General features: G+C 50.3%; 8 protein-coding genes across 10 annotated transcripts; 4 read left to right on the top strand and 4 right to left on the bottom strand.

The window, feature by feature from the left end:
* Positions 1 to 1,501: 1,501 nt before the first annotated feature.
* RNF121 (ring finger protein 121) lies at positions 1,502 to 35,384 on the bottom strand. 2 transcript variants are annotated; one of them, XM_066620184.1, is made up of 9 exons: positions 35,266 to 35,384; positions 25,709 to 25,746; positions 23,697 to 23,838; positions 21,550 to 21,704; positions 20,085 to 20,192; positions 18,834 to 18,954; positions 12,778 to 12,911; positions 7,208 to 7,309; positions 1,502 to 5,074 (listed from the first exon to the last, which is right to left on the bottom strand). In XM_066620184.1, exons 1-9 carry the CDS (start codon positions 35,320 to 35,322, stop codon positions 4,954 to 4,956), a joined length of 978 nt encoding a protein of 325 aa, XP_066476281.1. In that variant the 5' UTR covers positions 35,323 to 35,384; the 3' UTR covers positions 1,502 to 4,953. The 2 variants fall into 2 exon arrangements, with proteins under 2 accessions (XP_066476281.1, XP_066476279.1); XM_066620182.1 differs by lacking the exons at positions 25,709 to 25,746; positions 35,266 to 35,384 and adding an exon at positions 24,353 to 24,471.
* A 359-nt stretch (positions 35,385 to 35,743) lies between these two features.
* XNDC1N (XRCC1 N-terminal domain containing 1, N-terminal like) lies at positions 35,744 to 59,306 on the top strand. 2 transcript variants are annotated; one of them, XM_066620681.1, is made up of 10 exons: positions 35,744 to 35,885; positions 37,699 to 37,882; positions 39,639 to 39,777; positions 41,540 to 41,695; positions 41,803 to 41,966; positions 43,530 to 43,606; positions 49,718 to 49,929; positions 50,324 to 50,402; positions 52,707 to 52,840; positions 58,486 to 59,306. In XM_066620681.1, exons 2-10 carry the CDS (start codon positions 37,838 to 37,840, stop codon positions 58,722 to 58,724), a joined length of 1,245 nt encoding a protein of 414 aa, XP_066476778.1. In that variant the 5' UTR covers positions 35,744 to 35,885; positions 37,699 to 37,837; the 3' UTR covers positions 58,725 to 59,306. The 2 variants fall into 2 exon arrangements, with proteins under 2 accessions (XP_066476778.1, XP_066476779.1); XM_066620682.1 differs by having other exon boundaries at positions 37,676 to 37,882.
* Positions 59,307 to 66,561: 7,255 nt separating this feature from the next.
* Positions 66,562 to 89,274, top strand: LOC136643958 (short transient receptor potential channel 2-like). Its single transcript, XM_066619392.1, has 14 exons — positions 66,562 to 66,588; positions 70,202 to 70,894; positions 72,364 to 72,573; positions 78,156 to 78,320; positions 79,005 to 79,179; positions 79,727 to 79,927; positions 80,551 to 80,713; positions 82,262 to 82,354; positions 83,612 to 83,804; positions 85,278 to 85,405; positions 86,326 to 86,395; positions 87,445 to 87,478; positions 88,406 to 88,498; positions 88,835 to 89,274. The coding sequence occupies exons 1-14, from the start codon at positions 66,562 to 66,564 to the stop codon at positions 89,272 to 89,274; spliced, it is 2,685 nt and encodes an 894-aa protein (XP_066475489.1).
* A 2,365-nt stretch (positions 89,275 to 91,639) lies between these two features.
* ART1 (ADP-ribosyltransferase 1) lies at positions 91,640 to 102,663 on the top strand. Its single transcript, XM_066621963.1, has 5 exons — positions 91,640 to 91,745; positions 92,566 to 92,643; positions 98,526 to 99,267; positions 100,151 to 100,189; positions 100,278 to 102,663. Exons 1-5 carry the CDS (start codon positions 91,728 to 91,730, stop codon positions 100,376 to 100,378), a joined length of 978 nt encoding a protein of 325 aa, XP_066478060.1. The 5' UTR covers positions 91,640 to 91,727; the 3' UTR covers positions 100,379 to 102,663.
* Positions 102,664 to 109,115: 6,452 nt separating this feature from the next.
* CHRNA10 (cholinergic receptor nicotinic alpha 10 subunit) lies at positions 109,116 to 117,376 on the bottom strand. Its single transcript, XM_066620713.1, has 5 exons — positions 117,297 to 117,376; positions 115,324 to 115,469; positions 114,318 to 114,472; positions 112,975 to 113,507; positions 109,116 to 111,091 (listed from the first exon to the last, which is right to left on the bottom strand). Exons 1-5 carry the CDS (start codon positions 117,361 to 117,363, stop codon positions 110,463 to 110,465), a joined length of 1,530 nt encoding a protein of 509 aa, XP_066476810.1. The 5' UTR covers positions 117,364 to 117,376; the 3' UTR covers positions 109,116 to 110,462.
* A 5,617-nt stretch (positions 117,377 to 122,993) lies between these two features.
* NUP98 (nucleoporin 98 and 96 precursor) lies at positions 122,994 to 190,974 on the bottom strand. Its single transcript, XM_066619439.1, has 34 exons — positions 190,835 to 190,974; positions 183,719 to 183,776; positions 182,645 to 182,747; positions 182,157 to 182,258; positions 181,892 to 182,071; positions 173,119 to 173,258; positions 170,693 to 170,800; positions 169,293 to 169,476; positions 168,474 to 168,634; positions 167,163 to 167,300; positions 166,009 to 166,093; positions 163,811 to 163,903; positions 162,992 to 163,132; positions 159,940 to 160,073; positions 155,994 to 156,181; positions 153,863 to 153,979; positions 150,583 to 150,881; positions 149,743 to 149,856; positions 148,212 to 148,350; positions 147,917 to 148,094; positions 147,453 to 147,617; positions 145,400 to 145,576; positions 143,892 to 144,051; positions 134,580 to 135,009; positions 133,714 to 133,943; positions 132,699 to 132,968; positions 130,500 to 130,657; positions 129,732 to 129,875; positions 128,976 to 129,115; positions 128,026 to 128,247; positions 126,917 to 127,158; positions 125,935 to 126,089; positions 125,455 to 125,566; positions 122,994 to 124,494 (listed from the first exon to the last, which is right to left on the bottom strand). The coding sequence occupies exons 3-34, from the start codon at positions 182,718 to 182,720 to the stop codon at positions 124,289 to 124,291; spliced, it is 5,388 nt and encodes a 1,795-aa protein (XP_066475536.1). The 5' UTR covers positions 182,721 to 182,747; positions 183,719 to 183,776; positions 190,835 to 190,974; the 3' UTR covers positions 122,994 to 124,288.
* A 338-nt stretch (positions 190,975 to 191,312) lies between these two features.
* Positions 191,313 to 204,937, top strand: PGAP2 (post-GPI attachment to proteins 2). The gene is made up of 6 exons (XM_066620206.1): positions 191,313 to 191,415; positions 191,989 to 192,160; positions 192,477 to 192,729; positions 194,838 to 194,944; positions 199,619 to 199,727; positions 203,538 to 204,937. The coding sequence occupies exons 2-6, from the start codon at positions 191,996 to 191,998 to the stop codon at positions 203,666 to 203,668; spliced, it is 765 nt and encodes a 254-aa protein (XP_066476303.1). The 5' UTR covers positions 191,313 to 191,415; positions 191,989 to 191,995; the 3' UTR covers positions 203,669 to 204,937.
* An 11,815-nt stretch (positions 204,938 to 216,752) lies between these two features.
* On the bottom strand, positions 216,753 to 245,754 carry RHOG (ras homolog family member G). The gene is made up of 2 exons (XM_066619110.1): positions 245,687 to 245,754; positions 216,753 to 219,187 (listed from the first exon to the last, which is right to left on the bottom strand). Exon 2 carries the CDS (start codon positions 219,143 to 219,145, stop codon positions 218,570 to 218,572), a length of 576 nt encoding a protein of 191 aa, XP_066475207.1. The 5' UTR covers positions 219,146 to 219,187; positions 245,687 to 245,754; the 3' UTR covers positions 216,753 to 218,569.
* Between the last annotated feature and the right edge of the window lie 866 nt (positions 245,755 to 246,620).

The raw sequence follows: 246,620 nt of genomic DNA, 5'->3' as shown, positions 1-246,620 counted from the left end.
CCCGAACTCCTCGTGCATTTCATCGCATTCAACAGGGATGTGCAGTGGGTGGGAAGGCGGGTGAGGCAGAGCCTCCCCACCAGAGCCCTTCGAAAAGCACTGTTGTTGTGTGAGGCACTCTGATGGGGAGGCTCTGCCTCCCTACCATTTAACACACCTGTATGTGCTCATGCCATGTTGCATGGGGACACGCCCCCCCACAGGGTTCTTACATAACATTATTTTGTAATACGATCTGTTGGAGACAGAAGGTAATTGGGGGACATTTTCTAGTGCAATGAGCTTCATTGCCAAGGTAGCAGACCACCTCTCACAAGCTGGCCATCTATATTGTGGTAGCAACCGCGGCCCATTTCTTTTTTTTATCCTGCTTTTTGTCTTTTAGTTTATGACCCACCTCAAGTTCTTGAGAGGAGGCTGTTAGACATGAAATGAGCTGACCACAACGTTACAGAGAGGAAAAAACGATGAGGTCATTGCACAGGAAAATGTGCATCGCTCCCCGATTTACCTCACCTCCTTTGAAAGCACAATCTTACTAAGTGTGCTGAGAAGGCCGGTTTCAAATTTCAGCAGCACCAGTTATGAGATTATTTCTACCAGAAGCTTTCCTCTAAACTGGGCAACAGAGTGAAAACCAGGCTGCTGGCTTCTTCCAGCCTGTTGGGTGTTTAATGGTATTTTCATTGTTTTAGCTCCTGGCCAAAAATCGCTTTGATTTCACTGGTGCAGAAAAGTAGGTGATCAATATCATAAGCAAACCAAACAGGAAGCCTGCAGTCAAAACCTGAAGCAGGATTTGTGCACCTCTTTGGTTCTCTTGGTTCCCAGCCAAGGAAGCTCGAGAACCGTAGTGCTACCCAGGAGCAAGGAGTTTCTCACTAAATGTTCTCAGGACCTTTCGGGTGTGTAATTGAACTGGTGACACAGCCCTCTGCATCATACTCATTGCTGACCAAAACAGGAGCAACTTACTCTGAGGTTAATCAGAGTAAGAGCCACAGTTCGTTCTTTTTCCCCTTCTTGCTGTTGCACATCCAAGCCCTGAGCACCCAAGGGTTGGACTACTTGAAAAGAGTGGGTGTTCGTTTCCTATTAGTTTTAATTTGAGGCACAGCAAACTTTTCTGAGGTACTCATAAAACTGCTTATTCATCCTGCTTAATTTCTTTCCAAGAAATGCAAAGGAAGGTAAATCATATGAGAAGGACAGAGAAGGTGGTGAGACACAGCAAATTCGAGTTAAATGTTTTTTTCTTGAGAATTTGAAATCAGCCTGCAGAGTAGAAAAAGCACATGCCCTTAAGGCACATCTATGTGAAACTACATTCCAACAGATTCATTTAACTCGCCTTTGCACCTGCTGAAAAGCTCTTGGCATTCACTGTCTGTAAAACCTCTCCCTCTTAACTCTCCACAAATCAACAAACCTTACTGGAAGTTAAAAAACCAGGCAGGAAATGGGTCTTCACTGCTGTTCCTAAGCCAGTGGAGGGCTGGAGTATATTTGCATACACATTTATTTGTATACGGAGGATACAACACAATCACCTGCAATAGCAACACCCTGGAAGAGAAGACCACTTCCCTAGGAGTTGCCATCCTTACATGACCAACAGAATAAGGGCCACTAAGTCGTCACTGCAAGGAGACTCTTGGGATGGGGAGCCAGCTGTTCACAGGAGGGCGACATGTTTGGCGAGGGGGCCCAACTCTACTGTGGACCAACACATTGGTCCGCCCAAGATGGAGGTCACCAGTATCTTTTCCTTCCTGCTTCTGTCACCTTTCCCAGGACCACAAATTACGACTGCAAGTTCCTTCAGCAGAGGGGACTCTGCAAGCCCCATGCACACTGATGATGCCGCGTAACCCCCACCCAAAAGGGCCTTCCCTCATGTCATAAGTAAGGGCACTAGAGAAATATTTCTGTGTGGTTTCAACACACTGCCCATCTCAGTTAAAATGAGTCAATATGTAAATATTTTTGGACACTGCAGAATATTTACTCCAAATTAAAGCAGATATTAATTAGAATTGTTTCACAAACACACACCTCCAGGAACCCTGAAATATTTCTGAACACAGGGCACCATCTGTGAAAAAATCTCATTTCACACACACCCACTATTGCGTGAGCTCTGAGACCCCTTGGACAGACTTGGACAGAGCCACAGATTCCAAACATGCATGGAACTGTTCAGCTTCAGAGACCACTTCATTCTTCCAATTTTTTTTGGCACAAAGGAAAGTATTTTAAAAGGATCATCTTGATGGAACAGAGAGACCAAAACAAGCTCGGTCCTAGGAGCTGATCCACAGGCACAGGATGTTTCCTACAGGACAGGAGCAGCACAAGAGCATTCATTGCAAGAGAGCTCATGGAGGAAACAGTCCAGGGTAGATGTGCCTAAAGAGGGCAAGTCATTTGTGTAGATGCCAGCAGGGTTGAACATACAGCCCTGCGCTGAAGGCTCTTCCAAAGCCTCGACCTTTCCTCTGACATCTGACAGGCAGCCCAGGGGTGTGATCTTTGGACAGAGGTTCTGAAAGAGTTTTCTTCATGGCCTCTCTTTGCCTAGATAACGCATTTCAAAACTACTTAGACACACGAGATGTTCCCAGCCTTCCAGGAACTTCTAGAAACAGAAAAGCAACATGGCATAATTTATTTTACATTTTTAGAAAAGAAAAAGCCGCACAATGTCTTTCAACATCTCTGTCCATGGAAGAGTTCCGGTTGTCAGCATCTGTTTCTTAGCTGAAGAGTTCAGTGGACAGCCAAACGGACCACTTGAGTGTACACAACTCCACACACTGGGTGGGCTGGTGGGGGAACAAAACAGTGATTGCAGGGGGCACACAGAGACTGGCTGACACCCCCTCCAAAGCTGCTTCATCACACGACTCTCCCATGGTTGCACAAATTGTGCCCTTGTGGATGTTGAAGCCCCCCACACACGTGCACTAGCAACTGAGCTGGATCCTTGGCTCATAGCTCCCTCCCCCCACTTGTCACCTACAGATCAAAGTACCTCGGAAAACTGAGTGCAGAAAGCCAACAGTGCCCACAGGTCACCAGGACAGGAAGCTGTCGCAGCTGCTTGTGAAACCAGCCCCAAAGGCTGTCTCTCGCCAGAGACAGATGGGCACATTGCACACAGTAGCTCCTCAGAGCCAGGCCTCGCTCAGACCAGTCTGGACCCCGACAGCTGGATTCCCAGGGCCAAAATGGTGCAAAACAGCAGATGCTCACGGGCCAGCACTTCGCATTAAAGGTCAGAAAGGGAACGATCCTCAGCCACGACTGGGTAGACGGCTTGGGGATGTGGAGGCAGAAGGAAACCAGGCTGGAGAGAGCAGGCCCATGCGCCACCCACACATCCAACAGGCTTTCCTTTCAGAGATGCAAGCCTATATAATGGCGGCATCACTTTCTGGGATGTCCTCCCCCAAATGGCAAACAGTGACAGGAGGTCATGGCCTCCCTGCAGTCTGGAATTTTAGTTATGAGGTGGTGGCTGCTGACCAAGCCAGGAAGGGTTCCAGTCCTGGGAGGATCCGTCCGAATGAGGCTCTGGCCGGCGTTCCTTTGGAACTGTCCTGCCATCATTCGCTCACTCCAAGGCGATCAGCCAGAGGGGCAGGAGGAAAAGGAAGCCTCCCTCATGCAGCTTGGCTCTCACTGGGGCCAGATCCAGGCACTCTCACAAGAGAGCCTGGCACCTTCTGCACAGGCTGCAGGAGTTGTGCAGCCAACCCCTTGGCAGAGGGTCTCTTTTCCAGGCCAAATCAACATGCCTTGCAATGCGAACCCACTTCCCTGGCTGTGCTCAGACGTCAAGGGAAAGCCAAGGCACTGGGCAGAGGTAGCTTTGGGAGGAGCTGGCAGGCACCCAGGGATGACTGCTGCGAGGCACCCTATGCTTCCAGGCTGAGCAGAGCTGGGCGGCAATCCCACTCGCCCTTTGTAACAAGTCAGACTTTCAAGGATGGCAGCCCTCCTTGGGCTCCAAGCGTGGCCAGCAACACCCACTCTTGGAGAAAAGTACTACGCAGTTCAGAACAGGTGCAGGAAAGTCACAAGAGGAAAGTGCAAGAAGCAGAGGATTCCTTTCTGGGGCCAGGTTCAAAGCCCGAGCGGAGGACGGGACCCACGTCTGGCTGATGCCCATGGAGGACAAGGCCAGCACAGGATGTTGGGTCAAGCCAGCCCAAATGGTCACTCTCTCTTGGGAGCACCTGGACTCCTCAAAGAGGGTCTCTTCTTCTCCAGAGAGCACTCGGTCCAAGCACCTCACCTGCTATCACCTCTGAACTTCTTTGGTACCCACCTGGCCTGGGGGCAGGAGGTTGGCCTGGGGTGGCTGGCCAGACTGCGCTCTCACTCCTTGGAGGCACCTGGCTGGCTAGTGAGGGACCCAGAGGGTTGCAGAGCCAGGAGAGTACCCTCCCCACAAGGGGGGATACAGCCAGGTAACCAGGAGGAAGGCCTCCTGCTGCACTGGCCCATGGGGCTGTTGCACACACACACACACACACCCCTGGGCTCGTTTCCTTGTTCAACAGAAGCCAGTTAATGAAGCAGAGTGTTCCAAACGGCAGCGGAGGGAAGAGGGACCACAGAACATCCATCTCCTTTTATCTCAGCAATAGAAAGATTTTAAATACGCTCATTAAAATAGTTGCTTTGTTTGGTTAAAAAAAGGACTCTCCTCCCTCCCTCCCACCCAACCCACAGACGGAACAAGCCGGCCTCGGTTGCATTCTCCCTTGTGCAAAGTTCCTTCCACTGCAGCTGCCAGAAGAGCGTTGGGCGAGAGGCCACGATCCTGAGTGGTAAGCGATTACAGATGCATCTCCTTTGGGTCTCGATGAGGTCCTCTGCTGCAACACCTCCATGTGCACAGCTCCCAGGCACGCGCTGGCAGAGGTGGGAGGAAGCGGAGGGCTCTTATTCCAGTCCCAGGACATAGTTAATACCCTGCACCAGTCCTATGATTACTGGCTGCCAGGCCACGAGGTAGCGAAGCCAGTCAAGAAGCTGCCCGTACATGACGTGGGGTCGCTCCCAGCTGGGGCAGAGAAGTGTTAAAGGAAGTGGCAGAATTAACGGAGAGGTAAACATCTAACTGTGGTACTGGACACACACCTTGGATCTGCCATGTGGGTATGGCTCTGTGGGGAAAAGGCAGAGTCAGGACCAGATCCCGCCCACAAAGGAGGACTGATCTTAAGAACAGGAGAGCAGCCCTGCCACATCAGGCCAAAGGCCCATCTAGTTCAGCTTCCTGTATCTCACAGTGACCCACCAGATGCTTCTGAGAAAACTCAAGACAACAAGATACAAACATCCTGGTGCCACTCCCTTGCATCTGGCAGTCTGAGGTACTTCTAAAACCAGGAGGCTGTATATTTACCCTGGCTTGCAACCTGTAATGAACCTTTCCTCCAGAAATTTGTCCCATCCCCTTTTAAAGGCATCCAGGCCAGATGCCATCACCACATCCTGTGGCAAGAAGTTCCACAGACAACCACACGCCAGGTAAAGAAATGTTTTCTTTTGTCTGTCCTAACCCTCCCAACACTCAATTTTAGTGGATGTCCCCTGGTTCTGGTGTTGTGCGAAAAGGAAAAGAATATCCCCCCTATCAACTCGATCCATTTCCTGCATAATTTTGTATGTCTCAATCATGTCTCCCCTCAGACGCCTTTTTTCTAGACTGAAGAGCCCCAAACGCTGTGGCCTTTCCTCATAAAGAAAGTGCTCCAACCCAGTAACCATTTTGGTCGCTCTCTTTTGCACTTTTCCTAGTTCCACTATGTCCTTTTTGAGATGGCTTGACTAGAACTGGAAACAATACTCCAGATGTGGTCTCACCCTTTGTAATGACCCCGAGCATGGAATTAGCCTTCTTTGCAGTTGCACATTGGGTTAACACTTTCATCAAGCTGTCCACCAACATCCCAAGATCTTGATTTTTTGCCCCAACATGCATTACCTTACACTTACAGTCAGTTCTCGTTATTCACTAGGGTCAGATTCCTGGAAAACCTAGTAGATGTCTAATTAGCGGACACTGAATCTTTGAGCCTATGGGGAAAATGAGGTTAGATTACAGGGGACCCTCTTCACCATAAACTCTGAACTTTATGAACCTGCACCTTAACGTGAAGTATATGGGGCTGGGTGATAGCAAGGGCTCATCTACATCTCCAACATCTGATGCTTCCTCCTCCGTGCTGGATATTCCTTGATGCCTTGAAGGTTGTGGCAATGGTGATTTCTCCATGCTAGCTGTCCCTTGACTCGCTGAAGGTTGCTAGCCCAACAATGAGGCCTCAGAGATCAGTAGTGAGGAGGAGGTTGCTTCACCTGTCCTCCACATGTCTCTTGGCTCCTTCTTTTGGCTTGCCCCAGCCCCAGAGCAGCCCTCAGGTAACCTTCCAGAGACCTCTAATCATTGCCAGGGTTGTAAAGGTTCATCTGGAGTCCCCGAAATTGTGCCCAAGATGGTGGGGCAAGTCTGGAAGCAGACACAAATGTGTCTGACAATTCTCCACGGGCCAATACCAATGCCCACTCGATGTGCCAATAGCAGAGTATTAGTGGATAATGAGAACAGAGTCACAGATTACAAGCAACAGGTGGCAGTTCTGCCCCTCACAGATAAGCAAATTCGAAGATGGTGAATTCACATTTAAAGAGGACTGACTGTACTTGCACTGAAAGGCATCTGCCATTTTGCTGCCCAATCTCCCAGTTTGGAGAGATCCTTCTGGAGCTCCTTCACAATCCCTTCTGCTCTTCACCCAACTTCCCCTCTCTCCTCAACTGTTTCCAGATATTCTTTTGGAATACTGAAGGGAGTCTCTGCAGACAAGAAGAGCACTCTTTGGAAGGAGAGGCATTTCTCGTGTAAAAGCACCTTTTAGCGAAGCTGGCTCTCCTTGCCAGAGGGATCTTCTTTCTGATGAAGAGATCACCAGCATGTATCATCTGTTCAGCCATGCAAGGGGCATGTGAGAGCATAAAAGTGGCACCTGCCCCCATTTACAGGGGCACAGCTATCCCTAACCTTCATGCCCTCCAGGGGGCCACTAACTGCTCTTGCTTCTGTCAGAAAAGCCTTCCAAATATTCTTGTTCAAGCAGCCAACCCTGGAAATCAGAGTCAGACTCAGACAGTTCTGGCCAGCAAAGGATACGGGTTGCTGAACATTCGCTTCAGGTCCACCTTTTCTTTGCAGTAGGGGCAGGTCTGTTTCTTTCCAACAATGCACCAGCCACGGATACAGAATTCGTGGAAGCTGAAAGGGCAGGAAGTTAAGGATGGTCGTGGAGGAAGTCAACACACACAAACCCTCCCCTCTTCCCCAAGGCACCAAGAAAATGTAGAACAGCATTCAAAAGCATCCCTAAAGCTCCAATGTCTCAAAGGAAAGTGTGGTGCTTGGGGGTCACACAAGTCACCGGGGCCTGCCACAGCTTCTCCACCAGACAGGAGCTGTTCTTGAGGGACAGCAGGCCTTACCACACAAACAAGGGAGTGGGGGTGGGGGACCCCACACAGACAGCACCATTTATGGTTCTGGCCATGCAACCTGTGTTTCCGGCGAGCCCCACCTGTGAGGTTCCTCCAGGTGCCTCTTCTGATCTCTGGCAACAGCCAGGGCGGCAAGGCAGGCAAGCAGGCCAGGCCAGGCCAGGCCAGGCCCCTGGCCCAGAACAACAGGCGAGCAGGAGAGGGGAGCTTGCCAGCTCAGCAACGCAAGCATGTGAAACTCATAAGGGGAGTGCGTACATGTGCTGGTGGGCGGCGGCTATTCTAGAAATGAATCAAACACTGAACTGTCAGAGAAACAGGCCAAAAGCCACAAGATAGGCAGCTCCCAGGCCAGCACTGCTTGAGAGCCTGGCTTTTGGTTCCTCTTTCCAGCCCACAGACCACAATTGCGTCCCCACCAGCTGACCCCGGAGGCACATGCATGGCTGCATCACCAGTCATGACTTCGTTACTAAGCCCAAGGGGTGAACTCCCCTGTTGCTTCCCCACTCTGGGAGAGAAAAGCCCACAGAAGCCGGGATGGTGACGGGCCAGTTCCTCGAACAACACTGCCCCCTCCTCCTGCTGTCTTGGTGACTCTTTTACCCAGCTGGCTGGCAGGAATTCATTTTTCAAGGGAGCACCTCAGGGTGGAGAAGGGTGGGGGTGGTCAGGTCTCCAGGCAGCCTCCTGGCCTAGACAACAACTCCAGAGTTATTCTTAAAATTCTTTTTGCCGTTATAGTTGGTAAGAGAGCCATCTCTTCAAGTGGCTTTAGCCTTTCAGTACCCCCAACAACCACAGTCTGGGCGGAGGAAAGTTCCTCAGGAAACCAGGACACCTCTTGTCCACCCCAATAGTCTAGACTTAGGGACACAGTGGACCTCCAAGGTCTCAGACTGAGGCCTTGCCCTGCCCTTCTACTCAGAATACTGGGGGTTGAACCTGGGACAATATAGGAACAAAGACATACTCCATTCCTGCCCTTGAGGAGGTGGGTGTTTCCGCCCCTCTGAACATAAGAAAAGCCTCCTGGATTAGGCCAAAGGTCCATCCAGTCTTGCCTCCTGTTCCTCACTTTGGCCCACCAGCTGCCTCTGGGAAGTCCACAGGGAGCAGGGGAGACAGGCTCTCTCCTCTCCAGCCACTGTTCCTCTTCTGTCAAACTCAAAGATTGTGCTCAGTTCTCATGACCAGTAGCCGCTGTTGGACTTCTGATCTCCCATGACTTCATTCAATTCCTGTTTCAGGCATGCAGGCTACTGACCATCAGCACACCTTGAGACAGGGGTGCTCCACAAGTCGATTGGTGGGCCGCTGTGAGATATGGTGGGCCGCTGTGAGATACAGGAAGCTGGACTAGATGGGCCTATGGCCTGATCCAGCGGGGCTGTTCTTATGTTTGACTGGTAGATCACGAGGCAAAATGAGTTGATCGCGGAGCCCTTAGACTAAGGGCTCCGCGATTGACTCATTTTGCCTCGTGAGGATGCTGCCTTGCCTGCGGGCGTCCGCACAGCAGCGGCACCGCTCCAAGCACGCCATGTTTCCGCCGCAGGGCAAGCCTCGTCCCTGCCTGCCTGCCCAGCTCAGTGCCTGCCCGCCCGCCTCTTGCCCACTAACTTTATTTATAGCACGCTTGCAGCGCCGCACTTCAAAGGCACAGGCAGGCGCTCATCACTGGCTGAGCGGGGAGAAGCCCCTCCCCTCCCCTCCTGAGAAAGAGGGCTGCCTCTCAGCTCAGCTCTCCAGGCTGGTCTCTCCCCTTCTCTGCCTGCTGCCCTTTCAGCAAGCAGCAGGGCGAACAGACTGCTGCCTTTCTCTCCTGCGGGGGGGGGGGGGGGAGCCAGTGCTGCTTTCTCCAAAGCCCAAGGCTTGTACATCAAAGTTGTGCAAAGGCTCTGATCCAGACAGCCACTTGCTGGAGGGGCTTTGGATTGCTGTGTGACTTCTGGAAAAGGCGGCTTGCAAACCTAACAAGGTTTTTTTTTTTTACATTAAAAAAATATTTCAATTGGCAGCCTAATCCTAAGCATGCCTACTCAGAAGTAAGTCCCATTAGAGTCAATGGGACTTACTCCCAGGAAAATGTGGATAGGATTGGGCCCCCAGTTTCCTCCTCATACATGCCTGTGCACATACAGAACTAAAGAGTAATGTTCTTTTCCCCACCCCTTAACAAATATTTTCCCTGGAGATCCAAAAGCAAAGCCCCCATTCTTTCAATTTGCTCACTTGTTTTCCTACAGGATTTGGGGGGGGGGGAATGAAATACAGGATTGGGGGGGGATGAAATTAGGATGAAATTATCCTGATTTCATCTAGGATAATTATGTTATGGCAAATGCTATTATTGTAAAAAAAACTCTGGTAGATCTCCAGGCCTTGCTGGGTTTCAAATTAGCTCTCGAGCCAAAAAAGTGTGAGCACACCTGCCTTGAGACAATGAAGCCCACCAACTCATGAAGCACTGCATCATGTACCACCACTGGTGATATCCTAATCCCTTTACCAGGCCTGATCCTGAGGTGTGGATCAACATGGATCTGCACCAGCAAAATAGCTGTTGCAGGTCTGACCAAGCTATGCTGGGGAGACTTACCTCTGGGTAAGAGAATAATTGTACCCTTACCCACAAGAGACCTCTGCAACCTCCAACAGAGAGTAGTTGCCATTTTGGCACCGCGGCATCAACAGGTGACAGAAAGGATAGGATTCGGCTGCTCTCAGTTCTCCAGACTTCCTCCCTGAGACACTCAGCGCAGGCACAGCTATCTGCTCTACAGCTGCTACAGCAGAGCCATGCAAAGGATATTTCACCTGGCTTCTCTGCTGTCTCATAAGAACAGCCCCACTGGATCAGGCCATAGGCCCGTCTAGCCCAGCTTCCTGTATCTCACAGCGGCCCACCAAATGCCCCAGGGAGCACACAAGACAACAAGAGATCTGCATCCTGGTGCCCTCCCTTGCATCTGACATAGCCCGTTTCTGAAATCAGGAGGTCTCCCTGCCCTCTTTAAGCTTCCCTTTTACCTCCTCATCCTCCAGGGGTCCAACCACCACCAGCTGGCAGGTTTCCTGCTTGCGATATGTTGAAATATGTTATTACTATTTGCTTTGAAGCTTCCAGCCATGCGTTCCTCATGCTCTTTCTCCAAAGCTCTCATTGTCATTCTACACCTTTTTGCCAGAGCTTGTGTGCCTTCTGGTTCTCTCCATCCCCCCATCTGGACCAGCTGCCCTTTTTCTGAAGACACTGCCTGTCCCTTTAGAGCTTCCCTGATTCCCCTCAAGCCAGGCAGACCCCCTCCTGGCCCCAGTGGCGCCTGTCCTGCTCTGCCATGTACATTCCAATAGTGCTTCCATCAGAGGGACTTTAACTCTTTCTCCAGACCACATGGACCGCTTGCTTTCCCCTTCAGCTCCCTTCTCATCAGACCTCTCATTGTTTGGAAACCCCGTCCAAAGTCCCATGTGCCTGGGTGGGAACTTCTTAAGAAACTTTCCAAGAACGCAAATGCTGAACCAAAGAGCACCAGGGGCTAACTGTTGCCTATCTGTTTGCCTGCCAGGTTGACAGAAATCAACAAGGAACCACCACGTGCCACACTGCAGGTTCTCCTGTGCAAGGGGGGGGGGGGGAGAGAAAAAGGTGCCCCCTCCAGGGCCCCCGCAGTGCTCTCCAAAGTGTCTGGCAATACTGAGGGAGGAGTCCAGGAACATCGGTGTTCCCCGGTTTCTAAGTGGAGTGCCACTGCTTGCTGTTTCCAGCTCCTGCCCAAGCTTTCATTTTGAGGAAAAAGCTTCACAGCCAGAAAATGCAGGGTGTAGCCTTCAAAATGTTACAAATGGCAGGACCCAGCTCAGTCTGGCGGGATTCGGTGCAGACGGGCAGTTCTACAGCACCTGCACCCACAGAGGGCAGAGAGCGGAAGGGGGACAAGACCATCTCTCTGTCTTTTCCAGCCTCAGGGAGTGTGTGCTCTTTGGTCACTCCCTTCCTACTCTCTCTCTCTCTGAAGAGAAGGAGCCAGGCAGGTCAGCTACAGGACCCACCCCCACACTTTTCCCTTCTAGAAACACATCTCTAGCTTTTCACAGAAGCTTCACGCAAAGCTCCCTCTCTTGTGCAATGCCCCATTTGGTGATTTATCTCCGCCCACTGGACTAACCAGGAGATGAAGCACTCCAGCCAGGGTTTACTGTGCTAGAGCACAGAGTGACTTGGCTCTTGCAGCACCTAAGCAGAAAGATGCAGCCCATCTTCCAGCACTGGCCAGAAGGCATTCCAGGAATGAGCCTGAAAGAAGTTACATCTCTGCTAAAATGCATATTACAGGTCGGGTGCTCAAAGTTTCCACTGAAAAACCCTTAGTCATTTTAAATTTGATCTCTCTGAAAAAAAAAAAAAACCCCACAAAAATTCCCACATGGTCTGTTGAGTGAGGCAAGCCTCATTTCCCTTCACGTAAAAGCCACAACAGCAGTGGGAGGGCTCTCCTCTGTCTTGGAAGGGGCAGCCCCGTATCTAAGGCACAAGATGGACTCCTGTCTCAGCACTAGTTCCTCCCCCTCCCCCCCCAGTCTGAGGCCCTTGGCAGGATTTTCTCACTATAAAGTCCAGCCCAGGTGGACCTCAACAGAAGCAGAAGCTGAACTGAGAATTACCCTGGGCAAGAGCTACCCTGCTATGCCAAACTGAAGATTTCTCCACTACACTAGTCACTGTGCAGTAGCGGTGAGAGCATCAGACCAGAGACAAAAACCAGCTTCACATACCCACTCAGCCACAATGCTTACTTCATAACTTGTTGGGCCACTCCCTTTAAGCCTAACTTACCTCACAGGATTGTTGCAAGCACTGGGGTGGGGGGAGAACACGATCCACATCCAATGCCCTGAACTCTTGGAGAAAGGGTGGGATCAAAAGACAGTGAATAGGCACTGAACAGTCCAGCGTTGCATTTCCAAAGGCAGTTGCCTCCAGTACACCCAAAGGAAGAGCGAGGGGTTCATCATTCCCCACAAGTGGCACCCCAGGTTGGCTGCCTCCACTGCTGCCAACAGACCAGCCCTCCATGAAGACCGCTGTCCTCTGCAGCCTCCTTCTCTGACAGCTCTACTGGCACACACACACACATACACAATATTCCTCCGCTAGACAGCAGTAGAGAAGAGGCCACACCCCTGGGGGGGGGCTCCCAGACAGCCTGTGGAAGCTCCAAAGGATACACATGATTGCAGGACAGTCTGTAGGTGTTCTCGATGATCCCTTCTTCATTGACATCCACAAAGATCTGCTGGCCACACACGGCACAGACGCTGTCCGAAAGGTGCTTTGTCGGCATGCCTGATGCACTGTAGAACTGTATGGGATTGGCAGGGGGGGGGGGAAGAAGGCAGAGCAAGAGGTGCATCAGTGTGGTCTGTAGCACGCCCAGTGCACACTGTCATGGGGGTGTGGGTCCCATCATACTTGCCCAGGCAGAAGCCACTGCACCTGCTTCTCCAGGGGCATAACGACAAAGGAGCACCACCCTGGGGCCCAGACTCAAAGCCAGGCTGGAGGAGTCTCCCATCACACAGCAATAGCCAAAGAACAAGCCACCTTTCCCAGGCAGCCCACTGCAGCTCCCTTTGTCCAGGGCATGGTCTAGCCTAGGATGCAGTGCACCCTGCTAAATTCATGCAGGCCAGTTAAGGAGTTCTTAACCAACTCTCTGTCACTCCTAATTTGCAGGCCTGTCCCCTTCCTGTTTACACTTTGTGGGGCTGCAAACATTCCCCGTCTGCCATTGGTCAATGGATCAGAATCAACATTTGCACAATCTCCCTTTTGGGAGAAGGAAGGTACAAGGTAGGAGCTGAGCAGCTCTGCCTTCTCTTTGTTACCAGACATTTCACAACTCTTAATAAGCAGCAATCCTACCATTCTGGTTCCTCTTTCTCTTCCTTTGAACATACTTTAAAAAAAATAACAGCCTTTCTGTTGCTCTTTGCATTCCTGGAGAGTCTCAGCTCATACCTAGTTGTTAACATTTCTGACCCTCTCCCTACAAGTCTCAGGCAACCATCTTTGGTGATCTCTCTTATTCTCCACCTTCTATTTGTGTCCTTTTCAATCTTCAAGTCATCACTAAGCTTTTTGTGCAGTCATACAAGCATTTTGGGACGTCTTACCTCTTTATTTCTCATCAGAATTGTTTCTGATCATGTATATAGTAACTTGTTTAGGAACTCCCATCCATCCTGGGCTTCTTTCCCCCATTAGTTCATCTAACCATGAAATCTTAACTTGTGTTTCTCTGAGTGTATTAAAATCAACAATCCTGAAATCTAAGGTATGGGTTTCACTATAGGTGCCTTTAGCTTCCCATAAGATTGAAAACTCCAACTTTTCATGGTCACTTCCTCCCCCCAACGTTCCTCCTATTTTAACCTCTTTGACCAATCCTTCCCCACTGGTTAAGATTAGGCTGAGGGTAGACCCTCCCCTTGTTTCTTCTTCGACCTTCTGGAAGAGGAGGTTATTATCAGACACATTTTGTTGCAGCTCCCATATTTAGTTGTGTTTGTCTCCCACCAGATAATAGGATAGTTCAGTGTTTCTCAATATCTGATGATGGTGTTATCGCCAGTTACTTCTGGGTTGGGAGGCCAGATGCAGCAGGACAACACTGGTATGAGGCTCAGGTCAGACAGCAGTGCTTTTCGAGCATGCAAGAAGTGCACGCTGGAGCTCTCTGCCCACTGAGCTGCTTGTAGCATTGCACTGCTCTCTGCCCTCTTACTGCTGCTGGTAGCATTGCATTGCTGGTCTTGCTGCCAGGAGGTGGTGGGTCTGGGGGTTCTGTGTGAACCACCAGACACTACCTTATGTACCACAGTGGTATGAGTACCACTGGTTGAGAAACAATGGGATAGTTGAAGTCCCCCGTTACTATTGACCAGTGCTTCCTCGTAAGCACTGTAAGAAGGCTCCAAGGCTGGGGAGCCAGGCAACAGGAGAGGGGAGAAGCTAGAAGGGTGGGGAGAAGGGCGAGGTGAGGGCAACACAGGGGAAGAAGGGAGGCCTTTAAGCCCAGGGAAGGGTGGCTCCCAGGGAACCTCCCTTTTTACCTTCCCTGAGAGGAAGGGGAGGGGCTGGGGAGAGGGTAGCTGGCCCTACAAAAGCTGGGAGGCCAGTGATGCTGGGGCTGGCCGAAGCTGGGGGGTGGGTGGCTGTGCAGCCAACAGCCCCTGCCCAGGACCTAGGCAGAAAAAGCCCAGCCAGACCAGGGTGCTGTAACTCCCTCTCCCTGATCCAGTCTGAGGCCTTGCCAGGGCTCCCCTAAAGGGCCACAGTAACGTCTGCAGGTGTTTCACAAAAGCACCTTCAACATCCTCCCCTTGTTTTTATTTCTCTTTCCACTAACCAGATGCTCTCTGCTTGGCGACCCTTCCATTCTGTCGGAATACTGTGCCGACTTTATGCACACTTTTCACATCAAATGCTGCCCCCGTTCCCCTTGTATCACATCTGTTTAAACATGCAATATTCTTCCATTCCAATGGGAAGTCACTCCATCAGTTTTCAGTTATACCTATCAAGTCAAACGTACAACCACAAACTAGAAGTTCAAGCTTGCTTTGTTTATTTCCTGTACTCCATAAGATTTTGCAGGATTGCTGTCAGAAACATCAGGGTAGGGTCGATGCAAACACTTGCAATTAAGAATGTGTGCAGCTGTCATCTTTTGAACACCAAGATATTGAAAATTCTGTGCACGCATCTAGGACAGAAAACTGTACCAAGTCAGCATACTGGTCTGGGACTTTGCAATGCATTTTGTAACTTCTACCAAAATAATGCAGCAAAACCCACTGGCTGCCACAACATCTTGAAATGGAGCTTTCATTCTTCTTAAATCTAAAAGCCTCACAAATGAAAGAAGAGACCTTCCTGCCAAACGCTTAAGAACTAAACTGAATAAATATCTGGGGCTCTTCCAGCTTGTGCCCTTTGCTGCTCTGGTAGGACCTGAAGGAGGGCTCTAGTAACAGCTAGTGTTGGATCCCTGATACAAGGACACAAGAAGACTCATCAGCCTTTTTCCCCTGCAGACCTCAACCAAAGCTTTAAAGGCCTCCTTGCCCTCCAAAGAACTAATCAAATATCTGACACCTGGTTAGCTCAACCACTCTGAAGTACAGCACTGACTGCAAGAATCCAGCCACCCTAAGGCCAGGCAGATGCCAGCTGCTCACAAAAGCAGGATCTGCTCCCTGCAATTTTTTTGGTCCCAGTCTGGTTTGCTACTGACCCAGCTGAGGCCTGACTTCCCCAGCTCCTGAACATCACTGAGGGCAATGCCATCACCCTCTGCCTTCCGCTGGGGCAGCAGCCAGCATTCCCAGCCTGGTGGAATCCACATCCCTGAACTGCTGTCTTCCAGGGGGAGGTCATTTGGTCCCAGCCTGGCCTGCAGTGCAACTCACCTCAGAAGAGGGTGGCACCCAAGGGGTTTCTACCCTTGAGGAGGAGCAAGGGCCTTCCCCTTTCCAACACTAGACGCCCCTGGGAGAAGAGGGCGAGTTGGGGATGCTGTCTGGGGTTGGGGGCGCTTCTGGGCTCCTTTCCTGCTCCTCCTGGCATCTATCGTGTGGTTTTGTTTGGCTGGGGGAGACCACTCTGTATGCCTAGACTGGCAGCAGTGGTTCTCTCTCTTCTCTCTTCTTTAAGTGGTGTCATCTGGGTGGTGGATTTAGCCCTGCTGGAAAGATGTGTTTTCCACACAGGGAGAGGAGAGTTGGTTCACCACAGAGAGGGAGACAGGAAGAGGAAGATGCAATGGTCGGGGTTGAAGGGAAGATGCGTCACAGGCTGTCCCTCTTGCCAACCCTTCCTCCAGTCCTCCGAGCAGTGACCTCTCTAGACTTAAGCTGCTGCTTTTAGCCTTAAGCTGTGCCAGGTCAGCTAACAGTAAGACCCACCTGATTCCGGACTGAATCCTAGAGCTGACCTTCCATGGCAGACCAGGTGCTTGGGTGGGCTAGGAGAAATCATGGGGAGAGCTCAAGCCCTGCCCAGCACCTGCAGGTTTAACCCAACATGGGTCAGAAGGGCCTCCTTGTACATCCCAGCCACAACCAGAAGACTCTTCTGGTCATGTCCAGGAAGGACGCCTTCTGAGGCCCAGAAAGGCCTCCCCAGGCCTCTGAAAGCTTCCCAGAAGTGACCAGAAGACTCTTCTGGTTGTGTCTGGGAGACACATGGAGGGTTGACCCATGGATTTCATTATCTGTAGGTATCAGTATCTACAGGGGGTCTGGGAAAGGATCCCCCGCAGGTACCAAGGTCCAACTGTATATCATCTTGAGTGCTTCATTTGTTTGGAGGGAAAGGTGGGATATAAATCCTTTAAATAAATACATGTATACAACATTTGAAGAGAATGGGAAATGGACACTGGAAGCCAGTGACAAGATAAGCACAGCTGCACCGACACACAAGAGGAGTTTACATAGCACTGTGGCCTCAACAGCAGCCAGGCTAGTTCCCACAGGCAATTGAGAGTTATAGTGGCAAGAGCTAACCTGGTGTCTGGCTTGGAATCACAAGTATGCTGCTTTTGTACATGGAGGTTCAGATACTTATCACAACAACAGAAGAACAGAAGAACAGCCCTGCTGGATCAGGCCCATCTCGTCCAGCTTCCTGTATCTCACAGCAGCCCACCAAATGCTTCAGGGAGCACACAAGACAACAAGAGACATCCTGGTGCCCTCCCTACAGCTCGCATTTTGACATAGCCCATTTCTAAAATCAGGAGGTTGCACACACACATCATGGCTTGTAACCCGTAATGGATTTTTCCTTCAGAAATTGGTCCAATCCCCTTTTAAAGGTATCTAGGCCAGATGCCAGCAAACATCAAACAGATGCCAACAAACATATCAATAGACCCATCCATCAAGTTTCTCTGGTTCTAGTTCAAAACATTAAACATATGAGGAATACAAGTGTAATAAGACCACAGGGCAGACTATAAGCGAGAGGAAGAGAAAGAGCAACAGTGAAGCTATGACAATTTTCTTTGCAAGACCCACCACGGCAAAATTTGTTTCATGAAGGAGTGAACTTGTGGACGCCACTTATCTAGATTCCCAAAAAGATATTTGACACAAACCCTGGAGTACATCCTTCTTGGTTGCCTCTCTTTGCTCTTAGAGAGGGGAAGAGTCTTTTTTGAGTGGTGAAGACCAGAAGAGATTGTGAAGAGCTCCAGAAAGATCTCTCCAAACTGGGAAACTGGACAGCAAAATGGCAGATGCATTTCAATGTAAGTAAATGTAAAGTCATGCACATTGGGGTAAAAAATCAAAACTTTACATATAGGCTAATGAATTCTGAGCTGTCTGTGACAGTTCAGGAGAGAGATCTTGGGGTGATGGTGGACAGCTCGATGAAAGTGTCAACCCAATGTGTGGTGGCAGTGAAGAACGCCAATTTTATGCTTAGGATCATTAGAAAAGGAATTGAGAATAAGGCAGCGAATATTATGATGCCATTGTACAAATCAATGTTAAGGCCACACCTCGAGTATTATGTTCAGTTCTGGTTGCCACATCTCAGAAAGGACATAGTAGAAATGGAAAAGATACAAAAGAGAGCAACCAAAATGATGAATGAGCTGGGGTACCTTCCCTATGAGGAAAGGCTACAACGTTTGGGCCTCTTCAGCCTAGAAAAGAGGCGCCTGAGGGGGGACATGATTGAGATATACAAAATTATGCAGGGGCTGCTAGAGTGGATAGAGACACGCTCTTTTCCCTCAGGCACAACACCGGAACGAGGTGACATCCGCTAAAGCTGAGTGTCGGGAGAGTTAGGACAGACAAAAGAAAGTATTTCTTTACCCAGTGTGTAATTTGTGGAACTCCTTGCCACAGGAAGTGGTGGTGGTATCTTGCCTAGTTGCCTTTAAGAGGTAATTGGACAAATTTCTGGAGGAAATGTTCATCACAGGTTACAGGTCATGATAGGTATGTGCAAGCTCATGGTTTTAGAGGTAGGCTGCCTCTGATTGCCAAATGCAAGGGAGGGCACCAGGATGCAGGTTGTGTCTGTTGTCTTGAGTGCTCCCTGATGCATTTGGTGGGCCACTGTGGGATACAGGAAGCTGGACGAGATGGGTCTTTGGCCTGATCCAGCGGGGCTCTTACATTCGTAGTCGCAGGGTGGCCAGACTATTCCTTAGCGAGCAACAAAACTGCAGTACAAGTGGCTTCCCTCACACAGAGCTTACCCCAATGGTGGATGCCATGTAATCGGCACACATCTCAGCAAAGTCCCGCTCCAGTACTCCATAATAGAGGCCGTAGAACAGGAGAGAAATCCCAAAATCCATTCCATCTTCTGGCTTGATCCTAGCCAAAAGGAGAAGAGTCTTTTATCAGGTTCATGTTTATGAACAACTCAAGGCACAGATATGGACTGGTGTGCAGTTCTCGAGGGTTCTGCAACCTTGAAGAGATATTCTAGGACGCACACCTTAGATCAGTGGTTCTTGCGCATTTACCCACCAGTACCCATCAGCACCAGTACCCACATTTTGGAATAAGAATCTATCAATACCCACCTGAAGTGATATCATGACTGGAAGTGACATCATCAAGCAGGAAAAATTTTTACAATCCTAGGCTGCAGTCCTACCCACACTTATCCAGAAATAAGTGCCATTTACTATCATTGTTAAAAGAATATACATAGTAGCTTGTTACAAGTACAGATTTGAAACATTTCCCCAAATGCTGTCACATACTATGGTAGCATCAAGTCTAATATATTAAAAATTAAATATTGAAATGAACGGGGAGCCATCTGAATTTGGCTCACGACCCACAGTTTGAGAAACAGTGCCTTAGATCATGTGATGCAGCCCCAGAGAAGAGAAACATCTCTTGGGCTGACCCTGCCAACTGTACACTGGCCCTTCAGATCACCAAAGTGACACAAACCTGACCCTGAAAATCTGCAGTGAAAACAAGCTCCTCATATACCTGTTTTTGTACATACACAGAAGCTCCCCAACTTATGAATCTTCAACTTACTAATGTGCAGATTAGGGAGCTCTTCTAACCCTGAGTTACAGTTTGCAGCTGATGGTGTTGAATGGGGAAGCCACTCAGGAGCATTCTGAGCAGCTCCGCAGCAATACCGACAGCATTCCAGGTGAATCTGACCATATTTGAAGTTAAACCACCAGGACTAACAGTGGCCCAAGTGCATAAGCAGAATCAGGAGCTCTATTGTACTTGCAAACAGATGCATGGAGCTTACCATGTTCAAAAGTAGGGAAGCTTCTGTAGTTCTCCCCTGCCACATCTGTGACATACTCTGCACCCTTTTCCTACACCTCATTTCAACTTGTCAGCCCAGAGTCAGAGTGCACCATGTAACAAAGGACAATAATCTTTTGCAACACACTTTATAGACAGTTAAAGTTCTTGTGAAGTTTGTTCGACCCTTTGAAATGCCAACAGATGGATTTTCTTACCTGAATAATAAATTAAGTCCAAAGAGCGTGAACATAACAGCCATGTACCCAATAATACCCGTGGCGTAGCTAATCTTGTATATTAACAGAAACCACTTGTAAACCAACCTGGGTGGGGAGGGAGAGAAAAAGCACACAGAGAGAATTCTTAAACACTGAGCCCAAAGGGAAGGAGGAGGAAAGGAGGAAAGAATAATGAAATTTAACCAGAGAGAACCTGGAAGGTCTAGGGAGGCAAACTTCAACTGACTGAATAACACCAATTCCTTGATTAGCATTTTAAACACAGGCACAGAGGGTTTGCGTGCTTGTGTCCTTTTTCCTTTGGAGAACAGCCTGCTCTGTGCTGTTTCACAAGCTTCTCTGGAAACACCCTGCAGTTTCAAAAGCAGTCTGTCAGATGGCACGGCAGAGGCATGGGATATTGCTATTCAAGAAGCACAAACTCACAGGACCTCCACCACCTGCCTTCAGCACAATGAACCACCTGCCTGATTCCCTCCCTAGTGGCCCAACCAAGGTTTGCCTCCCCTTCCCCCTTTCCTCCAATCAGCAGCACTGACCACCAGTCAGGACTTGTGATATTTCTGGAACCACTCAGCGAACATATGCACACAGGCTTCCCTGACCCCTAGCCAAATTTAATGAAAGGGGACCCCAGGACAGATCATCTTCCCAAGTTTATAGCCAAAGCCAGCAATTTGTTTCCCTTTCAGGGTAAAACTGTTCTGCTAGCAAAATACTGTAACAATGGGAAATAGAAGCCAATGATGCTCAGCTGAGGTCATGATCAGTATGTCTTTTGAACCTGGAACTTGCAAAATGCTGCAAGTCATCTTAAACTAGTTTGTTTCATAATATTATTCTGGCTCTAGTGTAACATTGTCAAAGGGAATACAGGCATGCCCCCTTATCTGTGGGTGTTCCATTCGAGAACCCCCCATGGATATCCAAAACCATGGATATGGGCAAAAGCATCTTTGTGGTCTGGCGGCTGCCCCCTCTGGAGTCAAGGAGAGTTCTGCTACTTCACCTCAGGAGGGCTTCTGAGCCCAGCAGAGGCCAAGGATATCCGTCCACAGCCTCTGGTGGGCTCAGACTGAGCTCTGAACAAACAACAAAATGCAACTTCCAGTTTCCCAGAGAAGGCACCAAAAATGCCACTTCTGGTTTCTCACTCAGTTCACTGTACATATATGATAAACTTTTATTTATCATATATGTACAGTAAAACCTCAATGCAATATTTTCCCCTGTTTATTTCATATTTATCCATTAATTGAATAGCTAAAAGGCAGGCAGTGAACTGATTAACATAATCTCACAAAAGCCCCAAAGCATACATCATCTTCATACGAAAGTGCTTTAGTTTCAGAAACTTAAAACACCTGCAGTGCTTACACACAAAGGTGCCACTCGGGTCCAAAACCAGAAGTGAACTCCAGCTGTGATGCATTTGGCTCACCTGGGAGTTGTCTGGACAAGGGGCTTGCGAGTAGCTCTGAAAGTGACAAAAGCTGTGACAGTTGAGAAGACGACCCAGATCAGCAGAAACCGCCACCAGTGCAGCTTCACTGTGAAGTAGAGGGGAACGACCCACATCTGAAAGAGCGTCACCATCTGCAACAGAAGAAGAAAAGCGTGTTTGCAAAGGGAAAGAATGCACGGCAATCAAGCCCAACCCCCAATTCTATATGGCAACAGCTACCATAGACAGAAACTCCCATTCGGTCCCTTGAACATGCACTGAAGAGGAGGAAAGCACTCCTCCCCTGCCCCAAAAGCATGGCAGGTTTCTCTGGCGTTCCATGAAAAATAATCAGCGATAAGCGATTGCAGGCAAGCACCTCAAGGCACAGAGTATCATGCCTTGTTTCAGAAACAGTATTGTTTCTCTTTCATATGAATGTCAGTCCCAAACAAAATTTTCAGGATTGTCAATTAAACAGTATAAAATAATTATGCTCATTATCAACATTATAAAACCAAGATTTCATCAGTCACTCAGAAGCGTTTGGAGAATGTCTGAAATGCCCAGTACATCACAGCAAATACAAAACCGGGTCAAGAGCAGACCACACTCGCACTCCTCCACTTATAAACCCCCAAGAATTCTCACACTCCAGCTGACAGAAGACCAAAATGATTCTCCCACCACTTGCCAGCCAAGAGCTGGCTTCCCAAGGAGGAGTAGTTGGGCAGTTCTGGCTTCTGGCATGGTGGAAAGTGGCCATGCTCAGCTCCTGGAGGCAAAGAGAGGCTGCAGCAGTTGCTACCAACTCCTACTCCTCAAAAACATCTTCCGTCCTTGCCTCACCTACAGCTACACCTACAGCGTCCTTGCAAGCCTACAGCTGCTGCTCCACTGCAAGACGGCCCTGAACAATACAATCCCCTCTAGGGCAATTCTCTCTGTATTACACTCAGCTTTGATGCGTTTCAATGTCAGTAAGTGTAAGGTCATGCACATTGGGGCAAAAAATCAAAACTTCACATATAGGCTGATGGGTTCTGAGCTGTCTGTGACAGATTAGGAGAGAGATCCTGGAGTGCTGGAGGACAGCTCAAGGAAAGTGTCGACCAATGTGCGGCGGCAGTGAAGAAAGCCAATTCTATGCTTGGGATCATTAGAAAAGGTATTGAGAACAAAACGGCTAATATAATGCCGTTGTACAAATCAATGGTAAGGCCACACCTGGAGTACTGTGTCCAGTTCTGGTTGCCACATCTCAAAAAGGACATAGAGGAAATGGAAAAGGTGCAAAAGAGCGACTAAGATGATTACTGGACTGGGGCACCTTCCTTATGAGGAAAGGCTACGGCGTTTGGGCCTCTTCAGCCTAGAAAAGAGACGCCTGAGGGGGGAAATGATTGAGACATACAAAATTATGCAGGGTATGGACAGAGTGGATAGGGAGATGCTCTTTACACTCTCATATAATACCAGAACCAGGGGACATCCACTAATATTGAGTGTTGGGAGAGTTAGGACAGACAAAAGAAAATATTTCTTTACTCAGCGTGTGGTTGGTCTGTGGAACTCCTTGCCGCAGGAAGTGGTGATGGCATCTGGCCTGGATGCCTTTAAAGGGGATTGGACATGTTTCTGGAGGAAAAATCCATTACGGGTTACAAGCCATGATGCGTATGTGCAACCTCCTGATTTTAGAAATGGGCTATGGTAGAATGCCAGATGCAAGGGAGGGCACCAGGATGCAGGTTATCAGGTGTGCTCCCTGGGGCATTTGGTGGGCCGCTGTGAGATACGGGATGCTGAACTAGATGGGCCTATGGCCTGATCCAGTGGGGCTGTTCTTATGTTCTTAAGCTTTACAAGCCAGAGGAATGGCTGGCTTTCTCTTATCTTGCTTGACATTTCCCTTGGTCTCCAAAAATAGTTATAATTTTCTGCAGATTTATCACGTTTCTCCCCCATCTCCCTCTGGAGGGATCCAGTGACCAGCTTCTAGGCATTTTCCAGGGCCAGACATTCCTGGTTTTAGCATCAGGATTGTCTCGCATCCTTCAGATCATTCTTGGGGGCATCATGAGGGGATTTTGGCAGAGACTTAAGGAAGAGCATTGACAAAATATACCTAAAAGCCAGCTTACGTTGTAGGAGCGGGGGTGCCTCTGCTTCCATTGCACCAGGAGAAGTTGAGCCACCACCAGTGTGGCAATCAGGATAAGGACCATCTCGGCATGCATGGCCTCGTGACCGCGATGCTTGGCATGCATACGAGCATGCTCGACCCTGAAAAAGAAAATGGGAGATCAGCCTCATGCAGCTTGCTTTGTGTGAAACGGAGTTCTCACCTTGCAAGCACATCTAGCCTTTCAGCTATGCCTGCACTGCTCTGGAGCCTGCAAGAACACAGTGCCCAGGGCTGGATGTCTCCTGTGCTGCAGCAAGGATAGCATTAAGTGGTGGGAACATTAGTGTGGGTTTGTTTTTTTTAAGTTTCTAGAACTTCCAACTCCAAAGATCAAGTTGGAATCAGGTGGCCAATGCCAAAGGCAGGCTGCTCCACTCAATGGATGCTTAGGGTCACCATTAAGTTACTATGAACTCAAGAGGGTCACACTGCTCTGCCAAAGGTGGGGTGCATTCTAGCCATATTTCTAACCCAGCAATTTCTTTTAACCCATTCCTTCCACGCCCCTCCCCCCCCCCACCTTCTGCCCATTAACAGTATTTTCTCTATCAGAACAATGATGGCCCTGGTGCTGGGTTTGTCTGGATTACTAGCAAGTAACACTCTTAGAACCTGATATTGGAAACATTCTTTCCAAACTGCAGAACACAGATCTCCGTCTCCTGGTATCTGGTTCCGATTGGTGGAGTTCGCCCAGCATGTTGCTCCTGCAACATGGTGGCAGCGCCTCTTGTATAAACACAAGCGCTGACTCCTCTTGCCTCAAGTGCCTCCAGCTTCTGCACCATGTGAAAAGAAGCAGAGAGTATTTGAAAACACACACACATCTGAAGAATTTCATTTTTTATAAGCCCATGAAGCTTGGATGAAGGTTAAGTCTGGACCCAGAAGTTACAGATCTTTCAGAGACTGTTTAGATGAGAGAAATGATGTCTGCTAGTATTTTCAGGGGCATACTATTTACTGACACAGAATGGGAATACCATTCCAATTTTCTCTACAATAAAGGAGACACTTGCTGTCGATTGCTGAGAATATTTACTCAGAAGCAAGTCCCACTGAGTCCAGTGCTCCCAATTCAATGCCATGCTGCGCACTGAAGATGATGCATTATTACGAAGTCTACCTGAACACTGAAATGCTTTCAGTGCTATTCCTGCAGTACACTACAGATGAAATCTCCCTTTATTCACTGCACTGTGTTGGAGTCAAAGGACCAAACAGCCATGCGTTCTGTTCTGCAAATGCTATAACATGCAGACTCTACAGAAGTGCTTGTGCTTCTACAAGAGATTGCACAAGCAGGTGATCATCTTCAAACTGAAGTTGAGGCTTCCCCAAACAATGCTCAAGTGTGAAGTGTAAAAAGTAAACTCAGGGTCCAATCCTATCCAAGTTTCCAGGGCTGATGCAGCTGTGCCAACGGGGCATGTGCTGCGTTCTGCAGTGGGGGGTAGCCACAGAGGCCTCCGCAAGGTAAGGGAATATTTGTTCCCTTACCCCCGGGCTGTATTGTGGCTGTATTAGCACTGTAAAGTCGGACAGGACTGGGTCCTCAGTCTTTTTGTGAGCAGAAGTCTCCTTTTGCTAGTGAAAATGCACCTCTGGAGCCAACCCAGTACTGACAGTTTCACCTTTAACACTCCCCACCCCCCAAAGTTTGCCAACTGGCAACACTTGCAAGAAAAATCCAGGGTTCAAGATGGAATAAGCAGCTTGATGTACCTGAACATAACCAAGAACACCTGTCGCTATTGCTTGGATAAAACTAAGGTATGCATATTAAATAAATAAATGTATTGATAAATGTAATTTTGTGTACTTACTACATTATCTTGAAGAGAACAGACAAGATGAGTGAGTTTAAGTTCCCATGAATGTACCCTGCAACAGCCATCTTGCTCTCAGAGACCCAAGAGACAGAAAAACAGGTATGAGCCCCTAACTTACAGACAGGCCATCACTCACCTCCACCTCTCCTCTGGAGCCAAGTGCGAGAGATCAGCCTACAGAAGACAAGAACAACAAGCTATAGCATAAGCCTGAAAGAGAGCACTGCAGTCTTCTCTCTGGGGCAAGAACGGAACTTGCTCATTCAGCAAATCCTGGCCTGGATATTTCCAAATACTATAGCACAGAAACTGGGCGGCTGCCCAAGGGGTCCTTCTGCCCATTATCTTCACCCCAGTGGAAGATAGTCCAATCTTTAAGTTGGTTCGGAGGCAGTTCATGAGTGCAGAGTGGTTTTCTTTTATCAAAAATATTTTTAAAACATGGAATAGCATGCTTCCAGCCCAACCCCGCACTGAAGTTATTCATGCCATGATCACACAAGAAAGTTATGACATGCCCGTAATTTGCCATTGTAAAATAAGAATAATCTGATTTGCTAATCAAAACTGTAATTTTGTTAGACAGCAAAATTCCAAAATCCCACGACTGAACTAATACCTGAAACTTTAAGAACTGTATAAAGCAAGAACAGAGTCCCAATTCATCAAAAGGTCTGAGTCTCACATGGCAGTATTCGAGTCTTCTCTCCATTAAGGGCCAATTCACATTACCTTTTACAGGGATGGAACACCTTGCAGCAGGAGGTCTGCCTCTTACAGGTTGATTAAATGCAGGTATATATAACATGAATCAATGATCACAGAGATCCAGGGACAGAAGTCATTCATTCTATGGCTGGAAATCTAATCTAAGTTCTATAGTGGTAGCCATGCTAGTCTATTTCAGCATGTTCAACACAAGAGCCTTGGGACACCTTAGAGAGCCTGTTGGTCTTTAAGGTGCCAAAAGACTCTTTGCTGTGTCAGGGCAAGCTAAGATCAGTTGCTGAAAGAAGTGGACGGTGTTCTAAAGAAACAAACCCACCTTTCGGATAGCCATCTCCCCTCTCCAAGGCGGGCAGACACATAGTTAACCCCCTCCTTTTCCAAAATGTATCCGCAGTGATCACATCTCAGTGAAATGCTGATCAATCTTTCTAATCCAAGAACAGCTGAGACATCTACAGAACCTTAGCAGGTCAGCACATTCTGCCACTATTGTTAGGTCATCTCCTGGAGGAGGCAAGAACCATCATGCCTCACTTTGAGGAAAACCAGGCACACATCTTTCCAGGGGGATTGGGCAAGTTCACCAAGCCCCTGTAGCCTCCCTGAGCGGTGCGATCCTGGGGATCATGCCACTGCCTGCCTCCTGGCTGCCCCCGCCCCTTAAGGGGAAAGGAACCAGGACCCTCAGGCTGGGGCGTCGCGACACCCCAGTTTGAATACCACTGCAATAACTGTACAATTTTACAGAGGGAAAACAATCTAACAGAGGGAGGCAGTGGAGGGAGGCCAGGACATGGCCAGGTACATTAGTTTATATAGGAGCTATTCCCCTGGGGGCTGGGGATAAGAATAGGCCCTCAGTTTGGCTGTACTTGTCGTAAGAGGCGACTAAACAGCCACCGGGTAGATGGGACTCGTCAGCCTGGGAAGGCAGCTCATCTGAGAGAAGGAAAACTCTGATCCCAAACCTCCACTGCCTTGTGGCTACATCCAGTTATGGAAAAGGCTTCAGGAGTCAACCTCGAGGCAAAATCCGGAGCCGGAGTCCCTGAGGCAGTTCATGGCTGAACACAGTCACGTTCTGGCAACTCCTGCGACGCCGCTGGAACCAACCGTATTGGCTTCTGCCTTTCCATTGGACCATTTCAGCGACGTGGAGGGGGGGATTTGCTGCATGGGTAACAGCCTATCCTCCATAGCTACTTTACCCAGGCTTCGCGCACTGGAGAGGACACTCTGTTCCAGAATCACCATTCAGAGTGTGACACCATAGTCTTCCGAGACTGAAGGATGCCAACAAGATAGGAGCTAAGTGTGAAGGGCTTGACATAGGAAATGGCTTCCTGCCAGGTCAGACCACTCTCAAAGCCAGTACTGCCCATTCCGACCAGCACTAGTTCTCCAAGCATCTTTCCAAGATCCATTTTACCTGGAGCCACATGAAGCTGAACCTGTGAACTACACCTGCTCCAGCACTGAGCCATGGGCCATAACCCTTAGAAACAAGGATAATGGCCCTGAGCTTACTGGCTAATATAGGTCTATAAGGTGCAAATTCCGTTTAATGCAGTTCCTGAAAGGCTCAGGATGCCCACCTTTAAAATAGAAAGTATTGCCAACATTAACAGGGCTGAAAAAGTCTTGGCAGTACAAGTCCCAACTATTCTTGTTCTCAGTGAGGAACATAACCCTAAATCACAAGACCTAAAACACTCAGCAAAAGCTGCTTTGCCAGGAGACATCCTTCCAAAGACCTCCAAAGGAGCCCTGCAAGGGGGGAGGATCAATGTTTCAAGCAGAGACAGTTTCACAGGCCTGCAGGTTGTGCCTGGACTGCAAGATGGACAGGCAACAGATTGCAGCCCTCCAATGGATCGCTGGGGGCAACCAAAGAGTGGCAGCCAGATTCTTGCAATGTGTGCAGAACCAGAGGAATCTTTGTTTCAGCACAGTTAGATACTCACTTAAGGACCTGGACCGCATACTCAGGATCACTGCCCACAGATTGACCAAGCCTTAACTACTAAGAGACCCCCTGGTAGGCACCCTAGTTTTGTAAAGCTAAAACAAACTGGTGTTAGATGGGGATCCAAGTCAAAAGAACTGGGCCACACAAGCCTGGTCAGCCCTACCTACCATATTTGGTGCCAGGTAGCTTTACCATTCAGAGAAGAAAGAGGCAAGTGAGGAGTTGGAACATGGCACTGGCAAGGAGCCCAGCAAAGAAACAGAGACCTGGGCAGCTGTTCCTTTTGGAAGCCTGCAATGTGATCGGGCGAGCCAAAAGTGTTTCACTTGTGTCTTGTACTCACTATTGCACAGGGAAAAAGCAGGTCATCTCTCTCAACTTCAGCTGAGCTTTCAGCAGGATTTTCTTTAGCCAGTCAGCAAGCAAAGCAGATACACTGGCAGCTGAAGCCCAAAGAAAACCTTACCATTCCACATTCACCACACTCCTACTGCCGTAAGATGGTCCAACATGCCTGCAGTCATCTTGAAAGTGCTTGAAGTTACTGCCAGACCCCCACACAGCCCACAGAATGTCTTGATGCAAGAACACATGTTTGTGTGGATTTTACTCACATGGATTTGTGGGCCAATGGCAGGATGTTCTTTGCTACAGCTATGAGAAGCACCTGAGTGTAGGCAAGCCTCTGCTTTGCATTTCTCCATCACATGCATCCAATATGTCATCATGATGTACAATATGCCCTTTATTCTTTTCTAGCCTCTGTGGTTCTGGAGGAGAACCATGGAAAGATTACCCATCTGTCACCCAGCAGGAGAGAACTGGAGTCCCTCTCCATGGCTATTGTTCCTTTCCCATCTAACTCCCACCTCTATTACCCTACACTACTCTCAACTGACCTCTACCATTCTACTGCTTACCTCCAAATTCAAATTTTTTGGGAACATCCAAAACCTGACTGCAGAATGACTGCACGTTTATATATTCTGAAATGTTTGGTTTCCAAATTCTGAGGCTCACAAAGAATTATGCAACTTGGTGCAACAGAATGCAAACAGGTTGCAAGGATGTTGAATGTTCTAGTTCTCAAGACCTTCTTTGTTAGCGCTCATTTCACCTCTATATGTGAAGCATTTTACAGACAGGATACAGCCCCTGAATAGCTATCTACAGATCAGGCACTGACATGAGAAGCAGGATACAGCAAGGAAGAGTCAGCCAGCACCAGAGAAGCAGGGAACCAAGTTCAGAATGGTTCCCCCAAAAGCAGCCTCAGTCCCATCCAAGGTACGGTTGCATTTCTTCTCTCATTCCTTGTACAGAGACTAGACCCTCTTTCTATTAAGAGTATTTATATACTGCTTTTAACAAAAGTAGTCCACAAAAGTAGTCCACAAAGCTGTTTATATATCAAAATAAATCACTGTGAGCCCTTGGGGACAGGGAACCAACCTAAAAAAATCTTTAAAAAATCTAAAAAAAAGATGCAGAAGAGACACCAGCAACAGCCACTGGAAAGATGCCATGCTGGGGTGAAAAGGGACGGTTGCTCTCCCCCCACTAACTATAAGATGATACCACTTTAAAGGTACCTCTTTGCCCAATTAGCAGAGGGAAAGAAGCAAGTATTCCTCACAAACAAAAAAGAAGCCCACTACCCAGAACCTGGAGCATTCCTGCAGCTCTGTCCCATCACGGGCTACCAGCAGCAACATCCAACTTCCAGAAACTAGTGAAGGAAAATGAAGCAGCAGGAGATCAAAACCAAGAAGCCTGTGCCCAAGATGGCTGATATGGCTGGCAGAGCCAGAACTTCACAGGGTTGACAAAGTCCGTTCCTACACAGAAGATGTTTTGATCTATGGAAGAGAAGTTCTGTGAAAGAAGGCACTTCCACCATGGTGAACTGATGTTCATAAACTCAAAATGATAACTCTTTCCAGGAAACATTTGGTTCTATGGGATGATCCTGTGGTGTTCCTGTGTTTTATACTGTGTTTTATAAATACTGTTAATAATAATTATTATTATTATCACTACTATGTTGTTCTCTTTGTTTTTGTATGTCATTCTGTCAGCTGCTTTGCTGCCTGCTAGAAGTGGAATACAATATAATTAACAAGCAAATAAAAAGAACATCACATGCAGTGAGAAAAGAACCAAGAACACTAGAAGACTATTGAGCGACAGGTGAAGAAAGTATGTCCCAATGAAGGGTGTTCCTGTCAATCAAATGTCTAAGGAGGACACACTGGAAATCCAGTATGGTGCAGTGACTAAAGTACTAGACTGGAAAAAAGTGACCCATGTTCAGTTTCCCCCATTCAGCTGAGACACTCACTGAGTGATTGTGGGCCAGCCACTATCCCTTCATATGACTATGGTGAAGATTTTACTGCTTGGAGTGGGTGTGTGCATGCTCGCTCCTTGGAGGAAGGGTGGAATATAAATAAAATAACCCAAAAGTTTGGCATGTGACTTCAAGAAAATGAACCTTTGCGTTGGTGGCTCTCAGATTTTGAAACTCCTTCCTTCCCTTTCCTTTTGCTTTTAAGGTTTATGAGATGTCAAGACCATCCCTCCCTGCACAGCTTTTGAGGTGACAGAGGAAAAGCCTGAAGTTGGTCTGAAGTATGCACAACCTCCTGATTTTAGAAATGGGTTATGTCAGAATGCCAGATGCAAGGGAGGGCACCAGGATGAGGTCTCTTGTTATCTGGTGTGCTCCCTGGGGCATTTGGTGGGCCGCTGTGAGATACAGGAAGCTGGTCTAGATGGGCCTATGGCCTGATCCAGTGGGGCTGTTCTTATGTTCTTATGTCTTTTGCTGCTTTATAGCTGGGCCTATCACTGTATTATTTCTTTTATTATTTATAGAATTTATATCTCGCCTTTCTACCCTGCAAAGTGTATTCAAGGCACCTTACAAACAAAACAATACTAAAAACCTTGATATAGATCAGGGGTCTCCAAACTTTTTGGCCAGAGGGCCGCATCAAATATCTGGCGTGGTGTGGAGGGCCGGGAAAAAAATTTAATTATAAAATTTAAATAAATAGAGATGGAACTTAGATGAGTGAATAAGTGAATGAATGGGCTCATTCATTCAACCTCTCTGGCCCTCAGAATGCCCTCCATACACAATCAGAGCACAGTTCTGGTCATGTTCAGTTGAGTGGGCCAGAGGCTTTCAGGGGACAAGAGGCTGGCCGTGGGCTGGAAAGAGGCTTGCTGCAGGCCGCATCTGGCCCCCGGGCCAGGGTTTGGAGACCCCTGATATAGATAATAAAACATTTAAATTTAAAACTAGGATCCCAATTAAAATACGTTCATTAAAAAGCACCATGAGTGTATCCTGGTGTCAGCATAAAAAGGATTCCCTGAATAAAAAGTTCTTGAGACCCTGCCGAAAGGACTCTAGAGAGGGAGCTGTTCTCAGCTCCAGGGGGAGGGAATTCCACAGACAGGGCACCACCACCAAGAAGGCCTTATTTCTTACCGCCATCCCCCTCACCTTTGCTGGTGGCAGCAAGTTAGAAGGGCACCCTCTGATGACCTTCAGAAGATGGGTTAGAATGTATAGAAGAAGGTGGTCCTTTATATACCCTGGACCCAAGCTGTACAGAGCTTTAAAAGTCAAAACTAGCTCTTTGAATTGAGCCCAGAAATGCTGGCAGCCAGTGTAGTAACTGAAGCAGCAGCAGCAGCAGCCCGACTGAGTCAGACTGTGAGCCCCAGCAACCACATGGGCAACTGCACTAATTGCAGTTTTCAGATTGTCTTCAGAGATAGCCCCATGTAGAACAAATTGCAATAATCTAATCTGGATGTCACTAGGGTAAGGGTCACCATGGCCAGGTCTGAGCAACCCAGGTATGGTCCCAGCTGGCAAATCAGCCAATGATGAGCAAAGACTCCAATGGCCACAGCTGCCACCTGGGAATTCAGGAGCACCCCCAGAACCAGGAACATCCCCAAGCTGCGGACCTGCTCCTTCAGAGGGAGTGCAACCCTGTTCAGAGAAGGACAGTAGTCCAATACCTGAGTCCTGGACTGTGCTGCATGTTGCTTATGCCGCATAACATTGTTCACATTGTTTTATATCTCAATTTAGTGTAAACTGCTTTGCGAAACCTTTTGGATGGCAATTATTTTAAACAGCCAAACACAGCTGCACATATATACAGCAATACCTTGCATTTTTGTCTGGTTAGAGATCAGGGTGCGCATAAAAGTAAAAAACGCCAAATGTCAAAACATGTCAAGCCTTATTTAGCATGCAAATTTATTTGGCCATTAAATGTAAGTAACTATATAACACATGTGAATGCCTGTGAAACCTATATAAACAGAAACAAATGAAAAACAAACATAGGAACATCAACAGATGCTGTGGAACATTGAATGAAATTGGACAAAAGTGGAAAGTGCATGGACAAAATTTGAAATATGGTTATAATTGAGAATGCCTGAAAGAGCAAAGGGATGGAAAATCAAGTAAAAGCCAAAGGAATGCTGTAAAGACAGTCTTACTTCAATTTTTCTCAAACTTTCTGTTTTTGAGGAACACTTTGCATGTCAATTTGTCACCTGAAGAGCACCCCATCCCCCCCCCCACACAGAGGCGGCACAGGTATGGCCCTCAGACCAAGTAAAATTATCAGCCCATCTAGTTCAGAATCAGTCATACTGACTGACAGCAGCTGTCCAAGATCTCAGACAAAGAAAGATCTTTCACAGTCCTACGTGGGACTCAGGGATTGAAGCTGGGACATTCTGAGCGCAAAGTGCCTGCTCTTCCACTGAGCTACAGTCCCATACTCAAGTGCCTCCCTTGAGAACATAAGGAGGCCACTTTGGGACCAGGTCAGCTTCTTGTTTCTCAAAGCTACCAGCCAAATACTTCTGGAAAGTGAACATGTAAGACATGAGGGAAACAGCCCATTCCCACTACTGACTCGCAACAACTGGCATTCTGATGCATACTGCCTCATAAGAACAGCCCTGCTGGATCAGGCCATAGGCCCATCTAGTCCAGCTTCCTGTATTTCACAGTGGCCCCTCCAATTTGGGGCTAGCAAACAGCCATAACTGGTAGTCACTAACAGACTTATACTCTATAAATGTGTTTAGATCCCTTCAAAGGTCATATGTGCCAGAAACCATCACCACAAGGGGCATGCTCTGCTTTGTGTTAAGTTCACAGAATGTGCTAGTCTGGCCAACTGGGCCTCATCTGCTCTGAGCATATAGTGGCCCCAGCATCTTTCGTAAGCATGCCTCATGGAGAAAGTTTTAGAACGTTCATAAAGAAGGAGCTATTCTATGTTGAGCACAGCTTGTTTCATCAAGGCACACATGATGGCAGAAAGAAAGTTTTGGTGGTTTGCTGAAATCATATGCAAGACACTGTGCTAATAAAGCTGCTTGTATCTGTTTCAACCAGGACAACACTGGGAGTGGTCTGAGATATTTCTCTTATACCTACTTTGATACTTGTTTGTTTATTCAGCCTGAGGATATGGAGAGGTTATCTGGAGGGCTACAGCTGACCATGTGACAACAGTCAGCCCCTATCCATCCTGGTTGTTTAAGAAGTCCAGTTGATTAGGTGATGGAGATTGTTAATGCTGCCTGGAAAGCCAGTATTGCCTTTCACAACCAGGAATTGTGAAGGGATTCATTGTAAAAACCTTTCTGAAAGAGCTTTCCTTTTCCCCATCCCCAGCCAAGACGACTGTCATGCAATCAGGACAGAGCCTTTGACAGTTGACCTCAGGCTACAGAACTCCTTCCTGGGGTCATCTGTACTGCCCAACCAGCTAAAAACCATTCCGTTGCCCAATTCTTCAGGTGATATTGATGAGGGGCTGGAGGATGCTCATGTCTGCTGTTTGGCTCCTTCATGCTGATGGCTTCTGCTTGATTTTGCTGCTGCTTAGTCTGGTGTTTCTGTTTCTCATTTCATTGGGTTTTAAACTTGTTTTATGTTGCATTGATTGGATCTATAAACCACTTTGGACAAATTAGAAATTTAACAAACGCAGAAGACCAAGAGAGCAGACAGGTCAAGACAGCAGCAAACGAAGCTGTCCACACTCCAACTGATAAAAATATATAATAAAACGGGCAAGGAAAACCTACAAAGATGCCTTTAAAGACCTCCATACAGCAGGCTGGACAGACTGATGGAGGAAAAATCCATCCCAGGTTACAAGCCACATTGAGTGTGTGCAATCCTGGTTTTGGAAGTGGCCTTGTTCAGAATGCCAGGCACAGGGAGGGCACCAGGATGCAGGTCTGCTGCTGCCCTGGGTGCTCCATGAGGCGGCTGGGGGGGCCCCTGAGAGGCAGGAAGCTGACTGGACGGCCTGCTGCAGCAGGGCTCTTCCTAAGCGCTCGGTCTGAAGAACTCCATGCCACTGGACGTGGCGGCGGCATCCGTGGGCCGCAGTGGGATGCAGGAAGCTGGAGCGGTGGGCCTCTGGCTGCTCCAGGGGCTCTTCCGAGGCGCTCAGGCTGAGGAGCCCTGGCGCATCCCTCTGGTGGCGTAGCTGGAGGGGGCAGAGCGCTCAGCGTGGCAGGGAGATGGGCGAGCAGCCCCTCCCTTCGGAGCCATTCCCGGTGGGGGGGGGGCAAAACGGAGCCGTATGGCTTTCTCCCTCCCCCGTACGACTCCGTTTTGCCCTCCCCGCAAGGAATGGCTCCGAAGGGAGGGGCCGTTCGCCCACCTCCCTGCCAGGCTGAGCTCTCCGCCTCCTCCAGCTACGCCACCGCCTCAGGCCAAGCGAGCCAGGAGGCCGCCCCCAGCCTGCCAGGGCTCTTCGAGGGCACCAGGGAGCGGCGAGGCAGCAGAGCGGGCCAGGCCGGGCTCGAGCCCTCCCGGGCGCCCTGGGGAGGAGCGAGCAGCGGCCTAAGCGTCTCGGGGGGGGGCGGGCCTGGACCTCCACCGCAGAGCTGTCGGGCGCCCGGGCGGGCAGGGCCGCCCCGCTCACCTCCTCCACGTCGTGCTCGAGAGGGCCCCCCACCTCCACTTCCACTACCGCCGCCATCTTGCGCTCCGCACGGCGGCCAGGTGGCCACCTCGCTTCCGCCGACGCGGCCAATGGGCGGCCAGGCCGGCCCGGGCTCCGCCCCCGGTCCACGGGCCAGTCGGAGCGCGCGGAGGCTCCTGTCAGGGAGGGCGAGGGGCCGTCGCTCAAGTGCCGGGCGCGGCGTCGGCGGAAAGGGCCTCGGAGCGGGCGCGCCTTCGTCTCCTGACCTCAGCGCCCACTGGGCTCTCCGCTTCCCGCACGGCCGGAGAAGTGACAGACGCTCCCTAACTCCCTCCCTCTGCCACCTCGAGCGCGACGTGAGGAAAGAACTACAACGCCCGGCATGCACAGCAGAGCGCCTTCGGTCAGGGATTGGCTGAGCAAGGGAACGTACCGATGACGTTGACTCTGCGCGAACGTCGAGAGGCGATGACGTACACTCAGGAGGCGCGCGATAGATCGGCTTGTGTCACAGGGAAGGCAGGCCGCCTATCAGCGCCGGGGTCAAGGGTCGCGCCTGTTTTGGCGGGAGCGCCCGCCGGCCAAGGTGTCTCCTGAGTCGGGTGCTTCAGGCCGCGGAGGTGAGAAGCGCTCCGCGGGTGGGCAGGCTCTCTGGCCGGCAGCCAAGTCTCAGGGCCGGCCGGTCCTGGCTGCACAGGTTGGTCCGCCCGCCTGCACAGGGCTCCTCAAGCCTGGCAGCCCTCGCTGGGACCAGCCCAGCCACAGGGAGCGCCCGCGTCCTCCTCCCTGCTGGGCAGCGCCTGTGGAGTGGAAGGAGCACTGTGAACGCAGCAGGAGCTCCGGAGCAGCAGCCACCAGGGGACTCCCACGGGGGTGCCAGGGGCTGCAGAGGGGGAGGCAGAGCCTCCCCCCAAGTCCTTGGAAAGGCACCACTGCAGTGGGTGGGGAGGCAGGTGAGGCAGAGCCTCCCCACAGGAGTCTTTCAAAAAGCACTGCTGCTGTGTGAGGTGAGGCAGAGCCTCCCCACCAGTCCTTCGAAAAGCACTGCTTTTCAAGTGCTTTTCAAGCACTGCTTCTCAACTCTGCCTCACCTGCCTCCCCACCCACTGCACATCCCTGCGGGATGTGTACATCACATGGTGTTTGTGTCACAAACTGCAGGACCCTGCCTGGAAGTGGAGCATCACCTTTTCCTCACCTGCTGGTGTTTTAGACTGAACTCCTAAGGAACAACAGTCTTACCTCACATGGTCACGCATTGCTGCTGGAAAAACAAAGCAGAGGAGCCTTTGGCCAGTAGTGCCAATGGTTGGAGTGCCTTGTAGCCACCAAGAGAGAGCAGCATTCGCTGCCCTCAGCTGTTGGAGAAGGCAGGGGTGGCCAGGCACAGTTTATAGCAAGGGCTCGTTTGATGGTAGTCAACGTGGGGGGAGAGGGGGGGAGACAAGAGGTAGATATGCAACATCAGTGTGGGGGCAAGGGATTCCTGCTTATTTCTGTGGGGTGTGTTGTCCTTGCTTCCCCCCATCTGGGGTGGTGGAGTAAAGGCACCACCTGGGTGTTTGTGTGTGGCATTCTCCTGGGAAAGTATCCCTACAATAAGAATTCTGAGAAAACCAGTGTTAACAAACCATCTTGCACACATGTTGTGAGGGGTGGCAATAGGTTGTGTAAAGTGCTCTTTTTTCATAGATCCTATCATCACAGTTCCTGTGTGCGTGCTCTAAGTGTACACAACATAAAGCCAGAGAAGTTTAGCACCATGACATGTGTTTTGTTGTTTGAGTTGCAGTCTTCCTGGCAGGTGCTTAAGTACTGGTATGGTTGTGCTGTGACTGGTTATCAGGTGTAGTCTGACACCCCTCCATAGGAAAGTGGGTGGGATGGGGGGTGGGAGTTGAACTTTTCATGTGTTTTCCCCTTCCTCATTGTTTCCAGTTAGTTTTTTATTCCAATGCCAGCTCTGATATTGGCATGGTGTTTTGTTGACATTTGGGCCATGTGAATCAGCTGGAAGAGGTTTAGGATTTGGCATACATCAGCTTCCCCTCATCTCACCTATGTTTCCACATCATTTGGGGTTTTATGCTAGTGGTAGCTGCACCAGTGTTACGGGTATGTCCGCATTGCACCGGTATCCATGCTGCATACATCTTTGGAAATGGAACTGCAATGTTGGCATTATCATTGTACTGGCATAGCTGATTTGTGCTCAGACTGTTTCAGAAGTGTAAGATTGTGCCAGGACTTTCTTGGAAGGAACTCCCACTAAAATCCGTTGAATTTACTCTTGAGTAGATGTGGTGCAGGTTGGGGTGTTTATAACCAAAGTTATAGATTTTTAGATTTTTTGTCTCTATAAGCAGAAACGTGTTCAAATTATAGAAGGTAGTCTTTTCTGCTCTTACAGTTACTGCCTTTTATGCTGTACAGAGACTTGGTGCAGATGTGTGCAACCTGGTGAAGGCATTGCTGAGGGCACTGGTGGAGAAATAAGTGCAATATCTTTCTCCAATACCAGATGGAACCCATAAATGGGACCAAATGAAGGGGATCCACTGAAGGCTTAAAAATGGCTCCTGTTAAGATAAAACACATTGTGTCCTTCACATCACAGGTAACATCAGCGTCCTTTTCATTATTTTATTGTAAAAACACAACATGCTGTTTTCTGTTTTGAAGTAAGTTGAGCTGGAAATATTCACTATGTTAGTACATTTATTATAATACTTTAATAATTTCTGATTGAAAATAGAAATACCGGTTAATTTGGCAAGTCACTAGCCTGGCAGAACAGATTCCTTTTTTCTTTCAAATTGTAATTTTGCATGTATGAAGGAATGTGGTGTTCATACATTGAGAATGTTGCCCACCTGAATTACGCCAGTGTTTGCTTCTCAGATGTTACCAGGTTTATTTCTAAAGACATAAAGATTAAAAATTTAAGGTCAGCAATAACAATCTGATGTCAGCTCAGTGCAGTTGTGAGCTATGCCACAGTCTGATGGATACAGAGAATACATATGAAAAAGAATTTAAAGCTTGAAAAACTTGCAAGGGCAGTGCAAAAATTATTATACATAAAAGTTATGGATCATGTTTGTTGGGGAAACAGTCCTGTGAGAAGGTAGACTGACCAAAGCAAGTAGTGCCTAGTAGTTAGTGCGTGCATGACCCTTTCCTGCTCCCCACTTTCTTTTCACTGGACCAGCAGCTGTATGGGGAGTACCTTGGTAATTTTTATCTGCTGCCACCATCCCAGGCTACAGAAACCAGGCAGAGGAAGGGAAAACTCCCCAGAACAGCACTGAACCCCAGGGGTTCTTATTAAAAAGCAAACCCACAATGCCGCCTGCAGGGCGAAGAGATGGGACAGCCCATGGAATTGCTTGTGAACATAATCTAAGCAGGAATAAAGACAAAATGTACTTAGTGTATTAATCATATAAAAGTAGAGAAATTAAAGAACATAAGAACAGCCCCACTGGATCAGGCCATAGGCCCATCTAGTCCAGCTTCCTGTATCTCACAGCGGCCCACCAAATGCCCCAGGGAGCACACAAGACATGACCTGCATCCTGGTGCCCTCCCTTGTAACTGACATAGCCCATTTCTATTTCTAAAAATGAAAGAAAATGAAAAGAAAATGAGGAAAGAAAGGTGAGGAGTAAAAGTACAAGCAGACTGATGAAAAGTGTTCAACTCGGCTGGAAAGCACAGACTGTTCAACTAGATACAGCAACCAGTAACACCCAGCAGATGGTGATGGGATGCTACTCAAAAAAACACAGCCCCCAAACCCCAACAGTATCTTAAATAGATGAAATAAGCAGGAGTCGAAATAGTGAACAAATAGATTAATTCCCTGGTCACCTTTAGCTATAGGTGGTCCCCAGCACTTGCAACTTGCACTTGTCCAAGACTTTTCAGTCCCAGTGCTTACTCTCCAGTAGTTCTGAGTGCCAGCATTAGGCTCCCCCATGGCAGAAAAACAAAGAGCTTCCTGATGCTTCAACCTAAATAAATTTGCATTGATGTCATCAAGTCACCTGATTGGAGAAGTGGAACTCACCTGACCATCCCTTAACCTAGATAGCCGTTTGACTGCCCAATGGCAGGAGCCTCCCAATCCTAGAGGGAGAGGGTAACTATTCCAGACAAGAAGAAGAGCCCCAATCCACATCAAGCATGTGGCTGGAATGGTCAAACAAAGCACAAAGGCTGCTTGCCAGTAGCTGTTTTGGCTGCTGTAGCTGTGCAAGAACTTCTGGGAAGCTACAAGTGCCCAGAAATAAGAGAGAGTGGGCAAAAGGGGGGGGGGAAACAGTACATTCATCACAATGGTCCTCAATTTCCCCTTTTTTCTGGTATAGGATCCTAAGTATCCAGTAGAGAACTTGCTACTTGAAGAAGGTCTTTGCCCATGGCTCAGCTGCCCCCGGGATCGAAGTCGACAGCTGAAAGTCGAACTCCAGCTGGAACAAGCAAGTCACATTGGCTACATTGACATTGGTAAGGACATGGGAGGGAATGGGTAGGAACTGCTTGGGAGCAAGAGCAAATGGAAGGCTGTCTTTGAACACCTTCCCCAACAGGTCCGATTAGGACTGTTGCTGTGAGCCTTTCTCCACCAACTAAAAACCGTCTGTTCTTGCTTGCTTTTTTCTGAATCTGCTGGTTTTATTCTTTGGTTGCTGCTGATTTCCTTGATGTATGGTTTGTATATTCAAAAAACAAAACTTCAGATATAGGATGAAGGCTTCTGAGCTGTCTGTGACAGATTAGGAGAGAGATCTTGGAGTGGTGGTGGACAAGTCGATGAAAGTGTCGACCCAATGTGCGGAGTGGGGCTGTTCTTACGTTCTTATATATTGTTGGATTTTAAAGTATTGAATTTGTTTGCATTATTGTTTTTTTTAAAAGCAGTCTTGGGGATTTCTGCAGAAACTAGATTAGAAATCTGTTTAGATCAAACTAGTGATGTGCTGCTTTAATTGGGCACAAGTAGTTATTTGAAATCTTGTGAGCTCTTAGGGTATATGTTCTTCAGTGTTACCAGCGAAAATGAAATAACATATAACATTATGCTCAGATTGATGGGTGTGTAGTCTGCTGTTCTTTGAAACAAGAAAGGAGGGGTCTAGGTCAGACTCTGAGTATTTATTTTTTATTTCCAGCACTTTAATCTCTGTTTTCTATACATATTCAAGGTGTCTTAAAAATGATAATACAATAATTAAACCATGATTAAATGAGTTTTCACTAATTCAAAAGCCATCGGTCATGAGGCCAGTAATGACCTTATAGTAATGGTGCTCCAAATTCTGGGCACCATGGCCCCCCCAAGTCCTCTCTCTTGCCTACCTGCTATACCTCTGATTGCAAAGGAGCAGGTGAAGGGCCATCCCTCAGTGGTGGGGCAGTATTCTTTGGCCAATCTATATGGAAAGAGGCAGTTCCTGAGATGCTCCAATCCCAGTCCTTTCCTAGTGGCAGATTCAATGTGTGTCACTAAGTGGCAGACCTGTTTTAGCTGAATCATTATTTACTTACTTACTTACTAGGGCGCAATCCTAACCCCTTGTGTCAGTGCTTTCCAGCACTTGTATAACAGTGCCAATGGGACATATGCTGCATCCTGCAGTTGGGTGTCACTCACGGAGGCCTCCTCAAAGTAAGGGAATGTTTGTTCCCTTACCTCAGAGCTGCATTGCCCTTATGTCAGTGCTGGAAAGCACTGACATAAGGGGTTAGGATTGTGCCCTTACTTATACCCTGCTTTTCTCCCCGAAGGGACAATCCTACACTTAAGGTGCCAGGTTTTGACTTACCTCGCCAGCATTGGAAAACTTTGAACAGAATCCGTACCCTTCATGGTGTTTGCCAGGACTCAGTGTTTAAATGGGGTCTAGTTTCTACCCACAGTGTGATTGCGGGTTTTCCCGACAAACCATACGCCCACATTGTGTCTGAGGGCGTATCCTGACCCATGGCCTGACTTTTTCAGAGAAGGTAACTCTGTCCTTGAATGGCTGGACAAACTAGACATTGATATTTGATCTAGATTAATTGTTATATAAGTCCATGTATTAAGCTAGATAAATAAATCCCCGATTGTAAGGCGGCTTACAACAATGATTAAAACACAATTAAAAACATGATTTAAAAACATATTTCCAACAGACATCTTAAAAAACAGCATGGGAATCATGAGCCTGAGTGTTAAACTAGGAGCTCTTTAGTGCAGACTGTATGTCCTCCTTCTGGTCTTCAGGGAACGGCGGCTCTGCCTTCCTTCAGATAGATGTGGGACGATCCTCCTGGCCTCTAGACCAGAGTTTCCTCACTCTGTTGCCCACCACCACCTTGATGACTCCAGCAGATGCCAAGATGGATAAGAATCGTTCTGGAGTCCGGATGTTTAAAGAAGGTAACAGGGCGGTGGCACTCTTCATCTGCACGGGGCACCCAAGAACTGGAAATGCCTGGAGTTCTGAAGTCATGTCTGCTCTCTGTCTCCTTGCTTGTCTTCCACAGGGGACTTCTTGGTCTCTGCGCTTGGGGAGAAGTGGGATCGCGTAAGGCTCACTTGCAGCCAGCCCTTCAACAAGCATGCCCAGTTTGGCCTCTCCTTCATCCGGATCCGCACTCCACTGGATGAAGATTGCAGTGAGGCAGAGCTAGCCTCTACGCATAGTCAGGTAAGGACCCATGGGAGTTGTTTCTAGTCAGGGCTGCACTCAAAACTCAGCATCTGGAGTACTCTCAGACCAAACCAGATATTAAAAGTGAGATACATAAACGAACCCCAACTTTTTCTCCTGAAAAACAACTACAGCATCGCTCTTTCTGCTCCTGCTGTTTGTCTTTGCAGTTCCCCTCCTTCCAAGTGCTTTTCTTCCCACTAGGGAAAATTTTTGGAACCCCAGGGTCATCTTGGCTGTGGAGGCAAAAAACATTTGAGGGTGAAAAACTGACTGGAGGGGAAAGGGTTAGGTGGCCCCCCTCTTCAATCCTCCACTTGCAATTGCAGCATCCACTACTGCTATTCAGTTTAAAAAGCAAAGCACCATAAGAACCAGATCAGGCCATAGGCCCATCTAGTCCAGCTTCCTGTATCTCACAGCGGCCCACCAAATGCCCCAGGGAGCACACCAGATAACGAGACCTCATCCTGGTGCCCTCCCTTGCATCTGACATAGCCCATTTCTAAAATCAGGAGGTTGCCACATATGTTGTCCATGTATTATCTGGATTGGTCCTTAATATTTCATTTTTTACTGTTGTATTGGCAACCTTCAGTCTCGAAAGACTATGGTATATTTTTACTGTTACTAGTACTAATATTAATAATGATAATTACAGAGCAGTTTTTTATGGCAGAGATGACTGCAAAGGCAGACTTAAATGTGGAGAAATCTCAGCAATCCCAGGTGGGCTTAATAAGATCAACAGCTATCAGATATGGAGCTTCAGTGCCCTTCAGCACTTCTTGGACTCTCACCTGCCATTTTTTTTTAAATATATGCACATTACAAAATGTCGGTTACAGCTTAGAAGCATACCCATTTATCTTAATAGTGTCTATTCCAGACAGACTTGTTTGTGCTCTGATGCAAGGACTGAGGGGCAGATGAGGAGGGGAAGAATTCCTGTTTGTTGTTATTGAAATTGACTTTTGGTTGACCAAGGGGAAGAGTGGCATGGGAGTAGATTTGGAGCAGGTTGAAAAGATCTTGAGTAGTTTGGAGAAGAAAGAAACATTTTATTCCTGTTAGAATCAAAAACTTAGAACCACCACCTGAAATGGATAGAGAGCAGGTTAAGACAACAAAAGGAAGTCCAAATAATTCACCACTCATCTGTGAACTTCCTTGCACTTAGTGCTGTGACGACGTTGGTGTTGTGATGAATGATGTGTTTTTACAGGAGTCATGAAAATGTTGGAGCATGCAGAACACTCAGTCCTCACACTGCATCTTCTTTTGACTGTCAGCTGCTGGTGGGCGTGACTACCTTTGCCATGCCCTGCTTATGAACGTCCGTGAGGCTAGTGCTTATAGACAGCATGCTGAGCTTGCTGGGCCCAGTTTGGTGGTTCTTATAAGCATTTGCAGAATGTTTTGTGAAGCTGAACTGACATAGTGAAACAAAACCCGTGCGATTGCTCCCTAGTAATATAGCTTGTATTTTGCTAAGCGATAACATTTTAGCATGAAGAAAGCATCTCTCTAAGATCTCTTCTCTCTCTTCGTCACTTGCAGGTTCATCCTGCATCCGTAGGTAGCCAGTGTCTCTCCAGTGCATCCTTCTGCAGGACGTTCTTCCCAGAGACACCGTCGTAAGTATCCATTGGTGCGATATGACTAGTGGAGTGTTTTTTAGTGATATTTTTTCCAAAATTTCTTGATTAAAAGAGCAAAATGTGATGTCATGTGTTTTTCTGAATTCTTGTTCAAAATTGTACTTTGTATTGGCAACCTTCAGTCTCGAAAGACTATGGTATCGCGCTCTGAAAGGTGGTTCTGGCACAGCGTCTAGTGTGGCTGAAAAGGCCAATCCGGGAGTGACAATCCCTTCCACAATGGGAGCAAGTGCAGTCTGTCCCTGGTCTGTCTCCCTGGCTATGGGCCTTCCTTCTTTGCCTCTTAGCCTCAGATTGTTGGCAAAGTGTCTCTTCAAACTGGGAAAGGCCATGCTGCACAGCCTGCCTCCAAGCGGGCCGCTCAGAGGCCAGGGTTTCCCACTTGTTGAGGTCCATCCCTAAGGCCTTCAGATCCCTCTTGCAGATGTATTGCAGCTGTGGTCTACCTGTAGGGCGCTTTCCTTGCACGAGTTCTCCATAGAGGAGATCCTTTGGGATCCGGCCATCATCCATTCTCACGACATGACCGAGCCAACGCAGGCGTCTCTGTTTCAGCAGTGAATACATGCTAGGGATTCCAGCACATTCCAGGACTGTGTTGTTTGGAACTTTGTCCTGCCAGGTGATGCCGAGGATGTGTCGGAGGCAGCGCATGTGGAAAGCGCTCAGTTTCCTCTCCTGTTGTGAGCGAAGAGTCCATGACTCGCTGCAGTAGAGAAGTGTACTCAGGACGCAAGCTCTGTTGATCTGAATCTTGGTATATTCTGTCAGCTTCTTGTTGGACCAGACTCTCTTTGTGAGTCTGGAAAACGTGGTAGCTGCTTTACCGATGCGCTTGTTTAGCTCGGTATCGAGAGAAAGAGTGTCGGAGATCGTTGAGCCAAGGTACACAAAATCATGGACAACCTCCAGTTCATGTGCAGAGATTGTAATGCAGGGAGGTGAGTCCACATCCTGAACCATGACCTGTGTTTTCTTCAGGCTGATTGTCAGTCCAAAATCTTGGCAAGCCTTGCTAAAACGATCCATGAGCTGCTGGAGATCTTTGGCAGAGTGGGTAGTGATAGCTGCATCATCGGCAAAGAAGAAGTCACGCAGACATTTCAGCTGGACTTTGGATTTTGCTCTCAGTCTGGAGAGGTTGAAGAGCTTTCCGTCTGATCTGGTCCGGAGATAGATGCCTTCTGTTGCAGTTCCAAAGGCCTGCTTCAGCAGGACAGCGAAGAAAATCCCAAACAAGGTTGGCGCAAGAACACAGCCCTGCTTCACTCCGCTTCGGATGTCAAAAGGGTCTGATGTGTAGCCATTGAAGACATCAGTGCCCTTCATGTCCTTGTGGAAAGATCTGATGATGCTGAGGAGCCTGGGTGGACATCCAATCTTGGGGAGAATCTTGAAGAGGCCGTCTCTGCTGACCAAGTCGAAAGCCTTTGTGAGATCTATGAAGGCTATAAAGAATGGCTGTGTTGTTCCCTGCATTTCTCCTGCAGTTGTCTAAGGGAGAATACCATAAAAATAAAAATTGTACAAACAGCACATAAAAGCACAATAAGCATTTCAGCTGTGAACTCTGTATCATTTTAGACCATTATCAAACATATATACATATTCATTGGTTTTCCAAGCTTCTCAAAAGTGCAGCAACAAATAGACAAGCAGAATTTTTTTTTAAATCACAGTATTTATTTATTTATACAGGTATTTATATACTGCCTTTCTTTGGTCATCAGATTTCTCCTCAGACTTTAATCCAAGGCGGTTTACACAGGCAGGCTGTTCTAAACCCCCGTAGGGATTTTTACAGTTGAATAGTTCTAGTCTTTCACAGAACTCCTCGCTCCAGCTGGATTCCTTCCCGGTCTGGCCCCTCTCTGGCCCTTCGCCTCCCACGCTCCACTTGACAGTAGCTCCTCTCTGCCACCGAGGGTCAGCTCATCAGTATATCAGCGTGTCGTCAGTTCTCGGGTACTTCCGGTTGTTTCGAACTGGCAGCCTCAGATCTTCAGGCACACAAGGCGGCAGCTCTACCAACTGAGCCAGACCTCCTGCCCTCATCCCCCCCCTTTTGCACACCAGGATGCCATAAAACATGCAAAAAAGCCGTAGAAAGTGATCAGGTCAAGGTGCAGTACAATACAGAAAAAATAAAATCAGAGAAAGGCTCTCCTGAGCATTACTTGGTTTTCCAAGCTTCTCAGAACTGCAACACCACATAGACAAGCTCCAGAAAAGGCATTCAACCTCTGCTAACTGAGTAAGAGGCACTTTTTCAAGTGGGTACTCTTTTTTTAGCAAGGGGAGAGTAACTGGCCCTCCTCACCCCAGCAGTGTCTTTTCTAGTGGCTGCCTGCTGGTGTTCTTTTGCACCTTTTTAGATTGTGAGCCCTTCTGGGACAGGGAGCCATTTAGTTATTGGATTTTTCTCTGTAAACCGCTTCGTGAACTTTTTGTTGAAAAGCGGTATATAAATACCGTTAATAATAATAATAATTTACAGGGATGGTCAGAGGGGAGATCCAGATTCAAACACATTCATCTGACCACAGATCACATCCAGATCACAGTTTAGAACTCAGTTGCCTTGCCTCCAGATTACAGTAAGTGAAGTGAAGAAAAGGAAAGAGGGAGTAAAGCAGGTTGGAACTGCAGGCTTCGCTCTTCCTTCTTGGTGCCTCTGCTCAGGCATTTACTTTCTCCCCACCTGTTCACATCTCTTCCCCCCCAGCTGCCACACATACACACATCCCCTATCAGGCACTTTTACTCAGCTGCTCCACCATTGGAAACGCTTCAGGGGCTTGCTACCTTAGTGAAAATTACTTGTAGAGTCATCAAAATTAAGCAAAAGTGGTGTTATTTTGTGAAATGAGTGGTTTTCATGTTTTGATCCTTATCGTTTTATATTGGAATTTGAGCAAAAATTCTCATTATTTTGCATTCTATATTGGTCACTGAAAAAACACCCCTAGGTATGATAGACCAGTATGTTGTCACCATGACCAAGGAGTGTTGAGGCCAGAGTTTTCCAGCTAGGCTTCTCCAACCTTGGTCAAGCACTTGGAAAGAGACTGGTACGGAAGGGTGCTTCTTAAATCTCAGACATTTGTTCTCTAAAGATTTTCTTCAGACCAAAAGCCAGTTTTTGTTCTACGGAGGATTAAGGAGACAATTGTACATGGATTTTTCTCTGGAATATAGCTCAGAGTAGTGCTGCACCCAGCGTTCCATCTGCTGCGCCCGATCCTGGATGACCTCGCCTGTGGCAGACTTCAGAGGGGCAATTTTCTTCTGTGTTGGACCTAGGGCCTGCTTGATACCATCATACATCCCCTTGATGTTGCCCGTGTCAGCTGCTATCTGTATCTCGGAACAGAGCTGGAGCCAGTAGTCGTTAGCACATCTCCTGGCAGTCTGTTGGACTTTGCTGCGAGCAGTTCGGAGGACCTGCTATATTCCAGAGAAAATGTAGTCACCGAAGAAGCACTGAACAACATTGAATGCCTGCCTGTGCTGGAAGAGCTTGACAGTGAACCAACCCTAGAAGAACTTCACATGGCCCTGGACTCCCTTGCCTTTGGCAAGGCACCTGGAAAAGACAACATCCCTGCTGAAGTCCTAAAATGCTGCAAAGAGATCATCGTCACTGAGCTGCATGAAATCCTCTGTCTCTGCTGGAGAGAAGGTGGAGTACCTCAAGACATGAGGGATGCGAACATCATCACGCTGTACAAGAACAAAGGTGACAGGGGTGACTGCAACAACTACCGCGGCATCTCTCTCCTTAGCGTTGTAGGAAAGCTGTTTGCCCGAGTTGTACTAAAGAGGCTCCAGGTACTTGCAGAGAGCGTCTATCCAGAATCGCAGTGTGGATTCCGAGCCAACAGGTCCACCACTGATATGGTATTCTCCCTTAGACAACTGCAGGAGAAATGCAGGGAACAACGACAGCCACTCTTTATAGCCTTCATAGATCTCACAAAGGCTTTCGACCTGGTCAGCAGAGACGGCCTCTTCAAGATTCTCCCCAAGATTGGATGTCCACCCAGGCTCCTCAGCATCATCAGATCTTTCCACAAGGACATGAAGGGCACTGTTGTCTTTGATGGCTCCACATCAGACCCTTTTGACATCCGAAGCGGAGTGAAGCAGGGCTGTGTTCTTGCACCAACCTTGTTTGGGATTTTCTTCGCTGTCCTGCTGAAGCAGGCCTTTGGAACTGCAACAGAAGGCATCTATCTCCGGACCAGATCTGACGGAAAGCTCTTCAACCTCTCCAGACTGAGAGCAAAATCCAAAGTCCAGCTGAAATGTCTGCGTGACTTCCTCTTTGCCGACGATGCAGCTGTCACTACCCACTCTGCCAAAGATCTCCAGCAGCTCATGGATCGTTTTAGCAAGGCCTGCCAAGATTTTGGACTGACAATCAGCCTGAAGAAAACACAGGTCATGGTTCAGGATGTGGACTCACCTCCCTGCATTACAATCTCTGAGCATGAACTGGAGGTTGTCCATGACTTTGTGTACCTTGGCTCAACGATCTCCGACACTCATTCTCTCGATACCGAGCTAAACAAGCGCATCGGTAAAGCAGCTACCACGTTTTCCAGACTCACAAAGAGAGTCTGGTCCAACAAGAAGCTGACGGAACATACCAAGATCCAGGTCTACAGAGCTTGCGTCCTGAGTACACTTCTGTACTGCAGCGAGTCATGGACTCTTCGCTCACAACAGGAGAGGAAACTGAGCGCTTTCCACATGCGCTGCCTCCGACGCATCCTCGGCATCACCTGGCAGGACAAAGTTCCAAACAACACAGTCCTGGAACGTGCTGGAATCCCTAGCATGTATTCACTGCTGAAACAGAGACGCCTGCGTTGGCTCGGTCATGTCGTGAGAATGGATGATGGCCGGATCCCAAAGGATCTCCTCTATGGAGAACTCGTGCAAGGAAAGCGCCCTACAGGTAGACCACAGCTGCGATACAAGGACATCTGCAAGAGGGATCTGAAGGCCTTAGGGATGGACCTCAACAAGTGGGAAACCCTGGCCTCTGAGCGGCCCGCTTGGAGGCAGGCTGTGCAGCATGGCCTTTCCCAGTTTGAAGAGACACTTTGCCAACAGTCTGAGGCTAAGAGGCAAAGAAGGAAGGCCCATAGCCAGGGAGACAGACCAGGGACAGACTGCACTTGCTCCCGGTGTGGAAGGGATTGTCACTCCCGGATTGGCCTTTTCAGCCACACTAGACGCTGTGCCAGAACCACCTTTCAGAGCGCGATACCATAGTCTTTCGAGACTAAAGGTTGCCAATATATATGTGCATGGATTTAAGGCTGGTGTGTTCCTAGTAACAGTGCTTCTGGTTTGTATGGCTGTGACTGTGCCAGAGAAAGAAGGTGATCTGGAAAGATATGAGAGGACTGGGAAGTCTAGTATCTGGGCTCTGGGAATAGCATTCTGTAGTCCCATACCTGTTGAAGTTCTTTTGCTATAACCAGAAGCAACAGATATGAAACCACTTACTAGTGCAGGATGTGACTGGAGTCTGGAGGATAAGGATAAGAAGCCTTATCCTCATTGAAAAAGCTAGTTTTAGCCCACGTGGAATCTGGAATCTGGAGGATAAGGATAAGAAGCCTTATCCTCATTGAAAAAGCTAGTTTTAGCCCACGTGAAGAGTACAGAAAGTGCTGCTGGCGGTTTTCAGATATTTGAAAAGCTGCCAGAAAGAAGGGAGACAGCCTTTCATTGTTCACCCTGTCTTCTGGCTTGTATTTAACCTCCAGTGTAATAGAACAACAGGGAGGTGGGTTAGGTTAAACAGGAGAAAAAAATAACTGTAGCAGAAGTTTGGCACTACTAGAACAAGGAAAGCCAGAGAATTTTCTCCTTTGGGAGATCTGCTGTGAAAGGCTGGACAGGTATCAGTCGGGGGTACTTTAGGAATGGGATAGCTTGTCTTGAGACAGGGCAAGAGCTGGAACACCCCAGGTTCTTTCAAAGGGGTTCCTTTGCTCCTGACAGCCACAAACAGGGATCATGGTTCTATAGAAATTTCTTCTGAGAGAGCCACTGGATCTTTCTTTACAGGAGCACTGAGGAGGAAGCCATGCTGAAAAGTCGACTGCAACGGCTGGACCCAGCCTCCAGCCCTGGGGCATGTGGCACAACCTGGATGAGCCGCCCAGCCAGGATGGTCCTGAAGGCAGCCTGTGCCCGCAAAAGACCCTTCCCCAAAGCAGCACTTCCCACTTCTTCTGCCCCAGAAACCAATGAGAAAGGACAGGCTCAGCCTGCTGCAGGTGTGGTATGGGGCCATTCAGTGTTGGATGAATGGGGAGGGAGTCCCTTGGAGTGGGTATGGCCAGGTCGGTCGGGGCTAATGCGGAGGGGGCAGGGGGCTTGCCAGCCAGGAAACTGTCCTGAGACCAAAGAGGGGGCTGATTCACCAAGCTGCTCTTGGGCAAGGAGCCTGAAATCAGCTTTCCTTGGGGTACTTGAGTGTGCTGAGTTGGTCTTGTGCACATTTTACCTTGTTTGAGACCTGCAAACAACACCTGATGACAACTTTAAAAAGGTGGGATGTGGTGGTTTATGTTCTGAACTTGGAATGGAGAGATCTATATTCAAGTGAAGTCTCATGAATGACTTTATGGCAATACATGACTGGTGTTGCTGGCTTGCTCTATTCTGCAGGATCCAAGCAGGAATTACCTGTCAGAAGAAGCCACATGAAAGCAAGTCGGAGAAGGAGATCTCACAGCTGTGTGGAGAGGTGAGTGGGCTATGCCTGGGATCATCCGAGTACAGTGGCAGGCAACTCATGGTTCAGAATGTTCAGTGTAGGAAGGGGTGAGTGAGCAGAGAGATGGGTGAGAAGAGCAGTGTACTGGCCCCCTCTTTCCCCTGCAATCACAGCTTCCCTTTGGATGGGTGTCGCAAACTTAGGGGGGCTTGGGGTGCTCAGAGTTCTTGGTTCTCAAACCCTAAAACCCTCAAGGCCCCTCTGTGTAGTATTACTGCCACCCTGTATGTGCCAGTGCCTCAGTCCAGGGACACTGAGACCCTCTATGCTTAACTCTATCCCTTGCAGGCACTGAGCTCTTTCTTCAATTAAAGCTTCAGTCCTCAAGTCACTAGACCTCAATGAGCACTTGTTAGCTTGCTGAATGGCCAGGCAGGATTCTGAACCCTTGTCCCCAACAGACAATGAAACAGCTTAGTAAAAGATAATTTAGTTTATTAAGTACATAAGGTTACATAAAGTTACATAAAGTTACAGTAAGGCAGCAAATGCTAGAGGCATAAACATCTAGGAAACATATTGGCAATAAAATAATAAAGCTAGCTGGCTATCTCTATTCATCCCTACCTCTCACCTGGGTCAGTTACTTGTGTAGATCTTTTAGCTCCAAGGCTACCTATGAGGCCGGGTTCCCATGGTAGACAATGGAGCACACAGCGTGCAGGAAGTTGCACCCAAAAACTCTGTCCAAGAAGGAACACACACACCCCTTGGGGCACTCATTATTATATTTCTTATGCTAATAGTGCTGAGGTGACTTCATACTTATTTAGACTGTCCAATCAGAAACTTTTGAGGACAGACCCTTCTCGGAGTGGGTCTGGTTGCTAGCTCTCCTAGTTCTTACCCCTCCCAACTGGAGATCCACAGCTGCACTCCATCACGCTTGATCAGGCGCCTCTCTGTCTCCTGAGGTGTGAAACATTCCAAGGGTTTGTAATTCTTGTTTATTTACTCACATTCTTGCAGCTGGGAACTGCTAGCCACTTCTCCGTTACTGACTTAGTTTGGTTCAGGCTCCACATGCTAAGCTAGGCCTAACATGTATATATTTATGACAGTGGGCATCCTGGGAAGGTCCCAGGATTCAGCTGTACTTAGAGCCAAACTACATACTTCCCAGGAGATCCACAACTGGATTGTCCAGCAGGCTTTGTTTTCATTTCAATGGAGCTTGCTAGGAATTCTGGATTGGATCAGATCAGAAGTGCTGGGGAAGATGTTGCTGAACCCTCTTCTGCTCTTTTCCAGTCTGTCCGTTACTGCTGCTCAAGGCTGTTAATTGGCGGGGGGGGGAGCAGAGGGAAAGGGTTAAGTTTGCCTACACCAATATCTTCACCCACTTCAGAGTCACCTGTGGTTGCATGTTAGGAAAGCAAGAGCATCAACCTGCCATACAATATATGATTTGGTCCTTCAGAAAGGCAAGAGCTCTGAGCTCAGTGGCAGAGCGCTTGCTTTGCTCCAGGCTCAAGATGACTGCCTGGGACCCTGGAGGGCAGCTGCCAGACAATGCTGGGATAGAAAAGAGTGACAGCCAGGCAGCATTGTGTGCTTGAGTGTTGTGTCCTGTCTCCCAAGGAGTCCTGCTGAGACCCACTCTGTGCTGGGTTTCGTAAAGCTGGTGATGTGGGTGGTTTTGGGGAGATTCCTGGATTCCTGGTTATGCTGCTGAGAATGTGGCTGCAGTTTGGTTTAGTTGGGGCTCTGGTGTAGTGGCCAAGACTACAATCCTAAACACAATTACTGCAGAGTAAGGCCCATTGTGTTCAGTGGACTTTACTTCTGAGAAGGCAGGCATAGGCTTGTGCTGTGAGAGATTGAGCTGCCGATTGGGACTTCCTGGTCTGAATCTTGCCTCTGCCGTGAATTCCCACGAAATAGCCTCAGGCAGGCCACCACTATTCCATCTCAGCTCCCTGGCTGCAGTATAGGGTGAATACTTGCCTTCAGTGCTGTTGCATCAAGGTGGTTTGTGTGGAGCACTTTGCACACTCTGAAAGTGCTGCACAAATGTTAAGCATTAACACAGAATTCAATTCACATTGCCCACTGTTCATGCCCACAGAATTTATTTCATTGCCCACATCCTCAGCTGTTCCGAGACTGGCTGTCTTGTTGCTGGGTGGCTTTCAGTTTTACTGTAAGCTGCCCTGAGAGCCTTTTGGCTGGAGGTCAGGATAAAAGCGTAGAGTCAGCGAGTGGGTATCATTTGGTGCAAGGAAGAAGGGCAGAGAATCACCCCTTTTAACTGAAACAAAGCGTTCTCTGCAGATCTATAGCAGCTTCCTCCACTAGGCCTGGGGATGGTTTCCAAAGGGCCATTAACGGCCATGGTCGGACAAGAAGGCTGCAGAAAGTGGAAGAGGAGGAGAACATGGTGGTGGGCACGTGCCCCATCTGTGCAGGTGAGTGAAAACTGACGCAAAAAACATCTTCAGGCCAGTTGCCAGTAGCAGGTGTCATTCAAATGAGCCCCCCCCGCCCCCCAATCCCACTTCTAATCTGCAGTTAGTCCCTGGCAGGCTACAGGTCCATTTTTAAATAAGAACATAAGAACAGCCCCACTGGATCAGGCCAGAGGCCCATCTAGTCCAGCTTCCTGTATCTCACTGTGGCCCACCAAATGCCCCAGGGAGCACACCAGATAACAAGAGACCTCATCCTGGTGCCCTCCCCTACATCTGGCATTCTGACTTAACCCATTCCTAAAATCAGGAGGTTGCGCATACACATCATGGCTTGCACCCCATAATGGATTTTTCCTCCAGAAACTTGTCCAATCTCCTTTTAAAGGCGTCTAGGGTATAATAATAATAATATAATATACAGTATTTATATACCGCCTTTCTTGGTCTTTATTCAAGACTTTATTCAAGGCGGTTTACACAGGCAGGCTTATTAAATCCACGCAGGGATTTTTACAAATTGAAAGAAGGTTCTCTCTTTCAAGAACCACCACATTCAAGATGTTACACTCCGATCTGGTTTCACGTTCTGCCTCCATCCTCCCACGCTCCGAGCAGATGGAACAGCTCAGCTGCAGCTTGCCAGCTGCTTCAAGGTCGCACGGTGCCGGTGGCCTCGAACTGGAGACCTTGTGGATGTTAATCTTCAGGCAAATGGAGGCTCTACCCTCTAGACCAGACCTCCTGCCCACATAGTAGACGCCAGCACCACATCCTGTGGCAAGGAGTTCCACAGACCGACCACACGCTGAGTAAAGAAATATTTTCTTTTGTCTGTCCGAACCCCCCCAACACTCAATTTTAGTGGATGTCCTCTGGTTCTGGATTATGTGAGAGTGTAAAGAGCATCTCCCTATCCACTCTGTCCATCCCCTGCATAATTTTGTATGTCTCAATCATGTCCCCCCTCAGGCATCTCTTTTCTAGGCTGAAGAGGCCCAAACGCCGTAGCCTTTCCTCATAAGGAAGGTGCCCCAGCCCCGTAATCATCTTAGTCGCTCTCTTTTGCACCTTTTCCATTTCCACCATGTCTTTTTTGAGATGCGGCGACCAGAACTGGACACAATACTCCAGGTGTGGCCTTACCATCGATTTGTACAACGGCATTATAATACTAGCTGTTTTGTCCTCAATACCCTTCCTAATGATCCCAAGCATAGAATTGGCCTTCTTCACTGCCGCCGCTTTCATCGACACTTTCATCGACCTGTCCACCACCACCCCAAGATCTCTCTCCTGATCTGTCACAGACAGCTCAGAACCCATCAGCCTATATCTAAAGTTTTGATTTTTTGCCCCAATGTGCATGACTTTACACTTACTGACATTGAAGCGCATCTGCCATTTTGCTGCCCATTCTGCCAGTTTGGAGAGATCCTTCTGGAGCTCCTCACAATCACTTCTGGTCTTTACCACTCGGAAAAGTTTGGTGTCGTCTGCAAACTTAGCCACTTCACTGCTCAACCCTGTCTCCAGGTCATTTATGAAGAGGTTGAAAAGCACCGGTCCCAGGACAGATCCTTGGGGCACACTGCTTTTCACCTCTCTCCATTGTGAAAATTGCCCATTGACACCCACTCTCTGCTTCCTGGCCTCCAACCAGTTCTCAATCCATGAGAGGACCTGTCCTCTAATTCCCTGACTGTGGAGTTTTTTCAGTAGCCTTTGGTGAGGGACCGTGTCAAACGCCTTCTGAAAGTCCAGATATATAATGTCCACGGGTTCTCCCGCATCCACATGCCTGTTAACCTTTTCAAAGAATTCTATAAGGTTCGTGAGGCAAGACTTACCCTTACAGAAGCCATGCTCTCCCTCAGCAAGGCCTGTTCGTCTATGTGTTTTGAGATCCTATCTTTGATGAGGCATTCCACCATCTTACCCGGTATGGATGTTAGGCTGACCGGCCTATAGTTTCCCGGGTCCCCCCTCTTTCCCTTTTTAAAAATAGGCGTGACATTTGCTATCCTCCAATCTTCTGGCACTGTGGCCGTTTTGAGGGACAAGTTGCATACCTTAGTCAAGAGGTCTGCAACTTCATTCTTCAATTCCTTAATAACCCTTGGGTGGATGCCATCAGGGCCCGGTGACTTATTGATCTTTAATTTATCAATGAGGTCTGAAACATCTTCTCTTTTAACCTCTATCTGACATAACTCCTCGGTCAGGAGGGGCCGTTCGGGCAGCAGTATCTGCCCGAGGTCTTCTGCCGTGAAGACAGATGCAAAGAACTCATTTAATTTCTCTGCCATCTCTAAGTCTCCTTTTATCTCCCCTTTCCCTCCCTCACCATCCAGAGGGCCAACTGCTTCTCTGGCGGGTTTCCTGCTTCTAACATATTTGAAGAAGCTTTTATTATTCCCCTTAATGTTGCCGGCCATGGGTTCCTCATAGTCTCGCTTGGCCTCCAGTATCACCTTCTTACATTTCTTTTGCCACAGTTTATGTTCCTTTTTATTCTCCTCATTAGGGCAAGACTTCCATTTACGGAACGAAGCTTCCTTGCCCTTCACAGCCTCTCTTAACTTGGCTGGTTAGCCATGCGGGCACCCTCCTGGATTTAGTGGAACCCTTCTTTCTTTGCGGTATACACCTCTGCTGGGCCTCTATTACTGTTGTTTTAAGCAGCCTCCATGCACTCTGGAGAGATTGGACTCTTTTTACCCTCCCTTTCAACCTCCTTCTAACCAGCCTCCTCATTTGAGGGAAGTCCGCCCGTCGGAAGTCAAGGGTTTTTGTGAGAGATTTGCCTGGTATTCTTCCCCCAACGTGCATGTCAAAATGGATCGCAGCATGATCACTGTTCCCCAATGGCTCAGTAACGTTTACATCTCTAACCAGGTCCTGCCTACCGCACAATATTAAATCCAGAGTCACCTGTCCTCTGGTGGGCTCCTTGACTAGCTGATCTAAGCCACAGTCATTTAGCACGTCAAGAAATCCGGTTTCCTTATCGTGACCAGAACACAAATTGACCCAGTCAATATGAGGATAATTGAAGTCCCCCATGATTACAACCCTGTCCCTCCTTGTCACCTCCCTGATCTGTTTCCTCATTTCAAGGTCCCCATCCGATTTCTGGTCTGGAGGACGATAGCACGCCCCCAGTATTACATCGCTGCACAAGCCTGGTAATTTAACCCACAGAGATTGTACGGTGGAGTCGGACCCACCTTCAATCTCTACTTTGCTGGATTCTATCCCTTCCTTAACATAAAGGGCCACCCCACCTCCAACACGCCCCTGCCTGTCCCTCCTGTAGAGTTTATAGCCCGGGATTGCGGTATCCCACTGATTCTCTGCATTCCACCAGGTTTCCGTTATGCCCACTATGTCAATATTTTCCCTTGTCACCAGACATTCCAGTTCTCCCACCTTTGCTCGTAGACTTCGGGCATTCGCATAAAAGCATTTATACACGGAATGCCCCAGGATGGGCTGCTTATTTGCTCCTTTGTCCCCGCATCCTCTCATTGTGCCAAACCGTTTATCACATCCCATCACCCTACCTTTCCCAATTTCTTCTCCTACCCTGCCTTTGTCTTGTTGTTCTCTAACCTCCCCATCCTCATCCCATAGGGATGAGGAGTCCCGAACCGGATGCCCCTCGGCTCCTGTCGGCCTTCCCCCAGGGATCAGTTTAAAAGCTGCTCTGCCACCTTTTTAATGTTATGCGCCAGCAGTCTGGTTCCATTCTGGTTCAAGTGGAGCCCATCCCTCTTGTACAGGCCCCGCTTGTCCCAAAAAGTTCCCCAGTGCCTAACGAATCTAAACCCCTCCTCCCTGCACCACCGTCTCATCCACGCATTGAGACCCCTGATCTCCGCCTGCCTAGCTGGCCCTGCGCGTGGAACAGGTAGCACTTCAGAGAACGCTACCTTTGAGGTCCTGGCTTTCAGCTTCCTGCCTAAAAGCCTAAATTTGGCCTCCAGGACCTCCCAGCTACACTTGCCCACGTCGTTGGTGCCGACATGCACCACAGCCGCTACCTCTCCCCCAACACTGTCTACTAGCCTGTCTAGACGAGTAGTGATGTCCGCAACCTTCGCACCAGGCAGGCAAGTCACCATGCGGTCCTCACATCCGTCGCAAACCCCCCTCTCTATGTTTCTAATAATTGAATCCCCCACTACAAGAAGCCCCCGACCCCCCTCCCACCGAGGAGTATCCCGAGTGCGTTCGGATACGGGCCCATCCCCTGGAGAAGGGGTCCCCCCTAGGGGATTGTTTCCCTCCTCTCCAGGATGACGTCCTCCAGTCCCGAGACTTCCCACCCGGGCAGCCGAGGAGCTGCACGCCTGAGGTTGGGACGAAGCTTGATCGTCCCCAGAAGTCTCCCCATGGTCCTCCTCTGCCTGCCTGCGCTTCTCCAGGTCGGCCACCAAGGCTTCAAGGGAGCGGACGCGTTCCCTGAGACCCTGGAGCTCCTTGCACCGAGGACACACCCATGACTTATGCCCCAGAGGCATATAATCATACATGTGGCACTCGATGCAGAACACTGGATAGCCCCCATCCTGCTGCTGGCTGTCTGACTGCATAGCTTTTTTGTTGTTGTTGTTGTTGTTTTATTTAGGGGTCCTTTTAAAAACCGTACACTGGTTAGCAGCCCTCTTCTCAAGGGAAGAGGAAGGGCAGTGTATGGGGCCCTGGCCTCCTCGCCCTGCTGCTGAACTCGCCCAGATGCTAAACTCTTGTGCCTTACTTGGCACTTAGTTCCCGAGGCACTTGGTTCCCAGAGGCCACACGCGTCTGCAGAGAGCCTCACGCGATGGCCGGCCTAGCTTTATACTCCTGGCTGGCTCCTCCTCCCTCCTCCAAATGCCCCAGGGAGCACACCAGATAACAAGAGACCTGCAAGGCTTCCTGGGAATTGTAGTTAAGAACATAAGAACAGCCCCACTGGATCAGGCCGTAGGCCCATCTAGTCCAGCTTCCTGTATCTCACAGCGGCCCACCAAATGCCCCAGGGAGCACCCCAGATAGCCAACCCTGCGTTTGTGCCCTGCTGCTTGGAGGGAGACAGCAAGTTGTTTCCCTCCCCTGGATGAGTGGATCTAAGAGCTTCTTACTGCAGTGTGTGGGAGGAGTGGCTCTCTGCAGTCGCTTCTCCCCACAGGCCTAGAAGCAGTGTGCCAGGCCGGTCACACATGTCTTCTTTCCGCTTTAGGGGACCAGTAGCCCCAAGGCAGGAGGGGCCATGTGCAGAACCAGCTTTGTGCTGTGTTTTTCCAAATGCGCCAGTCCTGCCTGCTGTTTGTAATTTGTCCCAGAATGACTAGGCTGAATGAAGTGATTCTGTGCCTCTGTAGGAAGCAGTGCTGGACATCTGATCAGCAACACCTCCTGTCTGGGTGGGAGTGGGGAAGTGGAGCCAGGTGGGAAGGGGAATGTCTCAAAGTGGGCAACTTGTGCTTACCGGTGACACAAATGAGCCTAGAGGGTTTTGCATGGTGTGTTCTTGCTTCTGAGCAAGCAACTCTTGCCCTTTCCGGGCACCAGGGAACTGGCACTCCAGGGGCAGTTGCTGGTGGATCAGTTGGAAAAGGGAACTGACCCCCATCACACTCTGCTCTCTCTTTCTACAGGTCATTTTCCCACCAGCCTCTTGCCAGTTCATGCCTCAAGCTGCGGGGAAGACAGTTATGAAGCCAGCCCACCCTCTTCTTCCTCCTCGCCATCATGGGAAGACTCTCCAGAGGCCTGGATTCACTGCCCTATCTGCCAGCTCCCTTTCCCTGCTTCGGAGGTAGAGGGTCATGCAAGCTCCTGTGGGGAGCAGGCAGAGCCCTTGGTGGGCAGCTCCTCCTGGCTGCAGGTGGAATAGTAAGAGCAGTTCTGATGAGTGCCATGTGGACAATCGCTTCTGTTGCCTGGACTTGTGTTTGCTTACACACTTGGCATCCAACTGGATGGAGACTCGGTTGGGCACCCAGTGCTTTGGTCCCTGGCATAGACACTCCAGGGACATCCAAGATCTTAGAGACAGAGTTATCCTGGCAAGAGCAAATAGACTTGATGCAGAGGGATGGAGAGCTGCCACAGAAGGCTGGAGTGCTGGTGCCACTTACTTACAGTTGTTTGGTTCTTCTCCAGCTCCTCCTTTCCCACCCCAAATTGCCAGACTCTTGGGACTCATCCAAACAAAGGCTTCCCTTCTTCCTGATTTTGTGCTCTAACATGCAACCAAGAGTGTAGGAAACAGGGAGTTGTGTCCCAGCTCTGAGAAAGTCTGGCTGATTCCTGTTCTCCACGGGTACAGACTTCAGTACAGACTGAAGCAACTCCAGAGTTCTGACTGAGGACTCAGAGTGCTGAAGGAGCACTCCAGCTGCCATGAACGAGAGCTGTGAGTTCAAAGCATTTGTCTCTGACCTGTTTTAGGTATCAATCCCCGAACCTGCCAAAATCTGTTGTCTTTACTACTAAAAATTAAGAGTTTTTCTGAAACCTGATCTGGTGTTTTCACTTGAAGTTTTGCATTCCTTCCCATTTGAACATTTCAGAAAGTGAGCCCCCCTCTCCCCAATTCATCTTCAGAAAGCTTTTGTTCCATTTCTTATAGAGGTGCACTCATTCTGTGGAGAGCATTCAGAGGGGGCTGGATCACAGCCAGTGTTGGCTCCAACCTGACTTACTTAGCAACAAATGCATCCCGCAGTAATGAACTCTTACAACCACTGGCTGTGCCAACATGGTTGTTTTATATACTTTTTTTGGTAAAATATTCTCAAAGGGATGTACACTGCAAAGGGCTTGAGCATCTTCTCTCAGGCCCACCAGGGCTCACGGTCTGAAAAGAACCGTGCTTGCCCCCTCCTCATATGCCCATGGTCTCAATGCTCTGTTGGCCCCTAACTGTTAGGAAGGTCGTAGCATGGGATTCCTCTAGGCCTCCCAATGGCCTTCTGAGGCCTTCTTAGAAGAGGCTCTGGTTGCCTCCGGAGGCCTCGTATTGAGCCTAATTTGTCTCAGTGCAGGTCCAGGGGATACAGTGCTCTCAGTGCTAATCCACGGATACAGTGCTCTCAGGGGATAGAGTACTCTCAGTGCTAATCCACACTGAGAGTGTGGATTATATAGGTGGGGATACAGAGGCCCCACCTATATGGTGATCTAATAAACCTGCAAGAAAAGTTTACATTAAACTTGAAAAAAATCCCTATTTCCAAAAAAATTGCAGTGTGAGCATGTCATCTCTCTGTGATCTCAGATGAAATCTTTCCTGTTACGGATGCCAGGCATGCATGAACACTGAACACTTCTCCATTTATGTTTCTGCAGACGGAATGTTCAAATGTACAATACTAGAAACAAATCAAAAGGGTGAACAATACACAAAGGGTGCAATCATGAAATGATGGTGAACCGGCGATGGGCTTAGTGATTTGGATGACTGTGCCGCTGCCAGGGTTTTTGGGGATATTTAACCATTTTTTGCAATCAAAAACCGGAAGTGGGTTGAGATCCTTGTTTTTTGATTTTACAAGGCTTGGGGAGGCCTGCATAGGCATCCATGGGGCTCCCCACACCCCTCAGAGGCCAGCACAAGCTCAGGTTTGTAAAAATGGCCCTGAAAGCCCTGGCAGTGGTGCGATCGTCCTGTGAAAGCGCTCAGTGCCTGCAAGGGATAGAATTAAGCCTAGAGGGTCTTGGTGTCCCTGGACTGAGGCACTGGCACATACAGAGTGGTGGCAGTACTACTGAACAGGGGGGCCTTGAGGGCTTTGGGGTTTGAGAACCAAGAACTCTGAGCACCCCAAACCCCCCCTAAGTTTGCGACAGGAGAGTGTCGTAAAAGGGGGGTTAGGAGACCTAGGGTTCTTGATTTTCTGCGCCTTAAAACCCTCAAGGTCCCTTGCCCGGTAGTAATGCCACCACCCTGTATGTGCCAGTGCCTCAGTCCAGGGACACTGAAACCCTCTAGGCTTAATGCTATTCCTTGCAGGCACTGAGCTCTTCTTCAATTAAAGCCTCAGTCCTCAAGTTACTAGACCTTAATAAGTACTTGGTAGCCTGCTGAACAGCTAGGCAGGATTCTGAACCTTTGTTCCCAACAGACAATGAAACAACTTAGTAAAATAGATTTTAGTTTATTAAGTACATATGGTTACATAAGGCAGCAAATGCTAGAGGCATAAACATCTAGGAAACATCAGCAATAAAATAATAAAGCTAGCTGGCTATCTCTATTAATACTTACCTCTCACCTGGGTCAGTTACTCTTGCAGATCACTTAGCTCCAGGGCTACCTATGGGGCTCCATGATGGACAATGGAGCTTACACGTGTGCAGATCATCGCACCCGAGACTCTCTGTCCAAGAGGGAACTAAAACACAACCCCTGGGCACTCATTATTATATCTCTTATACTAATAGTACTGAGGTGACTTCATAATTATTAGACTGTCCAATCAGAACCCTTGATGAACAGAACCTTCTCGAAGTTGGCCTGGTTGCTCACCCCTCATAGTTCTTACCCCTCCCAGTGGAAGATCCACAGCTGCACTCAATCACCCTTGCTAAGGAGACTGTCTGCTAAGGTGCCAAGCACTCCAATTGGTTGTAATTCTTGCTATCTATCCTTCCTGGCCATCAAAAGAGACAACACATTCCTTCCTCTGTTTATTTACCCACATGCCTGCAGCTGGGAACTGCTAGCAACTTCTTAGTTACACTTTCTTAGTTTGGTTCAGGCTTCTCATGCCAACTTAGGCCTAACATGGGCTTGTTCATGACAGAGAGGCACATACTGTGACTGCTTCACGCCCCTGTTCCTTCTCATGGGGAGGTTCCCCTTCAAGGAGAAGGAATAGAGGGTGCAAAACTGCCAGCGCCACCTCCTCTGGTGAGAACCCAGATGTGACTGCCTTGTGTCACTTGCAGTGCAAGGCAGTCCCTTCTGGATTCTCCCTGGAGGAGGGATGCTTGCTGCAGCTGCTTCTTGCCTGCTTCCAGCTGCCTCTTGCTCCCTCCAAGGAGAGCTTCCTCATGAAAAGGAACAGGGGGTGTGAAGCCACCATCTCCTCCTTCGGATAGAACCCAGAAGTGGTTGCCTTGCACCATTTGTAGTACAAGACGGTCACTTCTGGAGGAGACACAGTTGCTGCAGTGGCTACACATTTCTGTTCCTTCTCCATGGGAAAAAACAGGGTGTGAAGCCACCTACCCTGGCATAGTGGGCAGGCTTGTTGCTCTTTAGTTCAGCAAGGATTTTGCTTTGTTTAAGGAAGAAACAAAAACTAAAGTAATGGAATGGGCATGGGGTGGGCTGCTTCTGTATTTAAAGTGTCCCCCATATCCACAGTTTCCATATGCATGGTGTGTGTTTGTGTAGCCTTGCATAGGGCACAAAATAGCCTGGCACCAGCCCTGGGTGTGCCTCAGTGACTCCTGGATGCTGGATAAATGGCTGATCTTCCCTGGAGTCTGACTTGGGGGGTTGGGCACCCCCACAAGCCTTTGAAAAGTTCTTTTCTAATATTAAATTTAGCGATGTGGGCCATGACTTCATGGCAAATCTTTAGCCCAGCTCTAGGGGGTGTGCGAAGGCCTGTCTGACATCCAGCTGCATCTTCCATTGGGGCATCAGGTGGTGGAGATGTCAGGCTTCTTGAGCTGGGGATCTGATCACCTGCCAAAGACAAAGAGCTGCTGAAAGAGCAGAGTGAGTCCATGGATGTTGTTGACAAATGAGATTGGCACCTGGTGGACACAAAGATATACCAAGCATGAGACCTCCAACTCACTGATGAGCAGAAATGAAGCAGAGTTGAGCACTGCTGAGGCCTCTTCCAGGTGCTTACACTCTCCCAAAGAACCCATAATCTATGTCATGAAATGTGAAATGGGGCTCATCCCTGCAGGTATAGGAAGTGAGGTCAGGGCTGATGTAGACACGAAAGGGACAAAAACATGGTAGGCATAATGCATCTATGATGCTTCCACACACACAAGGAAAGCTGCAGCTCTTAGGTTGGCGCTATGGGATACTGGCTCCCTGTGAGTTCAGCAAAAGGGGACACTGGCTGCCACTTACTTCCCTCTTTCAGCCATCTTCCTGCAGTATATCTTGCAGAACGTGTTGCTGTGGTTTATGATGGAGAAGATAACTCATGAGAAGATCAAGCAATTATGATGGAGAAGATAAAGTGGCATTGCTAGCGGGGGGCAGGGGGTGGTTCGCCCCGGGTACCACCCTTGGGGGAGTGACACCACAAATGCCCCAACATCGCTAACATCACGGAGGTTTGTAATAACCCCATCATGCTATATACTTTTGGATGCGGAATTTCCAGCGGAATGCAATGCAAAAAACCAGATTGAAATATCTCCTTTCCATCAAATGTTATGGCCAAAAAAACAGAAACAAAAAATGCATGGAACCCTATGGAAAATGAAACCGAGCCATATCACGAGTTTACTGGTGAGCAGGCAAACTTGCCATAGTTCTTCGGAAAGGGCAGGCTGAGAGGAATCCAATGACACCGGAATGGTTCCTATCCAATGAAAGCAGCCCCCCAAAAACACCCAAGAAGGAAGTCCCTCCCTCCAAGCAGACGAATGTATTGAGCCCTATGGAAAGCGAAAGTAAGCCACACGGTTGCATTTACTTGCAAGTAAGCAAACGTGCCTTGGCTCCTGGTCAAGTCAGGCAAAGGGGAATGCAAGGCTAGCTGCATGGTCCCAATCTGATGAAAGTGGAGCTCAACAAATGCTCCAGAAGGCAGCACCCCCCCCCCCAAAGAATCAGAGGCTTCAGCTGGTAAGGTCCTTTTTTGTTTTTAGACTTGCAAAGCCAGGTGGGTCCTTTCAAGTGCAATGCTTGAAATATAAGAACTTACACTGAACTGGGCACTGGGGAGGGCTGAAAATTTCACTGATATTTTGGGGGGGGGGTGTTCTTGCAGGCAGGCTACAGAGAAAATTCACTTGGTGGAACAGGGCTGGCTTCCCCTTATTTAATTATTTGTTTTTCTTTAATTTAATTATTTATAATTATTTTATTGTGCTTGATGATGTCACTTCCAGCGGGTCCCAGACAGATTGTTATTCTAAAAAGTGGGTCCCAGTGTTCAAAGTTTGAGAACCACTGCATTAACTCAAAACAGGCCAATGAGACATCTGGGGGGGGGGGGTGACACCCTAGTGACCAAAATTTTGGAAATTGTGGCTTTTAGGAATAATACAATCATGTTATATACCATTTGATGCAGAATTTCATCCACTGCTATATACCATTTGATGTAGAATTGATGTAGAATAAACTGCATTTATTTTCTGGCCATTATTATTATTCATTTCAAATCCTGAGCTGCTTAGAGGAAGGGTGGTATAAAAATGTGAATGAATTAAATAAATAAATAAATAAATAAATAATTCATGATGTCATATGGGGTGACAAAAATTTATGGGCCCTGGGTGTCAAATGACCTAGCTACACCACTGTTGGGAAGCATTGCTCTAGAGCAGGGGTGTCCAAAGTTTTTGGTAGGAGGGCCACATCATCTCTCTGACACTGTGTCGGGGGCCGAGGGGGGAAGAATTAATTTACATTTTAAATTTGAATAAATTTACATAAGTTTACATAAATGAATATAGTAAAGATGAACTTATATGAATGAATGAAGGTCTTGCAATAGCTCAAGGCCTATAAAAGGCCTGGCAAAAAGCAAGGCTGGCCTTTCCTTTGCCGCTGCTACTGCATCACAGACGTGCAACAACAAACAGTGGAGGGAACCCTCATCCCACAGCTCATGTGAGAGGTCAAACAGTCGCCCTCACTCTGAGAGCAGTTGCGTTGGGCCAGTGTGGGATCCAATGAAGCTCCAGAGGGCCAGAGGCTCATTGGAGAGTGGGGGCTCCCTGAGGGCCACATTGAGAGGCCTTGAGGGCCACAAGTGGCCCCAGGGCCGGGGTTTGGGCACCCCTGCTCTAGAGCAGCTCAGCTTAGCCCCTTCCTTCTCTTCTAGCCAAGTAGGACTCCTGCTGTTTCAAGGGGCTCTGGATCAGGCAGCACAGCTTCCTGCAAATGCCCTTTTATGCTGCCTCAAGTGCAGCTGAGAGCAGCCTTTTTCCAGAACATTCTCTGAACAGGTAAAGCTGCTGCCTGCTGCATCAGTCGTTGGTCCTTCTTACCCAGCACTGCCTATTGTAACTTGCAAACCCTCCAGGCTTTAAAGGAGGCCAGCCTGAGATGTTTAAAGGCAACAGCTTGAATCAGGCCTCATAGAAGGTGAGCATACACTCTGCCTCTGAGCAATGGTCTAGCAGAGGGGTTTCTTTGGTCTTTTGGCAGCTTGTTGTCAGCCCCAGTGCACGGAATGTGGGTCTTTCTAACCCTTGAGGTTGCTGGCATGCTATTTATGGCCCATGTTGGAGCAGGGCAAGCAGAACCATCTCTCCAAGGTCCTTGCAAGTATGGCGCAGTCGAGACCAAAGTATCCCACTGTCTGCCCCTTGCGAGGGTGGGTGGCTGAGGAGGGCTGTACAGGGACAAGAGCAGAGAAGAGCTGGAACAGAAGGCAGAAGAGAAACAGGCAGAGCAAAGCAGGAGGCTGGAGCTAGAGCAGAGGTCTTGGAGCAAGGAAGGTGCCACAAGGTCAAGCCCTTGCACCAGCAAAGTTCTGGCTGGAGTGGATGTGCTGGCAGGGAAGCATGAAGCCCCCACCCTTTCCCGGCGCTGACTTATGGATACTGACGCTCCAGGCACTGATCAGCATCAATCTTCAGGTGACCTGAAAGCAATCCTGGAGATGTTAACAGGACTCTAAGAATTTCCAGCATAGTGGGGAGAAAAATATATCCTGGAATCAGTCAGAGTTGGCAGCCCTAAGCTTGCTAGGTCCCGGTGTGGGGTGTGAACCCCTCCTGAGCTGAGCCACTGAGAGGGAAGCCTCGGGTGGGCAGGCAGGCAGGGCGCTCTGCGGCTCAGCCTTGGTTTGGCATCACCACCTCTCATGGTGCTGGAGGGGCAAGGCGGAAGCAGAAGTCCAGGTGAGGGGTGCTGGATTCCCCTGCTTTCTGGGGTCCTCAGAAGGTGTGACTTCAGGGGCACTGATCTCCAGCTGCGCTCCAGGGGCTGCAGATCCTGCCATACATCCGCTGGTCACAAGCAGCCCTGCTGGGATCCCTTCCTCAGAAAAGGCCTTGTCAGAGTTTGAGTTGGGGTTGCTCCTGACAGCCGTAAGCAGAAAGAATGAAGGGAAACTGCTGGGGAGAGAGTTCCAGTTGCCTCAAGAAAAGTGAGCTGAAAACACTTAAATCCTAAACGGCACTTGGTCAGTTGCTGGGCCTGAGCAGAACCCAGAAATTGGGGGGGGGCAGAAGCCTGAGTGAGCCGGAGACCCAGGAAAGCAGGGTGGGGAGAAAAGCGAGCCCAGCCTGTCCCTGACAAACAGCCCTGGCTCCCAGGGGAGTGCGCGGAGCGTTGCTGGAGGTTGCCTTTGGCGTTCAGGTGGCAACCCTGCCCTGTGGGGAGTTGGCAGGTGGGCCCTGCTGCTCTCTTGCCTGCCTCTGCTCCTGCCAGGGGAAAACAAGCTGCCTCCCAGCTCCACACAAGCAGAGAGCGAAGCTGCAGCCTTGGGTGGAAGCGGGAGATTTGGTCGGTGGTGGAACGGGCCCAGTTTGCTCCCTGCACCTGACTTCCCCCTGGCGTGGGCACCATGGCATCAGAGTTCGAGGGCATCATGGTGAGTGTAGAGTGGCAGGCTCGCTGCCCCATCCCTCTCCTGCTTGGGGACCTGTCCTGCTGTAGGGGGTTCTTCCTGCACTCAGAGGTTTTGCCTGCAAAGAGTTGACTGAGCTAAAGGGCCCCCCAGGGTGGCAGGCCACAGAGAATGAGCATCTGGGGTGGGGGGCTAGGCAATGGGTGTGGCTACCCCAATTTGGCAGTGCTCGCTGAGACAGTGTATCTCAGTGCTGGACCACAGCTGTGATGGTCCCCTGCTTGCCCCAGCCTCCCTGCCTGGCTTCTTGCTCCCCATGCCTCTCTCTGGCGGCAACACAAGAGATCCCTCTGCCCCAGGCCCTGCACTGGGGTCCATGTTTGCCAGTCTCACCGCACCCTCCACAGCATCTTCCAGGCTTCTCCAATCCTTTGTTGTTTTTAGGCACATGAAACTGTGCCGTTTCCCTTCCGCACAGCCAACCTCCAGGCTCCCCCCTCCATCTCATGCAGCCCCCCAAGAAGCTCTGCTGTTGTAGGTCTGTACTAGGCTGGGAGCCTTGCCAGGAGACTGCATAGAACACATAAGAACACCAGTCATTCAGAGGCCGAGATCAGTTGTCTGCCTCCCCCATGTGCAGTACTGTTGACAATTCTGGACCATGTGCCAGTTGAATTGCACAACTCAAGTATACTGACACCAGTTTGAGTGGATGGGTGGTCAGTGTGGCTGGTCCTGCCACTTGCCCCCTTGTACCAGTGTGATCTTGCAAGCCCCAAACATGACCATGGACTCCAGAAAACGGATTGCACATGCAAAGACCCATGGAGGGTACAGAGCAATGCCTAGAATAGGACGCTCACCAGTTTGCCACAGCAGCACCTCCCCCTTCCCTCTGTGCACACACTCCCTGGAGGATAGTCTACCAATAATGGAAATGCCACAGTAAATGGCTTTGGGCGCTGCAGTTTTACTGTGGCCACAGCTGCTGTTACAAAGTGCTGTTACAGCTCCTGCCATCTTTATTAATGGCTTCCCTGGATGGCGTGTTTGCATCTCACTTGGCCTGCCTGTGTCCAGGTGCCTCCTCCCAGCCGTGAATTCAGGCAAACACAGCAAAGAGGAGGAGCGAAATGGGCCTAAGCAGAGCGAGGGACTTAATTACTGAGCAGGTAACGAGCCTGTGCTCAGGGGAGCTGCCTGGGCTGGAGCAGCTCTTTCCACTGCCAGACACCAGGGGCCTTTGTGAGCAGTTCTTGCTATAGCATTTGTGAGCAGTGTGACAAACAATTCTTTCTACAAATAGTCACTACATAAGTACATCACAAGGGCCCCCGCTAGATCGGGCCAAGAGCCCATGTCGTCCAGCTTCCTGTATCTCACAGTGGCTCACCAGATGCCTTGGGAAGCATACAAGACGTCACTACAGTTACTCCTGGATTTTGTCGAAGGGTGCGTGTGAAGATTTTTGTGCCCCGGGTGCCAGATGCTACAGGGTGCCCTGGTGCTGTGCCACTGCCCACAAGTGCTTCACAGCCCTCCAGTCTTCCCTGCGTGTAGGAACAGCTTCTGGAGGAGCTTTAAACATATCACAGAAGTAGAGCTGAGACAGCACAGCATCATTTCAATTTCTGGAGGAAAAATTCATCACGGGTTGCAAGTCATGGTAGGTCTGTGCAGGCTCCTGGTTTTAGAGGTAGGCTACCTCAGATTGCCAGATGCAGGGGAGGGCATCGTGACGCAGGTTATGTCTTGTTGTCTTGTGTGCTCCCTGACGGCCACCTGGGCACTCACAGCAGCTGCTGGGGAAATTTTACCCCATCTGCCACTGTGAGTTTCAAAGAACTCTAGGACACCCAGAAATAATGTCACGTGATGTCATAACATTGTGTGACACCATGTGACACACAGCACTGCTGCCCCACGTACCACAGCCCTTGGGTATGCCACTGGTCCCTCCTGCTTCTACAACCTCCCTTACCCTTAGGAGAGGCTACAGTGTTTGGGCCTCTTCAGCCTAGAAAAGAGACGCCTGAGGCGGGACATGATTGAGACATACAAAATTATGCAGGGGATGGACAGAGTGGATAGGGAGATGCTCTTTACACTCTCACATAACACCAGAACCAGGGGACATCCACTAAAATTGAGTGTTGGGAGAGTTAGGATAGACAAAAAAAAATATTTCTTTACTCAGCATGTGAGTGGACTGTGGAACTCCTTGCCACAGGATGTGGTGATGGCATCTGGTCTAAATGTCTTTAAAAGGGGATGGAACAAATTTCTGGAGGAAAAATCCATTACGGGTTACAAGCCATGATGTTTATGTGCAACCTCCTGATTTTAGAAATGGGTTATGTCAGAATGCCAGATGCAAGGGAGGGCACCAGGATGAGGTCTCTTGTTATCTGGTGTGCTCCCTGGGGCATTTGGTGGGCCACTGTGAGATACAGGAAGCTGGACTAGATGGTCCTTTGGCCTGATCCAGCAGGGCTGTTCTTACTGCCAGTCCTGACCGTTTTCTAGAGTCAGAGCAGTCCACCCAATGGCAGCCAAGGGTTGCTGTGACGCAAGGGCAGGTTGGCCAATCACTGTTACAAGTTTCATTGCCAGATCACCACCACAAACTCTCACAGCACATTTCAGTTTCTGTTCATTGCAGGTGTTATTCTTGCTCTCTGTTAGATTTTTAAAATTGTTTGAATCGACAGCTTCTGTTTTTTTTTTGTTTTAAATATTTTGATAAAGTGTGGATTTCATTGATAATGTTATTTACTGTAGTGTAAATCCCTGATTCCCCTCTATTTTTTTTTACTTTTGGTGACCTTCCCCCCCCCCCAAAAAGATTTGGGATGTCTTAGCATCCTGAGGCAAATTACTGAGCCAAGCAGGTGCAAATGGCCGTGATCTTCTATTTGACATTGTCCCTGTTCCCAAGAGCATCTTCCCCTTGACCGGTGTGCAAGGACACTTCACCCTGAGCCAGCTCATTGGACCCTGACCCCTACCTAATTTCCATAGGGGGAAATCCCAGGGGACCCCCAATGATCATTATCTCAGAGGAAGCAGGTTTTATGTTCACTGGCCAAGGAGTAGGGGGGAAATCCTTCATACTGTTGCCCTGGTCCAGCATTGGAGCACCGGATGCTCAGCCTGGGTGCACCCCAGCCTTGGTTGCCTTTGGCTGAGTGGACAGAAAAGAAGTGCCTGAGTAAAGAAGGACAGCATCAGGATTTGATCGTTGCCAATTTGCTGTGCAATCTTTCTGCCACTGAACGTTTGCCAAGAGATCTGTATTTTCCTTGTCACCTGCAGTTACCTCTGCTGTGGTTCCAAAGCCCTTTAACCCCCTTAATCGACTTATGATTATACCAATTTTTCTGCTTGGCCCAGGTTCACTCAGGAGAGCACAGGGTTGCCACGTATCTCACACTGCCCACCTTCTTCCCCTATCTATCATTCCTGGTTTTCTGTTGGGTTTTAAGGGAAATCCCAGGATCTGGAGACTCCCTATTCACTGGGACAAGGGGTTTTCCCAAGACTGTCCCTCTCCTTTCACTTTGGATGGTGGCAGCTGCTCAACTAGCCATTCTCCCGGCTCCAGGAATGATGGTCTTCCTCTCACTTCACCTCTCAGCAGCCCAACTGGAAGGAAATAGTCAACAAGAAGCTGAAGTTCCCTGAAGGCCTCCTCACTGCCATCCAGGACGGCCTGCTGGGGAAGGTCCAGCAGCTGCTGCAAGTGAGCGATGGGATCCTGCGGCAGCTGGATGATGCTGAGGACCGGGCGTGGCGAGAGGCGCTCAATCTGGCCATCCGTACCGGGAGTGAGGAAATCACCAGGACGCTGCTGCGCTGCGTCAAGTTCGACTTCCGGCAGGTCCACGAGGCCTTGCTGGTGGCTGTGGACACCAACCAGCCACATGTGGTCAAACTGTTGCTAGATCGGCTGGACCAGGAAAAGGGCCTCAAGATGGATATCAAGTCCTTCTCCATGGCTTTCTTTGACAACTCCATCGACAACTCCCGCTTTGCCCCCGGAGTGACCCCCCTCACCTTGGCTTGCGAGAAGGACCTTTACGAGATTGTGGACATGCTGATGAAGAAGGGGCATGCCATCTCGCGGCCGCACAAGGTCTCCTGCGCCTGCCTGGAGTGCTCCAATGGTCGCAGGTACGACCTGCTCAAGTTCTCCCTCTCCCGCATCAACACGTACAAGGGCATTGCCAGCCGTGCCCACCTCGCCATCGGCAGCGAAGACGCCATGCTGACCGCCTTCAAGCTCAGCCGCGAGCTCAAGCGCCTCTCCAAGAAGGAGCCTGAATTCAAGGTTGGTCCCTTGTCGCATGGCACTGTGCCACGCTGGGGCGTTTGGTGGACCGCTGCGCGATGCAGGAAGCTGGACTAGATGGCCTCTGGCCTGATCCAGTGGGGCTGTTCTTATGTTCTTAACTACAATTCCCAGGAGGCCTTGCAGGTCTCTTGTTATCTGGTGTGCTCCCTGGGGCATTTGGTGGGCTGCTGTGAGATACAGGAAGCTGGACCAGATGGGCCTGTGGCCTGATCCAGTGGGGCTGTTCTTATGTTCTTAACTACAATTCCCAGGAAGCCTTGCAGGTCTCTTGTTATCTGGTGTGCTCCCTGGGGCATTTGGTGGGCCGCTGTGAGATACAGGAAGCTGGACCAGATGGGCCTCTGGCCTGATCCAGCGGGGCTGTTCTTATGTTCTTAACTACAATTCCCAGGAGGCCTTGCAGGTCTCTTGTTATCTGGTGTGCTCCCTGGGGCATTTGGTGGGCCGCTGTGAGATATAGGAAGCTGGACTAGATGGGCCTATGGCCTGATCCAGTGGGGCTGTTCTTATGTTCTTAAACTACAATTCCCAGGAGGCCTTGCAGGTCTCTTGTTATCTGGTGTGCGCCCTGGGGCATTTGGTGGACCGCTGCGAGATGCAGGAAGCTGGACTAGATGGCCTCTGGCCTGATCCAGCGGGGCTGTGCTTATGTACTTATGCTCTTAGATGTGCCTCTGCTCACTAGGGAATGCTCCTCTGGAAACAAAGAGTTGACCCCCAAATGGGAAACATGGAGGTAATTTGGTCTTGGAGGAAGAAGCTAGGCAGGAGACAATCCCACAGTAGACCAAGGCTATGTGTCATCTGTGTTAAAAGTGAAAAGGGTAGTTAAAAGGCCTGGAATTCTACACATAGATAAGGCATGTTCAGTGGCACGGAGAAGCTTAATTCTATAACCTGCCTAAATTATGCAGAATGGAGCGCAATGTCTTTGGGGGGGGGGTTGAAATTCTTTGCCTAATTCTGCTTCTGCTAGTCAGAGGGAGCAACAGTGAGTTAATCAAGGCTGTGATGATCTCCAGGGTAGCACTGAGATGGACCCTGTTTGTTCCCTATGAGGAATCTGGTCCCCCCCCCCACCCTGAGATCATGTAAAAACCACAGGTACAGTCACGCGTACAGATGTGCACAGCCACCTGAAATGCAGCATCATGGTCACATTTCCCTGTGGCTCCTGTGTGGTTTGGGCTCCACATGGCTGTGACAATGCCTGGAATCACTTCCCCATGCACCTGCCAGAATATGGATTAAGTACTCACACTAGCGCCACAATGAAGTAACCTTTGAATTGGACCACTGAGACATCTACTGGCCGGGTGCCGTGACAGGGGTGCTGCCCTCTGCTTCAAAAGTGGGGTGAGGATTCTGATCCCCCAAGGTGGTCCCTTCTTTGGGGGGGGGCAACTCATTGAAGCTGCCTGACCCCTCCTTCTCTTCCCTCCTAGCCAGACTACCTGGCCCTGGAGCAGCTGTGCCAGGAGTTTGCCTTTGAGCTGCTGGGGATGTGTCGCAACCAGAGCGAGGTGACGGCTGTGCTGAACGACTTGGGGGACGATGCCACTGGGGAGGAGGAGGACCTGGATGACCAGGCGTTTGAGGAGGGGATCCCCAACCTGGCGAGACTCCGCCTGGCTGTCAACTACAACCAGAAACGGGTGAGCCTGCCAAAGGACACACAGCGGGTGGGAGGAAGACCTCACAGCGAGGAGCATCCAAATGTCCCAGAGGGGTGGAGGCTCTGTGGGAGGTAGCCCTCACCAGCTGGGCCCCAAAATCTGTTTGAAGTGCCTGGTCCCAGAGCATTATATAGCACTGTGTCAATCAGAACGGCCAGAGCCCCCTTCCTTTCCCATCAGACACGTGTGACGCGTGTGGCCTCTGGGAACCAAGTGCCTCTGGGAACTAAGTGCCAGGTAAGGCACAAGAGTTTAGCATCTGGGCGAGGAGAAGGCAAGGAGACCTCTGAGTTTTGGAGAAGGAGAGGAGGAGGAGCAGGAGCAGGAGCAGGAGGAGGAGGTAAGTGTACTCATTCTAACGCTTTGTCTTTCTAACTCCCTGTCTTCTAACCTTAACCTTACCTTTAAAGCAACCTTAAATCAAAATTGAAAGTTAGCACCTAAGGGAGGTACATAGGGCTACTCTGAGTAGGAGCAGAGTCCTACTCGTGAGTAAGAGCAGTGTCCTACTCGTGAGTAAGTGCCCAAGGGTCAGGCATTTAAATCAAAATTGAAAGTTAGCTGCACCTAAGGTAGCACTTAATCGAAGGAAGGGAGGAGGATAAAGTGAAAAGCAGGTTTTCTACTTGTTTAAATTAAACCTATACTTAACCCAGGTTAAACCTAATCTAAGTTGGAACATAACCTAAACAGGTCAGTAAATTGGGACACAGGATCTAGAGAGCAATAAATAATTAAACAAACCCAAATAAAAACTAGCTTGAGGTTACAAAAACAGTCCAGCCTAAGAGAACAGAACTAGGAGGGAAAGGACCTAGGAAGGGCCAATTCCCAACCCAGTAAGAGCCCCATTAGGCTAATCCAAGCAGTCCATTCAGGAGCCTGCAGAGTAGGTCACGCCCATCAGCAGCCATTTGCCTTCCTGAGCTTTTGTAAACTCACCTGGGAAGGCCAGCCCCCTTTCAATCAGGAAGGAAGGAGGGGGGAGGAGCCAGCCAGGAGTATAAAGCTAGGCAGGCCATCGCGTGAAGCTCTCTGCAGACGCGTGTGGCCTCTGGGAACCCAGTGCCTCTGGGAACTAAGTGCCAGGTAAGGCACAAGAGTTTAGCATCTGGGCGAGTTCAGCAGCAGGGCGAGGAGGCCAGGGCCCTATACACTGCCCTTCCTCTTCCCTAGAGAAAAGGGCTGCTATCCAGTGTACAGTTTTTAAAAGGACCCCTAAATAAAACAACAACAACAAAAAGCTATGCAGTCAGACAGCCAGCAGCAGGGTGGGAGCTATCCAGTGTTCTGCATCGAGTGCCACATGTATGATTATATGCCTCTGGGGCATAAGTCATGGGTGTGTCCTCGGTGCAAGGAGCTCCAGGCTCTCAGGGAACGCGTCCGCTCCCTTGAAGCCTTGGTGGCCGACCTGGAGAAGCGCAGGCAGCCAGAGGAGGACCGTGGGGAGACTTCTGGGGACGATCAGGCTTCGTCCCAACCTCAGGCGTGCAGCTCCTCGGCTGCCCGGGTGGGAAGTCTCGGGACTGGAGGACATCATCCTGGAGAGGAGGGAAACAATCCCCTAGGGGGGATCCCTTCTCCAGGGGATGGGCCCGTATCCGAGCGCACTCGGGATACTCCTCGGCGGGAGGGGGGTCGGGGGCTTCTTGTAGTGGGGGATTCGATTATTAGAAACATAGAGAGGGGGGTTTGCGACGGATGTGAGGACCGCATGGTGACTTGCCTGCCTGGTGCGAAGGTTGCGGACATCACTTCTCGTCTAGACAGGCTGGTAGACAGTGCTGGGGGAGAGGTAGCGGCTGTGGTGCATGTCGGCACCAACGACGTGGGCAAGTGTAGCTGGGAGGTCCTGGAGGCCAAATTTAGGCTTTTAGGCAGGAAGCTGAAAGCCAGGACCTCAAAGGTAGCGTTCTCTGAAGTGCTACCTGTTCCACGCGCAGGGCCAGCTAGGCAGGCGGAGATCAGGGGTCTCAATGCGTGGATGAGACGGTGGTGTAGGGAGGAGGGGTTTAGATTCGTTAGGCACTGGGGAACGTTTTGGGACAAGCGGGGCCTGTACAAGAGGGACGGGCTCCATTTGAACCAGAATGGAACCAGACTGCTGGCACATAACATTAAAAAGGTGGCAGAGCAGCTTTTAAACTGATCCCTGGGGGAAGGCCGACAGGAGCCGAGGGGCATCCGGTTCGGGACTCCTCATCCCTATGGGATGAGGATGGGGAGGTTAGAGAACAACAAGACAAAGGCAGGGTAGGAGAAGAAATTGGGAAAGGCAGGGAGATGGGATGTGATAGACAGTTTGGCACAATGAGAGGATGCGGGGACAAAGGAGCGAATAAGCAGCCCATCCTGGGGCATTCCGTGTATAATTGCTTTTATGCGAATGCCCGAAGTCTACGAGCAAAGGTGGGAGAACTAGAATGTCTGGTGACAAGGGAAAATATTGGCATAGTGGGCATAACGGAAACCTGGTGGAATGCGGAGAATCAGTGGGATACCGCAATCCCGGGCTATAAACTCTACAGGAGGGACAGGCAGGGGCGTGTTGGAGGTGGGGTGGCCCTTTATGTTAAGGAAGGGATAGAATCCAGCAAAGTAGAGATTGAAGGTGGGTCCGACTCCACCGTAGAATCTCTGTGGGTTAAATTACCAGGCTTGAGCAGCGATGTAATACTGGGGGTGTGCTATCGCCCTCCAGACCAGAAATCTGATGGGGACCTTGAAATGAGGAAACAGATCAGGGAAGTGACAAGGAAGGACAGGGTTGTAATCATGGGGGACTTCAATTATCCTCATATTGACTGGGTCAATTTGTGTTCTGGTCACGATAAGGAAACCGGATTTCTTGACGTGCTAAATGACTGTGGCTTAGATCAGCTAGTCACGGAGCCCACCAGAGGACAGGTGACTCTGGATTTAATTTTGTGCGGTACGCAGGACCTGGTTAGAGATGTAAACGTTACTGAGCCATTGGGGAACAGTGATCATGCTGTGATCCGTTTTGACGTGCACGTTGGGGGAGGAATACCAGGCAAATCTCTAACAAAAACCCTTGACTTCCGACGGGCGGACTTCCCTCAAATGAGGAGGCTGGTTAGAAGGAGGCTGAAAGGGAGGGTAAAAAGAGTCCAGTCTCTCCAGAGTGCATGGAGGCTGCTTAAAACAACAGTAATAGAGGCCCAGCAGAGGTGTATACCGCAAAGAAAGAAGGGTTCCACTAAATCCAGGAGAGTGCCCGCATGGCTAACCAGCCAAGTTAGAGAGGCTGTGAAGGGCAAGGAAGCTTCCTTCCGTAAATGGAAGTCTTGCCCTAATGAAGAGAATAAAAAGGAACATAAACTGTGGCAAAAGAAATGTAAGAAGGTGATAGGGGAGGCCAAGCGAGACTATGAGGAACGCATGGCCAGCAACATTAAGGGGAATAATAAAAGCTTCTTCAAATATGTTAGAAGCAGGAAACCCGCCAGAGAAGCGGTTGGCCCTCTGGATGGTGAGGGAGGGAAAGGGGAGATAAAAGGAGACTTAGAGATGGCAGAGAAATTCAATGAGTTCTTTGCATCTGTCTTCACGGCAGAAGACCTCGGGCAGATACCGCTGCCCGAACGGCCCCTTCTAACCGAGGAGTTAAGTCAGATAGAGGTTAAAAGAGAAGATGTTTCAGACCTCATTGATAAATTAAAGATCAATAAGTCACCGGGCCCTGATGGCATCCACCCAAGGGTTATTAAGGAATTGAAGAATGAAGTTGCAGATCTCTTGACTAAGGTATGCAACTTGTCCCTCAAAACGGCCACGGTGCCAGAAGATTGGAGGATAGCAAATGTCACGCCTATTTTTAAAAAGGGAAAGAGGGGGGACCCGGGAAACTATAGGCCGGTCAGCCTAACATCTATACCGGGTAAGATGGTGGAATGCCTCATCAAAGATAGGATCTCAAAACACATAGACGAACAGGCCTTGCTGAGGGAGAGTCAGCATGGCTTCTGTAAGGGTAAGTCTTGCCTCACAAACCTTATAGAATTCTTTGAAAAGGTCAACAGGCATGTGGATGCGGGAGAACCCGTGGACATTATATATCTGGACTTTCAGAAGGCGTTTGACACGGTCCCTCACCAAAGGTTACTGAAAAAACTCCACAGTCAGGGAATTAGAGGACAGGTCCTCTCCTGGATTGAGAACTGGTTGGAGGCCAGGAAGCAGAGAGTGGGTGTCAATGGGCAATTTTCACAATGGAGAGAGGTGAAAAGCGGTGTGCCCCAAGGATCTGTCCTGGGACCGGTGCTTTTCAACCTCTTCATAAATGACCTGGAGACAGGGTTGAGCAGTGAAGTGGCTAAGTTTGCAGACGACACCAAACTTTTCCGAGTGGTAAAGACCAGAAGTGATTGTGAGGAGCTCCAGAAGGATCTCTCCAGACTGGCAGAATGGGCAGCAAAATGGCAGATGCGCTTCAATGTCAGTAAGTGTAAAGTCATGCACATTGGGGCAAAAAATCAAAACTTCACATATAGGCTGATGGGTTCTGAGCTGTCTGTGACAGATCAGGAGAGAGATCTTGGGGTGGTGGTGGACAGGTCGATGAAAGTGTCGACCCAATGTGCGGCAGCAGTGAAGAAGGCCAATTCTATGCTTGGGATCATTAGGAAGGGTATTGAGAACAAAACGGTTAGTATTATAATGCCGTTGTACAAATCTATGGTAAGGCCACACCTGGAGTATTGTGTCCAGTTCTGGTCGCCGCATCTCAAAAAAGACATAGTGGAAATGGAAAAGGTGCAAAAGAGAGCGACTAAGATGATTACGGGGCTGGGGCACCTTCCTTATGAGGAAAGGCTACGGCGTTTGGGCCTCTTCAGCCTAGAAAAGAGACGCTTGAGGGGGGACATGATTGAGACATACAAAATTATGCAGGGGATGGACAGAGTGGATAGGGAGATGCTCTTTACACTCTCACATAATACCAGAACCAGGGGACATCCACTAAAATTGAGTGTTGGGCGGGTTAGGACAGACAAAAGAAAATATTTCTTTACTCAGCGCGTGGTCGGTCTGTGGAACTCCTTGCCACAGGATGTGGTGCTGGCGTCTAGCCTAGACGCCTTTAAAAGGGGATTGGACGAGTTTCTGGAGGAAAAATCCATTATGGGGTACAAGCCATGATGTGTATGCGCAACCTCCTGATTTTAGGAATGGGTTAAGTCAGAATGCCAGATGTAGGGGAGAGCACCAGGATGAGGTCTCTTGTTATCTGGTGTGCTCCCTGGGGCATTTGGTGGGCCGCTGTGAGATACAGGAAGCTGGACTAGATGGGCCTATGGCCTGATCCAGTGGGGCTGTTCTTATGTTCTTATGTGACAGTCAGCTAAAAACTCCCCTTTGCTGCATGACCATCCTGAGTGTCCCACATGGATTTCCTTTCCATGTTGCAGGTGACTGTGTTTGAAGCCACCCTCAGGGTCTTTCTTGGACCTGCAGGCCAAAGAGCCCACAGTGCAGTTGCTCCCAGTTGAACAAGTCTTCTCATGCTGCTCTTCTCCTCTCTGGCCCCCATTCAGTTTGTGGCACATCCCATCTGCCAGCAAGTGCTGTCATCCATTTGGTGCGGAAGCCTGCAGAGCTGGCGGGGCAGCAACAGCCTCACCAAGCTCTTCATCTCCTGCTTCATCTTCATCACCATGCCTGTCCTGTGCCTGATCTACTGGATTGCCCCCAAATCCAAGGTGAGTGGAACGGCGGGCAGGGACTGGCTGCTGATGAGCCATGTGTGATGTGTGGTTCTGTTCACGGCAACTGAGCTGTTAATCTGCCCAGGACCCCTTAAGGAGCCTGGAGCCAGCATATCTCCTCTGAGGCTGCCTTCTCCCCCAGAGTCAGCTGGAGGGTTGAGATCAGTTTTTTTCACCTGTGTGCTGAGTTCTGCAGGCACATGAGGGGCCCCTTGCGCAGGTGTGTGAAACTCGCTTCCCTGAAACTGGGGCAAGAGACAAAACTTGGTTGCCAAAAAGGGCTTTTCCAGAAAAGGGAAAACAAACAAAACCAGAGACTTTTCTGTAGAATCATTTCATCAAAATCCATGTAGATTGCTGGAAATTAAAGACATTGTCACAGACATTTATCCATTCATTTTGCTGTGGAAACCACTTTATGAACTACTTTTTGTTGAGAAGCCTCATGAAATATTCTTGATGATGATGTTAAATAAAATATTGTGGAAGGAGTATTCCACAGTCTGGGTTGTCTCAGTGGATATGCTCATATGGAACTGACCGTGTGAAGGTTTTTCAGAAACCTTGCAACTGCTAATGACCTCCAAATGTCCAGATTTATGGTTTTGACAAAACAGCGACAACCCAAAGGACATAATTGCATTTTGCTTAAAACTGAGTTGCTCCGTCTCCCGGCAGATTGGCAAGATGCTGAAGATCCCAGTGATCAAGTTCCTGCTGCATTCAGCCTCCTACCTCTGGTTTTTGGTCTTCCTGCTGGTGGAGTCCCTTGTCATGGAGGATCAGAACGAGATCTTCAAGGGGCGGAACCAGAGTGTGTGGGAGACCTCACTCCACATGATATGGGTGGCAGGTGGGTGAGAGGGTGCAGCCGGGCAGTGGGGTTGGAGAGGATTCACAGGCATGAGTGACCAGGATGCCTTGATCCAAAGGAGGAGAAGACTCACTCGTTCACTCTCTCCCTCTCTCTTCAGGGATCAGTTTGCCTCTTCTGCTTTTGAATTCTGGAACGAGCTTGTTATGGGGATCCTTCAAGGCCCATTGAGATCACCATTGCATGGCTGCTTCCTTAGCACCCATGTAGTGTGCTAGGTGCTGTACAGAGCACAGAAACGTCCCTCTCTTTGCCAATGCAACCATATTGTTAGTCAGGCAGGAGAAGTTTTGGGGTATGGTTGGGAAGCAGAGAAGAAGATGGAGGCAGTCAGTGGATGCCAGGAGGCTCATCTGGGGTTAGTTAAGGACTTGAGGATGGATCTGGAGGAGGAGGAAGGGAAGCAGGCGGATCAACAGAGAGAGAGAGAGAGAGAGAGAGAGGCACAACATGGCTGACGGTGTGGAGGTAGGAGCGCTCTTCTGCGGAGACTGTGACCCTGAGGGTTCCTTCTTGTCCCCTCCAGGCTTCTTCTGGTTTGAGTGCAAGGAGGTCTGGATCGAGGGCTTGCGCAGCTACCTCCTGGACTGGTGGAACTTTCTGGACATTGTCATCCTTAGCATGTATCTGGCCTCCTTTGTCCTACGTGTCCTGATCTTCCTGAAGGGCAATTTCTACTGCCTGGATGATAAGAATTCTCGTGAATGCTACTACTACACCAAGGCTGGTGAGTCGCCCCCTCCAGACAGGCCCCCCCTGGTCTCATCAAGCATGTCTTCTGCACTGGCTCCTGACTCAGTAATAAGTGCACCTGTTTAAGAGTTCAAATATAGCTGAATGTAGTTAGCATTTGGTCGTGTGAGTTCTTTCTATGATTCCACCAATCTACAATTCAGATTTTGATTATTTCGAGTTTGAGAAAGTTGACAGTTCTCACCAGTGGGTGAGATTTCACTGTAACCCCTTCAATGAAGATAAATCTTGGCATCTTTACTGGGCAATGAATTCCTTTAAGTGTTTGAGATGTAAGAGCAGATTTGTACCTGCTGATACATTAAATAATACAGTGCAGGTGAGAAATGGTTGATGCTCTTCCCCCGTTCCATGAGAGAGGACAACACCAGCTACAACTTGTCTAGCCACCCAGTTGAACATGAGCCACAAAAAGTGGGGCAAATGTCCAGAGAGGGAGCATGGCTGGCAGAGCAGGACTAAATTCTTGGAGTTCATAGCCCAAGCTTGCCTGGTGTATGTCCCCCTACCAGTGCTATTAAGATCCCCCCCCCAGATTGCTCAATGCCAACTCAGAGATCCCCTGCCTCTCTCTGTCCCTTTTGCCCTGGCACCCAGAGCGGCCGGAGTGGCACACGGAGGACCCACAGTTCATGGCCGAGGTGCTCTTTGCAGTCACCAGCATGCTGAGCTTCACCCGCCTGGCGTACATCCTGCCTGCCCACGAGACCCTGGGGACGCTGCAGATCTCCATCGGCAAGATGATTGATGACATGATCAGGTACACGCAACAGAGTTCTGCCCCACTGCCCTCATCGACTCCCCTCCCCCTCAATGATCCGAGCTGCTTAAACAGGCCTCCAGCCCTGCAGAAGAGACCCCTGCAGAACATTACATGTTCACTCTGCCTTGTCGGGTGGGACTGCGGCTGTCCCAGGTGGCTCCTTTCCACAGCAGCCACTCCCTGCCTGTGGGACCCCACAAGTGGAAATGAGGCAGCAGCTCATTTGTAAGCAGCTCAAGTGTAAAGTCACGCACATTGGGGCAAAAAATCAAAACTCCACCTATAGGCTGATGGGTTCTGAGCTGTCTGTGACAGATCAGGAGAGAGATCTTGGGGTGGTGGTGGACAGGTCGATGAAAGTGTCGACCCAATGTGCGGCGGCAGTGAAGAAGGCCAATTCTATGCTTGGGATCATTAGGAAGGGTATTGAGAACAAAACGGCTAGTATTATAATGCCGTTGTACAAATCGATGGTAAGGCCACACCTGGAGTATTGTGTCCAGTTCTGGTCGCCACATCTCAAAAAAGACATAGTGGAAATGGAAAAGGTGCAAAAGAGAGCGACTAAGATGATTGCCGGGCTGGGGCACCTTCCTTATGAGGAAAGGCTACAGCGTTTGGGCCTCTTCAGCCTAGAAAAGAGGCGCCTGAGGGGGGACATGATTGAGACATACAAAATTCTGCAGGGGATGGACAGAGTGGATAGGGAGATGCTCTTTACACTCTCACACAACATCAGAACCAGGGGACATACACCACAGGATGTGGTGACGGCATCTGACCTGGATGCCTTTGAAAGGGGATTGGACGAGTTTCTGGAGGAAAAATCCATTATGGGGTACAAGCCATGATGTGTATGCGCAACCTCCTGATTTTAGAAATGGGTTATGTCAGAATGCCAGATGCAAGGGAGGGCACCAGGATGAGGTCTCTTGTTATCAGGTGTGCTCCCTGGGGCATTTGGTGGGCCGCTGTGAGATACAGGAAGCTGGACTAGATGGGCCTATGGCCTGATCCAGTGGGGCTGTTCTTATGTTCTTAACTACAATTCCCAGGAGGCCTTGCAGGTCTCTTGTTATCAGGTGTGCTCCCTGGGGCATTTGGTGGGCCGCTGTGAGATACAGGAAGCTGGACTAGATGGGCCTATGGCCTGATCCAGTGGGGCTGTTCTTATGTTCTTAACTACAATTCCCAGGAGGCCTTGCAGGTCTCTTGTGATCTGGTGTGCTCCCTGGGGCATTTGGTGGGCCTCTGTGAGACACAGGAAGCTGGACTAGATGGGCCTATGGCCTGTTCCAGTGGGGCTGTTCTTATGTTCTTAACTACAATTCCCAGGAGGCCTTGCAGGTCTCTTGTGATCTGGTGTGCTCCCTGGGGCATTTGGTGGGCCTCTGTGAGACACAGGAAGCTGGACTAGATGGGCCTAAGACCTGATCCAGCGGGGCTGTTCTTATGTTCTTAGCTGCCGACCCTTCCACGGGGAAGGGACGCTGCAAAGGTTTGCTCTTCTGGCTTACCTTCCTTGGTGCTGCTTCCCCTTTCCAGGTTTATGTTCATCCTGATGATCATTTTAACAGCCTTCTTGTGTGGAATGAACAACATCTACGTCCACTACCAGGAGTCGCAGAAGCTGGGCAGGTATCGTCAGCTTTTCTAGACCTACTGGTGGGGCCAGGGTGGGGAATGGGACCCCAAAAAGCACCTGTCTAACGATGTTGGGCACCTGAGTCCTGGCAGGCAGAGGGCAGGGCTGTGGCTCACCTACTGGTGAAGCACCATTTTCACTTCAGACAAGCTCTTCCCAAACTCATATCAGGGGTTCTAATTTGCAGCCAGGCTGTGCGAGTCCTGAGGTGGCAGCTTCCTGCCTGATGTGAGTCCAAGGTGGCAATGGAGCTGTTTGGTCTCGGGAGGAAATTCGAGATGATAGTACTCAGTGCAAGTGGCAAGCACTGGCTGTAGAACTACTAAAGGACCACAACCAAGGGCTGCGGGGTCTGCATGTGCTTAGTCTCCAAAGAGAAGTCCACACACTGTCACAGTGACCTTCTCTGGTGCTTCACAATGATGACTCGTGATGTTGAGTACAGAATTGCAGGGTGCTGGTTTTTCAGATTAAAATAAAGTGGAGTCCAAGGCTGTGATTTTGGTACGTGGCATTTGAGTCTTCAAGGAGGTAGAGGAAGATATCGGGGGGGGGGCCTTAAGCAAGAGTGAAGGTAGGGAGAGATCTGGGCCCAAGAATCACACATTAGATAGTGGCAAGTGGCATGTGAGTGGCTCACTCAGGCCTGGTCAGAAGAGCTACCTGGAGGGCCCTTGCAATTGCCTGCAGCCCCCATGGATTTCTGGGTACAGGGTACCCCTGACTTCAGGAGCGGCTCCTCAGGGGACTTGGCGGGGGCCATGCCAGGGAGGGGTCATATTCATATCTGACTAAACCCGAGGTAAGCTATGGGGGTATCCTAGGAGGCAGCCAGGGTTTGCTACCGCTGTGCCCCCTAAGCCAGGACCCACGGGACACTAGCTGTCTGCTGCTGTTGCTGCTTCCTACCCCCCTCCCCCAGTAAGCCAGCCAGGACCAAGGGCCGAGTGGGGACAGGCAGCAGTGGACCCACATCCTCAACCACGCGGCCAGCTGTAATTGTGAAGGAGGACTGTGGCCCCTCCATTAGAGCAGCCCAGCTGAGAAGGCTTGCCAGGCTCCAGGCAGTGGGCAGGCCAGAGCTCTCTTCTTCTGCTGCAGCCGTCGGAGCTGCAGGCAGCAGCATAGAGGGGGCTGTACCTGTGGAGCCTACGTGCATTTTCATTGGGAAGCGCTCACACACTTTCTGCTCCCCCACTTGACCCCTGGCTGGACTGCCTTCCTGCTCTGGCACCCCTTTCCTCCCGCAGCTTCAACGAGACGTTCCAGTTCCTCTTCTGGACTATGCTTGGGATGGAGCAGCATGATGTGGTCGACATGCCCCAGTTCTATGTGGCGGAGCTGGTAGGGCGGGTGCTGTATGGGGTCTTCACCATCGTCATGGTGGTCGTGCTCCTCAACATGCTAATTGCTATGATCACCAACTCCTTCCAGAAGATTGAGGTGAGTGGCTCCGAGGCCCCACATCGGGGGCTGAGTCCCAGACAGGACTGTCACTCTCTGCAGGACATTGGGGGGACGGGACGGGATGGGACTAGATAGGATTTGAAAGACAGGATTTGGCCCTGGGGTGCTTTGGCCTTGCTTCCCTTTCTCCTGTCACGTCACCTGATTCCCCTCTTGTTCGTTCCAGGTTCCACCTGGGTGGTCTTCTGTCCATTGGACCCTCCTCCTCTGGCTCCACTTGCCTCTCTCTTGTCAGTCAACTGTCGCTCTGCCTGTCCTCTCCTTCCTGACCCCAGTTCTTTAGTCTTTCTCTTCTTCCTGGAGTTCCCCATCCCTGCCTTAAGAGGATATCGTTTCCAAGAACGCTCCTGGGGTCTCTGCTTTCTCTCCATCTCCTGGCTCTGTGACTTGTTCTCTTTCTTTCATCTCCACACAATTGCAGTGGCTTGTTTATCTCTCAGTGGCTCAATTCTGCTTCGTCTTGTTCTTCCTGTAACCCTTCAGTCTGGTTTCTGCGCTCCAACTTGCTATTCAGACTGCTCTGAGTAAATGATCTGCAAAACCACGGGGACTCTTTCCATTCCTAACAGGTGACTAGTCTGGACTGCTGGCTGGCCAGCCAGGCTGTGGTTGAGCTAATCATCTAGGGTGCCTGCAAGTGGGAGAGGGTCCCAGCAGAATGAGAGGCCCCCAGTGATAGCTTGGCAGGACCCCCGGAAAACTCCTGCCTGCCCATTCGTGGTGGCAGAGTCTGGGAAGACAGGGAGCTGGGGGACCGGGGACACACTTCTCTTGGCAGCCGGACTTTTCCTGGCCCTCCTGCACTGACACTCTCCAGGCACCTCTGCCTTCCTACCTGCTCTCTGTCCTCACACAAGATTTCCAACTGCTTTCCAGCTGCCTCTTTGTCAGAACAGTCTCTCCCCAACACAACCTGCAGAATTCGTGGGGCTTTCCCAGGCTCTGCTTAGGCTCCCTCTTCGTTGGCAACATCCTCCTCTGCTTTCTCAGCCTCTTCTCTGTCTCACTTGAAGAAGTGATCTTCCATACGCTCGCAACTGATCTCTTCGGTTCCATTTCTTTCACACTGTCCCAGCCTTTCTCCTTTTTGTCTCATGGCTCTTGGATTGTGAGCTTGCAGGTGTGCCTTTGATTTTATTTTGTCATTTGTCACTTATTTATTTACTTGAGCGCATACGGGGTGCTTTTATAAATAAGTGAGGGTGTTGATGACAACACCAAGGTACCCATCAGGAGTCCCTGAGTATTGCACATCCCCTCCTCCATGCTGTGAGCCTAATGTTCTGTCCCCAGAGCAGCACATGGCTTGTCACTGCGCAATGCTGCCAGCCCTGGGATGGCAACTGGCTTGGACTTTGCTGCCCACTCTTGCAGGATCCACAGTTGGTGGCCATGGCTGCCCAGCACCACAGAGCTTTCCTTCTCACCACTTCCTTGTGTGCTTTGCAGAATGATGCCGACGTGGAGTGGAAATTTGCTCGTTCAAAGCTCTACCTGTCTTACTTCCGGGAAGGTTTGACGCTGCCGGTTCCCTTCAACATCATCCCAACACCAAAGTCCATCTTCTATGCGATCAGGTGGGGCAAACTGCCTCGAGGGCTGCAGCAGCATCTCTCCCTGTGCCCCCCCCCCACACCCCACAGAGACACTCTTTTGTTCCTGGGCAGGCAGATGGGAAAGCTTCCTGGTAACAACTGTTCACATAATACCTGGACGACGACACCCTGCAGCATATCTCTAAATGCCAGTGATGAGGGAGCTCAAGAGCACCCCATTTTCCAGTTTGAGAGGCAGCCACGGCGGGCAAGAGACAGGCTGCTTGTGCCACTGATGTTGTGAGCCTGGAAGGAGAGGAGGCCACACCCAGGGCTCTTGCCTTTTGGTAGGAGGAAATCTGCCTACTCAGGTATCCCAGGATAATGGCAGTCTCTGTGGGCTGCCTCAGCCCCACTCAGTGCCATCAGGGTAGCTATAAAGGGGCAGTGCCAGATCTGGTTGGACCTGAGCACCAGGGAAGCGTGGGCCAGGTTTGCATTTCATCCTCACAACAACCCCATAAGGTCGGCTGAGAGCAGGTGTTTGACCCGAGGTTACCTAGAAAGATTGGAGCTGGGTCTCCTAGTTGTAACCTGTCCCTTCAGCCACTACACCAGGCTGCTCTCTGGCTGGCCTGGCTTGTTACCAAGTGGCTGGAGTCAGTGGGTCTTTGGCCTGAGGCAGCAGGGCTTTTCTTGAGTTCTAAAGGGTCATCTGGAAGCTGGAAATTAGCCTGATCCTGATTGTTAGAGAGCCCCCTTCCTCTGGATGTTCGTGAGTGTGTGTGTGAACGTAAGAACATAAGACGAACATAAGAAGATTTTGTGTGTGTGTGTGAGAGAGAGCAATGTCTCTGATACTGGGTGAGTCTTTTGTGACCTGCACTTCAGCCTGTTGTGACTCCCAGGGAACCCACCAGCCATGGTGCCAGGCTAACCTCTCCTCCTTCCACACCCTGCAGGGGCTTCTTGCGCTACCTGTGCTGTTGCAAACCCAAGAAGCAGCAGAAGTATCCCCCACTTCCCACCATTGTAAGTTCCCTCTTTGTTCGGTGGGTGGGGTGTATTCATGGCATGCAGGAATCAGCGCTCCCAAATCTTGATTAATTTCTTTGCTGAGGCTGAAAGCTCCATGGTGGAGCCTTCCCTGCATAGGCACCAAGTCCCGGGTTCTGTCCCTGGCAGCAGTTCCGGAAAGAGCTGGAAATTGGTTCCTGCCTGACCTGCCAGGAGAGCTACAGGCATTCAGAGCGTGCAGTCCTGGGGGACCTGGCTCAGGAGGGCAGATACGTGGTGTAGTTAAGAGGGGGCAAAGGAGTCAATTGCCATGGGTGCTATGCCAGGAGAGGTGAGAGGCCTTCTGAGCGTCAGGGAGGCCAAGAACAGCGTCCCGAGGCTTGGAAGACCTCAGAAGGTTTGTCTGAGACTTTAAAAAGGCACTTCCGGTTTTAGTGAGAACCTGAAGTACTTTTCTAAGGCCTCTGGCAGGCCTTCTGAGGGTTGGCAGATTCCTGGATTTGCCTTAGGACTCCTTAGGAGCCCTGGCACACAGATGGGCTGGAACATGCCATTGCTCCCCCTTCACCTGAGCAATGCATGGAGTGCAGTTGCACAATGCCTGGGACACTGTCTGTAACAAATGTGGCAACTCTTTCTGGATCTTTGTCACACCATTTTGGGATATTTCTAGAAGGTTCTTGTGTCAATGAAAACATATGTTTCCAGACTGAGTGCTTTAGCTGCACCATGAAGTAAGAAAGACCAAAAATTTGCTACTCATCCCCCCTCCCCATAGCAATACCCTGATATTTGATGAGCATTTTGCTTTTTAGAAAGATTTGGTAGTTGTAACAAATCCTTTGGTGGCTGAGCTCTCGCTTTGGACCTGCGGCACACGTTGCTGGCAGTTAGAAAAAGGGTGGGGGGGGAGCATGGACACAAATATGAAACTGGGAGGATGGGGAGCAAAGTGGCAGATGCATTTCAGTGTCAGTAAGTGTAAAGTCCTGCACACTGGGGCAACAAATCAAAACTTCACATATAGGCTGATGGGTTTTGAGCTGTCTGTAACAGATCAGGAGAGATCTTGGGGGGTGGGTGGACAACTCAATGAAAGTGGACAACTCAATGAAAGTGTTGACCCAACGTGAGACAGCGATGAAGAAGGCTAATTCCATGCTGGGGATCAAAAGAAAAGGTATTGAGAATAAGACGGCTAATATCATAATACCGTTGTACAAATCGATGGTGAGGCCACACCTGGAGTATTGCGTCCTGGTCGCCACATCTCAGAAAGGACATAGTAGAGCTGGGAAAGATGCAGAACAGACCAACCAAAATGATGACTGGGCTGGGGCACCTCCCTTATGAGGAAAGGCTACAGCGTTTGGGCCTCTTCAGTCTAGAAAAGAGGCGCCTGAGGGGAGACATGATTGAGACAGAAATTATGCAGGGGATGGACAGAGAGACGCTCTTTACCCTGTCACACAACACCAGAACCAGGGGACATCCACTAAAATTGAGTGTTGGGAGTGTTAGGACAGACAAAAGAAAATATTTCTTTGCCCAGTGTGTAATTAGTCTGTGGAACTCCTTGCCACAGGAAGTGGTGATGGCATCTTGCCTAGATGCCTTTAAGAGGGGATTGGACAAATTTCTAGAGGAAAAGTTCATTACGGGTTACAAGTCATGATAGGTATGTGCAAGCTCCTGGTTTTAGAGGCCGGCTGCCTCTGATTGCCAGATGCAGGGGAGGGCACCAGGACGCAGGTTTTGTTGTCTTATGTGCTCCCTGAAGTATTTGGTGGGCCACTGGAAGCTGGAGCAGATGGGCCTGTGGCCTGATCCAGCAGGGCTCTTCTTCATGTTTTTTATGATCACCCCCTGCAGCATGTGCAGACCATGTTCCATCACCCACAGCCACCCAGGGACCTCAGGCAGGCAGGCAGGCATCCTCTGAGCAGCCACTGCCAGGTCCATGCTCTGCTCTTCTGCCTCCCCAGTCAAACCCCTCAGTGGAAGACGGCGGGCTGCGTGTGGAAGGCCGCCTCTCCTACCGGCACCAGGTGCTGAAGGCGCTCGTGCAGCGGTACATCGACACAGCCAGGCGGGAGTTTGAGGAGAGCCGGAGAAAAGGTGAGCAGTGCCGGCACCGTCAGAAGACGCTGCTGTCCGAGTCACTGGTCAGTGGGCAGTCCCAGGCATGGCTGCCCCCTCCCTGTCTGCCAGTGGCCCTGCATGTGCTTCCCCCTCAGCCCTTTCTCTGGTGAGGCTCCTCACTGGGTCCTGCTCATAGGTGAAAGAGACACAAGAGCTGAGGGACCATCTAGGTGGGTGGAGGCTGTGAGGGGCAGGCCCTCAGCAGAGCACAGGACAGCCACGTGGGCTGCCAGGCATCTGACTTGGAAACACAACCTCTGCCTCTGGGAAGGCCCCCGCTCAGGCTCACCCTCGATGTGTCTTTGCCCACAGATCTGGGGAATCGCCTGACCGAGCTGAACAAGTCGGTGCTGCGCCTCCACTCTGAGATGAAGCACCTGCGTCGCTCTGTGGCAGCCAACGGCACCGCGGCCAACCCCCTGGATGGGGCCAGTGTACTCCACAAGTACATCATGAAGGTGCGCAACAGCTTCCAGAACTTCGATCATGACTCTGGCAGCTCTGGCCAGGGATCGCCTGCCGAGGTTGTAGTGCACCAAGATGAGATCACCACTGAGGAAGACGAGCCGCCCGTCCCTGCAGAGGGCCCCAAGGCTGAGGTGGGGGCTGAAGAGAGCAGTTCCCTTGCTGCTGCAGAGGTAGCAGAGGAGAATACCCCCGCAGAGGAGAATAGCCCTGCAGAGGAGAATACACCCGCAGAGGAGAATACCCCCGCAGAGGAGAATACGCCACTAGAAGAGCCAGAGACATGAGTTGCTTTTCCTCGAAAGAGAAGTGATGCCATCCGTTCTCAGGGGTGATTCGCAATAGAGCCCGGGTGGCATTTCCTTAGCGGCCTAGGCCAAAGTCATGCTAATAGTGCCTGTCCCATGGGCTAGACAAGACTGTGACCTTTCTTCAGCAAACACCCTTTGGGAGACAGGGTGCAGGCCGTCAGCTTGCACAGCACTGGAAGGTGGAGAAATTCTCCATTACAGAAGAGGCCAAGAATTACTCCATAAAGAAAAAACCAACCAGGCCAGGTTTGCATTAACTGCAGCCTATCAAACCTTCAACCCTCTTTGCTTCCTGTTCCGGTCTTGCTTGGAGAGAGGTGCAGCTGGAGTTGGAGTGCTGATATTACTGACCAGCTCTGGAGAGGTTCCCTGGGGCCGCCTGCATGTGTGCACCCCCCTAAGGTGCCCCCCTGGAGAACAATGCTGGAGTGCTCAGTGGGCTTCTTGCTGCCAGGAATGCCAAGCCTGCATGTTGGGTCCTGCACTTTCCTGCTCAAATTGTGTGATTTCTGCTTTCTGCTTCTTTGCATAACTTAATAATCAAATACATGTAAAGGTGTTAGGTTTCCCAACCTAAATAAAGAGTACATATTTTATGTTGGTAACGTGGGGGATTGTAAAGCTTTTTTTTGGTTTCATATTGAGCAGGATGGCACAGATTTCTATTTATGCCTCCTGACACTGCTGCTGACGTGATGAAGACTCTGCCATTTCTTGTGGCGCTGGGGGAGCGGGGGGGCGGCTCTAGTTTTGGGCTGAGCTCTCCCCTTTCCTTCCATGCTGAAAGTAGGTGGCCACACGTGTGCTAGTCCAGGGTTTCCTAAAGTGTGAGCTGAGACCTACTGGTGGGTTGCAAGCCCATGTGCAGTGGGCCATTCCAGAAGAGGGGGAAAACGTGATGGCCTCATTGGGAGGAGACCTCTTCTGGCACCCCCAACAGCACCACACTGGACGAGGTGGGTCACAGTGCAGGAAAGATTGGGAACCACGATGCTAGTCAGTTGCAGGTCCTAAACAATTACAATATCAAAACTGCCTTCTGAGCACAGACCCCAAAGCCCCAGTCCAGCCTTCTGTTTCCAGCAGTGGCCTGTCACACTCCTCATAAGACACTCACAAGTCAGATGAGGCAGCAACTGTCATCCCAAAGCGGTGGTTCCCAGCATGAGGAAATCTGAACAGCCCGAGCGGGGTCCCTGGGAATAAGGGTTGGGGTACAGAGCCAGAGACACAGAACACAATGTGCAGAGCCTCTCCTGTGCATGGTGGCTCGCCAAACAGGCTGCTCTCCTTCCTTCCCACCATCCTGCTTAAATCCTGGGATGGGCCAGCCTGGAAATGATCCAGGACATTCCAAAATCCATTCCAATGGTGTGGATCATTGAGTCAATTTGTACAATCATTACACAAAAGTTGCACTTTCCTGGCACCCAGAGGTTTCATGCAAAGCAATCATGGAGAAGGGATGTGGGGAGCCTGCCCTTCCTGCAGCTTCTTTGGTGGCCTTGTGTACACCCTGCCATGTTGAGGCCACATAGGATGCCGTTTCCTTCCCAATCTAAACTCTTGAGAACTGATGTTTTTAAAGGTCTTAAGGTCTTGCGCTCTTCCAAAGAAATGGGATTATACACAGAATGAAATCAAACCCCAAACATCCCACAGTTTGGGGAAGGCCTATATGAATTAAATCTGAGAGATCACATGTGTGTATTCTGTTGTCAAAGGTGTGGCTACTTCTCACCCTGAGGACAAATGTTTCTGGGGCAGGGGCTGCATGAGCAGCAGAAGCAACAAGCAGTCTTTTGACATGTCAGACAAAAATCTCATGGTAGAACATCTAAGGGCAGAGCCCACAAATATATTGTGGTTTGGGGGTAGGTGTTTTGTGTTTGTTTTTGCAAAGCAGTAGGTTGTCACCGTACAAAGTGGAGAACAAACGGATATGAAACCCAACCAAATGATTGATTGGGCTAGTGGAATCAAGCACCAAAAGGGGACCTGGCAGAAGGGAGTGCGTGGCTTGCATGCACTTGGGCCAGTGCCAGGAATTCCAGCCCTGGAGCTTCACACTGAAACATGTTTTCAGTTGGAGTGACAGCGTTAGGGTCTGCAACAAATTGTCCCAGGAAGTTGCAATGGTATCCTTAAATAACAAGGAAGGCCTGGCCATGTAGCTGGTGCCCCCATTTCGAAATACAGCCCTCCTACAAGCTATATGCGTGGAGGGCCTTTTGCATAGGCTCTTGGGTATAAATAGTACAGGAGCAAGTGGGGTGGGAGATTCCAGGGTTTCTATAAAAAGCAACACCGCCTGCCTGTCACCTGTCTTGTCAAAAGTCCCCACAGCTGAACCATTGGGACGAGGGAGTCAGCTGGAGAGAGCAAGCTGGACCAGGAAACCTCCAAGAAGCCAGTCTGGGCCATTCTTGATGGTGAGAGAGAGCCAGGTAAATGCGGCATTAGGAGCACAGTACATGTCCATGCTGGTGCTGTGGAGCTTGGCATCCCTTAAAACTGGAAGTTGGTAGGCTAAGCATAAAGTCACAGGGAATTCAGACGGGTACTGCCCTGCCTGGGCAGTTTTGACATTCATATACTGTTCTTATATGTGTGCCTTATTAGAGATAACCCTAATTAGAGATAAGAAATTCTTCTAATGGTCTTTTTACTGCAAGAGAGAGCTTTGCTGAACCTAAAGCAGTCTGAACAGCTGATGTGCCTATGTATATATGCATGTTTGTTATATATAAATATATTATTTTATATCATCCAGGCAAACATATATATATAGCTGCAAGTATTCTGCATTCTGCTTCCCTGCCTCCCCTAGCTATTGGGGTTGGCACCTTAAATAGGCACATCAGTGTTTCAGATTGATGTCCAGATTGCTTTAGGTCCAGCAAAGCTCTCTCTTTCAGTAAAAAGACCCCCTTATTGCAGATGGGAGGCTGAGGGAAGGTGGTTTACCTAACCTAGTGAGTTTGCCACAGAGAAGAGATTTGAACTGGGAATTTCCAGATTTTGTGGCCCTCGTGACCACATTAATAACAATGAAGTTTAATAACCTAGTTTGGTTTTCTGGGAGCCCGGTGTTAGCTTTCTGCTTTTGTTTTATTTTGGTTCAGATCAGGGCTTTTCTTCAGCTGGAACCACCACTCTAAGCCCCCCAGAACTGTTTTCCATGACAGGAGGATTCTGAAGTGAAAGTGAAAGAAAGGGGGCAGAAATACGTAAATCCAGGTTTCTTTGTTGTTGTTCTTTTTAAAGGGGTGGATGATGAAGAAGCCACTTCTCCAAATGGTCCTGTTGCTGTATCTGGTGGGAATATTTCCAGGAGACCTCCAGGTATGAAGGGGGTGCCAGGGGCAGGGAACTGGAAGGCAGGCTTCCATCCACCTGACTGGGGAAAAAGAGGGCAGGGAGGCATGTGACCAAAAGTTCAGATCCTTCAAGGTTTCAGGCAAGGGACAGTGTCACTGAACCGCTTGGACAGGAAACAAGCGCTCAGAGCAAGGCCCTGCCAGACTCTCTCATTGCCACAAGCTCAAGCCTGACTTCTGCGGAAGGAATTTGAATTCTGACCTGTGTTCCCTGCAAAACTGAAAGGGACTGTATGGAGCCTAACAGGACTGCATTGGGGAGGGGGGGACAGCTCTGGAGTGCCATGAAGGAGGCTGTGCAAGTCTCCAGTTCTAAATGTGTGTCCGTGTGACTGCGCAGCTTAGTAGGAACCATGTTGGAGCTGCTCCAGATTGTGGTGTCTTAGGTGCAGAACAAACATGCCGAAACTCACAACAAAATGAGCATATTCCACAGAATAGCTGCACATTTGGATGCAAAACCCATAAGAACACTAGAAGAACCCTGCTGGATCAGGCCAAGGACCAATCCAGGCCACTGGATGCCTCAGGGAGCACGACAACAAGATACCTGGTGCCACTCCTTGCATCTGCATTCAGAAACAGGCAACCTCTCAAACCCGGAGGCAGCACAGAGCAGCCATTCTCAGCCTTTTTCATCTCATGGCACACTGACAAGGTGCTAAAACTGACAAGGCACACGCACTGCTGGTGGTGGGTTCACATCCCCAGGTGGCCTACTAACAAATTGCCACCCCCCAAACTCCCACAACACCCTCGGATCATTTGTGGCACACCGATGTACCGTAGCACACTGGTGGAAGATTGCTGGCACTCACCCATCATGGTTTGTTACCTGCAATGTGAGGCAAGGCCATGAAAGCCACTTATGCTAACAAACCAAATGTTTACAAGCTTAATAGTGCTTAGCATGTTCACAAACAAATTATTAGCTTAAGGCAATTAAACAAATTATTAGTTTATATGTTTAAGAAATAGGGAAAAATGTACACATGCTTAGGACTTAAAATCACTGTGTTTGAAGAAGTCTAAAGCTTCAGGCAGACAGCTTTTGCAGGAGACAGGTTTGCTAAAATTGGCAAATTGCCTGGCAAAGAGATAACTCAGAACAATGCTTGAATTTAGGGGGGAATTCCCTTTTTAGCTCACTGCCTGTTTGCTTCTATGTGAAAACTAAACTGAACAGATGAATACCCTTGGAAAAGAGGGATTTTTGGATTTTTAAAACATTTAAGCTTCCTTAAACCAGAAAAAACAGTTTTAAAACATTATATTTTCAGAAGAACAGTGTTATGAATACTGAGAGAGTTATTTACACCAGAGCATCACAGAAGTGCCAAATATTCTTTAATGCTTAATAGTTATTGCTTAAAATGTAATTAACACATGTATAAGGGCATAGTGGCATCAGAAGTGAATTTTAGCTGTTAAAATAGTTTGATTAAAGCATAAATACACAGAATAGTAGAAGCCATTAAATTAAAAAGGCACAAATGTGATTCAGAATGCAGCCTTAGCAGAAAAGCTATTCCCAGCCAAAAATCAAAAAGGTCTGTCTCACAGAAAGCACGCAGACTCTGGAATGTGGTATAAAGTTACTCCTCAAAGATAAGACTCTTGTCTTGGGCAAAAGCATTCCTAACCCTGTATTTCTGTAGACTCAACGTCCTGTTTGATACTTTTAATGTGAGCAAGGGAGTAAACATCCCAGAGACTTTTTAGCAGCAGCACACGGGAAAGCTTCTCAAAATACTTCTCAAAATAGACTCTTGCAACAATATGCGGGCAAAAGGAGAGAGCAATGTTATCTGCTGGCACCAAGAAGTAGGAAAATTGAAAAGTTATACACAGGTTTTAAACATTTAATGGGGAAGTCTTAGCATGTGCAATTTTTTATCTGTTGGCAAACAGAAATAGAATTTCTAACAACAGAGATACAGACACCTGTAAACAACAGCTAGACAGAAGATAACAGAAACATCTATGGGAAAGTCCCCTGATCAGCAAAACATAATGAAAGCCTCTGTCTGAGCTAAAAGCTAAAAGCTAAAAGATTTAGTTAAAATGAATGAGAAAGGTCTCTTAAAATCCTTTTGTACAATAAGAGTTTAGTTTGTCTTGTATTAAATATAATTACACCACTATACATTACTATGCATCACAGTAACAGGTCACATATAGAGAATCACAACATGGAATAGAGAGGACTTGGTTTAAACAATGTTGGCACAGAGACCCATAGTGTCTGGTACAAAGAATGTTAGATAGATAAGCAGGGGGCTCGTCTTGGCCAACTAAGTGGAAAAAGGCCAAAAGATAAACACAAGAGCATACCAAAAAGTCAGTTCTGAATATAATTGAGTAAACAGTGCCACCTAGTGGTTGTTGAAATCTTTAAGTTATATATGTCTCAATGTACATTTTTGCCATATTTGGAACCTGTAACTTGAAACCAACCAATCAAATGCTTGTAAAGTTATCTCTAGCTAATCCTGAGAAAGCCCCATCTCTGATGTCACACACCAGCCAATGAGAAGTGTAAGACTCCTCAAACAAAGGAGCCAGAATAGAATATAAGTGAGAGGCTCAGACTGGAAAATTGCTCTCTTCGCTTTGGACAAGGAGTCCCTGAGAAGCCCGTTGCTGGGAACGAAATAAAGCTTAAGAACATAAGAACATAAGAACAGCCCCACTGGATCAGGCCATAGGCCCATCTAGTCCAGCTTCCTGTATCTCACAGCGGCCCACCAAATGCCCCAGGGAGCACACCAGATAACAAGAGACCTCATCCTGGTGCCCTCCCCTACATCTGGCATTCTGACTTAACCCATTCCTAAAATCAGGAGGTTGCGCATACACATCATGGCTTGTACCCCATAATGAATTTTTCCTCCAGAAACTCGTCCAATCCCCTTTTAAAGGTGTCTAGGCTAGACGCCAGCACCACATCCTGTGGCAAGGAGTTCCACAGACCGACTACGCGCTGAGTAAAGAAATATTTTCTTTTGTCTGTCCTAACCCGCCCAACACTCAATTTTAGTGGATGTCCCCTGGTTCTGGTATTATGTGAGAGTGTAAAGAGCATCTCCCTATCCACTCTGTCCATCCCCTGCATAATTTTGTATGTCTCAATCATGTCCCCCCTCAAGCGTCTCTTTTCTAGGCTGAAGAGGCCCAAACGCCGTAGCCTTTCCTCATAAGGAAGGTGCCCCAGCCCCGTAATCATCTTAGTCACTCTCTTTTGCACCTTTTCCATTTCCACTATGTCTTTTTTGAGATGCGGCAGCCAGAACTGTACACAATACTCCAGGTGTTTTGTTCTCAATACCCTTCCTAATTATCCCAAGCATAGAATTGGCCTTCTTCACTGCCGCCGCACATTGGGTCGACACTTTCATCGACCTGTCCACCACCACCCCAAGATCTCTCTCCTGATCTGTCACAGACAGCTCAGAACCCATCAGCCTATATCTAAAGTTTTGATTTTTTGCCCCAATGTGCATGACTTTACACTTACTGACATTGAAGCGCATCTGCCATTTTGCTGCCCATTCTGCCAGTCTGGAGAGATTCTTCTGGAGCTCCTCACAATCACTTCTGGTCTTTACCACTCGGAAAAGTTTGGTGTCGTCTGCAAACTTAGCCACTTCACTGCTCAACCCTGTCTCCAGGTCATTTATGAAGAGGTTGAAAAGCACCGGTCCCAGGACAGATCCTTGGGGCACACCGCTTTTCACCTCTCTCCATTGTGAAAATTGGCCATTGACACCCACTCTCTGCTTTCTGGCCTCCAACCAGTTCTCAATCCACGAGAGGACCTGTCCTCTAATTCCCTGACTGTGGAGTTTTTTCAGTAGCCTTTGGTGAGGGACCATGTCAAACGCCTTCTGAAAGTCCAGATATATAATGTCCACGGGTTCTCCCGCATCCACATGCCTGTTGACCTTTTCAAAGAATTCTATAAGGTTTGTGAGGCAAGACTTACCCTTACAGAAGCCATGCTGACTCTCCCTCAGCAAGGCCTGTTCGTCTATGTGTTTTGAGATCCTATCTTTGATGAGGCATTCCACCATCTTACCCGGTATGGATGTTAGGCTGACCGGCCTATAGTTTCCCGGGTCCCCCCTCTTTCCCTTTTTAAAAATAGGCGTGACATTTGCTATCCTCCAATCTTCTGGCACCGTGGCTGTTTTGAGGGACAAGTTGCATACCTTAGTCAAGAGATCTGCAACTTCATTCTTCAATTCCTTAATAACTCTTGGGTGTATGCCATCAGGGCCCAGTGACTTATTGATCTTTAATTTATCAATGAGGTCTGAAACATCTTCTCTTTTAACCTCTATCTGACTTAACTCCTCGGTCAGGAGGGGCCGTTCGGGCAGCGGTATCTGCCCGAGGTCTTCTGCCGTGAAGACAGATGCAAAGAACTCATTTAATTTCTCTGCCATCTCTAAGTCTCCTTTTATCTCCCCTTTCCCTCCCTCACCATCCAGAGGGCCAACCGCTTCTCTGGCGGTGATAGCTTGCAGACTGTCACCACTCTTGCCTACTGAGTTTGCTTTTGGACTTTGCTTTTGACCTTGCAACACAATGGACGCTTCCTCCACAAATCGTCCCATCTTCTTTCAAAGACATCTAAAGGAGGAGTGCTAGCCCTGACGTGTACCTTGTCACCGCTTTGTTCATGAGGCGATGCTACCGTCAGAGCTCCCCATGAATTCTCTCCCATCGCTGGGATGAGATGCTGTAACACTTTGCCAAATAATTCCAGTTAAGCAGACTAGCAGCCCAATCCTCTTGAAACCCCACCCTCTGCCCATGGAGCTGGGCCTCCGGAGTGCACACTGCATCCTGCAGGGGGGCAGTTCTGAAGGTTTCCCCGGGTAAGGGAACATTTGTTCCCTTGCCTGGGGGTAAGCCCTTCTTGCTCTGCTGGGTGACCCGTGCCAGCTATAACTGGTGGAACTCCAAGATCACACAGAAAGGCGGTTTGAGGCCAGGAAGGGGGACAGGATACCAACCCCTTCCCAGCCGCAATCTGCTCTCCTCCCCACCTCATTCCGCCTACCCCTCATGCTGACTTACTGGTGATGGGGCTCCTTTCCAGGCCACTGGCACATGGCTATGGCCACTTCTCAGCAGTGGTCTGGCCACACTGAATGCTGTGTCGTGCTTTGTGACAGCTGTGAAGGACCTGGTGCTGCCAAAATGCTGATTCCGGCAGCACAGGGCCCTCAGAAGGGCAGGCCATTAGTCCTAGAACAATTGTTTCTAAATTGTCTTATTGTGCTCTATTTTTATTTTATTTTACTTTTATTAAATTTTATTGTGCTTTTTAATTTGTCTTATTGTGACTTAAATATGTCTTTTACCCACTCTTCTCTGAGGGCCTTATGCGCTCTCGCTCTCTCTCTCAATTCTCTTAGTAAATTTCTTAAAACATTACTGTGAGTTCTGTGACTGTCTGAATGGAGATAAACTCAGCACCTGCCCTGAATTGGGTTGCTTAAGCCAGGACCAGCTTGCTGCCAACAGAGCAGTTGGGGAGGGAGACAGAAGGGGTTCATCCCCCAAGCCTGGAAGTTACTCTGGAGCTCATATCTCCTCTGGGCAGAGAAAAGAGGTGGTGGTCATTGGAATATACCCCTGCAGGGATGGTGCAGGAAGCCCAGGAGGAAAGCAGCCAGCGCCTTAGATCTGTTCATACAGACACTCCACCAAGGGGGCCAGGAAGAGAAAGACCCCAGCTGCAGCAGATACCCTTTCCTGACTGAAAGGTTCATTCTTGGATGTGTGGTCAAAGCAACACTCTAGCCTAGTTTCCTCATGTTCTCCTTTCTCCCTCAGGTCTCCTGTTTCCCCATTCAAAAGAGAGACCTCTTTCCCATCAAAGAGGTGGCACTTGACATGGCCCTGACCTCTTTTGACGACCAGTACAAGGGCTGTGCTGAGGTGATGGAGGCCGAGCTGGAGGAACTCAACCACACAGAGTTTGTCTCCAACAGGGTCTACGCTGATGCCTGGGAAAGAGCAACCACCCTGTGGAGCGAGAGGAGGGACGCTATGGTGGTGCCCCCGGGCCTCCGGCCAGAGCACGCCATCGCAGTCATGGCCTACACTGTCCAAGGGAGCTTCCACAGAGACTTCAACACAGCCGTCAGAGAAGCCGGGCGCACCAGGGACTTCTACTTCAACCGGTTCAACTTCAAGACCTTCCACTTCCTGCTGACCAGGGCCCTGCACGTCCTGGGAGCTGCCGCCAAACCCAGGTGCCAGAAGGTGTACCGCGGGGTCCGAGGCATCCGCTTCAGTGGGGAACGCCTCAAACCCATCCGCTTTGGGCATTTTGCATCTTCGTCGCTGAAGAACGAGAGCGCCCTGCAGTTTGGCAGGGACACCTTCTTCACCATTGACACCTGTCACGGGGTCAGCATCAAGAACTTCTCCTTCTTCCCAGATGAGAACGAGATTCTGATCCCTCCCTTTGAAAAGTTCAAGGTGACCAATTTCACCAAGGCTCCAGACACAACCTTCATCCAGCTTCTCTCCCTCGAAGATGACAGTGTCCACAACTGTGTGTGGGTGAAAGGTAATGCCCTAAAGACAGGAGACTTACGTGGCCAGGGAGTCATTGGATGATGAGTCCTCCTAATGTCAGGGCTGGAAGGGGCTTCTCTACTCCAGGCCCTGCTGAGGCACAGGCAGCCCCACAGATTGCCCTGTGCAATCCAGACCCTAGGATGTGCCACAAGTGAGGAGTGCTCAGTAGTCCCAGCAACGTTATGGAAAAGTTGAATCGCTCCTCAGAGGCCTGGTCACTGCTGGCCTACCCATCCAACCACAGGTGTGGACTGCAAGTGATCTGAGGGGGTGCAGATTTGGGGTGCCTCTCACCCCCAGTGTGCAGCCTCTGCCTCCCTCCAACTTGCTGCCAATGCAAGTTGCAGTTGTCTGCTTGCTTGAGCAAGAAGCAGACCACACACCTCCATTCTCCCTGCACTTGGCTGTGAAACCTAGAAGTGCACCATCCCTGTAAATAAAACCGGAAACCCTGCGCTCTCCGGTTTCACTGCAGTGTGCAAGGAGAACGGTGCATGGTTGGGGGACTTTTTGTGGTGGTGGACCTGAGATGGCATCAGGTGATGTTCTGGGTTGCTCTGCCCCAGGTAGGGATCAAAGTTCGCTTCCCAAGTAACACTGTAAGGCTCACTGGACACTGACCAGATGGTGTTCCGATGAACCTGATTTATCCCCTCTGTTGTGGTTCAGCTGGGCCAGCCACAAAGACGGATCTCTTCTGAGCTGCCTACCCCTCCTCTCAGACTGCCCTGGGATTCCCTGGCCATTTGTTTTCCCTTCTTGTGCAACTGTGTCCTGCCTGTGTGAATGTCCCACCTTCTGGTCTTCACAGAGGGAAGGAGGGCAACATGAATGGCCTGCTGCTCGTAACCACATCTGTTTTCCATTTGCAGAGAAAAGGTGCAAGACCCGAAGGTGCAATTTCCGCTCAGGTGAGAGACTTGTTGCTAATCTGATTTCCTCAATATTCAGATATTTGCCTTGGTTTTCTTTAAAAAAATCCCTTTTTTATCTTGACAGCGGCAAGCCTGAGCCTTTTCTATGCTAACGTGCAAACGCCCCTCCTTCTCTGGGGGTTCCTTCTCACTGCCAACACTTTTGGATCTCCCAGTCTCCTCTGATCTCACCATCCGAACCTCCACCTCTGGGAATTTTGCAGAACTGGTTTCTGGGAAAGAAAAAGAGGACAATCGGGTGGAATCCAGAAGACACTGCAGTTTTGCTGTAGGTGCTGTTCCTGGTTCAAATCAGGCATTCCCAGCCTGGAGTGGGCAGTTTTATTGCCAGTGTTTTTATTACCCACCACTTGCTGTTGCAGTAGTAATTTAAGTGGTGTTAACAGTGGTGTTAAGAGAACTCACTTAAGTGGCTGAAACCTGCATCCAGACCCAATGATGAAGGAATGGTGTGGTGGCAAACCAGGCAGTCTCAGACAGCACATACCCTAGACCAGGGTCCCAGAACTGGTGTCACAGCTGTGGTCAGGTCCTCATTTTTTGCATAGCTGCCAAAAGGCACTTCCTACCGTGGCTGCCACCAGGGGATACAGCAAGGCCTGCAGAGCCTTCCCCCAAGGCAGAGAACCGATAGCTGGAATACAGGCCCATCCAGCAGAGGGAAGGTTCCAGTTTCCAGCTCAATTGCCCATCAGTCTCTTCTCCATCTTCTCTGGATCCAGATTCCATTGAGAGCCCAATCTGTTTAGAGCACTCCTGAGCAGACTCGGCCCAGCTGCAGAGTAAGAGTGTCTCCTTGGTTTTCTGGGCAGCAAATATCTAGAGCAACAGTGGCAAAAGACTTGTGCCGAATCTGACCTCACACAGGCTGTGGCTGTGGTGGCAGTGAAGAGAGCATACTTCTCTGCCACCATCGCGTCCGCAGAGAATCGTCCAGCTGAGCTGTTTCGTGTGGTCCGTGGCCTTCTCCATCTGCCCCACTCCCCACTGATGGGGTGGAGCACACGGAGGCTTGCTGTGATGCCTGTGCACAGCATTTCATGGAGAAGGTCGATCAGATCCAGCATACCTTGGACACCACATTAGTGTCTAGCGATATCCCTGGGCACCTGGAATTCTTTTCAGCTTGTAAAACCTGGGATTTGGACAAGATTCTCTGGAGTGTGAGACCCTCTTGCCTGCTCGACTCTTATCCAGCATAGATCTGCCCTGGGAGGGCTGGCCGAGTGGACAGGGAGGATGGTGAATTCATCTCTGAGGACCCTCCTTCTGTGTTGCCTCCAGCCTTGAAGCAGGCGGTGGTTCACCTGAAGAAAAGCTCCCCGAGTCCCACTGATCTGAACGTTAATTCCAGTCTCAAATATTTCATTCCTGGACAAGGTGGATGAGCAGCTTCAGAGGGTCCTGGAGGAAGCTGATTATCTGGATTCATTCCAGTCTGGCTTCAGGCCAGAGTTCAGGATGGAGACCGCCTTCGTTGCCTTGGGGGATGACCTGCGCTGGGGAATGGCCAGGGGGAGTGCGTCCCTATTAGTCCTACTAGACTTCTCAGCAACTTTCGACACCGTTGACCATGATGTCCTTCTGGGTCGGTTGGCTGAGTTGGGAATTGGCGGCACCATTTTGCAGTGGCTCCACTCCTTACGGGCTGACAGATCCCAGGTGGTGGTGCTGGGGGGTGCTTGTTCGGCATCCTGGCCTCTTAGGTGTGGGGTGCCACAAGGTTCCATTCTATCCCCCATGCTGTTTACAAGACACTGCTGGGAGAGGTCACCCGGAGGTTTGGGGTGGGGTGCCATCAGTATGCTGAAGACACCCAGCTCTTTCTTTCCTTTCCTCCTGAGCCCGAGGAGGCAGCTGTGCCTAGGGGAGTCTTTGCTCAGCTTCGGCTGATTTGCCAGCTGCGACCATACCTGGCCACGGTGACCCAGGCCCTAGGGTCTAACCTGGGGACATCTTGATTAGATCACTGCAATGTGCTCTACATGGGGTTGCCTTTGAAGATGGTTCAGAAACTGCAATTAGTGCAGAATGCAACTGTCCGTGTGGTTGGTGGGGCTTGCTGGTTCTCCTCTGTCTGGCCATTGCTTCAGCGACTACACTGGCTGCCGGCTTATTTCTGGCTTCAATTCAAAGTGCTAGTTTTGACTTTTAAAGCTCCTTACGACTCGGTATTTGAGGGACTGTCCATATAACCCTACCCATCCTCTCAGGTCATCAGAGGGGGCCTTTCTAACTGGGCTGCCACCAGTTGAGATGAGAGGGATAGCAGCAAGAAATAGGGCCTTCTCTGTGGTCGCCCCCCATTTATGGAATTCCCTCCCTCTGGAATTGAGAACATTTCCTTCTTTGGAGTCCTTCTGGTGAGGTCTCAAGACCTTTTTATTTAGGGAAGCTTTTAATTGCTGTCATTGGGAGGCTGGTACTTTTTAATGAAACATCTGATCCAATTGTGTCTTATTGTTTTTATGGTTTTAATTGTTTTATGTTAATGATTTAAGCATTGTTTTTATTGTGTTATATATTATTTTGTAAGCTGCCTTGAGGGCCCTTAAGTGGGGTGGAAAGCTGGGGTATAAATCCCTTAAACAAACGTAGGCATGTCTACTCCAAAGTAAGTCTCATTATAGTCAATGGGGCTTACTCCCAGGTAAGTGTGGATAGGATATTGCAGACTTGGGGCCAAATTCTATCCAATTTTCCAGTGCCAGTACAGCTTTTCCAATGGGGCGTGTGCCGCATCCTGTGATGGAGAGGCAGTCAAAGTGGTTTCCTCAAGGTATGGGAACATTTGTTCCTTTTGCCTGGGGCTGCATTGCAGCTGCACTGGTGCTGGAAAGTTGGACAGGACTGGGCCCTCAGTCGCCATCCTCCAGTCCAGCACTGCCTCTACACCTGCGTTTGGGGCTTCCCTTACCCCACCTGCTTCATTCTCAAGGCGAAAGAGAGGAAAGTGTTCAAGGCCTACTGATGGCCCCACTCCCAAATCTCTGGTCAGCTTTTCCCACGGGTTTCAGGTGAACGTGGAAAAGCAGCACCAGGAGATGAGGCAAACCTTGTGGAACCCTGAGGGCAGTGTTTCTCAGCCGATGATTCTTGTACCACCAGTGATACTTGAGGTGGTGCCCAGTGGTACACACGGGACCCCCAGACCCCAGCCCTCCGGCAGTGAAACCAGCAACACAACACCACAAGCAGCAGCAGAAGGCTCAGCTTGGCCAGCTGAGCTCCAGCATGTACTTTCTGTGCACTCGAAAAAGCCCTGCTGTCTGCCCTGAGCTGCTCACTGGGGGTCATAGCATTGCGTCTGGCCTCTCAATCCAGAAGTAACTGATGATGTGATATTTCCAGTGGTACTACCAATGCCACTTGTAAGTGGTTCGAAGGGCTCCATCAGAGCACTTTGAGGCAGCTGAAAATGGCACCCATGACAGGTCAGCGCTGCTTCCAGGAGCCGGGCAGTGCTTGCCGCTTCCAGTGGTCCCAAAGCGTTTCAATGGAACCCTTTGCACCACTTACAAGTGGCACAGAAGGCTCCGTTGGGGCCTGAGGAGCGTCACGCGTCTCCTCCAAAATCAGAGGAGGCACCCACCACTTCCGAGTCGCTCTGAAGGGCGCCACTGCACCTCCCCTTTCCTTCAAGGGGAAGAGAAGGCTTGGAATCACGCCGAGAGCGGCTGCAGGAGCACAGCCACCCTTGACGCAGATCCCCAGTGACTTGAGCGCTGCCTGCCGGGAGGAAGAGGAGGGGTGGCACTTGGGGTGGTGGGAAGTGATGTGCACCTCCTCCGATTTCAGAGGAGACGTGCACTGCTTCTCTGGCTCCAATGGAAGCCCTCAGGGCAGCGTGGAACTGCACTAACAGTGCCTGCGCTCCTGCAGCTCTGTCGGCGCAGTTCTTGGGACTCTCCAATATCAAGGAGGGTGCAGGTCGCAGCATCACCCCCAGCACAGCGCCCGGGGCATTTGCCCTGCTTGCCCTCCTCTAGGTACACCACTGAGAAAAGGTCTGCAGAATTGCATTGCACAAAAGCTATGGTGATACCATCACAAAGGAAGATTTCTTTCCTGGTGGCTCTTCTCGGTGCTCATTCATTTTCATCCTGAGTTTTCAGGCACCATCATCCAGGCCAGAAGCTGGGACAAACAGGGATTCTCAGAAGTGGGTGAGGGGCTGGACCGCCCGTCTTCTGAGCCTTCTGTGTCAGCCGTAGGGGGAGAAAAGTGGCATCAGGTTTGTACAATAACCGCATAAGCACCTGGGCTGAAATCCTAGAAAGCTGGATGCAAGTTAAATTTAAGGAGGGGGGACTCTCCATCTGTGGCTAAAATCCTGAACTACATTTGTAGAAGCAAATTGTTTTAAATGAGTGAGCTTACTTCGAGGTAAAGTCATCAGGATGTCAATAGCGGATGCTGACCACATCAGTGCTGTTCCAAGCAAGACATACGTATTGAAGCTTCTAGGTACTTCTTCAAGGAGGGAGTGGATTAGATGATCCTTTATCCAACCTTGCGTCCTGGAGGCCAGTGGCGTTCCTGGGGGTCCCCGCACCTGGGGCAACACCCAGAATTCCACCCCCACCCCCCCGTTTTGCCCCCCTTCTCCGCCCCCGCACACGTGACCTGGAAGTAATTCCGGTGACGTCGTCATCACCGCAATTACTTCCGTGCAGCTGCCTCCTCCGTTCTCCCTTCGAAAACGGGGGAACGGAGGAGGCGGCCGAGGCCGCCACGGAGCCTTCCGCACCACGGGGGTCTCCATGGCAGCGGTCTGGGGCTGCTCCCAGCTTGTAAGCTGCGCGGAAGGCCCCGTGGGGGCCGGGAAGCTGTGCGCGTCCCCTCTGAAGTCGGAGGGGGTGCGCGCTACTTCTGCTCTGCCCGAGGGACGCCCTCAGCGGTGGAGCAAGGCGACCCGGCTGGGAAGCAGCGCGCATTCCCTCCGAAGTCGGGGGGGCGCGTGCCGCTTCCGCTCCACCCCTGAGGGACACCCTCAGAGGCGGAGCAGGGGCGCCCAGGAGTGCTCCTGGGAGGCAACCGGACGCTGCCTCCCAGGCAGCGTCTCGGTGCCGACTGGACCGCCCCCTCTCCACTCCTCCTTTATAGGAGGAGATGAGATGGGCGCCCTAGAGCGTAAGTGCCACTCTAGGGTGCCTGTCTCCTATCCTCCTATAAAGGAAGAAGGGAGGGGAGGGGGCCGCTCAGTCGGCGCCCGGGTGCTGACAGAGAGGCGGCAAGCTGCCTCTTTGCAGTGCTCCTGGGTGCCTCCTCCTGGCGGGGGTGGGGCGAGGTTCTGAGGTGCGCCTGGATGGTCGGCGCCCGGGGCATTTGCCCCGCTTGCCCCTTCCTAGGTATGCCAGTGCTGGAGGCCTCTGTGCCCACTCTGGTAACTGCATTAAGGTAGGGTTGGGAGACTAGGGGGTAGCACCAAAGGTTTCATGGAAAAAGCCAGATCATAGAATCATAAAGTTGGAAGGGACCTAAAAGGTCATCTAGTCCAACCCCCTGCCTGCAGCAGGAAAACTTCCTAGAACACCTCCAACAGGTGTTTGTTGAGCCTCTGCTTAAAGATCTCCAGTGAAGAAGAGTCCACCGCCTCCCTCGGCAAGCTGTTCAACTGCCGAACCACCCTGGTGGTCAGAAAATTTTTCCTGATGCCCAGTCGTAATCTCTTCTCTGCAGTTTGTATTCCTTGGATCCAGTTCTGCTTTCAGAGGCAGTTGAGAAGAAATGTGTCCCTTCCACATGACAGCCCTTCAGGTCTTTGAAGAGAGCTCTCAGATCCCTCTCAGTCTTCTCCAGGCTGAACAGGCCAAGTTCTCTCCACCTTTCCTCGTAGGGCTTGTTCTCCAGGCCACCGATCATCCTCGTCGCTGTACTCTGAACCTGCTCCAGTTTGGCTATACCTTTTTAAAAGGTGCCTCCCTTACCTGATGCTGTGCAAGCTTTGCTTCTCCCACGCCTCAGTGTTCTAGCTCAGCATGCTCTTCACCTCCATGTTTCCTCTTCCTTTTCCAATCGAGGGAGCGGAAGGTGGAGGCCAGCGGCAGACAGAATGGCCACCCCCCACTTGCTGCCTGAGGTGATCACTTCAGTTGGCTGGCCTGACAGAGACGCGAGTCTGCAGGAACAAATCATGCTGGAATTTGTGTTCAGAGTTCATTCCTGATAGTGTCACTTTGCTGCCGCAGTTCCTGCTCGCTCTTTGGCATCAGTAATGTGGGTCGTTCCCCCCCCCCCCAAAAAAAATGCTTGTTTCCCCACCAGCACCACCACCCACCCTCAGCATCCCATCACACCCAGCAAGGCATCTTTCAGCAGACTGCTCCTTCCTTCCTTGCCTCTGGCATCTCAGAATATTTAATTCCACTGTCCAAGATGATAAGAACGTGACATTTTCTCTGGTGGGACAGGAACAGGAGCAACCGGAGTGTGTACGGCCAAAACACACACCGGGTTGGAAAGAGTATTGTGCCCAGTTCTGGGCACCCTGCTTTAAGAAAGATGCAGCCAAACTGGAGCAGGTTCAGAGGAGAGCAAGGAGGATGATCAGGGGGCTGGAGGACAAGCCCTATGAAGCAAGGTTGAGGGAACTTGGCATGTTCAGCCTGGGGAAGAGAAGGCTGAGGGGATCTGAGAGCTGTCTTCAAACACCTAAAGGGCTGTCATATGGAAGAAGGGAATAATTTGTTCTCCGCTGTCTCTGAAAACAGAACTGGAACCAAAGGGTGCAAACTGCAAGAGAGGAGATTTCCATTAGACAGCAGGAAAAAGGGCGGTTTGGCCGTGGAACAGATTGCCGAGAGAGGTGGTGGACTCTCCCTCACTGGAGATCTTCAAGCAGAGGCTCGCCAAGCACCTGCTGGAGATGCTTTAAGAGGATTTCCTGCCTAAGGCAGGGGGTTGGACGAGATGACCTATGAGGCCCCTTCCAACATAATGATTCTGTAATTCTAAGAGTGCCGTGGGGGGAGGGGCGCTTGCAGAGTTGCAGTGACACTGAAAGGTCCTGCAATGCTTTGTTCCATGAAATGCAGAAGCAGCCTGGGGGTGGGGAGGCCCTTGCAGAGTGCTGAATTGTGGTTCCACCTTTGATCATGGGGTGAATTATTCATCCCGTCTATTCTGCGACCCTCAGGTCTGTGGTTGTGAACAGCCCCCACTAAGGTTTCCGAGTTCCTGGAGTTGAGCATCACACAACTGCCCCACCTCAGAGGCTGTGTTCTTCCTGGGGGGGGGGCACGCAAGATCTGTTCCTCACTCCTTTTGTGTTGTGGCTAGCGGTGTGGCTGCCAGATACTTTCCTGAAAACCTAGGAAGATGAAGAGCCCAAGTGGCCAGCCAGGTGCCCCCAGGAGGTCCACAGAGGTAGGCGTGAAGGCAACAGGGCACTTCACTGCTGCGCCCACGGGCACCCAGCTCTCAGAGGCACTCTGTCTCCAAGTGGGGAGGGTCTCTGCAGCCCTCCTGACTAGCAGCCAGTGTGAGGCCTCTCCTGCCCAAGAGGCGGAGCAGCTGAGCTGCAGCCTGCAGCAGGAGAAGCTGCTCGGCCAGCCAGACCCTTGGAGCCAGGCCTGGGCCGCAGGCAGATGGCACCTGGCAGAGCCACGAGAAGCGTGGCACGAAGGCCCGCATGCCAGGCTGCCTGCAGCTGCTCTGCCTCTGACTTCACTGGGAACCTGGCTTCTCACGCAGGCTCCGGCGTCTCAAGATCCCCGAGGAGGCTCTTGCTGCATGAAATGGGGGAGCGGAGCAGAAAAGACTGTGGCTGAAAGCAGAGGCAGCAGGTGTGAGGCAGGCCTCCGAGCGCCCCCTGCGCAGGCAGCAGGAAGCGGCCAGGAAGGGAGTTTGGTCCACGGCACAATCCAGCCCATGGCTCTGCCGCTGCAGCGGGCCCACCCCTCCAGTTCGAGGCCCCCTTTGCAATCCACACAGAAGACAGCCAGGCTCTCCCCAGGCTTTGCAGCCCACAACCAAAGCGCCAGAACTGGGGGGGGGGGCCTTTGGGAGAAAGGGGCAAATGAATGCACAAGAAGGCAGTTGGAGGAAAAAGTGGGGAAAGGGCACCAAGGCAGGCTGGCCAGCTCCAGGATGCTGCTGCTTTGGGATCTCATGCCTCGTGTTCACGGGGCTTCAGCTTCATTGCACTGGAAGATGCACTTCTCTGCGTGGAAACTTCAGCCATTTGTATTGAAGCACATGTATACGGAGTCCCCCAAGATGGGCTGCCTCTTTGCTCCATCGTCCCTGCAGCCTCTCATTCTGCTTGACCAGCTGTCATAGCCCAGCCCATCATGCTTCCCAATTCCTACTGTCATTGCCTTGTTGGTCTCTAACCTCCCCACCCCCCTTCCACCAAGGGTGCACCCATGATTTACATGCTGGAGTCATATAATCGTACATGTGACACTCAGTGCAAAACCATGGGTAGTCCCCACCCTGCTGCTGGCTGTCTTAACTGCGTAACTATGCTTGGTATTTGCTGCCTCTCTTCTCAAGGGCAGTGTCTGAGGCCACGGCTTCTTCGACCCACTGCTCAACTCGCACAGATGCTTAACTCACGCACTTTGCCCAGGAGGCACTTGCAGCTCGTGAAAAGGGCTCTTTGCCAGTCCCGCCTGATGATGCTACCAGTCAGGGACTGAACATTCTGGGACCTTCTGCAAACAAAGAGGGTCCACCTTGAGCGATAGTAGGTCAAGGGTTGGGCTTTGCAAGGCTGGCCATTGGCCCAGGAGCTTCTGCCAGGCTGAGACATTGCTGAGCCACATGGCCCAATGTCTGACAGGCCCATAGTGTAGTCCCTGCACCGGGGAAACAAAGGCCAATTGGGGAGACGCTGGAGGGACCAACCAGCCCCCTGTGCTCCTGATCATGCAGCAAAACACACAAACACAGGTGGTTCTTCAGAGGACCTTTATTATTTCCAGCTTCCTGGGTTTATTCATGTCTTGAGCTTGTGGGGGGAGGGGCATGGAGTGCACTGGGAAGATGCACCACCTCCCTCTCCCAAACCTACGCAGCTGAAGAGGCCAACCAAGCAGCAAAAACACTGCTCTGCCTTCCAGCCCCTCTTTGAGGTTCATCCAACTGCAGGACTCATCGGCATCCACTCCCACCAAGAACAGGTTCTCTTCATGGGGTCTGCTGTGAGGCAGAGAATGCGCTGCTGCCTGGGGTGAGTGCACTTCCACTTGCGTGTGACTTGCACATTTTAAATGAAGCCAATATTACTGAAAATGCCTGAAGTCTCCAGCGCACTCTCAGACAAAGGAAACCAAAACCTCAGCAGTACTAAACCCGGACCATCTTGTCACTTGGGCAGGAGAGAAGCACTCACCCATTTCTGAGCAGGAGCAGTCTGAGAGCCCAAGGTCACGGCTGCTCCCGCACCAGGGCGTCACGCTTGGAGCATAACAGTCAAGCTGGGTGACGGCGGCAGCAGCGGGGTGGACCTCATGCCAATGCGGCTCCCTTCACAGCTCACAGCACCCAACCATTCCCACCCGAGGGGTAAACTAGGTCAATGGGTGTGTGGAAAAAGCAGCTTCCACAAAGAGACCTCAGAAGGGTTGGAGAGGCAGCAGCAAGTGGCCAAGTCGCCAGAGCACCTGCTCTGCAAGAATGTCACTGCTGGCCTCTGTGGATTGTCCCCAGGCTCGATTTGTCACGCATCAGTCACCTATTTTCAAGCCTTTCTCCACAAGCACTAGAAATCTGAGGTTCCTTTACGTGGTTTTGCAGGTGTGTGTGGATTAAAGACAGGTGAAATTTGCAGGATTCAGCACCAGATATTGAACTCTATGCTTGTGTGACGACAGGTGCCTGGAATATGCAGACCAGTGCACATGCCCCTACTGTGGGAAAGAGGGCGGCAGCAGTCAGTGTTCCTGATGAAGACTAAACCACTAGTTTATCTAGAAGAACATGCACACAGCAGCAGTTGTACAGCCACAGAAAACCATCCACTGCTGGCCCAAAACGTGTCGCTGCTCTCCAGACAGACAGACAGACAGACAGGTGCATCCCAACATCCTGGCGGCAGAAAGGATCCGGGGGGGGGTCACTTCTCAGACTGCACGTGGCTGTTGAAACCCTTGAAATGGTGCCAGCTCTTTTGCCAGGGGGCCAGCTCTGAGTGGTTCTCTCCTAGGGTGAATTCTCCTTTCGGGGATGGTCTTGGGGGGAGGGGCTGTCATGCACAGCATCTGGCCCCTGCTCAGGGCTCCCTCATCTCCCTGAGGGCAGGTCAGATGGCTTTGCCCATAATGAGCACACTCATGATGAAGACCATGGCAAAGAAGACCCACATGAAGAAGCGATCCATGACTTTGGCCACTTTCTTCCACTCCCCGGTCCGTTTCGAGGCCGCCTTCTGGTCCCGGAAGCAGCTGGTGATGTACTCGACGTTCCGAAGGATGCTGCTGTGAGGGCACCGGCACCGGCTCTTGGCATAGCTGGGTGGCTCCAGGCCCCCACACTCCCCAGCCCCAGGCACGGGGTCCACACGCGTCCCATTCCAGTTCATCTGTTCAGGAGTGCCGGGCGGTCTCTGCGAAGGAGGAGTCCGAGCCAGTGGCACGTCCTCTGGGGACGAGGCGGCTCCGCAAGGCTGGGCCTTGCCCTGAGGGTCCTCCTCAGCAGACCCACTGCTGGCCACCTGGACCCTGGGGACAAGCTCTGGCTCCCGCCTGGGGCTCTTGCAGCTCTCCCCCACCTCATAGACGAAGAACAGGCGAGCCATGTGCTGCAGGATGAGAGTCTTGGCCCACCTTGGGACAGGACGGGCCCCTGGGCCACAGTGGTGGATGTTCATGATGAAGATGGTCAAGGCGGTGGAGGCGGTGATCATGGTCATGGTGGCAATGTAGTACTTGCCTGCAATGACAGGAGCACAACATGAGCAGCTGGGGAGCAGATCTGCTTTGGGCCTGCTGGCGAAGGCCATCCTTGCATACTCAGGCGCAATTCACACCCTTGCGCACCTGTCAGCAGCCTCTGAGAGAAGACCAGAGGACAAGCGCTGCCTCCAACAGCACTGCTAAACTGCCAGGAGAAGAGAGGCCCTCCCCACAGGATGTGCTGGGTAAGCTCTGGGCAAAGCCAGTCCCCCTCTAAAATACAAACACGTGAAGTGTCCGTCAGTGTTGCATGCAAGGATTCTTGACTCAGCTCTGACTGCCACACGAGTGGCAGTAGTGAAGGCTCATTCCTTGGCCATTAAACAGACAGCATCTCCCATAAATACAAAAAACGCTGGGTGTGTGCACTGAGCTCATCTAATTCATCTGGCATGGATCAGCAAGGCTGTAAGAAACGTCCTGCTGGATTAAACCAAAGGGGTCCACCCAGTCCAGCATCCAGCGGCCGGCCAGAGGCCTGCAAGGTCCCCAAGCACGGCATCAGTCTTCCCCACTGGTGTTCCTCAGCACCTGGTGTTCCACACAGCCACTGTGACCAACAGTCATGGGTTGGTAAGACACCTTCCTCCACAGGGCGGGCCTATCCTTGAGGCCAACTGATGCAGATGGCATCAGCAGCAAACTCAGGATGCCTTTCAACTCAGGTCTGTAAATAAAGCCAGAAGTCCCACACTTTTGGGTTGGATGGCAGCAGTCAAGGAGCAGGTGCAGCTTTTGTCTGGGTGCTCTCTGTTTTGTATGGCAGGCAGCAGACCGAGGTGGCGCCAGGCAGCGTTCTGGGTCACACTGCCCCTGCACCTCCATGAATTTTTAAAGAAATCTTCTAAAATAATCCAGGTCACCAGCACCTCTCAGCAAGGTCAATGTGCCAACCTGTCCGCTAAAGCCCTGGCTTATGACCTTTCCTCAGTTCCTTGTCAGTGATTCCTAAATCACTGAAACTCGCTTCAGTCCATATTTCACAAAGGAAGTTTCTGCTGCAGCAGCTGCAGTCTCTCTCTCTCTCTCTCTCTCTGCTTTCTGCCAGGGAGGACCAGGAAGGACTTTGGGTTCATGCACATTTTCCCAAATCCTCACTCAGGACCTGCTCAGTGTCTTAGACAAGCAAGACTGGCTCCTGTCTCCATTCCAATCTGAAGTGTTGCGACTTCCGTTCACAGAGGAGGGCATCAACAGCACACAAGGCAGGCATCGCGCCACTGATCAGCAGCCCCAGTGTGGAAGGGAAAGGCCACCCGGGATGGCCGAGCTGGTACTGGTACCTTCAGCTTTTGGGGGACCCTGGGCAAAAGCCCTGCAAGGGACCCCCACTGAGGCACTTCTCACATGGTTTGCAAAGCATGCGCATGTGTCAGCCGGCCCCTGTGATGTCTGGAAACCAGATGGCAGGCCCAGATCCCCTGCTGCTGTCCCACCACCATCCCTGGTAAGCCTTCCCATTAGGACCTGGGGCCCTGTCCAGCTTACTGGGCCATCGTGGGTAGCAGATCCAGCTGGGTTAGTAAGGGGGGGAAGAGAAGACAATCCACTGCTGCCTTCTCTCCAGCACCTCTCAGTGTGCATGAAGGGGAGGCAGGCAGAAAGGCAGATGCTGGGTGCTGCCACCAGACACTTCCTAAAGGCCCCAGTGCATGACACAGCACCAAGAGACAGGCCCTTCAGGAACTGGGAGGTGACACGGGGGGGGGGGGGTGTCCACTGCTGCTCCTCCGTTATCAGCACCCCTGAGTGTCCTTGCATGCCCTGCCTGCCTTGGGGGTTGGCTGGCCTCAGCCCCGGCCCAATCAGGCTCATCTGCTAAGTCACCTGGTTGGAAAAGTGGCTCCGGCCACTACTCACCAATGAGCGGCACGTTCTCTGAGGGTGGCATGCTCTCGGCCACCAGCAGCTGGAAGACTGTGAGGGCCAGCAGCACCGTCACTCCCAGGGAGACCTTCTCCCCCGAGTCTGCTGGCAGGTAGAAGCCCAGCGGGGCGAGGAAGGAGATCATGACGCAGGGCAGGAGCAGGTTGAAGATGTAGAAGGAGGCCCGCCTCTTGAGCAGCAGTGTGTAGGTGATGTCTGGGTAGGGCTCTGAGCAACAGCCGTAGGTGACGACGCTCCGCTTGGCCGGCATGCCCAGCACCTCCCACTCCACGTTCTCCACAAAGTCCGTCAGGTCACCCGTCTCCATGCTGTTGAGAATGTCAATCTGGTTCCCATTGTACGTCCAGGAGCCAAAGGTCAGGCGGCACTGCTGGCCGTCAAAGGGGAAGTAGGAGACGTCCACCTTGCAGGAGCTTTTGGTGATGGCTGGAGAGTCCCACATGATTTGGCCGTCGTGGCGGATCACCACGTTGGTCTCCATGGAGCCAGTGAACTGGTCATCAGCACTGGTGAAGTAAGGAAAGGAGAGGGGTAAGCTGGGGGGTCCCTGACCACCTTTTAAGGGCTTCTGTCACTGACTTGCAAGCATCAGAGCGGCCTCGCTGGAGCAGGCCAAAATGGGCCTTCCTGGCAAGCCTCCTGCTTTCCACCCAGATGCCGCTGAGGACCCCCAAGCGGAGCCTGCAGGCCACAGTCCTCCTGCACTGTTTGCACCACAGAGGCAGACCTGGATCTGAGCAGGGAGGATTCACTTTTCTTCCACTGAGTGAACAGGGCTAACAACAACCATGGATAAACTGGACTTACTTGATCCTTCTACATGCAAACTCCATGCCAGGGCTGCAATCTTATGCAAACTTCCTTGAGAGGAAGCCCCACTGAAGACACTGGGGCTTCCACCCAAGTAAACATGTCCTTGGATCAGTGGTGCTACTGGGGTTTGCGTCACACTGTGTGTCACTCCCCCCCCATGGACCGCCTCCCGTGCAGTGGGCATGGCAACGCCCTGAGCAGTGGGTGTGGTGATCCACCATTGCCCCGCCCCCTCTGGTATTTTGGCTATAACTTTTGAAAGGACAGATCTATTTCAGTGCAGTTTGTTTCACTGCATTCTGCATGACATGATATATGATGGTATTTTTAAAAAATACCAAGATTTCAAAAAACTCTGGCCAGTAGCGGTGTCACCTCCCCATGTGTGTCACCCAGTGCAGCCTGTACCCCTGTAGCGACACCACTGCCTTGGATTGCCCTACACAAACCAGACTCCTTCCAGCCAGCGCAGCCCCCTACTCTCCACACCCAGAGAAACCCACTTGTTGTACAGGACAATGTCTGGCCTCCAGACGTAGGTGCTGGGTATCCGGATGGTGTCAATACCATCATAAGCTTCCTTATCCCAGCCCAGATAGGCATCCACCCACACCTGCCGAATCCACAGGTACGCTGTCAAGATTTGATTCCTCTCATCCTGGAACACAAGAGAAAAATGACTCAGCCAACAAGCAAGGAGGGGAGTGTTGCTCTTTGCAGGTACAAAACACAGTTGGCTCTGGAGAGGAACGTGACAGCTCTTCATGCCAGGCCATTTCTGGCCTCCAGGGACAGCCAGGCTTGTGTGGAAGGAGGACTAGCGACTTCTGGTGGTTTTGTAACAGCTGTTCATTTCCAGATATACACAGTTGACTTGGGGAGAACACAGATTGGAGTGTGTGCACATGCACTCGCTTCCACCGTTCCTCCAAAGAGGAAAGATGGAGGGGAGGGGAGTGCTGAGCTGCAGCATTGGGTCTTGCATAGAGCAGAGACTGGCACATCATAGGGGGGCAGCATTTGGCAGGCCAAGAGGTTTTGGGTCGGACCTGGGGAAACCTGCTTGCTTACCTTATACAGGATTGTGTTGTACACACACACACACACACACAGGCATTGCTATAGAAATTATCATCCTCACTGGATTATCATCCTCATTGTAGTCCCCAGGCTGGAAGTGCCTGGAGTGTGGACGGCTGAGGGAAGGCCTGTCTTCTCCAGGAAGGGGCACAGTGAATGCCCCAAGGGGGGCTGGCAAGAGGCCTTGCCCTGGCCAGGGAAGTAGGCTACATCACACTGGGCAGTCCCAAGGAAGACCCTCCTTCCCCACCAGAACCACTGCCTGATTGGAGCAGGACACACAAGGACCCCATGCCATTGGGCACAGCTCTCAGACTGTGTGGTGCTGTGGACTCCCACCAGCCACCACTGCGCCTCTTCCGCCCCAACCTGCAGGGACAACCATAGTCAGCAGTGGCATCTACCCTGGATGTGCAAAAGGCTTGTTACCATGTCGATGATCTGAGAGAGGGTGACCTGGAGGGTGACATTGAGGACTCGGTCCGTGTCTTCTGCAGGCCGCAGAGCACTGGAGTAGTTGACAAACAAATCGTTGAACAGCTTGTAGGCAAACTTGCCCTGAGCCGCCAGGCAGCCTGGAAAGGGGGAGAGCGGGGGGGAGAGCGGGGGGGGAAAACCAGGCAATGCTTAAGAAGGCTTGGAGAGCAGGGCGGGCTCAGTTCCTTTCCCCACCCAGACCAGGTGAAAGCATCCAAACAGGTACGTCTTTCAAGGGCTGCTTCCTGTCACATGTGACGACGACTGCAAAGGCCTTGTCATGCTTCAAGTGGTGCTTATCTGTCACAAGCTGCTTTCAGATGGCTGAGGAGGCTTCTGAGTGTTTAGGAAGGACATAAAACAACTGAGATGCTTGTATGTCTCAGAACAATCCACTGCCAACCTTGGCTCCAAGTGTGTGCACCACAATGCAAGTATGTTCACACACGAGACAAGTGCACACATGAATGTCTGGACAGTGACTTTCATATAACACTCAAATTTTCTGTAAATTGTGAAGCAGCTCCAGGAGTGGCAAGTTATCCGGGCAGGACAGAGACCGGACGCTCCAGGGAGGAAGCGCTCACAGCCCCACCCCTCCACCTCTGGTCTCCTTGGTCATGCTCCTTCTTCAGGAAATGCTGTGTTTTTTTTAAAGACTGTGGGCCCTTCAGGGTCACAGCACCACACCCTCACTCCTTTTGCTTCGGAAACTGCTTTGTGAACTTTTTTCTGACTGTGGAGAAAGTGCCTTTCCCATCACCAAACAACCACCCACCGAGAACTGAGAAAGGCGGGCCCTTCTTCGTGCTCTGTGTACAAGTTAAGCTCTGACCAGCACCCAGAGAGCCCAGTCCAGAAGATCCAGCTTAGAAACACAAACACTCTGAGTTGCTGTGCCACTGCTGGACCCGTCAAGGTGAGCAGAAGCTGATGGTCCCAGCACCCGCTCCCCGGTTCAGTCAGTCCAGCCCTGGCCGGCAGTAGCGCTCCGAGGCTCTCTCCAAGGCCCCCTGAAGGGCAGACACTGTTCTGCCTTGTGCCGCACCCTCCCCTCCATGAAGACCTGCTGACCTGCACTGGCCCCTCGGCCCTTGGAGCCTGTGGGTGGGGGAGCCACCCCTGCCAGGAATGCAGAACCTCTCAGGGCCCCCCCCCCTCTGGGCTGGGAAAAGACCACTGCCAGCTGGGGGGAGGGGCAAGGAGCCACCACTCCAGAAAGTCACATCTCCGGGCCAGAAACTGGATGGGTGGGGGCCCGCCCTGCACTGCACTGGAGAGACTGCCTTCCAAGCTGCCAAGGGATCCCAGCTGGAGTTCCCTGGCTCCTGAGACTGCGGTGGGGGCAGGTCTTCGGTCTCCCACCAGCAGGCTCACAGCTGCAGTGCGGGCTGCCGCCACCAGGGCCCCTCGGAGCTCAGCCCCCCGCGGGCAGGGCGCAGGGGAAAGGGGGCCATTGGTACCCGGGCATTTGCTGCCTAATCAGGGATGCTGCCAGCCCCGCCACAACGGGGCTGGTGGGGCACTGCTGAGGCCACCCGCGGGGCAGCCCCGAAGCCTTTGCCGGCGGTCTCCGGCCTCCCCACCCTGCTCCGCCGTCCCCTGCTGAGTCCCCCCCCGCAAAGGGGCCCCAGAAAACTCTCTCCGAGGCCCCGCCGGGCAGAGGCGCCTCGCCGCGCGTCCTCCCGGCCGCCTGAAAGTTTAATGACGGTGTCCCGTTTCGCTGGCAGCCGCGGCTCCGTCCTGTCCCGGCGCCCGCCCGCCGACTGCAGCGGGCCTGCCTCCGAGCAGACACGCGCCGGGTCGGGCTGCGGCTGCACTGCCGGCCGCGCCGACGGGCTGCAGCGGGGCCGCTTCCGAGCAGGGGCCGCTCCGCGCGAAGACCCCGCGCGCCCCTCTGCCCCCGGGCTCACCGCGACGCTTACCTGGAGCGCAGCCCGGGCCGAGGACAGCCGCGCAGAGCAGCACTGCGGCGCCCGCGCCGGGCCGCATCTTCTCCCCGCAGCCGGCCGGCCGGCCCGCCCCGTCGAGCCGAGCCCGCAGCACGCTCCACCTCGGCCCTGGCGGCCTCCCCGCAGCTGGTGCGGGCAGGGAGGGAGGAGGGCGGGGCCGGGGGCGGAGCGGAGCGGAGCGGAGGCGGCGCTGCCCCGCCAGGTGGTCTGCATGGTCCCTTTGATCACTTCCAGTGTCTTGCCAAGCAAGCAAGCAATGGACTACCAAAGAGGGAGAACAGACTGTGGCTGTGGGCAGTTCATTCTCTGTTAGTCCATGGGGGAGAGCTTGGGAGACGGACCACCAGAGAGGGCAGAGACCAGACCACCCTTAGCTGCATTCTAGTCCACAACAATTCCAATTTTTGCCTCAGTGGTCTGTGGGCTCATAAAGGTTGGGAACCACTGCTATAGAGTCAGCCAATCGGAAGTAGAGACGTGGTATCCAAGAGGTATCTTGAGCAGGGCCCTCTCTATTCAAGCCTCACTGGGTTTATGCTGAGTGGCTGAAAATGGCCTTGGGCATTTCTCTGGTACAAGTGAATGTGTTGGGGACATGTAGGTTGCCAAGTTGGAAACGACCCTGGTTGCTGCTATTGAGTGGGTTGATTTCTCCAGATTCCCCATTGCAGCCCTTGCTGAAGATCTACCCAATATGCTGAGCTCTAGCATAGCAGCTTGCTGAGGAGATCCTGGGCAATCAGGCACCCCTAACAAATTTTCTGGACACCTTTAAGGGTCTGGTTCAGGTGTTAATGGAGGTGACAAGAGTGGGGATTTGGTTGTACAAATTTCTCACCATTCTGACTGCGGCAGTGAAAAGCACCACAGTGAGTTGATCATCCAGGTCTTCACCTGCTTTTCTCAAAATGTGCCACGACTGACTCCTTCCTGCCTGCCATCTGATAATTTCTAGATTTGTTTGAAAATACCATCAGCAAACACATCAGACAGAAGGAGACATTTGGGTTATTTGGTTAAAGATCAACATGGAAAAAGGAAAAAAGAAATGGGAAAAGGAATTCCTTACTGTGAATCTCCTGTTCTGGAGAGAGGGAGGGGGCATTCGTCACTCATGGGGTAGCCACTCCCACTGCACAAGTAGGGCCAGACTTGTTCAGGTCTCCTCCCAGGGGGGGCTCCCAGCCTGGAATATGGAGCCGGAGCCAGGAACCTCTCTGTCTGAGCCATCTTTGGTGCCCCTGCTCACCATTGGGATCACCATGAGAAGAACTGGACCAGGCAGGCAAGTCACAGCTTGAACAGGTCAGGGGTTGGGAGAGGCTGATTAACTGCCCTTCCCCAAACAACCCTATCCTAGCTGGACCAGAGGGAAGGCATGCAGCAGCTCCTTTGGCCATGGACTGTTGAGGGTGTCCACACCCTCTGACCCCTCCATCTCTCCCTGTGACAGGAACCTCAATAGTTGAGTGTTTTCCTTTGAGGCAAACAGATCCACCTTTGGGTTTCCCAGTCAGGAGCAAATCTCCCTGAAAACCATGGGATGGAGGTGCCAGTCAGCCTCACAAGCCTGTCAGCAAGTTTGTCAGCTGTTGTCTGCTCAGCCAGTCCGTGGCAGCATTCCTTTCTCCAGCCAGGTGCTCTGTCCCAATCAACCTAAGATGGGACTCCGCCCAAAGGAAGAGAAGGGTGACCTCCTGCATCAGCTTCTGAGATCTTGAGCAGGGCCTTGCCCATTTACGTAGGCCTTGGCTGTCATTGAGTCTGTGCAGACCAGGACATGCTGTCCTTCCAGGACAGCCAAGTGAATTGCCCTGAGTTCTAGCCAGTTTATGCTGTGGCTGCTCTCCAACTTGGACCAAATCCCCTGCACTAGGGTTTTGTCCATATGAGCCGCCCATCCCCGTAAGCTCACATCTGTTGTAATTGTGATGCACCTGGGAACCCCCATACTGATACCCTGACTGAGCCTGCCTGGTGCTAGCCATCAAGTCCAGGTTCGACCACAGCAACTCTGGGACCTTGACCGTGCCGGGAATCCGGCATTCTATGTGATAAAGAAAGGGCCTCAGGATGCCCTGCAGGTGTTGAAGGTGGAAGTGCGCCCTGGGCACCACATCTTGGCAGGAGACCACCATACCCTGAAGTCTGGCCAGGATCATGGTGTCCAACCATCTGGCTTTCTGTGCCTTGAGCAGTGCTAACGTAAGGGAGACTTGCCTGTCCGGGGACAATGAGAGCTTGAAGGTCCTTGTGTTGAGCAACAGACCCAAATGTTCCAACTCCTGGGAAGGTATCAGGGAGGACTTTTTCTTGTTGACCACAAAACCACGGTCCCGAAAACACTTCAAGATCATGGACAGATCTATGAGCAGCTGTTCTCTCAAGGAAGACCTGATCAGAAGGTCATCCAGATATGGAAACAGCGCTGACCTCTGAAGCCAAAGATATGCCACTAACGCGACTGTGATTTTGGTGAGAACTCGTGGAGCTGCAGTCAACCCAAATGGCACAGCTCTGTATTGATAATGGAACTCCCCATAACAAAACCTGAGGAACTTCTTGTGGTGCATGAATGGGGACATGAAGATACGCCCCGGACAAATCTACGGAAGTCAGGAAGTCCTGCTCCAGAAGGGCTGATGCTATGGACCTCCATGTTTCCATCCTGAACTTCCTCTTCCTTAGAAAGTGGTGTAGCCACTTGAGATCCAGGATTGCCCTCATCTCCCAATTCTTCTTTGGGACTAGGAATAGTACCAAGTAGACCCCCTGACCCCTCTGGCTGGGGGCAACCACCTCAATGGCTCTGATGTGTGTCAGCTATTCTGTTGCCTTCAGCTTTTGCTGGTGCTTGACTGGATCCCTCAAAAATGGGACCTTCCAAAAACGTTTGAGGGATTTGAATGTCCAGTGCATACCCCCTGGACACCGTTAGGCGTACCCAAGTGTCTGACATAGTAGCATGCCAAACATCAGCGAAAGCCAAGAGGTGACTCCCAATAGGCAAGGCATTGCCCCTGATCCTGGTGTCATACCAACTTCTGCTCCTTTCCTGTTCTGTGGCTCCCAGAGCTGGAGGTCCCGGAACCTCTCTCTTTTGGGAACAACCTGCTCTTATTCCACTTGCTTCGTCCCCTGCCAGGTGGATCTCTGGCCCTGCTGCCAGAACCTGAGGCTCGAAAGGGCTGATTCCTAGTTGAGGGATGTATCAACCCTGCTATTGCAGGAGTCCTTAGGCCCCCCTTCCCCTTCTTATGGTAATAGTGTTTGAGGAGATAACCACTATAGGCGTGTCCACAGAAGGCACTTTGAGTTGCTGCATGGTCTTAGTAGGTAGAATGTACAGTTGGTCAACAAGCCTGGAGTTGTGTTTTGGGTGGATGGGATGAGCCCATTCACCCTCCACAATTTGCTGGAAGGATTCTGGGAAGGGTACAGATTCCGACTTATTGGGGCCCTGGCAAAAAAGTAACTACGCTTTGCTCGCTTGCACTGGATCCTGCCTGGGAGCTCTGTTCAGTAGGACCCAGATCCAATGCTTGGGAAGCCTTGGACTGATCCCTGGGGTATTGGACCAGATGAAAGAGTCTTTCCAGTTTGTGGCAGTTTGCCCTCCTCCTTCTTCCCTCTCAGATGATGATGGGTTGAACTGAGGCCCAAAGTTTCCCCCTTTACCCTGCCCCTGGGAATTAGGGGCTTGAAGTAGGATGGCTTGGTTCTACCATACTTTGCCCTCTTGGGGGGAAGGATGGGAGAGCTAGAGGAGTCCCAGAGGTCTTCTGCAAGGCTGTGTTTGCGCTTGCTTTTGACTTTGCATGGGACAGGGATGGGCTTCCTGACAAGCCCTTACGATCTCAGGCATGTGTGCTTGGAGCACCCCATCCACTTCCTCCTTAACTAGCAGCACCAGTCTGACTTTCCTCTGGGGCTTCCCCCTAGACCCGCTTGACTGCCTTGGTGGGGGGGTTTGATCTTGTCCCTCCCCCTCTGCAGAAGAGTCACTAACGCCTGTACCTGGGCAATCCTCCTCCCCCTCAGTCACCGGGAAGATGGCTTGCCTGCTGCCCAGCCGTGCGACTGAAGCCCCAAATGGGGGAAAGCTGGGTGCTGCATTGCGCTGCTGTGGCAAGGGTCTGGGGCTAACCACCACTCCGGACCATGCTGGAGGCTGGTGCAGTGGTGGCAGGCCCAGGGGGGCTCGCGTGTCTGTGTGCTCTGCCGCTTGCTGTGCATGGCTCTGCCTGCTGCTGGTAGATAGGCTTCCACTGGGTCCTAGCAATCTCCTGCATGCTGGGTAGGCCTGGGACCCTCTTCTCCTTCCTCTCATGTGGCATGGGGAAGGAAGGCACCACCGTGCTAGAGTGGGTGGGAAGGGGGGTTGGGTGGGTGGAGATGAAGTCTCTGGAAGAGGCAGGAGTCCAAAGTGGAGGCCTGAGGAAGGCTGAGCTGCAGGAGTTCAGCCAAAGCACGTTCTTCCTCTGTGCAAGATTGAGCAGGACTGGGCACCTTCCCCTGGGAGATCTGAGCAAGTCCGGCCCTATCTCGTGCAGTGGGAGGGGCTACCCCATGAGTGACAAATGGCTCCTCCCTCTTCCAGAGAACTCTTGGGTCAATGTTTTCCAGCCCCAGTATCTTAAAAACTGATCAGCTAGAAACAATGCTTCATCTTTTATCAGTCCTTTACTACACCTTCCAGAAAGTCAGCCATCCTTGCACAGAATAATAATAATAAATGCTTGTGGTTTTTATGGACATACAGTCCTCACAGCAGTATTATGCCCGCATTTCAGCCAGGGAAGACTGAGGCGAAGAGGGTCTGGCCCACTTATGGCTGTTTAGTGAGTTCATGGCAGAGATAAGAGTCAACTCCGGGAAGTCCTGATTCACAATCTCGTTTCCTTGCCACAAAGTCTTGCAGCACCTTCAAGGCTAAATGTCACTACACTGTACTCTGGTTGATGAGTCCAAATGTTGGCTGCCTGGAACCTCCAAGAGAGGCAGCCTGTCTCAAAGGCGCCTGGCTACTGTTAAGAATAGGACACTGGTCCAGGTGGGGCATTACTCTGATACAGCAGGGTTCTGCTTATGCTCTCAAACTCTGATAGCATCTTGGTTGTCTTGGGCAGGGGTCTCCAAACCCCGGCCCAGGGCAGATGCGGCCTGTGGCAAGCCTCTATCTGGCCTGCGGCCAACCTCTTGTCCCCTGAAAGCCTCTGGCCTGCTCAACTGAACATGACCTGCACTGTGCTCTGATTGTGTCTGGAGGGTTCTGAGGGCCAGAGAGGTTGAATGAATGAGCCCATTCATTCATTTATTCACTCATCTAAGTACCATCTCTAATTTATTTATTTAAATTTTATATTTAAATTTTTTTCCCAGCCCTCAAAACCATGCCAGATATTTGATGCGGCCCTCTGGCCAAAAGGTTTGGAGACCCCTGGTCTTGGGTATTAAAAGGGCAGGACCTAAATGGAAAACACACACTGCATGGATCCCATTGCACAGTGCCCACCCCCTCCCTTGGCATAAGGAGTGACCCCCTAACCTAAGGCTGCCCATGGCCTGGCAAACAAGTGCCATGAGGATCTGCTCTGGAAAGCAGGGCTGGTCAGATTTATTTTTTTTTAAAGGGGAAGAAAAAACAGTAATCAGGAAAATGCTGTGAGCATTTTATTTTTCTTAGAAAGTATTTCCAGAAAACAGACAAGAAAATAAACTGGATCATTTATTTATAGTCAATAAAAACCTTTATATAATCTTCATGCGTATCCACTTTGCAGGTAGCCCCACTGCGTGTGCACTCCCCACCTGCATAGCTCTAGGAACATATGCCCCCGGAAGCTGCCCCAGGCCTGTGAGAGTTGCCACAAGCAGAGGAGCACAGCAGCAGCGCCACCCCAAAGCTTACTCCAGGCTTGAGTAAGCTTGAGATCCAGGCTTCTCAAGGCAGCAAACAGAAAAACCACACAAACCAGGGGTCCTGTCGGTTCTCAGTCCCTCCCCTGCAAGACTGGCAGCTGGACATCGGTGGCAAGCTGACCCAATCCCACACTAATCTCTCTACCCTAAACTGGCTGGCTCTGGCAGGATGTGTCTTGAAAGGGGCTGTGTCTTCTGCATGTGTAAAGGGTCCTGCCTTGAAGGACAAGAGCAGCTTCATTTAAAATGCCTGGGAAGAGGTTGTCTCTGAACGCCAGGCAAGTGGCTTGGGGCATCAAAGCCTAAAGGGCAGAATCCTCCAGCCCACAACTGCAAGCCTCAGAGTGAGTTCCCCCCCCCCAGGCCACCTGGGTCAACCTGCAGGATGAACCCCAACTCAGAATGAGAAGGTCTGGATTCTGACTTGGGCTGATTTGTCACTGGATTAATTTGACTACTGACATTATGACGACTGCATTTCAAGACAAAGCTTGCTTGTTGTACCAAGGAGAGTATCTGCTGTGTGACACACAGCCACTACCCTCCCTCCTGATGACCACACCACATCCCATCTCTGACCAGCCCCACAAGACACCTGCGTGCCAGCCAGGTCACTCCCATCATTTGCTTTTCCCGTCCCAGGTGTCCAGAATATATTTAAGTCCCTCCAAATCTTTTGAACAAAGCTCAGTTTCAATGGCATGAATGCAAATCCATTTGACAGATCTGTAAGGTGCTCCACTGCCCTGGCTCCTGCATCCATCCCACAGGCTTGGGACCCATCAGAGTTGGCTTCTGCAGCAGCAGAGGCTTTTACAACAACAAAACAAAGCAGACTGGAGCTGGGTGGAGGGCCTAGTGTCAGGCCCTGGTCTTTATAAGTCCACCGCTAGTTGCAAGCCAAACGGCAGGAACCACGCAGCATCCTGGAGAGGAGAAGACAGCTGCAGTGCTTGAGAGGGTGCCTTCGCCTCCGAAAACCAGGGTCAAAAAGAACAGCTGTCCAGACTGCTGGGTCCATCCAGGCTGGAAGCTGGTCAGTCTCACTGGGTTACCGCACACAGTTCCTGCAGGTAGGACTGCGTGAGACCACGAAGTTCCTCCAGTGCGTAGTCCTCTGGCATGGGAAGCCTGCCGATGTGGGGGGCAAGCAGGCGTAGTGGTACTCTCTGGATGTCAGGGCTGGAGTCTGGGGGGTGCTGCAGGCTCAACACCACACGCAAGAGATTGGCAATGCGCTTAGCCATTTCTGGGAGGGGGGAAAAGGTTGTTAGAAATCTTCTCATCAGCAACACTCCACACATCTCCATGTCCCTTTCCCAAAGACTATGGGCCAGTCACACTTTCTTAAGCCCAGCCAAGACTCACTCACGTTCATCCCTGTAGACTCAAGCAAATCGCTCCTCTGTCAAAAGGCTCACGTCCTTCAGTTTGTGCAGGTTCTTTTTTCAGCAAGCCCCAGAGGAGCAGTTTGCCCCAATTATGCAATAGCCAGAGCATGCACCTCACATGTTTCCTGCTCAGGCACATGAACAGTGCCGTCCAGAGAGTGTTCTTGGCTGATCTGTTCTGCAAGGCAAGACCAGGACGTCTGCCCTGTCTCCATCAGTGGCCAGTCCCCAAAAGCTCCCAAGCTCCGTTTGACCTATCCTGAAATGGAAGACCGACAACTGTGTTCCCGGTAGCATGATTCACAGCTACTTAGAGACTCCCTCCTGGAGCTCAGGCCTATGAGACTGCTCACAGGAACACAATTCCAATGGAACTTAAGGCAGGCTACTTTCCCCAGGGTATGACAAGTCCATGTCTTTGTAGTAAGCTGGAAAAAATAACCTCAAATTTTGCCTGGAGCCCAGCTGCAAAATCACACAAGTACCCACTAACATATGTTGGCAACCTTCAGTCTCGAAAGACTATGGTATCGCACTCTGAAAGGTGGTTCTGGAACAGCGTCAGTAACCAGTCATCATGTGAAGCTGAACAAAACTAAGCACACTCAAGCTGTCCAGCACTAAATCCATATTCCACTGCAACACAAGGGCCTAACAGTTCCCAGACACAACCATAATGTGATTAATGGCACTGCTTTAACCAAAAGACACAAAAAGCTTCTTGTTAACTGACTTCACGTATTATGTTCACCACTCTGAGGCTGCTTTGAGTCATGTGACAGAAGAGAAAAAGTTAAACACAGGACCCATGACCTTACCAGACTGGGCCAATCTGTCCTTAGCATGGTGGCACTGGACTTGCTCTATTCTCTTGCAGAGTGATGTCACTTTGGTATGCAACTCCTCCAGCTCATATCCAGGACAATCCAGCTGAAAGGAAACCCAAGCAAGGAAAAAAATGTTACTCTGGAGTGATTATCCCACAGGGAGTTAAAGCAGCTCTCCCTGAGCATCCTAAGAAAGCATCAATTGGCCTTCCGCATGGGAATTACCTCAAAGAAATGCAACTACACATTCTAAAGCTGATTTTATTTACATCCAGGAATTTCCTTGTTCCCTCCCCAATTTATCAATTCAGCTGCTCCCCACTCAAGCTTCGGTTTACCATCTCTTCTTCATCAAGAGAGGCAGCAAAACCCCTACCCAGTGCAGAAATAAAAAGATGCAGATCAGCAGAGACACCAGCAAGGGGCACATACAGATCAAGCTCCCCACCCAGACCTTCTTGGCAGTACTACCTGCTGAATCCTGTCAAGCATCTCAATCACCGAGATGTAGTCCAAGAACACCAGCCCTGCCGTGTCCCAGTCCTGGATGAGCGTGCTGTGCTCTGGAGCAGACAGGCTCTCCAAAAAGCCCTTCAAGTAGGCGTAGTTTTCGTTAATAATGGCATCTGGAAAAGAAAAATAGCTGGAGCTTCTGGTTCCAAATCTGGCAACCCAAACAGGACAGGAGCTCTCGGCAAGTCCTGTCCCAATTCTGAACGACACCTCTTGAGATGGTGGTGGCTGCAGCAGCAATGGGAGGCCCAGCACTCTGAACCCCCCGAGGCAGGTGTGCCGAGACTTGCACCTGGAGAAGAGGCACACTGGTCTTTATGCAGCCTTCCAGGTGGCTGCAAGGGGCATGAGGCTACCTCCTTTCCCCTGCCCAAGATCTTGTGACAGGTCCTTCTTGTGGGGCAATACAGTGCGATGCTCCCTTTAAGTCACTGTTCCCTTCATTCCTCTAGAACAGTGGTTCTCAAACTTACTCCCTCAGTAAGTCTTTGTGTGGGTGGGGCTAGGGCAGCAATGCTATCCCTAGGATCGCGCTGCTAAGGGGGGGGCAAGGGGGGTGCTTGTGACTTACTTTCAGAAGGCAGGGCTGCAGGATCTGCGGGGAGCCCTGTGCAGCCCTGCACAGTGCTCCCTGAGGCTTGGAGCTTTCACTGAAAGCAGGTGCAAAGTGCCTCCTGCAAAACAGAAGTGCTTTGTGCCCGCTTTCAGTGAAAGTTCCAAGCCTCGGGGAGCTCTGTGCAGGGCTGCACAGGGCTCCTCACTCCTTCTGCAGCCCTGAAAGTAAGTCACAAGCACCCCCTCTTAGCAGTGCGATCCCGGGGATTGCTTCCCTACCTCTCCCCTTCCCCCGCCCCTTAAAGGGACAGGGGAACCTTTACATGAACTGCTGGGTCACCAGTTTGAGAACCACTGCTCTAGAAACATAAACATGGAATGTTACCTGAAGCCAAGTGCCTGATGACCAGTTTGTGGCACTGGTTCCAGTGTCTTGCCTTGAACAGGTACAGAGCCTCCTTGTGTTTGTCTCCCTCCATCCTGGCCCTCATGGCCTTTGCTTCATGAATCCATTCTGGTGGCACACATAACCTCTCAGTGAGAAAGGCCTCTTTGGCCCAGGACTCTGGTGTCTCCAACAGCGTGCAGTGACGGTTCAGCAGTTCACGGACAGACCTCTCCCGCATACTAGTGGGAAGACAGCAGGAAAAGCTCAAGTGACAACTATTCATAAAGCATCAGTGTAAGGCAAGGGTTCTAAATATATGCAAGACATTCAGCCAGGCAAGCAATTCCAAATTCTGCATTGTTTGCTGTTGGCAAGGAATGCGTTTTCAATCCTCACTATTGTGGAAAAGGACCCTGGGGGTTCCTGAGCAGCATGCAGGAAGATTCCCAGCAGACTTTCTCCAGGTGTCAGAGGGAAGCCATCAGCAACACTCCTCACTTCCTCAACAGAGGCATAGGGCAGCACCACAGCACGCTGTGCCCAGAGACAGTCCCAGGTGTTATGCAGTCCCCATGACATCTCCAGCTGCAAGGATCTCAGGAAGCAGGGCTGGGGAAAACTCCCCCCCCCCAAGCCCCTGAAAAACTGCTGCCAGCCAGGGTAGTCAAGAGAAACAGTGGCTTCAGCAAAAAGCAGCTGCTAATATCCCAACCTCCCTCTGGGACATGTTCTTCTGCAAGCCTTACTTTTCCAGCCTCAGTTCAGACCCATCCCCAACTACAACGTGGTACTGCCACCATATGTATCTAAACTTTACATGGAACAATGCCAGGCTGCCCAGATTAGATCAATGTAGTCCAATCATGGAATTTGGGTTTCGTGCAGGATTTGCGCATCCATTTGGAGCCCCATTTCATGGCAACACTCTCCAGTGGGATCTGTTTGAAGGATATAGCCACTTCCAAGGCAGTTATGCTGCCCTCAGAACATTCCTCCTTATTCTGTTGTGGCCTGTGGGGAGCAGTCCACTGCTTGCCGTCTGCTGCACATTAAGCCACTGACACTGCCAGACAAAGACAAAGTGCAAAGCACGGCTCTCCACTTACTGGGCACTGGGCACGTGAAGCAGGACAAAGATGGCCCATTCCCACAAGCCTTTGCTCTCGAGCTGGGCTGCATAGCTAGCGTTCAGCACTCCCTGGCACCGCTCTGATAAGTGGGTGTAATTCAAGGCACGCAGCACTTCCCAGAGGTGCCAGCTGAGACGGTAGTCCAAGGGGTCTGCTGTTATACTCCGAGGGTCCAGCAGCTGATGGAGATCATAACACCTGCAAGGGAACACAAGTTAGGACTCAGGTCAGTCAGCTTGGCATTACCAGACTCACCACAGTAGCTTTTGGCCTCTGCCAGCTACTGGAAGTCCCGGTCCAGGGAGCAAATCAAGACACAGATACTTTAGAAAGCCCTTCACATCTTTCAGGGCTGCCCAGTACAATACAACATTCAGGTTGACACAACTGTATTTCCTTCCCCGCTCTCTGGGGGCAGGGCTTGAGGTGATGCTCAACTACTTAGCCAGATGTCTTTAGCTGGAATTCAGAGTGAGTCACAGTGGGCCTGAATCAGGAATAGAACGTTACAAACGGGGGCCCCACCTTGAACTGTGGGAAGGAGGAGAACACGACCACGACAAACTGTGCAAGGCTACTGAGCTCTGAGACTAGAAGGGTCACTTCCCACTCCCCCAGGCCTGAGCCCCAGGGGCCAGGCACAGGAGCACATTCACCGGACAGTGCCAGTGGATGATCCTGGTGCTAGATGAGAGCCGGAAGCCCCACACCTGAGCAGTGATTCTTGATCTCAGGGGTGTAGGGGAGAAGGGGGTAGGCGCAAAGTGGGGAATTTTCCTTTTTAAAATTTACAACCTCATATTTTTCTACATACTTGGAGATACACTGAAGCCACCACCTTGTCTGTGGGTGGCCAGACTCTTAAGATAATGGCATCACACAGTCTCCATGAAGTCCCAAAGGTTCACAAGGAGGAAAATAGTTACCTGTCACTGAACAGTTTTAGCAGGTGAAAGCAAACGTCTCGCAGGGGGTACTGTGAACTGCCTTCTTCAGTCTCACACCCTGAACCTTCCAGATATGGTGGCAGTGGAGCACAGGCATACCTGTCACACTCTGCAGAGTCCTGGAGAAGCAAAATGCAAAGAAAGGACAGGCAGCGGTGGCAGGCAGGGCAGAGCAGAGCAGGGCTCCCCCCCCGACACCCTCAGCAGGCTCTGGTCTGACCATCTTCCAAGATCAGCATCAGGACAACCTACTGTGGCAACAAGCCCAAGCAGGCCACACACCAGTGGCAGAAGCACCTCAGAAAACCTTTGGGCATTTTCGTAAGCAACACCAATACGCTGTTAATTTCCAGAGTGTCACTGCTGAATTGTGCTAACAAAATACACAATGTGAAAAGCCATTCATGAAGCACAGATCCTGATCACTGCGTTATTCACACACAGAGGATATCAAAATACACGGTTTAGTGCTGCTTGTGAAAATGCCAAGGCTGCAAAAAATCTAGACAGCTATCACAGGACTACAGCAGAAAGCAGAACTTCCAGAACAGCATTCTGCCTCAGTGCAGGCTGTGGTGTTACTCCTTGTGCGGAAAAGGAGGTGCAACTTGGCAACACCACCGCCTGTCATGGCCAGCCGCACTGCCCCCTTTCCATAGGGAAGAAGTGAATCAGCCCAGTGGGGTTGAGGTCTAAGCTGGCATTCTGACATGCAAGGTTGCAACAGCTGCCTACCTGGAATGCAGCTTCATACATGCTGAGGGCTCTGGAAAGCGGTGCTGTAGATGGAAGCAGGTACCAGAGGTGGATGCCAACAGACCGCTTCCAGTCCAGCTGGGAACAGACATTGATGCTTCTCCTTTCTGACAGATGCCACACCTAGTGAAGGAAGCACAAAGATCGAGGCAGAGTGGACGTGGGCAAAACACAGCAGCACAGTTGAGGCCTGCGGAAGCAGTCGAGTCCTGCATCAGGGTGCCAAGTACAACTAGAGCTTGGACTACACACACTGGGAAGAAACAAGAATCTTCCTCATATCTTACACCCAAGTTCTCTTTCTGTGTGTCTGAGAGTGAAAGACTAACGCTTATGGAGGAGGCTGGACAGATTTATGCAGGAAAAGTTCATCACAGGCTGCAAGCCATTATGACTACATGCAACCTCCTGATTTTAGAAGCAGGCAACCTCAGAATGCCAGATACAAGGGAATGGTACCAGGACACAGGTGTCTTGTATGCTCCCTGAGGCATGTGGTGGGCCACTGTGAGATACACGAAGCTGGACTAGATGGGCCTGATCCAGCAGGGCTCTTCTGATGTTCTTATAAGGCCTCTCAAGCAGAAGTTTGTTTACATATTACATTATCTCCTGCCTTTTTTCTACTATGGAACTCAGGACAACATACCAGAGGTTTTCAGAGGGTCACCCTTCCAGGCCCTGACCAGCCCTAAAACCTGTGGCCTGGCTGTGTACGCACAGAACCAGGGACAGACTGTGACTTACCGGCTTGCCAGCTAGCAGGGCAAATATGCGCAGCCTCTCCTCCTGGATAAAAGAGTCTGCCTGGAGCTGATGCCAATCCACTAGCTGCATTGCCAGAAGCTCCCGCACCTCCTGGCTTCCTCCCAGCTGGGAGAGAAGTAAAGCAAGCCTGTGATCCCCTAAGGAGAGAACAGCACAGAACATCAGCTTCCAAGACAAGACACAAACTCCACTGAGCATCTCTGCACCACTTGAACCAGGACTCATTTGTTTGAAGCATAACTTTTGATTGTATCTGAAAGTCAGTGCTGTTAGTGCAAATTTATGGGGGGGGGGGGGATAGCAGGAACATCAGAGACTGCCTTATCCCCACACAGCACCTCAGGCCCTCTAGCTCAGTCCTACTTTCTGGCTGCAGCTCTCCAGGGTTTCTTTCCCAGGTCTCTTTGGATGTGTGTGAACTTGGAACCTTGGCATGCACAGGAGAAGATAACTGTCGCAAACCTAGGGGGTTTGGTTCTTGGGTCGAGTTCTTGGTTCTCGAACCCTAAAGCCCTCAAGGCCCCTCTCCTTAGTAGTACTGCCACCACCCTGTATGTGCCAGTGCCTCAGTCCAGGTACACCGAGATCCTCTAGGCTTAATTCTATCCCTTGCAGGCACTGAGCGCTTTCTCCAATTAAAGCTTCAGTCCTCAAGTTACTAGACCTCAATGAGCACTTGGTAGCTTGCTGAATGGCTAGGCAGGATTCCGAACCTTTGTACCCAACAGACAATGAAACAACTTGTTAAAAGAGAATTTTAGTTTATTAAGTACATAAGGTTACATAAGGCAGCAAATGCTAGAGGCATAAACATCTAGGAAACATATCAGCAATAAAACAATAAAGCTAACTGGCTACCTCTATTAATCCCTATCTCTCACCTGGGTCAGTTACTCTTGTAGATCTTTTAACTCCAGGGCTACCTATGAGGCCAGGTGCCCGTGATGGACAACTGGAGCTCACAAGTGTGCAGGATGTTGCAAGGAATTACACAGAGTGTAATTAATCTGTGGAGTTCCTTGCCACAGATATGGTGATGGCAACTGAAAGCCTAGATACCTTTAAAAAGGGAATTGGACAGATTTCTGAAGTGAAAGTCCATCACAGGTTACAAGCCATGATAAGTACATCCAACCTCCTGGTTTTAGAAGTAAGACATCTCTAAATGCCAAGTGCAAAGGAGTATGGGGTACATGTATCTTGTCTGGTGTGCTCAGTGAGGCATCTGGTGGGCCACTGCGAGATGCAGGAAGTTGGACTAGGTGGGCCCTTGGCCTGATCCAGTGGGGGTCTTCTCACATGAGTTGGGGCTTCTCCCTCACTAGATTTGGACTGATCTTCTTCTAGGCAAGGACCACAAGGAATTAGGGAACAGAAAAATGAGTTAACCTGTGCAGACAATTCAGTGTACAAGACAGCATTAAGCTGGTTCAAATTTGCTTGGGAGTGTTTCATGTAGTCCTACGAGTGGCTGGTTTGAGTTAATAATGCAGTTATTATTATGTTATTATTATTATAGTTCTGAGTTAAACAACAACAACAACAACAACAACAACAAATCCTACTTCTCATCTAGTAATTCATGAACCTGATTTAGTCTGATAACTGCTCTGCTTTGAAGCTTTTCTTAGGAGTCACTAAGGCAGAGCAGAGAGAGGAAGGGAGTTCACAAACAAGACTCTGCACTGTCTTCCTATTGACACTGCAGAAGATGCAACATGGAGGAAGAACAAAAGTTTCCTAGGTACCAAACAGGACATCCTCTAGTTTGCTGAAACAAGCTAAATCTTAACAGGCAAGGAATAACTTCAAGTTGAAGAGGCTGCAAGGAAACAGATAAGCACTTTTCCATATGCCAACGTCTTTATCCAATCAACGTATCAGCTCCCCAAAGGGGCAGCAACCTTGTAAGTCTGTTGCACAAAGAAAAAGTCTTAATAGCACCTTAATTTCTGCTGAAACAAACTGAATAGACTTCAAGGTGCTCCTAGACTCTTTGTTAAGAAATTTCATCAAGCTGGTCCTCCTCACCCCAGGATCCCCAGGAAGAAATTCCTTGCCTGGAGAAAGGGAGACCCTGCAACACGTGGCCTGCTAACCTCCTCTCTTTCCGCACAGCAGGGCACTACAAGCAACAGTCCTACTTAACAGCATGTTTGGATGGAGAAGCTGCCTTACCAGACTGCTGCGCTAGTCGACACGCGTCACCGATCTGCTTTCCAGTAAGGTAGCTGAACACTGCCTCTGCAGGATGATCCTGCCGGCTGAGCGAGACCTCGTCCTCAATGCGCCCAGCTGCTGTTTGGGACAGCCAGCGGGAAAAGGCCTTCCGGCGCTCCAGAGCAAGGATGTACTCGCTGGGTTCACCCAAGACAGCCTCCAGCTCTTTCAAGTGGCCCCAGAGTGCTTCACACAAGGTCCACACCAGACACCAGTCTTTCACCACAGCTGGAAAGAGAGTGTTCCCAAGTTAGCAACACACCAGCTAAGCAGCCACACATGTACAGGATATTTCCTTTGCGCAAGATTCCCACTTCCTATGCTGTAGCTCACTGCATCTTTCATCCTAGAGTCACACCAAGTATTGTGCTCTGTGGGGAACCTGTTCCCCGTTTGTGGCCTGGACTACATAAGCCTGGAGAATACATTGTCTCATCCTGTCACTGATTTGGCCAGGGTGGCCTCATCTTCCAGACCTGGTTCTATGAAACAGGCCACGGCCTGCAAATGTTTGTGCCACACTATGCCCAGATGCCACCCCCCTTGTATTTTTCTGTTTGCTAATTTGTCCTCCTCCCAGAAGAACACTCCTTTGTCTACATCCAACAGTTTCAACTTGGTCTAAATTGCAGTTACTGGTGGTGGCAGAAGGTCAAGTTTTCCCCAGAATGTTTTGCTGTGTCTCCCACACTGATTCTGCTGCAAAGCAGGCACAAGTGATTCAGAGGGACAGCAGGTGATGAGCCAATACCTGTGTGCATCACCCAGTTCTGACCAATATTAGGGAAGCTAGCAAGGAAGCTTCTTAACAGAGGAGAAGTGCCAAACTGCCTGGACTCCCAGGTTTGCTTCTTGGTCTGCACTCAAGGAGCGGTTTTTCAGCCTCTCCCTTCCCCACAACTGGACAGGAGCCTTGTCTGAAAGTAGTTACCTCTTTGCTTCCCTCCCACCCCTCTGTGCAACTTATGCTCACCATCTCTTTCTTCTGGGTCTCCAGCAGCTTCAGTGGTCCATCTGGCACAGTCGTGAATGGCTGCTACACCAGGATTGGGAGTCACAAGAGGGCAAGGCTCATCCATGTGGACTGTGCTGTGCTTCAGCTTGATCTCCAGTGGAATGAGGTACAGCTGCTGATTCCCATCAGTCATCCTTTCTTCCAGGCTCAGCTTCTCTACATGAACTTTGAAGGGAGACTCCGAGAGCCTGTGAAAGTCATGAAGAACGCAGCACCTGAGAAGTGAATGGCTGCCCCATCCATAGCTCTCACGGAATGCAGGGGGGGCACAGCCCCTCGCCCCACTATCCAGAGCCCATCTCCAGTGGGGACGGAATCGGGAAACTGAACCCCAAGCAGAAGCAGATGCCTGCCTGAGGCAAACTAAGAAAACAAGAGACACAAGTTGGCAGAAAGCCCTGGGAAGGTGCCCAGTTTAGGGTCACCTACAACTCCTTCTCCCAACCCCTGAAGGTTCCTGCTACTCAGCAATTGGTCTTACTTCAATACTTAAAATAATAATTGTGCTCAAACACAGGGCACCACAGCAGTTAACAAGGCAGGCAGGACTCTCTATTCTGTAAGGGGACCATCCTCACAATGGTCTCTTTCGATTCAGCAGAATGCCAGAGAAGCAGGCAATAAGCAGAAATAGAGGCTTCCCACCCTCCTAGCAACTGACAAGGTGCTGAATGTGCTGCTGCTGCAAAAGCCTTCTAGCAGACTGGCAGGGCAGAGCAGACCACCCCTTTTAATGCAGTCCTCACAGCCTGTCACTCCTTTACACCAAACAGGGTGGGCAATGGCTTTTTAGATTCATATCCAAGCAAGAAAGGTTGACTCACGGTTTAGGAGCCACAGGTGTTGGCAAGAATCCATACTCCCTGGGCTCACTGCGGATATCTTCTGGATGACTTGCTCTGCTGCACAGCTGCTGTCCATTGTGGACCAGAATCCAGTTGGGTCCCCAGCCAATGCGGAAGGAGCGCCCCATGAAGAGTGCCATATCCATCAGCAGCCTTCCTTTCCCATAGGTGACAGACTTCTCCAGAGGCACCAGTCCAGGCTGTCTGCGGACACCTACAGTTTTCAGCGGCACGTCAGGTGCTGGGCTGGACACTGTGAAAACAGCAGCCAGAGGGGAAAGAGCACACCAAGGTGGTGCAGAAGGAGGGCCACCTAGCAAGGGAGTTCTTGAGTGGCGGACATCTTGGAGAGAAGAGGATGGCATAAGGAGCGACCCACTTGAGATTCTCGACCGCAGCAGCCCACTGACTGAGGGAAGAAGAGGAAGGAAAAGTCTTTATTAGAAAAGGAGTCTTATGAACACTGACACCAGATTCTTGGGTCATGGCAACATCATGCAGCCTGGGCTGCTGTCTTACAGTCTTACTCTCTTTGTACACTAAGTCCTCAAGATATGTACTGGCTCTGTTCTGGAGGTTTGTCCAGAAGTACACAAGTTGAAACAGCAGCTCTTCCCAGCCCAGTACTATCACGCCTGCGCAAAAGCCCCACAATGGACAGACAGTGCCAGCACAATACAGTCATCTGCAATACAGTATTTGCAATACTTAGCAAATGCTGGGTAGAAACATTTTACCCTTCTGGGGCCTAGCAGCAGATAAACAACCTGCTGGGGAGGGTTCAGAGGGTAATAACAACAACAACAACAACAGGTATTTATATACCACCTTTCTTGGTCTTTATTCAAGACTTTATTCAAGGCGGTTTACATAGGCAGGCTTTATTTAAATCCCTTATTAAATAGGGATTTTTACAATTTGAAAGAAGGTTCTTTCTTTCAAGAACCACTACATTCAAGGTGTTTCATTCCGATCTGGCTTCACATTCTGGCCTCCATCCTCCCACGCTCAGAGCAGATGGAATAGCTCGGCTTCAGCTTGTCAGCTGCTTCAAGGTCGCACGGTGCCGGTGGCCTCGAACTGGCGACCTTGTGGATGTTATCTTCAGGCAGACGGAGGCTCTACCCTCTAGACCAGACCTCCTGCCTGTATCATGGTATCAGTATCATGGAGAGGTGGACCTCTCCAATTCCAAGCCTACTTCCACTTCAGAAAGGAACAGTATCAGGGTTGCTACTGGAGTGGGAGTACAGGCAGGTAAGCCTGAACCTGTTGCTGGTACCCCCAATGCCAGTGTCAATGGCAGCAGTACCAACAACAATGGGAGGTGCAATATTGGTGTTGACTGAAATATGGGTGTCTATGCTGCCATGGTCAGTACCAGTGTTAATTGTATTGGGGCAATCCATGATGCCTTTTGTCAGCTGACATCAGGGTCACCACAGGAGCGATACAGACCTGTGCAACTACTGCCTCCATAGGAAAACTCAACACTGTGGCCAACGACTGTTCCCTGGCCCTCAAGTCACTAGGGGGCTATGACTCTGCGACTGGAGCCCCAGCTGTAGTGACGACTGTGGCTCCATAGCAAGTCTGACTGGCTCACAGTGAGTGTCTGGGATGGTGGAATTGGTACGGGAAAGGGAAGCATGCAGAGCAAGTGGCACTTGCATCTTCCCCCGAAATCTTTTTTCTCTCTAGCAAGGCAAGAGAGTCCAGCAGGCTCAGAGCTGGTAGTCCCATCATTCAGGTATGCAGGTTTGGGGACTGTGTACATTCATATTGCCAGGTTTAGAATTCTCTAAAACTTTCAGTTGTTTTACAGGACCCTTTTGTTCTAAGGGTTCATAGTAAGGCTCTCAGTTCACATGTGTGGGATTTCACAGTGCTGCAGTGTCACTTGCTGGCAATTTGTAGGATTGCAGCTTAAACTGATTCTTTGCCAAAGCCAATTCTTTTTACATTTTTCTCTTGCTCATTTGGTCCTGCTATTTCCTATTCCTTTTATAAGACTTTTAATAGTTCTTCTACAACTAACCTTAAGTTTTACCTAGGTTCAGGAGCCGTGAATGATGAAGCGGCAGGGTAGGCATCTAGAGCAGCCATTTTCAACCACTGTGCCGTGGCACACTGGTATGCCACGAATGGGCCACAGGTGTGCCACAGGAATTTGGGGGAAGATTATTTATTAGTAGAGCCAGTGGGGAAGTGAGTCCTCCACTGGCAGCATGGTGTGCCTTGTCAAGTGTCAAAAACCTGATGGTGTGGCTTGACAATTTTAGTGCCTTATCAGTGTGCCATGAAATGAAAAAGGTTGAAAATATCACTGGTCTAGAGCAATGGTGGCAGAAAACTTGTGATGAATCCAACCAGGCACAGAGCTCACTATAGAGACTATTCCATGGTGATGGTAGCAGCGAAGAGATCTTTCTTCTCTGCTACCATTGTGTCTGCTGAGAACTGTCCGGCAGAACTGTTCCATGTGGTGTGAGGCCTACTCCACCGGGCTTTGGGATGGAAGTCGCCTTGATCAATGACCAATGCTGGGAACTAGATGGGGGAGTGTGTCCCTATTGGTCCTGCTGAACCTCTCAGTGGCTTTTGATACCATCGACCATGTTGTCCTTCTGGGCCAACTGGCCAAGTTGAGAGTTGGGGGCACCGTTTTGCAGTGGTTCTGCTCCTACTTGGAGGATCGGTCCCAGATGGTGGTGCTGGGGGATGCCTGTTTGACACCCTAGCCCCTGAGGTGCAGGGTGTCAAAGGGTTCAATTCTGTCCCCCATGCTATTTAACACCTATATGAAACTACTGGGAGAGGTCATCCGGGGATTTGGAATGGGGTGCCATCAATATGCTGAGGACACCCAGTTTCATCTCTCCTTTCCTCCAGATTCCAGGTGGCAGTTGGGATCTTGGAGTGCTGTCTGGAGGCAGTGGGGATCTGGAGGAGGGATAACAAACTGAAATTAAAACAGGGTAAGACAGATGTTCTTGAAGCTCCCTTGAAGCCTTGGTGGCCGACCTGGAGAAGCGCAGGCAGGCAGAGGACCACCATGGGGAGACTTCTGGGGACGATCAGGCTTCGTCCCAACCTCAGGCGTGCAGCTCCTCGGCTGCCCGGGTGGGAAGTCTCGGGACTGGAGGACGTCATCCTGGAGAGGAGGGAAACAATCCCCTAGGGGGGACCCCTTCTCCAGGGGATGGGCCCGTATCCGAACGCACTCAGGATACTCCTCGGCGGGAGGGGGGTCGGAGGCTTCTTGTAGTGGGGGATTCAATTATTAGAAACATAGAGAGGGGGGTTTGCGACGGATGTGAGGACCGCATGGTGACTTGCCTGCCTGGTGCGAAGGTTGCGGACATCACTTCTTGTCTAGACAGGCTAGTAGACAGTGCTGGGGGAGAGGTAGCCGCTGTGGTGCATGTCGGCACCAACGACGTGGGCAAGTGTAGCTGGGAGGTCCTGGAGGCCAAATTTAGGCTTTTAGGCAGGAAGCTGAAAGCCAGGACCTCAAAGGTAGCGTTCTCTGAAGTGCTACCTGTTCCACGCGCAGGGCCAGCTAGGCAGGCGGAGATCAGGGGTCTCAATGCGTGGATGAGACGGTGGTGTAGGGAGGAGGGGTTTAGATTCGTTAGGCACTGAGGAACTTTTTGGGACAAGCGGGGCCTGTACAAGAGGGATGGGCTCCACTTGAACCAGAATGGAACCAGACTGCTGGCGCATAACATTAAAAAGGTGGCAGAGCAGCTTTTAAACTGATCCCTGGGGGAAGGCCGACAGCAGCCGAGGGACATCCGGTTCAGGACTCCTCATCCCTATGGGATGAGGATGGGGAGGTTAGAGAACAACAAGACAAAGGCAGAGTAGGAGAAGAAATTGGGAAAGGTAGCGTGATGGGATGTGATAGACGGTTTGGCACAATGAGAGGATGCGGGGACAAAGGAGCGAATAAGCAGCGCATCCTGGGGCATTCCGTGTACAAATGCTTTTATGCCAATGCCCAAAGTCTACGAGGAAAGGTGGGAGAACTGGAATGTCTGGTGACAAGGGAAAATATTGACATAGTGGGCATAACGGAAACCTGGTGGAATGCGGAGAATCAGTGGGATACCGCAGTCCCGGGCTATAACTCTACAGGAGGGACAGGCAGGGGCGTGTTGGAGGTGGGGTGGCCCTTTATGTTAAGGAAGGGATAGAATCCAGCAAAGTAGAGATTGAAGGTGGGTCTGACTCCACCGTAGAATCTCTGTGGGTTAAATTACCAGGCTTGTGCAGCGATGTAATACTGGGGGCGTGCTATCGTCCTCCAGACCAGAAATCAGATGGGGACCTTGAAATGAGGAAACAGATCAGGGAGGTGACAAGGAGGGACAGGGTTGTAATCATGGGGGACTTCAATTATCCTCATATTGACTGGGTCAATTTGTGTTCTGGTCACGATAAGGAAACCGGATTTCTTGACGTGCTGAATGACTGTGGCTTAGATCAGCTAGTCACGGAGCCCACCAGAGGACAGGTGACTCTGGATTTAATATTGTGCGGTACGCAGGACCTGGTTAGAGATGTAAACGTTACTGAGCCATTGGGGAACAGTGATCATGCTGCGATCCGTTTTGACATGCACGTTGGGGGAAGAATACCAGGCAAATCTCTCACAAAAACCCTTGACTTCCGACAGGCGGACTTCCCTCAAATGAGGAGGCTGGTTAGAAGGAGGTTGAAAGGGAGGGTAAAAAGAGTCCAATCTCTCCAGAGTGCATGGAGGCTGCTTAAAACAACAGTAATAGAGGCCCAGCAGAGGTGTATACCGCAAAGAAAGAAGGGTTCCACTAAATCCAGGAGGGTGCCCGCATGGCTAACCAGCCAAGTTAGAGAGGCTGTGAAGGGCAAGGAAGCTTCCTTCTGTAAATGGAAGTCTTGCCCTAATGAAGAGAATAAAAAGGAACATAAACTGTGGCAAAAGAAATGTAAGAAGGTGATACTGGAGGCCAAGCGAGACTATGAGGAACGCATGGCCGGCAACATTAAGGGGAATAATAAAAGCTTCTTCAAATATGTTAGAAGCAGGAAACCCGCCAGAGAAGCGGTTGGCCCTCTGGATGGTGAGGGAGGGAAAGGGGAGATAAAAGGAGACTTAGAGATGGCAGAGAAATTAAATGAGTTCTTTGCATCTGTCTTCACGGCAGAAGACCTCGGGCAGATACCGCTGCCCGAACGGCCCCTCATGACCGAGGAGTTAAGTCAGATAGAGGTTAAAAGAGAAGATGCTTCAGACCTCATTGATAAATTAAAGATCAATAAGTCACAGGGCCCTGATGGCATCCACCCAAGAGTTATTAAGGAATTGAAGAATGAAGTTGCAGACCTCTTGACTAAGGTATGCAACTTGTCCCTCAAAACGGCCACGGTGCCAGAAGATTGGAGGATAGCAAATGTCACGCCTATTTTTAAAAAGGGAAAGAAGGGGGACCTGGGAAACTATAGGCCAGTCAGCCTAACATCCATACTGGGTAAGATGGTGGAATGCCTCATCAAAGATAGGATCTCAAAACACATAGACGAACAGGCCTTGCTGAGGGAGAGTCAGCATGGCTTCTGTAAGGGTAAGTCTTGCCTCACGAACCTTATAGAATTCTTTGAATAGGTCAACAGGCATGTGGATGCGGGAGAACCCGTGGACATTATATATCTGGACTTTCAGAAGGCGTTTGACACGGTCCCTCACCAAAGACTACTGAAAAAACTCCAGTCAGGGAATTAGAGGACAGGTCCTCTCGTGGATTGAGAACTGGTTGGAGGCCAGAAAGCAGAGAGTGGGTGTCAATGGGCAATTTTCACAATGGAGAGAGGTGAAAAGTAGTGTGCCCCAAGGATCTGTCCTGGGACCGGTGCTTTTCAACCTCTTCATAAATGACCTGGAGACAGGGTTGAGCAGTGAAGTGACTAAGTTTGCAGACGACACCAAACATTTCCGAGTGGTGAAGACCAGAAGTGATTGTGAGGAGCTCCAGAAGGATCTCTCCAGACTGGCAGAATGGGCAGCAAAATGGCAGCTGCGCTTCAATGTCAGTAAGTGTAAAGTCATGCACATTGGGGCAAAAAATCAAAACTTCACATATAGGCTGATGGGTTCTGAGCTGTCTGTGACAGATCAGGAGAGAGATCTTGGGGTGGTGGTGGACAGGTCGATGAAAGTGTCGACCCAATGTGTGGCGGCAGTGAAGAAGGCCAATTCTATGCTTGGGATCATTAGGAAGGGTATTGAGAACAAAACGGCTAGTATTATAATGCCGTTGTACAAATCTATGGTAAGGCCACACCTGGAGTATTGTGTCCAGTTCTGGTCGCTGCATCTCAAAAAAGACATAGTGGAAATGGAAAAGGTGCAAAAGAGAGCGACTAAGATGATTACGGGGCTGGGACACCTTCCTTATGAGGAAAGGCTACGGCGTTTGGGCCTCTTCAGCCTAGAAAAGAGACGCTTGAGGGGGGACATGATTGAGACATACAAAATTCTGCAGGGGATGGACAGAGTGGATAGGGAGATGCTCTTTACACTCTCACATAATACCAGAACCAGGGGACATCCACTAAAATTGAGTGTTGGGCGGGTTAGGACAGACAAAAGAAAATATTTCTTTACTCAGCGTGTGGTTGGTCTGTGGAACTCCCTGCCACAGGATGTGGTGATGGCGTCTAGCCTGGACGCCTTTAAAAGGGGATTGGACAAGTTTCTGGAGGAAAAATCCATTATGGGGTACAAGCCATGATGTGTATGCGCAACCTCCTGATTTTAGAAATGGGTTATGTCAGAATGCCAGATGCAAGGGACGGCACCAGGATGAGGTCTCTTGTTATCTGGTGTGCTCCCTGGGGCATTTGGTGGGCCGCTGTGAGATACAGGAAGCTGGACTAGATGGGCCTATGGCCTGATCCAGTGGGGCTGTTCTTATGTTCTCCTGGTTTGGAAATCCTCGATGCAGGTGCTGGAGTATCAGTCTGTGCTGAATGGGGTTGCACTCCCCTTCAAGGAGCAGGTCAGCAGCTTGGGGTCTGTCAGGACTCATGGCTGCTTCTGGATTTCTAAGTGGTGGCTGTGGTGTGGGGGCCTTTGCTCAGCTTTGGCTGGTGCACCAGCCGCGGCCATACTTGGGTCACGCAACCTGGCCATGGTGATCCATGTCATGGTGACATCGAGGTTAAACTATTGTAACACGCTCTATATGGGGCTGCCTTTGAAGATGGTTCGGAAACTGCAACTAATGCAGAATGTGGCGGCCTGTGTAATTACTGGAGGCAGGCAGTTCAACTGTCGGGCCACTTCTCCGGCTGTTGCACTGGTTGCCCATTCATTTACAGGCTCAATTCAAGGTGCTGGTTTTGACCTTTAAATCCCTATACGGTTCGGGGCCAGGGTATCTAAGAGGCCACCTATTTCCATACAGTCCGGCCCCTTCCCTTAGGTCAGGGGTGCCCAAACCCTGGCCAAGGGGCCATCTGTGGTCCTCGGGAGCCCCCAATTTGGCCTGTGGGGAGCTCCCAGTCTCTAATAGGTCTCTGGCCCTCCAGAGACTTGCTGAAGCCCATGCTGGCACAATGTGACTACTCTCACACAAGCTGCTGACCAAGGGCTCCGTCCGCTGCTTGCTGTGTCACGTTTGTGAAGCGGTAGCAAAGGAAAGGTCAGCATGGCTTTGCGCAAGATCTGATAGGCCTTGAGCTATCGTGAGACCCTCATTCATACATATAAACTACAATCTCTAATATATTCAGCTATGAAAATTTATTCAAATTTTAAATTTTAATTCTTTTTTTCCTGGCCCCCAACATGGTGTCAGAGAGATTATGTGGCCCTTCTGCCAAAAAGTTTGGGCACCCGTGCCTTAGGTCATCAGAAAGGGCCCTCTTACAGGTGCCACTGCCCAGGGAGGTATGTGGGGCGGCGACAAGAAATAGGGCTGTCTCAGTAGTGACACCAACACTACGGAATTTCCTCCCCTTGATTTATAAACTGCTCCTTCTGTTGTAACTTTCCAGCAAGGCCTGAAGACATTTCTTTTTAGACAAGCCTTGAGTTTTAAGCCTTTTTAACATCTGATTCACAGGCTTGGAGTTTTTATAAAATTGCTATGGTTGCCCTTTTTATTCTTTTAATGTTCTGAGTGCTGTTTTAAAGATATTAGTGAAGTGTTTTCAATTTGTTTAATTGTGTTTATGTCTTTGGATTTCTATTGTTGTAAGTCGCCTTGGGAGGAAGGCGAGATACAAATACAGTAAATAAGTAAGTCAGTAAAAATCAATGTCACATCATCATCACCACCACCACAATTATTATTTTTTAGAATATTTATATACTGCTTTTCAACAAGAGTAGTTTACATAGTGGTTTACATAGTAAAATAAATCAATAAATGGTTTCCTACCCCCCAAAGGGCTCACAGCTTAAAACAGAAAAATACAGAAGAGACACCAGCAACAGCCATTGGAAAAGGCACCGTAGTTGGCAACCTTCAGTCTCGAAAGACTATGGTATCACGCTCTGAAAGGTGGTTCTGGAACAGTGTCTAGTGTGGCTGAAAAGGCCGATTTGGGAGTGACAATCCCTTCCACACTGGGAGCAAGTGCAGTCTGTCCCTGGTCTGTCTCCCTGGCTATGGGCCTTCCTTCTTTGCCTCTTAGCCTCAGACTGTTGGCCAAGTGTGGAAAAGGCACCATGCTGGGGTGAAGAGAGGCAGTTGCTCTCCCCCCCCCCCATTAGATAAAAGATGGAACCACATTAAAAGGTGTCTCTTTGCCCAGTTACATCTCCTCGCTCTGCAGGCACTGCTATGAGGTTTGGTATTGTTCTAGGAGGGGAGTTCTGCCCGGGGAGCCCCACAGGCTAGTCTGATCTTCTGCGCTGGTGGCAGCAGATTCATTCTACCAAGACCTTTCTCGGGTAAACTGCATCTCCAGACAGGAAATGGAAGTGAGAAGGGACTGAGCAAGCTACACTGGGCATTATTGCCTCAGGTGGGAGTGTGGTCACAGAGCGGCCCCCCTCTGGACCCTAACAACATGTATGTGTGCACACATCCCAAGTACAGAAAGAAAATACATTCAAAATGTGCATTTATGTACACACACAACTGCCAAAGAGATCAAAGGCAATGCAGGAGAAATAAGTAAGTTTGCTGCAGTGTTATGATCTGGGATATCAAGTTAGCTCCAGAAAACCCAATTCCAGCACAGCTCCTATTCAGGACAGTTTCCCTGGCAAAGGCACAAACACCAGGATTTCTACTGTACCTGAGGGACGGCTCTTCCGACCTTGCATTGAGGAGGCAATTGGGAGTCTTGGTGAGCAGATTTCTTGGGAAGTGTCCACTGAGGCAAGCTGCTTATCAAATTGGTGATCTAGAATCAAGTCCAAATCGTCGTCGTCTACAAGCAAGGAAGCCTTCATGATCTGCAAACAAGGGCAGAGCTGGGTCACCATAAGCTGAATGCCTGAACAAGTGACCAAGCAAAACGCTGTCCCAACCAGCCACCTCCTTTCCACCTGCATTAACATCTGAAGTGAGATTGTGAGTGTGCTAGCTCCACGTTTACTCCAACTGAACCTGAACCAAGGCATCATGCTGCTACAGGGCAAAACAATTACATGACAGTGAACCCAAGATGCATAGGCAGAGGACAGCATCCCAGAAGTCTGGATCAAGTCTTGCTTACCTGGACTTGCCAGAACAAAAACCAACATCTAGTTTAGGTGTTCTTAAGCCTTTTATGATTACAGATCTACAATGGTTGGCCCAATATGTCTCCATTATCCCCTTCGTCAGACTGTCAAAATCAATATCACCACCAATCCTATTAGGTACCAGCATAATTCCAAAAGAGGTCAATAGCTTGGGTTTACTTTACACATGGATAGCTAAGAACAGAGCGCTTCAACTCATACTGAGAATGGTAATAGAGTACCACCTAATAAGACTTTTTAAAAAAATTGTTCAGAGATTGGGTCCCACACCTTCATCATTTGGTTCCCATACCCCCATCAGGTATGGATACTCCTGGTTGAGAATCCCTGATCTAGTTATTAGAAGAATGGTTCTTTTTTTATTTTCAGAATTTTGCACCTCTGTTCATGTACAAATCTCACTGAGTAGTTATCAATGACTACAGCAGAAACAACAAGACCTTTAAAGAACCCATAAAACCAGCATAAAGGCAAGCAAGGATCTTGCCATTCAAACTAGAACATAGGAAACTGCCACTGTCTGGGTTAAGCCATGACAGTCCACCAAGTTCAATAATGCGGAAACACCAAAGAGCGGTAGCTCTCCAGGACTTCAGACAAAAATCTCTCTCTGCTCCACCTGGAGAATGAACTCCAGACCTCCTCCAGGAAAAGCAGGTGCTCTGGCACAGAGTTGGGGCCCCTCCCTAATTTGCAGGTTGGGTGGCCTGAGCCCGTGAGCAGGTCCATTTTAGAAATATCCAAATCCCATGGAGCATGAAGGGCACAGAATGCACAAAGCTCTACCACAAGTCACTTTGAAATGCTATGAAAAAGCAGCCAAGAATGTCAACAAATTGTAATCTGTTTGAACCAAACCAGAGGCTTCTATTCATCACAGTACTACTGAACAAAAGTAAGAGAGGCTGCAAAAAAACTCTCTATACTCTGAAGTATCTGAGCACATCATACAGCTGATGAGGGTGTGCCTTCTGGCATACAGGCAAAGGAGCTTCCACTGGAAAACAGTCATCAGCAGCCCGTATGACGAAGACCAACAGTACAAAGACTGACTCACCTGCAGTGTGTGAGGGTTGACATGCAGAGAAGACGCAATTTGAAGGGAAGCTGGCATGGGTTCTTGCTCCTCTGCAAGGCCCTCTGCCACAACAGAGTCCTGAGCAGATTCCTGGGTGATGTCTGCCATGTCACTGTCAACTTCTACAACTTTCCCCAGCTGGTCAATGTCTGGGCTCTACAGACACCAAGAAATGAAAGCAACACAGTAAAGAGACAAAGCTAGAAGGCACACGAGTCTCCGGGATTCATCAAGCCCAGGTGTCCCTTACCACACTTTTGGACTCCTTATGCCTCAAAAGCAAGGAGTTGTGGATTGGCAAGACTAAGCACAAAGACTTGACAAAGACACACTGTACGGTGTTGCAATGTCTCCTCCACTGAATGGCCTCTTAAATAACTACGCTGGGCACACGAGCAAGTTACCAGGATAGAGAACAGTGGATTTCAGAAGTCTTGAGGGCAGCAATTCCAACACTGCAGAATCTCACACGCAAAGCAAAGGAAGTGCCCACCCATCAATTTCTGCACAAGTGCTGAGGAAGAGACTAACAGCCCAATCCTATCCATACTTTCCTGGGAGTAAGCTGCATAGACTCTAGAGTGACTTACTTCTGGGTAGACATGCATAGGATTGGGCTCACAGTCTACAGAGATTCCAGCTGTCAAATAACTCAACTACTAGCCACTTCCTGTGATTTTCAAAACATGTTCTCTAAAGTTCTATTTTTACATATATGCTTTTTGGATCCAACAAATCTGAGGTCAAGCACATGGACCCACTTAATCCAAAAGTTGTGCATAGGGGTGTGTGTATTTTTAAGCAATCTCAATGGCCAGCTTGCACTTCCAAAACCTGGTATCAAGACAAGCACTGAGAAAAGGTTCCCTAAAAGACCTATATCCCCCATGTCCGTCTCAGAACCAGGAACCACACAGTAGTAGCTCCTTACCACACGATAGCTGAAAATTGCTCTACTGTGTGCAGTTATAGGTGCTACATAATGACATTTTAGAGCAACACAGAGGGAGAAACACAACTTTTTCAGGTCTTCCTAGCAAAATTTGTAGAAATGTATGTCTTGACTGCTTGTGTTGCATTGTGTTGCATACCACTGCCACTTACTCTCTCACAGCCCAACCCTTAACTGCCCACTGCACCAGGACTGGCATTCTGTGCGCAACAGGGCAGCAGCCGGCAGCTACTCAGGTGAAGGGGACTTTCGTCCACTTCCCCCAGGTAAGAGCAGTAGCCCCGCAGCCCTTGGCCTGTCACAGAATCAAGAGCCTCCATGTCGGGCCACGCAGCCCAACACGGATCTCAGGATTCGGTGAAGCTCCACTGGTCCTGCCTCCCTCTAGCCTCGCTCTGTCCCCCAGCATGCCTCCTCCCTGCCTCCCCCCACACCCTCATCTACCTCTCTGCTGCCCAGCAGTTTGGACAACCATGGAGTGGCGGAGCACCAGAGTTCCACTGGCACTAGCCCAGTGCTTGCTGGTGCTGGGCTAGCTCAGGTGCTTGGCTGGTGCTAAGGGCTTGCAAACACGCTTTACAGTATGTTTACGACAGTGTGTGCTGGCAGTAAGCCAGCGCACACTGTTTAGGATTGGACCCTCAGTTGCTAAGAAAGAGCTCATAAGGTCCCTTTTTGCTTCCTCATTTGGGATTCTGGCTGGTCGGCCTTGAAAACATGGTGGCAGCCACCAAGTCTTCACTACTGCTGAAGTAAGTCCCCCTTTTGGAGGATTTACAGGAAAACTTCTCTGCCACACTGCAGAACTCTGGTGAAGTAGAGAAGTGGGGGGGTGGAGGCAGTCTTGCTAGCTTGGATGCGCACAGGGAGTTGCATGTGCAGGAGGAATATCCTCTTTACACCTACTTCTGGTAGAGTCCTCGAACTACTTGGGGGGGGAAGGAGGATGGAATGACGGACACACATGTGCACACACAGGTCCCCTGCTTTTCAGTTGATCAGACTGGGTAACAATCCCTGTTGTAGGTATCTTATTTCAACCTTCAGATAGACCCCAGTTCATGTCACTGTTTTTTCTACCTTGATGGGAGCTGAAGGTTTTCCACTCAGAACTAATTGCTGGGACACTGATTGGCCTGGTGGAAGTACTTGAGCCGTTTTTAACTTCTTTGCATCTGCTTTTGATGGGTGCTCCTCTTCTTCCTCATCAGAATCTTGCAAGCCATATTTGGAGAAGTGAGCTACCTGGACAGAGACAGAAGCCAGAGGTGACTGAGCAAGTTGTACAGAGATAGAAAGTCGCTTGCCAAAGTCAAAACAAAAACCTGCCTATTGTGATTTATGTCAGTTGCCTGCTCAGGGAGAGTGATTCTAATAGAGCAGTCAACATGGAGCAGTTTGTGTGATCAGCAATAAAGACGCACTCTTAAAGCAACCGCCCTTCACACTGCTTGCAGTTTAAAATCTTATAGATCACGGCAAAGAGAAAGACAAGGGCTTCAGTATTGTACTGGTTTCATTCATTCATAACAAACTGGGGTTACCTTAAAAATCCATGAACCGGTTTCAGGGCGGTACTCCTTAAACTGGGCACCCTGCTTCCGAGAGACGGCCTCCAGCCTCCCTTCATAGTTCATTTCTGCCAGACGTTCTGGGCTCTTTATCAAGCAACGCGAGGTTTTGTCAGTAGGCCATACTCCATCCAAAGTTACTTCAGCACGCCTGTTAAAAAAACCCAGAAAGGTTGAATCATAACTACCCCTGCAGAAGAAGAGACAGTAGTTGTGCCTTCTTTCAGAGAAAGTGATCCAATATAAAGTTCATAAAAGTCTGTGTTACCTGTTTAAACCTTCCCCAATTGGTGGCTTCAGTTCATCATCTGGATAGACAATAACTTCCTTCCTGCGGATGTGCACAATCTCATCCAAATTCAAGTTAGTCAGGTTGACTTCGCCTTCAAAGAAGATGGAGCCATAGCCTAGAGAGAAGATAGCCACCAGAGGATCAGACTAGCCTGGATTGCTTCTACTACAAACGTCACAAAAACTCATTCTTTGAAGGACACCAACATCCTCCTTCTCCCAGAGTCATCTACGACTATGCATGTTTCATATGTGAGAGCATGCATTCTAAGCCTGGGGCAGGCAGCTGGTGACAAGTATGGAGAAAGATCCGTGTATGCACACATCTACTGCAGAGGACAGTGGCTCTGCTTGCTCCCAGTTGCAGTTGTACAGGCGCTAGATTCTGCTGCATGCATGAACCAAGCCTGTGCTGATGAATGCATGCAAATTGTACTTTGTGGTTTCAGATGAAGCACCTCCTCAACCCCAATGACTTACAAGCACAACCCTATAACTCTGGACAATGCACAATTTGCCTCTGAAACGAAAATAGCTAATCGTCACTAATTTTGATGTGCTGAACAAGAAAATGACAATAAAATCTGTCAATTGGCTCTAGTTTAAGAGGTGGTAAGAAAAACACAGACATTTATTTACTGTTATTTACCAGTATGCACTTACAGAACTGTCTGCTGCAGATCTCACAAACCACAGCCAATTTTGAATTTTCATTATCATTCGTGTTCACCAGCTCAAAATCTAAGAGAAATGAATATTTTACTCCTGGAGGCATGACCTTTGTAAAAATTTGTTGTCCAGTGTAATCAGTGATCTCAATCCATCCCAGAGTCAGTGGGTCGAAGAGCACTTCACGCTGTGCTGGATCTCCTTCATCTCAAGAAGCAAAGCAGCAAGTAGAAACAGTTACGTCTCAGGCATGATGAAAAACAGTAATCGTATTAGCCCATGAAATACTGAGAGAAGCTCTTCATTCCCTCCTATCAAATGTATGGGTGGAAATTTGGCACATTGTCCCCACTGCAGCTACGGAGGGGAAAAACTGTCCAATGTCTCTGATAAGGTTGCACGTTTTCTAGGAGGATGCCCCTACCAATTTTTCTCCTGTTAGGAAGCAGGAAATACCAAGGAATTGGGGTCATCCTTCTGCTTCTTGCTCTCAGAAGCCAGTAGGCTCTGACTTGAGGGCAGAGAAATTACCTCTGCTCTGACTGCCTGACACTGGATAAGACATACTACACGAATGAAGAGGCATGGTAGGGAGCGCCTGAAAGGGTCCTGTGCTTCACCACCAGGTTCATGACTAAGAAACGTATCATGGTAATGAACCCAATAATCTGGAGCATTTCACAGGACAAAGAGAAGCCTGCCCAGAACTGTTATCACATCTCATTGACCAGAGTTGAACTTCTCCAAGACCAGCAGTTACTTCGAGGTCAAACAGAAGAGAACTTTTGACAAAGCAGCTGTAACAGAAAGACCCAACCTGTGCTGTGAAACACCCTCACCTTTACGGCCTACAGTGAAGTCCATTACCAGGCACTCTCCTCTGTCATTCGTCATTTTGGCCAGCTCCTCCATGGATGGAATGGTGTAGTATCCCACACGGGTTAAAACAATTCCTAGAAGAACCAAAGCCTAGTTTAAGACCATCAGTAACAGAAGTAGAGGTAGAGACTGAAGAACAGTATAGGGAAAATGAACAAAAATCCCCTAAGTGATACCACATATGTGCCTCCTTCAAGGTGCCCGTATGGATGCAAAAACATGCGGAAGTTAAAGAGTAAGTGGTTTGAGGAGAACAACTTTAGTAGGAAAATGCAGGCCAATTACATTAACAGCAAACAAGACTTTGACACAAAACTCACAACACTGAACAAATGATTAGCTCCACATCAAGATGCAACGACACCTGGGACCAGCTCAAATCAACTGCTGCAAAGCTGTGGAAGCGTTTCTAGAAATACTTCGACGCTGTGCAGCCGCTGACTCAAGGGATCTTCTTCCAGAGCAGTTCTGACACTACTGGAAACACAGTGGCCCCGGTACTGCCTCTGGTCACAAGGCGCCCTGTCCAGGCTCAATGTTCAAGAGCACACAGCTGCCAGGTCAGTGACTGAAGTTCACTGAAACGCTCAGGGTCATCTTCCCTTAAATTGGATAAAGTGAACTGGATCCGAGGCTGGAAAGAGGCAGCAGTGTCTGCAGTATGAAGAGCTTTCAAGGCGAGAGACTGCCTGCATCCACAAAAAGCAGACTGCCTCCCTCCTCCACTACATCTTTCCCGAGCCGGAGCCTGGCTACGTTAGGGGGAAAGAAAGCCCCCTTCGGAAGAACAGAAGACTCGCCTGCTGGGTGCGCATGGTGCAGGCCTTCCACCTCCTCTTCGCGGTCCTCCTGCAAGGATTCCTCAGGGAACAAGGCATCCTCGCTGCTGCCTTCCACCCCGTTCCGCAATGCAGTGTGCATGTTCAGGGCCATGATGGTGTCATCCACATGGTTGTGGTGCTTGTGAAGGACGTTCTCTGGGGTCTGCTTGGCAGCAGGATTGCTAAAGAGGCCGGTCACTTCATGCTGGTCGTCTTCCTCCTCCTGCTCCCCGTCTTCTCTGTGGTTCTCATCAATTGATCTTGAGAGGAAATTGAATCTGAGGAGAAAAAGTGAGGCCACAGAACTACTTGCCACCTGCTCCAGAACACGGCACGAGCTGAAGAACAAATTTCAGGGGCTTATGCCAGAGAGTCAGGTTTCTGTTTGATTTTAATACCTCTATGTCAGGTATCTCCAAACTTTTCAGTTTGGAGAACACATCATAGCCACACTGTGTATACTGGACATTTTCACGGGCTAAAAAAATCAGTTTTATTTATTTATGAATGAAATTTTAATAAATGAGTAAGTTTTACTTGGATTTTTTTTGTAATCAGCGTGATATCATTCAGAACAAAAGAGAAGCGTGACAATTACAAAGAAATAATGCCATACTTAAACTGATAAATGATATATGAGTAAAAATGTCAAACGTTAGCAAATGCTCTGACAAAAAAGGCAAGTTGCTGCGGGCTGGATAAAATCTTGTGGCAGGCTGGATTTAGCCCCCGGGTCGCTGTTTGGAGACTTAGCAGAACATATAGGAAAAGAACAACAGCCCCACTGGATCAGGCCATAGGCCCATCTAGTCCAGCTTCCTGTATCTCACAGTGGCCCACCAAATACTCCAGGGAACACACCAGATAACAAGAGACCTGCATCCTGGTGCCCTCCATTGCATCTGACATTCTGACATAGCCAATTTCTAAAATCAGGAGGTTGCACATATACATCATGACTTGCAACCCATAATGGATTTTTTCTTCAGAAATTTGCCCAACCCCTTTTAAAGGCATATAGGCCAGATGCCACCACCACATCCTATGGCAAGAAATTCCACAGACCAGCCACACTCTACAGCTGTTCTACAGTTTCTACACTGCTGTGCAACAGAAAGGCAGGTACATACACAGCAAATGTCAAGAAAAGTGTTTTAGTGCCATGGGGCCAAGAAGTTTCTCTCAAGAGGCCAGCTTCTTCTTGCATTTGGCAACGCCCCCCAAAAAAACCCCAATGAAAAAGTTTGTAACTTGGACAAAAACAGCCAAAGGAAGCAACTAGGCCATAAACTACTGGCTATTTAAATGAACTTTTTCAATTCATACAGAAACATTTGCGTATATCTTATAAGCCAAAAACTGAGCCGGCAGCCAGAAAGCTGAATCCAAGAGCCTGGAATAGGCAGAAGATCAGAGCTTGGAAACTTCTACCCTTCATCTCACATGGGAGTCTGCCATGCCCCAAGGTAGGGTCTGAGGGCACATGGAGACAGCAGTCTTGCTGAAGCTCAGCAGAATTGAGTAGGGCCTGGGTGGGAGACCATCAGGGAACTTCTGTATGCCACCTTGAATACAGAGTCAACACTCAAGTCAAACCATTTCTGACAACAACACACTCCTCTTGGTGCCTGACACAACAATGCTGAGTCACTATATCAACGATAACTGGTACGCTTGCATCACTGCTGTTTAAAAAAATGCAAAATCAGTACATGAGACATCACCATCTGTGATGAATAAGGCCAACAGCAATCCTTGGCAAGGTCTACATCCCAAGAGAGATTTGCAGGACTCCCAGTTAGTGAGGAAACAAATGGAAACATCGTTCATTTTACACTGACTCTACATTCCCTGAAAATGCTCTCATTCTGGTACAAATGCATCTTTTCTGGGCCCATCTGCCTTCCAGAAATGGTTCCACTTCATCTTTAAAAATCTGTAAAAATCTGTAAAAGATCTGTAAAAAGTGCTTTCAGCATTTACTAGAAAGGTTTTTATCCTGCCTTGCCGCTGCCGGAGCAGATGCCCAAATGTTGTGTAGGTAGTCAAGAGCCCCATGGAGCAGCTCTTTGGCATATGGAGGACCAGGAAATTTGGCCATTTTAAAATAGCCTGACACTAGAGACCCTGAAGCTCCATTCTGATTTCTGGCCAAAAACAACAGTGTATTTTATTCTGTACACTCTAAGTTTTAAGTAGGGTGGTACTGGAGTAACCCTCCTGAGATCGAGACACCAGCACTCAGACTACAACTTCATTTCCAAAAGTTGGGGACCTGTGAGTACTTGCACATGGGGTGGGTGAGGGAGATTCTACTCTTCTTGCAATAGCACAAGACAGCTGACCTCTGGGGGCAGACAGGGAGTAGCCTGTTCCCAAGCAACGAACCTCAGAAGTGCAGCACAAAGGTCCTATCAAGGAGACTGCCAAGGCTATCAAGTGAGAAGCTGCTCGTTTGAGAGAACTGAGTTTATCCCCAATTCTGCTTCTCCTGTTGCCTCCACAGAATTTGGCATGCAGAGAACCTCTTTTAAAAGGTAAAGTTTTCATGCCCTTACAGTTGCTAAAGTGAAGTTACAAAGTGTGTGGACAACACATGGCAAGGTCTCAATAGCCAGGATGGAGGATGTATTCTTGGTGACAGAGGCGTCACTGCCCTATGCAGGTTCTTGGCCCTCTTTATCAAGAGGAAAATCAGATTACATGAAGCACATATGTACACTTCCTTAGTCCACATAATTGATATGGGTTACAGAACTTGGGAGCCCATGGTTGCCTTTTTGACTGCTTTTGCTTGAAAGTACACTGCCTCAATAACAATGCATAACAGCTATGATTTCCATAGCCCACAGCTGGACTCAGCCTAAAGAGGCTCCAAGGAATAAGTGTACATTTTCACTGGAAATTCATCAAAGCAGAGATCAGGACTTGTCATCTGAGAAGCAGTAATCATTAAGCACCCCCCAGGCCAAATCTCCACCTATATACTACTTGTGAAAGATGCCAAACAGCTGTTACAACAAAATCAGTGACCGTGTTTTTCCAGGGCGAGAACTAACCTCACTATACAGGTGGCTCATGAACCCTGCTCCTACACTTAATCCACGACAAAACCTTGTACAACATCACTAGCTTCATGGGCTAAAACAGAGGTTTGCAAGTGCCTGCAATTCAGCAGCAAGACTGCTCCTTTAATTAAGTAGTTTCTATCTACAAAACACACAGAGGACATGATTCTTTGGTACAAATGTAGGCATACCGCTCTCCATTTTCTGGATACTCAGACGGAGAGGCAAGATCATCAGCTTCACAACTGAGAGGAGAGAAGAGATTGCTGTTGTTGAGGTTCTTCAAAACCAACTTCTTAATTCTCTTCCTGAAAAAGATCAAGGTCACAGTTGAGAAGTTACATAGAACTCCCATGGCTATAAGGCATAGGCAAAACAGTCTGGTTAAACTCCAGGTGAGTAATCTTCACCTGGTAGGGCCGAGGTTCCCAAACCAGGGCATTGTGACACCCCAGCTAGGGGAAACTGGTCACTATGCCCTTAAGGGGTGTGGTGATGGAACAACAGCACCCCCAGGATTGTGCCACCACCGCCGCAACAAAGGGGCATTTTTGCACTCACTGGGGGTAGCATACATCCTCTCTGAGCTTCTGAAGGTCCCCCGGAAGGCTTTAGAAGTGCACTTCCACTTTTTCTAAAAACTGGAAGTGTGCTTCAAAGGCCTCCTGAGGGCCTTCAGAAGCCTTCTGAGAGTCAAGTTGGCCATGCACAGCCTGTCCAGGTCACCTCCTGGGCCTGACTGGAAGACTCTTCTGGTTGTGTCCGGGAGACAGGTCAGCCTCCTGTTCGGGACCTGGGGTGGGTGTTGTCATGAATATGTACATGTTAGGCCTTGGTTAGCATGTGGAGCCTGAACCAAACTAAGTCAGTAACGGAGAACTTGCTAGCAGTTCCTAGCTGTAAGAATGTGAGTAAACAAACATAAAGATTGTTGTCTCTCCTCTGCTGGCCAGAAAGGACAGACAACAAGAATTACAACCTATTGGAATGTAGCACCTTTGCAGACAGAACGGCGCCTTATCAAGCTGATGAAATGCAGCCGTGGATCTCCGGTTTGGGGGGAGGGGGTTAAGAACTAGGAGGACTAGCAACCAGACCCACTTCAATCAGAAACTTTTGAGGACAGAACCTTCTCGGACAGTCTAAATAAGTATGAAGTCACCTCAGCACTATTAGCATAAGAAGTATAATAATGAAGCCCAAGCGGTGTGTCCGGGGCCTTCTTGGACAGAGTTTTTGGGTGCAATATCCTGCACGCTGTGAGCTCCTTCGTCCAACAATGGCATCTGGTCTCACAGGTAGACTGGAGCTAAAAGATCCATAAGAAGCTGACCCAGGCGAGTGATAGGGATTAATAGAGATAGCCAGCTAGCTTTGTTATTTTATTGCTGTTATGTTTCCTAGATGTTTATGCCTCTAGCATTTGCTGCCTTATGTAACCTTATGTACTTAATAAACTAAAATCTATTTTACTAAGTTGTTTCATTGTCTGTTGGGGACAAAGGTTCAGAATCCTGCCTAGCCGTTCAGCAAGCTACCAAGCGCTCATTGAGGTCTAGTAACCTGAGGACTGAGGCTTTAATTGGAGAAAGTGCTCAGTGCCTGCAAGGGATAGAATTAAGCCTAGAGGGTCTCAGTGTCCCTGGACTGAGACACTGGCATGTACAGGGTGGTGGCAGTACTACTGAACAGGGGGCCTTGAGGGCTTTAGGGTTCTGAACTCTGAGCACCCCAAACCTCCCTAAGTTTGCGACTGGGGTGTCAAATCTGCAGACCCTGAATCAGCATATAAGAAGGTATGACCTGTACTAGGATACCTTTCAACAGCAGTACACTACATAGTTCTCTTCTACCAGATGCATGAAAATAGAAACACTCTCTACAGAAACTGATGGAACTCATTAGAGTTCTGGGTTTCAGATTATGCGAGACCTTGAAAAAAGGTCCATGCGATCTTGGGGAAAAAAATAGATTGCCTTTCATCAATTCCAGCATCCCACTGAGCACTCCCCCACAAACAATCAAATTTAATTGTGTGCAGGGGGTGGGGGTTTTACATTTGGTTCACAACAATTCCAATCCTGCCATGGTGGTCTGTGGGCTCCTGAAGTTAGGGAACCACTGCTTTAGACTGAACAAGGAGTCACAGAGCAGACTGAAGGGTACAGACACCAAACCCAAAAGAAAATGGAACGAGTCCCTGTTCCACATGAAAACCAGAATGGCCTGGAGTTCAAGGCATCAGGAATCACATGCTAAAGGTATTTCAGTTTTGCAGTCTCCAACATCACCTGCACCCCTAGGTAATGGCTGAACACTCACTTGGGCATAAAGGCCCCGTTGGACAGGGCTGGTTCATCATCATCCAGGCCATCAAAGAGGTGGGACTTCGAGGAGCCTGTTGTCTGCAAAGCTTTTGGCCGCACTCGAGTGGCAGGGCGAGGAGTCAGCTTGTAGTGAGTGGGTGTGGTCAACGCCTTCTGAGCTGCTGGATTGGTTGGCTTCAGTCTCTGAAAGAGAAACACAAAGTGCAAACTGGAGGAAGTGTGTCCGAGCAGACTGTGATGAAAGAGTTAGAGTTGTGGTTTCTGTTAGGGATTTCCCTCTGATTCCTTCCAATGACTGAGGTCCCTCAGACTTAAAAACGGGGGCCAGCCAATCGGAGGGCTGGGAAGTCTCTAGGCCTGAGGGAGGCTCTCTCTCTCTCTCTTCTGCTGCGGGCTCCAGACTGGGCAGGACAGAGGGGTCTTCTGGTCAGCAGAGAGAAGCTGCTGGGGAAAGAGAGCCCCAGAGTAGAAGAGAAGGGACCAGGCAGAAGACAGTCATGTCAGGCTCTGTTTGGCTTGCTTTGTTCCTTCCCAATCAGAGATGGGAGCTCTCAGTGGACTCAGTTCAGGCCAGGTCAAGTGGGATCCCGTTTTGCGGAGGCGGAGCATGATCACCCCACTCTCACTTTCCCTGACCCGAGGAGCCCTGCAGGCGCTTGTGCCCAGCTCCCCGCAGCTAGGGACGGCTGCTGCAGGTACTGGAGAGTGCACCCCAGTCCCTGCAGCCCAGTCAAAAGGGGACGTGGAGCGATCGCGCACCGCTTCCGGTTTAGCTTGGCAATGACTTGGCTGACCATATAGAAGAGGAGGTGGCTAAGAAAAGGAGATTTACCCACAGTCAAACCCAAGCTCTTCAGTCCCCTGAGCCCTCCAGCGATGCAGGGCAAGAAGCTCCACACCAGGACTCAAGAATCTTAAACCCCCGTTACCTCCCTGGAACCTGCTAGCTACCCTGGCCAAGAGGCCCTCAACAGCTTCAGAGAGCATAACCCATGCTAAGTGGGTAAGAGGCACTTTTTCAAGTGGGTGCTCCTCTTTTATTTAGCAGGGGGAGAGTAACTGGCCCTCCTCACCCCAGCAGTGTCTTTTCTAGTGGCTGTCTGCTGGTATTCTTTTGCATCTTTTTAGATTGTGAGCCCTTTTGGGACAGGGAGCCATTTGATTTTTCTCTGTAAACTGCTTTGTGAACTTTTAGTTGAAAAGCGGTATATAAATACTGTTAATAATAATTAGTAATAATACTAATAATAATAATGAAGAAGAAAAAGGAACATAAAAGTAGTCCAGTATATCCCAAAAGAGTCAGATGGATTCAAGCCTGGGGGGAAGTAAGTGGAACTGATGCCTGTTACTAAGCAGCCCACCCCACCTTCAGATGCAGCTCAGGCTAAGAAGAAGACTGGACAGAAAAAGCAGAAAAATGGAGTAGATGAGCAGGGTGCCAAGAGCGACTCATTTCTGTCAGGAAAGGTTTCTTCAAAAAAACAGAAGACTGATAATGTCACGACACCTGTGGACGAGCCTTCGGTTCATCCAACTACTTGCATTCCTTTGATAGACTATGCTGACCAGAACTCAGCTGCAGAAAAGAGAGAAGCTGCTGGTATGGCAAAACTAGAACTGAAGGGCTTCAGGAAAGTAATGCAATGAGGCTAAAGAATGAAACTGACAATGAAAATGCAGAGATAAATTTAAGAACTTTTTGTTGACTATGAACCACATGCTCTTTACAGAAGGCCTTATGTGTGGTATAGTTGTTAAAGGAGAAGCCAAATGTGATCCAGGATGTTCTGCAGAAGGTTAATAACAAAGACTTGGCTACAGCTCTGCATCAGCTGTAAGAAAAGGACAAAATTGTGGCAATGAAAGAGAATCAGCACATTGGAAAAGGAGCAAAGTTCTTTAAAACAAAACCCATTTAGGCTACCAGGAAATTTAGCAGAAGGCAGAGATCAATCAACTGAAGCAGGAGAACAGTATCCTGTAAGACACTGTCAGTGCTTCCACCAACCAGATGAAGTCTGCTCAATGACTGTGAGACTTGCCACATTTCTGGAAAGGACAATATTGTTGCTGACGCCCTCTCCCACAAGGGCTTCCCAGCCTGAAGTCTAGGTCCTGAACTTTTGCTTTGAACATGGTTGTTGCCTAGTATGTTTAACCTATTAAGTTATCTTTTGTGTAGATTTCATTTTCAGAATCCAGAATCTGTCTCTCTCAGATGCAATCTAGCAGGGTAATGTAATGAAAGAGTTAAAGAGTTCATGACAGGCTAAGGACTAAAGTTGAATGATTGCTCCATATCAGGGACGCATGCCTGCAAAGCCAGCTACCAGTTTTGGGTCCAATGTACAGCTTCAGTGGCAATCTGGACCATGAATTCAGTGCCCTGACTGATAGCAAGATGGGCACTGAGGCTTACCAACAGCACACAGGGGATGTGATAGAAAGTAGCTCATTAGCTAAAGCACACCTAATGATACAAAATCAGAGAGTGGCAATGCCAGTGCTACTCTTCTGCATGGACTCAAGTCAACAGATCACAATGGCAGATGCCGCTCCTAATCTGTCTACCATGCAGCCAACAACTGCTCTCTTTAGATTTTCACTGCACCCAACACCAGTGCATTTTAGTAATACAGACATATACTTGGAACTGTCTGAGCTCACTACGTGGTCTTAGGCAAGCCAGTCCTCTTAGGTCGAGTCCCATAAACAGGGTTGGGATAATAATACTGACCAATCTTACAGGGTGATCAAGAGGATTACCAGATAATATACAGGTCCAGCCTTGTTATACACAGATTTTTTTATACACAGATTTGACTCAACATGAATGGCCCCTGAAAATGAGAAGGAATGTGCTGATCCCCGGAGAAGGGGAAAAATGCACCCCTTTAAAATCAGTTAGAAAAATCTGTGGATACTTAGGTTATACATGTAACCACTTGTATGACTGTCTCTCTACAACAGTAAAACACAGTTTTTCAATCTCACAGCTGATGAGAAGGACCCTTTAAATTAAAGGAAAGCAGTCATTTAATAATGCCAGAGAAGGCAGCCTGCTGATAATCCATCAATCACTCTCTCTACAGGCTTCACTCCTCCCTTCCCCCTGAGCACATGAAAGAAGGCTAAATGGCAGCAATTATCACCTTCTCCATTCTTTTCCCCTCCCTGGGGCTCCTAGTGAAGGGAGGGATTGCTTCCTCCTAGTGAAGCCTAAGCTTCTGGAGAGAGACTGATTAACTTTTACTCAGCATGTGGTTGGTCTGTGGAACTCCTTGCCACATGATGTGGTGACAGTATCTGGCCTAGATGCCTTTAAAAGGGGACTGGACAAGTTTCAGGAGGAAAAATCCATTACGGGTTACAAGCCATGATGTGCATGCACAGCCTCCTGATTTTAGAAATGGGCTATGTCAGCTGCAAGGGAGGGCACCAGGATGCAGGTCTCTTGTTATCTGGTGTGCTCCCTGGGGCATTTGGTGGGCTGCTGTGAGATACAGGAAGCTGGACTAGTTGGGCCTATGGCCTGATCCAGCGGGGCTGTTCTTATGTTCTTAACTCTGTGTGCATTACAAAGGTCATCAGGGCTGTTTTTAAATCACCAGAGCAAAGAAACTTTGTTTTTTAAATTGATTTACTATAGTGCGTTTTTTGCCATCCAAGTGAGTTCTTGGAATTGAACCCTTGAGTTATATGCACATGAAGTGCTCTGCACATTCTACAGCACTCTATACATATTCAGTGTGAGCTAGACTGGTGATTACTCAGCTGCCAACACTTCCTGTAGCAGAAGATCAAGTCAGTAAGGGAAGGGAAGCTTACTGGCCAAAACAAACACCAACCAGCAAGCAGGTTTGCCACCTACTTCATCTTAAAATGTCTACTAACAGGGATTTGCTGACAATTTTAATTTAAAGCATCTTGCTCCTCACCTCCTCTTTCTTTTTTGGGTCAGACATGGGGTTTCTGAAGAGAGGGGAATCCGCAAAAGGTGAGTAGGTCAAGCTGTTGAGGTGCTGCTGAAGAATTGCTTGCTGGGCTGCTGATGCATTTGGGTCTGTCAAAGCTGCATACAAATAAAAGAAAAGCGTTGAGTTAATATCCTGCAAGACAGCAAAATCAGCTGCTCCAGGACAAACAGGTGAGCCAAGAAAGGGAGTGCATCCTTGACCAATCCCTGTGCTGCCACCACCCACCAGTGCAGTCGACAGTGCTGAGGTGGGAAAACCAATAGATGGTTTCCACAAGGGCCCCACTTCAAGACTACTGTGGGGAGGCATGGCTGGTTCTGACACATAACAACAACACTGGTATTTATATTCCGCCTTTCTGGTCATTGGATTACTCCTCTGACGTTATTCAAGGCGGTTCACATAGGCAGGCTCTCTCTAAACCGCCATGGGGATTTTTACAATCACAAAAAGGTGCTATCTTTCAAGAACCGCACAACATTTCAGATGGATCTTTCATGGTCTGGTCTCACTTCTGGCACCCAGTTGCCTCCCACGCTAACAAGCAGCTCCTTCATCTCTCACTTGAAGAGCAGCCAAGACGCTTCTTGGCTCACACCAAAGGGCAGGTGGAATAACTCAGCTCAGCTGTCAGCTGCTTCAAGGTCTCACCATTCACAGAGCTGCTGGTGACCTTAAACCGGCGACATTCAGATGTTATCTTCGGGCTAACGGAGGCTCTACCCTCTAGACTAGACCTCCTGCCCATAGATATGCTTCCAGGCACATGCAGTGCTGAGCTATCTGAAGCACACCATTACCAATGCAACAGAACAGCGGAAGGAAAGAATGATAGGAGACGCCAAACCATCAACCACATATAGGCCTGGTGGGCAGTTGTCTCCATGTTCTGTACTGTGCCCAACACAACTACCAACAATCACAATAATGCTGAGCGGCTGCACAACCAGTTTTACCATACCCATTGAATCTGTTTGAAAGAACCCTATTTTGTCTTCATTTTTAAATTCAGATATGTAGAGTACGAGGCTGTACTACTGATTTCTATCAGACAGAGACCAGACCACTGGGTGATAATGGAAGAACAGAGCACTCTGAGCAAGACAGCTGAAATTGGGAGTCACTTCCTCCCCTGCTGAGTGCCACTGTAAGTCAGTACCACTGCATGCACGGACAACAAAAGAGTCTTCTGAACTTCTGTGTTGGTGGCAACATCAACTGACCAACCAACAGAGATTCTTGACTGCACTCTGGTGAACAGGATGAACATGGTGGGGCTCATCTCCACCTGCACAGCCCAGGAACTTCCAAGATGATTAACTCACTTCCAAGAGACACAATGGTCTTGCTCTTGGCAACCAAGTTGATTTGGAAAGCCACCCACTTCCTCATCTAAAGCTGTCCATGATAGTGGGCACTGCCCCTTATTTAAACCTTTTTCCTACAAAAACAGAAGATCCTCACTTTGATTCCTGCAACAATATTTTTGGTCATTTTTAAAAGGTTTCTTTAAGTTACAAAACAGCAACCAGCTAGTCCTCGGACTACAAATTTCTGAAGTCAACCTTTAGATTTCAGATCTCACATCACCACATCAGTCTGCTGGCTAGAGACATAGTACCAAAAGCACTTCATGTTTTCTTTCTTATCACAAAGGTATACAATCCCTGCTCCCAAATTCTACAAGATTAAGACAGAACTGAACCACAGTGAGATCCTCTTTTCAAGAGTTATTTAATACAGTCATTTTCCTCAGAAATCTCTACACAAGGATGACTGGCTGGTCTCTTATCTGGGCAGAAATGTTGTCAACACCCAACTCCTCCCATAACTTAGCAGCTTTATTGGCTGCTTTGGATGACTGGTCGTTTTCAAGTGTTGTTTTTTCCCTCTTGTAAGATGCCCTGTTGAGCTCCTGAAAGGGCGAAAGGGACAGTGCAGTATTCTAGATAAAATCCCTGTATCATTCTCTCCTTGTATTATAGCAGTAGCAGCAGAGAGCTCCCTCCTGGCTTCTGGAATACAGACTGCATCTCAACATGCACTGGAGCCCAGCAGATGACATGGTCTGCAATGGACTAATGTCGAATTGGCTGCATTCAGAACCTTTTGTCATACCAATCAGAAGCAACAGTAGCTCCCTCTAGCCCCAGTTTTTCCAGCACTGATCAAGAGACTGATCACAGTGTCTGTCAACCACTTCCTGTCGCATTCACCTGCATCAAAACAGTTTGCAATACTTCTACCCTGTGAGAGACTTGAGCTGAATTTCACAGAGCAGTCTCAATACTGTGTATGTGCAATCTCCTGATTTTAGAAATCGGCTATGTCAGATGCAAGGGAGGGCACCAGGATGCAGGTCTCTTGTTATGTGGTGTGCTCCCTGGGGCATTTGGTGGGCCGCTGTGAGATACAGGAAGCTGGACTAGATGGCCCTATGGCCTGATCCAGTGGGGCTGTTCTTATGTTCTTATCAGGATGAAGCCTGACCTCTACTAACCAAATTAACACACAAATTGGGGAAATGACAACCATCCCCAATTACAAGGGCAGCTGCAAGTGCTCTAGAATGACAATGATACAAAATCACAGGGACAACTTGCCTAATTCAATGAGTTACAAACAGAGCGTGTGCTTGCAATTTCATCTATCTAGCCAAAAGCATAACCGTCACTCTGAAACAAAACCATCTCCCTTGAGCTTTGGCTAAATCCTTAAAGGGCATCCTAAGGCAACCCCACTTGAAGCTTCCCTTTGCTTATTTAAGGTGCTGCCTTATACAGAAATATCCCCAATGGCCCACTCTACATTGACTATTAGGCAGAGGTCTAGCTTGAATCCTGGATCTTCACAAACAAGTGTGTGTTACTTCTCTTGCCTGCCAAACACTTGGTTTCTCCCATGCTCAGAGTTGAGTCCCATAATGAAAGTCCCATAGCATGATTTTGTGAACCTTCTAAGGGTTCGTTTCATTGTCCCTGTCACTCAGAGGATCTGAGAACTATGCACTTACCCACAGCAGGCTGGGGAGCTCCAAAGCCTAGAGTAGCTGTTGATGTGTTAAATCCAGGGGCACCAAATGCTCCTGTCCCCAGTGTGCCCCCTAGTTTAGGCTGGGTGCTCCCAAATAATGAAGTCTGCCCTGCACTAAGGGCTACAAGAAGAGGAGAGAAAGGGGGGAGGGAGAGAGAGAATAGTTTGTGAAAAGCAGAGACAACAAATGTATTCATGGCTTCTCAAGACAGCTCAGACAGGGAGATCATCATTCTTGGTGCTCCACAGGAAAATCTCCCCCCGTTTTCCATCACCCTTGGAGCTCCTATTGGCCAATTCTTGCTTTGCACATGGAAAAGTACCCAGATGTATTTTAAGAGCAAGTTCTTAAAAGAAAGCACATTATTAAACATGTCCATGATCTCAGCAACAGAGTTAACTACTAAGTGTGCCTGCTAACAAGAGGCTCCAGCACCATTCTCTCTTATAAAAGGAAGGGCTGAGGAGGCAGGATGGAAAGAGGACCACTCTCCTAAATCGTGAACTGCTGATCACTTAAATACAGCAGGCAGATCGGAAAGCTTGAGTAGTAACATCCTAGTGAGGACTCCAGTGTATTTAGTGCCAAGAAATCCATGAGAAAAAAGTGTAGCTACTCCAACTAAAATAAATTATGGAATGTTTCATTTGAAAGCGCACTATATTTTTCTCCCTTATGGGAGAACATTTGGACTTGATATATTTAGGGAATCCTAACTGTGGCATCTAGAATGCTGGTCACAGTCTATTAGAAGTAAGCAGATAATCTGTCCAATGCCAACACCTTCTCATTCTTTACCTGTTCCAAATCCTGTTCCCAGGCCAGTTCCCAGAGCCCCAGTTGCAGGCTTGTTTCCAAATAAGCTATTCCCAGTAGTGTTTGCACCAAAACCTACAAGAACAGAATAATCAGTGCACTCTTTAGGCATGCTAATATCCAGCCATTCCTTCTCTGGAACTGTCTGACTCACAAGCACTACACACCGTCAGTTTGCTACACAACATAAGCAATCTACTGGATCTGTTGTTCCCTACAAACTGTTTCTAAGCGCAAAGGCTTTTCTGGAAAACAGTGTGCTGCCAAATGAGTAATGGCGCAATCCTAATCCGCGCTGAAGCAGGCAAGCCAGGAGGCTTGCGCTGCATCCAACACGGAATTGCAGCGAGCAGCGGCTCAGCCATGGGTAAGGGTAAGCTCTTCCCCTTACCCGTTGGTAAGGGCCGCGCCCCTATGGGTCTCCTCGGACCTGCGCCACCTCCGGAGGTGAAGTCGCTCTGCTCGCCCCGGGGACGGGGTTGGGATCCAGCATAACTGCCGGCTCCCAGCCCTGCCCCCGGCTGCCACACACCCGCCCTCCCCCCGCCCAGTAACGCCCCCTCCCCCCGCCCACCTTTGCTGCTTATGTCAGCGTGCTTGTGCCGACACAAGCGGCCACGCGGGAGCCACGGCGGAGGCTTCTGCCTCTGTCTGCACGGCAGCGCATGCAGCTCCCGCCTAAGGAGGTGCAAACATGCTTTATGGCACGTTTGCAACCCTCAAGGGCCACCCATACTGGCATAACTGCTGGTTAGGATTGTGCCCTAACTCAGTAACCTCTTCTCCCATTATCTAGGGGCAGGGGCTCCAAAATCAGGAGTAGGCTGCTAAGGCACCGTGGCCAACTGTGCAGGACCATCTTCTTTCTCTCTCTACACTGCCCCCCAAAATATAATAAAAATCTGGTTCTTTCTCCCAGTTTAATCTTTTAAGCTATAGCATACTTGTCATGAAACTGTTGTTTCATGTGGGTTCTTACATTGGTATTACAGTAGCTGGGACTCCTTGGGTGCAAAAGATTCAGGTGAGAATGGTTGGGTTCATTAGAGAAGAGAATAAAAGCCTTTAGAGAAGTGAACTTTGTTGTGGATGAGACCTAAGGGAGAGTTAGCCTCACTCTGGTGGTGTGAGTAAATGAGAGAAGCTAAATTAATTCTGACTAGTCAGCAGAAGAGTTAGATATTGTTAGATGTTTATCTTTTCTTTCTAGTTGTTTTCAGCAGGTTCACAAAAGGGTTCTGCCTTAGGAGAGTCCTGTAGGTTTGGGAGCCTCCTATAAATATTGTACCTTCAGCCAACCGCGTCTGGATTCTGCAGTAGGCCCCTTTTGTTAGCTGTAACAATTAATGGATCTTAATAAAATCTGTGTTTTTTAAATTCATTTTGTATGCGTCCCATTGAGGTATCTGGGAACCATTATTGTCTTCGCTTATAGAGAGTAAAAGAGGGGAATTAAAGAGAAGCCATTAATTAGTACATGTAATAAGGAAAAGGGATTTAGCCCAGGGAATCCAATCCTGGTTCTTGGGCTGGTGGCAGTGGGATAGTTATTAAGGGGTCTTGTTCCCCCTCCCCCCCCCCCCGGACCCTGATAGTACTGTTGGACATTTTCCTAGACCTTTCCATTTTTGCACATTACCACTCTGTATGCTGCTCAAAACCTGAAGGCAGAATGCAGCCATCATGACTAGTAGACACTGGACAGATTTAGCCCACATGAACTTCTCCAATCCCTTTTCAAAGAAATCTAAGCCAATGGTTCACATGATGTCTCATGACTGCAAATTCCAGATTACTTAGTGCACTATGTGAAGTAATACTTCCTTCTGTGAGACCTAATTCTTTCACCAATGAATCGAATTATATGACCCCTAGTTCTAGAGTTAAGAGAGGACCACTCTATATTCATTTTTTCAACATTATGCATAATTATATAAATTATTAAAAACATTCTTTAAATTATATAAAATAATTTATATGGAAGAGGACACTCAACATGAAATTCCTGCATGAAGGCCAGCAACTTCACTGCTGAGAATCCTCAATTCTCCCTATGTAGTGTGGCTTAAAACATACATTTAGAGTAATTTATCTGACAGTCAGTTGTATGATAGATTCAATGCAATAGCTTTTAAGTCCCTTTAGAAATGTCATCAAAAAGTGTTTATGTGGTTTGTTACCAAAAAGTCCACCTGTAGTTGTCCCAAAAGAGGGCGCACTCGTTGTAGTGGTTCCAAATCCAGCAGGTTTGTTGCTAAACAGGGACTGAAAGGAAAAGAAATTATTCATCTTGATGAACCTTTTTAGGAGAATTTTACATGTGAACAGTTACAAATTGAAAAGTGCATTTTCTCATTTAACCACTAACACCTGGAAAGAGCACACGGCTGTGACTCATGATGCTTGAGTACTGCCTGCTGCACTACGGCTACATTGATACAATATAGCTGTTTGCCTCCCTGACATGGAATACCAGGTATCTTCCTTGTAACCCCCCAACGTTATTCCACCCTCCTAAATGTGGACCTAAATTTAGTGACCTAAATGGGAGAAACCAGGACAGGTAATGGAAAGCTGGCCTTCTGTCATGGGTGCCTGTTGCAACAGGGAATTGTGCCTGTTCAAGCACCACAGTTGGAGTATGGTCTCAAATGTTATGAACAGACACTTATTCTCCAGGAAGTACTTACGTGGGGGGGGGGGGCCATAATGATGGTGCTAATGAACAAGGAAAAGGGGAGCTTTGTGCAATACATTCTGGGAGGGGTAATTTCCCATTCTTCTTGGGATCATCTTCCCAGTAGTACACTTGGATCAAATGTGTCCATTTCACTGATAAACATAACAGAGAATGTTGGCAACACAAATCACCAACACAACGCTATTAACACTGCGTTCCTGTCAGAGTACCTAGAACATAACCAAGTACTTAAACAAGTTACTTGCTTTAGTCTGCAGTTTATATCTGAGGTCCTTAGGGATTTGCATAGTCCTTGCTGCAACTGCTCTGATAATGACCAGCCTAATGTCAGGTGTTTAAGTCTTGACAGGAATGATCACAAGATCTGGTGTTCTGTGCATTGTCAGTGAATCAATTTGATATTACAAGCATTTAGATACCTATCAACATACAGTTGCAGTTTTTTTTTAAAGCAAGACTTCTTGGTACATCCTTGGTACATTAGCCTACTAATATTCCAATTAGTATCATAAGAAAAGCCCTCAGAGAGACTCACTTTTGTACAGACAGGCTTATCACACATCTGAAAAGTCAAGAGAAACAAGACATGTTTGCATCACTAAGATCTAACCTACTACTTCTAAAGAAACATACCGAGCCACCGACACCAAATCCTGTATTGGCCTGTCCAAAGAGACCTGTCCCAGTTCCAAATGCAGTACCAGTGTTGGTATTAGCAGCTGTTCCGAAAAGGCCGGCAGTTTGTGAGGGCTGTGTTGCTCCAAACAAACCCTGTAAACATTAGCGGATGGTTGAGAAAACCAGCACACCCTCTTTAGAAAACTAAGCAGCAGTTCTGGGTACAAAAACCACCCCTTCCTATTGGGAAAGTGAAATGCCTGCTCTGCTAGTAGCCACTGCAGACACCAAGGTCCATCAAGGCTAGTTTCATTCAGCTGAATGCTGGAACAGCCAAGCAGAGGACCCAACTTCACTGAATGGCAGAAAATGCCAAGGAAGCTTGAGCCTGCGCATTCCCCGCTGCCTTCTGACTAGTGATCTGCAGGCTGCCGCCATGTCCAGGACAAAGAAAAACAAAGGGAACCTCACTGGAGAATCACAGAACAAGAGAGTCATCACCCCAAGCCTATAGGGACTGCTAACCTCTTCAGCTGAGCAGCACATTCCTTACCCAGGTTCCCCATCATACCCTTGAATATTAAGGGGATGGGAATCCTCCCATCCAACCAAGTAAGCTCCTTTTCATGTTGGGCTTCTCTGATGCAATTCCTGAACACAAGCATTAAGGGCCACACACTCACTGTCTGGATGAGCTGAATACCCAGCCCACCTTCATTTCTCAGCAGATACAGTCTACTACATACAGACATTTCCACATGAACTAAGTAAAGAAACTGGGCAACACAGGGAAGGAGAGACAGAACACTGTTCAGTATTATTTTTTACAGCAGAACAAGTTCTAATGTTCTTAATAGCTTAATGTTCTTAATAGCTGCCCAATGAAAAGGCAGAGTGAACCCCCTGGGGTGCACACAGTAATCAAGGCAGAGTTGCAAGGGGAGATTCAAACTCTCCTGCCTCACTCCATGCCTGGCACACAGCATGCTCTGCTCACCAAGCAGGTGGCATTCTCTCCCAGTTTTAATTGTGAATGATCAACTCTGACTGTGTAAGCTACTCTCTTCTGCCTGAAACGACCCTTTCAAGCCCTCCAAACAAGTGTTCATGAGATACATTAGAGGGTGCTGAGGCAACACGTTGTGCCAATTACAAACCTGGCACAGTCTCTGGAGATGACGAGGCCACAAGATATGAACAGGTCAGACTGAACAAGGAAAGAGAATTTTCCTGAAGGGTTCTAAGGAAGGAGTGGCAGGTTTAACGCATTCAGTCACCAGGAGTTAGGGACTTCCTTCAAGATTGTTACAGTCCTTATTATCCTACCATTGTGTTTGTGTTGGGTTGCCCAAGGGTGCTGGTGTTCCCAAATGAAAAACCAGTATTCTGGGCGGTTGTGGCCTGTCCAAACGGCTTGTTGAAGAGGCTGGTGGTTTGCTGAGCCTGACCAAAGAGGCCTCCTGTTCCCGACCCAAAGCCTGTTGTACCTGGAACAGAAAAGTTGGAGCACACTGCTACATCTTTACCAAGCGATATCCCTGTGTAAGGTGCTTTACAGGGCTTCAGAGGAAAGAGATGCCCCCTGAAAAGCAACGGCAGGGAGGCCAGAAAGGGAAAGAGCAACACGAGCAGATGCTGTTTCAACTGGGGATGAGACTGGAGGAATCAGGCCAAGGCTCCACTGAAAAGCTGAGAAGGACCACAAGTTCCAAGCATAACGGCCAGCAAAGGAGCTGATTGCTACAGAGGTGTCACTCCACCAGCAGGGAATGACACCTGCTCGTTGCACAAGGTATCAAATCAAGCTAAGGCCCTTCCATGCTGGCCAAGTACTATCCTTGTAAAACTGACAACTCCACTTCTTTCTGAGATTTGTAACATCTTCACTGACTTTCTTGGCCTCCCTCTCTCTGCTCTGAAAGATAGTGCTGCCCCCCCCCCCTACTCCCATGTTCACAGCCCGTAGCCCCAAAGACATGATGCTTGCAACAAGCAGCCTTTTTGTCCAATAAGGGAAACTGCTCTGATCAGATAAGATTCCGTGGCGATGGCACAAGGTTCTGTATAAATCTGCGTAAACTTGGTAAATCCAGCAGCCAAAGCAGGTGCATCCCGCATGAGCCACACACACGCTCTGACACTTACTGGTTCCAAAGCCTGTTTTATTCTGTCCATATGAGAAGCCTGTATTGGTGGTGGAGGAACCGAAGAGCCCTGTGGCTGCGCTGGATGTAGCACTGGATGATCCAAAGAGCCCTGGAGTGGCTCCAGCTCCGACTGGGTTGGAGGGACCTTTCCTGTTGGCTTGATAGTCTTCCAGACGAAGCTCCTAAGTGAGGAACATCTTTCAGGCACAGTAATACCCTGCGGGATGCTGCTGTTTCCTCTCTCCCCACCCCACCATAGCCCTGCAGCCCAAAATGAAAAAGCAGTGTTTCTCAATGCTTGTCCTCTGCCTTACCACTTCACATGGTCCACCTATTCGAAGGACCATCGAACGCGGCAATGACATCATTGCCAGTTACTTCTGGAATAGAAGACCAGATGCAACACGACAAACACCAATGGAGATTCAGGGTGGAAAGGAGGGCCTTTTCAAGTGCAGAAAAGTATGCTTTGTAGCTCTGCCTGCCAAGCTTCCTACTGCTGCTTGTTGTATTGCATTCCTGGCATCGGTGCTGGGCAGCAGGTGTCCAGAGGTCCCATGAGTACCACCAGATACCATCTCGAGTACTACTGGTGGTACCCGTGCCACTGGTTGACAAACACTGGGATAAAGCAAGCATTGGACGCAGCAGCACGCGCAGCTCTGCTCTCAAAGCACAGAAAAAAGCGGTTTTGCCATCACCTTCATCAAAGCAGGCATTAGCAGAGTCTCAGAAACTGAAGCACCAGTCTTTCCTTTGACAACTGAGACATGATGCAATCCACTGTGCAAGCCCAATCCTGGTGCGGAGCCAGAGGTGAAAGCACATGTGCATCTTACCCCGTGTCTCAGTTCCATTTTAACTTTTTGAAATGCAGAAACCTCCCTACCCGAAAAGTAGCATGAGGACAGGCAAAGAGGTTGTATGCTCTAAGCTTTGGCAGCTTTCAGCCAGGAGCTGCATGTTCAAGGAATTGACTCAACCCCACTCCCTGCATGGGCAAAAGGCTAATTGCATCCAAGAGGGGCAACAAATCCTATGGCACAAATCCTATACATGTGTATTTGGGAGTAGCTCCTAGGACTTACTTTTGAGCAGACATGTACAAGATTGTACCATAAGATGTGCAAGAACTCTAAAATGGAAGAGAGGTACACACAGAGGCTGGGATAGTCCTTAGTAATCACACTTCTGATTAGAAAAAGGAGAATAGCACACAGTTTTTTCTATCCATTATAGCATCCACTACAAATTGGTTCATTCTACCTAGTCTGGCCAAGTCTTTCCCCTGAAAAGAAAGGCTCTCTCTCTCCTCATGGATGCAGAGTAAAGCATCCCAGGGTCTGGACCATGGGTTGATGACAAGTAGACAAACACAGATGCATTCAATAGACTGACCTCCAATGATTTGCTCTCATATTCTTTCATAGCAGTAATACACTGATGTTTCGTGTTGATGTTTGTGCTGACGCCAGATTTCACCATTGTGTCAGTGCCAGTTGGTGGCTGCAAGAGAAAACTAGTCAAGACTCCAAAAGCTTGAGTCCCACTTCACAGGTGCTAGATAAAATTTTTGCAAGATCAGTCATCAATCACACAAATGGAGCAGCTACTGTGAACACCTGACCTGCTGCTTAGTGGCAAACATTTTTAAAAAGTCAGCATGGAGCAGCAGGTAGAGCACTGAGCCTGGATGTGAAAAATCCAGGTTTAGATTCCTGCCAGAGTTCCAGGGAGGAGAAGGATAAGGACACAAAGAGAAGCCACAGTACTTTACTTGCCTGGCTCTGCTGAGGGCGCAAACGCTTTCCAACCTTCTTGGTGCTAAGTGACATGCTGCCTCTGCTCTCACTCTAGGCTGGCTGCACTGTGAAGGCCCCTCCCTAACTGGAAGGCAACTTTCTCAGTCTGTGCCCACTGCACCTCATTTTTCTCTCAAAAGTGCCTGAGCAGGAGAGATCCCCATCCTCATTGTGGCATGCAACCAAAGTAGCTCTTGCCGTTGCCACATCTCTGCATTTTTTACTCCAACTGATACAGAACCCTCAAGATCAGGTCTTCCACTGGCCCCTTAAAGGGGTCCATGCACTAAAAAGATTTCCCTTGAGAATGCCTCATGCACCTGCTCTGCACGTAAACAACTTAAGAACATAACAGCCCTGCTGGATCAGGCCAAAGGCCCATCTAGTCCAGCTTCCTGTATCTCACAGTGGCCTACCAAATGCCCCAGGGAGCACACTAAACAACAGATACAACCTGCATCCTGGTGTCTTCCCCTGCATCTGGCAATCAGAGGCAGCCTGCCTCTAAAACCAAGAACCTGCACATACCTACTATGACTTGTAACCCGTAATGAACTTCTCCTCCAGAAATTTGTCCAATCCCCTCTTAAAGCCATCTAGGTAAGATGCCATCACTACTTCCTGTGGCAAGGAGTTCCACAAACTAATTACACACCGGGTAAAGAAATATTTTCTTCTGTCTGTCCTAACTCTCCCAAAACTCAACTTTCGTGGATGTCCCCTGGTTCTGGTGTTTTGTGAGAGGGAAAAGAGCATCTCTCTATCCACTCTGTCCATCCCCTGCATAGTTTTGTATGTCTCAATCATGTCCCCCTTTTCTAGGCTGAAGAGGCCCAAACGCCATAGCCTTTCCTCATAAGGAAGGTGCCCCAGCCCAGTAATCATTTTGGTTGCTCTCTTTCGCACCTTTTCCATCTCCACTATATCCTTTTTGAGATGTGGTGACCAGATCTGGACGCAATACTCCAGGTGTGGCCTTACCATCGATTTGTACAATGGCATTACCATATTAGCTGTCTTCTTCTCAATGCCTTTCCTAACGATCCCAAGCATGGAATTAGCCCTGTTCACTGCTGCCACACATTGGGTCAACAACTAATTCAGGTAGCGATCATGCAGAAGCCAAGTCCCAACTCATTGGTCAAACTGTGCTATTCACAAGTAAACATCTCAATTTCTTGCTCTGCTTATGAGCACATACACTTCTGGATCCAAATCAACACAAATCTTGAATAAGAAGAATTAGAACAACAAGTGGTACTAAGCACTTCTCATACTCCTGCATTTGAGATTAAAGTAGTATCAAAATAAACCTGAATTTGGTATCAATTGTTCTAGTTAGTGTAATAAGAACTCAAGTTTCTTATTGTGACAATTTCCTGAAATGCTTTAGATCTTTGTTTATCAGTGAAGTTCAACTCTCAAACTATACAAGCATTTACTCAAAACTGTCACACATTTATAAGCCACAATTCAGAGAAGTTAACAAACCCCAATGAGAGTAATATTTTGGGCCAAGATCCTCCAGTCATGCTTGCAGTACAACACTTTTACCAAAGGGTAAAACCCATGTATCCTTTATTGCAGTGTTTCTCAAACTGTGGGTTGGGACCCACTAGGTAGGTCGCAAGCCAATTTCAGGTGGGTCCCAATTCAGTTCAATATTTTATTTTTAATATATGAGACTTGATGCTACCGTGGTATGTGACTGCATTTGGGAAAATGTTACAGACCTGTAATTTTAAATGTATATTCTTTTAACAATGATAGTTAACGGGGCTTACTCCTGGGTAAGTATGGGTAGGATTGCAACCTAGGATTGTTCAAAATTTTCCTGCTTGATGATGTCACTTCCAGTCATGACATCACTTCCAGTGAGTCCTGACAGATTCTCATTCTAAAAAGTGGGTCCCGCTGCTGCTTTATTGCATTCCTAAACCTATCAAGATTAAAGCGTAATGAACAGAACAGTTCAGTGCAAGGGCTGGAACTAGTCTTCAAAAATAAATATTATGTACTTACATTGAATTTAATGGTAGTACCAGTTGGAACAGTGGTAAAACTAGTTGTTCCAAACAGAGAGCCAGACGTACCCCCAAATGGGTTGGATGTTGTGTTTGTGGTCCCAAACAGGCCACCACTGCTTGTACTTGTCCCGAAATCTGAAAAGAGAAAAAGAACCAGATCCTAAATGGTTGGAAGCAGAGAAAGAGTCTGAGGCAAAGACCGGGAATCCTCTGGAATTGTTCAAACTACAATACACTGGCAGGAAATAGCTTGGAAGCCATAACATTTCAATTAACAAACCAATAGTTATGTGCTATGTTAAGCACATAGCAGTTTTTCACCAGTCGAGTCAACCTTCTATCCGTCAAGGTCAGATTTATCTCCACTGACTGGCAGCAGATCTCCAGGGTCTCAACTGAGGATCTCTCTTTCCCCTCCCTCTCAGGAGATGTTACCAGTGACTGAACATGGAGCCCCTTGCATGCAAAAGAGAGATGGCCCTTCCAGTGAGGTGCTGCCTTTTGCAGCAATTAAGAGACAACAAGCAGGGTTGGGTTCACAACCCAGCATGGCTGTACCATGTTCAAGACAGCTGCCTAAGAGAGTCTCAGACCAGGACACCTGAGGGACCACCTGCTCCCACAGGAACCTACCCAACTATTAAAATCCTTCCAAGGCACTACTTCTGGTACTTCAAGGCTAGCTGGAGGACAGCCAGGAATTGCAGCATCTCATTGCTGAATTCCCTACAGGCATTACAGTGTGCTCTTTAAAAGGTACTGCCAGATACCTAATTGAGAGGTGGCACATAGCTTTTTTAAAATTAGCCACCAGAGCACTCCCTTGAGTTTCCTGCATCAAGAAGCACAGCAGAGTTCTGGTTGCCTGACTACAGTTGATGGCTCCACAGAGACTGAACCATAGGGCCCACCCTCAGAACAGCAAGATAAGGCCTTCCCTCAGAAGGCCTGGGCAGAGTGGAGGCAGCAATCCCACCTGCCCACACATCTGAGGGTGGCAGACTTGGAGGGCAGCCATGACTGTGAACTTCATCCTGTAAGAAGAGTTGCAGTCACTTCTAGAGCACTGAAGGCCTTCTTCCTGCAGCATCATCATTCATATTGTAAGCTTGTTCTAACCCATCCTACCCCCCTCCCCCCCGCACATTCACTCATTCCAAATCACAGTTCTAACCAACTAATCTATACCTTAATAGCTCCAGTAAGCCCAAACTGGCCAGCCCATTTGCAGCAAAATGGCATTGCTTGCCTTACTTGAACACACAGATGTAAGACCATTTTTGAATTTCCTAAGAGACTCTGAAATTAGATTAGAAGTATTCCCAAATACAAACGATTCCCCTGCCTCCACTTCCTCTCTCTCTTCGGGTAACTTTCTAAATCAAGAATCAAGACAGCGAGCAACATCTAAACAACCCACCACCACCTGGCACCTCCTCCCCACTTGATCCATTGAAAATTTTCAGAATATGCTGCTTTTTCAATCAATCACAAACCCATGTGGAAAACAATCCCCTGCCTAGAACTTCAGAGAGACAAATTTAAGCAATTCTGTTGACATCCTTCCATTTCCTGAGCATTGCTTCTCTGCCCCTCACCCCCTCCCATGCCTAGAGGGCACTTGGGGTGGATTTCCCAATGGCACAGCAAGTATAACACATGTAAATGTTTTTAAAGGATAGAGGCAGAGAAAGCACTGACATACCCAACACAGAACACATCTTTCTTGCCAACTATTATTTTTTTCAAACTATATCAACATACAATCACTGGGCAAAGGCAGTACACTTTGGAGCACTGCCCAAGCAGCATTTCTACAGGTTCCAGTCAAAGGTATATTGTACTTGTAAACCAATTGTCTGTTCTGAAGGATTTGATGCTTCATTGGTGTCTTCTAACTTAAGTTCCTTTACCACAGATACTTGCCTGTACAGCGAGAAATTTGTGCCCCCAAATCCTGGGTGAATCGCCCCCTCGCCTTAACCCCGCAGTCACCAGGCAGACAGAGAAGGCCATCTACACCCAGGTGATGGAAGAATTCTTCAGGATGGGCAGCATTCCTGGCAGCTGCACCCCCCACCTGACTGCTCCCAGCTGGTTCCCCCCGTTGTGCCTGGAGATAGAAGAGCCTCAGAGGAAGCAGGGTGTGTGGGGGCAGCCTGCAGTCCGGGGCTCCTTCACACCCTCTCAGAACCCACCGCGTGCACTCCCCTCCTCAGTCCTGCCGCCTGCAGGGGAAGGAAGTGGAGCGGGGGCAGGCTGGCTGTTGCTGCCGCCAGACCAACAGAGGGCAGCGAGCGCACAGGGAGCATCCTGCACTGCCCACTCCCATGTGCGCGGCTGCGGCAGGCAGGGAGTGGGTAGTGCAGGACGCTCTCCACACGCTCCCTGCTCTGTTGGTCTGGTGGTGGAGCTGGCAGCAGCAGCCAGAATGCCCCCACTCGGCTCCCTACCTCAGCAGGCGCCAGGACTGTAGCGCGTTCTACAGCTCCAGGCACAATGGGGGGACTGGTTGGGTGCAGGCGGAGCAGCTGCTGGGATACCTCCCCCCAGGCCCAGAGGAGGCACCGCTGCCTGTCCTTTGAGGAGGATCTACTTCATAGCAAATCGGGTGCAACTATGTGCAGCTGCACTTGCACAGTCACTCCTTGTTATTTGTCTCTCTGCCATGAATTGAATTGCACCCTCCCAGTTGTATGCTGTGTGTTCTATGTATAGAGTTTCTGACTTAGCACACAAGGCACCTTAAAGGAGGATTCGAGTAATGATTATACTGGTATGCTGTTTACAGCATATGGTATGCTGTTGACTTAAGAGCCCAAACCTAGGCTTGTCTACTCAGAAATAAGTCCCATTAAAGTCAATGGTGTTTACTCCCAGGAAAGTATGGACGGGGTTGTGGCCTCACTCTTTATAGTGTTTTCAAAAAGGTTGTGAAGAATACAATTTTAAAAGCTAATGAATAAAAATGTACCTTATGATCTATGAAATAGATCATGGTTTTTAATAAATTAGAGACTGTTTCTAATAATGTTTATGCTATGTATGCATAGTCCCCTGGGGGCTGGGGATAAGAATAGGCCCTCAGTTTGAGGTTGTACTTGTCGTAAGAGGTGACTAAACAGCTACTGGGTAGATGGGACTCATTAGCCTGGGAAGGCAGCTCATCTGAGAGAAGGAAAACTCTGATCCCAAACCTCCACTGCCTTGTGGCTACATCCAGTTGTGGAAAAGGTTTCAAGAGTCAACCCCAAAGCAAAATCCAAAATCTAAGGCAGTTCATGGCTGAACACAGTCATGTTCTGGCAACTCCTGCGACGCCTCTGGAACCAACCGTATTGGGTTCTGCCTTTCCATTGGACCATTTCAGCGACATGGAGAGCGGGGATTTGCTGCATAGGAAACAGTTTATCCTCCATATCTACTTTATCCAGGCTTCACGCACTGGAGAGGACACTCTGTTCCAGAACCACTGTTCAGAGTGTGATACCATAGTCTTCCGAGACTGAAGGATGCCAACACACACGTATACATACCATGTACACACCCCATTTTAATAGTGTTTTTGTTATGCTATGTATACATACTATGTACATACACGTTTATGTACATATACATACACATACTATGTATGCACACTGCGTTTTTAATACATACTATGTTTTTAATAAATCAGAGACTATACAGTTCTTAGGTAAGAACTACTGGTAGGTTATTTTTCAAGATCTGGCCTCAGGTAAAATCAAACAAAATTTGTCAGATTCACACACCCCCTAAGTTTAACCCCCGTCTTATCGGAGGCTCACAGATTTTTTGCTCAAAACCTGCTCTCGACTTATTTGTGAGACTGACTTATCAGCGAGTGTCTGCAGTGAGCTCCTTTTATTTCTGACTGACTGTATGACACGTAGTGCATGAAATATGACCATACAACAAATGACCTTTTAGGAAAGATTTTGCTTCTCTGATCTAGTGTTAGTTCTTCAGTGCACTCAAGAGACAAAACTCATGCACTTGGAAGTGGCCTCAGACCTGTGAATGCTATTAGCAGAGCTGCCACCTGCCGCCTCTTGCATCTTAATGCCTTCAATTACTATAGTGCTCCTCTTTCTGCCATATGCACCTACCTATGCACAAGAAAAACCAGTAGGAACAAAAGGGCTCTGGAACTTGCAGTTCTTGAGAAAGTCAATCACACAGAGCAGTGGTTCTCAAACTGGTGGGTCGTGACCCACCAGTTCGTGTAAAGGTTTCCCCTGAAAGGGGGCGGGGAAAGGGAAGGAAGTGATCCCCAGGATTGTGTCCGTATGGGGGGCGAGGGGGGTGCTTCTGACTTACATTATGTAGGCAGGGCTGCAGCAGGCTGCAGGAAGTGCAGGGAGCCCTGCGCAGCCCTCCACAGCGCACCGCGAGGCTCGGAACATTCAGAAAAAGCAGGCACAAAGCACTTCCATTTTGCAGGAGGAGCTTTGCTCCTGCTGTTTCTGAACTTTACAAGCCTCAGCGAGCGCTGCGCAGGACTCCCTGCACCTCCTGGTGTCCTGCCTACATAACGTAAGTCAGAAGCATCCCCCCTCATCCCTCCTTAGCGATGCAATCCTGGGGATCGCGTCACTGCCCTAGAACCTCCCCCACAAAGACTTACTGAGAGAGTAAAACTCCCTCAGAGTTTGAGAACCACTGACACAGGGGACACACCTCTCTGTTTCCTAAAACTACAAGCCCTAGAGGTTCTTGTTCAAGTTCAATACATCATAGACTGCCTAGGAGAGAAAAAAACCCATTTGGTGGTGTGGAGCTAAAGAGAGGCCTATAGCCTATAAGAGAGCCTAGACCCACAGGTCACTGATCAGAATATTAGTTGCTCCGTTCTAACAAAGCCTCTGACTGGCTCCAACAAATCTGAAAACTCAAGTAGGACCAGAGAAAGAAGTCTACATAAACTTTTCAAGCACAATCCACAATTTAGCCTATATTTGGCTGGGGCCGCCTTAACTTCTCGGGCCAGGATAGTAGTTTAATAGTTAAATGTCCTAAGTACATGCATGCAGGGGCTCCCCATGGTGGTATCCATCCATCCAACTCCAGGCTCCTCAAACGATGGAAGCTATTGCCAGCATCAGTTTCCTCCTAGTCCCAAGGACCCTGCAGCACCAGGTAGTGGTTGCCTAGGAGAAAGCCCAAGGGGGGGAGGCAGCAAGGATCCCACATAACACATTTTGGGGGCCAACAGATATGCCCAGTTGACTCCTGCTATCCCATAGCAGTTATGGGTTCCACACTACCACTGTTCCCAGGACTCAATGGGGAAGCTTGTTGGGAGCAGAAAACAGTAAACCATACTCTGTTTACCAATCCCTTAATGCCCTGGTCCCCAGTGCAGTTTTAGGGGAGGGGAGACATCTGGGAACTGGGAAACAGCCCTTGAAGAACCACCACCATTGTCTGATAGCCTGCATTTGGTTGAGTCTCCTTAGCTTCCCAAGGAAAGAAAGCGGTGGGTAGCAGGCAGTAGCAGTATTCTGCAGTCCTTTTTTGCCATGAGAGTGGTGGCATGAAGGAGGACTGGCATTCACATACTAGAACGGGAAAGCTGGCAGGCATACATGATTTCAAAGGGGCAGGGGACCACGGTGCTCCTCTGGGGGGGTCCCCCAACACTGTTCATGCACATTCTCTCCCCCAACTATGAGTTTTTCCCCAGGCAGTTCATGTCATATTGTCACATGCCCTAGAAAGGGATTGTCAATTGGGGGTATCCACATCCCTGGAGGATATGGGAATCAACCAACGGAGGTATGGAATTGGGTCTCTAAACAATAAAAAAACTATGGCTAGAATAAGTTATTAACTTGTATTGGCAACCTTCAGTCTCGAAAGACTATGGTATCGCGCTCTGAAAGGTGGTTCTGGCACAGCGTCTAGTGTGGCTGAAAAGGCCAATCCGGGAGTGACAATCCCTTCCACACCGGGAGCAAGTGCAGTCTGTCCCTGGTCTGTCTCCCTGGCTATGGGCCTTCCTTCTTTGCCTCTTAGCCTCAGACTGTTGGCAAAGTGTCTCTTCAAACTGGGAAAGGCCATGCTGCACAGCCTGCCTCCAAGCGGGCCGCTCAGAGGCCAGGGTTTCCCACTTGTTGAGGTCCATCCCTAAGGCCTTCAGATCCCTCTTGCAGATGTCCTTGTATCGCAGCTGTGGTCTACCTGTAGGGCGCTTTCCTTGCACGAGTTCTCCATAGAGGAGATCCTTTGGGATCCGGCCATCATCCATTCTCACGACATGACCAAGCCAACGCAGGCGTCTCTGTTTCAGCAGTGAATACATGCTAGGAATTCCAGCACGTTCCAGGACTGTGTTGTTTGGAACTTTGTCCTGCCAGGTGATGCCGAGGATGCGTCGGAGGCAGCGCATGTGGAAAGCGCTCAGTTTCCTCTCCTGTTGTAAGCGAAGAGTCCATGACTCGCTGCAGTACAGAAGTGTACTCAGGACGCAAGCTCTGTAGACCTGGATCTTGGTATGTTCCGTCAGCTTCTTGTTGGACCAGACTCTCTTTGTGAGTCTGGAAAACGTGGTAGCTGCTTTACCGATGCGCTTGTTTAGCTCGGTATCGAGAGAATGAGTGTCGGAGATCGTTGAGCCAAGGTACACAAAGTCATGGACAACCTCCAGTTCATGCTCAGAGATTGTAATGCAGGGAGGTGAGTCCACATCCTGAACCATGACCTGTGTTTTCTTCAGGCTGATTGTCAGTCCAAAATCTTGGCAGGCCTTGCTAAAACGATCCATGAGCTGCTGGAGATCTTTGGCAGAGTGGGTAGTGACAGCTGCATCGTCGGCAAAGAGGAAGTCACGCAGACATTTCAGCTGGACTTTGGATTTTGCTCTCAGTCTGGAGAGGTTGAAGAGCTTTCCGTCTGATCTGGTCCGGAGATAGATGCCTTCTGTTGCAGTTCCAAAGGCCTGCTTCAGCAGGACAGCGAAGAAAATCCCAAACAAGGTTGGTGCAAGAACACAGCCCTGCTTCACTCCGCTTCGGATGTCAAAAGGGTCTGATGTGGAGCCATCAAAGACAACAGTGCCCTTCATGTCCTTGTGGAAAGATCTGTGGAAAGTTATTAACTACCACCATTCTAAAAACAGACTGAGGCATTTTGTTCCCAGCTACTCATATGTAAAATAAATCCAAGATATTGACCTCTTTTATGCTGGTACCTAATAGGACTGGTGGTGACAATGATGATTTTGACAGTTTGGCAAAGGGGGTTTGGGGACATTTTGGGCAATCCATTGGGGGTCTGTAATCATAAGAAGGTGAAGAACCCCTGCCCTAGAAGAAGGCTGCTATGCAAGTCGAAGCATCATAAAGAACCAATAAGAACATACAATCACTATACAACTATATGTTCTTTACCTCTTTTTTTGTTTTCTTTCACTAGTTCTACATGCTGCTGGAACTCCCATGACAACTCCTGCATAATTTAATCCACTCTTAGCTGGACCCTGAGCCCAGTGGCAGTGCCACACAGGTCTCACCCAATCCCAGTGTATCCATTCTCTCAATGTTTGTGCCCTGTCTTACAGCATAATATGCACCTGAGAGTAACCAGCCACGGGATGATCTCCCTATCAAGTTAATCCCAAACAAGAGATATTTGCTTTACTTTCATTCTCCACACTCTGCAGGACCTGTGCCTCTCACATACCACCTTTTACTTATCTAGCACAACCCATGTACATGGCATTTCAGATTACAACAACAGCCTTCTAAAGAAGCAGTGGATTATCAAGGACAGCATGGGTCCACTCCACCTACTTGCTGCTGCACAGCAGGAGAGCATCTGTCAGATACCTGGCTCAGTGGCATTAGCACATTCACCCCACCTGCCTACCACTACCTCACTCACATTTGAAGGGGGGGAAGGAGAGAATAAGATGGCCTATAACATCTCCCTACCACTCCCTTCCTTGCTCCTTCTGCTCTGCCTCAAATGCTTGCTACAGTGAAGTGAGAATTCCTATGCCATCAATTCAGCAGTTTTAGGCTCCCCACTGCAGACATTTGGAGATCTTGGGCTGTCCAAACAGGTTACCTCAAGGTTTGGGGCTGTAAAGTACTTTAAGCAGGTTCAGTGAGCTGCAGCAGTGATGTGCTGCTCCCCCAAGCAAATACTCAATCTATGCCCTACTTCCTAGAGCTAGGCTGCCCAATCTAAACATCACTGAATGACAGAACACAGCATTCCCATTTCCTCATCAATTTAATTTCGATTCTGTCAGCCACCAGAGTGCTGTACCATGTGCTTAAATTCTCTGGCAAAATCAAGAAATAGGGTAGCAGAACACCTGCTTGACATGCAGAAGACCTCAGGTTCAATCCTGGCATTTCCAGATTCCCACTTGAAATTTAGGAGTGCTGCTGCCAGGCAACACAGACAATACTGAGCAAGAAGAACAAAGACCTGCCTCATGTACAAGAAATTCTTCACAGCAGCACAGCAGGACAGAGACTCTTATGAAAGCAAGGACGTCACAGCACTCCTGCAACATTTCCAATTCTTCTGATGAGAAAAAACCCACCACATCAGGACTAGGACACTGTCAGGAACGGGAATCCAGACCACATAACATCAAAGCCAACAGAACAGGAACAGAATGGAGTGGAAGCAACTTTTAAGTCAGCATATTTTGCTCAGCAACATGACCAGGCCAACTGCGTTGCACAAAGAATTATTAAAGCGAATTTTAAAAAGACCATGAAGACTATACTCACTGCCAAATCCCACTGGTTTATTCTGTGCAAAAGCATTGTTCTGGGATGAGAAGAGGCCACCGCCGGTGCTTGCTGTCCCAAACAAGCCACTGGAGGTTCCTGTAGATGTTCCAAACCCAAAGCCAGTGCTGGTGGAGGAGGTGGCTGGTTGGCTAAAGGTGCTGGAGCCAAACAACCCTCCTGAAACCACAAACATCCAATCACATTAAACAGGAAACAAGTATGCTAGAACGAAGGAACTGTGAGCAAGGAGTGATAGCACTACCTGGCTTGGCCTGCGTGCTCCCAAAGAGTCCCCCTGTGTTGTTGTTTGACCCAAAAGCAGATGCCCCAAATGCTCCTCCGCTCGTAGCGCCAAAGCCAGCATCTGGAAAACAATAAGAGCTGGCAAATGAGACAGCTTGGCCAGAGCACACAAGAGAACAGAAACTGCTGAGCAAGCGTTGGTGGCAGCGTACTCAGCAGCTGCCCCAGATAGCCTGCAGGAAATGAAGCTGTCCCAAATGGAAGTGGGCTGCTTGCTGGCCTACACCCCATTCCCTAGGCAAGCTCTCCAAGACCACACTTTGGCCACACACTTAACAAATCAGACAATATTTGACAGAGAACACACAGGAGCCCGAGGTCAACTGATTCCAGGCTCTTGGAGCAGCTTCCAACACTTACTGTTGAACTCAATTCACAAGAAAAATCTTTCATCTCAAACTGACTGTTCAGCCACAAACTTTGTCACAATCAGTGAATTGCACTTACTCTGCCCAAAAGTTGAAGTTGTCCCAAAGCCGCCTGTGCTGCCTCCAAAAGGTGTTCCAAATGATTTGTTAAACATTCTGCAGTTTTTTCAGGATCTCAAAACCTAAGCAGAGAAAACAAGTGTTAGAGTAACAAGGTTTTGGAAAAGTCTACATTTGGATTTATCTGAATACGCCAGATAAACACAGATATTGTGGGGGGAAAAAATACAGACACAGCATCGTATTGCAGAAAACTTGCATGACAGAGGAAATACACCCTCTGGCAGATTCGGGCTGAAAGAGGACCAAAAAAAAGGGCTAAGACAGCAGAGTTTAAACGTAATAACTTCTGGACAATAGAACCTGACACTGGCACACTTGTCAGCTACATGAGGACTGGAAATTCTCTACACGCCTACATTCATCAGTTTCTACATAACTGAAGTATTTATGGTTCTCATTCTTGTAGTCGTTCTCACAACCTCATGTAAGCAGAGGAAACAACCAGTGCAGTTCTTTGCAAACAAATTTGCCAAAACCCAGTGCACAATGATATCTGCCCATATCATTGTGCAAAATTAAAGGACATGGTAAGTTTATCAAGTACCATTAAAGATGTTCCACAATCATGACAATTTCATCCTACTTCTGGATTAAAAAAAAATTTTTAATCCACAAATTCACCATATTCACAAAATAAAGTACTTCCCTTCCCCCCCAAAGTGAAAAGAAAAGCACACCTAAGGTCAGTAGCCTGAACAGCAGCTTGTACAGCAGTACTAGAAGCACAGACACATGAGAAATTGCCTTGGGATTAACTGAGCTGAAATAATCAGAATTTTGTGTATTAAACCATGCCAGAGGCCAAGCTGCCCATACAACAGGCAGCTGCTTGGCATTTGAAAAATGCTTCACTAGAGACCTCTGCTGCTTCTAATATTTATAGCCAGCAGAAACCCACTACTCCTTTGCATTCACACTAGCCCCAGCCTCACACAAGCCACATAAACACTGTGAATAATCAACAGCTCAGTTTCTGTTTTTGTATGAAGGTGTTAATGATTTTACACTATCACTACGTATTCAAACTCACCTTTAACAGCAAGCTATTCCTCACAGACCACATTCATCTCTGGAAAATTCTGGTTATCCTATAACAAAGATATACCAAAATTAGCATTTTACATCTTTATAAACAATTTGAGTGAAAAAGTGACAGACTCGATCAGGAGTCACAGTTCTGCCTACTTTGGCAAAAATGCTGCCTACACTGCATGCCACGTGATTACCTCACAATAATACTCAGCTAAAAGCAGACAGAGTGAGCTGGGCAGGCACAGACACCATCACATTTAGATAAAGGGCTGCCTTGAGGTTTAACTACAGGCAAAATTCAATGGTTGTTGGCAAGAGACAAAAATACGCAAATATTAAAACAAATAAAATGAATACCAGTATATTACTCAGTTTAAATGACAAAAAACTGCCTTCTTTTTAGACAGTAGTCTAAAGCGTCAGAAATTCTAACACAAGCGAGAGCTGATTATCTAGCCTATGCAGTGGCATAGAGGAAAAACAGCAATGCTTTTTCACCACAACAGCATCTCAAGACTCAGAAGAGTTCTTTCCAAGTGGTGCAAAGCCTCTTCCAACTTAGCCCCTGGAGTGATGTGAAGAAATACTTGGAGACATACAGTAATTTGTTCCCTAAGCACTTTGAGGATAAAATCACTCATATCTGCCTTTATGTGAATGCTACAGGTCTCTGCTTCAAAGAACATTCAGTATAATTTCCTTGTTTTACAAAACAAATTGCTGTAGCTCAAATACATGGACAAGGTCTTTGGATGAATGTAGCCTAACAAACGCCCGCTCAACCCTTTTGCCCATCTTGACCTATAATGGCTAACAGAAAATGATTGACCAGTTGTGTTAAAAATGTAATAAGGATCTATAAAGTGAAGACAGTCCCAATGTTTCTGGGACTGCTCCTGAAGAAAGCTCTTTGGATTCGAGGAGACTAACTACTAGTAAGGTGTTAAAGTGAATGGTTATTGCTTAACTTCAAGTATGTTTTGCGACCAAGTCTCTGAATCTATTTAAATCTGGCTTCAGGGCTGGTTCTGGCATGGTAACTCTCTTGAATAACCTGATAGATGACCTACACCAAGAGTACAAGGGAAATGCAACCCTGCTAATTCTCCCAGATATCTCAGTGGCTTTCAGCACAAACAGATGGTCTGGCCTGTTGATAGACGGTTCATCTGCCCAAGGAGACGATATTCATTCTTTTCTACATGGGACAGAACAGGGGTTGGCAACCTTAAAAACTCAAAGAGCCATTTGGACCCGTTTTCCGGAGGAAAAAAAACCTCAGGAGCCACAAAACCCTTTTGACATCTAAAATGAAGATAACACTGCATATATAGTGTTGTTTTTTTTTGTACCTTTATGCTCTTATAGGTCCCATTTTTATAATGTAGCCCCCTCTTGTAGCTTTTAGTTAGTTTTGTCATACATTCTTGTCCTGTGTCCAATCTTCCGGCCATGGTGCCAGAAGATTGGAGGATAGCAAATGTCACGCCTATTTTTAAAAAGGGAAAGAGGGGGGACCTGGGAAACTATAGGCCTGTCAGCCTAACATCGATACCAGGTAAGATGGTGGAATGCCTCATCAAAGATAGGATCTCAAAACACATAGACGAACAGGCCTTGCTGAGGGAGAGTCAGCATGGCTTCTGTAAGTCTTGCCTCACGAACCTTTTAGAATTCTTTGAAAAGGTCAACAGGCATGTGGATGCGGGAGAACCAGTGGACATTATATATCTGGACTTTCAGAAGGCCTTTGACATGGTCCCTTGCCAAAGGCTACTGAAAAAACTGCACAGTCAGGGAATTAGAGGACAGGTCCTCTCGTGGATTGAGAACTGGTGGAGGCCAGGAAGCAGAGAGTGGGTGTCAATGGGCAATTTTCACAATGGAGAGAGGTGAAAAGCGGTGTGCCCCAAGGATCTGTCCTGGGACCGGTGCTCTTCAACCTCTTCATAAATGACCTGGAGACAGGGTTGAGCAGTGAAGTGGCTAAATTTGCAGACGACACCAAACATTTCCGAGTGGTGAAGACCAGAAGTGATTGTGAGGAGCTCCAGAAGGATCTCTCCAGACTGGCAGAATGGGCAGCAAAATGGCAGATGCGCTTCAATGTCAGTAAGTGTAAAGTCATGCACATTGGGGCAAAAAATCAAAACTTCACATATAGGCTGATGGGTTCTGAGCTGTCTGTGACAGATCAGGAGAGAGATCTTGGGGTGGTGGTGGACAGGTCGATGAAAGTGTCGACCCAATGTGCGGCGGCAGTGAAGAAGGCCAATTCTATGCTTGGGATCATTAGGAAGGGTATTGAGAACAAAACGGCTAGTATAATGCCGTTGTACAAATCAATGGTAAGGCCACACCTGGAGTATTGTGTCCAGTTCTGGTCGCCGCATCTCAAAAAAGACATAGTGGAAATGGAAAAGGTGCAAAAGAGAGCGACTAAGATGATTATGGGGCTGGGGCACCTTCCTTATGAGGAAAGGCTACGGCGTTTGGGCCTCTTCAGCCTAGAAAAGAGACGCCTGAGGGGGAACATGTTTGAGACATACAAAATTATGCAGGGAATGGACAGAGTGGATAGGGAGATGCTCTTTACACTCTCACATAATACCAGAACCAGGGGACATCCACTAAAATTGAGTGTTGGGCGGGTTAGGACAGACAAAAGAAAATATTTCTTTACAAAGCGTGTGGTTGGTCTGTGGAACTCCTTGCCACAGGATGTGGTGCTGGCGTCTAGCCTAGACACCTTTAAAAGGGGATTGGACAAGTTTCTGGAGGAAAAATCCATTATGGGGTACAAGCCATGATGTGTATGCGCAACCTCCTGATTTTAGAAATGGGTTATGTCAGAATGCCAGATGCCAGGGAGGGCACCAGGATGAGGTCTCTTGTTATCTGGTGTGCTCCCTGGGCCATTTGGTGGGCCACTGTGAGATACAGGAAGCTGGACTAGATGGGCCTATGGCCTGATCCAGTGGGGCTGTTCTTATGTTCTTATGTGTTTTCAGACTCCTGGTCCTCTATGGTGTTTTGCCTGATTCCAAGGCCATTCTCTGCCTGGAGAATTAGGCCCACTTTAAGCAAATTAGCTCCCCTTCTTTCCCCCAACAAATGACCCTGGTTCTGCCCTGCGCTCCTGCTGGACCCCACCTCCAGGGCAGCTCGCCTGTTCAACCTGAAGAGGTCCTCTCTCCTGCCAGCAGCCTCCCACCACTACAGCAGCCCCTTGGTCCTCAGCAGGTCTTGGGCACAGCAGCCACACACCAAACTCCAGTGTCTCCAGCAGTCCATTAGTCACAAAGTCAGTCAGAGTATCCAGGGCAGAGTCCAAAGTCAATAAGCCAAGTCACAGTCCAAGGTCAGATTCCAAAGTAAGTCAGTCAGAGTATCCAAGTCAAAGTCAATAAGCCCAGTCAGTCAGTCTCCTCTCCTCACCAACCTGCACTCCTTCTACAACCCACACCCCCTTCCTCAGGTGCCCCTTATATCCCTGATGGCCCTATTGCCTTCAAGTGGCTGCAGCTGTGCAGCACACTCAGCTGGATGCCCAGGCCTTACCCCTAAAGGGGCCACTGCTGACACCACATCTACCTCCTCACCAGATCTTCCAGGCTTCCAATACATATGGCGGTTATGACATCTGCTTATCTTACATGGATACTAAAGAACTCCCCCCACCTTCCAGAGGCACCCTGCTGGAAGGAAAAAAGGACACAGACTCCAGAGGTGAGGAAGAGAAGGGGGGGGCAGCCACAGGCCAGCTTCTGCCCTGCCTGGCCTCCCTCACTCAGGTTGCAACCCTCTCCACACTATCCTGGGAGTAAGCCCCATTGGCTACAACAGGACTTCTAAGCAGACAAGTTGGTTGGAGCTCTCAGGTTGCAGTCCTCTCCACACTTTCCTGGGAGGAAGCCTCACTGACTACTTTGAGTAGACCTGCATAGAAGGGGGCTGAGGCTGCAGCCCTCCACCCCTTCCTGGGAGGAAGCCTCACTGACTACAGTGGGGCTTACTTGTGAGTAGACCTGCACAGGAGGAGGCTGAGGCTACAGCCCTCCACACCTTCCTAGGAGTAGCCCAGGGACTACATTGGGGCTTACTCTTGAACAGACCTGCACAGGCTCCCACTCACCCGTCCTTGCGCTTGGCCTTGAGCGGGCTCCAAGGCTGCCATCCCAGGCACCCTTTCCTGGGAGTAAGCTTCATCTGCTGTAATGGGGCTTACTACTGAGTAGACACACAGGATGTCTCCTCTGCTGTGGAGGAAAAGCCTCTCCTTGCACTGAGTGGGGACCTGCTCAAGGAAAGGCGGGCTGCAAGGGCTTGCAATGGCTGAGGAGGAGGGCAGCTCAGGATTGGCTGGTGGTCAGCCAGTGAAGGGCCCTGAGCCATTCCAGCAGAAAAAGCCAGGAGCCTGCTGGATGCTGATTGGCTGAGCCTGCTGGAGAGTTGGGGAGGGGAAAAACAGGGAGCTTAAGGCTGCAGTGCAGGCAAAATTGAAAAGGGAAACCAATGCAGGGCAGGTGGGGGTGAAGGGAGAGGAGGGCAGTGAGCTCAGGGGGTGGAGGGAAGCAGCCTGCCCTCCCAACACAGGTGCCTCCTGTTAACCCCTTTGCCATTTTCACAGGGAGGAGCCGCAGCAGACAGCTGAAAGAGCCACATGCGGCTCTAGAGCCGCAGGTTGCCGACCCCTGGGATAGAAGAACAAGGTTGGCAGCTTGTAGAAAGCTCATTGCTTCAACTTTGTCACTTGTGGCCCAAGTGACATCAACACTATCTGGTGTGCTCCCTGGGGCATTTGATGGGCTGCTGTGAGATACAGGAAGCTGGACTAGATGGGTCTATGGCCTGATCCAGTGGGGCTGTTCTTATGTTCTTAACAGCACAGAAAAACAAAGTGAACGGTCGTTACATTCACTGCTAGCTACAAAGGAAGGCAGGGTGTTTGCACCATTTTGATTTGGACTGACTAGACTTGGAGCACGGAGTCCAGAAAAGAAGAGAAGGGGTTGTTTTTAATGCTCAAGTACCTTAGCAGTCTAGTAACAAAACTTCACTCCCCACTTCACACCCCCACTTCAGCTCCAAACTAGGAGGAGAAGGGGGCAGAGGATCATCCCTGAACTCACACAGAAATGCAAAGAAGGAAAAGAGAAAAACGGGCTCCTGGCAAACAAAATCTTTGGAATTAGCTACCAGTACAGGATAGAAACATAGAAAACCACCCTTACTGTAACATGCATAACCTCATTTAACACTGGTATAGCTTTACGAGCATGCAGAGCATGCAGACCGCTCCGCTTATATTACACGTGTGTGCCACTTAACAATGGGGATAGGTTTTCTGGTCCCCATTGTTATGTGATTAGATCATTAAGTGAACATTTAGCACAATTTAGCACCTTTGTTGAGTAAACAGACACTCTCTGCCAGAGTGTCTGCACAGGCTACTGGCTGCACAGGCTACTAGAAATAAATTGCCTCTTCGTTGCATTAAAAGGCTCTATGTTGTGCAAACAGACACTCTGCTACAGGTGATGGGAAACCTGACTGTCTCACTAAGAATCTTTTGTTGTGCTTTGACCACCATTGTATATGTAGCTAAGCGGTGTGTACCTGTGTTTGATGTGCACCTTACAACTCTGTAAGCGAAGAATTATTTTTCTCTCCAGATTGCCAGTGGGGGCGCTGAGAGGAAAAAGGGTTTGTGAGGTCACAGTACAGATAAAATTCAAACCAGGGAGTTCCCAATTTACTATTTAGCCCCTTAGTGGCTAAAAAACTACTATACGGTACTTTGAAATTTCAGAAGTGTATCAATTAGTTCAACTCTACAAGCTATAGTACACTCAAGACCATTTTGTATTATCAAAACAACCTGTTCAACACACATTACGTATATTTCACTGTTTCTAAAAAATTTTGAGTGCAATATTCCCATGTTTTTCCATTGCCACACACAACACACTGTAAACACACACAACACACAGCACAATCACATGACTCCCAGTCTTCACCACCACTGTCCAGATGCCCAGTGCCACAACCATTCTTAAGCAGACGCAGATCTCAATTCTTATATCAAACGCACAGGTATTCACCATGCTGAAATTCCAGAAACATGCAAGCGCTTACAATTCTGTATTTCACTCATGAATGCGTACAAGCAACATTCACAACCACATTGTCGTGACTGGTCATGAGCCCATTTCCCCACTTACAAGAACATTATAGGACTGCAGAAAAAGGGAACACGAAGAAGACCCCTGGCCCATTCTCCCCAGGGCACTACTGTCCTCCAATGGATGCTCCACAGCCTCTTGAAACTTCCCACTGAAGAGGACGCTACCTTTTCTTTAACAGGAAAGAGAGCGAACCCTCTTGCAACAGCCCTTCCTTCTGCCTACCCTTATGCTAGAACCTGGTCTCTCCCACAGGCCGAGGCACCTGGCCACTGCCCAGCCCAAGGCTCTCCTTGACCCACAACGCTGCACACACAGCGAAGCTCCAACTGCGCAGCACATCCACGTTGATGCTTTCCACCCAGGAACCTCGTCCTTGTTTCTCAAGCTACAGACCTACTGCCTGATTCTCCGCTCCCTAAACAAGGCTGGTGCTGGAGCGCCTTTGAGCAGGCATGTATGGTGCGTGGGGGCAGGTGAGGCAGAGCCTATCCACGGCCGCCGTGTGAAGCACTCGAGCACACTCAAGCCACGCACAACTTCGAAGGACTCTGGTGGGGAGGCTCTGCCTCACCTTCCCTGCTGGCAGGACTTCTGAAGGAGAAGGGGAACTGCCTCACCTGCCTCCTCGCATCCCTGCCCCAAGGGCCGACGCCGCCCGACTTTTCCCTGCCTCGCCTCACCAGCAGTGCTCTTTCCAAATGGGGCCGGCGGGGAGGCTCTGCCTCTCCTGCCCCCCGGCCGCGTCAACACGAGCCTCCCCGGCTCCGGGCGGCGAAGACGCGGGGCGGCTGCTCGGCACCAGCAGCCCGCGGCAGGGACGCTCGCGGCAGGCCGCGGCCCTCCCTGAGGGCCGGCCGAGCCTCCCGCCCAGCGCAGGCCGAGCCTCCCTCCCTCCCGCCCGCCCGCCCGCCCGCCTGCCTGCCTACCTGAGGCCTCGAGGAGCGTCGCGCCGCCCCGCCGGCCCACCGCTCCTCGCGCGCCTCCCGCAGAACGAGCACAACGACGCACCGCAACCGCCGCCTCGCGCAAGAAGTCGCCACAGGGAAAAGGAAACTGCGTCACGACGCAGACGCAAGTGCAGGGCCCCCGTTGCGTCAGACCTTGCGCGCGCTCTGGCCCCTGAAAGCGGTCAGGCCGGGTGGAGGGTCCGGGTCTCATTGGCTGCGCCTGCGGGCGAGGCGGGCCTTGCTCCTCTCTTCGGAATTCTATTGACGGAGCTCGCCCTGTGACGTCAGAGGAACGAAGGTCAAAGGTTATAGAGTTGTGATTGGTCCAAACGGTCCTGGAGGCGTTGGCGGTGACTCGCCCGCGCAACCAGGATGTCTTCTGGGGGCAGAACATCCGGGGCTCAGCGAGGGGCTGCAGTGGGCGGGGCTACGCTTTGCGCGCCGCCAATCAGGAGCGTCCTCCGTTGCCACGGTAACCGCGTGAAGGGGGAAGCCCCTGGCCGGGGTGGCGGCCGCTTCCTCCAGAGGAGGCCCGTGGCGGCCAGCGGGGCCGCTCCCGCGTAAGCACGCGCAGCCCCGAGCAGAGCGCCCGCGGCCCCCGGGGCTGGAGGCGGCAGTCGAGGGGTCCTCGGGAAGGGCGCCCCTCCGTCCTCGCCGCGCGTCTCCTCAAGCAGGCCCGCTGCGGCGAAGGGCGGCAGGACTGCGCCTCAGGCTGAAGGGCAGAGCGCGAGACGGCCTGTCCGCGCCTCCCGGGCCGCGAGCGTCCCTGCGTGCAGCCTGCCTGCCTGCCTGCCTGCCTGGGCCACCGCCGGCCAGCCCAGCTCCGCGCCGTCCGCAGCCAGCGCCCCCCCACGGCCCGCCCGGGAGGGAGGGAGGGCGAGGAAAGGGCGCCTGCAGCGGCACTGAAGGCTGCGCTGTCCGCGGGGAGCGCCGGCTCAGGAGAGCCTTCCCGAGCCGGTGGGGGTGGAGGGTGGAGCGCCCAGATCTTCCCTGCAAACAGCGAGTCTCCGGCTACGCAAAGTCAGTGGCATCTTTGGGGGGGGGCTGCACGAGGTCCACAGGTGCTCCCCTCGGTGGTCTGGGGTTCCCCGGCTGTCCCAACAGAAGCCCCACGGAAACGCTCTCCCCTGCAGGCTCAGCATGTTCCAGCTGCCGCTGCCGCTGGATCGGGACGGGACCCTCTTCCGGCTGCGCTTCACCACGCTGGCCCTGGGGACGGTGTGCTGCCCGCTCTGCGGGTTTCTCTTTTGCGTGCTCTGGTCTCTGTTCTTCCACTTCCAGCAGACGACGGCTACCCACTGCGGGGTGGGTCCTCCTCTGAGGTGTCTTTGCGCGCTGGAGGGGTTCAGAGTGATGCAGAGACCCTGGCGCGTTCAGGCCCAAGGGAGTGAGGAGGTTGCTGTGAGGCTCTGAAGGGCTCTCATCTCCCTTCCCTGCCAGGCCAGCTGTAGCAGGCAGGGTGCTTGGGTGGAGGGCTGTGGGCCTCAAGGCCAACACAGAATTCTGGCTATAAAAGTACCAGTGGTGAGCCCCGTGCCCTCCAGGAAGGAGGTTGCCTCCATGGTTGGTTTGGCCCACTGTTGAGTTTAACATCACAGAGGACATCCGTGTTTCTTGGCAGGTCCCCAACTATCTCCCTTCCATCAGTGCTGCGATTGGCGGGGAGACCCCCCAGCGCTACATGTGGCGCTTCTGCATTGGGTTGCACTCAGCCCCACGCTTCCTGGTGGCCTTTGTCTATTGGAGCCATTATCGCAGCTGCCAGTGCGCACACCCCAGGTACCTTCAAGGGTGCAACTTGGCCTTTGTGTCTAACCTGCTGGAGAACCTGGCCCTCCTGCTGCTCACCTACGTCTCTTCCTCAGAGAACTACTGTAAGTTTCTCCTTCAGTGGTGGATGGTGCCCATTGCAGTGTGGCCTGGCTCTGTGAGGGAGGGCCTGCTTCCCACTTTGGGAACTGGGGACCATCACTGCTTTCTGAGCAGTTTGGGAGGGTAGTGGGCTGCTGGTCATGCCTTCTGCATCCTTCTCTGGCCACCTTTGGCCTCCTCTAGGTTTGCCTTTGATCCTGCAGTATTGTCCTGTTTGGCAACGATCAACTCTGCTTCACTTGTCTGTCTCCCTTTACTGAAGCCTGACCAGAAGAACCTGCCCATGAACTGCACCCTTTCTTGCTGCAAATTCAGCACCTGTGCACATCCAGCAAATTTATAACCTGCTGTTCCACCATATAAATTATAGGCGTGCGTCACTTAACGACAGACTGCATTTATGACTGTGGTCAAAGTATAACAAAGAGGCTCTTAATGAAGCAATTGGAACTCCCTTAGCCAGTAGCATCACTAGGGTTCACGTCACCCAGTGCAGAAGGCCAGCGCGTCACTCCCATAATGAATCTCCTCCTATACAGTGGGTGTGGCAACACCCTGGGTGTTGGGTGTGGCAATGTACCATTAACTTGCTGGCTTTTTGGCTATACCTTTTGACAGAACACAAATATTTCAACATGGTAGAGATAATCTATCACCAGTAGCCTGTGCAGCCAGTGAATGTCTGGAAGGGAGTGTCTGTTTACACAACAAAGGCACTAGATTAGGCTGAATGTTTACTTAACAACCTAATTGCATAACAATGGGGATGGGAGAACATATGCCTGTCATTAAGTGAGGCACACCTGTATTTGTCCTTAGGTTTACTTTTGTAAGTAATCTTGATGGTTCTTTAGATGGGAACAAAAAGACATAGCAGTGTTTTAGACCAGTAGTTTTCAAATATTTAGCACTGGGATCCACTTTTTAGAATGACATCTGTCAGGATCTGTGAGAAGTGATGTCCTTAAACTGGAAATGATGTAATGGCCAGAAGTGACATCAAGCAGGAAAATTCTTGACAACCATCATACAACAAAATCAAATAAAACCATTTAAGTAAATTAAAGGTTTACAATAAGTATGAGTTTTAAAAAATCATTTCAAGTGAAAAAGAACCCTCCTAATCCTTCTGAGCAGTTCCTGATCTGTTTAAAAATATTTCCCAAACATCCCAAAGTTTGCAATCCTATCCACACTTACCCATTGACTATGGGGAGTAAGCACCATTGACTATCATGATTCAAAGCATATACATAGTAGGCTGTTAAAAGTACAGATCTGTAACGTTTCGTCCAATGCAATTACATATTACGGAAGCATCAATTCTAATATGTTAACAATACAAATTGAAACGAATGGGGACCCACCTGAATTTGGCTCATGACTCACCTGGTGGAGCCCGATCCACAGTTTGAGAAACACTGGTCTAGACCAGGGGTGCCCAAACCCCAGCCCTGGGGCCACTTGGGGCCCTTGAGGACTCCCAATGCGGCCCTCAGGGAGCCCCCAGTCTCCAATGAGCCTCTTGCCCTCCGGAGATTTGTTGGAGCCTGCGCTGGCCTGACACAACTGATCTCAGTGTGAGGGCAACTGTTTGACCTCTTGCATGAGCTGTGGAATGAGGGCTCCCTCCACTGCTTGCTGTTTCACATCTGTGATGCAGCAGCAGCAGCAAAGGAAAGGCTGACCTTGCTTTGTGCCAGGCCTTTGATAGGCCTTGAGCTATTGCAAGTCCTTCATTCATTCATATAAGTTCATCTTTAATATATTCATTTATGTAAATGTATGTAAATTTATTCAAATTTTAAAAGTAAATTCTTTTTTCCCTGGCCCCCGACACAGTGTCAGAGAGATGATGTGGCCCTCCTGGACATCTCTGGTCTAGACTAAAGTTTAAAAAATAAATCCTTGTTTTAAAAGCAGATTGCAGTTAAAAAGATATATGTAGTACTAGTCAGGCTGTAACAGTAAGGAGGCATTTTTAAAGAGGACAGGAGAGGCTGGAGAAGGGCAGCATTTTTGCCATGTGTCTGTAGGTTGGTCTGTAGATGGTGGGTTAGGTTTTTGCAGTGACTCAGTGTTGAATTGGCTTTCTCCCTCTTTGCTGCAGTGATCCATGAGAGTGCTTTCATCGTTTTCATTGCTTCAGCCCTATGCCACATGTCCCTGACCTGCATCTTGTGGCAAATGACGAAGAAACACACCGCAAGTCCGGAGGTACAGTACTCTGCCCTTTTTTTCTTGAAGAGAGTCTTTGGTGGCGGGTTGAGGGCTGTTCTTGAACTAGGTGTGTGGCCGGTAAGGGTTTTAGAGTTGCTTCCCACATCTACGTTCTGGGCAGAAGCCAGATAAAAGGACTGAATTCCTGCTGGGGAATGTGTCCATGTATGCCGGGCCCACAGTTACTGAAGCTCCCTGAACCTTCCCTGCACATTGCAGCCTTAATTCTGGTGTTGCTTGTGTCACAAAGCCAGACTATATTTTCACTGTTTTTTATCATGGTTGTATCTCTGTTTCTTAACACGATAGCTTCACAACAACCCTGTGAAGTAGGTTTGTCAAGAGGAAATTGCTTGCCTCTGTCTAGGTGATGGAGGCTCAGGTTCCTGTTGGGGAAGTCCCTCCCTCATGCATCTCTTTTGGAATAGGTGAAATATGAGAGAGACTGTCAGCAGTTGTGGGAAGAGGGAGCTCTGGTAATGCCTGCAACTTGTGGAGCTGTCAGAGTGGATGAGAGTAAATAAGTCTGAGTGGATTGCCAGGGGGGTCTCTGCAGCCACCTGCAGAGAATCTGCATGTGGCAGATTCCTTGCTGCTCTGAAGCAGTCCTGCTGGGCAGCTTTGTGCAGGGGCAGCTTTGACCCAACAGTTGCTGTGAATCCTGCTGCTCGCCACAAGGGGGCAGTAGATATTGGACTCTGTATTTTAAATGGTATGTTTTTGGCTTCACCCTCTTCTGTCTCAATGCTCTTTCGCATTAAAGGTGTAAAGCAAGATGTTCAGGGAGGGGCTCAGTCTTCCCTGGAAGGCACACCCTGCCCCCCTCCCCAAAATCCTGCCTGTCATATTAGAGACCAGCATGGTGAGGGGGAGGTACTCTGTACCTGCTCAGAGGCACTTTCAGGAAATAATTTGTCTTAATAGTGGCATTCCCAGGGCGGAGTGGGGGCGGACAGCCTTGGTTCCAGCAATCTGAGGAAGCTAGCGTTGCATGTATGTTTTGAATATTGGGTAGGCTTGGCCTTATCCAGGGGTATCTTGAGATGGAGTCCAGACCTGCTCTTCGCGCAGCTGGAAGCCCTGGCCTCCTTTGGGGATCTCATTGCAGTGGTCAGGTCTGCCTGTGGAATCGAGCATCCGGGGCGGTAGGAGCAGGCTACCCCAGGTGCCAGATATTCCAGGTACGCTACTGGGTCTTGGCTCATATGTAACAGTGCAGAAAGCAGCATGGCTTCTGTGAGGGCAGACTCACGCCTGATGGTCAGACAGATAGATGAGGGCCTGGGCTCAAGTCCCAGAATCTCCAGGCTTTGGCTTGTTTGGCTTGAGAGAGATGCTTCTGGGAGCCTTGAGATTAGCTGCTGTTCTGAGTAGGCAGTCCTGGGCTGAACGGTCTATGGGTTTGGCTTGGGTAATGACCCTCCCTTCTAGCTGCCTTCACCTGCTTTTCATGCAGGAGGTCCCAGGTTCAGGCCTTGGCATGTACCTCCAGTTTCAAAACTGGCATTAGGTGATGAGAAAGACCTCCTGAGCCAGTGATTTTGGAGAGTTCCTCTTAGAGGAGACAGTCGAGGGCCCAGGGGGATTGGCTCAGGGGCGTTGGAAAAGGCAATATAAATCGAGCAGAGTCACATGGCAGGAGACCCTTTTTCTGACTGTTGCCACTCCCCTTGCTAGTTGGTTGCTGAGAAAAAAAGAGGGAGCCACTTGCACACTGGAAAAGCAGGAGAGGGATAGTGGGAGGCAGGAAGCTGGGAGATGCTGAGGTCCGAGAGGACAAGGGCAAAGGATGGAGGCAGCTAGCCTCTGAGTCACCTGCCTTCAGTACAATTCCCCCTCCCCCCAGGTCTTGTATTGCACCTGCTTTGTGGCATGGAGAAAGTCTGTTTCAGAACTGAAGGATAAGAAAGTGGGGCAGGTAATTGAAGGGGGGAGCATATCCCAGAGACAGGGGACTTGTGGAAAGGGGGCAGTCAGGGCTGTGAAGCAGAGATGTGAGTGAAGGATGTGGGAGGCCCACAAAGTTGAGGAGAGAAGGGAGGACCAAAACGCGGTGGGTATGTGTATGTGTATGTGTCTTCTTGTGAATCCCACAGCACCTGGGGAAGGGAGGAGCCACGTGCCACGCATAGGCAAGAAAACTACTTAGGAGGGACTGAAGTAGGTTTGGGTGCCAAGCAGGCAGAGCAAGCAAAGAGGAATTTCCACACCCTTGTGCAAGCGAGAGGCGCACTGCAGCCCCAGCACTTCCTGTGCGAAGCTTTACATAACCGATTTGCTTCCTGTGGCCCGTGTTGCTTCCCGCCTTCGCAGTTCTGCTCTTTTCATGCAGCAAAGCAGAAGGCTGGGCTTCTCACCCCAGCAACAAGCTAGAGCGGGAGGGGCTTGAGGGTGAGGGAAAAGGTAAAGTGGAACCTGGAAAAGCTTTGAAGAAAAGGTGGAATGTGTAGGAGGCAGCCAGATAAATGGGGAGCTGCTGCAGGTCCAGAGAGGCGGGCAGATACAGCAGTGGGGCAGAGGAGCGTAAGAAGAGCCCCGCTGGATCAGGCCATAGGTCTGTCTGGTCCAGCTTCCTGTATCTGACAGTGGCCCACCAAATGCCCCAGGGAGCACACAAGGCAGCAAGATACAACCTGTGTCCTGCCCTCCCCTGCATCTGGCATTTTGAGGTAGTTCACCTCTAAAATCAGGAGGTTGCACATACCTGTCGTGGCTTGTAACCTGTGATGGACTTTTCCTCCAGAAGTTTGTCCAATCCCCTTCACCCTCTAGGGGAGATGCAATCACCACTTCTTATGGCAAGGAGTTCCACAGGCTAATTGCACACTGAATAAAGAAATATTTTCTTTTGTCTGTCCTAACTCTCCCAATACACAACTTTAATGGATGTCCCTGGTTCTGTAGTTCTGTGAGAAGGAAAAGATCTTGCCAATCTAAAGCTGTTTGTGTACTTTCAAAACCAGCTGCCTTGCCCCAGGAAACGGTACTTTTGTCCGGAAGAGGAACAGTGGAAACAGTTACTACAACCTAAACATTCTTGCTGCGGTTTGGAGTTTCTGCACCTTTGAAACACGCCCTCAGCAGAGTGGCACTGGGGGTTCCCCTTGAATAGGTTGTACGCAGGAGAGGAGATCTCCTCCCCTCCATCTCCCTGTCTCATGCTACTTGTGTCCCAGCCCCCCTGGCAGGCCTTTCAATGTTGCTTTCTCTTTCAGATTTCACAAAACAATAAATCACATTAAAGGTTCTGAATCTTCCATGGCCTTCCTTTTCGTGCTGTTCTCCAAATGCATGTAAACCACAAATATTGCTGAATTCATAAACCTCAGTCCCCCCTCACCTACCCAAACCACACAAAAAAATGAAAAAGTGAAGGAACAGAAAAGTAAGGGGAGATTGAGGAGAAGAGAGAACGACAGTGTGCCCTGGTGCCAGGCAGAGAAGCCCACTGTCGGTCCCTGAATAATTCCAGGAAGTTCTCAGTTCCCAGACGTCTGAGAATTTTCCTACCTTCTCCTGTTTGACACAAACTGTTTTCTCCTGGCCTGCTGACCCCACAGGCCTCTGACAGTTGCTCGGGCTCTGGGAGAAGCCAAGCCATTCCTTGGCTCTGTGTGTGTGCACAGTGGTACAACCAGCTCTTCCTCAACGTCGCCTTACAAGTTCCCCTGCCCCATTTAGTCCTGGTGTTGTTTCCCTCAGGTACACGAAGTCAGGAAGGCAGCTCACAAAGCAGTCTGTTCTTCCCCAATGCCAGCCATGGCTGCTTTTGGACAGAGGGTACTGTGGTGCTCAGCCTATTCCACCGTGGGCTGCAGTCATGTCTTTGTGTGTGCGGAAAGGGGGAGTGTTGAGAGGTTCAACAAAAGTTTCCTCTCAGCAGCCAGGCTACCATTTTGCCTGAAGTGGAGGTTTCCCTGCCCAGTATGGGTTGGTCTTCAGTGGGGCTCCCAGGTCTGGCCATGATTCTCTCTGAAGCTGTGGGCAGCAGTGGTGTGGAAGTCAGGCCAGCCTTACCATCTGGCAGTGGTGAGGGAAAGCTGTGCTGGCTCAGGGTTCTGACCTGGCACTAAAGAGAGACCCTGCCTTCTCCAGGGAGCCTCCACCTCTGTCAGGATTGGTCTTCCCATTACCTTAACAAGGTAAAGTTGTTCCCAGATGATTTGCATCACACCAGAGTCATGTGACAATCACTTTGCTTACCAGCTGCTTTCTTGGAGCAAGAGACTTGGCATTGGTCACCAGGGACATGGTGGTGACTGCCAGCCCTTGCCCCAGCAGGGTGCATGCAAACAAAACATGCACTGCTAAACCAGTGTGTGAAGGGTCGCCAGGCGGCCCTGGAGGACACTGCAGGGAAGGGGACTGTGGAAGTCCTGCCATGGCCTGTTGTGACCCAGAGGACTCTCCTTGTCAACTGAGGAAGGGGGCTTTCCCTTCTTCTCCCGGAGCAGTGCAGCACAGGCTCCACTGCCCATTCCTGGTGCGTTGGCTCAATAGGCAGGAACCGGGACTGACTGCCTGAAACCATAGTGCACCAGCACTTTCTGAGACTGGACGTGATGCCCAGAAGAGGGTGCAGGGAACGCCCTGATGGAGCAGGGCAGGGGCAGTGGGGTAGCTGTGACTTTCGTGGTCATGCCTTTCTCTTTCTCTTCCTTTGTCTTGCAGGAGCGCAGATCCTACGGGTGGAAGCGACGGCTGTTTCTCTTCAACCTCTGTGTGTTCCTGGGGGCTGTGGGTGTCTACTTCAGACACAACTGGTACTGTGAGCCTGGAGGTGAGGCGTCTTCTCTGGGCCATCCTCGGTGACATGACACTGAGCACTGTCCCTGAGGCCCAAAACACTCCACACCATTTCTTTGCAACTTGGCCTCAAGCCTCTGGCGTGTCTGGTGCTGGGCGGAGGGAGCTGAGGCAGTTAGCCTTAGGCCTCTGGTGTGTGAGGTGAGCGGGCTTTGTGGCTCTGTGGTCCTTAACCTCTGAGTCACACCCGTGATGGTCAGTGTCACCTTCTGCACGTGCTCCAGTGTGCAAAGTGTTGTGCAGCAGCCCCGCCTGTTGCCTGTATTGAAAACAGACTTGAATTCTGCCCTCCTTCCCAGCTGGAAGCAGTGACATGCATGTGCTCATTCCCTTCTCTCCATGTCCCAGGCCCACAAGTTGCCCCTCAGATCCCCCTGGTTGTTGCTTCTCAGTGGCTGGGGTCTCCCTGGGATGGGACAACAGATCTTCAAAGCCCTTTGAAAGCTGCAAGCAGGATTTGCTCTTTCAGGGGACAATGGGCTTGGGCCACCAAACCTAACGTGGGCAGGTGGGACAAATGCTAGAGATTGGTTCACCTGCAGGCTATGAGAAGGGCCAAAGAGCTGCCCTGAGCACTGTGGCCAAGCTTGTTTCCACAGCACAGATTGCTGAACACTGGACTTGCAAATCCTTCTGACAGTCTGCAGGGGCTATGCCAGAGTTTGGAGTGGGGGTGAGTGTGGGGGGGGCAGCGGGGACCTTATTCAGCAGTGTCCAAAACCCCCACCCCATGCAGCAGAGAGACAGCATCCTTGCCACTCACCTGTCCATGGCTACATTGGTGCCCTTTCAGGTGTTGGGCTGACATCAGCTTCACCCACATGGCTGGGTCTGGAGACTTTCTTAGAGCTGATGAACTTCAAATCGATGGTAAGGCCACACCTGGAGTATTGTGTCCAGTTCTGGTCGCCACATCTCAAAAAGGACATAGTGGAGATGGAAAAGGTGCAAAAGAGAGAGACTAAGATGATTACAGGGCTGGGGCACCTTCCTTATGAGGAAAGGCTACGGTGTTTGGGCCTCTTCAGCCTAGAAAAGAGGCGCCCGAGGGGGGACATGATTGAGACATACAAAATTATGCAGGGGATGGACAGAGTGGATAGGGAGATGCTATTTATTCTCTCACATAACACCAGAACCAGGGGACATCCACTAAAATTGTTGGGAGGGTTAGGACAGACAAAAGAAAATATTTCTTTACTCAGCGTGTGGTTGGTCTGTGGAGCTCCTTGCCACAGGATGTGGTGACAGCATCTGTCCTGGATGCCTTTAAAAGGGGATTGGACAAGTTTCTGGAGGAAAAATACATTCTGGGTTACAAGCCATGATGTGTATGCGCAACCTCCTGATTTTAGAAATGGGCTATGACAGATGCAAGGGAGGGCACCAGGATGCAGGTCCCTTGTTATCAGGTGTGCTCCCTGGGGCATTTGGTGGGCTGCTGTGAGATACAGGAAGCTGAACTAGATGGGCCTGTGGCCTGATCCAGTGGGGCTGTTCTTATGTTCTTAACTTGCGACTTCTGGCAGAGCAGGCCGGGGATAATACTTAGTGCCCTTGTGCAGGACTTTCTGATTATCTTGATATCATCCTTGCAACAATTCTGCTTAGTCTGCAACAGCAAAACCAACACGGCCTTCTGGCACTTCATAGGCTATATTTTCGGAATAAGCCGTTTGCCTGATCAGATGCGTGAAGTGAAATCCTCAGCAGGCAGAGGTAGATAGTTGGGTAAAGAAACCAAAACTGGACACGGCAGAGGGAATCTGCAAGAGGAAAGGAAGTGAGGCTGGTCCAGGTTAGACCTGATGATAACCACACAGCAGTGCTAACTGACTAAGGGCACAATCCTATCCAACTTCCCCACACTGATGCAGCCATGCCAACGGCTTGTGTTGCATCCTGCAGTGGGAGGGGGGCAGTCATGGGTAGGGGAATGTTGTGGTTGCACCAGTTCTGGAAAATTGGATAGGATTGGGCTCTAAGACATACAATGAGTGTAGAAGGCCCCAAGAAAAACCCTGTCGAACCACAAGGGTTCATCTAGTCCAGCCTCAGCCCCCCCTTATGGGCTACCTCTAGCTGGCTCCAGGCCCCCATCCAGGCCCCCTTTTTGACCGGTATCCTCTGGGTCCCCAGTGAGTCTCAGGCGTTGATCCCAGGGGGCAGGTCCAGGCCAGGAAAGGGTTGGGATCTTGCCATGTGTTGCAGCTGCTGAGATTCCTGTCCCTTGCCCAGTCTGCTCCCTGCCCAAGTCCTCCCACAACCCACTCCTGCTTCCACTTTACCTGCTCTGATGTGGCTTGGGTGGGCCATCAGCATGTTACCCCTGCTGATTGGGGAAGAGGCACTTTTTCAAGTGGGTGCTCCTTTTTTTAGCAGGGGGAGAGTAACTGGCCCACCTCACCCACTTATTCTCTCACATAATACCAGAACCAGGGGACATCCACTAAAATTGAGTGTTGTGCAGGTTAGGACAGACAAAAGAAAATATTTCTTTACTCAGCGCGTGGTCGGTCTGTGGAACTCCTTGCCACAGGATGTGGTGATGGCGACTGGCCTGGACGCCTTTAAAAGGGGATTGGACAAGTTTCTGGAGGAAAAATCCATTACGGGTTACAAGCCATGATGCGTATGCGCAACCTCCTGATTTTAGAAATGGGCTATGTCAGAAGGCCAGATGCAAGGGAGGGCACCAGGATGAGGTCTCTTGTTATCTGGTGTGCTCCCTGGGGCATTTGGTGGGCCACTGTGAGGTACAGGAAGCTGGACTAGATGGGCCTATGGCCTGATCCAGTGGGGCTGTTCTTATGTTCTTAACTACAATTCCCAGGAAGCCTTGCAGGTCTCTTGTTATCTGGTGTGCTCCCTGGGGCATTTGGTGGGCCGCTGTGAGATACAGGAAGCTGGACTAGATGGGCCTATGGCCTGATCCAGTGGGGCTGTTCTTATGTTCTTAACTACAATTCCCAGGAAGCCTTGCAGGTCTCTTGTTATCTGGTGTGCTCCCTGGGGCATTTGGTGGGCCGCTGTGAGATACAGGAAGCTGGACTAGATGGGCCTATGGCCTGATCCAGTGGGGCTGTTCTTATGTTCACCCCAGCACTGTCTGTTCTAGTGGCTGTCTGCTGGTATTCATTTGCATTTTTTTAGATTGTGAGCCCTTGGGACAGGAAGCCATTTAGTTATTTGATTTTTCTCTGTAAACCGCTTTGTGAACTTTTAGTTGAAAAGCGGTATATAAATACTGTTAATAATAATAATAATAATAATAAATAATAATAATAATAATAGCGGAGGCCTCCAGCCATTGGCATTGGCAGCCCCAAAGCGCGTGACAGCACCGTGGCTTTTGCAGTGCTGCAAGCTCTGGGTTGTGGGATCCACTGCCATAGGCCCTCTGTCAGTCATGGGCTCCCTTCATCGCCTTTTTCCAAGCTTAACTCTCAAACACTGTAGTCATACCTGCTAAGGGTACAATCCTGTACACCAGCCCACCTTTTGTTTTGGTTACTTCCTTTGTACCTTTTCCAGCTCCACCATATCCTCCTAAAGACGTAGTAACTAGAACTGAACACATCATTCCAAATGCGGTTGCCCCATAGATTTATACAGCAGCAATATAGCATTTATCATTCACAGTCACTTTTGTTTGTTGCGTTTCCATCATGGCTCCTGGCTGCAGAATTAGGGTTCAGAATTCAGGTGCATTTTAAGGCTGCGCCAGCATCACCCCGGCTGTTTCTGAATGTCACTGTGTGTATGTGTCTGTTTTTCCTTCCAGTGTACACAATCTTTGCCCTTCTGGAGTATCTTGTGGTTTTCTCCAACATGGCATTCCACATGACTGCCTGGTGGGACTTTGGCAACAAGGAGTTGGTGATTATTTCCCAGCAGGAGGACAAGCACTTCTAGCAGAGGCCAGCCTTGGCACCAGCCAGTCAACTTGGACCTGACCTTCAGATTCCCTGGCAGGCTCCAGAATCTGCTGCAAGGGCTGGTTTTTCTGGTGGGCCCTGACAGTCTACAGTTTAGCTGCTCAGAAGTAAGGGTCCTGGGCTTTCTCCAGCCAGGTGCTGGAGAAAGGGGACCCCATTGCAGGGGTGTGGGCTACTCAGCAACAGGCACCCCCAACCAGCCAGCCAGTCTTCCTCCAGACAAATGGGGTTCTTTGTCTTGTAAACAAGCCCCTGTGCCTTGCTGCTAATGCTTGCTAAATGGGGCAGGGATGGGAGGGCAGGCTGGGTTGCCAACTCTGTGTGACCCTTCCACCCTTGACCAGTTCATTATGGTCTGGCCTGTGAATTGTGATGCTTGCAAGGTTTTTGGATCCCTCGCTTACCACTTAAGTGGAGGAGGAAGTGGGACCTGCAAGCACTTGGACCAGGAAGGATGAATGTTTGCTGCGGATCAGCCCTGCCCTGGAGGGGAGCAGGGGGTCTCTCTTGCCTCAGGCAAGTTTAGTTTGCCTTACGGGGTCTCTCCAAGTGGGACTTTCCTGCCCATCAGGAGGTGAGCTTGATTCTTGACCTGTTCTTCAGGCTGGGGGGAATGTTTTCTCCCACCCTCTGCCTGTGCTGCTGCTGCCTGAGGCCCAGCTGGTCTCAGTTCTAGCCAGAGAGGGCCAGGAGAAGTGGCCGGATCTGCCTCTCTTCCAGGGGAAGCTCCACAAGGTCCAGGAAGCTTGATGGGAAGGATGCAGAGGAAGCCAAGCAAAGAAATGTGGGCCAGTGGTGGGTGCCACGCCCCAGCAGGCCGTGGGCGGGATGAAACAGCCCACCCCAACAGGTGGGGCTGGATGAAAGGGGGTTTCTTGAGACGGAGGTGGCAGAGGCAGAGGGAGGGCTAGGGGAATGATCCCTGCATCCAGTCCACCCAAGAGCTCATCCAGGGTCAGTTGCTGAGGTTGGACTGCTGCTGGAGGAAACAATGGTGTCCCATCAGGCTTTGTTCCCCTTGCAGCCACCCTCTTCCATGGTGGGCATTGACGCAAGGAGGACTGTCTGGCTTGGTTGGGGTCCCTGCTTCCCTCCCTGGTATCCAGACCCCACTTGTGTTTGCCCTGTGCCGGGAGTGTGCTGCTTTGTTGACAGGAGGGTGTGTGCAACAAGTTTGTACTGCCAGGTGCATATTTTCATTGGATGTTCTGCACAAGACCAAATAAAGCACTGAGTATTTTCATAAGTTTTTTGCAGTTTTTTTGCGTCTTGCACCTGATGAGGAATCCTGCAATGCCAGCCCATGCCCACCTTCCACCTGGGGTGACCTTGACTGCTTGGGCCTCAGGGAGGTGCAGCACCTGCCCCTTGTCCGGTCATGCAGGCAGTGTGTAGTCTGCAAATTGGTCCGACCTGATGGTGTCATTCAGTGTCCAGAACGTCCATGAGCTGATGGACTTGGCTGCTGCGATGGCTTGTCAAGGATTGGACAACTCGACTGAAGAGGGCTGTTGGCATCACTCTCCTGTCTGGAGGCAGGATGCCCTGGGAAACTGGCTAGGGCCTTGCTGGTGGCAGCAACAGGAGAAGAAGCAGGACAGCCAGCCAGGTCCCCTCCAGCAGCCTGAGAACACACACTGCAAGTAACTGCATCTCCTTCCCTGCCTCCCCTCCCTCTGCTGTCTCTCTTTCTCTTTAAGGCAGAGCTCTCTAAACCCCAGCCAGCAGGCTGGATGTGGGGTTCGGAAAAAGCCACCCCTCCCATAAGCTGCACTTACCGTTCCACTGCAGCGCTGCATCTTTTTCCACTCCATTGCTGTACAAGGACTCTCCGGTCAGTTGAGTCTGCCCAGACATCCTGTTGAACAGCCTGCTGGGGTACTGAGCAATAGATGCGACTTCCCACAGCGTCCCTGTACAGCAATGTAATGGAAAAGGGCACGGTGCTGTGGTGAGACAGTAAGCACCAGTTGGGACAGGGAGGGTTTCTCTAGAACCCAGCAAGCTCCAGTTTGGAGACTGCAGCTTCAGAGAGTGCATTGCTTTGGGGCAGTAGACCACTAGGGAGAGGAAGAGGAGGCAAGATAAGAGTAATGGCAGGGAAGTGCTGCAGCCACAGTTGAGTCCTGGGTCTCTGCTCCCTTCTTTGCCTCAAGTCACCCACAAGTCATAACAGTGGCCTTTGTAACTTGTTCAGAGCTGTTTTTGAGTCATTTTGGGAGTTTGACTCTTTGAAAAGCAAGTCAAGCTGTGGAAGTGGCAAAGAAAAACAAGCACACACAACAAAGTCACCGCACACACAAAAGCAAGTCTTGACTCAAGTATTCAAGTCTTCATTTTTAGGGTAAAACCCCTAGTCCCAAGTTTTTGACACACGTGACTTGAATCCGTACTAGTTGTGAAAAATGTCATCAGAGTCTCAACCCATCACTGATTAATGGCACAACTTTAACTAGGCTGGGACAAGCACGTGGGGGGGGGGTTTCCCCTCTGGTAGAAGAAGGGGGCATTCCTGACCATTGGGGGGGAAGCAATCCCCACCACCATGAGGCAGGGCCAACCATAGATGAAGTTTCCTCCTGGGAGCGCTTCCCATTTCCTCAGACTGGGCCTGCCTCTGCTAGGGACTAATAAGCAGCCCGTCTTGGGGTATCTGCTTTCATGCAAATGCCCAAGTCCCCAAGTGAAGATGGGAGAACTGGAATGTTTGGTGACCAGGGAAAACATAACGGGCATAACAGAAACCTCTCTGGAATACCGCAATCCCAGCCTATAAACTCTATAGGAGGGACAGGGAGGAGCGTGTTGGAGGTGGAGTGGCCCTTTATGTTAAAGAAGAGGTAAAATCCAGCAAAGTAGAGATTGAAGATGGGTCAGATTTCACCACAGAATCTAAGGCTCAAGGAGCGATGTAATACTGGGGCGTACTATCGTTCTCTAGACCAGAAACCTGAAGGGGACCTTGAAATAAAGAAACAGATCAGGGAAGTGTTGAGGAGGGAAAGGGTTGTAATCATGGGGGACTTCAATTATCATATTGATTGGGTCAATTTGTGTTCTGGTCATGAAAGAGAGACTGGATTTCTTGACATGCTGAATGACTGTGCTTTAGAGCAGCTAGTCATGGAGCCCACCAGAGGACAGGTGACTCTGGATTTAATATTGTGCGGTACTCAGGACCTGGTTAGAGATGTCAATGTTACTGAGCCATTGGGGAACAGTGATCATGCTGTTATCCGTTTCGACATGCACGTTGGGGGAAGAGTTCCAAGCAAGTCTCACACAAAAACCCTTGGCTTCCGAAGGGTGAACTTCCCTCAGATGAGGAGGCTGGTTAGAAGGAGGTTGAAAGGGAAGGTAAAAAGAGTCCAATCTCTCCAGAGTGCACGAAGGCTGCTTAAAACAACAGTAATAAAGGCCCAGCAGAAGTGTATACCGCAAAGGAAGAAGGGCTCGACTAAGTCCAGGAGGTGCCCACATGGCTAACCAGCCAAGTTAGAGAGGCCATAAAGGGCAAGGAAGCTTCCTTCCGTCAGTGAAGTCTTGCCCTAATGAGGAGAATAAAAAGGAACACAAACTGTGGCAAAAGAAATATGGGAGGGCAAGCGAGACTATGAGGAACGCATGGCCAGCAACATTAAGGGGAATAATAAAAGCTTCTTCAAATATGTTAGAAGCAGGAAACCCGCCAGAGAAGCAGTTGGCCCTCTGGATGGTGAGGGAGGGAAAGGGGATATAAAAGGAGACTTAGAGATGGCAGAGAAATTAAATGAGTTCTTTGCATCTGTCTTCACGGCAGAAGACCTGGCAGATACCGCTGCCCGAATGGCCCCTCCTGACCAAGGAATTAAGTCAGATAGGGGTTAAAAGAGAAGATGTTTCAGACCTCATTGATAAATTAAAGATCAATAAGTCACAGGGCCCTGATGGCATACACCCAAGGGTTATTAAGGAATTGAAAAATGAAGTTGCAGATCTCTTGACTAAGGTATGCAACTTGTCCCTCAAAACGGCCATGGTACCAGAAGATTGGAGGATAGCAAATGTCACGCCTATTTTTAAAAAGGGAAAGAGGGGGGACCCGGGAAACTAGAGGCCGGTCAGTCTAACATCTGTTGGAGGTAAGATGGTGGAATGCCTCATCAAAGATAAAATCTACGAACAAGTCTTGCTGAGAGAGAATCAGCCTGGCTTCTGTAAGGGTAAATGTTGCCTCATAAACCTTTTAAAATTCTTTGAAAAGGTCAACAAGCACATGGATGCGGGAGAACCAGTGGACATTATATACAGGTTGAGCCTCATTATTCGCATGGGTTCCCTTCCAAGCACTCATGTGGATGGCAAAAAAACACACTATAGCAAATCAATTTAAAAAACAAAGTTTCTTTGCTCAGGTGATTGAAAAACAGCCTTGCTGATCTTCGTGATGTTAAGACAGAGTCAATAAGACAACAATCCAACAATCAGTCTCTCTCAAAGTGCTTAGCAAAGTGCTTCACTCTGACCACTCCCTTCACAAATACAAAATGATCACCTTTCTTTCACGTGGAAGGGAGAGGTCGCCTGGAGAGAGATGGATTGTCAGCCAGCTGCCCTCCCTCCCTCTCATTAAAGAGGCTATTGTTAAAGGGCTGTTCAGTTTTTTAAACTGATTTTAAAGGGATGCATTTTTCCCTTTCTCCAGGGATCAGCACATTCCTTCTCATTTGCAGGGGCCATTCGTGTTGAGTCAGATCCGTGTATAAAAAATCCATGTATAAATAGGCTGGACCTGTATCTGGACTTTCAGAAGGCGTTTGAAACAGTCCCTCACCAAAGGCTGCTGAGAAAACTCCACAGTTAGGGGATTAGAGGGCAGGTTCTCTCATGGATTAGGAACTGGTTGAGGACCAGGAAGCAGAGAGTGGGTGTCAATGGACAATTTTCACAATGAGAGAAGTGAAAAGCGGTGTGCCCCAAGGATCTGCCTAGGACCAGTGCTCTTCATTAGGAAAGGTATTGAGAACAAAATGGCTAATATTATAATGCCGTTGTACAAATCGATGGTAAGGCCACACCTGGAGTATTGTGTCCAGTTCTGGTCACCGCATCTCAAAAAAGACATAGTGGAAATTCTGCAGGGAATGGACAGGGGATGGAGTGGATAGGGAGATGCTCTTTACACTCTCACATAACACCAGAACCAGGGGACATCCGCTAAAATTGAGTTGGGAGAGTTAGAACAGACAAGAGAAAATATTTCTTTACTCAGCGTGTGGTTGGTCCGTGGAACTCCTTGCCACAGGATGTGGTGATGGCGACTGGCCTGATGCCTTTAAAAGGGGATTGGACAAGTTTCTGGAGGAAAAATCCATTATGGGGTACAAGCCATGATGTGTATGCGCAACCTCCTGATTTTAGAAATGGGCTATGTCAGAATGCCAGATGCAAGGGAGGGCACCAGGATGAGGTCTCTTGTTGTCTGGTGTGCTCCCTGGGGCATTTGGTGGGCCGCTGTGAGATACAGGAAGCTGGACTAGATGGGCCTGTGGCCTGATCCAGTGGGGCTGTTCTTATGTTCATAAATGACCTGGAGAAAGGGGTGAGCAGTGAGGTGACCAAGTTTGCGGATGACACCAAACTTTTCCAAGTGGTGAAGACCAGAAGCGAATGTGAGTAGCTCCAGAAGGATCTCTCCAAACTGGCAGAATGGGCAGCAAAATGGCAGATGCATTTCAATGTAAGTAAGTGTAAAGTCATGCACATTGGGACAAAAAATCAAAACTTCACATATAGGCTGATGGGTTCTGAGCTGTCTGTGACAGATCAGATCTTGGGGTGGTGGTGGACAGGTCATGGACTCTTCACTCACAACAGGAGAGGAAACTGAACGCTTTCCACATGCGCTGCCTCCGACGCATTCTCAGCATCACCTGGCAGGACAAAGTTCCTAACAACACAGTCCTGGAACGTGCTGGAATCCCTAGCATGTACGCACTACTGAAACAGAGACGCCTGCGTTGGCTCGGTCATGTCGTGAGAATGGATGATGGCCGGATCCCAAAGGATCTCCTCTATGGAGAACTCGTGCAAGGAAAGCGCCCTACAGGTAGACCACAGCTGCGATACAAGGACATCTGCAAGAGGGATCTGAAGGCCTTAGGAGTGGACCTCAACAAGTGGGAAACCCTGGCCTCTGAGCGGCCCGCTTGGAGGCAGGCTGTGCAGCATGGCCTTTCCCAGTTTGAAGAGACACTTTGCCAACAGTCTGAGGCTAAGAGGCAAAGAAGGAAGGCCCATAGCCAGGGAGACAGACCAGGGACAGACTGCACTTGCTCCGGGTGTGGAAGGGATTGTCACTCCCGAATCGGCCTTTTCAGCCACACTAGATGCTGTTCCAGAACCACCATTCAGAGCGCGATACCAGAGTCTTTCGGGACTGAAGGTTGCCAACTACAGGTGGACAGGTCAATGAAAGTGTCGACCCCATGCGCGGCGGCAATGAAGAAGGCCAATTCTATGCTTGGCCCTCACCCAGGCAAAAGAGGGCTTTCTACAGCCCTTGCTGCGGCCTGTAAGAGCTTCTTTCCCCAACCATTGCACAAGGGAGGCCCGAGGTCTACATGCAGCAGGGGCTCCTGATGGGAGTGACAGGCAGGGAGAAGGGCGTCCAGCAGCAGCTTGGAGGCCTCACAGTGCCGGTGGGGAATGTGCGCGCCATCTCGCCAGCACTTCCCCGTAGCCAGCCCTGCCAGCGCAGCCGCCCAGAGGGCTCAGCATCTCCACACTCAGAACACAGTAGCTGTGGCAAAGCTGTGGAGGAGTCATGGAGCTCCCTGACCCCCCTCACCCGCCTGCCCTGGCTGGCTTGGTAGGGTTTGGCCGCCTTCCCTCCCAGGGGCCTAGCCCAGCGCACCCTGGCTGTGGCCTCCCCCCCACCCTGTGCCTTGGTGAGTTGGGTAGAGAGCATTCTCCGCTGCCTCATGCTGCCCGGGCGGGTCAGATCACAACAGTGGTGGCAGTGGGAGAATCATGGAGCTCCCTACCCACACTGGCCGGCTTGCACATTTGGCGCCTTCCCTCACAGGGGCTTTGCCCAACTGCAGCTTTCCTGTCTCACCTGTCTCTCATGGCCTGGATGGAGTCGGGCAGAGTGCATTCCCCCTGGCCTCATGCTGTGCCCACTGCACCAGAGACAGGAGGAGAGGGAGAACATGGCAAACCCAGTGACAACTGTCCCAGCATCCATGAGACCAGGTATGACACTGGGGATGTGTTTTCTGAGGTGGGGCAGTCCCTGCCAGGCTGATGTCTCCCAGTGCTTCTGGGGCATTACTCAGTCACTTGGGAAATCAGGCCAGAAACCAGCTCCTCAACAAGGGGTCATGGCTGAGCTGCAGGTGCCAGGCATGGAGGCCCCATTCCTTACCAGCTAAAGCAGGGAATGGCACCAGGGACATGAATGTCAGGGCTAAGTGCCCTAGAAATCTCAACCCAGCCTCTCCAGGTTTTGATAGTGGGCTGTGCTTTCCTTGCAGCTGATGGAGCAGAAACTGCTGACACTTCTCCCTCTCCCAGAGTCCAGTTTTCAATGGCCAATGCAGCCTCAAATGCAGCCCCAAGGTAAGGGAACAAATGCTCCTTGGGGAGGACTCCATGGTACCCCGCCCAGGATGCAGCGCACACCCCTTTGGCACTGGAAGGTTGGATAAGATTGACCAATAATTCAACTAAAGTGGCAGGCAGGACAGAGAAGCCCCTTCGTGCAAAGCACCACTGCCTGGTGGAGTCGATGGCCCCAGCATGGTATGGTGGCCACTGACTTGGGTGGGGACTGAACACATGTGCATCACACAGAGCCATCAACAGGTCTTCTCCATGCCCTCCATGGTGGCCCTCCATGCCCAGAGGCAGTAGTGTTACCAAAAAGGGCTATTTCTGTTTAGGGGAATTATCATACTGCCCTTATTGGAACATTAGGATCTTAGGCTGAATAACAAGGCAGTGCTATGCAGAGAAATAACCTTTTGCTTAAAGAGGATACTGAGAGAAAGATAACTTTCAATAAAAAATTATGTTTTTATTACAAAGGAAGAGAGGTAAAAATAATGCACATGGAGGAATGACAGGGGGTATGTTCTTTGATCCTCCTAATAATTGAAGGCAGTGTACCCGGCTTTCATGGTGGCTGCATACAAAGCGTAGTTGGTGCACCCAGGAGAAATCAGAAGGGGAAGGGGGTTGTAGGGAAGGATTTGAGGGGTCCCTGTCCTTCTACCCCAGCTGCTAGCCACTAAAGACAACGAGCATGGGAGAGTGGGGGGAGGGGATAGAAAGGGGTTTCCAGTGCAGAATAGCTACCTGTAGAGCAGTGGTTTTCCAAGAGCTCCTGTGGGCACACAAGCATGTTGTGTTGGAGAGAGAGAGAGAGCCCTGGGAGAGGGCTGGGAGATGGTGCTGAACTGGAAGGTAGCGTGATTGCTGGTTGATGGCTGGGTGCTTAACTAAATTCTGGGTGCTTGGAGTACTGCTTCATATGTACAAGTATCCCTGAAGTCTGAATGGGGATCAGGGCACAGTAAGCAAGTAAGTAAGTAAGCAAGTAAGGGCGCAATCCTAACCAACTTTTAGGCACTAACAGCTGTGCTGATGTGGCGTGTGCTGCATCCTGCAGTGGGGAGGCAGTCAAGGGGGCCCCCTCAAGGCAAGATCATGCTTGTTACCTTACCTTGGGGGCTGCATTGTGGCTAAGTCAGTGCTGGAAAGTTGGTTAGGATTGTGCCCTAAATTTGTTATCAGTTCAAGAGTCAAAAATCAATCAGAGAGTTGAATGCAAGGCTCCTGAAAAGGGGAACTTAACAAAGACTGCATGGAAAAATACAGGGTGTAGGTACGATAAATCAGTTAAATACAGACATTTCAACACCAGAATACAGGGAGTTCATAGAAGGCAGTTCAAGTTTGCATACAGTATTGCAGAAAATGCTTAAAGGTGATTTGATTAAGACACAAGAATTCCTCCTGGAATGTGTGACTACTGGGTGTGTGTTTGTGTAAACCAACAGTGAACTTGTGGCTTGATTGAAACATACAAAATTATGCATGGGAAGGACAGAGTGGCTCAAGAGATGCTCTTTTCCCTCTCACACAACACCAGAACCAGGGGACATCCGCTAAAATTGAGTGTTGGGAGAGTTAGGACAGACAAAAGAAAATATTTCTTTACTCAGCATGTAGTTAGTCTGTGGAACTCCTTGCCACATGATGTGGTGATGGCATCTGGCCTAGATCCCTTTAAGAGGGGATTGGACAAATTTCTGGAGGAAAAGTTCATCACGGGTTACAAGCTATGATGCGTATGTTCAGCCTCCTGATTCTAGAAATGGGCTATGTCAGATGCAAGGGAGGGCACCGGGATGCAGGTCTCTTGTTATCTGGTGTGCTCCCTGGGGCATTTGGTGGGCCACTGTGAGATACAGGAAGCCGGACTAGATGGGCATATGGCCTGATCCAGGGGGCTGTTCTTATGACTTCTAGGAGAATATGCATGCTGGCATCTAATGTGAACTAATACTGCTGGATATTAGAGTTCATAATAGAGTTCATAAAAGCATAACTAGGTATAGAAAGAGAAAATCAAAGCTAAAAGACACAAAGGGGGATCTTCACATAACCATAGGGAATGGGGTTGGGGGCACCATCACACTGTGGCTCAATTTCAAACCAGCATGCCTCTGGGGTTCCATGAGCATCTGGCCAGCTGACTCTGGATGTTGGCCCAAGTACAACCACCTTGGGCTGATCCAGCTGCTTCTGCTTGTCTCTTTTGTTTATATGAGAAACATTCTTATTCCTCGTAGAAACATTCTTATTCCTCCTGTCCTAACCAAAACAGTGCAGCTATCATTCAATATGTAAGATTTAGTGGAACTGGAAAAGGTGCAAAAGAGAGCAACCAAAATGATTACTGCACCAGAGCACCTCCCTGATGAGGAAAGGCTACTGCATTTGTCTAGAAAGACAAATGTACAAATGTACATGCAGTCTAGAAAGAAGGTGTCTGAAGGGGGACATGACTGAGACACATAAAATTATACAGGGAATGGAGACGGGTGTTGTTTTTCCTCTCACACAACTTCAGAACCAGGAGACATCCACTAAAATTGAGTGTTGGGAGAGTTAAAACAGACAAAAGTCAATATTTCTTTACCCAGCATGTAATTAATCTGTGGTACTCCTGGCCACAGGATATAGTGATGGCATCTGGTTGACATGTTTTTAAAAGGGGCTTGGACAGATTGATGGAGGAGAAGTCCATCACAGGTTACAAGCCATGATGAGTATATGCAACCTCCTGGTTTTAGAAGTGGACTTGCTTAGAATGCCAGGTGCAAGGAAGTGGCACAGGATGCAGGTATCTTGTGTGCTCTCTAAGGCATCTGGTGAGCCTCTGGGAAATCCAGGAAACGGGACTACATGGGCCTTTGGCCTGATCTGGCAGGGCTCTTCTTATGTTCTTACAGCGGCAGACAACGTGTCTTGCAGGGATGATACATTCCAGTTGGACTGAGAGCAGACTGAGCAGAAGGTCTTCAGCAGACAGCAGAATGTGGTCAGAGGGAATCAGGCATACCTTGGTGGTAGAGCATTTTCAGGGGTGCTGCTGAAGCAGTGGGCCACCTGAGGGAAGCACCCTAGAGCTCCTTCCCTTGCAATGCACAGAAGATGGGGGCACAGATTTGCTGACCCGAGAGTTCCCCCCAATAATTCACACCACTGTGAGGAAGGGTCCATAGGGAATGCCTCTTGCTGTGTGTGGGGTGCCGGCTGGAGGCAGCAAAGGGTCATCCAGCTGGCTTCCCTGGAACACCTGGAGCGTTCAGCAGGCAGTGATGCTTGGTGGTGCTCTGATTGTGAATGAAGGTCCATAGGGGGAAGTCACTGAGCAGGCAGGACTGGGTGCGGTGGCCCAGTGGTGCCACACACAATGGGTCAAACTGGTGTCCTAAATAACTTGTGCAAATTGAAGCCAGGCACATTCCCCCCTTTTGCATCATTTCCCAACCCGTGTCTGTTAATACCTGGAGCTCTCCAAGGTCCCAGGCTGAGAAGTCTTTCCCACCCTTCCCTCATCTGCGATCACACCTGGGCTCTTTGGCATTTGTTTGCAACATTTTCAAAGCACCTGCCTTCATAGAGTGGGAGGACCCAGACCTCCCGCACCCTAGTTTGATGTGCGCACAGGCTCCACTGTTGGCTCTCCCGTAAAGCACAGCTCTGTCCCCTAACTGGGGGGAAGGACAAGGAGCAATGCAGGCCACATCAAAGCCGTGTTCCTCCACGCCTGGCTCCTGAGCGCAGGGCTCTACCCGTGTTCCTACTTTCCCAGCTTCTCCTTGCACTGACAAGCGCTAGGAGCTTTATCTCTTTTAAATAAGCAGACACTCAAGTTGCTTAGGATGGTGAGTTCTGCCAGACGCCAAATTCCAAGTGTGTTGTGAGGCATAAGTGTGGAATTCACACACCCTGTTTTATTCAGAAAAAGTGTGCCTGAAGAAGCTGGCTCTGTCTGGATGCAGAAGAGCACAGTGGGGAAGGGGGATGGGACTCTGATCATTCTTCTGTCCCAAGCAAATTCCTAGAGGAGCCCTGCTGTTGCTGCAGCCATGAATGCGCCTCTTGTCTGAGTCCCTCCATCTCTGGACAGCCTGTCCCAAGACAACCGCTTGGCTTGGGGGGGGGGCAAGAGCCAACCGCAGATGTCATTGTGCCAGAGGAATGTCCTGGAGCCTCTGTCCAGAAAGAGGCCTGTTGGTGTGAGGCACCCACCCATCAAGCTTTGGGTGCTCTCCTCCTGGATCTGCTGAATAAATCCCCACAGAACAGCTTGTGGTGGGATGCAAACCGAGCAGGCAGACCAGGTTTTGTGTCAAGGCCGTCTCCCCTGAAGACTGCAGCAGGGCTGGCGAAGGCGTCCCCCACCCCAAAGCCTTGGGGAGCTCCTGCCGGTCAGAGGAGACAAGGCTTGGTGGGAAGCACTGTGCGCATTCCCTGTGTAGGATGAAGGGGATCCAGACATGGCAGGTGGGGTGACCCAAGTTCTGGGCACATTCAGATAATGGCAGTGGGGCTGTCATTCCCCCCCCCCCGGCCTTATTGTTCTTGTTACTCCTTTCTTAGTGAAATCCCGGCCAGGGAGTGGCACAAAGGCCTTCTGTGGCAGCAGGAGGAACTGGCTGCTGGGCAGGGCTGTAGCAGGGGCTGACCTGCTCATTTGTTTCCTCCTGAAGGTGAGGGGCCAGGGCCTTGCCAGGCAGTCCTGAGGGTGGAGAAGCAGCAGTCCCAGAACACAGTGCCTGCCAGTCCAGATCCCCCTTGCTGACAGGGTGCCTCGAAGTGATCCCTCTGGCCCTCGGTTCTCCCCCCGCAGGCCCCAAGGGCCCTCCTTCCCTTGGGCCGCTGCCTGTGCAGTTGATCGCGGACCTGCATGGCCAGCAGGGGCCCTCCTTCCGTCTCCAGGGCCGAGAGCTACCGCAATGCTGCAGTCGGGCTCCCTCTGCCCATGAGATGCGACAGCTGCTGCACCAGCCAGGGTTGGCAAGGAACACCGCATGCTCCAGGCACCACTTGGGCCTCCAGCTGCAAAGCTGGATTCATCAGCTCCCTGGAGTGCAACGCTGTCCCACTTCCCCCCTCCAGGCAAGCAAACAGCCCCCGTGTTGGCCTCATCCTGTCAGTGATGGACCCAGCGCCTCTGACAATGAATGCCAGCCAGTGGGCAGAGACTCTTTACCCTCCTTGGGTGCCTCCCTGGATGGCCGTGTGGATGACCACTGCTCACTGCTCGGGCAGGAACACAGGAGGCTGGGCTCTGCTCCTGCACTTGCCTCCTTGGAGAAAGCCAGGCAGCTCCGAGTCAGTCTCAGGCGACTCCAGGGCCAAGAGCTTCCGTGTGCTGCAAGTCTGCACCTGCATGGAATGGTGCAGGTGTCCTCTTTGCCCCACAGTCCTGTCAGGCATCCCCCAAGTGGCTTTCTTGTTCATGTGAACACAGTTACAGGCAATCCAAGAAAACAACGTGGGGTGGTGAATGGCAACTTCCTTTATTTGGGGCCATCCAGGCAAAACAATGCGGACACTTGCAGAAAGTAGTTCTGAGAAGGAAACACCCACGTCCAGCCTCAAAAGGCATCCACCCCCCTCTCCTGCTGAAGGCAGACAGGCCAAGGCCCCCCTCTGTCCCTCTACCGGCCCTTCCAAATGGCAGTCCAGGAGTGGGCTGAAGGTCACTAAGAGGAAGCCTTCCCCCTTGCTCTGGGCAGCGTGGTGTCCAGTGGCTGAAGCACAGGGCCTCTTTCTACAGGAGGATGGGGGAGCTGCCTGGTGGCACTGTCAGACCTGGGGTGGGGCAGAGCTGCCACTGCGCTGGGCAAAGCACATCACCTGCTAGCTAGCTGGGCATTCAGGACCCTGCCAGCTCCAGTGACAATTAAAGCAAGTTTCAAGCTCACAGGAAAGGCCAAGGGATACCTGTGAACTGGTAGGCAATGCCAAGGTGAGCCTCAGAGGCCAGAGAAGGCTGAATAGACACTGTAGTGGGGGGGGCCCTTCAGGACGCTGTGTGACCCCTTGGGCCCCCTCCCCTGAGGAAAGCAAACCTTCCCCTTGAAAGGAGATTGGACAGATACATCGGAGACCACAATGGACATGTGCTGTCTGTCTTTGGGACCAGAAGCAGGAGGGTATTTTGCCTCCACGGCCCACCTCTGGACTTCCCAGAGCCAACTGGCCGAGGGCTGGACTTGATGGCCTCACCTCGGTGGATCCCGCAGGGCCCTTCTTGCAACTGAACCATGTCAAGAAGCAGGGAAAGCCCTCGGTGCAGAGCTGACCCAGGTGGTCTAACAGGAGCTCTTCTAAGGTGTGGGCTGTTCTTCCTTTTTACACACAGTCCTGGTCAGTCTCTATGGAAACGCAGAGAGCGTAGAAGGCTGTGGGCATGCAGATTGGCCACCACAGCCACCGTTCAGGCTTTTGGCCAGTCTGTCTTGGCATGAGGAGTTGGAAAAATCTATACAGCCCCTTAACGAACAGTGACAGAAACACAGAATTCCCCACAGCAGGAGACCCGGGTTCACTGGTTGCGCTGGCTGCTTTGCAGGGCGTCCAGGTGTGACGGATGGAAGGGAGGCCTGGCGGGGCTGCATCTTCAGAAAGGAGGCGGGGGGGAGATCACTGGGCCCAACAAGCTCAGGAGATGCAGAGTGAGGCCTGCAACGTTATCGGGTGACTGGTGACAAAACTCCAAAGGTCCTCCAAGGCAGCTTCTTTGGGAAGTAGCTGCTGAGTTCTGAGCAAGAATTAAATCCACATTTGGCCTCGGCTCAGGTGCCAGAGGACACTGGGGATCACAGCAGGTCACAGGCTTCAGCCTGTGGTTACTCCTGTCCAGCAGGCCATCCAAGCCACTAGGGGTTAAGCAGGCACTTGGGAGAGGAAGAGCCTTCCCTCCAAGGAAGAGACAGGCAGCAGGTTTTGTAGCTTCGGGTCTTGCACCACCAGCGAAATATTATCTCAGACAAAATTGTGTCCTTAGTGCAAACATGGCTTATCCTCATCAGTCAAACAGCCTGAGTATTGAGGGTCTTCCAGTGAGTTGACCCTTCCTGAGTAAGAAAGGAAGTCTGAACTGAAGAGGCCATGGAACTAACAGGCAGAGAAGGAAAGAGTGTACGTGTTACACAGTACCTTGGCATGTGCTGGAGAATGCCAGGGAGAAGGGCAAGAGATCCTGCATCTAGTAGGGGCAGTGAGGGGACCAAACACTTCCAAGCCCCTCCAGCCCACCCATCCAGTGCATCCCTGGACTGCAAGGCAAGGGGTGCTGCAGAAGAGTCCCTCACAAAAGCACACAAGGTTTTTTGGGCTTGACTGGGGCAGGGTTGAGGACTGCTCTCACGGCCTCTGTGAAGACATCTTTGATGCCCTCCTGGTTGAGCGCGGAGCACTCCATATACTTGACAGCATGTATCTGCTTGGAGAGGCTGATGCCTTGCTGGGTGGTGATGGGAAGCTGGTTCTGCTCCTTCAGCTTCTTCAAGGCATCTGGGTTGGTCCTGAGGTCTTTCTTGGTGCCCACCAAGAGGATGGGCACATCAGGACAGTGGTGACACACCTCTGGGTACCACTTGTGCTTCACGTTTTCGTAGGATGGTGGGCTGGCGATTGAGAAGCAGATGATGAAGACATTGGTCTGGGGGTAGGAAAGCGTCCGGAGGCGGTCGTATTCTTCCTGGCCGGCCGTGTCCCATAAGTTAAGGTTGATAGTCCTGCCGTCCACCGTGTTCTGCGCACTGTAGTTGTCAAAGACAGTGGGGATGTATTCATTGGGGAAGGCATTGGTTGTGTAGCAGATCAGGAGGCAGGTTTTGCCCACGGCTCCATCGCCCACCACCACACACTTGACGCTCTGCATCCTGGCAGCAGAGGCACCGGCCTTCAGTCTGGCTTCAACGACCTGCGAGGGAGCAAAGAGCGAGGAAGGGAAGATGCAGTCAGAATGGAGAAACAGGGCGCGACACGGGCAAGACCATGGCAGCTGCGGGCGGCTGAATCGGGTAAGCGGAAGGGACCCATGCAGAGCTAGGCATGTGGTTCCTGCCCTGGCAAGCTGAGGAAGAGCAGCAGTGCGCTCAGCCTCAGGGCCCTTGGAGGCTGGAACATCATCACCATCACCGCCATCACGTTTTTACATATTGTACGGACATCTAATATTCTACGTGCCACCTTGGCAAGGTTTTTCTTACAAAGTTGGCTTTAAAATGCTGCCAGGATGTTTACAAAGGGGCCTGTTGTCAGTGGTGGTGCTCCTGCTTTGAACGGCTCCAACACCACGGACAGCTTGCGGCAAGTCCTTCATCAGTGCAGCACAGAGTGGGGCATGGCTTCCCTCAGCAACCCTTGGGGCGGGGGGGGGCAAGCACTCCCCAAGAGCATGCCTGACTGTGCAGAGCCGCCCCAGCTCTGAAAGGCACTTCCTGGCTCCAAGTGGTGGGGCTTCCATTCCAAAGTGGCTCTGCTGGACAACAGAGAGTAGCTGCTGCAGACGTTCACCGTGGTCTTCATTCCATCAGAAGAGGTTCATCCCACTCCTCTGCATTAGCACTGAGTGCAGAGTTCAGCACCCCAAGCAGGCTAGAAGGGCAGGGGTTGGGACTCAGTGGAAGAGCACTTCCTCTGCCACAGAGAAGCCCAGCCTCATGCCTTCCTTGCCTGAAGCCCTCAAGTGCCCACCACTAGTCTGCATGCAGCCCCCTCCAGAGACCCTCCGATTGCAACTGAGCCGCAGGTCTGGACTCTGAAGCTGAAAACCAGCTCTCTGCCTCAGGTTCTGCTGATGTCATAAAGCAGCTCAGCTTTCATCTTTAAAAGCAGGCCTTTGTGGTCTCCAGTACCAAAGAGAGACAGGGAAGAGGATACCCCTGAATATCAACCCATTCCAGAACCCACAGAACCTGCACATTCAGCTTCTCTACAGAGCCCAGATAGTACTTGCTGTAGTCTCTGCATTCTCTGGATGACCACCAGCCCCAGCAAACCTCATGCTCTTTGCCCTGGCCATGGTGGTCCCGCTTCTGGTTCCAACATGGGCCTCTGAAGGACAGGGCTACTGCCCAGCACAGGTCACAGCCAGAGCCAGCCTGGATGCGGAAGCAGCAAGCCGAGCACCCAAACCAGAAGGAGGCCAAGGGGTGTCTGCAGAGGGGCTGCATGCCGAGCCTGGCCATTGTGGAAGAGGAAGTCCAGAACATGCCACAGAAGGGGCCGGCTTGCTGCTGCACATGGCCGAGCTGCCTGGCACCACTGCCTGTCCCTCTCACACAGGCAGGCAGGCTCTGCACTGACCCACAAAAGGCAGCAGACAAAAAGTCCTCGCAATGTTCCTGCCCTCCGGTGTTGGGTTACCTCCCAGAACAGGCTGCTCTGTTGCTGTGGGACAGGCATTGAGAGCCCAATCCTACGCATACCTACTCAGAAGTTATAGGTCTCATTATAGTCAATGGGGCTTACTCCCAGGAAATTGTGGAGAGGATTGGTAGCCTGAGCGCCCCCCCCACACACACACACTGGGCACCCTCACCACTGCTAACTTCTCAAGACCAGAGTGCACTCCTGCCTCATAGCCGACCCATGAGGACTGTTACGTGAAAATCCCCTTTTGCCTTTTTAGTTGTGATTTTGTATCAATATCAAGTAGGCCAAAAACCTCTCACGCAGGCCAAATTTCCCAAAAACCCTGGTCAAGCCCATGGTTATAACATCCATCTCTCCAGGAACAAGTCTGGAAGAGTAAATCCTGCTAATTGGGGAAGAGGCACTTTTTCAAGTGGGTGCTCCTCTTTTTTTAGCAGGGGGAGAGTAACTGGCCCACCTCACCCCAGCACTGTCCGTTCTAATGGCTGTCTGCTGGTATTCCTTGGCATCTTTTTAGATTGTGCGCCCTTTTGGGACAGGGAGCCATTTAGTTATTTGATTTTTCTCTGTAAACCGCTTTGTGAACTTTAGTTGAAAAGCAGTATATAAATACTAATACTACTACTACTACTACTAATAATAAATCATTGCTTAAGTGTCTCCTATTGTTGTATTGTTTAACTCAATCACTGCTTATTGCATAAGTTCCCCCAGCTAGGAAGCCAACCATTAGACACATTGAATTTCGCTGATAAGGGACATCCTGACCCCAAACACCCTGGTGGGTGGCAGTTTTCCCCCAGCTCAGCGCCCAGCCCATCTCAGTCACAAAAAAAATCCTTTTTAAGAGAGGGCTTCGCCTCATGCTCGCTCTCTCTGGGCTCCCCCCCCTCCAAGGACACAACACATCTGTGTTGTGAGGGTCCTCCATAGGAATCTCCACCCCCCATCCAACTGCTTTTCAGGACAGGTAACTATATGCGTCTGGAACTCTTTCCCTTCTTTCCCTCCCTGGTCCTGGAAGCCAAATTTAGGCTTTTAGGCAGGAAGCTGAAAGCCAGGACCTCAAAGGTAGCGTTCTCTGAAGTGCTACCTGTTCCATGCGCAGGGCCAGCTAGGCAGGCGGAGATCAGGGGTCTCAATGCGTGGATGAGACGGTGGTGTAGGGAGGAGGGGTTTAGATTCGTTAGACACTGGGGAACGTTTTGGGACAAGTGGGGCCTGTACAAGAGGGACGGGCTCCATAAAAAGGGAAAGAGGGGGGACCCGGGAAACTATAGGCCGGTCAGCCTAACATCCATACCGGATAAGATGGTGGAATGCCTCATCAAAGATAAGATCTCAAAACACATAGACGAACAGGCCTTGCTGAGGGAGAGTCAGCATGGCTTCTGTAAGGGTAAGTCTTGCCTCACGAACCTTATAGAATTCTTTGAAAAGGTCAACAGGCATGTGGATGCGGGAGAACCCGTGGACATTATATATCTGGACTTTCAGAAGGCGTTTGACACGGTCCCTCACCAAAGGCTACTGAAAAAACTCCACAATCAGGGAATTAGAGGACAAGTCCTCTCGTGGATTGAGAACTGGTTGGAGGCCAGGAAGCAGAGAGTGGGTGTCAATGGGCAATTTTCACAATGGAGAGAGGTGAAAAGCGGTGTGCCCCAAGGATCTGTCCTGGGACCGGTGCTTTTCAACCTCTTCATAAATGACCTGGAGACAGGGTTGAGCAGTGAAGTGGCTAAGTTTGCAGACGACACCAAACTTTTCCGAATGGTAAAGACCAGAAGTGATTGTGAGGAGCTCCAGAAGGATCTCTCCAGACTGGCAGAATGGGCAGCAAAATGGCAGATGCGCTTCAATGTCAGTAAGTGTAAAGTCATGCACATTGGGGCAAAAAATCAAAACTTTAGATATAGGCTGATGGGTTCTGAGCTGTCTGTGACAGATCAGGGGAGAGATCTTGGGGTGGTGGTGGACAGGTCGATGAAAGTGTCGACCCAATGTGCGGTGGCAATGAAGAAGGCCAATTCTATGCTTGGGATCATTAGGAAGGGTATTGAGAACAAAACGGCTAGTATTATAATGCCATTGTACAAATCGATGGTAAGGCCACACCTGGAGTATTGTGTCCAGTTCTGGTCGCCGCATCTCAAAAAAGACATAGTGGAAATGGAAAAGGTGCAAAAGAGAGCGACTAAGATGATTACGGGGCTGGGGCACCTTCCTTATGAGGAAAGGCTATGGCGTTTGGGCCTCTTCAGCCTAGAAAAGAGACGCTTGAGGGGGGACATGATTGAGACATACAAAATTATGTAGGGAATGGACAGAGTGGATAGGGAGATGCTCTTTACACTCTCACATAATACCAGAACCAGGGGACATCCACTAAAATTGAGTGTTGGGCGGGTTAGGACAGACAAAAGAAAATATTTCTTTACTCAGCGTGTGGTTGGTCTGTGGAACTTCTTGCCACAGGATGTGGTGCTGGCGTCTAGCCTGGACGCCTTTAAAAGGGGATTGGACAAGTTTCTGGAGGAAAAATCCATTATGGGGTACAAGCCATGATGTGTATGCGCAACCTCCTGATTTTAGGAATGGGTTAAGTCAGAATGCCAGATGTAGGGGAGGGCACCAGGATGAGGTCTCTTGTTATCTGGTGTGCTCCCTGGGGCATTTGGTGGGCCGCTGTGAGATACAGGAAGCTGGACTAGATGGGCCTATGGCCTGATCCAGTGGGGCTGTTCTTATGTTCTTCTTTCTTTCCCACCTGTTTCTCCCCTTCTCTCTCCATCTTTAGTTAGCAACGGGGTTTAGCAGACCAGGGGCCCCTAAAATCCTTCCCTACAAATTTCCCTTTTCCTAATTTCCTCGGATGCACCAAATACATGTCACATGCAACCACCATAAGCTAGGTACACTTTTCAAGTACTAGAACCAAGAAATGTGCATTATGTTTTCCTCTGTGCTTTTGTAATAAAAATCTAATCTTGTATTAAAAAGTTACCTTTCTCTCTGTCTCCTCCTTAAGCAAAAAAGGGAATTTCTCTGCATTAGGCCGTCTTGTTACCCAGCCTGCGATCCTGAGGTTCCAAAAAGGGTAGTATACTAATTCCCCTAAACAGAACAGCCCCTTTGGGTAACAGGACAATGGCGGCAGCTGATGGGCAGGAGGCGCCTTCCTCTACCTGCCCGTGCCCCTCCGTGGCTCCTCCGCCCCCATTGGAAAAGGAGAAGGGATGGAGTGGAGGTGTGGGGGAGGGGAGAAGACAGGGGCCGGAGGTGTTCTAGTCCACCCCCTCCTTTTCCGGTCCAGGGAGCTAGGGCTCCGTGAACTGCCCAGGTGTCGGGGCCTGCCTTGATTGGTCAGGAGAGCCTGAGGGGAAAAGGCAGCACCCTGGAAGGCTCCACAGCACAGCAAGGATTGTGCCCAGAAGTGGGTGCAGACTTTTAGCGTAGTGGCAGAACAAGTGCCCCGGTGACCGAACCCCCTCCAAGGGTGAGGACCCCCCCCCCCATTCTGTGCCAGCCACAGCACTTGGCAGTCACCAAAAGCAATTCTGGACAGAATGGATCATGGCCATGGAGTCTTGGGCACCACCCAGCTGGGAAATGGTGGAGCTTCAGCACCCCCTCCCCCTATGCTCGAAAAAGCTGCCTATCAGGCTGTGCTTGGCAGAGGTGCTCGGCTCACTTCAAGCGTGGGTGGGAAGCAGCCCCCCCAACTGCATACCTTCATCACTCTGCTGTTCACTAGAGACAGAGCAGGGGGGCAGTTTCCTGTTCATCAGGAGACGGGATGGGCTGTTTGCAGGGGACGGAGGAAGCTGGTGGGCAACTGATGACGGGCGGCTCTGAGTTGTGCACGGCAAGGACGACTGGGGGAAATGATTCAGAGCAACTGCTGGATCACGAGGCCGCCTCTCCGTCCAGCGATATCATCGCAGCTCCATGCAGAGCCTCAAGGCCGAGGGGCGCCAAGGTGGCTGCAGGCTGTTCTGAGGGCAGCAGCTGCTGTGGCGAGTCCTGCCATGGCCAAAGCCAGCAGCAGCCTGGTCTGCACAGGGGAAGCTCTGCCCGGAGCTCCTGACAGGACTCCACCCCAACACAGGCCCTGGACTCTCCCGAACATCAGCTGAAGGCAGCAGAGGGAGAGGGAGAGCTGCGTCGGCCCACTCACCTCGATGCTGCCAGCACTGACTGGCAGCCACTTCCCAAGGGCTTATCCTGCTGCCGCCAGACCTGATCCCTTCAGCGGAGATGCCGGGGAGGGGAGCTTGAGGGCTTCCTACAATGGCACCTGGCTGGTCATGAGGAGAAGGAGGTGCTGGGCTTGCTCTGACCCAGGCAAGGTGCGCCTGTTAAAGGAGGGCCTCTGGACCACGCGGCACAGCAGGTGCACACCCCAGCCTCGCAGGAGGGCAGCTGCAGCAGCCAAGCAGGGACCACTGGTTCCAGGGGCTGAACCAAAACACTCCCTGAGCCACCCTGCACCAGGCGTGCCAGGCTGGGGTCGAGCCGCCCTGGCTTGCTGCAAGTTGCCTTTGCTGGGGCTGTCGGCACTGGCCCACTGCCACATCAGCACCCCTGGCTGGCCAGGGGCTCTGGGAAGTTCATCAGCCAGGCATGCGGCGGAGAGCCCCCCCTCACTGAATGACCCACTTTGCACCTGCTCCAACTCAAGAGAAGGCAGCAGGGGTTCACAGTTCAGAAACTGAGCACTGCCTGGGCAGAAGGCAGGAGTCTCTCCCACTTTTATTGCTCAGAAGGAGCGGAGAGGAGCTCCCACGTGCCTTTCAAGTGCAGAAGGGATCAGTGAGGAACGCAAGTGGGACCCTCTGAGTAGTGGGCAGCTGGAAGTTGGGGGCGGGGCAGGCCTGGTCACTCCCTTCAGTTTGGATCGAGATGTCCTCCCCTTTCCAGCTCCTCCTCAGGTCTTCTGCAGCAGCTTCCCTGCCTCACAGGAGTCCCACCAGTGGCATCCACCCCCCTCCCCACTACTGCCCTGCTCTGCTGTGGGTCTGTGACCTCACTCTCCACCCCTGTCCAGTCTGTTGACAGGAAACCCCCTGGAGCCTGCAGCACAGCAGCCCCGAGCCAAGAAAAGAAAAAGCTGCAGCAACAGGACAGGCAGGAAGAGGCCCGGCTGATAAATATAACAGTGGCCCCAAGTATATTTAGCCATGTGCAGGCCTCAGCTGGAGCCTGGCGGGCGGCTCCGATGACCATGCACCGTCTGAGCAAACCTAGTGGTTAGAAGGCTTCTGGGCAGGGGGCGGAGGGTCGTGCCTCGCTCTGCACTGTCACTGCGCACAGCGTTTTCAGAAAGCAGAAGTCAGGCAGTGCAGTCAGAGACCGACACAAGACGGAAGGCAGGAGGAGGTCTAGCCTCTGAGTCCTCTCCGTTCAGCACACCTGCTCAGCCGAGGAGTCACACCCAGCCACTGGCGGCAAGAATGGCAAAGCTTCCTTTTGCTGCTGCTGCTGTGAACTCTCTCCAGGTCACTTCCAGCAAAGGAGGCTGTCCTCCCAGCAAACTGCAAAGACTGAATGGTGCACACACGGCACAGATGGCTCCAGCACCCAGGTCTGGCCACCAGTTGGAGGACTCTGCCTCCACTGAGCAGGTGGTGGTGGGATAGGCCTGTCTTCCCCTGAGGAGCCACTGGTGGACAAGACAGAAGGCAGTGCTTGGGAGCCCCCCCACCCCCGGCCGAGCACAGCCCACCGTTCAGCAGCCACAGGCCTGGGAAGAGCTGGTGTCTGGCTCCTCTGCTTGTGGGTGTGCCGGGAGCCTCTGGCTGGCTTGCCCCATTGGACCGGCCACCCCTGGGCTGCATGGAGACAGTGCTGGCCTTCACATAATCGCAGCTCCCTAAGAGGTTCTTCCCTCTGCACTGCCTGGGTAGTGTCTGGCTAGCAAGTCTCCAGCTTTGGCTGCAGCTGCCATTTGGTTTTTGGCTGGGTTTGAAATGTTTCAATACATTTTTATGAGAGCAGCAAAAAGGTGCTCTGCAGGCGTGCAAAGAAGTTGCAACATCTCACTCTGGAGCCTACTTCTCCCCCCCCCTGTTGCTATTCAGACACCTCCAGGCCAACAAGCAGGGTGTGCCTTGCCCTGGCCCCCCCACCCCGGGAGTCAAGGGGGAATGGTCTGTTGGCAAAGAGGAGTCCCTGTTGCACACGGGCCAGACTGCCCGATCAGACCAAGGCAGGCCATGGTAAATGCTGACTGGCAGAACCAAAAGGCACCCGCTACGGCATCCAAGGAGAGATGGCCCCTGGTCCTGAATATAAACAGATCACATTGCCTCCTTGCCCATCACCTCCAGCCTGAAGTCCTTTTCAGGCAATCTCTGATGTAATGTTTCTTTGTACTCTTCAGCTTTGCTGCATTTGCTTATTGCATTATGACCTTTGTAAGGTCCCTTTAGGGACTGAAGAGCAGCACACCAAATCAATATAGTGACCTGCCAGCGCAGCTCCTGGATGTTCTGGGTGCAAATCCTGGAAGTCCCCACTAGGCTCTCATCTGCTCTGCTGCCCTTAACAGCACTCTGGGGAAGCTGCCTCTGGCCACCAAGGGGAGGGTGCGTGTCCAGGGGCTGCGTGTAGGCAGCTGCTACAAGTTTATGGGGCTGCCGCAGGCGGTTCAGTTGAGATGCAGCAAGTTTCCTGAGCCCAGCTGAGCAAAAGAGTGGCTGCCAGGGGAGTGGCCGTGGCCCCAGAATACTCCCCGCTGGGCACCTGTTCAATGGGCTTGCCAGAGAGATTTCTGCTGCATGGTGAGTGACAGAGACCATTTCAGCAGAACCAAGTGGTGAAATGTTGTCTGGATGGTACCTCAATCTGGCTGCAAGTGAGGGGCAGGCAGGTGGCACATCTGAATGCTCTTCCACCCAAACCAGGAAAAGAGCTCACCAGGGAGAAGGAAGTCTTGTGGGGGGGGGGGCGCGAGGCAGCCCAGCGGCACAGGCCAGGCCAGCAAGCACTTGGAGTGGCTGTTTTGGGGACAGCCAAGTGATGATCTGGGAGGCACGCCCCCACAACGCTGCAAAGCCCCCTGAGACCCCCCCATTCAGTCAACACATTTATTTCCTGCTTTTCAAATAAGCCCTCTGTCCTGAACAGCGCCTAGGAGAGGGGGTTAAAGGGGGTAATTTGTACCTGGGGGCCCAGGGTGAAAAAGGGGGCCCAGAAATTTCCTGGGATCTGACATTTTCCTATCTGCTTAGCCTTGTTGCCCGCACAGGATGCTGGGGACACTACCATGAATGTGTGGCTGCACCTACTGGCAAGCTATGGATGCATATAGGAATGCAGACGTGACACTCCTTAACACAGTGTCAAATCTGGGAGGAAGCTGGCCTGCTCCAGTAGCTCTTTGGCTTGTGGATCTGCTGACCATGAAGGAGTGTGGAGCAGCTCAGCGACACAGCTGTGGGGCTGCAGCTGCTGCAGAAGCAACTTTTGGTCTGCACAGGACACTTTCCATTCTAGGGGGAGCCTCAATATGATGATGCTCATTTTCAGAATGATCTTCTATGTCTCAAAGATTTCAGAGAGACCTAGGAGTGTGTTTGGCTTTCCATATTACTGTGTCCAGCTGCTGATGCCACCTGGGTGGGTAGACCTGGGCTCCAAAGACTTTTCCAGCTGTCTCTACCCTTCTCCCACCCTGTTTTGCCCCTCCCTGCCCCCATTCTTCTTGCCCATCACCACCCTCCCCTGCTGAGTTTCACCCTTTGCAAAGGGACACAAAAGAAACTTTGTACCCCTGATAAAATTCCTCTCAGAGGGCCTGGTCCCGAACATACAATATCGGTCCTTGTGCCGGGTCCAGATTTTGGTCCACCAAGCACAGCAGCATTTCCCTGGCTGGCAGGTGCCCTCCAGGGTCTCAGGCCGGAGATGGCCTCTCCCACCACAGGCAACCTAAGCCCCCTTCTCAGTTGGTGAGGCTGCCAGGGCTTGTGCCTGGACATGCAAAGCAAGGACTGGGGGGGGGGGGGCTGGACTACCCTAGCTCTTCCATGCCAGTGGTTGGACCCCCGTTCAGGGGAAGGGCCATGGTTTGGGGCAGGCCTGCTTTGCTTTGCAGGAGGAGGTCTGAGGCTGCCCGAAAGGTCCCTCTGCCCGAGACCTCCGTGGTCCTGCTTCTGCTGCCAGCTTGAGTTCCCAGTGCAGGGATCCGGCTCAGGGGAGGGGAGGCACCCTGGTTTGCTCCTCTCCATGGCCAACATTCTTCTGCTGGCAAAATGGATCCACCCAGCCCTGAAGGGGGAAGCAGCTCTTCCTGCTGCCATGACAACATCTGACTTCCTGCCCTGCCCGACTTCCTGCCCTCATTTGCTTCCCTCCCCACACCAGGAGGAATAATGTGGCTTTTTGCAGAGTTCCCCGGCCAGGCACGGTCCAGGCTGCTTTCCCTCCAGCCAGCTCCTGCTGCCACTCCGAGCAGGAACCACCATGAGGCAGAACAAGGCCTGAGCATATTGCAGGCTCTTTGGGGCACAGCCCTTCTTTGTCTCATTGGACTGGTAAGGGGCACGTCAGTGGAGTACAAATCACTAGAGGTCAAGCTGTGTTTTAGGTTGACTCAGCAATCTCTGGCTGCTGCTGCTCCAACTGCTGGTCTCATTAAGAACTCAAGAATATAAGAAGAGCCCTGCTGGATCAGGCCCAAGACCCATCTAGTCCAGCTTTTAGAAACGGGCTATGTCAGATGCAAGGGAGGGCACCAGGATGAGGTCTCTTGTTGTCTGGTGTGCTCCCTGGGGCATTTGGTGGGCCGCTGTGAGATACAGGAAGCTGGACTAGATGGGCCTATGGTCTGATCCAGTGGGGCTGTTCTTATGTTCTTAACTACAATTCCCAGGAAGCCTTGCAGGTCTCTTGTTATCTAGTGTGCTCCCTGGGGCATTTGGTGGGCCGCTGTGAGATACAGGAAGCTGGACTAGATGGGCCTGTGGCCTGCTCCAGTGGGGCTGTTCTTATGTTCTTAACTACAATTCCCAGGAAGCCTTGCAGGTCTCTTGTTATCTAGTGTGCTCCCTGGGGCATTTGGTGGGCCGCTGTGAGATACAGGAAGCTGGACTAGATGGGCCTATGGCCTGATCCAGTGGGGCTGTTCTTATGTTCTTAACTACAATTCCCAGGAAGCCTTGCAGGTCTCTTGTTATCTGGTGTGCTCCCTGGGCCATTTGGTGGGCCGCTGTGAGATACAGGAAGCTGGACTAGATGGGCCTATGGCCTGATCCGGTGGGGCTGTTCTTACGTTCTTAGCTTCCTGCATCTCAGTGGCCCACCAAATGCCCCAGGGAGCACACTAAACAACAGAAACAACCTGCGTCCTGGTGCCCTCCCCTGCATCTGGCAATCAGAGGCAGCCTGCCTCTAAAACCAAGAGCTTGCACATACCTACTATGACTTGAACCCGGAATGAACTTTTCCTCCAGAATTATTGTGAGCAGTCCTGAAAGCCTCCAGGATGAAGACTGGGAGCCAACTCCCCCCATGCCTGCAAGCCTGCCGCCCCCTCCTCACACAAGATTTTGCTGGCTCCTGGTCTCTCTTCCCTGATGCCTACCTCCCCCCAGGCCATGCCAAGGCAAGCCCCTTTCTGTGATCCCCACCAGCAAGCCCCAGCCGTGAATTTGCATGACTGACAGCCAAACACCCAAACATTGCCCTCGTCTGTGAACATTTGGAAGCCAGAGGCTTAAGAGTGTGAGTGGAACATGGGCAGAGCCTGACCACAAGCCAGACCTGGGTCTGCCCAGCTCAGAACCATCAACACAGACCAGTGGTGGCTCCCAGGCAGGAACTGTTCCTACCGACTTCCTACTGGAGAGACCTCAAGCAAAGGCTTGAGCCCCACAAAGCTCCTCTTCAGTCAGAATGGAAAGTTGGACAGGGCCATCCATCCATGAGGCCAACTGAAGCAGCTGACTGCGTGTGCCCACTCCCAGTCCTCATTTGCCTCCACGGTTCCTCTGCCACCCACTCCATGGACTGGAAAAGGGAGACAGAACAGAAGAGGAAGTGCAGAGAAGAGGAGGGTGGTGGGCTAGAGTGGACGCCTTGCTCAGCTCACCCTTTCTTGTCCAGTACAGGGAGTGGGAGGAGCAAAGGCCGACACACCCCCAGGTCAGGGCAGGGAACATTTGGCCTGCTGTCTCTAGCGCCAGAGAGTTCTGGCCCTTTTAATACTCTGGGTGGGGGGCTTTTTTGTCATGGGGAGGGGAATGCTCCCAGCTTCTCCTCTCTGGTCAGCCCAGGAGTGCAAACTCAACAGCCTCCTCAGAGTCTCAGAATGTTCTGCTCCCATTGTTTCCATGATGCAAAATCTGTGGGGTGTGCAGGTTGCTGCATTTGCATCAATGACAAGCCGTTCTTGTCCAAGAACCAGAGGGGTGGGATGAAAAAGGGCCATCCAGGCCAACTCCCTGCCATGAAGCAGAACTGCCAGCCAGCCAGCCTTCCTGCCTCAGAGCCCAGCCTTTGCTTTCTGGGTCTCAGAGGTTGACAGTTAACAGAAACTTCTCTGCATTGCCTGGATGCAGAGCTGGAGTTCAAAGGATGCAGACTCTGCACCCAGCCTCAGTTCAACAAGCCAGTTGTTTTTCCTGCAAGTCAAGCTGGTGGGTTAAAACTGCAGCTTCTGTGAACAGGAGAAAGGCAGAACCTCATTCCAGGTCCACGGTCCATCCCCTCTGCCCAGGCTGTCACCACTGGAGCTTAGTGGCTGGCTGCGTCCACTTCTGCTCTTGCTCTTTAGAAGATGCTGTCAAAGGGGCAGCAACCAGAACTCTGTTGTTTCAGGCCAATTCACACACGCCATGGCAGTGCATTTACATGCCCCTGCTAGAGGGCTGAAAGCCCTACTGACAGCCCCCTGGGATTAAGGGGACTACCCCACTAACTGGTAAGAGGCACTTTTTCAAGTGGGTGCTCCTCTTTTATTTAGCAGGGGGAGAGTAACTGGCCCACCTCACCCCAGCAGTGTCTGTTCTGGTGGCTGCCTGCTGGTGTTGCATCTTTTAGATTGTGAGCCCTTTGGGGACAGGGAGCCATTAGTTGTTTGAGTTTTCTCTGTAAACCGCTTTGGAAAAGCGGTATATAAATACTGTTAATAATAATAATAATAATAATAATAATAATAATAATACCCATCAAATCAAAGGAACAGAACATGTAAGCACAGGACATGTAAGCACATGTAAGCATGTAAGTAAGAATTGGTAGCACTCACATATGGAGAGGTCGGGATGCCTCCTCTGCAGAAGACCCAGGACAGGCTGCTCTGTTTTAAAGTAGATTTGTATATAGTGGGGTCACTTATTCTAAAATTATGTTTCTGTTGGGCAAGCCACCTCAATGACCTTGTTAAGGGGACCGGCACATATTTTACATCCCTGAAGTAGGGTCTGTGCCCAGGGAGGGGGCAAAGGAGAGGAAGACCACACCAAGGGTGATCAGGCACTTGAGCCAGCCAGCCAGCCAGGAAGGTGGGGAGGGGGGTGATCCAGGAAAAGAGGCCTATGGGGGCTGCTGCCACTGCTGCCCCACAAAATGCTCCCCAGCCAGGCATGAAGGCTCCAGGGTGTCCACCAGCAAAGGCTTCTTCCTGAGTATGAGGGGACAACAGGAAATGGTGCAGCTGAGAAGAAGGGAGAGCCCAGAGAGGAAGGAGCTCCGGAGCTTCTCTCAGAGCTGGAGCAAGCACCGAAATGAGGAAGGGAAGAGCATGCCGGAACGAACACCCTGCCCTCCTGCCAGGCTCTCAAGCCAAGCTCTTGGGGGGAAGCCTTCCCCATGCAGGAGCAACACCTGACACACCCATGAGTGGGCAGAGCCCTCCTTTCTGCGGTCCTAGTCAGGCCATTTGAGGATTGGTACTCTTGTCTGCACAGGATTCAGGCTCCGGCTCCCCCATCCTGCCACTGTCTCTCCACTTCCCCGGAGGGTCCCGCCAGGCCTGCAAGTCCTAGAAGTCAGTCTGCCCCCCCCCAATTGTGGGGTGAGGCCACTGGATTTCAGGCACATGGTGCAGCCAGATCCTAGTTCAGGCACCTCTCTTTTTGGGAAAGCAAGCAGTGCCTGCAGGCCACCTCCACTTCCTCGTGCTCCCAGCAGCGTGAGGCAGGAGAGGGAAATTTGCGGGTCACTGGGGAGTGCCTGACAGTCCCAACCACACCTCCCTGGCCACTGGCTTCCCTTCCAGGAAAAGGACCTCCTTGCTCAGTCATCAAAAAGGGAAACAGAGCTCTGGAGTTTGCCCAGCTCATCCACCCCCACCCTCCTGCCACAGCCTGGCCTGGGCCTTCTCAGGAAGATCAGGGTACATCTTGCAAGTTGCCTGGCACACCTTGCAGAGCCATCGTCAGCAGTTTCACAGGCCACTATTTTCAAAAGGCCACAAGTTGATCTCATCCCACCTCCATATACTTGCCTTTCCCTGGAAGCCCCCCAATGCTGTGAACATGACGGACTCTGTTTTGGCCTGACTCAGTGCACCCAGGAGGGGAGTTTGGCATCTGTGTCCACATGGACACTTGCCTGCCAAGTCAGACCTGGTTGTCAAATGAACTGTGGCTGGGATTCCTTTGCCCTGGCATCAGGAATGGTTGCCATGCAATGTGTGGAAGGGCGCCCAATGCTGTTTTCTGTCCCTGGGCAAGTTCTGTGGGTGCTCAAAAGGAATTTCCTCACAGGTCTGGCTGACTAGCAATGACACAAGAGGGCTTCACCTCCCCCCTGTGGTCTGTGGCTTGGCTCACTTGCACAAGCGACCTGGAGCTCTCCTGCCACCAAACAGCTCCCTGCAGTTTTTGCTACATAGAGCAATGTCTGAGGTGCTGGTGAAGGCCATTTCTGCCTGGAGCCCTCCAGCACCTTGCCTGACTGCACCCTTCCACACACAGCTGCTCTAGGCATTTCCCTGCCCCAGGAAGCTGTGCCTCTTGATCTGTGAGCACCGCCCCCAACTCCCTTGCAGTGTAGCAGAGGGTACCGTTCTGGGTCGTGCCACGCCACAGAATTTCCTGGAGCAACAGAAGGTCTTGTGCTGGTGTGCAGGAAAACCAGACCCAGGGAGATCTCCAAGTTCAGGAACAGAGGAAACTGAGGCACAGCTGGCAAAATGGCTCCAGCTCCACCCTAGGGTGGAGCCCTCCAAGGGACCATTCAGTATGCACAGGTTTCATCGGCTTCCCCCCCCCCAAATTGCCCCCACCAGCAGTGGCGTCACTAGGATTCCTGTCACCCGGTGTGGGAGGCCTGTGCATCACCCCATGCAGTGGGTGGGGCAACGCCCCAGGTGTGGGCGTGGTGATGTATCATCACCCTGCCCCCACTGGTTTTTTGGCTGTACCTTTTGTTAGAGCACAGATATTTCAATGTGGATTGTTTCACTGTATTCTGCATGAAATTACGCACTGATTGATATATAACATGATGGGATTATTCCTCCAAACTCTGATTTTAGTGATTTTGAAAACTTGTAGAGTCACTCACACACGCACCCTGTGTCAACTTACTAACACCTTATTGCAGCAGTTCTCAAACTTTTAGCACTGGGACCCTCTTTTTAGAATGACAGTCTGTCCAGGACCCATTGGAAGTGATGTCATGGCCAGAAGTGACATCATCAAGCAAATTAAAATAAATAATTATAAATAATTAAATTAAAAGAAATAATTAAATAAGGGGCAGCCAGTCCTGTTCCACCAAGTGAATCTACTCTGAAGTAAGTCCTATTGTGGTCAATAGGGCTTACTCTCAGGAAAGTGTGGGTAGGATTGCAGCCTGTGAGCCCAATCCTATGCATGTCTACTCAGAAGTACGTCCCATAGTGGTCAATGGAGTTTACTCTGTAGTCTGCCTGCAATACCCCGCCCCCCCCCCCAAAAAAAAGAATCAGTGAGATTTCCAGCCCTCCCAGTGCCCAGTTTAAAGTTCTTCTATTTCAGGCACATCAAGATAAAGACCTTCCTAGCTTTGCAAGTGCAAAATAGAAGACATTCCCCTTACCAGTTCAAGCCTCTTTTTTGTCCTTCTTAGTGGGGGGGGGGGGCTGCCTTCTGGAGCATTTGTTGCACTCCAGCTCCATTAGATTGGGACCATTCTGGTGTCCTCACATTCCCCTTTGCCTGGCTTGACCACCAGCCAAGGCATGTCTGCCTACTCACGAGTAAACGTGACCATGTGGCTGAGTTTGCTTTCCATAGAGCTCCATAGACTCGCAGCTTTTAGGGAGGAACCACCTCGGGTGTTTGGGGGGGGGGGGCCTGCATTCATTGGATCAGGACCATTCTGATGTCCTTGGAGTCCTCTCAGCCTGTCCTTTCCGACCTAAGGCAAGTTTGCCTACTCGCGAGTAAATGCAGCCACGTGGCTTCATTTCGGGCTTAATAGACAAAGCTGGGAGGGAGGCAGGGACCTCCTTGGGTGTTTTTTGGGGGGCTGCATTCATTGGATCGGGACCACTCTGGTGTCGTTGGATTCCTCTCAGCCTGCCCTTTCTGATGGACTATGGCAAGTACGCCTACTCGCGAGTAAACACGCGATATGGCTCACTTTCACTTTCCACAGGGCTCCATGCATTTTTCCTTCCGGTTTTTTGGCCATAACTTTTGAAGGAAAGGAGCGATTTCCATTCTGTTTTTTGCACTGCACTCCGCTGGCCATTCCGCACCCACTGTATGTGGCACGATGCAGTAGCTCCTAATGCCACAGTTTTAGTGCGACACCCCTGCCCACCAAGCAACCTCTCCTTTTGTCTGTCAGCTGGGCTGGCTTGGATATGGTACATACGTGAGGCTAGGCAACCCTACCAGTCCCAGCCATGATCACCAAGCTGGACTGGGTTTACTTATCAAATATTAATAGATATTTATCATCATAAAGAAGTGCTGTATCTTGCTTTTCTAGCCCCAGATGCAGCTCAAAATATCCACTAACAACCCAAGCCTATGCATGTCTATTCAGTAGTAAGTCTCATTATAGTTAATGAGGCTTACTCCCAGGTAAGTATGCATAGGATTGGAACCTAAGACAACAAATAGTCAATAAATCATCCAATTAAGCTGTTTCTGCCCAATGTTGCATATATGCAACAGGGACCAAATGTGTACTCCAGCTGGCCAGGCAAAAATGGGTTAAGCCAGTGGTTCTCACACATTTAGCACCAGGACCCATTTTTTAGAATGAGAATCTGTTAGGACTCACCAGAAATGGTGTCATGACTGGAGGTTGAAAGGGAGGGTAAAAAGAGTCCAATCTCTCCAGAGTGCATGGAGGCTGCTTAAAACAACAGTAATAGAGGCCCAGCAGAGGTGTATACCGCAAAGAAAGAAGGGTTCCACTAAATACAGGAGAGTGCCCGCATGGCTAACCAGCCAAGTTAGAGAGGCTGTGAAGGGCAAGGAAGCTTTCTTCCGTAAATGGAAGTCTTGCCCTAATGAGGAGAATAAAAAGGAACATAAACTGTGGCAAAAGAAATGTAAGAAGGTAATAGGGGAGGCCAAGCGAGACTATGAGGAACGCATGGCCAGCAACATTAAGGGGAATAATAAAAGCTTCTTCAAATATGTTAGAAGCAGGAAACCCGCCAGAGAAGCAGTTGGCCCTCTGGATGGTGAGGGAGGGAAAGGGGAGATAAAAGGAGACTTAGAGATGGCAGAGAAATTAAATGAGTTCTTTGCATCTGTCTTCACGGCAGAAGACCTCGGGCAGATACCGCTGCCCGAACGGCCCCTCCTGACCAAGGAGTTAAGTCAGATAGAGGTTAAAAGAGAAGATGCTTCAGACCTCATTGATAAATTAAAGATCAATAAGTCACCGGGCCCTGATGGCATCCACCCAAGGGTTATTAAGGAATTGAAGAATGAAGTTGCAGACCTCTTGACTAAGGTATGCAACTTGTCCCTCAAAACGGCCACGGTGCCAGAAGATTGGAGGATAGCAAATGTCACGCCTATTTTTAAAAAGGGAAAGAGGGGGGACCCGGGAAACTATAGGCCGGTCAGCCTAACATCCATACCGGGTAAGATGGTGGAATGCCTCATCAAAGATAGGATCTCAAAACACATAGACGAACAGGCCTTGCTGAGGGAGAGTCAGCATGGCTTCTGTAAGGGTAAGTCTTGCCTCACGAACCTTATAGAATTCTTTGAAAAGGTCAACAGGCATGTGGATGCGGGAGAACCCGTGGACATTATATATCTGGACTTTCAGAAGGCGTTTGACACGGTCCCTCACCAAAGGCTGCTGAAAAAACTCCACAGTCAGGGAATTAGAGGACAGGTCCTCTCGTGGATTGAGAACTGGTTGGAGGCCAGGAAGCAGAGAGTGGGTGTCAATGGGCAATTTTCACAATGGAGAGAGGTGAAAAGCGGTGTGCCCCAAGGATCTGTCCTGGGACCGGTGCTTTTCAACCTCTTCATAAATGACCTGGAGACAGGGGTGAGCAGTGAAGTGGCTAAGTTTGCAGACGACACCAAACTTTTCCGAGTGGTAAAGACCAGAAGTGATTGTGAGGAGCTCCAGAAGGATCTCTCCAGACTGGCAGAATGGGCAGCAAAATGGCAGATGTGCTTCAATGTCAGTAAGTGTAAAGTCATGCACATTGGGGCAAAAAATCAAAACTTCACATATAGGCTGATGGGTTCTGAGCTGTCTGTGATAGATCAGGAGAGAGATCTTGGGGTGGTAGTGGACAGATTGATGAAAGTGTCGACCCAATGTGCGGCAGCAGTGAAGAAGGCCAATTCTATGCTTGGGATCATTAGGAAGGGTATTGAGAACAAAACGGCTAGTATTATAATGCCGTTGTACAAATCGATGGTAAGGCCACACCTGGAGTATTGTGTCCAGTTCTGGTCGCCGCATCTCAAGAAAGACATAGTGGAAATGGAAAAGGTGCAAAAGAGAGCGACTAAGATGATTACAGGGCTGGGGCACCTTCCTTATGAGGAAAGGCTACGGCGTTTGGGCCTCTTCAGCCTAGAAAAGAGACGCTTGAGGGGGGACATGATTGAGACATACAAAATTATGCAGGGAATGGACAGAGTGGATAGGGAGATGCTCTTTACACTCTCACATAATACCAGAACCAGGGGACATCCACTAAAATTGAGTGTTGGGCGGGTTAGGACAGATAAAAGAAAATATTTCTTTACTCAGCGTGTGGTCGGTCTGTGGAACTCCTTGCCGCAGGATGTGGTGCTGGCGTCTAGCCTAGACGCCTTTAAAAGGGGATTGGACGAGTTTCTGGAGGAAAAATCCATTATGGGGTACAAGCCATGATGTGTATGCGCAACCTCCTGATTTTAGAAATGGGTTAAGTCAGAATGCCAGATGTAGGGGAGGGCACCAGGATGAGGTCTCTTGTTATCTGGTGTGCTCCCTGGGGCATTTGGTGGGCCGCTGTGAGATACAGGAAGCTGGACTAGATGGGCCTATGGCCTGATCCAGTGGGGCTGTTCTTATGTTCTTATGTTAAGTGAAATCATCAAGCAGGAAAATTTTTAACAATGTTAGGCTGCAATCCTGCCCACACTTACCCAGGAGTAAGTCCCATTTACTATCATTGTTAAAAGAATATACATAGTAGCTTGTTTAAAGTACAGGCTCTGTAACTGTAGTGACATCACGGAAGAGATTACTGAGGAGATAGGGTGTGGTGTCCACAGTGCCCCCTTGCTCTAAGTAAATGCAGGGTTAAAGCCCAGGTGGGAGCTGGAGGTGTGCTGCACAGCTGCAGCCACTAGAGGCTAAAGTGAACCTGGGAGCAAATAAACAGAACCTGGAGGAACTAGTGGTGTGGGTTGTAGAAGGAGTGCAGGTTGGAGAGGAGACTGACTTGGCTTATTGACTTTGGAATCTGACCTTGGACTTTGACTTGGGTTATTGACTTTGTCCTGGATACTCTGACTGACTTTGTGACTAACAGACTACTCCAACAGGCTGTGGAGAGCTGAGGTGCGCTGCTATACCTGGAAGGACTGCTGCCTTAGGAACTGGGTCCCTGCAATTTAAACAGGCAAGCTACCCTGGTAGTGGAGTCTAGCAGTACTGCCATAGAGAACTGGGGCCATTGTTGGGGGAAAGAAAGGAGAGCTAATTAGCTTAGAGTGGGCATAAGTTCCCTAAGTGAGGCTTGGATTGGGAATCTGGCAGAACAGTAACATTTTCCCAGATGCAGTCACATCCCATGGTAGCATCAAGTCTAATATATTAAAAATGAAATATTGAAATGAATGGGGACCCACCTGAAATTGGTTTGTGACTCACCTAGTGGGTCCCAACCCACGATTTGAGAAACACTGGGTTAAGTCAAGTCAAGATCCTGCAGCTGCTGTGAATTATAGAAGCACAGCTCAAAGTTCCCCAGGATTGGGGGTGAAGCTACCATAAAACAACCCTCAAAGCTTGGCAGAAGAAACCATGTTTAGCCACTGCTGGATGCCAAGAAAGAGGGGCCACTCAGATGTCCTCCTGGAGGGGGGAGTTCCATGGCCTGGAGGCCACAACAGAAAAGGCCATGTCTGCAGGGACATGTCAGACACCTGTACGGAGGGGTCCTCCTTGCCTGCCCAGTGATGAGAATCCACCTCTGCTGGAGTCATTTGGAACAATTTCTGACTTTTGAATATCAAGCACTCTTAGAAGTCGTGGGTCTCACACTTTGCACACCAATTGCAAACTGGTGTAACATGGAGGTTAAGGGTGTGAGCTGTGAGCCAACAAGCCCTTAGTTCAAATTCAGCCAAAAGGTGCATCTCCCCCGCCCCCCCCCCCCAAGCAGGCCACACACATGGCAAATTATCCCAGTTGCACAGCAGCCTAGTAATTTCAGGTGTTTCCTACACAGAATGCGACTGTTATAGTGCTACTCTACCTTACAGGGCTGTTGTAATGATCAAGATTACAAAATGCAGAACCTTATCTAACCTTATTATACACAAAACCTTCTCAGCATTTGATGTGTGGTGCCTAAATGCTACTTCTTATTACAACTATGGGAATAACAGACATACAAAAGGAATATCCTTCATCAGACATGTCTGTTGAGACACGCTGTGTAACCTAAAAACTCAAAAACCACCAAAAGAAAGCCTAATATCACATTTCATGACCTATTCTACCTGTTCGCATTTCAGCAGATGACAAAATGGAAAATAGACTGAGACAACAGGCTGTACCCTCTAAAAGCAGAGGCCGCAATATGCCAGCCCAGGGGTGTCAAACATAAGGCCCGGGGGGGGGGCTGGATGCGGCCCACGGAAGCTTTTTATCTGGCCCTCAGGCTCTCATCTGCTGAGTAGTGCTGAGATGTTGCTTCTGAAAGGGCAGCCCACATGAAAATTGGGCTCTCCCCTATCTTGAAATATGATCAAGATTTGCATATTTTTTCTTCTGTCATTTGCAGCTAATGACTTCCTAAGTGAGGAAAAGTGCTTATTTTTGGTTATGACCTGTTTAATAACATCATTTCCTGCCTAATGACATCACTTCCGGCCTTCAGCAGGCATCATGAATGCTATTCGGCCCTTGGTTTGAAACGAGTTTGACACCCCCATGCCAGTCAGCCTCCACAGGCAACCTGTAGCATCACTCAGCTGCTTGTGGGCTTTGTATTTACTTTCAAGGACCACCATCGGTGCCCAAGACCAAAGGCTGCCTTGAGCACCTACTGGGGAGAGGCAGGATATAAATCCGTTAAACAGAGAAACATCACCAGTCCCAATTCAAGAAGATGACACACAAATGGGCCTGGAAGGGTCAGGAAGGGACAGTGAGGAAGGCTGTCGAAGAGTTCACAGGAGCCCAGGCAACATTGTGGCACCAGCCAAGCCCAGGGAGCGGGCATCAGCCACTGGAAACACACTGTCAATTCAAGACCTTCTGCTCTGGTAGGTTCCTGCAAGTCCTCAGCTAAGTCAGCTGCACCTGACCTTTGTCTCGTGCAGGCCAGCTCCACACAGCACAGACCCCACAGAGCCCACAAGCTCAAAGCAAGAACATCACCCAGGTCAGTCTGTTAACTCAGCCCCAGGTAGCTCAGGAGGCAAGTGACTGGCACCCAGGTGCACCACAGCAGTGATGTCAGCTATGCGAAAGGGCAAGGCCGAGATTTCTGGCACAAGCAAAGCTGCAACTCCTTGGCCTGGCGCACTCAAGCCCAGGTGCCCCAAAAGGCCAGGCAGGGCTGAGAGAGAGAGAGGCAGTGTCCAGAGAAGGACAAGAGGCGGCCAAGGGGCTGACTTCTTTCAAGGCCACTTTCATTAATGGCTTATATCGCAAAGGACTGAAGTTCAATCATGGCGCCTTTCTGTATTTGCCAAGTAACAAGGCTTATACTGCCTGGTTAGCCAACCAGAAACACACGTTCACCAACAAATAAACCAAGCAAAGGCTCCCTTCAGGAGGGGCTACCCCACCCCTGTGCAGTATTGTCACTTTTGGTTTCACTTCTGCCTCCTGCGTCACTCTCCGCCGGCTGTAAGTATGACCACATGACTGAATGCTGGGAAGGAGCAAGAGCATCCCGCCCTCGTCTTTGGGTTCCCCAAAATACTGTGGTAGGAGTAGGAAAGCAGTTCCTCCCAGACCCTGAGCTTGGCACAGGTGACCTGGCAGCACTCAGGTTTTCGGAAAAGACCCAGATGTTCACAAGGGGCTCCCTGAGGACTTGCCATAAGCAAAAGCTCCACCGACAACACATTCATCAACACACCGACAACACACACATTCCAGCAGATTGGGCTGGAATGCAAACATCTGGCTTTATGATTCTGCCCAATAATAATCTAAAATCTCCTTGGAGGGGATTCTCAATAGCCCTTTTTTCCCCTGCTGCCGCTGCACAGCAAATGATGCAGCATCCAGTATCCAAGTACTTGACAAGCCTCTAAAAGCATGATTATGACTGATCTCCAGATGTGGCACAGGAACGGGACTCCTCGGCCACTCCAGGGCTTTTGCGAGTTTCCCTGTTCTTTTGTATACCTTGACCTTCCCAGACCCTGAGACTTCCAATCTCCCAGGCTACTCTCCTGCTGACCTGAAAGTCAGGTCCATAAAACCATTCAAAAGTTTGGGATGAACAGTACAGCTCTCTGTTCTGTGTTTTCACCAATGGAAGCTGCATATTCTGGTCAGCACAGGGCCACTCGCTCATTGCTCTATGAGCAGTGCTTTGGGGGAGGAGATAGCAGGCAAGGTGACCTGCCTAGACAGGGACTTCAACAGAAACCTGTAGTTCCCAAGGACAATGGTCACAACCTGGCTCCCCATCCTGGCCAGAGCTCCTCCCATCACCACCCCTCACTGAAGGTTCCTGAGAAAGGGAATAAGAGGGCAGGTCCTGCAATGGATTAGGAACTGATTGAACAGAAAACAGTCAGTGGGTGTCAGTGGGAAATTTTTACAAAGGAGAGAGTCCCAAGGATCTGTCCTGGGACCGGTGCTCTTCAACCTCTTCATAAACGACCTGGAGACACGGCTAAGCAGGAAGGCGGTCAAGATTGTGGACGACACTAAACTTTTCTGGGTGGTGAAGAGCAGAAGGATTCGTGAAGAGCTCCAGAAAGATCTCTCCAAACTGGCAGAATGGGCAGCAAAATGGCAGATGCATTTCAGTGTAAGTAAGTGTAAAGTCATGCACACTGGGGCAAAGAATGAAAACTTTACATATAGGCTAATGGGTTCTGAGTCGTCCATGACAGATCAGGAGAGAGATTTTGGGGTGCTGTGGACAGTGCGATGAAAATGTTGACATGGTGTGATGAAGACTAATTGACATGGTGACTGGTTGACTTGGTGTGATGAAGACTAATCTAGGCCAGATGCCACATCCTGTGGCAAAGAGTTCCACAGACTAATTACATGCTGAGTTAAAAAAAAATCATTTTGTCCGATCTCTCCCAACATTCAATTTTAGTGGATGACCCCTGGTTCTGGTGTGAGAGGAAAAAGAACATCCCCCTATTCACTCTATCAATTTCCTGCATAATTTTGTACGTCTCAATCACGTCCCCCCTCAGGCGCCATTTTTTTCAGACTGAAGAGCCCCAAACACTGCAAACATTCCTAGTAAGGGAGGTGCCCCAGTCCAGTTGCATCTGCCATTTTGCTGCCCATTCTCTCAGTCTGGAGAGATCCTTCTGGAGCTTATCACAGTCCCTTCTGGTATTTACCACTTGGAAAAGTTTAGTGTCATCCACAGACATTGCCACCTCACTGCCTAACCCTGTCTCCAAGTCATTTACGAACAGGTTGAAAAGCACTGCTTCCAGGACAGATCCTTGGGGCACACTGCTTTTCACCTCTGGAGTCAGTGGCTTCGCCTTCAAGGGGCTGCCCAACTACCTGTTGTGCAGGGTTTGTGGCTTGGAATGGAAGCGCCAATGGCAGCTGAGAAAGAGCCCCGAGGGGTGGGAGGCCTCCCCCAGCACCTTATGCCACTGCCATGCTGCCCTTTGCAGCCAAGCACATGCAGGCCCAAGAAGCCCAGCCCTGAGCAGGCGCAGCCTTGGACCACAGGGCATGTGGGTCCACTGAAGGCAGCCACTGGACCAGCAGGAAGCCCCTTGCTTCAGGCACAAAAAAGGGAGCCTTCCCAGGACTCCCTGAATGCTGCTCTCCAAAACGGCTTCTGAGGCTGACTTTGGGTTTTATGGATTCTGGGGTGCTGCCACCCATGGGCTGTTTATAGAGCCTGGTTTTGTAAGCCTCACTGAGCATTTTTCCACAGCAAGGCAGGGAACAAATACTGGCAGTACTGAAACAGAGGGGATTCCTTTGGGGTGTCTTTCTGCATTGGAGCTTGCAATTACGGGAAGCCTGCCAAAAAACTCCAAAGCCAGAATAAAACAATCTGATGTCTTGGCACTTGCTTTTCCTCAGCCATTTTGCACACATTCTTTCATCATGATGACGGCCTTGTGACACAGGCCAGCATCACAGAGAAAGTGTGAGAGGCCGGGAGCGCAGCGCTGTGCTGAGCCTGCGCAGAGGGACTTCCCGCTCAAGCTCTTGGCTCCGCCACTCTCGACTGGTGGTGAGGGCAGACCTGTTATTGCTCCCTCTTGAAGTCACTGCATTACTTGCAATACTACCTGGGGGCAAATCTGACTCCATACAGTCAAGAGAAGGAGCCACTCCAAAACGGGTGCAAACATGAAGGAGTGCAGCAGAAGCTCAACACTGCCCCTCCCCCCATGGCAACCCTCTGGCAGCCTGATTACTGCGTGGCTTCACATTGACTGCAAAGGGATTTTCCATCTCTGCCCAAAAGGCTAATTCTGAGCACCAGGACAGTAGAAATGGAGCAGGGTCAGGGCAGAGCAGGGGCAGGGGCAGAGGAAAGCGGTTTGCACCCTCCTCCCAGCACTGCAGCTCCCAAGCAAAAGGGGGGGGGAATTCACAGGTCTCCCTGCTCAGGGAAAGGACTGTGAGATCCAAACAATCACGAAGGTCCTAGCACAGCACTGGCCACTTTTCCCATTTCTGGAATTAAATGGCAGCCTGGCACAGCATGCTGGGGGCCAGACTGACCCTTCCAGGGTGGGGACAGCAGCGTGGTCTGGCAGTTGGATCAGCAGGGAGAGCCCAAGTGCTCTGCAAAGCAATCTTGGCTGATGTGGGGAAGGTGCAATCTGGAGCTTGGAAGCTGTGCTGTGCCAAAGCAGTGCGCTGCAGTTTCCATCTGGGAGCTTTGAGGTCCAATGCGCAGCAGGCACGGAACTTGCCTCAAGGGCTCGGCAAGGGACAGCAGGCCTGGATTCTTGGGACTCAGCTCTTTTGGGCAGCCCATGGCTCCAGGGCACAATTTGGAGGTTGCCACTGGAGCAGAGGCCTTGGGGCAGGCTACTTGGCTTGTCTGGGGCACCGACCCAGAAGGTGGGACTACACTGTGGGTTCACCCTGATCCCGACACTGCAGGAGCCCACACATGGGGCGCCCAACAGCTCAGATCAGCCCATCCCCCACCCCGGTGACACAAGGTTGGTGCGGAGGCAGATTTTCCACTGAGTGACCCAAATAAGGGAAGTACAAGAACGGAACTGCAGGCGATGAGCGTCATTGAGGTTCTCGTTGGGAAGGGATGGGGAAAAAACCTGCACGTGGAGAGGCCCCGCTGAGTCAGCAGCTGATGGCACAGGCAGGCCCGGGGCCCCTGCAACCGCTGCTCTGGGTGGTCTGGATGGACTGGGAGGCCTGTCCCCAAGTCCTCACCTCGAGAGCCCCTCCTGCAGAAGCCACCAACCCCAGTGCAGCTGCAGCCAAGGACCAAGGAGGGCAGGAAGCCTTTCCAGGCCTTGTCCTGTCCTGCCTGCAGCCTTCCTGGGGCACCAACTACAGCCATGCACTCTCAGGCCTTAGCCAAGGGTGCTCCTGACAGTGGGGCTTCTGGCCAGGCCAATCCACTCCTATGGACAGAGTTGGAGGAACGCCCCAGACCTTCCCTGGGGCTTCAGAGGGTGCCCTTTACGCTGCACCTTGACACACAAGGTGCCCCCTTCTGGCTCCACAGGCCGCAGGACTGGCCTGCACAGGGCTAGACGGGCTGCCTGCTCCAGCCAAGGACCGGATTGGGCATCCGAGCCACAGGCGGTGGCCCTCCGCACCCCTTCCAGCTCCGAGGACAGTGATGGGAGAAGCCACCCAGGCGCCCCTCCGAGAAATCCCCCCAGGCGGCACTGCCAGCAAAGGGCACCCGACGCTCAGGCACCTCTCCCCAGCCACGCATCCCGGGGGGCGCCTGACACCCCCCTCCTGAAGAAGGACGCGGGGCTGGCACTCCGCACATGCCCAGGGGCACTCCCCCCTTCCGTCTCCGAGGGCTGAGCCCACCCCGCCGAAGGCGTTCCGGAGCGGAGCCGGGCGCGCTGGTCCCAGATCCCGGGCAGACGAGCGCGCCTCTGCTGCTCTCCCGCTCCACGCCAACCCCGCGAGGTGGGCGCGCCGAGCGCAGCCGCCCTCCCGCCCAGCTCCGCATCCTGCCCTGGGGATGCAGCGAGCGAGCACCCACCTGGGCTCCTGCCTGGCCGGGCAGGCGGCTCCGGGCGCTCCGACTCGGCTTCTCCGCTGCCGCCGGGCTTGCTGCGGGAGGAGGAGGAGGAAGTGAGCGCGCAGAGGAAGTCTGGGGCTGGGGCCGGGGCCGCGCCGAGCGCCTCCGCCCCGCGGCTGCAGCTGCACCAGCCTCCCTCCGGCCGCCGCCGCCCTCTGCGCAGCGCCTGGCACCGCGGGGCGGAGCTGCTGCGCCAAGCGGTCCCTGCCCCGGGCGGCCTCCACCAGAGGGGCCGAGCAGGCGCCGCGCCCGGGGGACGCCCGCAGGTGGCCTCGGGGCGCGGCGGGCAGCACGGCGCAGGTCCCCCAGCGGATCCAGAACGGGGGGCGAGCGGCCGCCTGGCGCTCTGCGGAGGGCGCGCTCCAGGCGGCCCGCAGAACTTCCCCGGGGCGCGTGGACGCCGCACAGGCTGCGGGACGCCACCGAGCGGCGCCTCGGGGCAGGGAGCGGAGCCCGGGCAGCTCCTGCCCTGCGAGGGCCGGGCGCGGAAGGCCTGCGCGCTGCGGACGCCCGGCTGGCTGGGCCCCCTCGCCGCCGCGCAGCCTCCCCCCGCCCAGGGATCTGCCCCAGCTGTGTAAGTGGTGGCCGTGAGTTCCGCAGGGGCTGAGGAAGGGCTTCCCTCTGAGGCTCAGTCCTGTGCGCTTCCCTGGGAGCAAGCCCTGTGGGCGCTGACCCGCCAGGACCCTGCCCGGAGCCTCTTCCGTTTCAGCTGGGGGACGGGGGCAGCTCCCAGGCCAGGCGCCCCTGGCTCGCGGGTCTTCGCCAGGGCGGCTGCCGCGGTCCCAGACTCATGTTTGGGCGGGCCCCAGCTGCCCCCCTGCGCCTTTTGCAGGAGGGTGTTCTGGGCAGGGAGGCTGCCCACGCAGGCCCACCTCACCAGGTCGCATCATTTCTG

This window comes from Tiliqua scincoides, chromosome 3 (assembly GCF_035046505.1).
Source record: "Tiliqua scincoides isolate rTilSci1 chromosome 3, rTilSci1.hap2, whole genome shotgun sequence".
NCBI lineage: Eukaryota > Metazoa > Chordata > Lepidosauria > Squamata > Scincidae > Tiliqua > Tiliqua scincoides.
Note: the sequence above shows the minus strand (reverse complement) of the source record. Positions and strands in the feature narration are given on the sequence as shown.

Excerpts from the sequence above, each read along its gene's own strand:
- RHOG (XM_066619110.1), bottom strand. The coding sequence starts at position 219,145 with ATGCAGAGCGTCAAGTGTGTGGTGGTGGGCGATGGAGCCGTGGGCAAA.
- CHRNA10 (XM_066620713.1), bottom strand. The coding sequence starts at position 117,363 with ATGCGGCCCGGCGCGGGCGCCGCAGTGCTGCTCTGCGCGGCTGTCCTC. Across the intron at positions 115,470-117,296 it reads CGGCCCGGGCTGCGCTCCAG|GCTGCCTGGCGGCTCAGGGC; the intron begins GTAAGCGTCGCG and ends CCCCCTTTCCAG. Across the intron at positions 111,092-112,974 it reads AGAGAACGTGCCGCTCATTG|GCAAGTACTACATTGCCACC; the intron begins GTGAGTAGTGGC and ends CTGTCATTGCAG.
- NUP98 (XM_066619439.1), bottom strand. The coding sequence starts at position 182,720 with ATGTTTAACAAATCATTTGGAACACCTTTTGGAGGCAGCACAGGCGGC. Across the intron at positions 169,477-170,692 it reads ATGAGAGCAAATCATTGGAG|GAGCTTCGTCTGGAAGACTA; the intron begins GTCAGTCTATTG and ends TTCCTCACTTAG. Across the intron at positions 144,052-145,399 it reads TCAACCCTCACACACTGCAG|ATCATGAAGGCTTCCTTGCT; the intron begins GTGAGTCAGTCT and ends CCTTGTTTGCAG.
- PGAP2 (XM_066620206.1), top strand. The coding sequence starts at position 191,996 with ATGTTCCAGCTGCCGCTGCCGCTGGATCGGGACGGGACCCTCTTCCGG. Across the intron at positions 192,161-192,476 it reads CGACGGCTACCCACTGCGGG|GTCCCCAACTATCTCCCTTC; the intron begins GTGGGTCCTCCT and ends GTTTCTTGGCAG. Across the intron at positions 192,730-194,837 it reads CTCTTCCTCAGAGAACTACT|TGATCCATGAGAGTGCTTTC; the intron begins GTAAGTTTCTCC and ends TCTTTGCTGCAG.
- LOC136643958 (XM_066619392.1), top strand. The coding sequence starts at position 66,562 with ATGGCATCAGAGTTCGAGGGCATCATG. Across the intron at positions 66,589-70,201 it reads CAGAGTTCGAGGGCATCATG|CAGCCCAACTGGAAGGAAAT; the intron begins GTGAGTGTAGAG and ends TTCACCTCTCAG. Across the intron at positions 82,355-83,611 it reads GAGTCGCAGAAGCTGGGCAG|CTTCAACGAGACGTTCCAGT; the intron begins GTATCGTCAGCT and ends TTCCTCCCGCAG.
- ART1 (XM_066621963.1), top strand. Across the intron at positions 92,644-98,525 it reads TATTTCCAGGAGACCTCCAG|GTCTCCTGTTTCCCCATTCA; the intron begins GTATGAAGGGGG and ends TTTCTCCCTCAG. Across the intron at positions 100,190-100,277 it reads AAGGTGCAATTTCCGCTCAG|CGGCAAGCCTGAGCCTTTTC; the intron begins GTGAGAGACTTG and ends TTATCTTGACAG.
- RNF121 (XM_066620182.1), bottom strand. The coding sequence starts at position 24,456 with ATGTTGCAGGAGCAACATGCTGGGCGAACTCCACCAATCGGAACCAGA. Across the intron at positions 20,193-21,549 it reads CTTGTCCAGACAACTCCCAG|GTTGGTTTACAAGTGGTTTC; the intron begins GTGAGCCAAATG and ends CTCCCCACCCAG. Across the intron at positions 7,310-12,777 it reads AGACTGTCCTGCAATCATGT|CTTCCACGAATTCTGTATCC; the intron begins GTATCCTTTGGA and ends CTGCCCTTTCAG.
- XNDC1N (XM_066620681.1), top strand. The coding sequence starts at position 37,838 with ATGGCTCCTGTTAAGATAAAACACATTGTGTCCTTCACATCACAG. Across the intron at positions 41,967-43,529 it reads TAGCCTCTACGCATAGTCAG|GTTCATCCTGCATCCGTAGG; the intron begins GTAAGGACCCAT and ends CGTCACTTGCAG. Across the intron at positions 43,607-49,717 it reads TTCTTCCCAGAGACACCGTC|GAGCACTGAGGAGGAAGCCA; the intron begins GTAAGTATCCAT and ends CTTTCTTTACAG.